The sequence below is a fragment of the Cavia porcellus genome, unplaced genomic scaffold (assembly GCF_034190915.1).
Source record: "Cavia porcellus strain 051 isolate PalLab524CR breed Dunkin Hartley unplaced genomic scaffold, mCavPor4.1 scaffold_26, whole genome shotgun sequence".
In the NCBI taxonomy this organism is placed as follows: Eukaryota; Metazoa; Chordata; class Mammalia; order Rodentia; family Caviidae; genus Cavia; species Cavia porcellus.
Window position 1 is genome coordinate 10,458,571 of NW_026947509.1, and position 288,358 is coordinate 10,746,928.

At 40.6% G+C, this 288,358-nt stretch overlaps 1 protein-coding gene and 1 long non-coding RNA gene across 10 annotated transcripts; one reads left to right on the forward strand and one right to left on the reverse strand.

The window, feature by feature from the left end:
* Positions 1-38,821: 38,821 nt before the first annotated feature.
* Positions 38,822-227,292, reverse strand: Kcnk2 (potassium two pore domain channel subfamily K member 2). 8 transcript variants are annotated; one of them, XM_063236711.1, is made up of 7 exons: positions 226,917-227,291; positions 167,826-168,136; positions 133,283-133,400; positions 96,861-97,021; positions 94,195-94,381; positions 83,760-83,899; positions 38,822-42,413 (listed from the first exon to the last, which is right to left on the reverse strand). In XM_063236711.1, the coding sequence occupies exons 1-7, from the start codon at positions 226,948-226,950 to the stop codon at positions 42,096-42,098; spliced, it is 1,269 nt and encodes a 422-aa protein (XP_063092781.1). In that variant the 5' UTR covers positions 226,951-227,291; the 3' UTR covers positions 38,822-42,095. The 8 variants fall into 8 exon arrangements, with proteins under 8 accessions (XP_063092781.1, XP_063092782.1, XP_013013219.1 ...); XM_063236712.1 differs by lacking the exon at positions 226,917-227,291 and adding an exon at positions 171,848-172,008; XM_013157765.3 differs by lacking the exon at positions 226,917-227,291 and adding an exon at positions 171,197-171,519.
* LOC134473186 (uncharacterized) lies at positions 170,582-180,564 on the forward strand. 2 transcript variants are annotated; one of them, XR_010043293.1, is made up of 4 exons: positions 172,089-172,215; positions 172,530-172,668; positions 175,219-175,383; positions 180,311-180,564. It is a non-coding gene; the product is annotated as an uncharacterized LOC134473186 (long non-coding RNA). The 2 variants fall into 2 exon arrangements; XR_010043294.1 differs by lacking the exons at positions 175,219-175,383; positions 180,311-180,564 and adding an exon at positions 170,582-171,264 and having other exon boundaries at positions 172,084-172,215; positions 172,530-172,783.
* Positions 227,293-288,358: the final 61,066 nt, after the last annotated feature.

Sequence of the window (288,358 nt, forward strand, 5' to 3'; positions counted from 1 at the left end):
CTCAGCTGAATTTGAGTCTTTTATAAAAGATATTCAATCAGATGCCAAAGAAAACTCCCTCTGAGTAAGCATTTGCTTTCAAAACCTGAATTTCTGTAAACAGAGAAGCTCCTGCATCTTTATTCCTTTTTGATATTTCCCCTGTGCTCACGTCTAGTGAGAGTCCTTTCTCCACTTTCTCCACTCTCCTCCTCGACCTGTCTGTGGTTTCACTCATCATTCTCTGCTTGAACTTTGCTTGCCTTTTGGGGTCTGGACTAAATATATTCCAACTAACGGTGTGAATTCTGCATTCACACCTTTACATGAGTGACTTAATCAGAAGCTGCTGGTAATCAAAAGAGGATCCTTGTATCTACCATCAAGCCGGTGTTTCTAAGAGACAGATTCTCTTCATTCAGAGAAAAAGCTAGAGATGCAGGCGGTGGAACTCAATCCAGGGAGAGATAACTGGATCAATGAATGATTTGAGTAACCAAAACGGAGACACAAGAAAAATAAAGAAAACGGATAAACCACAGCAACTAGATGCTAACATTAAGATAGAGATTTTCTTCTTCTCCAGCCCAAATTGTGGCTAGAAAGAAACAGGGGTGCTATGACTGTCATGCAAATCATTGTTGGAAGGATGAGTCTTAAACATCCAGGGCCAGGAAATGCCTGAAGAGAAAAGATTCCTCCGTCACAACTCCAGGCTCCCCTTTCCTCTTGCAAGTGGGGACTCAGGGTGCAGGAGAGTTGTGAATGGTCTTGGGCCTGGACCCTGTACATGGCAGAGGGGCAGCGAGGCGGCCATGTGTGTTCCACAGCTATGCCACTGCTGTTCTGCTCTTAATGAGTTCGTTGAGCATGAGCGATTCTCTATCCCATGACTTCTCTCAGTGTCTCTTTTGTGATGCAAGCATAGATCTTTTACCCTCTTTGCTTTTTGATACCTTTATGTATTTCTCTGGCTTCAGATCTAAATGTCTCCACATTTTAATATCCGTATCTAATGACCTCCACTGAATTGCGTCTGGATATCTCCAGGTTCTCAGAGGAAATCCTCTTTCTCTTCATATCACTCTTTCCTTTGTCAGCGTTATCTTTTACATCACTGCGTCTTGACACAGCATCATCTTGGAGAACATCTTTCTTCTCACTCCATAGAAGACCATGTCGAATCTCCAGCATTTCAACGTTGCGTCATTTCTGATCTGCATTTCCTCAGCCCCGCTCTCTGTCACTCCCTGTGCTCAGGCCCTTACATCTCCTGTGGTCTACTTGACCTTTGCCCAGTGGCCCCCTTTTTCTCTTGTTCTACATAGCCCTGCATAATCCTGCATCGTGATTTGCCTAAAGCACATTTTCAATCACTCCCAGAAATGTTCAACAACATTCATTGCCTTTCGATCACTGCCTGTCACTCCTGCCACCTTCAGTGTCTGCGTGGATTACTGCAATCGATTTTTGATAGACTACTTACTACTTAGAGATCCTTTGACTCCAACCAGTTTGGTAATCTTTGACTAGAGTCCATGTTTCTAAAATCAAATGTGAACACACAGGTCCCTGACGATAGCATTCCAGGGCTTTTCTTTGTGTCCTACCACACTTTCAAGGACCTTTCAAAATTCACTGCTTGCTGTCACCCACCCCACACATCTCTCTGCAATTCTTTTGGTGAAGAGAACAAAGAGCGATATATCGCAGATGCTTCTTATCAGGCAGGCAGCTCCTGTGGATAGGCATCAGTGTAGTGTTTAGCCATTGGCTTGGGACCACCCTATAAACAAAACCTGATGCCAGACATCATGTTGGTTGAAAATAAAATAATCAATCAATCACCTGGAGGTATCCCAAGTATCCAGATGTTTGGCATGGTGTTGACAAAACAGCCAGATGATTGAGAAAATTATTTTTCACTTTTTCAATTAGAAAGTTTTGGCCTCCAGTAGTCATCAAAGAGGGCAAACGAACTTGAGTAACTTTTTTAAGAAAATGAGTTTCAGGTGGAATTAAAAATACCAGAGGTATAAGAAGAGGACGGTGGTCACTGATTTTGCTAAACTTCAAAGACAATAAAACCCTCTGGACTAATGCAGGTTGTTCACAATAATCTGCCCCATTATTAACTGATGCTCCCAACATTAACTGCAACAATGGTTCTCAGTTCTAGAAAGTTCCATAGGTACCCTGATCAGCACTTGGCACAAGTCGACCTTGGTATGTAAACCAGTGAATCAGCACTGCATTTCTGGATCAGTACCTCACGACCAAGTAAGCTGAGGACTTGAAGAAGCACTGATCCAATGGCAAAGTTTTCCTCCAAGCACAGTAAAGACTGCATGCGAATGTTCATTAGCAAAGTTAGTAATATTGATTTTGAGTGACCGGAAAAGATAAACTTACCTATCAAATTTATTAAAAAATAAATACATGCTACAGCTACCCTGCATACTGTAGGAAAGCCACATCAGAGTTGTAACAAGAAAGTGTACCCCAAGAAAAATTGAAAAGTCAAATGCAAATGAGCCCCAGAAGACTCTTTGGAGGTGGTGAGCAAAGATCCTTGCTGGGACTATTGATGTTTGTTTAAAGCTTGAAGTTTAAAGTCTATCACTGAAGCCCTTGCAGGCAGTAGTGCAAAAACTGGCTGTGTGGGCCGTCAGCTTTGTAACTTGGAGAACCTCAGGTCGAAAGGGCTGCTGTGTTCACTGTGTGGCCTCCAGACCATCCAGTGTGCAATCACCTGGGGTTTAAATTTGAAAAAATTTCCATGTCAAAAGTTATTACTGGTTGGCTGAAGTTTGTGAAGAAAATATTTTCAATTAGCAGAAAAGTGATGGAAATACTTTCATGGGAAGAAACTATGCATATTATATAGAAGATTAGCAAACACCAACACACAAATGCAAATGATCATTGGGGAACCATGACTAACAAAAACAAAACAAAACTTGTCTCAAAATAGGAGCCTCTCTCAAGGTGATAGCTCATTACATTTTCTATTAAATCAATGTTTTATGCTATTAGCATGCACTAGAAATCACATCAGTGTGTTACTAAAAAATGCACATTTAAACAACATACCCTGGAACATTAATATGTTTGTGCCTTCACAGGAAAATAGCTTGAGTAAAGGCAGCGTGTGTGATTAGTATATCAACTGTATTTATAGCTGTGTCTGTCACAGCATTTGAAATCTACCTGGGTAGAAACATGGACCACAATCAATGTCTTCATGTGGACTATGTGATTCTGGCATAGCACTGGTGAGTCTTTCTCACCCATTTACAGGGCACAAGGAAGTGTCACGACAACAGATCCCTTATTTTTTAATATCATGACAGCTCTGTTTTAAAGAATTTTGTGAATTCTGAGAAAGAACATGTGGCCTTGCTTTCATGAGGCAGATGAAGGTATTTTATTATTTTAAGGGAAAGCAGAAGTTGAAAGCTTCCTGTGGGTATAAGTTGTTCCTCAAGAACCAGGATGTAACTCAGGGCCCCATTAACTTCCACTGATATATACATCCTGTCCCCTCAGCGCATGCAGAGGAGCAGTTAAAGCTTTGAGTGAAAAGCTCTGTACCACACGGGACACAGATATGATGTGGAGACCAACTTCGTGGAGTTCATACCAAAACATTTGGTTCTGATTAGCTCCAGAGAGTCTACATTGAAAATACACCCAAAGAGCCAGGGTGCGTGCCGAGCCAAAGGCTGATCGTTCTTTAAAGTTCTCTTCTATTATTAAATTTCTGCTGCTTTCATATTAAACTTCAATTAAATAGTCTCATTGGTTCACTGGAGTAGGTTTCCATTCAAAGCGAACATTTGTCATCAGATGCATTTATAAACAGCTGTGGTTTTCTTTGGGTATATTCAGTGTAGTTTCCCAGACCATCTGGACGCTCTGTAATGATGTTTCTTACTTCGGCTCTCTCCCTGACATAATTTATCATCTTTAATTTGCTTGACTTCTTCAGAGAGAACTTTTCCTTCTCTTACACTTCATGGAAAAAAAATATTAATAAGCTGATGAATTAGAAAGGCCACCAGAGGTGAAGGGTCCCTGCTCACAGGTCATTGTGTGGCCCACTGTGTGCTATTTTTTCATTTTTCTTTTTATGGCGAGATGTACCCTGATCATAGAGAAGGATCTATTTAAAAACAGTAACGCTGCATTCATATTTTACAAAGGAGTTGTTTCCAAAAATAAATCTTTCCTGAGTTTGATTTGTTTGATTTATTTGTTTCTTTAATTGCAGAAACCCTGGACACTTCCAGATGATTAAGAAACAAGAGCCCTATTTTCCCAGGGTTTAGCAGGCTAATCCATGCTTTTCTAACAAGCAGTTTCAGTCAGAGTGGGGCAGCCATTGGGACATGAGAGAAAGTGGAGCGAATGTGTTTGCCTCAACAGCTCCACACATGTGCAGAGGAGGAACCTGAAAGCTCACTTGGTCTTATTTGCACACAAGTTTTTAAAACACAGGATTTAGTGTGGGCATGGTGCTCTTCAAGAGTGCAACCAAACACAGAACTACTAGTAATAAAAGGAAAAATTAACAACTGTTCATAAAAGGAAAATTACAAGTCATATCCATATAATTATATTATTATGAAAATATAAATTACTCAAAATTTCATTTATTAAAGTCAAGCACACAGTTGTAAAGAATATTGTATTGGGAAAACAAAACATTGAATATGAAATGAGTATTTACTATTTCCAAGCAGAGGGCCTAGTCTATCATTGGGCTAACAATGCCAGCAAAGTAGTTCATCCCTGTACAAACTGCTCAAAATAAATAACTGAATAGAAATAAACCAAAAATACGTAAGTAAGGAGAAAAGAAAAGGCCATGTACTGTCAGTTTCCTGATAAGGAAACATTTACACTTATACCATTGGTGAACTTGGTTAGAAAAAATGGCAGTTTATTTAAAAGAATAATCAATGACAGAGAAACAACCAAGTAAACAAAATTTTAAGACAAAAACTTATGAAACTATACTTACATGTATCCTATATTAGGTGTGAAATATTACAAGGCTATTTCACTATCATTAGATCATTATAAAGACAAACTTGACAGTGAGCAGCAATGGTTGGGAATATTTTGTTTTTCTTGATACAGCAAAACAGGGCCTTTGTTTCGTTGTTTTTATTTTCATTAGTAGTGTTTGTAATGTGCAGTGGTTACATTTATGCTGGAGAGCAGGTTCATGTACACAACATATCTTGTTCTTCTTATTCGCCTTTCTTTCACCTCTCTTCTCCCTCCCTTCATCTCAAGAGTCCCTTTCACATTTACTGAAGATCTAAGTTCCTATTTCCTATTGTCTACCTTTTCTTGGTTCTTTGTATCACTTATACTTCGGGTTTCTCCTATAAGAAAAGCCACGTGACATTTAAGTTTGTGCGTCTGATTTATTTCACCCAGCGGTCTGGCCTCAAGGTGTATCTATTTTCCTACAAATAACTCAGGGCTATCCTTTATGGAAGAGCAGTGCTGTGTTGTGTGTAAGTACATTTCCTTTTTCTATTCATCTGTTGGTGGATATTCAGACTGCTTCCAAGATTTAGCTATTGTGAGTTGAAAGCAGCCTCTTTGAAGTAGTTTCTCCAGCCAGAAAATTGAACCTAACACTGGCGAAGGCACTCTCTCAGGCTAATAACTCATGTGGCAGACAGAGAAAAGAGGCACATGTACAATGACACCTGGGGGAGGTGATCCACAAAGTCCAGGAGGCTGGGAAAGGGGATAAGATGCAGCCTCATCACCAAAAGGTGGGGGACAACAAAGGGGAAAAATAGAATATCACAGATGGACATACAAGTTATGTAAACTTGGGGAACATCGCAATCAACGCAGTATCATCGCAATATTTGGACCTTATCTGGAGTTAGAAGCAAAAGAAAAATATATTAAGATTGTAAAATAACTGTATATACGATGATATTTAGCTATTTTAATGTTGCAAATGCAATACTAACCTTGTGATTGAATTTTAGACTCAATATATTTTAGAAATTCATACTAAAATATTTAGAGATAATTTAATATAATGTCTAGAATTTTCTTTATAGTAATTTGAAAGAGTGTTAAGTGGGAAAGAGGAGATAAAGCAAGACAGTTCATGGTTGATAATGAAAATTATATACTATTGTTTCTACTTTATATGAGTATTAAATATTTATAAAAGAAAAGAGTAGTCATGTAAGACAAACACTATTATGCTAAGGCTCCTCAATATGTTCATTTTAAATAACATGTGAATTTAACATGCAAACATCTAAAGGATAGCGTACTTTTAAAGGCTTCAAAGAGAGAGAATTTATTCTCTTTGAAAATCAGTGCATGACCTACTGCAATCAAACCAGAATGATATTATTGATACGGGGAAAATAAATATAAGTCTCAACCTGTTCAATGTCAAATAAGCCAAGTTTGTGTTCCCCAAAGCTGAAAATGAATTATAAGGAACGGAGGAGGCTGAGTACAAAAATATTCACTGTGAGAGAGGGTTACCTTCTCAGAGATGGGAGGGGACCTGAAAAATGGGACCGCACTTTACAGAGGAAGATTTATAGCGTAAAATCACAAGGTAGATGCCCATCACGAGGTGCATACAGCACAGGACAAAACTGTGATCAGCCAATAAGATTATGAGTTGAGTACTTAGGTGGTATTGATCTAATGGGGAAGCAGGTCACATAGCAAGTGCACATGGGAAGAACAAAGACCTTTTCAGGAAGAGACAATCCAGGGGTACCTACCACGCATGGGGGTGACTGATGTTTACTTTGTGCATACAATTTCCAATCCATTGTCACCCTCTGGGGAGGCATGTAGGCCTGGTCATCCTGTCTGTATCTTGAGGCCTGCCCTGAAGTATAGATACACCTCCTACCACCGTTGTAATGTGTTTTCATCCAATATACTGACGCCCCTGAGGCACTAGCCCTGTCTGATTGCCTCTAATATTTTTACCTAGCTTAGCTGTCTACAATATTGTATGACAAAATAAAAAAATTATTTATTGTACATAACATAAAGGAATTGATACAAAGTTAACCAGAGATAAAATGATACAGGGCCAAAGGAAATCTAGAGACCTCTCAGACAACGGAAGTGAAGTGGTAGAAAAGCTTTTCACTCCTCGGGGTAGGTGTAGGGTCATTCCCTCCAGGTAGGGTTACCCTGATGGAAGCAGAAATCCTCAGGATGAAATGGCCTGGGAACTTCTGATGGGCCTCTTGGACATCTCTGTTCAGAATCCCTGAGTGTCCCCTCTGACTCCACTATTCTACCAGTGGCCTCCCAGTTCTCTCTGTCCCATGGACCTGCCCTGGGAGGGTCACAGTCCCGTGTCTTTCTTTCTTTCAAATGCAGTGGCAGCAAGTGACTGTCTCCATGAGCCTCATTTATCAGTGGAACAGATGCTGCCCCCTTTGACCCCCTTTTCATTGCAAATCTCATCTCTGGGTCCTGCTTAGTAGCCAGACCCTCAGCCTCCTGGCAGTGGTCTTCCCACAGTGTCAATTTCATCACTCCGTCCTGTACACGAGACCCTCTGGCTCTCTCCTAGTGATTGTTGTCACGTTCTGTTTCTTTACTGGCAGCCTAAAGTCGCTGAAATCTTTCTCCAAGTCATTTACAAATTTGCTTTTTCCTCAGAAGCTTTTCTCGTATTCTAGCTCACCCTTCTCCACTCTGCTGCTCCCCAAAGGCCACTCTGCATCACACCCTTGTCCTCAGCCTGTAGAGCTTCAGACTCCTAAGTCAAACAAGACCTATGAAACTTTGAAAGTTATTTGGCCTGACTATAAAGTAGAAAAAACTAATCCCAAACCAAAGTCCTTAATTCCAGCCCTAACCAGAATCCCAACAAGCTACCTAGAACCTCTGAGTAAAAGAGGATTGATAATAAAAGTTAGCTGTGCCTGCCTTCCAAAGTCAAAGATTCTTTCAAGTAGTCTTTAGTTTGCTTCCCTTTCTGCCCACCCCAGCCCCCACCTCCAACAAATCCCTTCCTGCCTTTGGCAAAATTTCCTCGAGAAACCTCTTCTTTGTGGCAGACTTTATATCTCAAAGCCAGGTGCACTAGCCCTAGCTACTAAGGAGGGTTCTAACAGACAGCATTTCAGTCTCCCATCTTGTGACAGCATTTCAGATGTTTTATGACAGCTGATCCTTTGTCTCCTCTTCCTAAGCTGGGTGTTTTTAATTTTTGAAATGGTATCTGAAAGCACAGACTGAGGCTCCTGGTCCTTCTAGCCCCCCAAGGCAGTGGGCCCAGGCTTCCTCCCACTGCTTGCGCTGCCTCGTGACAGGGACTCCTCTTTGGCAGGTCCCCTGGTGCAGGTCCTCTGTCACCTGGGAGCTCCTCGGAATCAGTGTCTTTTTCATTTTTGTAGTCCCAGGGCCTTCTCCTGGTCCTTTTATTTTTATGTATTTTTAAATGAATAGATAAATGCATGCTTCCTTTTACTGATTTAAGTGTCTTCCTTTTAGAAATGAATTAAATAGCTCATGTGGACTCCAACAGGATAGGGACAGAGTGTTACATGGCCTGGAATACAATGTGTGCTTTGATTAGCATCTTTTCTCCAGCTATACCTAGTCCTGGCTCACAAGAATGCGCCTTAAAATAAAATCTAGCTCTTAAATTTATATAATGTATCCAAACCATATCTGCCTAGCATAGATAAATTCAGGGGGTTTTCTTTTTCTTTTTCCTTTTTCAGCTCTAAGAATCAATGTTTAAGCATGTTGGATTCATTCTTGCTGGATTTACCAAAGTAGCCTTAAAGATCTTCTGGGATTCTTTCGCTCCCACTCATTGTAGATGGTCTGCCTCCTATTCTTCTTGGCAAATTCTGAGTGGGCCTTCAAAACTCGCTGATCTATGTATTGGTAAGTGTATTATTTATTCATTTCTTCAATGGCTGTCCAGCGAGTGTGCAATAAATGTAAGGCAGTGGGGATTTGCAGGCAAAAAAAAAGACAGGGCCTGATCCCTCAGGCAGCTTGTGCTTCAGGGAAGTGACTTCCCAACACTGCTATTCACCAGAATCACCTGGAAGGATGGCAAAATGCAGATCATTGCAATCACTCCACAACCAAAACATCCGACATAACAGTGCTGTTTAGGGTTTACGGGAGATCATGCGTTTCTAACAAGTTCCCAGAAGATGTCAATATTGTTGTTCCAAGGATTACAATTACAAGATCTCTATGTTTAATTGCCAAGGATTTGGTCATAAGTGAATATGACTTTACAGGACTACGGGCACAAGCTCGCTTGTAGAGCACTTCAAAGTTTACCTTATTCTGCATATTGTGTCTAAATATAGCAACAACTACAAGTTCACTTAATTGAGTATGATAAGAGATCATCTAACGTGCTGAAGAGAAGGGAAGGACATATGGATAAAACTCAGACTCCTGTTAGATTAACTAGCCAGTTTATTCACTTGAAACAAAATATTTAATACAATATTTAATGTTGCTATAGTGCTATTTATGCAGCTAGAGTGTTCTTTAAAAGATAATGACTAGTACATGAGATTAAATAATACTCACCCAAGTACTCTGTTTAGAAACTCTTGCATCTCTAATATATTATTACTATAACTGTGAGTGAATCAGTGAGGATCAGAAAGCTATGTGATACTCAGAGAAGTAGTGCATAGACAGAGGAGAGAATCTAACCTTGAACTCAAATCTTCACAAGAAAACACACTGAATAGCAAAGAAAGGTGCAAGTTTATATTGATATCATTCACTTCCACAGGAGCAGTTCAGCTCAGGCATCCTTTGAGACGTGAACAAAGACACATCTGGATGCCTTGGAAATGTCCCTCCATTTCAGATACTTAACTCTTTCCTGGAAGAAAGCCAAAGAATTGGACAAATGGTCCTATCAACAGCTTTGATCTGCAAAATGGCTTTTAGGAAAATTCAAGGACTGGCCAGCCCAGATGGGACCGATCTGGCCTGTTGAAACATGATCCTTCCGTGCCCATTGCCCAGCTGGAAGGGGACACTGAAGACATGGGTGGGCGCTTTCCAAAAACTGCAGTTTAGGACCCTCCCTGTACCCTGAGCAGGTGCCCTGCTTCCAGATGACAGTTACGCCATGGCCTTCCTACAGTGCTTTGTTCGAACCCCCATCCTGTGCTATCCTGGGAAGGAGCCTAATAAATTATAAACCCCACTCACCATAGCACTAGGAACCTGCCTACACTCAAGCTTATTTATTAGCTCTCCAAATGATTGCTTCAGCTCCCAAACACCCAAATGGCTTGCTTACATTAATGACTCCAAACATTCTGAAGTGGAAGCATCATATTTTTGTTTATTTTAGTCCCTGGCTGTCTGAAGCCCACTAATGATTCAGATTCTGTTTTCTTAACTCTAATTTTCTCCAAGATGGCTATATACTTTGTATCATTCAAATTAAAGTGAAATGGGGCTGTGGGTTTAGCTCAGTGGCATAAGTGCCTGCCTGGCAAGCACGAGGTGGTAAGTTTGATCCCTGGTCCAAAAAGAAAGAAAAAAGAAACAAATTAAAGTGAAATAAAGTAAATTTCAGTTAAGAATCTCATATTGCTAACTAAAAGATATTAAAAGGCTCAATAGTCTACACATTCATAATGGTGAAATATTATTTCACATGCACAGTGACAAAGCACACAGCCATGAATTGAATTATGTCCCCAATAAACGTGTATGTTGAACCAATAGCCCTCATTGCAATGGATATTTCAGACGGGGCTCTAGGGACCCAAGTAAAGTTCAGCTGAAGATACAAGGGTGGGGCCCTCACGGTGGGATCAGTGCCTTTACAAGGAATGACTCCAGAAAGGTTACACACTCTTTCTCTCTCATGCTTCCCTCCTCTCACACCTCCATACCTCACCCCACCCCACTACATGACAGCCAGTCACAGATCACCATTAGAGCGACCTCTGCCAGCATCTGGATGGTGAATCTCTCTCCTCCAGAACTGTGAGAAAATAAATTCCCATTTAACCCTCCTGGTCTATGGTCTTCAGTTATGATTATTTGATTTAAAGAACAGGAAAAGCATTTTAAAAGAAAGTTCTGCATGTATTAAATAATTTCAATAATGACACTCTTAGAATTTCTTTGTAGATGACACAGACTTAGTTAGACTTCTAAAGTCTAATTTTATTGTAATTTTAGATGTTACAAAGTCATGCCTGGTTATTTATTTTTATTATATTTCATTGAAGATATAACACAATAAAATAACAAGATGACTCAACGTTTTGATGTAGTGTGGAAATATATAGGCAGCAAAAACTTAGTGGGATAGTACGTATTCCTTTTCTTTCCACTGCAACAAAGTCATAGATTTTTGAAGCATGCACAGAACCATAATTAACCAAATTGGACACGCCTCTTTTAGAGTATAAAATTTGAAGTGCCACACACTCTCCCCAGGGCCACAGCTGTATCTCAACAGAACGTTGATAGAAAAGCTAGTTGAGCAAAGAATTCTGAGGGTCAGCAGGTTGCTGATTGGCAGAGAACCAAACAAAGCCATTCTCGGAGTTAGTCAGATGTTTAGATTTCCAGTAAAGGTTCTGCAAACAGCTACCCAACTGCACTGGCAACTGCCAGAACCAGGACTTCTCTGTTTTTCAAAGCTGTATTTGTGTACAGCCCATAAACAAACTGTCAGAGGCTTTGTACATCTGGACAACACAGTTGTAAAGTTAATTTCGGTTGGAAAAAATACTGCATACTGGTTTTAATTTGAGTGGAATTTTGATCAGGGAAAAGTTACACCGTGGGCATTTCTCATATTTCTGCGGACCTGTGTAATAATGCCCTGAGTCGCCAAATGTCGAAGACTCTGAGAAAATAAATCAAGAGAAGTCTAGGAGAATCCAAAGGCTTTCTCTCACAGACTGTTTAGCTCCAGGGACTAGCAAGAAGCCTAGAGCACTCCCTATCAACTATGGACTTCAAATTTAAGGATCCATATTTCAGAAGTAACTTTATGCTTATGTTTCAAAATAGTCTTCCAGCATTTCACTCCTTCACAGTACGTAGCGCATCTGACCTGTCTACCTGATCCTTCTTTGATTTCTGATATTGTCAAGCCCATTTAAAGCTATCATCTTCAAGCAGCGATATCAGAAAACTGAACATTTCTTGCCATTCCAGTCCTTTCAAAGTGAAAAACAAAAATATTCACAAAGGCAAGTGTGTTTGCAAATGCGTACTTGCAAGCATGGAGAAAGAAGGAAGGAAAATGTGTGAGGTTGCCCAACCAAGGCACACATAAAAGTCAGATTCTTTCCCCGGAGTTGCCAAGCCTGCCTCCTCTCCTCCGAGCCTGCCCTGGGTACCAGCCCGATGCAGCTGCCCTGTGCTCCACAGTGCGGAAGCCTCTGGGCGGCTTCCTTCCCCAGTAGCAGGTGGGACCACCTCTGAGGTGGGCTGGACTCTGATCATCACCAATGAGTCTGGGAGCCTTTACCACGAAATGGTCAGGTTCTCCCCGGGATTTCCAAGCCAGCAGTTCTCATCACCATTCCGACAAAGTCACCTTTCAGGTACACATGGTTGGATAGACACACATACACATATGACAGCGAAGATAACAATACCACTAATTCTATTAGTTCTTGGAAAAGACAGTGAATACTCATAGGATTAGATCAATTTTGCATGTCTATCTGATAATCTAAGCAAGCCTTTTGAAGATATCAATATGCAGTATCACAACCACTGTTAAATTCCCATCCTCTTGTTTTGAAACCCTACAATGTTATTGTTTTGGGTTTGTTGTTGTTGTTTGTCTCTTTTTCTTCTTGGTTTTTTTTTTTCTGTGTCTTTTTTCTCTTAAAAAATACAGTTTTTAAAATTTGAATGAAGAAAACACATATGAGTAATGTTTAGAAGCAGCTGAGTTAGGGCAATGTTCATCTCTGTGAGCGCTGACAACTTGCCCAAAGAACCACAGCTTTCTTATGACAGAAACTCTAGTACGAAGTGAACTAGTTTACAGAACCACTTACAGAAAATCTTACCTGAAAGCACAGGAACGTGACAAAAGTACTTTATGTTAACATTTCAGAATCCTCAACTATATGGATTTGTATTGTGTTGACAACAATTTTATAAGCAATATACAAACAAGAATGGTAGGAATTTTGAAGGTAGGAATTCTGAAAGAAATGAAATGACTCATCGAAGGTCATATTGATTGAGAATTAAAAACAGAACCCAAGTTTGCACTTGAAGGTTGCCATTTCTACTAGAGTGTCTACCTCTTAACCTAATAAAAAAACCTAGAGGGGTTGACACATGGTATCCATGGGCAGTTTTTTGAGGTGGCGGGCTATTGGGAATCAAACTCAGGACCTCACACTTTCCAGATAGGCACAGTGCCACTGAGCTATAGCCCTATCCCCTCCATTGGCACTGAAAGAGTAAACATGGGTACTCAGGGTGTGACTCAGTGGCATTTGCCTTCATGTGACAAAGCCCCCAGGATTGATTCCCAGCACACACACACACACACACACACACACACACACACACACACAATTAACAAAAAACAAATCTTAAGGGCCAGAAATCCTAAGTATTGAAGGTAATGAACACTAAGTCGTAATCAACAATATTGATCTATCTCACTCGCCCTCCTGTTCTGCCTGACAAATACAAACCCATGGGTTTTCTGGTGAGTCAAAAGGCAAAATTTGCTGTGAATCTCATACCAACCTAGGACCATTTTGAATGACTGGGTTTCTGTCTTGAGGCTTTTGCCAGAGTGTTATGAGGCTGAACTGCATTCTTCATTTTATCCACCAGCTCTCATCTCTGTCCCAACCCATGAGACAGGCACTAGATTGCTTTCTACATCAAGAAACCAAGGCAAGGTATTTTACCTCTCCAAGCCTCAGTTTCACAATCTGTAAAGCACCACTGTTACCATCATCACTTAACCAGGTCCTCCTTAATTCTGGGCAGAGACTGACCTTCCTGCCATCATGGCTTCCCAGCTCTGTGGGTTCCCTGCACATGCCAGAGAACATGTAAAAGCTCTCAGATCTCTTCTTTCCTTGCCAGCTCTGCTCTGTGGCAATCTGAGCTTCTGGATACCAAGGGACACATGCAAATCAACCAAGTCAAGGTCAAAGTTTAAACACACACTTACTTGGCATAAGTTTATATATATTCTGAAATATAAAACAATTATTGACTTTAGCTCACATTTCCATATATTATTGCTACTTTTTGCACTGCCAATGGGCTTGTTAACTTTCTCTTACCTTATTTTCCACCATTGTGCTTGTCAGTCATTGCTGTCAGGCTGTAGATAGCAGTTCAGTTTATTTTCTGGGTCCCCATCATGGACAACGACCCCCACTCATGAAGCGTTCTGTTTCATTTATGTTATGGATTGAGAACTGGTGGTCAACTTAACGCCAGCTGGATTACATCAGCATGCATTGAGCGAAGATGCTCCACCTGAGTGTTGCCAGGATAAATAGGTGGAGAAGAAGGGAGGTGTTGAGGGCTGAGGCGTTAAGGAGGCATTGTGGGTTCTCCTATGAGTTGCTGTCTGAGCTGTTGGTTCTGGAGAAGCTTTGGTCCTCACATCGAGCATTGCTTCCTGGCTCCGGAGGGGATGACGTGTGCTGCTTGGTCTCCAAGATGAGCTCGTCACGCTGCTTCCTGGCACGTACCTGACTGTGCTTGTTGTTGGAGGAGCTCGGGGCCTCCGTGTGGCTGAGGACAGCTGTGGTGCCTTTCAGGATAGCCCTGGTCTTTGTTGTGAGTGTGACTTCTCGGCTCCAGTGTAGAACCCTCATCCCACTAGCACAGCTCTTTTGTCCTGCTGGTATAAACTTTCTGGCTTCCATCGCTAACCCTTGGATCTTCCCGGCACAGATTCGTAAAAGAGACTGGCATGAGTCCTTCTTGTGGGCTCTGGACCTCCAGTTGGACTCGTGGAGGCATTGTCCTGAGCTCTGGGTTTTTATCTGGACTCATGTGGGACATTGCCATGGAGTTTAGGCTCTTGACTAAATAATCTATGTCTTTGGTGTTGTGGATAGATTCCCTGCATTTTCCTGTGTTAACTTAGGTGACCATTATAAAAATATTATAAACTCTATAAACCCTATGTCCTAATCTTAATTGTTCTCTGTATAACCCCTGACTACTACAACTTACCTCATTCACCCAGCCTATAGAGAATTGCTTGTATTCAATAGTTCCACAGTTTTTGTTAGGGAAGGAATGAAGGAACATCCTTGGGTAAATTTGGAAAAACAAGTATTTTAATTTTGGAAATAGTGATATCTAAGACTTACTGAGTGGTTACATTCGTATTATTATAAGAAATTGTTATGCGTTAATCCATTGGTGGAAATTTGTATCAAATTTGGGAAGCTAAGACATAAAGAGATTAAGTAATCAGCTAGTCACTCAGTTCATAAATAGCAAAATTAGCATTCAAATCCACTAAATTGCCTTGTGCTGTTCATCTCTGTGATGTATTGCTTCTTTTTGGTAGCATGTAAATCATTCACTGAGTAAAGCAATAATACCAAACATCTATTCCTATTCAAGCAAATGGCTTAAAGAATCAACTCAAAGGAGGTTCCCATAACTCTTACTGAATTCTCTAAACTCCAGAAATCCCCTTCATTCAGGCAAATTTACAGTAAACACTTGAGAGAGAAAAACAGACAGACAGGGTGTCCGGGAGAGGGAAGGGGGGACCAGGACTGGATCACACATTGTTTTATCCAGGCTCAGTATAGATTAATAAATCACAAACAATTGAATTCCAAAGACTCTCTCATGCAACGCTGAGGGTTTTTCAAGGAACCTTCCCATCTGGATGGTGTACTGATTCTTTTCATATTGTATTTCCCTAAGGATGACTCACAGGAAATTGAGGTTTCAGAAATATGTGGTGCTTTTCTTTTCTGTTCTTTTCTTTTTTATGGCATTTCTCTACCTTTGCTGCAGAAGTTTTAAAGATAAGTGATTTTGTTGGTAGTATTTTTTTTCTCATTATGCTTAAGAAAAGAAATTCACTTTTTCTACTTCTGGGTCACCTTCTGTAATCATAACAATGTTTATGCCTATGTGATGATCGTGGTGGTGATGACTCTGTTGAGTGCGGCACAAATCATTCAGTAAGTGAAAGCTTGAGAGTGAAGGGAACCTGAGTGTCAGGTGAGATGATAGTGAAAGCACAGTTGTGGGGTGACCGCGATGTGCCCTGAGCTGCCTTCTTACGATGAAAGGTGTGAAGAGATTGGACATCTCCCTGCCTCACACAGGGCACAAAGTTCAGGAGAGGCCGAGATGGAGCAGGTGTCCTTGGCAGGAGGTGAGGGCAGAAGGTGTGAGATGGACATGAAATGCAGTGATGCCATGTTTCCTGGGAAATTATCCATTTCTACTTCAGGATTACTGATGCCTTTGTCGAAATCTGGCATTTGAAATAGGTCTTAGGAGATAATATAGACCTTCTCATAGAAAACCAGAAGAATAAGAAAGAAATTTGTAATGGTCTTCTCCACTTCCTTCACTCCAATAACTTTTCCCCACTAAAAGTGGAAAGGGCCAGGACAGAATTCTTCAAATCTTTCTTCTGTGCCCAGAGTGATGCCTGATGCCCGTGATGGTCAATAAACAGTATTGGGAGGAAGAAAAGCTACTTATAGTTCTTCCAAAACAGGGTCCAGATTGGTAAAAAATTGCAATTTGTGAATTCAGGAAACCTTTTGTGCTTTATTGTTCCCACATGAAAGTCAATAAAAAAAGGGTTTGGGGATATCTCTATGATCCATCGTGTAATTGCAGTAGAACATCAGTTTTCAAGACTGGTTATTTTCCAGCTGGGTTTTATTTTCAGAGAAAATAAAAGGAGATTGATCAGTGATGAGGTCCTGGATCAAGTTAGGGCCAAATGCAAGGGAGTGAAAGATATATGAGAGCTGGTTAGAGGGTAGATCTGACAGGATTTGGCGTCCACTGGACAGGCTGGAGGACAGTGAGTTGCTTTGACTCTTCAGTTTCTAGTTTGAGTAAATACTTGGAACTACTTTTTATGGAAATGGCAAATCCATGACAGAAGAATGGAGTTGGAGGAAATATTAAAACCAAGAGCCTTTCAACAAGATGGAGATGGAGCAGTCAAAGACGTTGTAAGGAAGCCAGGGAAAGGGATACCACAAAAGCCAGGACAGTTGAAAGCTATCCATCATGTCAAGTACTTCTGGGATAAAGAAAAACATGATTATATATATTAAAAATAGTGCTGAACTAGGAGGGTTGTGACACATTCAAGGCCAGTCTGTGTGTAACATATACTGGCGACAATCAGCTTATAAAGACAAAAGGTTTATTTGGCCTGTGGTTTTACAGGTTTACCTTGATGGTCTGTCAGCCCTGTTGCATTTGGGCCTGGGGTGGCTCATCACGGTGGAAACAACTAGCAAAGTCAGACCACACACCTAAAGTGTGGGAATGAGCGTGGGGAGGAAGGAAACAGGGTCACACAATGCCTTTGAGACCACACCCCCAATAACCTAATGTCTCCCACCAGGCTCCACCTCTAAACCTTTTCACTGTCTCCCAGCTCTTGAGCTGCCAAGTTGGAGCTCAAGCTTTAATACATGAGTCTTTGGGGGACATTTATGATCCCAAACATAGCAAACAGAACCCTGTATTGCTGGATTTTCTCTGCTTGTGTCTACCTCTCAAGCAGGTCTTTGTTTTGAATTTATAAAGCCAGGGGAATGAGAGTAGAGCAAGAATATCTCCCCAGTTATTAAGGCATTGTCTCATGCCTGCTCTTCTGTCTTCTGCTTTGATGCTAAGACTGAGTTCCACAAACTGCATTTCTGTTTTGCCAGCTGTGACATACTTGGTTCTGCTAGTGAGGGAAACTACCAGGCCACAGGAGGAAACAACAACTCTCTTTTTACTATACTCCCCTGAGCACAGAAAATGTGAGCAGCATTTCAGAGCTGTTTTTTTCACCCAGAACATGTGGTGTGTGTGTGTGTGTGTGTGTGTGTGTGTGTGTGTGTGTTCCAACCACATCAGGTTAAAATGGTTTGTAGTTTTTCCTACACATGCAAAACCAGCTCTATCAGGACTCCCACCCAGTAACCCCAGCACCTGCTGTTGAGCGCACCCTCTCCAAAGCAAGGAGTCACAAATTCACAATGTTCCTCCCCACTCAGACACAGCAGGGCCTCCTCCTCAAACACCTCAGTCTGCCACAGAGCAAGTTCTGCAACTCCCAATCTTTCACGTGTCCTTTCCTCGCTATGGATGCTAGCTACGTTATACAACTGAGATCCTGCAAACCTTAGAACCCTCTCTTTTGCTTTCCACAATCCATTTAACAACTTTACAACTAGTTAATAATTCGCTATATTAAATTTGCTTGATTCAAATGGCTAACATTGTGTCTGTCTCCTGAAAGTCTCTTTTCTCAGAATCTGGCTTCAGGGGTCATTTTAGGAAACAAATCCTCTGAGTTATTTTAGGATTAGTTTGATCATGTCCTTGAAATTGAACACAGGATTGAGCTCCTTGCCAATGGGAAATGGAAGCTAATTGTTCATGGCATCTTTGCCCTGCAATTAATCAAATCACCACCTGGGGTTGATTGCAATGGAGTCTACTGAAGCAAAAGCCCTGAGGACCCAAGTGACTATTCTACCCCACTGTTGGGAGAGTAATGATATCTACAAAGACTGTGCTGTGGGATGGAGTCTTCTAAGAACCTACTTATCCTCTCAGCAACCCTAGGAGGCAGTCAGCATAGCCTGGATGGAGTCGTATTATGACTGCTCACACATTCTCATTAGCCCCCTGCTGCTGAGTGCACCGAGCAGTTACAGGGTGGAAATGATAAACATAAGTCTTTAAACTCTCAGCCCCAGTCATGGTAAGGGAACCATGAAGCTTCCATGTCAATAGCAAAAGTGTTTATTATTTTTTGTAACCAGGAGATTAGTATTTTGAAAAAGCTATGCTCAAAAATCAGATGTGCAGTTTGCAGAATTACATTATGCATGGAAATCACAACTTCAGTGGCTTGCTCATTAGCAAATTAGGCTATTGATGGGCAAGAGTGGGCCTCAGAAAATGCAAGTGACTCAGCAATTTGGACTCAAAGAAGCTGAGACTACCAGACTTTAATCACTCTTAGCCTGCTCCGTAAATAGAATCCAGCTGCCTACCTGTAGCTGAGAAGACAGGGTTTCCCTCTGCATGCCTCTTCATTCTGCAAACATCTGACTGTGGGCTGGCTTGCCGCTCTGGAAGTAGAGGCCCATTTTACTCAAGATTAACTTATTACCATGGTGTCTGATTTATAAATAGAAGAAAATCTCACCATCCTCCAGGGCCAAGTACAGAATCAAATCCAGAGGCAAAAATCGTACATGAAAAAGCAATTAGAAGAATTTACAAATTATATTGATTACAAACCTAGGGAAAATACTGATTAGAATGGGGAGTTAGAGCAAGGAAGAGAGAATACAAAATGATAGCAAATAGTATTTATAAATAGTGCAATTTTGAAAGATTCTGTATTTAGTGGGCTAAATCATAAAGCTAGGGCTGATTCTAGCAGTTTCCTTATTTTTCTGACTCACATTTGGACTTAACTAGTGCTTTACATTTCATTATGAGATGTGATCAGAAGCTATGGTGAAGGTTTAATATTTTTTAAAAATTACAATAAAAGATGCATTGCCAGTAATCCCCCTCAAAGTATTCTCTCTCACTTGGAACATACCTACCCTAATATTTTGTCCCTTTCTGAAGCAATTTTGGAAGTCTCTACCATGAGTATCTTTAGTTGTGCTGTCATGGATGCCTCGAAATTCTGAGTTGATTCAAAATATTTACCTTTCATGGTCATTTCAATAGTGTTGACTGCATTTTTCTGATTGGGTTTCATGTAGATTCAGCCAGATATATTTTATATAATTTCTTCTGTGTAGACTGGAGACTAGGAGCTAACCCCAGTAACATGATGGACCAGTCTAGGAGTCAGGAGAGTCTCAGGGTAACCCTCAAAAGCGAGAGATAATTTGCTCTACCTTGAACCATCCACCAGGAAAAATGAAAAGGCACAAGGCCTGATGGTTTTCTTCAACTGTTTGCTTCCTATGTGGCATGTGTCAGATTTGAGGCTGCCACTTGGCTGTCTACCTTCTCTGGGCTTAACATAATTAGCCTGGGGTGTGGACCTTGCAAATGGTACAGCTGCATAGTTCTGGCCTTGGGGTGAAAAAATCTACAGTATTGGAATATAGTGACAAAGAAGCCTGGGAATCAGGCCTATAGATTGAACTCTGCAAATAGGAACAGGGCATAACAACATTAATGTGACGTGAATACTTGCCGAAGACAGCTGTGAAGAGCATCAGCAATGTGGCACTTTCCACGGATGTCAGTCCACCTCCCAACACAGCTCCTGTCACACATGCTAAGTGGGCCATTCTGCAAAGCAGCAGCCCTGGCAGGCATGGAGCAGTCAACAACACGCATGGATGTACCAAGGCTGGATGCTTAAGCTGCTGACACTACGGACCAGTCTCAGAGCCATCAGCCTCCTTGATTAGAGCAACCAACTCTACGACTAGGAGTGGGCTGAGTCCCTGGTCTCTCCACACTTCAGAGTACAGCACTACCATGCTCTTCTCTGGGACAGGTACGTGCTGGGGGCATTAATTTTCTCTAATGTACATCATGTTCATCACAGAGGCACAACTGATGGACTTACAGAAGGCCTTTTTCATTTGTCCCACTATTCCACACACTCCCTCACAAAAAGAACCACATTTCACACAAAAGACATTAGCAGTTGACTTGTACCTTGGGACTAGTTGATCTTATCACATTCTGAAGCATCTGGCTTAAAGGAAAGATAGAAGGCCACGCTGAAAGCTGTGTGATGCCACCAGTTGGCAGAAATGGCACCACCTTGAAAGAAATGGGGTCCTATCTTACAGATGTTGCATATGACACCAAGGGATGGAAGTCAGAGAGGCTCTAGGAACCATTAACAAGTTTTTATTCAATTTCTGTAACATTGAACATCACTGATTTGGAGGTTTTAGTTCTTAGAAGGCAAGACTGCCAGCTCTCCATTTTAACCCTGTGCCTCTAACCAAGAGATAGAAAAGGGGGTTACTCTAATGCCTGGGGCCACTGATCCCAAAGGTGGTGGTTGAATTTGGTGGCTGTAACACTAAGGAGATAGAAAAGACTGTGTGGGTAGCTTGGGCATCTTTGGGATGCCAATAATCACAAAAGCTAGTGGAAAACCATAGCACACAGCAACTGGGGATGAATTTACCAAGGGTTCAGAACCTTCAGGAATGAACTTGTGTGCCCTAACTGGGTAAATGACCTTGAGCAGCTGAGATGAAGATAAAAGAAATAGAGAATGGGGGTTGGAATAAAGAAAGTGTAAATCAGCGGTGGCCTCCTGACTAGACTAGAAAATGAAACACAGCAGATGTTCTTCTCTTCCTACGGGCTCTGGGGTATGTGTATTTATCTATGGTATCATTTTTGTGTAGACTAATCAGTTTATTTCTTTCCTGTATCAAGTTCTATACCAGCTTTGTAGTGGGTTAACCGCACCGTTGTCATTAGGTAATTGTGTAGGTAGGTTTGTGACTGAATTCCAGGAGTTATTTACGTGGCCACAGATGTATAGCCTGGCTATTAAAAATCCTGGCTCATCATTTTGAGAGAGGGTGATGTGGTGGATTGACAACTGGTGATCACTTGTAACAGCCCGCTGAACTGAGTCAGCATGGTGCTGGGTGTGGAGGCTTCACTGAGGATGGCTGCGGACCTAAAAAGGAGAAGCAGGGAGGATGAAGGGGTGCTGGTGCTGCCTGTTGCTGTGGGTTCTCCTGGAGGAGCTTGTTGAGCTTCTTTCCTGACATGAGTTTGGCTGTTCTCAGTATCAGAGGTGCTCAGAACCTTTTTGTCACTGAGAATGGCTGTGACGGAGCGCTGGTCTATACTTTGAGCACTGCTTCCTGGCTCTGGAGGGGAAGATGTGTGCTGTTCAATCTCCAGGAGAAGCTTGCTACACTGGCTTCCTGATATGAACTTAGCTGTTCACATTGTCAGAGGAGCTTGGGACGTTGTTGTCACTGAGAATGGCTGTGGTACTTTTCGGGAGAGCCCTGGTCTTTACTTTGAGCATCGCTTCCTGGCTCCAGTGCAGAACCCTCAGCCTGCTGGCACAGAGCCTTCACCCCACTGGCAGACTTTCTAGCTACCACCACTGATCTTTGGGACTTCCCAGTGCAGATCCGTGAAACAGACTGCATGACACATTGTCGTGGGCTCTAAGTCTTCAGCTGGACTCATGTATGATGTTGCTGTGGGATTCAAGCCCTCAGCTGCATTCTTTGGGGTCAGATTTCCTGCAGGATAGATTTCCTGCACTTTTTGCATTGGCCGCTTTGGATGACTGTTATAAAATAATTCTGTAAATTATGTGTCTGTATTAAATTATTTTCCTTGCAAACTTTAACTACAACAGGTGATGTCTTACTTGTGTAGAAAGTTGCACTGCTTTAGGCACAAACAGGACACACTGCTGCTGTCATATGAAAGTGTCCCTGTGTGTCTAACGTTGTGTGTGGATGCTCAGTGGCCAGAAGAGCAGACTGGATGGTACAGGAAGTCACCATCCTCAACTCCTGAATCTGCTATGGAGCTGCTCCAGGAAGGTAGAGCTATGGCTGTGCGAGCCACATGTGTGCTCCACCACCCGGCTCTGTAGCAGGCTTTGCCCAGAGAAGGATTAATTGGAAGATAATAATCATGGAGAAAGGGAGCAGTAGATTTGCTTCTACCAGGGCGCTTCCTGTGGGCTTATTGTCAGTTTCTTGTCTGCAAGATTTCTTCATTCTTGTGTGGGTTTTCTTTGCAGAGCATTAGCTGAACTTAGTGTGCAGAGTCAGCTTAATTACGCCCCCTACGGTGACTCCAGCACCAGCCTTGCAGTCATTGGCATTCAGACGTCCAAGTTTCTGTCCTAGGAAACCTCTTAAGATCCAAAGCACAGTACTTTCGCTTGGTGCTATGAACTGAACTCAGGGCCTTCACACAGAGCTACATCCTCAGCCTGCCTCCTGTTTCAGTTTCCTGACAGTATCACTGCTATTCTGTCTCAGCCTTCCAGAATACTGGGATTACAGGCAAGTGCCACCACACCCAGCTGAGTCCCTACGTTTTATTAATTCCCACATGTTGGCCTCTCTGGGAGTTGTAATGCCTCCCATGGCTGTGCCATCTTTAAATTCTTTTTTTACTCTTTGATTTTCTCAGCCATCAACTTTATTCCCAGGTAGAATTTTACATTACATTTTCCCTGCTCTGTTTTTCTCTTGAATGGACGCTTACTCATGCAAAAGCTTCAAAACATCTACATAAATTTCTATTAGAAAGGGGAGGGGAAAATCTGTAAGAAGAAAAGGCAAACAGATCAAAGAAGCAGAAGAAGAGCTGCACTGGGAGAAGTTAGTGGAGTCGGAAGAGAAGAGTGTGGGGTGGAGAGGTAGTATGTAAGGAAGTGAGCTTTGAGGAAATACTGCAAACAGAAGAGAAAGTTTTATTCATTTTCCTACAGCTCAAGTCATGAAATCCCAGCCTCTGGTTTTTCACATACACTACAGTTAAACTACTTTACGATTCATTTTGGATTTATGTATATTTCCCCCACCCCCACCCCAGGGCAACTGGAATGACAGAAAATAACCACAGAAAGTGACAGTCCTGAAAGAGGCAGATGCCTCTGCAGAGAGTAAATATAAACAAATTAGAAGGGAAAGAACAAGGCAGTCTCTAGCTCATTTTCCAGCCTCAGACTCAGGCTAAACATAGTTAGGAAAAGAGAATTTGTCTGAAAATCTGAGTGTCTGAGCACTCGCCAACAATAAGACTGCTGAGTGCCTCCAAACTGATGAAACTCGGTGATTATTTGTGAATACATTAAATTTAATATCAGCATCAGAGTATAATTGCTGATTTGGGGTGTCTGTTTAATGTGTAACTTTGAATGATCTTAGATTGAGTGGGAATCATGCATGTAAGCATGTGATGCATAGATAATCAATTTGCTTTCTCTTTGAAGTGATATTTTAAGAAGATAACAATGGCCATAATGTCACTAAGTCTCTAACACGAGGCCCAAATTGGGGACCTCCCCCTAGAGGAATTTTCTGGTGACTATTTCGCTTCTTAAGAAGCTACTCTGGCAGTGGGACTCTAGAATAATAATCACTATTTATTCTTAATTCTGCTTAGACTCTCCAGTATCTCCTATAATTGAATATATTTTTTGGAAGAGTAAAAAAAGTCATGAGAAAGGGAGTTCCTTTCTTCTGCATACAGTTCCCGATACCAAGCACTCTACAAACTTGTTCCCAAGCTGCACTGTACTTAGGGTTACTATAGTTACCACCAACAGCTGTCACTAAGTGCAAACCAAGGGAGCATGTTCATGGCAGCTTGGCATCACACTTAGAGAACTTGGCATACTTTCTCCCAAGGAATGCCACAGGGTTGTCCAGGGTGGCTCTTAGCAACCTGAAACATGGAGCATTTGAAAGTGTTCATGGGCTCTGTCTTCCCTGATTCACATTGAAATTGGTTAAAATCATTTGCTCAGCCTCTAGCTTAGTTAATATGCTTAGGTATGGAAAAGAGACTGCATCCAAGGTAAATCAGAAGTGGTGCATATCGATGTAATGAAGCTGTCACAGGATCAGTGACAGAAACCTGGAAAATTGGTATAGTGGAATCGTCGAAGGGACTTAAATGAAACCATTTTATTAATGCGTCATCCTACATCTTTCCATCCAGATCACAACTTGATATTATATTCAAGATAAATATAATATCATATATAGTTAATGAGGCATGAGAATTGAGAAATAAAATTTGTATTAGGTTAGGGCTAGTAGGCTACACAGTTCATTCTTTTCCCACTCTTGGGACCCTGCATCTTGTTTAGAAAGAAGTGAAAAAAGCATGGATTTTATAGCTCAATCGTGCTTGGAGAAGAAACTCAGGTCTCTAATTCATGATGCAATTCATCTTAAGTAAATTATTTGGTGTAGTTACGAGACATACTTTCCTTACATGTCAAAGAAAAGTAGCAAAATCTATTTACTTGGATACCCGGAATGATTAAATACCAGTATTTATAAAGTCCCTGATGGTACCTAATACACAGGTGCCTAATAAAATTTAGGATTTCTTCCTGTTTACAGAGGGAAGCAAACACGTTGCCATCTCCCCAGGGATTTCACAGGAATTCACACATTTATAAAATTGATTAAAGGAGTAAGATTCTAAAACTCTCCAACTTTGTCTGAAAATTGTTTCTTTGTAAATTTGGGTCTTGATAATAATCTTGTTTTTCTAACTTGTGTCTTTTAATGTGAGCTTTTTCAATATTTTAATGCAATTTAAAGCTGGATTATATATTAAAGCATTACAGAAGTTGAAATAAAAATTGCATATTTCTACAAAGTCATTTGCTTCCACCAGTGTTATTACCCAAGCTGGTCTCTGCTGGAGAAACAAGTTTTCAGACTTCAAGCACATGTTAGCATAATAATGACTGCAATCACTGTAGAGATTAACAATTAAGTATGGTTTGTATTTTCTGGGAAAATCATATTTAATAATCAAGAGCTAAAGTAACTAATCCACACTACTCAATGGATGTCAAAAATCTCTCCTCTGTTTTGTTTTTGTGTATTTATTCTCTGGCAGCCAGTCCATCAGTTGGGTCCAATGAGGCCTTCAGTCTTTCCTGATTCTGCACTTCTAATCTGTTTCTAAGACATTACAGTTAGCATTGCCGTGGAGACAGGTAAACAGCTACTCTATGGGAAATTGGAGGAATAAATGTTCCATATGGCAATCCGCCAGCATACTTTCTAAAGATCTTCTGCAGCAAAGGGACAATTAAGACATGCCAAACATGTTTACAGTCTCCACTTAGCAAAATGCCTCTCAGAATATAAGAAATGCCATGACACTTTTTGTCGCAAAATTAGAAATTAGGGTGGCCTGGGCACTTCTCTCCCAGCCTTGAGTAGAAGGATCTCACTGCAGTGAAATAGCCTGAATGTCCTGAATGCTGCTCTGGTGTTGGGATAAACTAAGCAGGCATCTTTTCCACTCCTGCGTGGTCAGCACTGTGGTTCATCACCGAATGGGTCACCTGGCCCTCTCTTGTTCTTTTACATTTTTAGGCCTATTTTCCATCATGGTAGATGAATTTTAACAGGTCAGCGCACTTCAAAATAAGAGACCTTGACCTTGAAGATGTCAGACATATTATCGTAAAAGGATTATACAATCTCAGCCTGTATTTGCAAGAATAAAAACCCAAGATTCACCTTAGCCATGATTACACATCAGACCGTAGATGAAGGATTAGAACTAAGAATAGAGCGCTTTCCATACCAATATTAAACCTTCTCAGGTTCAATCTAAATACCTATTTCTCTGCACCAGTATCCAATGTGACAAATTCCATGCAAAGATTATAATTGGACAAATTTCCCAGACTAAAAGAAATAGTGATTTTCCAAGGGAAGCCTTAACCTCAATTCAACTTAATGAATATTGTTTAAATGTTAATATTTTAGGCATAATATGCATATTCTGGCTCAAAAAATGATTAGCTTATTAAATGCTTTGATTATGTCCATATAATACAGCAGATTTGTTCCTGATAATTAAAAGGACTGGACATTAGTCTATGGTGTGCAAAATGCCTAAACTTGTTCAAACTTCCATTGTGTCCTAAAATTGTGTTGATGGATGTTATGGCTATGTCTAGATGTCCCCCAGTGCCTTACGGTCATAGGTGAACTTTTTCACAGGCAGCTGGATCTAGTGTGTGTGATGCTGGGATTGATCCATGTTGCACTTCTAGGCGCAAGGACTGGGGTTAAGGGTGTGAGTGGGTGTGAGTGGGTGGGTGTTAAGGGTGTGAGTGCCACCCACCCCGAGTAGCCTGGATAAAGTAAAAGGGGCAGAAAGACACCAGGAGGTTCCTTGTTTGTTTTGTTAACTTCTGCCCATCATGAACTGTTTCTCCTGCGTGATTCCTGTCTGCCACATGACTCAGTCTCAGAGCTGGCCAACAATGGGCTGAAACCTCTGCAAAATGTGAACAAAATAAACTTTTCCTTCCTTAACTTGTGAGTGTTGAGTATTTTGTCTCAGCAATGAGAAAAGTAATTAAAGCAATGGGCTATCATGTTTGACTCTTGCAAGCAGTCAAAATAGAGGATACAGCCTTTTAAAATCTGTATACTTGGAAATTACTCCCTCTTGTCCCTGTAACTGTTGCTAAGGTGTATTTTTAGGGAGGAGATTAGATCGAAGGTGATAATGAACAGGTAACAGAAAAGAGATATACACTTTAAAACTCCTCAGATCCTTGCTCTGGCTACTGCAAAGTGTGGTTCCTGGCTGCCACCATGCAGATTTAAGGTGATGCGCTCGAACTGGCATAGGAGAGAAGAGTTATCTCAGAGTTTAAGGCAGAGGTTGAAGAAGGGCAGAAATAAACAAATGGTAATGGAGCATTATGAGTGTTAGTGGTCCTTAATAGTTCAGAAGAATGACTGAGAGACCAGGATTCTTGACTCAGAAAGGATCATCTGAGACATGTCCATAGGAGAACATTGCCGACACTCAGACTGCAACTTCTAATGGCATCCCTCTAGATACAGAGGGCAGAGCTTTCTGGAATTCATCTTAACCCAACGGGAAAAATCAGCCTTTTGTAGTCTGACAGATCAGCCTTCCATACTGGTCATTCTGGTGAATTTCAGGAATTAGGTGGTCACTATTATTTTGATAATGACAAGAACAAAATCCTGATTTCAAAAGAAAAATCTCTGCAGCCACCTGAGTTATGGTTTACCAAGACACCTGAGCTGTGGAATCTGATCCCACTGGTGAACTGGGCTTTTTGAGAAAACATGGAACCTAGCAAATATTTGAGAAAAACGCACCTTGGTGAAGATTCCACCCAAAGCATCTCAAACCTAACAAAAATTACAAACTTTTGTCACAATTTCCTCTGACCCATCAGAATATTTGCTCCTCCTTCTTTCCTTCGCTCCCACCCCATTCCTGCACACATACTCAAACATGTAATCTGCATGTTAAAAGAGGGGGGAAATGGATCTATCTTCAAGGAACTATAATTTGATACTCTAAGAAAATATAGTTAGGCCGAGGATGTAGCTCAGTGGCACAAGTGCCTGCCTGGCAAGCATGAGATTGTAAATTATATATATAGCTCTCTCTCTCTCTCTCTCTCTCTCTCTATATATATATATATATATATATATATATATATATGATTGTATATGAATTATCAAGAAGTTTCTTGGAATAGAATAATGGGGAAATATTCTCTTTCAGAGCAGGCTGGAAATACACCTATCTCAGGATATTAAAAGATATATATCAGTAAACCAATACTGTATAAGATTTTTCACCTCTTTTCTGTAGGTCTCAAGTATAAACATGTCCTGTTTCCATCGATCAATGGTTTTATCCATGAGTAACCCCACAAGTCTTTGTTTTGTTCTTTGGATTGGATTGGAGAGGTCATTATTAGGTTGTCATAGCTCCTAAGGCTTTCGCTAGAGAGTTCAGTAGGCATAACTTTAAAATTGAATCACAACAACCTATTTTCAGCTTAACAGTGCTTGCCTTTAGCAGCCTTGAATCAACTTTCATTTTATTCTCAAAATGTCAGAAAGATTTTAGAAAGCCTTACAGTTCTGGAAGTCAGTGCATGAATGTATGTTGTTCCAGGTGATCAGATGTATTGTCAGGGGTTTGCAACTTGCTCCTATCAAAACATTTATCGTTGAGCATGACTTAAGCCAAATCTTTGTGGTCATTCTAATGTCATTTGTTCAATATAATTACATAATTGATGCAGTAGATGCATGACTATTTAAGGGAGGAGAAGACCAAGGCACTGGACAATTCTGAGACCTAAGTGAGCTCTGAGCAAGCACAAAAAATGATGCAATTTTAGAAATTTGCTTTTGCTTCTGGCTATTACATTATAACACTCAAGGAGGTAACAGATATTACAGTCCAGTCAGCCCAAAGCGAAATCAAAGAGGGACTAATGCACCCTTGATGGCTTCCTTCCATGATCCAATTATCTGTGCTGCTTTTCTTCATTATAAATGAAGATTTCTGCTGTCCTTGAGCCACAGCTCTGAGCCCCTGACCCTGAATTACTTTAACATCATCAAGAATTTCTGTCTGCTCTATCTTTCTCTTAGGATGTTCCTGGGTTTTTCATGCGCTTTTAAACTCTCAGTGGGTTACTCTACATGCTTCTGTCTCCCCCTACCATAATTTAGGAAAGTCTATGATTTTAATACTTTCTTATTTTTCATATATGACTCACTATAACCTGTGCACATATGAAATGTGACTGCTAAAAAATTATTTTCAAACAATGTACCATCCAAAGACTCAAGACTCTGGACCTCTTCTCCTTAATTTATTCCTCTAGAACCATGAGTCATATAAGAAGTACAGACTTCATTGTATTTTTATATTTAACATCAGCTTATTTACTTCTATATACTTCTCAAACTTGTAACATTTTAATATTTAACATTGTAAAGGTTCCAATAACTTTGATATCCCGTTTCCTTTATGATTTATTGAGAACTCAGTTTGTTTCTAGTTTTTGATAGTAAGAAATGTAGCAAGGATTCAGCTTTGTTTCCTACCTAAAGAGTTCTAGGCACATCTTGACAATTGATGCTCTTTGTCCAACAAAAACCATGCCCAGATCGCAGACCCCGGGAAGGAGGCATCTCAGCAAATCTTCGGCATAGCAACCAATTACAGAGCTCAGAAAGGAATGTTGATTCCCACTTCTTCATGTTGGCTGCTACTTAAAACCCTAGTCCAGATCATTTCTGTGTCTGGGCAAAGGGGTGCAAGCCAAATCTAATTTAATACACTAACTGGCCCAGGAGTGTTGGGGTCACAAAGGAAAATCTCCTTGGAATGTTCACCGCCATAGTGCACCAACAGTGGAGTGGCATAAGCAATGCAGACATCAGGTTTGGGGATGTGTCTCTCAAGCACAGTAGCTGTTCTGGGAGATGGGCAAGGGTGGTACTTAGCAACTGCAGGGGGATTTCCACGTAGGCAGTTTGGACAGACCTCTGGAAAGTCCTAGGAGTGTACCTGGGAATACACTGGCCAGAAAGAGAGGAAAAGACTCCCCCAAATTCATGCTAAGCATGTGGGCCCATTCATTCCTTTTTTGTAATAACAACTGAAGAATCTGCTTATATAATCAACATTTCTAAAACATGCTTGTGTTTAAGGTTTTTTCCTCTTAAAATTATTTCCTCAGTATAATATCCCAAAGTGAGATGGCTTTGCAAACATGGAGTAATATTTGTGTCTCTTTTGAACATATATTCCATGTCTAATGGAATTTTTTCAAGTCAATTCTTTCATAAAAATATTTGGGAGCAAATGAAATGTCTGAAATAATTAATATTCTAAGCCGTATCAGTCTTCTCATCCCTCATTCTCAGAGAGGGCTGATGCTAATTGATGTCTCTTCTCACTAACTTTAATTGATCAAATAAAGATGCATGGCTTTTGCATAGATGTTGTTGGATATGCTGTAATTTATTATTCCACCTGTCATGGCTTAGATCTGAAATGGCTCCTGAATGCCTTTTGTTCAGAGGATGGGATTCAGGAAAGTGGCTGGACTATTAAGGGCTCTGATTTCACCAGTGGGTGAGTCTGTTGATGAGACCATAGTTTATGTCATTATTGGGGTGACAGAAACAGGAGCTGCAGCCTAGTGGAAGTGAGGATGTGAACTGGAGGACCGCATCTGCGCCCCGGCCACTTCCTCTCTGGTTCTCTTGCTCTGTCCACTTCCTGTCCACCATGACGCCAAGGCCCTCCACCAAGACGCACTGCCTTAGCCAAGGCCTAAACCACTGGGGTACATACTGAACCCTCTGAAACTACCAGCCACAATAAACTTTTCCTCCTTTAAATTGTTTAATTTAGGAATTTGGTCATAGTTATGAAAAGCTTAATCTATCATCTCTCTAACTGTCATCTGTCTATCTATCATCCATCTAATTTGTTTAAAAGGTAATGGAAAATATATTTGGCTTATGTTTACCATCAACACTGGACTACTCCAGAATCTACCTTACCTCTGAGTCAGTCCTATCCTGTTTAACTTTTTTCTTATTTCACAATACAGTACCATGGGATCTAGAAAAGATAAATCATTTCTTTCCTGAAATTAAACAACAAAATCAGGTAAAATGGCTTTCTCTGCCAAAATGGTTCTTGGCAGCAAAAATGCAATCCTATGAAGAAGAATCACACAGAGAAATTCACTCAGAGGTCCTTGAAGAAAAACTAAGCAATGAAAAGATCCATATTTTCTTTTATGCATAAAACTTCTTAAAGAATAACAGATATCTTATTCTTTAACGCTTCTGCATTCATTCCTACAGTGAGGTCGGTGATGAATTCTTGCCTGTGGTAAAATCATTCCTCTTTGAAACCATAATTAATATTCTATGACAACTGCTAAAGAGAAGAAAAGCCAATGAATCTCAGCCCCAGGGGGTCCAAGCTGCAACCACGCTTTAAACTTTTATCACTCCTTTTCCTTTAAGCCACCCCACACTTTCCCCTCTGTCACAAATTTACTTTAAAGTCCTGGATGCTAAGACGCGAGTCTCTTGGAGATGAGGACTGCGGCCAGGTGAGCACAGGGTAGTAGTAATGTTCTGGGTTTGTCTGTCTATGAGGGCACAGATAGCTGTTTTCATTGCACCCAGCCAAGAGCGATCATTCCAAATGACTCCTCGGGAAACCTTCTGCAACCTATAAGACGCCAAATCCCAGGTACTGCAGAGGGCATGGCCCTGCCAGACACTCTGCAGGTCCCAGTGAACCACAAGATTGGTTGCTACCAGGGCACTTCGAGCTCCTTGGCTTCAGAGCTCAGCAGCTAAGAGCAGGAGGTACCATTCTGGTAAAGGTAACCAGTCAGCAAGTACATATGTGGCGACTTTTACACAATGGAGGCAAAGAATCTATGGGTGGAAAACTCAGGGCATTCGTGTGTGAGTCCATTGGTTCTGACTTATTCAGTTGGGAATGTGAATGGACAGAAACCAACCATCTGGTTAGACATTGGTAGGATAATTAAGGATTCAATGACTTTAAAACAGAAGGGTTAGGTCACACCTCAGGCAGGACGCCGATGCCTGCTGATCTGCAGAAGGATTCAGCCTGAGCAGGGGCAGTAACAGCTGCAACCCAAGAGCAATCGCAGCACTGCAGGCCATAGACTGCGTCCTGTCCAACTCCTTCTACTCTCCTCTCTGGGTGAGCGATGCCCTGGAGCCAGGATGTGAATGGGGGAGTGCACTCTGCTAGCCATGGAAAGGCCCGGCTGGGAACTCACTTTAATAGAAGCTACTGTGGGGGCAGAGCTGACTGACATCTCTGGCTCCTGGATTTTCACGTCCATTCATTCTCCAAGCTGACATCTGAATGCAGTGTGGCTACCGGAACTCAGTCATCTCTTCCCTAGTTGGGACTTTTTTGATGGTGAACTCTAGCTGGGAAATCCCCAGCAGCCTGGCTAGAACATTCTCAAGCCTGTATTAGGATCTGAAGATCACCCTGCCTATCCTCTCCTTTCAGTGTTAGACTTACGCTGCCATGGGGACACTTTCCTTGGAAACTGACTCTCTCCCCACTCCCATTTCCTAAGTCTTATTGTAGATTGAATTATGTCCCCCAAAAACGATTTGCTGAAGTTCTAACTCCCTGGCACCTGTGAATGTGACCTTATTCGGAATTCAGGTCTTTGTAGATGTAATCAAATTAAGATGAGGTCACTAGAGTAGGCTCTTCGTCTGGTGCAAGCAGTGTCCTTAGAAGAGCAGCTCCAGGGGAGAAGGACATGTGCAAACAGAGACAGAGATTAGAGCGACACTGTCACTGTCAAGGAATGCTTGGCTACCAGAGGTAGAGAGCACAAGGAAGGACTCTTCTGTAGTGGGAACATGGCTATGCCAACACTGTGATTTCAGATCTCTAGATTCCAGAACTGTATTTTTTTTAATGCACTCATTTTTGGGCAGTTTGTTTTGGGCATCTGTGGGAAACTAATGCAACTGTTTCCCCAAGTAAATTTCTTGCGTACTTTGTTTTCATAACAGTGACGCTCATCTATTAGGAAAAAGACAAAATCTGACATGATGACCCATGGATGTGGGAGAAGAAGCAAAGGAGAAAAAAAGACTTGGAAAATGCTCACCTTCTTCTTAACGGCAAAATATCACCATCCCGGCTAAGGTCACCTCATGTACCAGCTCCTCTATGGCCGTTGAGACAAGCAAGCCCTTGCTCTTGATGATCTAGGTGTGCTTCAGAGCTCTGGTGGCATAGACCCTTTGTGTTCTTTCTGCAGCTATCTTAACAAAATTCTACTTAAAACCTGGTAACCATTACTGCCAAACTGGTATTAGAGTACAGCTGATTCATTTATGTGTTTATTTTCAATCTGAATGTGCAACACCCCCCCCCCCCCAGCAAAAAGCAGTTTTGTTTTGCTTTCAAATAGATTGAAATGTGGGTTTCTGGGATGATAAGTTCTGAGAGTTTGGAGCAATCATCTGTTTAAGTCATATGTGTGATGTGGTCTCTCAGATACACCAGAAAACAGGGGTGATGAATTTATGGGTTGTCAAATAAAAATACAGAAGGATGAGGAGATGGCTCAGTGGTAGAGCATGTGTTTAGCATACCACAGGCCTTGGGTTCAAAATAACTGCAAAATTTTAGAAATGTGTAAATTCTATATGACATGAGTGCTTCTTTCTGATCCTATCAAGTTATGACTTGCTTTGATATGCAACATTTACTAAGCTACCCCCATTCTCGCATATCACTCCTTAATTACCTCAAAGAGTTGTGAAGTAAATAGCCCAGGTCCTTTACCCTGCAAGCATGCAACAGAGGGCACTGTGTCTGGCAAATTTGGCCATTTTTGCCATCATTGCTTTGGTTTGCTTTCCTGTGAGCAAACTCACGTGAAGATGAAGCAAATGGTTCTTGGTGTTCTCCTTGCTAAGAGTCTCATGCTCACCTGGATGTGGCAGAAAAGGACTGACTTAGAATGTTAGAATATCTGGGTCTCAGGTAGATTTTTCTGAGTTTGTGGTGAAGGTACATGTCAGTGTCTCCCAGTTCTCATACAGTCATAGCATGACACTTGTTTTCATACTAGACAGAAAGGAATTTCAGATCTCATTAAAAACACCCAGATGTGAACATTTTCCAGTGGTAAAATGTCTATGTGGTGTGCAGTAAAGGCACACTTAAAAATTCAGCAGGACAGAATGCATTCTCTCTACTATCTAGTGCTCCTTTGCTTTTGCAAGATTACCATTTTAAAGGCGAGTAGGATACATTATGAGTTAGCTAAGAAGTTACTTTATATTATCAAAAACTTGAACTTTCAACTGAAGTGAGCTGTGGGCTTGTAGCAGGTGGAGTAAAGACTGACTGGTTGTGTGGAGAGTACCGGGTCCGCAGATCCATTCACAGGGCGCCATCTACTTCCTCTTCTTTGGGCAAGAGCCTGACCCGGTGGTTCAGTTTTAATGAATGGAATTTAAGTGAAAATAACTACACAGAGCCTTGGTAACTACACCAAAAAAAGCCTGTGGCTTCTTGTTGGCCCTTGTCTTGTGATCACTCACTTGGTGGGAAGCCGGCTGCCACACCAGGGGAACACTGGGATGGGGTGACACTAGGGGAGGCTGGAGGGGGGCACATGATGCAGCATTTGGTAGCTGCTGGCAGCCACATGAGCAGACAGCTGCACTGCACAGTAGTGCTCCCAGGCAAGGGGCCTCCTGATCACAGCCACGGCCTGAGCTCAACTATAACCCCACGAGAGACTGGGAACCAGGCCATCCCGCTACATCCTTACCAGACTCCTGACCTTAGGCTCCTTGTAAGATAACAAAGGTCTGTTTCAAGTTCTTTGCTTTGGAGTACTTAACAAAAGCAGATTCTTGGGGTGTATGGGAGACACTGGAAGCTGAGCACAGAGCTGTGCTCCCCGCTCTTTGTAGAATGTTCGTTTCAAGATATGAGCTCCCTCTGTCTCCGAGGCTATCCTTGAGCTTGCGATCATCCTACCTCTGCTTGTGTTTGTTCATTTGAATCTCAGAATAACCCTAAGAACTGAAACTCTTGCTGTCTTTGCTTTACATTTAGGGAAAGTGAGGCAGACGGATGTTGTAAAACAAAAGAAAAACTGCTTGGAGTGTAAGTGGGGTGGAGGCTGCCTTGGGGCCTGCTGCAGGCACGCCTTGTATTCTTCCACCGTTTAAGGTACCACACCCCACTCACCCCACTCCAGTTCATCTCACACAAACACCACCGCAGTGTTTAACCAAGCCAGGCCTTTGTTTGTCCACTTTAAGCAGTAAATTCTACACATCTTCCAAGACTTAGCTCAGACCAGAGCTCGTGCGGAAAGCCTTTTCCAATGCTCCCCAATAGCGTCTCCTTCTTCAGGGTGCTCGGAGCAGTGCTGCTGCTTCCTCACCTATCTCTTTGTAATACCGATCACCTTGTAGTTTACTTACTTCATTTTTGTCTTATCCATGGCTCGCTCCCTCCCCTCCATTCACTTGGTTTAGTATTTCCAGTGACCTACATACTAAGGGCTCTTGATCATTGTTGACTTAGTGAGCCAGAAACAAAAGAACTAATTTGCACACACAGTGAAATCATTGTAGAGATTCACACACTTGCCACATCTGCTTGGACATTTGTAGACCTTGGATTATTACACTTTCTGGATATTTATGTAGGCTGTGACTTATAGATGACTTGATGATATTTTAATAGTCTGTCTTTCTTGCTGCGAAATACTTGATCAGTGACAAAATTTGGGTCTGGAAATGACAAGAGCACTTAGTGATGCTTTTAAAAAAATTAAACACAACTCCAGACACATACAGTCTAAGGTTAATAATATTTGAAGGTGTCTGAAGCGTTTTTTAAACAGATTAGATAGTATGATAAAGTCATCTTCATTTTATTTTCTGTTAATTGTATGGTATGGAAAAGCATATCACCTACAAAATTCAGGCATGAACTGTTGAAAAATAGTATTTATTCTGTGAGTTAATTTTTAAAATTATACTATGTGACTAATGTTCCCTCCCAAATATAGTTCAAATATGCAAAGTAATGAATTTCTTCCCAGACTGCCTGTAAAGTTATTTAAGCATGAAAAAGCTGAATATTTTTGGCAAGGATAGTAAATGTGCATTTGGCTTTGTACTACTAAAAATACTCATTTATGAGGATTAACACATATGTTTTGAAATTCACTTCAAATAAATTTTCAAAGTTAAATCATAATTGAAAAACTCTGATAGCATCTAGTGTGAGTCAACATTTGGAAGTTAAACCCTTGTTGATAAGTGTAACTGCAAGTCTCTCTAGCTAAAGAATTAGTTTTATAAATGTGCATAATTAGGAGCTGGCAAGTTCATAGAGGAAAAATGCTATTTGTGTCAAATTGGTAAGTCACTAGAAGAGTGAAAATTAATAATTGTGGAGTTGAGGAAATCTGGGACATTATGTACAAGGCAAAAGAGTTACAATAGTTAAATTCTTGTTTTTAATCTTAATTTCTTTTTCTTGTATTTTTGAGCACCTTACTATGTGTATTTGTTAGTATCTGGGAATAAAATAGTAAGCTAAAACAGATTATATTTTAGTGATGTAAATAATAAATAAAAATAGTGATGAATACCTAATCATAAACTGGATGAAAAGAATGGAATTCTACTGAGAATATTAGAAAACTTTCTGTGGTGTCAGGAAAGGCAGGTGTATCAGAGAAAATGATACTTGGTAAGAGTTCTGAAAGATGACTCTGTGTGAGATGAAAAAAAGTTGGGGGCCAAGAGTGACTGTTCTGGGCAAAGAGAACAGCATCTGCATAACTTCAACATGCAAGACAGAGATCCAGTGGAAAGACTGTTATGGTTGATACACTGTATCAATATGAGAAGTTTAGAAGCTTAACCAAGAGACTCAGCAGGGAACCCGGGTTCTTACTTTGTAAATATTCTCCTCCTGTGGGAGGAAGGCAAGAAGATTTTGTAAGTGCTATACCTTTATCCTTTTGCTCTGGCTGCTGCCTTGAAGTGTTGCCCCAGTGCTGTGCTACCCTGCCTTGCAGCTAGCTGATTATAAATTGAAATCTCTACAAACTGTAAGCTAAATAAACCTTGCTTTCCTTAATTTTGAGTGGTAGGTACTTTGTCCCAGCAATGAGAGAAAAGTAACCAAGACAGCTACAGAGAGAGAGAGAAGCTGCTACATGGTGACTTTGAAGAAGATTCCACATGTTATACCAAAAGAAGAAAACAAGCTCTGTATGACTTGAATATTTTCCAGTTTTTTGAGCCTTGTTTTATTGTTCAGAATATGGACTATGTTGTTCCGATATTCTCTATGTACTGGAAAGAAATGTTTATTCTCCTGTTGATGGATGAAGTGCTTCATAAAAGCCATTCAAGTCTGAAAAAAAGAAAGAAAAGAAAAGAAAAAATACAAACCAAAAAATGACCTTGTGGACCATTTAAAGAATTCAAGTTTTCTTTCTACTATAATAAAAGACAGATAACAGTTCTAAACTGCAGAATGACATGATCAGAGTTGCATATTAAACACAGCACCTTCAATGACAGGAAGAGAGAGTGATACAAAGGTAATTAGTACAAAGGAGAGGGAAGATGTTGATGATGTAGATTACGGTGATGGGTGGGCACAATTTCAAAACTTATTTAGGCTACAAGTCAAAAGACTTGGTGGCAAGTGGGCATGGAGGTGAAGGAGGAAAAAAAAAAGGCAAAGAAGGATTATTTTCTTAGCCAAAGAGCTGGTGGCACATTCTCTGAAATACATGGCACTGGTGGTCCTGTTCAGGGAATGCTGATGAGCATGCCAGGTAAATTAAGGTACCCAGAAGAAGTGCAGGGATCCTAGCAGAGTTAGCTATATGGGTCTGGCCCCCGAGAGAAGTTCAGGTGTAAGAGTTCAAAGTAAGCAGAATACAGACTGGTTAGTGAGATCTGGGTGAATGTACAGAACTTGGACAGAAAAAACACTAAATCAAAAGAACAAAAATTGCTACAAATTGAAGCATATCCAACAGAGTGAAAATAGTTTATGAAGTTCACACTAGGACACTAGTAAATGGTTTTATGAATATTAAAATTAGCAAAAGCTGAGTCTTAGTGACCCAAGAACATTGAGTCAAAATAAAAGACCACAATCAAAACTCCTGTTTCTTGGAAGAAGCCTTTATCTTTGAGGAAGCAGTGGTGAGTTAGAGGTGGGTACCATAATGAAATGAAAGAGATGTGAATCTTTGAGGTGGAGATGGGAAGAAGGAAGCCAGCAGGGCTTTGGCACTTTACCCTTATAAATTACAGATCATACGTTACTCTCAAGACTTCCTATGGAAAATAACTGAATCACTCCAGGTTCCCTAGAGCTGACACAGGAACATATGCAAAGCCAGGAAGTTTTATGATACAAGAACATTTCAGTAAACTCACGCTAAAGCAAAACAAATCATATATTAACTTTAATAGTTATGAGATTCAAATAGAGACATCTTTACACAGCAACAAATTTATACTCACACTTTGCTAAGAAATGCAAACCACAAATAATTTATGATTTTATGAGAACAGCATAACATCTATAAAGAAATAAGAAAGACACAAAAACTCATCTAGACCTTTAGCTCTTAGGCATAAATGGAATCTCAAGTCTTCAGAGTGTCTAAATTTGGTTTGGGTTTTCCATCTGAAGTTTCCTTTAGTCTTTGGGATTTTCAGACTCAAGAATCAAAGAATTAAACCTTATTTGACATATACAGGATTTGATATCTCTTATATGTCACGTTTTGTGGAATTTAAGGGGGGAAAGCTCTATGCAATGCTTTTTTCCTTTACTGTGCTTTTTTTCCCTTTTTTTCTTTGTTTTTGGAAGACTAAGATGCGTACTCTTCAGTTTGCTTTTGGCTTCAGAAATTTCTTTTTCCTTCATTGAATGGGTGAGATATTACTGGGAAAAAATATATGTGGCATAAACTGTGTAAGAAAATATACATATCTTTGCAAAATAATGAAGGAAATCCAGAAGAACCATTTTTACCTTTAGTAGTTCAAGGTTGGATAAAGAGCATTACCTAGGATCCATTGTTAAGAACACCGATCAGGGTATTCCTAAGTCTGTCTGGGCTTAATATTTAGTTTTTGTTCAGGGCAAAGCTAGTTACTCTTCAAGTGGCTGATGGAAAAATAAACTCACTAGAAAATTCAAAGCTATGTCAATATCATTACCAATATTTTTCCCATAAGAGTAAACAAAGCCTGAGAATATAACTGAAGCAATACATGAGTGAGGGTATGCTGGGCCAAGTGTTCAGATCTTTACTGAGTACTGAATTGTTTAAGAAAGAATCAACACATTTATGTGGGATACAGATAAGATTAATAATTCATATGTTTGACATATAAGGCCTAGAAGACTGGATGGCAACTGCCTGCTTTAAGCTTTTAGACTACTAGGAGGCTTCATTATTTTTCTAATAAAAAATAATTAGCTGCTCATGTTCAGCATTCGGGCTACTGCAGTGATATGTCAAGGTCTAACAATGATAAAATACGATATAAAAATACCATAGTGTGGTGGAAACAATCTGGAGCTTATATGTTATTTCAAGAATTGTATTTCACACATGAATTTCAGCGTATTTACCTTTGATAAATAGTCTCCAAAGAAAGAATACTTTGTGTGTATTTGCTAAGAGTATTATTACTACATCAAAAATATTTCTTGAATATTTTGAATGAAAGAGCCACAAAAATTTCAGTGTGAAAATGTGGCAACCTGTAGCTCTACTTAGCTAGAATCAGATCTAAATTCTCAGCAGCAAGCAGGACACTCAGAAAATGCTGACTTTAATTACAAACTTTATTCATCGATACAATTCACAGTTTATAAATGGTGCATTCCACCATATGAACTTTCAAGACAGTTATTAAGGAAGTGGGGTAGCTTTCTTTCTAAAAGAGCCTGACATTCTAAAATTTTGGTTAGCATTATTTTTTGATTTATAAAAGTACCTTCAACAAGTTAACTATTTACATTTTTATCTTAAATTTAAATTTGGGAAAATAAACATATATTGATTTGTTTTTAAAGATTCTGGGTTTATTTTTTTAAGACCCTCCTCTGAATGCCACTTCTTCAAATATTCCTATTTCAGCTCTCAAAAAAAAGTAAAAGAACTCTGTTTTGTAATTGTATTTAGAGAAATCATTTTCCTTCTGCATTTTAAAAATTATCCATGTACAGCAGACCTAAGTAGGAAAATAAAGGGAAAGGGTAACATTATACCGGGTGCATTTACTGAATTTTCTCCGGATCTTGGGGACAAGATTATATTATATTACAAGATATAATATTAAACTAAAAAGGATTATCAGTCTTTTCCATCTTAAAAAAAGACTCAAGATTTAAATTGTGCTATGACCGCATTTTCTCTAATGCCAGAAATGAATTATGCCTGCAATCTGTATTTTTTCCATGTGCAAAATCACAGTGATCCCAGCTTCGGCTTGTGTCACACCTTGTCACAACTCGAAGTGACCCCAGGAGGCTGGGACTGTCCCTCCGCCCCGAGGGCTTCCCCTTCATTTGGCAAAAGTCACTCAGGAAAAGAAAATCATAGCCTTTCAGACATCAGAAAGCAAAAGAAGGTGGCAGTATAATGTTTATTAGCAAATCCTTGTGACACGTAGCTTTGCTATTTTCTTTTCATGAGAATGAATTCATACCAGCTGTTTGAGATTCCCTCTCATAATGCCCATTTGTTAACAGTCTTCTTCCATCAGATCATATATATATATATATATATATATAAATTTATGAACTTTCTTGTACTTTTAAAAATGTATAGTTATTAATAAATGATAAGATTCCGAACACTGCCAGGAGAAATGGGGCAGTCTTTGGGCAGCCAAGGTTACCGGCTTGGTAATAATTACACCATACACATGTACCGCTGGTACCTGAGTCAAATAAATACTCAGAGGGGCCACCTTTGCACCTCTTTTCTCTGCAGTGCCTTTATCACTAGTTTCTGAGTGCTGCTTCATTGTCCTTCTAGTTTGGCATCTATCCCTTCTTCGGGGACCATCGATTCAGTCCTTTGACATACTGTGTCCAGCAAGGGATGGTAGTCAGCCTGGACCTCGAGAGCTCGGGAGAGGACTAAAGGAGTGGACATGGGGCCGAGGGACAGGGGGTGGGCAGGGGAACCACACATTAGCTAGAGAGGTTCTGTTTCTTCATAAGATAAGGCACTGACAGAAAATTTCTTAGGTAAAAGGCTGCATAAGAATTTCTTGCCATTTACAAAGAGAAATGTTGTCATCCAGAAATGGTCCATATCTAGGCTCAGTTAGGTGGACCCTGAAAAGTTGGGGACTGATCCTTCCAAGCTACATCATTACCACAGCGAGTCTAATTCCCTCTGAGGCCTTCTGGCATGTTAGGGAGGAGGGGGAGGAAAACAGCCTGGGCACAGAAAGGCATCAGACCTCGCTGGTCCTTCCACTGGTCCCAGGAAGTAGAGCGTCTCACAAGCAACCCCAGAGAGAGAGGGCCGGCTCACGATTCCGATTCCCTTGATGGCGATGACCATGATGGGTGTATCTATGGGCTTCCCTTTGGAGCTCATGCACAATGTTTAAACGGCTACCAGCAACAGTCATAAAGCGCGTGGAGAAGTCCTCACTAGGGCTAGGGCTAGGGGTCTTTCGAACACAGGGCTACTTCATGTTCTCAATCACTGCGATCTCTTCGCTCGCACAGTGAGGCGTCAAGCCATTCAGGTAGATGCTCTCCGTCTTCAGTAAGGGAGGCAGGACTTCCCTCTCGCTGGTCAGGTGGTTCACCGACAGGGTCCTCCTGCACGGGGTCAGCTCCTGGTTGTGGTTCCCCGCCAGCTCTGCGGACAGCTTCCTCTTGATGGAAGTGGCGCGCTGGAACTTGTCATAGATCTCCACGCTCAGCCGCCTGCGGGTTTCTTTGAACTCAGCCGTGACGTTGGCTGTCCACTCAGCAGCGTGGGCCCTGAACTCTCCTACCTGGAGCACAGGAACCAAAAAGAGAGAAGGAGAGGTCAGCATGATGGTCAATGTTTTGTGTGCTCTGTTTTCTGTTCATTTTGCTTTAGGGTTTTGAAAGATTAGAAACTGGAAGGTGTTTTGCACACTTGTATTCTTTGCACTCTGAAAGGCTGAGGTAGGATGATCCCCAATTTGAGCCTACTCTGGAGCATCTTAATGACTAACAGAGACCCTGTTTCAAAATCTAAAAAGAATGAGGGATACAGGCCAGTACAGCTCAGTGCTAAGGCCTTGAACTCAATTCTCAGTGCCACAAAAGAAGACAGAAAAGAAAAAGAATGAAGCAGCCTTTTCTAATAGGCGAAGTCTGATGGTTAATGCAGTTAGGCAAATAGAATAGAGCATGAGTCCCTGAATCTGTTTTACACAGACATGACTCTCAACTGTAATGATGATCGTAAGTTCTATAAATCAAATTATCAGAGGTGCTAACCGCATTTGTGTTTTGTACATGAATCCTGTCTTAGAAACGTCAGGAGCTATACAAAGGAAATCTCCAATGCTCTGGAGAAACACTGTCATCTGTGTGTAACACCAAGAAGTATGTGGATATAGAAAAGGCAGTGAGACAGACAGAAGCCATGAGCAGAGGAAGAGTCTGGTAGGCACCCAGATGCCCTGACGAGCTTGTCTTGCGCATGATGGAAACTTAGGCTTTAGAGCTCAGATGGTGCGTGCAGGAACTGTGTGCCCAGCCTCATGCTGGCATCACAAAATTCCTAAATATGCAATAAAATATTTGCTTCTGCTGTCTGGCAAAGCAAAGAAATAAGGAGTGGTAGATCTATTTTGAGGCTTGGGGAACAGTGAAAGCGGAGCTCCTCCTGGAAGGTATGCAGAAGCAGGGAAGCAACCCGCACTGTCTGTGTCAGCAGGTGTCCACGGCGTGGCCGGGCTGGTGTCCTGCACATGCCGCAGGGCCAGGTGTGTGGATCAGTGTGTGGTTCTCCTTTGAGCACTGAAGAATAAAACCTGACAGAGTCCCCATTGCATGCAAATCAAAGACCTCAGTGCGTGGGACAGCGGCTGGCCCTTCCCTGGCAAGAAAGTGAGCACAGCTCTGTTGAACTTACTGACTTTATTTTTTAAAGTCTGCTGGGGTTTTATAAAACTCTAATATGGGAGATATAACCAATGGCTTCTAAGTTTTTATATTTTCCTGAATGATAATAGGTGAAAACTCTGCACATGTATTATACTATGATCACACATGTGCGTGCACAGATGAGGTGATCAAAATATAGGGCAAATGCTTAAATTTTAAGAATTACTCTAGTGAGCTGGGCATGGTGGTGCACTCTTGTAAATCCCAGCACTTGGAAGGCTGAGGCAAGAGGATCGTTGCAAGTTCGAGACCAGTTTGGGCTACAAAGTGAGCCCAAGGCCAGCCTGAACTGTGTAGTGAGACCCTGTCTCAAAAAGACAAAAAAGAAAGAAAAAGAATTACCCCAGTGAAAGACATAGCTCCGTCAGCCCCCTCAAAGTATTCCTGTCACTTCCGACACACTCATCGCATCACTGTCGCTGCTTTCTGAAGCAGTTCTAGAGGTCCTCTTTCATGAGTGTCTTTGTGAGATGTGCTCAAAAATACAGTAAAACTGCTTTCAAGTGCCAGCCAGTGGAAAGGCAGGTTTGTGAAACACATTATGCTGTGTCTTCATCCATCTAATTCACCAGACTGGGCACCACACAACTTTAGCTCTTCCCCAAAGTCAAAATGACCATGAAAGGTCAGTGCTCAGAATCTATTCAGGACATGAAGGAGCCACAACAGCTCAAGGATACTCATGAAAGAGGACTTTCAAAAGGAGAAACAAGAAACCAACCCCTTCCTATGGGCCAGTGGCAGCCATGTGAGCTGGGAGCAGACACAAGAAGCCAGCCCCTTTCTGTTAGCTGCCTGCGTAGGCTAGGAGACAAGAAGAGCAGAGTCTCTTCACCCCATAAGCAGCCAGCTGATCTGGAGAAACACAGGCTGAGATGATAGCCACTGAAGTACACACACAAAAAAAAAACCTTAATGCCTTTATTGTTTGATTGACTTTGCAAGCCTAAGGCAGGTGGCCTGAACATCTATTTAGAGGTTAACAATATGCAGTGTAACATATGTGAGGATCTCCTTCTGAAGGTGGTAGCCATTGTTAATTCCCTATTCCCTTGCTTTAACATCCTGTATAATATTCATTGTTTTGTAATATTGGTTGTATTCTGTTTTGTTCTGTTTGATTTTATTATATCTGATGGCATGGGCAGCTATTTCAAAAATAACAAAATGTAGTAACCACTGTTGATTTTCTTTGAAGTCCTGTATCATTTTCACTGTTTTGTTTTGATTGTCTTTATTCTGCTTTATTTTGTTTCATTTTATTCTTTTTAAAATAAAAAAATTTAAAACATTTTTAAAGTGGAGCAGATGATAGATTAAGTGTTTAGAGTGTGAGAGAGAGGATTTTGATAAGGACTCACGGTAATGTGCCTTTTATTGTAATAATTTTTACAAATTTTTAATCTTCATTAGATTTTTCATCATACCTTACAGAAAGAGAAGCAGATTAGAAACTTCAAATATGCTTGGAGGATGGGATATGATACATTCACTCTTAAACCTCCATCCATCAACACATATACACACATTTTGGGGATCTAGTTTTACTTTCAAAAGTTCTTTTATTTCCTGTGTATATTGTCCCAACAAGAGGTAACTGCTTGTTACCTGGCCTGGCTCTGAAGAAAGCGAAGCATAGGAAATGAGAACTCTGTGGCCACATAACTGGCGTCACCAACACCTTGTAACCATTCGGATAGCTTAGAGGAGCTCGGGGAAAGGAGTTACTGGGTCACAGTAGTTTAGCCTGGACAGAATTACCATTCCCAGAAGGTACTGTGGACACTCTGCTTCAGTACAGAACAGACCATGAAATGCTACCTGCCTCTGGGGGACTCTCAGGTTAGGAAGAATATGATCTACCAGAGGTAACCCATGACGACTCTGATCTGATTCCTCACAATACCTTAGTGCTTATAAATAACCCATTTATGGTTTATTAGTCTTCTATGTTTTAACTAGTCATCTTTCTGCTTAATCTAAGAGTTCCTGAGGTCAGAGTTCATACCACATTCAGTGGTACACAAGGAGGGCACTCAGGAGAAATAGGTTGAACTCTCAAGGTTTGCAGGTAACATAAAAAGTGAGGAGGTTCAGTTGGTTCTTTACTGTTTCAACTTAATTTTGAAGATTTCAACATTATAGTGTGCTTAATGATTGTCCTTAAGAAAAACAAGCAACCACTTATTAGCATGATGTTGAATAAAATAGGTACCCTGTCCCAAAGTGCTACCTAATTCTGCTAGCTTACATTATAAGTCAATAGATCTGAGTAGTGTAAAGTTTGTGGTTTATAATAAAACCAAGATTATTAATAAAAAACTAAGTAAAACATCTGACCCTAACTCCTATTTTACCAATGAATTTATACAAAGGAACAAACCAATTCTATTTGAGAAGTCATCACTTTATAAATATAAAAAGAAATAGTACTAATATACTGCTGCCTATGGTGAAATTTCCCTAGTAAGAAGGCTCATGTAATGAAAAAGACAAGATAATCTACATTTTTATTTAAATGACTATCGGAAAAAGCTATGAGAATCACAGAATCAATATCCTTGTCCCATCAACTTGAATTTGGTTACCAACTTCTTTCCTCATGACCTGTCCTTTAAGAGCAGAAGGGCTACAGGCCCTCCCCAAATCTGCCTCTCTTTTCTTTCATGATGGACTCCTCCTTTTTATTCTCTTAAAATTTTTGTCATTAACTATAGAGTCACAGGCTCTTTGCCTATCGAAATTCAAATGTTGATCTGTTTCCTTGATGGTTTTCTGTCTTCTCTAACTAGAATTTAAGTTTCACAGTGCCTGGTACCTGGTATGTAACAGGCTTTTGGTAAACCCACGATAAAAGATTCAAGTATCACTGAGCATGCACACACTCTGTAACTGTGCACCTCAATGACAAGTAGCAGTTGTATGGCTCACACGCTGTCAACTATTTTTCTTTTCTCCAAATACACTAGATTAACTATCCTTAACATTTTTGACAATAATGGTCTTAAATTAAACATACTATCCTGCAAGACTTTTTTCTCATCCACTTCCAGTCCTCACCAGTGGTCACTCTTCCACGCTCAGTTTAAACCCACTGCTTGGCATTGCCATAATGATGGTTATATCTAATTTAATAATTCCCTGGGCCATGGCCACCTGGGTGGACTTTTTGTATGTGTGCTATTAGAAATAATACCTCAGTGGATATTCTTGTACCTATATTTTTACTAATTATTACTGCCATTGAGAACACTGGGTCAAAAGACAGGAATATCTTCCAACTTTTCAGACAATAAGATTTCTGTCTGATTTTTATGCAGAAGCAGAAAAATATATTGGAGCTAGACCTCTATATTGGAATCTCAATTCTATCACATCTTCACTGTGTATCTTTCTAGCCTCAGCAAATCTGTGAGACAAAAGAAACAATAGAATCACCCCCACAGAGCTTTTATTACAAATAAGTCAATATTTATAAAAGAGCAATGCTTAGCAAATAGCAGGTGGACACATGTGGACACAAAACTGTATGCAACACCATGGCATAAACCAGTGTTAAAGGTCAGAGCTTTTCCTATTATGAGTGCCATTACTGAGTGTCATTTTCTGATCTAGCATTCCCAACAACCCCTATGTCTCTCTTCTGAATATCCAGGTTTAAACTCTGATTTTGTATGTCAAAGCATGTGTTTATTGCTATCTGTACAAAAGGTAAAATAATTTGGTCATCATGCTATTGTAGTTTAACACTGAAGTGGTCACGATAGCTTGGGAAGAGGATGGGAGCCTTTTGTAGCTGTTGTCTGAACTTTTTGAGGTTGCACTGATTGCTCACAAAAACACTCCCTGCAGCCAAGCACTTTCTCACGTTAGTGGTGCCTGCTAATTAGGAAGAAACTAAATGCAAGAAAGGTTCAGACTTATTGAAATCTATAAACTTCCTTCACTCCTTATCTTTAATTGCACTGAGTCTCTGGCAGAGGCACATACTTTTGACTGCTTTGGGGAACATGCTTTTCCTGATTTCTACAGCATTCTCAACGGTACAGAATCGGGCTCTGGGAGTGGGGGGAGGTTCCAGCTCTGTAATCACATTCCACCTGGCCACAGGAAGCCCATGTCATTTGTTTCCAGTGTCAGATTTATTAATGTAAGCTAAGGAGAATGAACTCCAAATAGAAAAACTGAGAGATGTTCTTAAAATAGGGCTCTTTAATTACTCATTATAACAAGGCTAGTGTTCATGGCATGGTTTCCCAAGGTACCTTCATAATTTATTAATTTTAAGGACTAACTAGATCTTTTGGAGGAGAGCAAAGCAAATTCACACAATATAGAAATCTACCCGTTAGCAGGTTGCATTCAAGTACAGGGAACACATCTTTAATTTCCTACAGACGCTGTGGACAATGAGTGAATTCCTAAGAGTATGCCCTTGGGCTACTCACATAACTCAACACGGGTGTACACTGCTTCTTCATTCTATTTTGTCCTTTTACTATTCCCCAGGACACCGGGTTTAAGGAACTCAAGATTTGAAAAGAAGAATGAAATCCCCCAATGCCAAATCAAGCCAAGCACATGAAAGAAAAACCCTGTATTACCATTATTTTGAAGAAAAAAGAACTTTATACAAATGTCCATCATCACGTATTCATCAGTAAAAAATAACATCTAGTACCCTGAAGTACATTTAAGGACTAAACATGCTTTTGTGTTTAAAGAAATTCAAAAACAAATTCCTGGAAATACCGTATTTACAAAAGTGAAGTGTTTCTGGGTGGACATGTTAATGCTTGTGGTATTCTGGTAATTACAGAATGAATCCTATGCATTAAAATATTCTCACTTCACTGAATTTCTAGAAGAATCCTCCAGGAAGTTAAATCCTATATCATTTCCCTACTGGTAGGCAGCTGAAACCACTGTGGAAACAAAGCTAGGGGAAAAAAGTGAAGAAAACCAGCTCCTAATGGACGGCAATGAAATTTTCTGCAGCCCCGTCTTCCCCTGGGGTCTCACGCGTGTCCCACTTCCAATTCACTCTCACACACGGTCTGATTCACAAAGTCAAAGCAGGGGCTGGGAGGGCCGCGGCAGGCATTCCCCCTAGAGACTGTCAGCACCGCCAGTTGACAATGCCACTCACTTAACTTAGTGACTGTTCTCTGTCCATAAATTGCCTGATCTCCACCGTCCAGAGGGGCACGTGGAGTGCTCTGTCCCTCCCAAGCAGTCTTTGTTCTATTCTGCAAATCAGCACGTGCACATTGGTTATATTCAGGTCAATTCCTCTCAAGAAACTTCACATCCCGTATTCTCTTACACTGCCCTTGACTCCGTTTCTATCCCCAGGGTTCTATTCCCATTTTCCCTGGGTGATCACACCCTTTCAACTGTGTCACTTCCCACCCATTTGCTGGTAACTCCAAACTCCCTCTTTCCAAGTTAATCGCCACCGAATCCTGAATCTGTTTATCAAACTGATCATTTCAGATGAATCCCCAGGCATTCCAAGTCCAACATCTCCCCAAATGAAACCATCGAACATCTCAAACCTGTTTTCTTTTCACTCCATATCTTACTACAGAACCACTAAGCACAACGGGCATTGGTGCCCATTCCACTTGGCACACGGGGCACCTCACTGGTATCTCCCATCATTTGTTGCCACTACTCATTTAATTTCTCCTCTGGACTGATGAGTGTACAGAGGATATGACAGTAACCTCCTGGTCACTATTCCCAGATCCAAGAAGAGAGCTGTTCATAGTAAAGGCACCAAGTATGTCCCCTAAAACTAACAGTCTGGGTCATTTTAGAGACATCTGAGCATTGTAAGAAGGCTATGATGCTACCCAATCTCACACTCAAAGGGAACTATCTCATGCCCACTTCTAATTCCAAAAACAGATTCTGTAAACCAGACTTCCCCTTTTTTCTTCTCCTTAACTCTTAATCACATTCCTCTCTCTTACCACTCAACATGACAGTACATAGTATGCTATCTCAGAACCTGAGCATCACCATCTTTAGGAAATGCATTCTCTTTATAAAGCTAAAGAAAGGAGAAAATTTCACTTTAGGAATACTAACATCTTCCTCAGCAACTATGAGCATTTCTTGTGCACCTGACTGCTTTTCAAGGTCATACAATGTCATGGTAACAGAGGACCAGTATCCCTCATTCACATCGGTCCAAAGCTGACAGGCCTCAGGCTCTTGGCATTATCTCGAATAGCTCCAAGGAGGCTCTTGTAAGAGTAGCAACATAATTAAAAACAGGCACCTAACATATTACACAACTGTTGTGGGGAAATTTTTCTATACTACATAGGATTGATAAGATAATGTTGGTAGTCAGGGGTTGCAAGGAGAACAAGACAATACAGGACACATAATTTATAGTATTATTTACACTGGTCACCAAGGCGTCAATACAAAGAAAGTGTAGGATATCTGTCCACACACTAAAGACCTAGAGAATCCAGCTGAGGGCCTGGATACCCCAGTGATGTCCTGCATGAGTCCAGCTAAAGACCTAGAGCCCATGAAAATGCCTCCCACAAGTTCAACTGGCAGGCTAGAGTCCACAACAATGATTTATGCAACTCTATTTCATGGATCTGCACTGGGAAGACCCAAAGGTCAGCAGTGGAAGCTAGAAAGTCTGTGCCAGTGGGATGAAGGATCTATGCCAACAGGCTGAGGGCTCTGCACTAGAGCCAAGAAGTGATGCTCAAAATAAGGACCAGGATTCCCTCGAAAAGTATCACAGCCATCCTCAGCCACAAAGAGGTCCTGAGATCCTCCAATGATAAGAACAACCAGGTTCATATCAGAAAGCCAGCATGATAAGCTTCTCCTGGAGACTGAATAGCACACCATCTTCCCCTGTGAAGCCAGGAAGTGATGCTTAAAGGGCCAGAAGTGAACTTCAGCCATTCTCAGTGATAAGGTCCTGAGTTCCTTTGATGATAAGAACAGCCAAGTTTACACTGGGGAGTTCAATGGTCTCCTCCAGAAGAACCTGCAGCAACGGGGCAACCAACAGAACCAAACAACAATTTCTTCTCCACTTCTCCCTTTGTGTAGGCAGCAGTCCTCAGGCAGGCCCTCCACACCCAGCACCACGCTGATTCAGTTCAGCTGGTGTTACAAGTTGACTACCAGTTTTCAGTCCACCACAGAAGAGGTAAGAAAAATGAGATTTCACTCTCCCATCTGCTTGCAATTTATGAATTTTTGCAGTAAGCTCATTTGTAGTCATAAGGGTATTTATCACTCTATTGGTCCCATCAGCTACTCAGCACATTCATTAAGAGTGCAGAGCACAGCTTCATTTCTTGGGTTGTTTTGTGGGGTTTTTGTGAGGAAGGAGCTGTTCTTGGGAGAGGTTGCTTGTTTTATAATACTGGGCATTGAATCCAGGGCCTTCAACCAAGCTATTAGTCTCTTTATTAAAATGCATATATTTTAATTTTGAGAAAGGGCCTCACTAAGTCCGCTTGGCTGAGCTCACAATTGTGGCTCTCCTATTTCAGTCTCCCAGAGAGCTGGGATTCCAGGTGTTCACCACCATGCTTGGTGCCATCAAGCCCCCTTCCTTCACACACCCTGCAATGCAGCACCTTGGACAGGGCTTGGAGGATCACAACTGAACTATCATGTGCAGGCTTCCCCAGAAGACTGTCAGCTCCACAACAGGACTACGCATTCTGGTTTTCTCTTCACAAAACGTCCAGCACACAATCTGAAGAAACTAGACCTCTGCATATGTTTGGACCAGTGTCAGTGAGAAGTCTATGGGCATTGACCCACACCGCCTCTGCCCCTGCCAGCACTCAGAGCTCTCTGGTGATGCTGATAATCACACTTGCTCCAAATCACTGCCTTTGAGGACACCCTGAAGAGAAAGCAACTCACAAACCAATCTTAATAGCACTAAAATGTTCATGCCCTTGGATAAAAGTTGATAATGTATGGAAGTTTGTTCTGGTAAAGAATTTCCATCAAAGGAAAAAAAGTAAGTATGTAAGACGACAGTCTCTGAACCACATTTTAAATAAGATGATGTTGAGATTAATAAATATCAGGTACAAAGTCAACATTAATGAGAAGTTCACTGGCTAGAGAAATATTTTCTACTAATATGATTGGATTAGACAATAAAGAAAAGAAAACATGTAACACATATATCTTATATAACTGAACAAATATAATACAGTATACATATACGCAAAGATATTAGAAGTCTAAAATGAAAAATAAGAATTTCAACAATTGATTTTCTAATACATAAGATCAACATTATTATATAAAACAAGGGTTAGGGTCAGGGTTAGGGTTAGGCTTAGGGCTAGGGCTAGAGTTGGGGTAAGGGTAGGGGTAGGTTTAGGACTGGCTTTGTCTTGAAGTAGTGTGATCGATTTTCAATTGATTGGTTTTCTAGGGCTTGAACACAAGGACTCACACATGCTAGGCAAGTATTCTTCCATCAAGCTACATTCTGAGTGTAGAAAACTGCTTGAGTAGTTTTCATTGGTTTCCTGTCAAATCTCCTTATGTTGGGATTATAATATCTTCTATGCAAATTACTGTTTAGCCTTCTTGTCTCCAAATACACCCTTGAATTCAGAGTTCTTCTGGTATAACCTTTAGGTCCATCACAAGCTAAACATCTGAAGTTTATGTCAATTGACCCGGAAGTCTTTCTTATTTAGATATCAATGTAAGAACACACTTTAATGTAATATTTAATTTTCATGTGATAAAATACATAAATTATTGTCCAAGCTGTTGGAGTTTATATTTCTGAATTATACATCCACATTGCTTACTAAAGTAGAATTATGACACTGTACACCTGAGTGTGATGAAGAGTAATTATTTGCCCTGGTTTTCATGTCTGCTCAATGGTCTCACTTCTGAAGGCCTCTTTGTCTCTCCACTGGAAAAGTCATTTCTTTATAACAAAGTGTCTAACACAATTTAAAGATGTTTTTCAGTTTTTTTCAGTGTGAAACTTTTAACTTGCCATTTGAATGGTTAGTCTTTATCAACTACATTTCTGAGAGTATTTTTTTCCAAATAAGTCTGCAAAATGTCAGCTACACATTTCTTCAAAAAAGTTTTGAAGATCACTAATTCCTTATACTTTTTCTATCTGATCTATTTTTCAGCCCTGCTTTGCCTCAGGAAAGCTTAGAATCTTATCCTGGCTTTTGATAAGAGAAGAGTATCCAGGATAAATTTCACCAGAATGTGACTCCCTCGCATGATAGAAATCTGTTCCCCCACAACCAGGACTCCCTGGAATTCCACTGTTGGCTCTAAGTTAAGATGCTGGAGGCTCCCAAAGTCTGAATAATGTTGTCATATTGAAGTCCTGTTTTCTATAAAATTCAGCAAATAATCACCTGAGAGCTTAATCAGTGGTTTTAGTTTTTAGAACTGCTACTTTATTATCTATACAGATTTAGGAAATTCCAGAATAAAATTATAAACAAACATTTATTTAACTCTACCTCTGTCTCTTTCACTCTGACCTTTCAATCAAAACTTTGTCCTTCTGAACAAATCTTTGGCTCTCTGTGCTTGTGTACTACCTTACCGTGGATAACCTGTCCCTGTATACTTCTGTCACTCAGAGGGACCCTCCACCTCTCTGTTAGTTTTGAAATCCACCTTGCCTAACAAAATTTTGGTTTCTGTTCATGAAGAAAAGAGTAAAAAAAAAAAAACCTAAATTTGCTAATATTTTAAAGGGCTCATCTCAAAAAGGCGAGTATTCCCAAAAAAATGACTGCAGTGATTTGCAGCTGGCCAATGTGGAAGGGAAATCTGTGATTTCATTTGGAAACCAGCAACAGAAATACTGCCAGAGCTGCCAGTCAGAGAGCAGCTCCCCCAGCCCCTGCCAGGACAGCCACTCCCAGCCCCCCAGCCTTGCGTTTTTTTTTTTTTTTTTTTTTTTTATTTAAGAGGAAAAAGAGAAAAACACAAAACAAAACAAAGCAGTGTAAGGTTACATATAATACAGAACTACAAAAAAAAGCATAACAGTAAGAAATCACCTGTTAATAGATTACATATTATCATCTTGGAAATAGTTGCTCAAATCACAGTATCAAAGAATACAAAATAGACATTCAAACAGAGAGACTACAAACAGCTGTGTTCAATGATCCAAAAACATTAATATAGTCAGCTATTCAACATCCCTATACACACTTGCTGTTATATCCGTTAGAGCTCTTTTTTCCCCTTTCTCTCTTTTTACAACAAAATTTACACATTTTAGATTTTATTACTCCTTAGTTCTTATTACTTTTTGGGGGGGGAGAATAAAGTCAAATATGGCAGAACAAAGCTGTCAGTGAAAACCAAGGATAGACTTAGCACATGATGTAGAACAGAGTATACGGTTATTAACAATAGTTATCAACGTTGTCTCTTGTTTCCTTAAAAAGATTTGTCTATCTCATTAGATATTATAAAGTTGGACAAAACAGTAGAGAACAAGACCAATAAAACTTAGACATTGTAAACATTACAGGACTTCCAAAGGAGACAATAGTCAAACCAGAATGGGCATCTTAGTGAATCTTACTGCCTTCAAAGTAGTTGCCTATACCCTCGGACCTGATACTATCCCACAGAATGGAACAGAGTCTAATCAGTCAAAACAAGATCGTGGGAGCATTACAGGACTTCAAAACAAGTTAATAGGAAATCGAAAAGAGTTACTATTATATATCCTAATTTTTTAAATTTTTCCCTTAATTAAAATAAACATAAGAAATAACTAAATAATTTTTTTAAAGAATAATAGTTACCATAGTGTCTGTCTTTTTCCTTGAGATATTTGGATAAAACTTCATATACTATAGCTTCAAATATTTCCATATCAAGAAGCCCGGAATAAAGCCTTTCTAATTAATAAGTAAAAATTTTATAAGGCTTCAAGGCCACATAATGGGGAATCATGATTGCCACATATTTTCATATATTTGAATCATTACTTACATTAGGGAAACTATTCGGTATTCATACATGCGAGATTGATTTATTTCACTTATGAGTATGGTCTCAAGCTGCGCCCATTTATTGATAAATATCTCAATGTGATCCTTCTTTATAGCTGAATAATATTCCATTGTATAGAAATACCACAACTTTTTTATCCATTCCTCAGTTGATGGACACTTGGGTTGTTTCCAAGATCTGGCGATTACAAATTGTGCTGCTATAAACATAGGTGCACATAAATCACTGTGGTATGATGCTTTCAGTTCTTCTGGGAATATGCCTAGAAGTGGAATAGCTGGAATAAATGGGATTTCCAATCCCAACTTTTTGAGAAACCTCCAGACAGACCTCCACAAAGGCTGTACCAGTCTACACTCCCACCAACAGTGCAGGAGAGTTCCTTTTTCCCCACATCCTCTCCAGCATTTGTTGTTGTTGGTTTTCTTGATCCTGGCCATTCTTTCAGGAGTGAGATGGAATCTCAGTGTGGTTTTAATTTGCATTTCTCTGATGACCAATGATGATGAGCATGTTTTCATATATTTATTTGCCATTTGCATTTCTTCATCTGAGAATTGCGTATTCATCTCAGATGCCCATTTTTGGATTGGATCTTTGAATTTTGGAGGTCTGAGTTTTTTTAATTCTTTATATGTTTTAGACAAGAGTCCCTTGTCTGAGAGAGAGTTCACTAAAATCTTTTCCCAGTTTGTGGGTTTTCTTTTCACTATGCTGGAGATTTCTTTTGACATGCAGAAACTTTTTAATAAGATGTGGTCCCAGTTATTGATTCTGGGAAGTGTTTCCCGTGCGGTTTGAGTCCTGTTCATGAATTCTCTACCTACTCCTATGTCTCCAAGGTTTCTACCCACTTTGTCTTCCAATAGATTTAGTGTTTCTGTTTTAATATTCAGATCTTTGACCCATTTAGATTTTAATTTAGTACATGGTGATAGACATGGGTCTAGCTTTAGTTTTCGGCAAATGGAGAGCCAGTTTTTCCAGCACCATTTATTAAAGAGACTGTCGTTCTTCCAGTGAACCTGCTTGGCTCCTTTATCAAAGATAAGGTGGTTGAGTGTGTTTGTAGTTGTGGTTGTATCTTCTAATCTATTCCATTGATCTTCGCCTCTGTTTTGATTCCAATACCATGTTGATTTTACTACTGTTGCTTTGTAGTATAATTTCAAGTCAGGAATTGTGATGCCTCCTGCTTTGCCTTTGCTGCTTAGAATTGCCTTTGCGATTCTAGGTCTCTTCTGGTTCCAGATGAAATTTAGGAGTGATTTCTCTAGATCTATAAGGTATGTTGATGGTATTTCTATTGGGATTGCATTGAATCTGTATAAGAGTTTTGGGAGAATGGCCATCTTCACAATGTTTGTTCTTCCTATCCATGAGCAAGGGATGTCTTTCCATTTTCTGAGATCATCTTCAATTTCCTTTTTCAGTGTATTATAGTTTTCACTGTATAAGTCTTTCACTTCTTTCGTAAGAGTAATTCCTAAATATTTCATTTTTTTGCTTGCTAATGTGAATAGTCCAGTTTCTCTTATTTCCCTCTCTGTAATTTTGTTGTTCGTGTATAGGAATGCTATTGATTTCTGAGTATTGATTTTGTATCCAGCCACATTACTGAATTTATTTATTGTATCTAAGAGTATTTCAATGGAGTTTAGGGGGTCTTCTATGTAGAGTATCATGTCATCTGCAAACAATGATAACTTAACTTCTTCTTTTCCTATCTTTACCCCTTTTATTTCTCTTTCTTGCCTAATTGCTCTGGCTAGTACTTCCAGTACTATATTAAATAGGAGTGGTGATAAAGGACATCCTTGTCTTGTGCCTGATTTTAAAGTAAAGGCTTTCAATTTTTGGCCATTTAGAATGATGCTGGCTGTTGGTTTGTCATAAATGGCCTTTATTATATTGAGGTAAAGACCATCTATTCCAATTTTCTGTAGAGTTTTTATCATGAATAAATGTTGGACCTTATCGAAGGCTTTTTCTGCATCTATAGAAATGATCATGTGATTCTTATTTTTGGCTTTATTGATATGGTGGATTACATTTATTGATTTGCGTATGTTGAACCATCCTTGCTTTCCTGGGATGAATCCCACTTGGTCATGGTGTATAATCTTCTTGATGATTTGCTGGATCCTATTTGCCAATATTTTATTGAGGATTTTTGCATCTGTGTTCATTAGGGAGATCGGTCTATAGTTCTCTTTTTTAGTTGGGTCTTTCTCAGGTTTTGGTACTAGAGTAATATTTGCTTCCAGGAACGACTTAGGAAGGATTGCTTCCCTTTCAATTTCATTGAACAGTTTGAGGAGTGTCGGCATTAGGTCTTCTTTGTATTTCTTGTAGAATTCTGCAGTGAATCCATCTGGGCCTGGGCTCTTCTTGGTGGGTAAGGACTTAATTACATTTTCAATTTCAGTAACAGAGATTGGGTTATTCAACAGTTTTACATCCTCTTGATCTAGCTTTGGCACTTCATATGCTTCTAAGAATCTGTCTATTTCTTCTGTGTTATCAAACTTTTGAGAGTAGAGGTTTTCGAAGTAGGTGTTGATGATCTTCTGTATTTCTATTGGGTCTGTAGTGATTTCTCCTTTTTCATTTCTTATTGCATGAATTTGAGCTTTTTCTTCCCTTTTTTTAATAAGGTTGGCTAGGGGCTTATCGATTTTATTTATTCTTTCAAAGAACCAACTCTTTGATTTTTTGATTCTTTGGATTGTTTTCTTAGTCTCTATTGCATTGATTTCTGCTCTGATTTTTATAATTTCCTCTCTTCTTTTGGCTTTGGGCTTGACTTGCTCTTCTTTTTCTAGCTGTTTGAGGTGTAGCATCAAGTTATTTATTTGTATTCGTTCTGTTTTCCTGATGTGGGAACTCAGTGCAATAAATTTTCCTCTCAGGACGGCTTTCATTGCATCCCACAGGTTCCGGTAAGTTGTATCTGTATTTTCATTTTCTTTTAGGTATTGTTTGATTTCTTCTTTAATTTCCTCTGTGACCCACTGATTACTCAAGAGTGTGTTATTCAGTTTCCATGTGTTTGTGGGATTTTTGCAGTATCTTTTATCATTAATTTCTAATTTCAGAGCGCTATGATCCGATAACATGCAAGGGATGATTTCAGCTCTTTTGCACTTGTTTAAATATGTTCTGTGAGCTAATATATGGTCTATTTTAGAAAATGATCCATGTACTGCTGAGAAGAATGTGTATTCTGATGTTGTTGGGTGGAACATCCTGTATATGTCTATCAAACCCATTTGTTCACAGGTATGATTCAGTTCTGTTATTTCTTTGCTCATTTTCTGTCTGGTTGATCTGTCCCTTGGTGTCAATGGTGTATTAAGGTCTCCTGTTACAATTGTGTTACTGATAATTTGAGTTTTCATTTCTGTTAATAATTGTTTTATATAACTTGGTGCTCTGGAGTTTGGTGCGTATATATTTAAGATAGTTATCTCTTCCTCTTGGAGTTTTCCCCTTACAAGTATGTAGTGACCTTCTTTGTCCTTTATGGTCATTGTTGGTTTAAAGTTCACGTTGTCTGCAAACAGAATGGCTACTCCTGCCTTTTTCTGGATTCCTGCTGCATGAAGAATTGTTTTCCATCCTTTGACTTTCAGTCTGTGAGTATCCTTCTGGGTTAGATGGGTTTCCTGTAAACAGCATATGGTTGGATTTTGTTTCTTGATCCATTCTGCTAGTCTGTTTCTTTTGATTGGTGCATTGAGACCATTTATATTAATGGTTATTACTGTTAAATGCTGGTTAATTGTAGGAATGTTATCTCTCTGCTGTTGCATCTTTATCTTTCTGTTCTGTTTAATTATTTGCTTTACTTAGTGGTTTTTTCCTTTGTGTATCTAAACTGTCTTTCAATATTTTTTGCAGGGTCGGTTTGGTGTTCATGAAGTTCTTCAGCTGTTCTTTGTCATGGAAGTATCGTATTGCACCATCTATTTTGAATGATAGTTTTGCAGGATATATCAGTCTTGGTTGGAAATCATTTTGCTTTAGGATCTGGAATATTTCACTCCATGCTCTTCTTGACTTTATCGTTTGTGCTGAGAAGTCTGCTGTGATTCTGATAGGTTTTCCTTTATAAGTGATCTGTCTTTTCTCTCTGACAGCTTTTAGTAATCTATTCTTGTGTTGGATTTCTGGGATGGTGATTATTATATGTCTGGGTGTAGTTTTATTTTGGTTATGAGTGTTTGGAGTTCTATATGCTTCACTGATCTTGATGTCAGTTTCTGATCTCATGCTTGGGAAATTTTCAGCTATTACTTCTCTAAATATCTGCTTGACATCCTTTATGTTGTCTCCCTCTCTTTCATTAATCCCTATCATTCTTATGTTATTCTTCTTTGCATCGTCTTGCAGTTGTTGAATTGTTGTTTCCTGATTCCTTGTTATTTTCAAAAGATCTTTCCTTTCCTGTTCACTAGCTGCGATCATGTCTTCAAGGTCTGAAATTCTATCTTCACTTTCATTAAGGCGGTTTTTACAACTTTCAGTGGAGTTTTTTATTTCCTGTATATCTCTGTGCATCTGCATTATGTAGTCTGTTTGTTTCTTATATTGCTCGTCTAGGGATTCTATCTTTTTGTTTAGTTCCTCCAATTTTTTATCTGTGTTTTCTTTAGATATATTTAGAATCTCTTTCATTTCTTTTATCATTTCTTCTTTTATCTGGGAGATTATTTCGAGTTTGAATTTCTTTAAAGCTTCCTGGAGTTGTTTGTCAACTTCAGTAGCTATTATGTCCGATATATGAGGTGGATGGGATATATTTTCTTCTATATACATTGCTCCTAGGGTTTCCTGAGATGGGCTGGAGGTTTGAGGTTGTAATTTGGTCTTTCGTTTTGTCATTTTGTATATTTCTGTGTTTCAAGTGTTATTTGAAAGCTTCCTCAGGATCTGTTGAAAATCCCCTTCTATGCTTGGAGCTACTGAGCCTCTGACACCGCACTACCCCAAGCCATTGGGCCTGCAGAACCAGTGTCCCTCCTCTGCCTGCTCAGAACTCCGCAGTTCCAGACAAGCTGGGCCTCAGGGACACTGTGCGCCCACCTGCCCCTTGGAAGATCCACAGCTCTTCAATTGCAGCCGGGTTAGGGTGCTCTCCACAGGCCACAGTGCCTCAGGAGCCTGTGATCCCTCCCTGCTTGCAGAGATATCCACAGTCCTCTAGGCAAAGGAAGGGACTTCTGCAGGCACTCCAGATCCGCCCAGCTCCTCCTCTGCAGGAGATGGCTAGGTGCGGCTGGGCTCCGGGGTTAGTGTAGGCCCGCCCATCCGTCAGGAGCTCAGCAGACTTCCAAGTGTAGCCGGGGGGGATGGGGAGGCAGCTGTAGTGGCTCTAACCCACTGCTCCACTTCACTGCACCCAGAAGCCTGGGGGGTCCGGAACAGTCTGAGATTTGGGCAGACTGTGCTGGGCACTCACCACAGGCTGAGGTGCCTCAGGAAGCTGCGATGCCTCCCTGCTTGCAGAAGTATTCAGTCCTTCAGACAAAGGAAAGGGCTTCTTCAGGGACTCCGGATCCGCCCAGCTCCTCCTCTCCAGCCTTGCGTTTTGTACAAAGCCTTTTATTCTTGTCTGATATATATATATATATATAATCCTACAACCTTAATCCACTCCTTTTCTCACTGCCAGGTTTTACCCTGCCTTATTTACATTCCTATCCTCATTGGCTTCTCCATCCTCACGTGATCCTCAATGAGGAACAACCAGCACTTGGGAGGGTTGAGTTGGTAGCCATCTGGGTGCACCAGGGGATGAAGAGTTTCTCTCTGAAGCCCTGTGAGTTTTCCCAGTTATCAGCAGTGCACATGACTACTAGGAATCCCTGTAAGCTTTGAGTTTTCTTTCTTTTTTAAAAAATTAAAGATCCTATTTATGTCCAGCTCTAATTCCTGCATTTGATGTGGGAAGAGTACCACATAGAGAAATTTCCCTACAGATGTCTTCAAAGGAATCTGGAGAAAGTTGAGCATTAAAGATTTGGTGCTGACAGTTTGGCACTTTTCTCCCTCAGGAACTGAGTTAAAGAGGTCTTCCTCGTCCTTGGCCTTACCTTTTTCCTGTCTCTTCTGATAGTGGGATTTTAATTTACTTTTCCCACTGTGCAGATGCTTATCTTCCTTAAGGCTTTGAGGAAAGTTAACTATTAAAAGCAGCTGGCTGAATTGAAAACATCTTTCTGGTTAAATTTGTAAAAATAATTTGAGACCCACTTTACACTCCATTTTCAGAGGCTGCCTAGACTATAATCCCTAGCAATTGTCCTTTGTCCGTTTTCTGAAATACTGACATTTCATTGTATCACTGAACTATACTATTAAAAAGAATCCCAATTTTTCTCTTTACCAGCCAGGTTAAAATCAAATCTAAAATCATTACCTGAGTGTCACATTGTCTTGAATTGAATAGTATGTGATATTTTTCCTCTGGTTTTCAGAAAAGTATATGTAATATCCATAGTTTCCTTGACCTAAGATACTTTTGTAGTTAGCAATTTCTCAACTTCTTAATATCACAAATTGACATAATTATGTAAAGATTATATTCAAGAGCATTTAATATTTTTCAATAAAAACAGTTGTCAACAAAAATAATAATCCTAAAACCAGTAGTATTTTATCTTTCTATCTTTCTTCTAAAAATCTAGTAATATCTTTCTTATAAAAATGTCAAGGTATGATATATGTTAATTGTTACAAAAAGACAGAGGAGAAAACCGAGCTTTACTTATTGTGGAGTAAAGGAAACATTTTTGTCATTGTGTCACTGGACACTCTTAATTATGATTCTCCCCAATAGCCTCAAATTGTGTTTCTCTAACAATTATTTTTATGAAGCCATCCAATGTATACAACATTTACTGTAATGTAAATAGGGGGTATTGAAATTCATAAATTTTTTTAGAATTGATTATGCACTTTTAACAAAATTGCACTCAGTGTTACATAATAGAGTTTAGTGACTAAATATCTGTATAACTTTCAGGACAGTGTGGAAAGTCTACAAATAGTGGCCAGAGTGCAATGGGAGGTAGTAACTATCCATTTATTAAGTTTTTAAAGTGTGTGAACAACACTGAATGGCAAGCAATAAGTGAATAAAGAGGTGAGCTGGGACCTTACTGACACTTGTCAAAAATAATTCAGATACTTAATTAAATCAAAACACTTAATGACATTTCAGAAATTGTTCAAGAAACAAGTGATAACAGTTTACTTCAAATGGGGTTTAATGTTCATGACAAAGATATGAGACCAGCTCACTAAAACATAGTGTTTCTTCTTTTCCTCTTTCCTTCCTGCACAATTCAGACTCAACAGAGGTGGACAGAATTGGGTGGCGATCTGTGCACCAGGCCTATGAGGGCCTAGAGCTCCTTAGAGGACACCAGCGCCAACCAGCACCAGGAGAGCATCCACCCAGTTGACTGACAGCCCAGCATGGGGGTCATCATGGAGAGGGTGCCAAGAGCATCCAAGGAAGGGGACAATCAGATGGTGTGGGGACCACACAGAGAGGGGAGGGCTTCCTTGTGTGTGTAGGTAGGGGCAGCAGAACAATGCAAGATCAGATGCAATAAACAGAAAGGGGTCAAATAACACAGAGAATATCAGGAATCAAGGGTTTTACTGTAGATGAGTGTCTCGGTTAGTTTTCACTCATTGCTGAGACAAAATACCCAACATCAAAATTAAGGGAGTAAAGATTTGTTTAGCTCACAGTTTGTGGAGGTTTCAGTCTATAATCATCAACTAACTCCAAGGCAAAGTGGTGCGGCAGAGAAGCAACAGTTCATGGCAGCAAACGATAAAAAGCAACAAGAGCAAAAGGTGGAGGCCATGCTTCTTATACTATATGCAGGATACCTGACTAGGGCAGGTGTGGCACTCACGTCTTCAATCCTACACAAGTCAATGAACTGATTGTGCCACCCACAAAAGCGTGCTCTCTGTGACCACATGACCACATGAGGCTTTAGGGTAACATCCAAATATAAACAATAATATTCTAAATGCAAAAGGCATTTAGTCCATCTCTAAGAGTTGCCAGAATACTAACAGTTTGAGCTTTACTGAAAAGCCCACGTCCCAAGTATCCTCCAAAATATAAGGCAAACATCTGTGATCCCCTGAAAAAACTGAAATAAAGTTAAACATGTCCAAAATTTAGTGGCACAAAACAAGCATTCTCATTCCAAAAATTACAAACAAGGAGATTGGAACCAAAGCAAGATCAAAATCCAACAGGATAAACACTAAGTCCTGTAGTTCCATGTGCAGCATCCAAGGCAATCTGTGACAAGTTGTGAGCTCCAAAGGGCTTAAGTGACTGTCCCTCTAGAGCACTTCTGGTGGTTGCAGCTCCCACGGTTTCTCTCTTGGGCTGGCTTTGCTCTGTCCCTGCAGGTTTCCTCAGACAATCCACATTCGTGGCTTCTTCAAACATCCACTAAACCTTTGGTTTCACCCTCACCACTTCTTACACTGCCCTCTCATAGGTACAGTACCTGGCCTCCCAGGCCTTCTGAAATTGAGGAGGAAACTTTCTTAATCCCATCACTCTTGCATTCTGCATGCACCTAAAACCAGTGCCACGTGCATGCTGCCACTGCTGGCTGCCAGCCGGAGCAGTAGCCAGGCTTCTTTCTCTCTTGACTGTAGGGGTCAGCTACATGGATAACAGAGTACTCTGAATCCAATTCTGAGGAAATTTCCTATGCTCTTGGCATTCTGGAACATGGTGTTCTGTGGCTTTCTTTTCAGGGCAAAGTTTTTCACATTTGCAATTTGGAAGCTGCAAAGGATGGCAACTTGCTGCTTCCTATGATGCCTTAAGGCCATCTTTTGTATTCTTCTGTACCTTCTCAGCAATCAAGATACCTCTGTTCTATCTTTGAAGTCCACACTTCTAGTGAGTTTCCCTTCTGGTCAAGCTCACAATGTTTTAAGTCATCTTTCTGGGCTTTTTTATTTTGATTCTCAACATAGATCTGGCTAAAAGCCCCCAACAGCAGCCATGCCACAGCCCAACATTTGACTACCCTGAAATTTCTTCTGCCAGATTAGTCTTCCACCTTTAATCTCAGTCTCAGGCAAATTCTCAAATTGGCACAATCAATCAATCACTACAATGAGAAAGCACTCTAACAATCAGCACATACATGTTTGTCTCCAATACCATTGTCCCTAACTACTAAAAGAAGCGATGGTTGCTTGGAGAAAGGGATGATTCCAAAGCTGGGGCACTAAAACTAGGAGTCTAAAACATCTAATTGTGCTAGAATGTAAACAATAGTTCAGAGAATGATGGGGATATTTCAAGATGACCCCAAAGACAGAGGGCTCCCCCTGACCAAAACTCTCACAATCTTAAAGCCAAAAGAAATGATTGTCTTAAAAGATTATAACCTATGCATAAGAGTAGACCTCTGTGAGTGTGTACTGTCATAAAGAAATGATGGAAAACTTCATGAAGAAACTTATTAAATGGATGCCAATTACACAGGGAAAAGAAGACCTTCACAGTACAGAGGTGTACAGCATTTCATGTAATCCAGTTCATACTCTAATTCATGACACCATTAAAATCACATGCATCTGTCTAGAAACAATGTGTTATTTAAACCTATTTTGGGCTTAAGTTTGTTCTGCTATTTATATTTTATTGGCACATTAAGGAGAGGTTGCCATAGTTAAATGTCAGTGTTTAAATTTCAGTGGTAGTTACTGTGGGTCCTTTGCACCTGCTTACACAAAAGGATAATTTTATATTTTAAATTAAAAATTCAAATGAACAGGCCTGTTTTTCAAAATACTATCGGGGAGTTCACAAGCAAAGATGTGAGGATCGCTGTTCTGGAACATTATTCGGTATCTGCAGAATTGGGGGTCAGTGAGAACAGTCTTCCTGCCAATGCACTGTCCTCCTTATTCAAGGAGAGAAACTGTGGGCTCATTTCTTTATTCTCCATTTAGAATTTCTTCTTCTGTGTCAGAGTTACAGAAAGAAAAAAATACAAATCTAAATGTGCCTGATTTAGAAGTGCTATACACAACCATGATCTTCAGAAGCATATGTGGACATCTCACAAGTGGATGTAGCTATTAGGATCTGTGGATATTTTTCCTGTGTGAGAGGATCCAGTTCTCAGTTTCTGAACTCCTGCCACACAAAGTAAATTCAACAGTGAAATATATCATTGTAGTCTTCATTTTTAGTGAGAAAACATTCCAGGCAATATATTTTGCAACTTTCATTCTGATTCTTCTGAACTGCCAGACACATTACAGGAAGTCTATAGGTGCTTAATAAAATTTTGACAAGTAAATGTCTAAATTGCCAAGTGAATTTAGGGCATCATAACAAGGGTGGTCAACTTACATGTGTCCAAATAGAGGGCACTATCAAATCATATTTGCCGATACCTAAAAGATAGATCACATTCATAGATATCTAAAAGGCATCTACAAGTTACCTTTTATGGACACAATAGACATTAAGAATTATGATTTCCTACAACAGAGGATTAAATACAAATTTTAAAAAATTGAAGCCTGAATATCACACTGCTATTATTGTTTAGTGAGAACAAAATAGTTTCGTAGTATAAATAATCACAACTAAAGTATTTAAAGACTTTTCCATTCATCTCTTAACATTTTTATTCTGCACACACTTTAAATATATACTAACATTGTAGCACAGGAACAGAGGTACTCGTCTATATGAATTGTAAGTATATATGCATATATATAAATATATACATACATACTAAAATACTTTTACTAATAATGACTCATAATTTTAAAAACTGGAGGCCACTGGAGAAAAGAGATGGATGGAGAGAGGAAGAGAGGAACAGCATAAGTATCAGGGTGTTGCTGGAGTGGATCCGGAAGACAAAGCTGGTGGTCATGACGTACATCGAGGTGATGGCATGGAAACAGAGCAGAGGGGAAAGTGTTTGTGCATGTTATGGTCACAGAACTACTAGAACTCGGGATGCATGAGCCATGCAGAAGTAGAAAAAGAAAATGTTAAGAATACTTGCAAGGATTTGGGGCCTGAGCTGCTGTATTCACTCTGGGTGTTCCAGCTAAGGGCTGGAACAACAGCTTAGGATATTAAGGGGTGGGGTATCAGCATCCTGTGTGAGTGATGTGCAATTTGAGACTGAAGTCCTAGGAAGTACTCTCCTTCACAGGAGCTCCACCGCCAGCTTGGCAGAGTTTGCACTTGCTTGTGCTGCAGCCACGCCAAGCTCTCCTCCCCTGTTCTTAGCACCATCACTGCGGCTGAAGGTCAATGTTTACTTGCTTATACTGTGGGTCTGACCTCTGACCCCTTCTGAGCTATCAGCACCTACGCTGTTAACTGCAGTGAGTCCCGGAGACACTTGGTCCACTGCTCCTTGTCACATGGTCTCTTTCTGGCTCTTCCCTCATTCTAACTATTTCCAAGAAGCACCATCTCTGTAGTCTCCAGTGCCCCGCAGATTCTCTTCTTGACTCCAGCATGACTGGCACACAAATCTCTAATGAGCATAGTGCTACAGCTACTGTCTGCTATGTTTCCTGTTAGATTCTGGTCACTGAAGGTTGAGATTGGATCTTACCTAACTTTTAACCTCAAGCATCAATCTTAATGCCTGAAAGGTAATGACTGACCATCAGGGCTGCAGAAAACAGAATTGCTCAGATAAAATGAACTGCTTTTACACATTAAAATGATTTACCCTAAATCTATGATAATATACAACTCATTGACACTCAGAAATCCAACTCAACAGATGAGCTAAAGAAGACGATTTTAAAATTTGAAGTTAGTAAATAGTTTGTATCCATTGTACATAGTTTGTATCCATTGGTAATTCTATTCCAAGCAGTACTGGATACATATTCTTTTTTTTCCTATGAAAGTCAAAGGGAAAAATTAATTCTGCTTTCCTGGTCACAGTGGTCCCTGATCAAGTACACTCCCAGAACAATGCCAGTGTAAATTATGGGGGGACAGCTGGAGAGTGAGTGTGAAAAGGAAACAAGAAGTGGATAATAAAGAAGTGAGAGGAGGACACGTCTCTATTTTGCTCTTTGTCACTGTTTTATTCTGAAAACAGGCTCTGCTGGTGTAAAAACAGTTCTGTCACGTATAAGTCTGACTCCCTGGAATGCCAGGAAAAATATTCACATGCCCTAAAGAGTCAAAGTAAATTGGTTTGTATAACTTCTTTTTCAAAGGAGATACGGCTCCCAGAAATTTCTCTTGACCATAAACTCTCCTGCATACCACAGCATGGCTGTGGGTGTCTGACGTTCATGGAAATCCCCTGACCTGACTCGTGGTCTGAGGAGGGCTGCTCGCTCTGACTCTCTGAGGGAGATACAGAGGTAGCAACAGAACCAGGAGGCTGAGAGGTGCTCTCTAGACACTGCTTCTGACCGGGCACAGTCAGTGTGAATGCACACGTGTTTTACTGTTTTATTTTTCTCTAATTCCTTGCCACGATGTTAATTAAGCACAATAAAATTTCTAGGAGGAAAAACTCAGTCAGCATCACTAGCCCAGAAGCAGGAGCTGGGCTGAAAGGCAGGTGACTGACAGAGATTCTGATCCCGTCCAGGGCTCTGCTGACCCCAGCCCCTTCCCATGCAGCTGTCCCCTACCAGGTATGCGCTATGTGCAACACTGCTAGACTTTGAGAACTTCTGATAAAACACATAAAATAGCTAATTCATTATCTTACATTACTTAATAATTGCACATTAAAATAATATTTAGCAACACCGTGTTAAATAAATTATAATATTAAAATGAATTTCATCTGTTATCTTTTTTATTTTATTAAGGAAACCACTGGAAAATGTAAAATACATATGTGGTTTGCAATCATGCTTTTTACTACCCTTCTATTACAAATTAATTATTGAACATGCCCATGATATGTAGTAATGCATAATATTTGTAATATGGCCTTATGTTAAGTGTTTACACACAATGTCATTAAGTATAATAATATGCTATATATTATTACATGTCTTATTTACTATGACAATATTGCACAATAATTTATATTAATTCGTATGCATTGTTACATATGATATAAATATATATTGCATATTTTTGATTATTTTGTGAAACATTGTCCACAGGGTACCTTTTCATTGAAATTACTAATTTAGATTACAATGAATCATGCTTTTGTCTTTCTCACAAATGTGCAGAAAATCTTCCAGGAATACAAATAAAAACCAGAAATGCTCACATATTTTTGGAAAAGCAGCAATGAATGCTACTCAACAGCAGAAGCAGCAGAGAGGGTCTCGTAATGCAGGGCATGGGTGGACGTGGGGCAGGCTCACAGCAGCCCTGCTAGCTCAGCTCTGCAGAAACTCTGCTCTCTGCGGGGCGGGGAGTCCCCAGCCTGCCACCATGCTTTAATTAATTGGCTGCACTGCAATGGGGCTGCCCAAGAAACCAGAAGTAAAAAACACAGAAAATAAAACAAAAGGCTGCAGAGAGCAGGTGGATATGACAGAATCTCGGCCTGATAGGGAAAGAGTCCCTACCTGAGCCCGGAGTGTGCAGGGATCTGTCCCTCCAGCCACATCCATGCGCCTTGTGAGGTTAGAAATTAGGGGAAGATGTATGGGAGCTTTCTATTTTGAATGAAAGGCAAAGAGCTGTAGGATTCTTTCATCCTTTGCACACCTCATCCTTTAAATGAAATGCTTCTCAACAGTTTTGGAGGGGCATGCGCATGCCATGCTGACTTGGGGCCACCAGAGCTATCCAAAGCCATCTATGTATGGTGCATCACCAGAAAGGGACTCGGCCAAGACAGAAAATATGAAGGGCCTAAACTTTCGAACCTGATACTATCCGAAAGTTTAGGCATCAGCTGTGAAGATAATGAGATTCATTATGACGCCCATTCTTGTTGACTTTTATCTACTTTTGAAGACCTACAATGTCTCCAATGTTTTGGTTTTGTCGGTTTTATTCTTTACTGTTTTGTTCAATTGCATTATAACTAATGATATAGGCAATTCTATTAGAGATAGCGGGAGGCATTATGGTAACCATTGTTGATCACCTTGTATTATGTTTTTACATTATCTATTATGTCCACCCTTTTGACTTGACCGATTCTGTTCTGTTATGTCTCGTTTGGTTTTACTCTCTTCCAAAAAAGTAATAAGAACCGTGGGAGCAATGAAACCCAAAATGTGTAATAGTCATGGTACAAAAGAGAGGAAAAGAGAGTGCTCTAAACTATATAACTGCATGTATATTTAAGTGTATAAGATAAAAAATGATATCACAGAGTTTTATTGGATCAATGAACAGAACTGTTTGCAGTATCATTGATGGAATGTCCACTTTACAAGCTTTAATTTTGTGACTTGAACAATTATTTCTAAGATGACAATATGTAATCCATTAACTAGTGATTTCCTACTGTTCATTTTTTTTCTGTAAATCTGTATAACTTGTACCCTTTCCCTGCTTTTTTTTCTTTTCTCCTTAAATAAAATTTTAAAAAAAAAATCCAGTCAAAAAAAAAAAGAAAATATGAAGGGCTTCTCACTGCCATTGCTGGTCTGGGGCAGGCTGACTTTCACAGAGAGCACTTATGCTACCACTCTGTGCTCTAGTGAACACTGTTTGACCTATTTTTGTGCGTACCCAGGAAACAGATAGCTGTGTTATTTATAACAGGCATCTGTTCAAAATTGTTCTGGCTGTTTTATGAAGTCTGTATTCCATGCAGTACTAAAGGAGTAAAGACCACTCAGGAAGGTGAGACACAGGGAGAAGCAGCAGTGAATCCAGCGCCTCTCTGGGACTTTGCCAGGGTGACCTAATATTATTTATTTGCTGCTCATGAAAATGGACCCAGCTTCATTATCTGCCCCATGAAACCAGTGCTCTAAGTGGGTAGAATGAGATGAGCCTCATTTCTATGTTGGATGTGAACATCTTTGGGGCTTAATCATAAAACTCTCAAAGCTGTGCCTGTTTCTAAGTCTCCCTCTCACCACTATTCTCCTTTTCTTCTGGGTGTGACAGCCAGTTGTTCATACAGTTTGCATATTAGATGGTGAAAACTTCCAGGGAAAGGGAGAGAAGGAAGAATTAACCAATTCAATTTTCTCTAGTCTAAAACTCTCTTCAAACTGCCACTTTCTCTAACAAGAAACAATCCATACCTCCATGATTACTTTGTGGAGATGAAATACCTGAGCAGTTTAGTGAATAAGAGAACATACAGCTATCTGTGGATGTCAAATGTGGACAAATGGAACAAATTCATAACATGAACATTTGTAATAATGTCCAAGAAGACAATGACATAGACACATAATGCTAAAGTTTATAACCCTAAAGTTTAAATCTGGCTCCATGAACAGTGACCAAACAGGGATGGATGGCCAATTGCCGCAAACAGACAACAGGAGAAATGGACTATTACAAATGGTGGATTTATCAAATATGAGATTCTGCAACTTGGACATTGCCCAAAATAACTGTGGAAAGCACACTTTTGAATAATGTGCTTTCAACACATGATGCAATGATGTACTTGTCATCAGAAGACCCAGGATGCGCTTGGCAAGGTAAGGGACCTGGACACAGCTTCACGTTTGTATTCCTTAAGTGAGCACCACACCATGAGGCCCAGCTTCAGTTCCTGACCCTTTAATAGTAATCGTCATTTCTGATAAAGTTATGGCTGAAGGCATTTGAAACTGGTTTGTAAGGTTTAATCCATTTACTTAAAATGAAGAGTGCTCTAACTTGGTAATTTTTAATTAAGTCCCCTTCAAAAAGTCATTAGCAATGGCATCACACTCCCCAGGAGCCATGAAGCTGCATGGAACATGTGGACAGCGCCCCCAGCCAAGTATTTATTGTAGAGTACAATCTCATCAGAGAATTTCCATTCTTGACAGCCTTTAAGCTACATGATCCGTCCAAGCCATGAACACATTTATCCCAGCTAAGCACAAGCATCCCAAAACATCCCTCCCTCAAACAACAAAGACTACAGATTCTGTTTTGCATGTGCTTCCTTAACCTGTAAGCGTGAAGGGCAGGATCAGTGCTCCAAGGTCCTTTCGGTGTGTGATGTTGTGGGAGGAGGGAAAAGATGACCAGGTGACCCTCTCCAAACTCCTAAGCAGATCAATGTCACTTCACCTCAGAGACACCACCCCCGAGCAGACAACAGCTCAAAACTGCCACAAGACTTACCCTGTCACAGGACATCACCTCAGGAAATAAAGCTGACTGCTGATCTAGTAGCTAACTTGGCATCCGGAACTTTGTACTGTGTTTTACAGTAATTACTCACATTTTTAAAACTGAAATGCAAACCATTTTACCCCATTGAAAATTTTAAACAGCTCAGATGCCAAACTACTTCATGGTGAAAATTACTCATTCCTTAAGTATTTATTAGTTTCTTTGGGCCTAGAAGCCATAATAACATAACCAAAAAGTGCCCAAGTAAATATACGTTGTTTTTACTTTAAAACATAAAAATACAACAAAATTAAAACTGTGCTTCTGATTTGAGAGAGAAGGAAATTCATCCCTTCCACTTCTATCACTGAGGTATAAAATATGCTAACAATGAAAATAGGCATAAAAACTCACCCTGCATTATTTCAGGTCAGTGATGCAAACATTTTAGAACTTCCAACAATAAACAGCTGGCTGCCGTACGCCTGCCATCCACGCAGCACCTCTGCTTCTGGTCTACCTAGACATTCCGCATGGGAATTCTACAGCTCCTGTGAATCAAACCATTTTATCTCTACACTGGTTCATGCACGCACCTCAACAAGCATTTGAGCACCTGTTATATACCAAGTACTGTTTCACTAGGCTTTCAGAAGGCGCAATAGCAAAACTCCCTTCCCTTATGAATAATAGTATGAATAACACCTTCCAGGGAGGGCCCGGAAACTAGGAAACGTGGTGAGCAAACAGGTCCTGTAAGATGCTACATGCTGGTGGAGGAGGTTCCAGTGCTGGAGGCAGAGCAAGATGAGCCTTCAACAGCAAGGCTGGCGTGGATCTTGCTGACAAAATGGTAAATGATGGAGAGACCTGAGGACGGCAGGAGGCACCTGCCTGCAGAAGGGAAGGGTAGCACCAGGGCCCTCAACAGGGTGGGGTGCTGGTGAAGTGGGCAGACAGAGGGGCTGCAGCAGAGTGAGCAAGGGGAGAGAGGAGAGTGCAGAGGAAGCCAGGACAAGGGGGCTGGACCCTACAGAGACTTCCGGGCTCCAGACATCAGCTTGTGCTCTGAGGACAACGGGAGCCAGAGGAAACTTCCAAGCAGAGCAGCAACATGAGAGGATCCATGCTCCAAAGGATTATTCAGGGGACTCTGATGAGAAGAGACTTGAGAGAGAGCAAGGCAGACAGAGGTGGATAAGTCTGGGGCTGCTAGAACAATCCCTGGTGAGCCAATGGTGAGGAGGGCTGGATTCCCGGCATACCTTCAGATCTATGCTATGGACTGATAGATTGATCATAGGATTGCTGATAGATCCAGCATAAAGCAGACACAAGAGAGAAGCCAAAGTGTCACTTTCTTTATGGAATCACCTTTTTGCCAAATCAGATATAGCAATTCCCATTTCTGTGTGACACCGTGTACACAAAACACCTACCACACAGCCCTTACCCTGCAGGAACTATCAGTAGATGCAATCGTGCTTCCACTCACCCATGCACTTCCTCTTGAAGGTGAATACTACGATGTTTTAAAAATCTTTTCAAATGCCCAACGTTCCATGGGCCACCAAAACATTCTTGATGAATAATCAAATCAGTGAATACTGGAGGAGTGAAGTTGGGTGCATCTGCAGCTTCTGAGGATGACACAACGGTCCCCAGCAAGCCTCTCGGAATCCTTGTTTCTCCTGAGACTGTCTTACCTTGTGGTGAATTCACTTTTATGATGCAGTTTTCATACTGAAGCTCTTGTGCTTTCAAAATGGGAAAGCAATTCTTCTTCTCCAGCCCTGCGGTCCTAGGTCCCTGCTCCCTTGCCTAATATTTCAGAAACATGTACTCAACATACAATAGTACTCATTAAACTGAGCTTATATTTAGACAAAATTTGTTCAAACCAAATCTCAAAGTGTAGTCAAAATGATAAGAATAAAGATATATATGTGTGTGTGTGTGTGTGTACTTATGATATGCATCTGTATGTTTATACAAATAAATTACAGTTGGATGGTACCATAACACCTTCACTAAAAGAAATATTTTAGCTTCTGACATATAAGCACTAGGAAAGTGAAGGGGCCACACAGACTACAGGCACTGGCATTTGTGATAAATTCCATGGAAAGTATTATATTTAGTTTCCACTTTTGCAACAGATTCCTTTGCTCAGTAAGATTCTCCAGTGTAACTGTTGGCCTGCCCAGCTGGAACACACTGTTTCATAGAAAAGGCTTTGCTGAGAACACACTTAAGTACTTATAAGCTGAAGACAGACTAAAAATTGAGCAAATGCAGAGCGCTCTGAGGAGTGATATGCAAGACGGGACAAACAGCTACTAAACGGGCAGGTTGTTTTCTTTTTATATTAAAAATATAAAGAGCACTATCCCAAAGATCAGCAGAAGCCTACTGGTTTGGATAGGAAGTAGAATTTATTCTTGTAATTAGGCCTCTTTCATAATGAAAGTAACAAGTGTGGTGACCAAAATTGGTGTTTTGCCTGTTTACACACAGATGTGTAAGGCAAGCACCCACCCACCACTCCTGGGGACAGCTCTCTCTGCAGAGCTGGCCAAGCACAGATGCTTCAGACTCAGGGTTCCTGGATCAGATCTGGTCATCTAAAATCCTCTCTCCATCTGCAGAGAGTATATCTATGCATGCATCACTACTGCGCTACTGTATCCAGGATTTTTGGTGGTTTGGCCTCCCTACCCAAGTAAAGGAATGGTCAGCAGACTCAACTTGCCTGGAGTGGTAACAGGACACATAGAAGGACAAGACAGCCAAGTGTGGAGCCACTGAGAAATGGGTCAAGAAGTCCACAAGCCAGGAGAAGCAGCTATGACCTGAGTGGAGGCACAGAGAAGAGGGAGATTCACAGTGACCATGCCCACGCAGGGGGGTGAATCTAATGGGACACCTGGGGACAGGCAAGGCCAACACAGTGGTCTGTCTCTGAGCTGAGACAAGGTTAGTATCCAGCCTGCATAAAATCCAAATAGAATCTTAAAAACTTTTAGTCAAATGATAAATAAAGAAAATCTACTTCAAATGTATGGCTTAACATGATTTTGCTTAATGAATAGGCTATAATCAACTCTAGAGATAACACTAGATAATTATAATATATACAACTACAGCTTTGAAGTACAGTTTCTTAGAATGATAAATAGAATCATAAAACTGCTTAACATTAAAAAGCAGTTCATTATCAACAATAGCATGCAGCTCAATCTAATAAAGTTTAAAACTCATATAAATTTCTTACTATATTACTTTAGTATTATGTCTTGGTGTGTAGGACCTACCTTCAGTTCACGACTTCTCCTACAGAAAGCTGACAAATAAGCCAGGCATGGTGGTACACACCTATAATCTCTGCATTCTGGGAGGCTGAGGCATGAGGATTATGTCTTAAAATTTATAAAAAATGAAAAGAACTAGGGGTATAGCTCAATAAAAGGAAAATCTACATATAGAACAGACTCTGTGTCCTGGAAACCAATCCTGAATGAATTTACAGAGACAGAGACCCACATACAGAAAAGCTGAGAGCAGAAACTACCTTTTTATAGAACTGGAATATCTGGCCACACTATTTAAAGCCCATCCTTGGTTTCCTTAAAAAGTAGGTTGCTCTATTTTATTTCAAGTGTCACTTGGATGCTTCTGTTTTAATAAGCCACTAGTGAAATTTAAATACATTAAGGTTAGATAGCACTGTAGAAGCCTTTAGAGATTTGCGAACTAATATAACACTCACCAATGATGAACGTGGTACCTACTATTTATCCCGGATTAGGATTATTATTTTAACTCTTTTGTTGAGTTATATTAACAATGTGAGTAGGAAAGGTGAAATTTACATCTCCTGAACTATTATAATTTTAACTCCTTGAATGAGGAATCAGCAATTGAGGTCTCATGCTGAGTTTGTTAGGTCAGCAGATATTATAATACAGATGGGACAGTCCTCAGTTTCAGTGGCTGGAGGTGGCAAAGGACGACTGCTTTCCTGTTGCTGATGCCCCCACAAGGAGCTCTGCTCATTGATTACTTGGAGTCCAGGGATGACACAGAGCCCACTGTCTCATGCCAGGACTGTGCCAAAGACAAGTCAGAGCTTGCAAGATCAGGAACAATTAAATCTTCCTGCTATCTGCTTGTATCAGTTCCAGCCATAATTCAGCACCCAGGTCTGTTCATGGTGGAGATCCCAGCCAGCACAGGGAGAGGAAGTGCATTGGAAAGGGCAAACAAGTGACAGCATTTTGTGACCAGTTACAGATACCTAATGCTTTTCCTAGAGGAAAAACAGGTATGTTTCCCTGTTCTGAAATGAGAGATCTTGTGTGTGTGTGTGTGTGTGTGTGTGTGTGTGTGTGTTTGCGCGCGCGCGTGCACCCATGTGCAAATCAACTCTGAAATGAAAAGAGCTAAGCTCCCTTGTTACAATTAGGATGCCATCCATGAACACTAAACGAATTATCACACTGCAGCACAGAAGATAACCGAATAATTATGAGTAAACTTCAGAGAGTCCACCCCACTCTCAGTCCCAATCCAGCTGTGAACAAACTAGTATTTCTTTAGAAAGTCATATATGAAAAGAAACCAAAAATTTCCCTTTGTTGTTCCATCTTTGAAAATTTACGTGCTTGTGCTCTTAGCAAACATAATTTGATGTTTTCATCAAGTTAACTGATTTTAGCTCTGTGTAAGTAAGCATAATACCTGGGCATGGCAAACAAAATCCAAAAACAATTTCAAAGGCAAAGTTCAGGGCTAGGGATTTAGCTCGGCGGCATAAGCGCCTTCCTTGCAAGTGTGCGGTCGTGAGTTTGATCCCTGGTACCGAAAAAGTCAAAAAAAAAAAAAAAAAAAAAGGCAAAGTTCATGGTGGTCATTTTTCCTAATACAAAATCTCAGAATAGATGATGGTTTCAAAACAACCAAAGGAGATAGAGAACATGAGATCTTGATGCACTAAATCCCTCTAATGCAATCTCTAACTACAGAAAATGAAATTACTTTTGAAGTGCTTTGAGGCAAATGTTATTAGCTTATTTCCCCATTAGGTACAAATGAATAGGAAAAATTACTCTGCATATCTATTATCAGATGACATTCTTTGAAATAGCTGAAGCAAAAAGAAGGCACAATTGATAAATAATAAGGATTTGATCTAAAATGCAAGAAAGGAAAAAAGAATCTTCTAGAATTTTTTAAGATAACAATTGAGTTACTACTGCTTGGTTTAATAAGGGGAGGGATTCACATGGATTTTACAACAGTTGAGACAACAGGACACCAGAAAATCTGCAGGGGATACTCAAGAAAGGAATTCAGACAATAGTATTCTGTGTGGTTAACGAACATTCCATGCAGAAACTTGTTTTCAGGTTTACAGAAGGTCTAGCTTTGAAATTCTATTGATTACATAGACTACGCCACACTATGACTTTAGGATTGAATTCTAGCAGTAGGCACACTCTTAATGTTTTCTTGTTTATCTTTTCTTTTGTATATAGCTATTATTTCAGCCAGATAAAATGCTTAGACATACGAGCATCAGTGTTTTTACATTCTTGATCTATAACAATATATGATGGAGAAGTTTTTATTGAAGGTAATCATTTGACATTAATGTCTTCAGAATCAAAGAGAAAAAGATCCAGGATGTAGTAAGCACTTAGCTACCACGCACATCTCACCCACTGCAACCTCATTCACCCACAGAAGAGATGCCACTACCTTCTGTTACAAGCAAAGGGAGACTGGTGGTATTGTATGCAAAACCATTAAATAGTCGAGTGGAATTAAATCTCAGATATATGGGCCCCAAAGCCTGTCCACATTTCAGAATTCTTACTTCTGTTCACTTAAAACAATGTTAAAGCTTTAGATTTCAAGACTTCATTGATTTATACCATTCTACAACTAATGAACAAATTAAGACTTCCATGCCTTTCTCTGTAGCTGCTCAGGAGGACATAGATCAGACCGGGGCATTTGTTTCTAAAGGAGGAGAGGTAGGAAACATAGAGGGGCACAGGGACAGGGAGCCAGTACCCAGAGCACTGAGGAGACGGCACCGCACAGAGGGACAAGGCCAGGCCACCTAGGCGGGTCACCGAGTCCACATTTACGGACTCTACAACCTTCAGCAAGTCACCTCTCGGCACTTAGGTCTGCTTATTAGTCATTATGGTCTGATGGCTGTACATTTTCCATTATGACCTTACTTAGAATCAAAAGAGAAATAAAGTGTGTTCACTGAGGAAAGTCTTCCCAAATCCTATGCTATTTTTGACATCAATTTTGATCCATGAGGAATTTGCTAATGTTAGGCTCTCAAAATCTCACACTGTGCAGTGTAAACGCTGAACCTGTTTAAACTTTATCTGGGGGCCTGAGTCTGCCCAAAGTTCAGTTGGGCATATCAGATCCTGGCAGTTATCACTATTTTAACTAATGTAAGCCTTGTCTGGTTATTCATTCTTTTCTTTCTGTTCTCCTTCCATATGCTCATCAATTAACTAAAAGAAAACCTGCTGAGATGAGACCAGAGCTGGAAAAAGAAGAAACTGTCACCTTGACTGGACAGGACAGAGCCAGTGGGGCGAGTAGAGGCACCTGGGGCTCAAGTGCTCTGCTGCCCCCCAGAACACAGTGAGGGGAACCAGTCCCTGCAGGACAGACAGGAAGGGCCCTACTGAACGCCTTGGTGTCCATGGCCCCTTGTGAGACATTCTGCCTCTGATTTATTTTATTCCTACCCTGTGGCCAAAATAGTTACATGCATTAAAAACTGAACCTGAGAAGTTTTTCAGTTCCAATTCAATTAGTCATTTTTGGCAGCTTCACAACCTCAGTAAGCAAAAACAACCAAAAAAAAAAAAAAACCAAGGAAAATATTATTATTAGCCAGTAATAATTTATTTCCTCTTTCCCTGCAATGTTGGAAGTCGAAGTCGGTATATTATGTATGTGTGTGTATTTGTGTATGTGCATAAATGTATAGATCTGAAGTAAAAAACAAGGAAAGAGGAGATCGAGTAACAGGTACAGTGTGGAAAGAAAAAAAGAGAGGAAAAGGAAACAGTCCCGGCATGGCTGGCTATTTTAAAATGATGTCCAATCAAACTGTAAACGTCTTCTTATTCCAAACTCTTGTTTCCATTCCTTGAAGAAGAAAACTCTAAGCAGCATTAACATATCAGGAAAGAAAGTTCCTGGCGATGGAAATCTTCCAATAAAGCGTTAGCCTCAAACCAAAGATAACATTCAACACCTTGCAAATGCTTAATACACATTCTTGGATGAATGGAAAAAATAAACTGGACATTATGCAACTCTGACTCCTATCTGGTCTCTGTTGCTCTCTGGTTTTCCCTTTGCCTGGCACTGCCCCACTGTCACCATCCCCACAGACCAAGTACATTATGCGTGCCCACCATTAACACAGGTGGGGGCAGCTCGCTGACCCACCCCAGAGAGCTCAGCTTGCTGAGAGTTGGGGCCCACGGACTCCCTTTTCTATAGCTCACTATAGGAGGTTATTGCGCTTTGGGCTCATGCTTGACACCTTAGGATATAGTCCCTGCACCCGACAAATCCTGGGATGTGGTCTTTTCACTGTCTTCTCCAGGAGTGGCATCCCTGGAGCACAAGTTCGGAGGGAATTCTCGTTACTTTATTCAGCTCTTTCAAGTTGACACTTCCCTTCTCTTGAATTTATCTTCAGTGTCGTCTTTAGTCAATCAGATCACTGTCATTATTTCCTCTTCGAAACTTCCCACAAGTTAATTTATTGAACTACATTCTTGCTGATCAGTTTTTCATAACGTCTGCATCCGTCCCTTACATGAAGCTGTAGCTTCACCTTGCCCTTGTAGCTCCACTGCAGATCAGCTCTACAAGTCTTTGTGAGCCAAGCTCATCTGCACCCCAAAATTCCATTATCACTAGTACAGTAATAACTGCCAGCTATCGCCCAGTTTCCATTTTCCCTACATTCCAGGCATCCATTGAACGTGAAATTGCATGAATGGCCCAGTATCCAACATAGCCGCCAGGCACCTGATCACAACACAACCATTTCATTCATCTCCACACCTCTCCTTTTCCTGTGTTCTTTCCTGGGTTGGGTAATCCTACCCAAGGTTAGAATCACAGATGCCACTCCCTTTCTCTTTTATGCCCTCAGATTATGAGTTACCAAATTCCATTTTCCTGTCCCTAAAGTATTTTTTAAATTTATGCTTTCATCTTTCTCCCAACTCACTGCCTTGCATCCAACTTGGTTTGTTCCTTGTCTGCCTTTCCCAGTGTTGCCAAAACATTCCTTCCACTTGCTTAAAAGCCTTCCACAGCTCCCCGTGGCTTTCAGAGTAAAGTCTAGGGTTTTTTCTTAAATAGAGTATAAAACTTTTCACATTAACAGCACTCCTAAAGAAGTGATAAAATGCTTTATTGCAAAATTTCCAGGGCCCAGCTTGCAACTGTCATTTAATTGCTTATTTTTGGCCAAGATAAAGAGCTTCCAAGTCCTGTAAAGGTCACAGCTGCCCTAAGTGAAATTCAGAAGAAACCAATGTTGCCACTAGGAAATCGATGAGGAAAATAATGTCCCTCCGTATTTTTGGTCCCTTGTCAAGTGACAAGCCTTCCAAAGCTTCTCGGCACTAGATAAAAGGTATTTTCTTAACATAAAGCCAACTCATTAAAATGAGTTTTCCCTAACTTCCTAGACAACATCAGACTTAAAAAATAACTTGCAAGGAAGTGTTGCCTGGTCATACATTCACTGTGGCCAGTGCTGAGGGCAGCTGCGCTGCTGTTTATTCCACAGAGACATGGGGGCATTTCAGAATCTGGGGTGCACTGATAGGAATCCAAGCAGTACACTGCAAGCACAGCTATTATGCACAATAAATGGGTTCAGAAAGTAACTGAGCATTGGTCTGCAGAAAGAGAAAGCTGGCTTTTTGGTTAGCTTCCACAGCCAATGGGAATCCTACTCTCTGAATGCTATGGTCACGTCTTCCACTACACCTGCCTTGGGTAACAGCAAAACTGTGTTATGCCTACTACCTACCTAAGCTTTATTTTACAAATGGGAACATCATTTCCTCAAACAACGAGGGGTTCCCAGACAAGTAATTAGTCATAGCAATGTTTACTATAAAACATATGCCTAGAGTCCTATGTTACAGCTTAAACAAGAAATGAACACTTTTCAGAAACACATATGTCTCCAGCAAAAAATGTTAATAGAGATCATTATTGCCTTTCTGGAGGAATACAGATCAACTCTAAATATATCTGGTGCTTCTGAAATAATGCAGTGTTCCCACTAATCACGTCTTCAAGTATTTCAGATTATGAGGCACACCACGGTGGTTTATTTCAGCGTGGGGATTTTTCTTATGTCCAAACATCATAATTTCATAAAATGATTCTTGAAATAGGGCCATATATCGTAAGCTCTATGTGCTTTATCTTACCAATGTGGTTGAAACAATTTGTTTTGGAGGAAAAAAAGAACATAAGGCTGGGGTTTTTAATTAGCCAAAATGTATTCTTTTAGGAAATATATGTGCTTAGTATTGGAATCCGATTCTGTATTTTAGTCTGTATTTTTATAATCTATATTAATTATGTCTTTATGGAGAGGATTCTATTATTAACAATATTCAGCAATTTTATTCAGGAAAACTAAAAATTAGAAAAAAACTTGGAGCCTTGGGGTGTAAATCAGTGTCGAAGCACGGTGATTTACATGAACTCAGTCCCACAAAGGAAGGATGGGAAGGGACAAGAAGGGAAGGGAAAGGGTTAAGAGGTCTTACTGCCTCTGAAGATTTTGGAAGCTTTTAAAAGTTGGAGCCTCTAATGGTTGAGTCATGGAAGGTAAAGAATTCATAGTGAGTAATCACCCGGTCACTACTGGTTCATTTGCTTATGGATGACAGCAAGAACACATTCAGTCGGTTTTAATTTAATTATAGATTTTATTACATTATTTAAAACATTAATATTCTCTTTCTATTGCTGCAGAAACTTGTGAACTGTTTCATTTATAAAATTTTTGGGTTCACGATCACCTTCAGATAAATTATAAATTGCCTTTCCCTTTCTGTGCTCACATTCTCCATTGGATTTGTAAGCTTACTCTGCATGTCTGTAAGTTGCATTATAAATCAGCAAACACACATCTGCTCAGATAGAAAGGTCTTCCACTGGTGCAGCTCTCGGAGCAGCTGCAGCTTCAGAGGCCGCATATAAACTTGCAGTCCTGACCTCTCCTCGCATGTGCTTTCTACAGATCCAAGCACCCAGGAAGGACACATTACTTAGAAACACAAGGTGGAAGCCAAATGATCTGTGGCGAAGACAAACCCTCTCTGGTTAGTTAGCATGAAAACACACACACTTCTCACTGAAAGCCATGAGAGACATCTATCCTCACTTTTCATATATAACATATCAGTTATGTAGACAAATAAACTCACTTGAAAGGAAAATATCACGATCTGAACTGTATCCTCTCAAAATACATTTTCAAGCCGTAACCTCTGATGCGCCCATCTTTGAAAATAGGGCTTTTAAGGAGATAACTGCATGAGGCCCTAATGCAATAACACAGAGTCCTTAAGAATAGCAAATAGTCCTTAAAAGAATATCAGCAGTCACCACGCCTCCCTCAATCCCTGCTCAGGCCAGAAGAAAGGCCTCCTGGCTACTGTGAGAAGGTACTAGCTGCCAGCCAAAGAGGAAGGGCCCGCCAGAAACCAATGCTCCAGCACCGTTTGGATGTCACCTCTCCAGACGTGTGGGAAGACAAGCGTGCTGCTTATAGCTCAAGCATTTTCTAACAGCCGGCAGATTTTGTGGAGTTGGTCACCTCGCTAAAACTCTGAAAAGGGGGCTGATAATGCTTTGTGTCAGTCTGTCTCATTATGAAAAGTAGCAGTTTCTCATGACACAAATGTTTAAACTTCAGTCCAATATTCTATTATCAATTTCATCAGTATCACAAAGACATCAAATCTTCCCATTATATAGCAGTTTCAAATTTTACAACTGTGACCCACAACAGTATTAATTTGCATATATGTAGTAAAGAATATCTGTACACTTATATTTATGTATGTGCATACTTTTCCTAATGATCAGACTAATGTTAATTTTTCTAATTAATGAACTATATGTGATGTGTTCTGTTGAATCTATTTTAAGGGGAAAAAAGGTGAATATATGAGTGTGTGTGAGCACCTGTGTGCTTTAAATGCACTCAAAAGCCAGGTTATGGCTGAATGTCTGAGCAGTTCTTTTTCTTACCTATGGTATCCAAAATGTTTCATAGCTACAGTTTCCTTTTTGCCAATAGCATATCAAAGTCCTTAAAAGTATATATAAAGTTAAAGAAAATTTTCTCTCTGTCTCTGTTTCATCTCTCTCTGTCTCTGCTTTCTCTCTCTCTCTCTCTTTCTCTCTCTCTCTCTCTCTCTCTCTTCTTTTCTCTCTCTCCCCCTCTCTCATATCCTCACGAATGAAGCATCAGATTGAGGTGAATCCAGCTCATTCAGATCCTGTTAAAAGACTTTTCAAACAATTTAAGTTCATATAATTGGAGTTAGTGTTTTGCTAACTTGCATATAATAGAAAAATGTTGTTTATATGATGCAACTCAAGTACAGATTGACATGTTCAGAGACCGAGTATGTGAATCGCAGTTGAGAGTTGAGGGTGCTTCCCCATGGAAGGAAGGAGGGTCCCTGGCCCTCCTGTGGGTTGCATTAGGCATCTAAGATCAGTGAAGATTGTATGACTTGACAGATTCAAAGAAAATGTTCATGGTGAGAAATGGGTATCTTATTCCATTTCTTTTCATTGTATGTTTAAAGATCCTGCACTTGTACCAATCAAAGTTTCAATCCAGATCTCTCTTGGCCTATGAACAGCAAATAATGAGATGGAGGAGATAATTAAAAGAAGACAATGAGCAAGTGGATGGTGCTGATTTTTATGATTTGTTGTTTACTTAAATAATTAGCAAAGCCAGGACTCAGCAGCAAAAAACACATAATTCATTGGAAAAACCTACCTGTGCCACACTCAAACTGGCAGTACTTCTGAACACGTAATAGGAAAGCAAAGTTTAATTTTCAAAAGGGTGAAAATTCAAACTCAATATCTAACATTTCAATTTTCTCAAATTTCATGAATCAAACTTACACCATTTATTCTCTACGTAGACTAGTACAGAATAAGTGAAAAGACAGCTTTCTGAGCAGCTAAAATATGAGCACAGGGGTAAATGGTCATGATGTACATGGGCTTGGAGAGTGTGTGTGTGCGCATGCGTGTGTACAAATACATTTACATAGCCATAAAGGAAGGAATAGTCAAACATACAAAAAAAGTCCACATTAAATAAAAACATTCATTATTTCACACTATAATATTTATGATACGAATATTTTCTGTTAGTTTTACATGATAAAATTCACTTTTGTTCTTGAGAAAGAAAGCCAAACAAGAAAGGATAAATCATGAAAATAATACTTTAAGTTATATTTTTTTGTGGTGTAGATCAACCTCAGTACCTGGCACCTCCCTGAGCATCAGGCACCTAAAAGTATTTAATAAATATGTTTTAAATTAATGGGTTATAACTCATATATTTTCCCACTGTGTCAGACAGTAATTTCACAACAAATACAAATATGAAACATTTCAAATAATGTTCAATACTGAAAAATATGAACATTTAAAAAAAAAAACACTGTAAAACTCTTTCCTGAATTAGCCCACCCAAATGCCTCGCGCATTTCTCAGCTCTCACCTCTTCCTTTGTCTTTTTGGATATCACGCGGAGCCAGTCTCCAATCATGCTCAGCACAGCGGCGAAGTATGCCAGCCCTACAAGGATCCAGAACCACACGACAGGCTTGTAGAAGTCCAGATACTCAATATCGGACCCACCTGTGGGAGAAAAACAAAATGGAACGAAATAACTTCCATTTCCTTAAGGTAAGCAGTCTAGGTGATTGGCAAAAATTATCGACTGAGTTTTGGCTTACAAGACGTAGAAATTGAATATTCTTATTAATTGACCCATGTTCTTCTTCATACTGAATTTCTCATTTTCGCTTGTGGAATTCTTATCAATACTGTTTGGCTACATGTTGTTTTTCTGGTGCTGGAGATGGAACCCAGGGCCTTAGGCATGCTTGGGAAGTTCCCTCCCACTCAGCTTCACCCTCTGCCTCTTGTCAGTTGTTTTAAGAGCAAATTTAGCAAAAATGCTTCATAATGAGACCTTTTTTTACTTCTCCAGGTCCCGATGACTTTTTTTTCACTCCAAGTTTCTTCTTCATGTAAAATCTATCTCAACTAGTCTAACATTTAATTATCTGATGTTTCTCGTTTCTCTTTCTGCTTCTGTACCTGCATTTATTCATTTGCAATGAATTCAGGTACAGATGACATTTTTGGGGAGGGTGTGAATATAACTTAACACCTTTACGTCAATACTAGCCAGCTGATGCAATGCCAAACTGAACAGGAAGTGGGCAATGTTAGTAATAGTTCTTACTGGAAAGTAATGAATACAATAGGTTGATAATAAATGCCAGAGACAGTCTTATGGGTCTTATGGGTCTTATGAGGATTAAACAGCAATTCTCAGGTCACAGTCCTCTCCTTGTTCTGTGAGTTTTCAGAGGAACCCATTGCTCACCAATTTTAATCCCTAGCTCTTATGAAAATATTGGCAGCAAAGTTCTTTTGCTTGACTTTCATCCCTGAGGGAACAATCCCTCAAGAATCTGCACACATTTCAACGTCCTTTCTTCTGGGCACAGGAATGGTGTCCTTACTAAGGTCAATCCCCTCTCTTGAGAAGCTCACAAGTTAACCTGAGAGAGGCTCCTGTAGTCAATGAACCACAACAGAGTAGGAGTGACCGCAAAAGAGGATATATAAGCACCATGAGAGGACACAGAAGAAATTATTTTCACTTCTGGAAGGGAGAAGTTGAGCTTTCAGTAGTGAGCACTGAAATGTGAACTAGTTCAATGTGGAAAGACATAGTATATTTAAAGGATTTTTTAGTAGATACATGAATGGGGGCATCAGACAAGTATATGAGAGGAATATAGAAAGGCAGGTAGTGCCAGAGTAGAAAGATTTGATCCAGACTCACTCACTGGGGAGCATGTAATCCATAATCGCGTTTGACTATATGTGCAGAAAGCTCCAAGGGCAGACAAGGACAGACAACAGGGGATCCCCCAAGAGGCACTGGATTTAAACTGGATTTAAGCTGGGAAATGCCTGCATCTAGGCAGACCTGGAAAGACAGGCATTTCAGAGGGACAGTCTTGGAAAACTGATGGGATACATGGAAAGAAAGGCTCTCTGAGGAGCACAGACCCTCACGATGTAGTAACTAAACAGGTCCAGGAACAGCAATGGGTTTGAAGTGCTTGAAGGAGAAAGGCATGAAGAGGCCCAGCAAGACCCTTTAAAGCATATATGCCACCCAGCAGGGCAGGGCAGGAGGTAAGGATTTCAGAATCAGCAGCCAAGAGATAGTGACCCTTCAACAGGGGTTATGTCTGGGTTCACCAGGTTCACTAACACCCAACCCACAAGTTCAGGAAAATGACCTCTAAACAGCAAGCACTAGTTAAATTCAAACACAGGATACTGAAGATGACATCACTAGAGATATGGGAGACTTTGAGTTACACAGAGACACTCTCAGATATTATAGGGCACAGGTTAAAAAGAAGAGGAAATATTTTTCTATCAGGCAAATCACATGAATAGACACAGCCTTCCCTTGCTTTGGGGACAAATACTAATTCTGGAATACACTAAACAAATGGAATAATTTTGTCTTTAACGTATGATTAAAGCTTTTATTTTGTATGGTATTTTACCTGAAAGATAATTTCTAGCAAGGGTCATGGAGTATCTTGGTTACTTTTCTCTTCATTGCTAAGAGAAAATACCCAACACCCAAAGTTAAAGAGGGAAAGGTTGACTTAGCTCTCAGTGTGCAGATTTCAGTCCATGATAGGTTGCCTCCAAGATAGAGCAGTGTGGTAGAGGGGAGGACAGCAAAAACAACAAGAGGGATTCTCGGTGTCTTTTTACCCTTTGTCTTATTCCGATTGCTAGGATGAGGGGGTGGCCAAACCAATGAGTGGACTGACTGAGTAATCACATACCCTTAACAACAGCATCACATACTGTAGATTCAGCCACCTCTGGAAAAGCCCCGTGACTACATAAGGCTTTGGGGGGACATCTAGACAGAAACCACAACAAGGAAACTAAATGTGTTTCATGATGGTTAAAATCCAGCCCATGGGAGATGTACTTCTACAAGTGCACAGAACTCCTAGAGAAACGTGGGTGGAAACCTGTTATATGATAGGCTCGTCAGAAAGTTCAATTTTTCAAATGTTTCCATTTCAAAGCAACCAAAATGCCATTTTATCCCAAGTACTTTCTCTTTCAGATCCAGAAACTCTTCATCCAAATATTTGTGACTCACTTAACACATAAATTCACCAATATGTTGATTTTAGGAGAGCTAGCTCATGCTCAAGATCACTCTTTATAAGTCTTTTTTATAAACAGGATGTTACAGTTTGCAAAGAGCAAATTAGCTTAATCACTAAAAGGCTTATATATTTGGGTAAAATATTTGACCCACAAGTTTCAGTGGAGTCTAACTCTGGAAAAACTGGTTTTTCTCCTTTTATTTTCATGTTTAAAATAAAATACCAGCAATCAGATGATTTAGGAAAAAGTAATGTGTAAAGGAGTATGGTTAAATGACTCTCAAATCCTGCTCACTTTCCAATACCTACAATTTAGAAATTAATTTCCATATAAATGAATTTACTTGATCCAAAAATCATATTCATATTCACAAATCTTAGAATAACTTGCTAAAAACAGTTGCTAGTTTTATTTTTAAATTAGTCAATTTTTAAAAATTGACTGTTACAAGCCTTAATTAACCACACACATGTCTCTTACTTATTAACCATGTATAATAATTTCTCTGCCCTGGATTGACTTCCTACACCCTCCCTACCACCATCACCACCACTCCATTTTGATTTCTCTTCTTTTTTTCTGAGTCACGGCCTTTAGAGTGCTATAACTTGCTTTTCCCTCCTGTATCCCCGACCAACTGGGCAGTAATAGTTACTCCACTGAAAGTTTTCTTTGTTGTGATAGAAAATAGATTCACAAGTTCTTTCCATTTTAAGAGCTTTCTGGCTGATCTTTATAAGAGAATATAGATAACGTAATAAAAATAGCCAAGTTTATAAACTTGTCCAAGCAGATAAAATGAATCTCTTATGTGACATGTGAGCAGTCCTTTAGAGGGCATTATCTCTCTCTGGGTCTCTTCTCCTCAGTGCTCACCAAAGTGACTCAGGAAATGAAAGTTAACCCTAAAAATATAGCTCAGAAAAGTTTATGATGGCATTTGTTTTAGGAACCAATTTTTTCCCTACAGGGCATTTTCTATGCATGTGCTACAAACAGCATTCGCTACACCCAGCATTAATAAAGATTTTTCTATCTAACGTCCAAGAATCCTTGCTTGAGGGACAGAAGATCCCATGAGCTCATGGCAGGCACCTCCTGAAAAGGACTGTTTCTCATTCTGGTCCTGACTGTTTGCATCACATAATCAATATGCCCATCTCAGCTGATTTATACAATATTCAAATTCTGGAAGACTTGCTGATTACCTGCATAAACAGAACCATTCCACACTAGAGCCCTGGAGGAGGTGGAAGCAGAGGTGCAATCCCACTATGCACATTCCCCTGACTCAGAGCAGGACATAAATGAGACCATCTCTTGTGGATTTAAGCCCTATCCCCAAGTCCCTTAGTCAGTAATAAAGCTGCCGATTTGACCACATCACTCCCCGTGTGTGTAGAACTCAGAGGTTCTGCATGGTTCAAGCAATCTAAACAGTTAGTCTCCCCATTTTATAATAGAGATGCCATAGTCCCAGCAGGGAAGATAACATGGCTGCCTGTAAGGAACATGGGCAGTACAGCCACGCTGGACTTCAAAACACAGCCTGTCTTCACTGAACCCAGAAGGGGCCCATGGCCCTTGCAATCCTGGCTCCTGTCCAACTTATGCTTCATCTACTATGTTATCCATCAGTGCTGCTATAACAAAATGCTACAAGCTGCATGATCCTTGTCTCACTGGAAGCAAGAAATCCAGTATCAAAGTCAGCCACCTGCTCAGGGACATGACAGAAAGTGAAAGCATAGAGACCGGAAGAGGGGTACTAATTGCCCTTTAAATCTCATGGAAAGGGTGCAACCCTCACAGCCTAACAACTTATTAAAGTTTCCACCTGGTCATAACACTAAAACAACTATTGAATTTCAATGTTAATTGGGAAGGAGACAAATATTCAAACCACAGCATCCAGCAAACCATTTTGTCCATACAAACATGGCAGACTCAGTTTAGACTAATAACAGTCCGTCACAGCACCTCCTTCCCCTTAATGGTTCTCCAAGCTACATGTGTATGAGGATGACCACTGTTCATCAGGGGTCTCCGGACCCGGCCCTTTCCTCATTCCAATAGTATCACACAGTCTGCCATATTCTACTCTAAAGAACTTGCCTTTCTCCCTTAAATTTAATTTCCCTTATCTGTGATTGCTTTCTGAATCATGAAATATTTATAAAGAATAAAATGAAAACAAATGTTCTAGTTTTAAAAGTTAATCTAGCCCTCCTGGACTAAGGTTATCCATGTCATGCCCCTCCTCTGTTTTTCTAAAATGGCATATGTACTAGAGAACTTAGATACAGGTGTAAAACTTCATTCTGAAGAAAATTGATATTAGTCAGCTTTACATTAGTATAACAAAATGCCTGAGACAATTAATTTATAAATGAAAAAGGTTTGTTTAGTCCATGATTCTGGAGGGTCCAGCCTGAGATGGAATGGTTCACTGGTCAAAGTGCTAGATGGAAATAGTGGGGACAGTATATCACAGAACCACCACTTGGTTGTTTTGGATACATGGGAAAACAATAGTTTGCTTACTAAAATCTGAATGTTATGATTTGTGTCTGGGTGCCCCCCTCAAGCCTCATGCAGTCATAGAGGTGGCTGAATCTAACATTTGTGATTGATTTGTTGTCTAGCGCTGGTATTGGTGGTGTGAGTGCTGCACCCGCCCAGGGTGGGAATCAGAATACAATGCAAGGGCAGGAAGGTGGTGGGATTTTTCTTCTTTTGCCCTGTTTGCTCTCATTGTTTGTGACCACCATAAACAGCTGCCCCTCAGCCACACCATCCTGCCTTGGAGCCAGCTGAGTATGGACTGAAACTTCCAAAAATGTAAGCTAAATAAACCATGCCTTGCTTCACTTTGGACATTTTGTCTCAACGATGAGAAAAAGTAACTGAGACAGAATTTAGTAGCACAGGAGTAGGGTCATTGCTGTGACTATACCTGACCATGTGGTTCAAGAGCCTTTGGGGATGGTTTGTGGGAAGAATTTGGAAAAGTTCAGAGATGTCACCTGAAACAGTGGTGCTGGAACAGCTTAGGCTGCTCTGTATGGGTGATTCTGGTCAGAGCTCAGGAGACAATAAGGCTAATAGAAAGTCTTCTGCTAAAGATGAGACTCAGGAAGTTTCTGCTGAAAAGAATGATTACATTGGTTGCTGGACTCTAGATGATGAGTGTTATGGTGGGGCAGAAAGTTTTTCTGCATTTTGCTCCTGTCCTGAGACTGAGGTTAAGGGTGGCAGACTGATTAATCTGGCAGAAGAAATTTCAGGGTAGTCAAATGTTGAGGCAGTGGCATGGCTACTGTTGGGGGCTTTTAGCCAGATTTATGTTGTGAACCAAGAGCAAAGAGCCCAGCATGGAGATTTAAAATGTTGTGAGTTTGACCCAAAAGAAAGCTCTAGTAAAGCTGTAGGCTGCAAAGATAGAGGGGAGGTCTCCACTGCTGAGAAGGAAGAGGAAAATAAAAAAGGTAGCCTGGGGGCATAACAGGAAATGATGGTGGATCTCCACCCTTTGTAGCCTCAAAGACTTTGCTTGCAGGAGAAAGCAGCATAGCACCATGTTCCAGAATGGCAGTGGAAGTCAGGAGATTCCAAAATGGCAGCAGCCCTACCAGGTTCCAGAATAGCAGCAACACAGAGAATCTGTTCTTCCAATCAGGTTCAGAGTGCTCAGTGATCCAGGCATTCAATCCCTAAGGCCAAGAGAGGAAACCTTGGCTACTGCTCCAGCTGGCTGCACACCATGTTAGCATTCACGTGGTTTTAGGTGCATAGAGAATGCACATGTTCTAAGGGTAAGACAGCTTCCACCCTAATTTCAAAGGGCCTGGGAGGCCAGGAAGTGTGCCCCTTTGAGGGCAGTGTGTGAAGCTGTGAGTATGAAACCAAAGGTGCAACGGAGAACCTAGAAGTTTGGAAAAGCCAGGAACATGAATTATTTAAGGAAAGCTGCAAGGATTGAGCAGAGTGGACCTAAGAGAGAAGCCATGGGAACTGTAATCACCAGAAGTACCATGGGGGTGGAGTCACTCAAACCCTTTGGATTGCTTTAGATGCTGGATGTGGAACTCCAGGATTTAATGTTTGCCTTTCTGGGTTTTGGACTTCCTTTGGTCCTAATTCTTTGTATCCCCATTTGTACCCTTTGAATGGTGATGTTTATCTTGGAAGTGTTTATCCTTGTTTCATTTGTACAGGTGCTTGCAGCAAAGAGTTGGCCTTAGATCTTGAAAGAGACTTGCAACTTGGACTTTTCAGCAATGCTGGAACTGTTAGGACTTCAGAAGCACCAAAAGATGGACTAAAGTTTTTTGCAAAAAGGATGTGCATGAGTCTTTGGGGGCCAGGGGTGGAATGTTATGGTTTGTGTTTGGATGCCCCACCCAAGCCTCATGCAGCCATGGAGGTGGCTGAATCTAGCATTTGTGATTGTCTAGCACTGGGATTAGTCCTGTACATGTTGTGCTACAGCTGCTCAGGGGCAGAGCCATCATACAACATAATGGCAGGGCGGAGGCATGATTTTCTCTCTTTTGCTCTTTTCACTGTTGTTGCTTGTGGCTGCCATAAAGGCTGCCCCTCAGCCATGCCGCCCATCAGCTGAGTATGGGCTGAAGCCTCTGAAAACTGTAAGCTAAATAAACCTTGCCTTGCTTCACTTTGGGCATCACGTATTTTGGCTCAACAATGAGATAAAAGTAACCAAGACATTGTATTTCCAACAATAACATTTCAAACATAATTCTAAGGCAACTTAAATCTTAATATGAGACATGCACACATTTTTTCCAAGTAAAAAAAGGTGATGACAAATGATTACAGAACTGTGAAAAATCACAAAAAAATTGTAAAGGTCAATGTGACAGAAGAAGAAAAAATTTGCCTAAGCAATCTCAAATTTAAGGAGGATAATAATGTCATGAAATCAGTAACGAATATACCAGATTAACCATAATGGTATAAGTCACTGCACCCTTCCCTAAGCCTGTGCAGCAACTCTGTGTCCAGTGTCCACAGGAGACACATGAGGGATTTCCATGGAACCCCTCCTCCTCCCCCAGGGCAGTTGGTAGTGGCCACCAAAGACCTATAGTCTCCCCAGTTTCAGAGTGCTGACCTCTTCAGGTTAAGTTTCAAAACATTGCTTTTCATCTAAAAAACTGCCAAGTTAAAAATATTTGGTTTTTTTCCTCCTAAGTTTATACAGTGGTCACAAATACAAAGTTATTTTAGGACTCCACCCACATTTTAAAATTTATAATATTTGTGTTTACAGACTCCCAGACCCCAAGGGCACCCAGGGGATTGGTACTGCCCACTGGTTGTTTAAAATGGTCCACGGCATCTGAGGCTTTTGAACTGAAACTATGACTCATCTCAAATACTTGTGTACCCCACAACTGCTACAAGACCTTGTTAATTATATTTATAGAATTGTAGCATGGTCTAAGGTTAATGAATCACAAGTATACTATTCATTATCATTACTGTGTCTCACTTTCTCTTGTATTAACATACTCTGTACTTCTTATACCAATTATGCATCCTCAGAAAGAGGTAGGAAAATGGGTGTTTTAGGACAGAGGCTTTTCTTCTTCCATGAAGACAAAACTGTCTGGAACTCTCTCCATTTAGCTAATTATACAAGGAAAGGTTCTCCAGCAGAATGCCACACCCTCCTTCCCCAGCCTCAGGAGAGAGCACAGTTGTGTATTTCTTATTACTGATCAAAAGCCAGCTTTGCTTATGAAACTGCCTCCAGTCTCCAAGGACACTGTACATTCCCCACAAAGATGGCTACGCCTTAACCTGGCCAACTCACAAATAACAGAACCAAGAAACACCCAGCCTCTAGAACCGCAGAACATACTCTTTTATGCTGAAGATAATTAAGTAGGATGTTCAGGTCAAGGGAGAAAAGTGCACAGTGAGGAAGTCAAAAGCTCTCTTTAAATTATTCTGGGACATTAAATATTGCATTTCTACTGTAACATTCATCACATTTTTCCAACACATTGAACTGCATTTTTTAACCAAAAAAATGATTTAGATTTTGGGAAACTGGTCAGAATGACCCATGATGGACCACTTACTTTCACCACCAATAGTATAATTTATTTAAAATTGGAATTGTAATAATACTATTGGATAATATAACTAGAAAAATAAAATTAAACACATGAAAGTAAGATCTAAGAGATAGAACAATAAAGCAAATGACAGTTAAAATGACACACACACACACATATAATATATAAAACAAATCAAAAAAATGTCAGTAGAAACATATGAACAATAAAGTAAAAATTAGTACCCTAAACTGGGCATAGTGGCACATGCCTATAATCTCAGTGCTAGGAGAAAATGAGACAAGAGGATCTCAAGTTCAAGCCTAGCCATGGCTCAGTTTCACCAACTCAGGGGAACAATGCCAAAAGATAAAACATAAAAATTATTTAGACTTGAGTATGTTGCTTCATGAAAAGGTCCTGGGTTCAACCCCAGTCCAAAACCAAAAAAGAATTAAAAATTAAATTAGTCAGTACATGTTACAATTTGTGTCCCCCAAAGACTCATGCAGTCGTAGGACCCTTTCAGAGATGGTTAAATCCACAGAGTGTGGTTGATTGGTGGTGTAGGGCTGGGATAATGGGTGAGTAACGCTGGGTCAGTCCACTGATTGGACTGGCACCACCCTAATCCCAGGATAAGGGACAGAACATACAATACAGACACAGAAAGAGGCTCGTCTTCTCCCTTGTTGCTTCTGCTGTCTTCGGCCACCGTGAACTGTTGCCCTCTGCCATGTACCACCCTTGGAGCCAGCCAAACATGGACTGAAACCTCTACACACTGTGAGCTAAATAAACTTCTCCCCCTGTAATTTTAGGTGTTGGGTATTTTGTCTCAGCAATGAGAGAAAAGTAACTAAGACAGTACCCTATAGAGACAAGATTTTAAATAGCCAAGGAAGGACCTCTTTTAAGTTTGCAACTGGTTTTAAGACTAAGGCTAGACAGGATCTGAATGGAAGGGTTAAAGATAAACTGAATTCGAGTTCTTGTGTCCTGGAGAAAGAAATAAGATACATGCATTTGGTTTCTGAAATTAAGATAAAAATGTAAACTTCTGAACAAACAACGATGTACACTTTTCTTAGTACAAAAATAAATTCAGTTCCACCCTTCTACTCATCTCCAGAGTCACAGAGCACTGTTTTCCAGGCCACTGTTAAAAGCTATCCTGTGTTCTCATAAAGCTATGCTGAAGTCCCAACCCCTAGGGCCCCAGACTGTCGCCATACATGGAGATGAAGTCCTTGTAGGTGTCATTAGTTAAGTTGTGTGGGATGAAGGACTGATGCCTTTCTAAGCGGAGGGGCCTCCAGACACAGGGACAGATACCAGAAGGATGCCAGGTGCCCCTGGAGGCAGAAATATGAGTGACGTCCCTACAAGCCAATGGTGGTCAAGTACCAAGCCTCCTGAGAACAAGGAAGAATCCTGCCCAGAGTCTCAGAGGGACCCCAGCCCGCAGACACCTCCGCCTCTTGTGGTCCCATGATACAGCTGCCGTAGGCATCGCACACAGACACTGCATTTTCTTACAAAGCCACAGGAGAAATCTAAGCAAGGGACAGTGTTAGACTTTGAGTAAAGACAGTGCCAGTGTGACCTCACCTGCTACGTAGTCGCCAAACCCAATGGTTGTCAGGGTGATGACCACAAAATAAATGGCATCCAGGGCACTCCAGCCTTCGATGTGCTTAAATATGATTGCAGGCAGGGCCACAAAGAGAACACAGCCGAACAGGATGAAGATGATGGTGGAGATGATGCGGATCTTGGTCTGACTGACATTCCATTTCTAGAAAGGGGCGAGAGACAGCAGTCGATTACCGCAGGCTTGCGGGGCTAACTATTCCATGCTATCAGAAGGTGACAGTGATGCTTTATCTCCTTCTACCCCTACTTGGTCATCTTTATTTATCAAGTGTAAATATGACATAAATAACTCAAAACCGCCAAGATTAATAATAATAGTACTTTGCCACTAAATAGCTTTGCAACAAGTAAAATATTTTTCAAAATAATTTCAAAACCACCTTTTCTCTGGGAAGATGATTTCAGATACACATCATTATTTGTGTGACTGAACTACTTTTTAACAATTTCCACCCTACAGGCATACAGTTGATTGAATACTAAACACAATTTATAAATACTTGAGGTTAGAGAGAATGAAAACAGGAACTACATATTTATCAATATTAATTATAAACACTGGTAAACATTAATTATGACACAAATTAAATTAAAATATAGAATTAATGCCATTTATTAGCATATAACATTAACAAAGTCTGCAGTCTGACTCCCACATGAGCCAGGAAAATTGTCTCACTAAAGTAGGAAAAATGCATATTTTATGACAGAAGATGATTTTTTTTTTTTTTTTACAGACAGAGCCTCACTAAGCCACTGGCTTGATCCTGCAATCTTCCTGCCTCAGCCTTCTATAGTGCTGAGATTACTGGCATGTGCCAACCGTACATGGCTGGAGCTTGTCTTCTTATATAGAGTTACAAATGTATGAAATTGCTCCTCTGAACCATCATCTGTTGATCTCAACTGTACAATCAGCAAATCTATGAGCCCCACAGGTGAGGATAAGCCTTCAACAATCCGGAGCCCTATCTGCTCCCAGACCTGCAGCATCTTTACTGCCTCTGACAGTAATAAGCCATCTCCACAATGTGACGAGAAGTGACGTCAGCCTGTGCGCTGTCTACCTGAACTCGGTTTCCAAGGGCTGTAAATCTCTGGCTGGCCCTGTCTTGTGTTCTGCAAAAAGTATAGGTCACATCCTGCGCCAGGAAAATCACTAACTGTTACAGCTTGGAAACGTGTTGGAGATGCAGCTCTATGAGACCACAGGAAGGACAAAGGTGATGGGGTCTCTCTAGTCTGCCTTCCTCACCACCTATGTAAGAGTAAACAGTTCGTGTTCGGCGAGCTTTTGGAATGGTGCTTTGGCATCAAACACTGAATTGTGAGCACTGCCGTGGTATCAGCACAAGGACGATCTTTCTTACAGCAGCAACATACAGGTCACTGAGAAAACATTGGTCAGCACTACGCAGGCAGCCAAAAGGTGCTGGGTGAAGGAACAAACAACTTGGAGTGACCGAGCCACCAAGCTGTCCTCTTGATGAATATAAACCCAGGATGCTTTAGTATCTTCTAAGGAAAGTGCCTTTCCCTCATAAAGGAGCAAAAGTCCTGTTTTGGACCAACTAGGTCTTATTCTACTCTTAACAGGGAAAGTATCGGATGTTAAATATGAAACACGGTTAATGCTAAAACTGGAACAGTAATTTAAATGCAGAAACAATATTTAGTAGTTTTAATTTACCAGTGGAGTTAAGTATGAATATTTTGGGAATGTGAAAATATAACATATTGAATAATAAATGAAATTTATTTAGAACAGTGGTGTAAGTAGAAACAAATGATTTATAATTAAATGTTGGAACACCAATAGTTCCTTTCTCCATACTTTTTTTATAATCATAGGCATATTCTTTTACTTGAAACAAGAATAAAAATACTTTTATTTTATTGATTTTTTTTTTTTTTTTTTTTTTTTTTTTTTTTTTTTTTGGTACCGGGTATTGAACTCACAACCTCACACTTACCAGGCAAAGTGCTTATGCTGCTGAGCTAAATCCCCAGCCCTTGATCTTTGTTCTGTTGCATATAAAACTTGCTTGGCTTGTACTGAATGACAGTTCTTAGACACTTTTCTATCAGTGGCATTTCTGAGTTCAGTTATATGATCACCACCCTGGCAGCTGCTATTTATTATGACCTCCTCCCCAAAGGGGCTACATAAATTTACAATGACATAATCAATGAAAAAGGTGCCAGAGGAATCATTTTTAAATAATAAAATACTGTCAGTCATTTGCTCCCTATGTGCAGGCACCATCAAGGCTGTGGCCCAGCCCAAGCCTCAGGCCTCGTGATACCACCATCCCTGACATGCAGGACGTCTGATGCTGGAGGAAAACCAGCTAGTTCACGAGAACACAGGTAGATGACAGCTATGAAGCTTGAACCTAAGATTTCAGATTTTTTTTCTGTATGCTTTTGCATTTTTCTCAAAATAAGTAATAATTTACTCACCAGATAAGCATAAAATAAAGTGCAATGACTTGCATAGTAATAGAGATGCATATAAACTGTGGTGGAAACCCTGTAACTGAACCTCTCGGCTCTACCACAGGTATAATATTTGAAAATTAAAGAATAAATACATTTAGATAAACATCTACGGTACTCACAGTAAACGTGTCTTCCACTTTGGCAATTCCCTTTCCAAAGATGGTCCCCAGTTGATCTCCAACTCCAGCCAGCAGAAAACCAAAGAGAGGAATTCCCAGTAAGGCATAAATGATACAGAATATTTTCCCGCCTTCTGTACGTGGTGAGATGTTTCCAAATCCTAGAAAAAGAAAAACAAAAACCATTCACTTCTTTGTAAAGGAGCAATCTGAATATCTAACTTCCAGATTGATCATCACAGATTTCAACCAGCTCATAATCTTTTGATAATATTTAATATAAAACACACTTCCAAGGAACTGTTTCATTAATATACAAAGTACAGCTACTGTCCCAATTAAACTTTAATAAAACAGTGACACCTGAGGCGCTACTGTACGCAGTAAAATCAAATTTTCATCCAATCAGCTTCTCTCTCACCAGCACTGATGACCCCATTGGTTATTCCAGCTTTCCCTGGCATTTAGAGTGCATTGGAAAGAATGGGTTGCTTTAATTGAAGAGTATTCAAACACGCTTACATTATTTAAATATTAAAGTTGTAAATGTCTTTAACTTTTTATTCAAGCATGCTCCAAAAAACACTAAGTGAGAACTTTTATCTTAAGTTCTGAAACTTCTGAAGCCCTTCCAGTTTTGTGCAAGGCTGTCTGCTTCTTAGCATCCAGGCAATGGGCCTTTGCTGACTGGGCAGTAACAGGAATATGCCCCTCACACAAGGGTAAAGAAACCCACAAGCTGCCTCTTTGCTAGACAATCCCCTCACTGCTCTTCAGTTTAAATTAATCAGAAACTTTAATTCTAATTTTATTTTATACTAACAGATGGGTAAGTGTTTTGAGATTGGCTTTGGATTGTTGTTTCCTAATTTTTTGAGTATTTTAATCAGAAATTACAGCCTGTAGGATTTTTGCCTTTTGAAATCTAGTGAGATTTTCTTTGCAGATTTACCATGGCTCCATTCTGTAATTGTTTTACCATTATTTGAAAAGAATCTGGGTGCTTTGTTAAGATACAGGGATAGCTTATTTATTTATTTATTTGGTACCGGGGATTGAACTCATGACTCAAGCTTGCCAGGCAGGCTCTTATGCTGCTGAGCTAAATCCCCGGCCCTACGTATTTATATTTGGCTATCTTTAATCCATACTTTTTTTTCTCCAAAACATTTTTACCCTTTGATTCTTTCTTCTCAGTCACTTTGATCTACTGTTAGTTAATCCATCTGCTAAGGGATTATTTTCAAAGTATCTGACAGTCAGGAACTTTTTCCCATGATCCTGTTCCATGTCATGATAGTAGCAATCACATGCCTGTCCTTGTTTCTGAGTGCTGTGTCCTGCACTTTCTGTAAGTAGGTGAAGTTTTTAAGCAACAGAGCAGTCTTGGCCATATTTCCATACTTGAAAGCACAATACATTGTTGGCTTTGTTAGCATTTGCAGGTGAAAGATCCTTTTCAGCCCCAATGGACTCTTAGTTTGAACTCTGGTATAGGGCAGATTCTGGTCCAAGGCACTGGAGCACCTGTGTTGGTCTCTATGACCCTTAGGAAGTGAGCTCTTCACACAATCTCCACACGGTGACAGGTTCTCCCAGTTCTTGGTGACAGCTCCTAGTTCCCAGCCACCCTTTGCTTCTCTGGCCCAGTGCCTGCTCTGGAAATATCAGTACTCTGGCTGATCTTTGTCTCAGCATCTCTTCACAATTTCATTCCAGAGCTAAAGACTGGAGACTGCTACTGTAAAGTTATGAATAGCAGTTCCACAGAACTTAATTTTCAGGCTGACTATCCACCTTTGCTTCTAATTTTGATGGCTTTATAAGATTCCCTTAGAAAAATGTTCCTTTTGGAATCCTCAGTTTTGCTTCTATATGGCTTCCTTACTTCCAAAAGATTTCACTGTCATTCTGAATCTACAAGCATCATGTCATCCTGTAAATCCTTTTGCACGGTGATGCCTTCAAAACACCTTCCCTGCCTTCAAACAATGAGAATTTTTAAACTATTATTTTATGCTTTCTGTCGCTTCAGTGCAACATTTTGCCCAGGTAAGGTAAGTGCATGCACCATGGCTTGAATGTAGATGTCCCCGCCAAAGCTTCATGAGGTCACAGGTGGGGCTTTGGGATGCAGCCAGATTTAGTGTATGTGATGCTGGGATTGAGGGTGCCCCATCCTGAGTGCGGGTGGCACCAATCAACAGGTGTGTAGATCGGCTGGAATAGAAAGGAACAGAAGGAAGGGAGGCCTGCTGCCTGCTGCTTTGCCGTCTCCTGCCTGTCCTGCTGTGACTGTTTCTCCTCTGTCATGCCCCTCCGACAAGCCACCAGCCTTGGGGCCAGTCAACTATGAACTGAAACCTCTACAAACATGAGCTGAAATAAACCTTTCTTCTTCTCTGGTCTCATCCACAAGTAACTAAGACAGCATGTTTACATCACACAAGGAATTAAATCTGTGAATTTACCAGATGTTCAGTATTGATAATCTCATTAAAAATGCACATATTTATTCTAAAATATGCAAACCATGGTTTTTTTTTAAAGCATCTTATTTTAGAGTCTAAAACTGACCAATAGAAACATCAGTTAGGGTAGAACTATAGTAAGAATTGGCAATGTATTATTCCTGGTTCCATCACTCAGTTATATGACCTTGGGCAAATTATTTCCCTGCCTGTTAAAAAGGCATATTGCTATTAAGCATTTTTTGAGTTGTAACTCAGTAAGCTACTACATGAAAAGCACTTAGGAAAGTCCGTTGTACCCTGTGTCCAATATCTTCCAGGTACCACATGATTATGATAATTACTATTAGTACCATCAGTAGAATATTACTACTGTTGAAGTACTCGGTCCTATCAGTATACAAACCACTGGACATGAAGATTAACAGCGCATGGTTACATAGTGTTCTCTGCTATATTCTGTATATGTGGAGGTGCCATTCTTGACAAAGAACACTGGTGAAAAGCATAAAGTGACTCTTCACATATGAAGATTGACGGATTGGGGTGTTTATTCTGAAGAAAAGAAGACAGAGCAGAAGAGGTAAACTACTTGATTCCAATCACTTGGAGAGTCAAAACATAAAAAAGAATCAGACCCAACATTCTTTAAGGCAAAGGACAAAGGCAAAGGGTGAGAACTACACAGTGAATTCCTGCCCGGGTCACTGCAGCTACAACCAAACAACTGGCTGCATACGTTAGACAGAGGTCAGGTCATCACTTGCTGTGCCTAACACTTTGGACTGACGGTACAGGGCATATGTGTGCATGTCATAGTAAGGACAAAGTCCCTAATATTTGCTTTGGCCATGAACTATAAGTACTCACTTATGCATTCAAAAATTCAAACCTATGGCTTGAACATTTACTTGTCAGGCACAATCCTAAAAACCAAGGATGCAAGTGTGAAACAGATCTCATTTGTCAGAAGGAACAATGGTCAGAGATTGATACACACACACAGACACACACACACACACAAGCACAGGGTGCCCTCAGTGTCTGTGCATTTAGGAGAATGAGGGGATCTGCACACAGGATCTGATCACCCGCCGCTGTGATCAGAAGCTAAGTGGGGTCACCACGGCACAGAGAGAAGGAGGGCTCCTCATGACCGGGCTGAGGCACCGCAGGAGGGAGAGCTCTTAGAGGAAACAGAGCCTGGCATTCAGATAAACAAACAACTTCAAAGGACAGGAATGTCTCTGTCCTTTTCTTGTCACAGGGACACAACACCCAACACCTGTCTTAAAGTCGGAAAGATGCATTTTGGAGCCTGGCTGGGTTTTAGAGGATTCAGCCCCTATCTTGCTATCTCCAAAAGCAGGAAGGGTATGGAAGAAGGGTCTGTGGAGGAAGCTGCCCATCTCACAGCAACCAGGGAGCCAAGGGTAGAGGAGCCCAGGGGTGGGACACAAACTTCCAAATCACACTCCCAGTGACTGGTGTCTTCTGACCGGACTCCACCTCTTAACAGCAAGGTAGCCTGGGATTCATCAGCGAAGGAGTCAGCACCTCTATGCTTCCATCACCTTCCATTCCGAAGGCCCCGCCCTGAACACAGGAGGCCTGGGCATGTGGCACACTCTGGATCTCAAGCCTCACAGAGAACGCGTGAGACCAATGAACAGAGGCTGCGTTCGGAAGAATCGCATTCATACTGAAAACTTTGGCTTTTTTGTACAAGCTTCAGAGAGCCACCAAAAGACTTCAGCTGAGCAGAAAAGGACCTGATTTGACATTCTGAAAGTTTCTTTTGGCCAGAAAGAGGAAAATGTGAGTAAAGAGGCAAAAGGAAATCTGTCAGGCTTAGAGTCCAGCATGGGCAATATTGCTCTTGGGTAGATGCTCTGAAGACTGCCCAGGTATGACAAGGCCTGAAGCAGGATCAAGGAGGCTAAAGGCCATGGGTGAAAGGTTTGACCCCAGCGTGGCACAATGGGGCGGTGTGAAGTAAAGCCTGGTGGGACACTGGGGGTGTACTTGGAGGAGAGTTTGGGACCCTCATTTCTTCTTGCCTTCTTGTTGTTTATGAAGGTAAGCAGTTTTGCTACACACTCCCTGATACTGCCATCTTGGTACCCAGAGGACCAGAGACCCCAAATCACTGGCCAACTTGAGCTTGGAATAGAGCATCCAAAACAGTGGGCCAAAATAAGCCTTTTCTCTAAGGTTTCTCTGAGGCATTTCATTATAGTAAAGTGACGCTGACTAATCCAGTAAGGAACATGCAGGTGTGGGATAGTTGGTTTTGATATGCCAGAGGAATAACCAAAAAAAAATCCACTGCATATCCCATGCATGAGTCTAAATCCAAGAGACAGCTGGGCTGGAGACACAGATTAGTGGTAAATGAAACACTCAGCAAGAACGTATAAACCCAGGAGAGGAGAGAGAGACAGGTGTGGTGCATGCCTGTAACCCCAGTGTACCAGGAGGCTAAGGCAGGAGACTGTCAAGTTTGAGGCACATCTGGATAATCTGGCAACTTAGAAGATTCTGTCTCAGAAGAAAAACTAAAAAGAAGAAAGAGCTAGGGATGTAGAGTCTTTACAAGGTGTGATCAAAACTCTGATGAATACTGTTGCCAAGTATCAACCAATACAAAAGTGGGCTTGTAAAAACACTGGATGTGTCCCCATAACCTTACCCACCAGATCTGGAACTGGATGACTTCTGCTTTCCCCAGAGTCAAAATGGCTGGGAGATGAGATGTTTCAAATGGATTCAGGACACTGAGGCAACTAAAACAGAGACGCTAAAGACACTTCTGAAAGAGGACTCCAGAACTGCTTCAGAAAGTGGCAGGAATGATGGGATCAGTGTGTTCAAAGCAAAGGGGAGGATTTCTAAGGGACTCATGGTAATATACTTTTTACTTTAATAAAATTTTCCAGTTTCAATATTCACTGTAATCTTTGATTGTATCTAGTCAATGTTAACATTTTTCCACTTCGCCTTGACCCTCTCACTATAAGTTCATTTTTTGAACCATTTTATAGTAAGTTGTAGACTTATGCTATGTACTCCTAAATTCTCTATTGTGTATTCTGAGTTTCAAAGGCATTTACTGAAATAACTATAATATAATTATCAAAATCAAGAATAGTATCATTGATTCACAGTTACAACCTAATTTGCAATCTATATTCAAATTTTGCCAGCTGTCCTACTATTGAACTTCATGGTATTTTCCCCCTGTTCCTGGATCCAATTGAAGATCACACACTGCATTTAATTGGCACATCTCCTCGGGGGCCCTTTGATCTCCTGGAATAGTTCCTAAACCTTTCCTCTTTTATGTTTTTCAAAGAATGACGGCCGGTCATTTTGTAACATGTTCTGAAGTTTGAATCGTACTTCCTCCCAAGTAAATTCACATGACGCACTTTGGGTGGAATCCATGCCCTCCCAGGCTGTCACCCCTGCAGGCACCTTCTGTCTGCCTGCCTTACTAATGGTGAAACTGACTTTGAGTATTCAGTCAAAGTCCATCCACGAGGCTTCTCCTCTGAAGAATTATTTTTCTTTTCCTTTGCAATAATTTATGGGGAGATATTGAAGAATATATAATTATTCTTTGTACCTCAAACTTTCAGCCACTAATTATAATACTAGGCATAGACAAATAGGCAAATAAACAAAGCAAAATCCTAAAGGCAGATAAAGTGATAGCGTGACAAATGACATAATAATCATTCAGAACACCTCCAGTGAGTATTAATTATACAATAAGGAAACTTTTAAGATATACAATAATGTAATTTTTCTATTTTATGTAGAAGAATAAAGGCCCCCTTAAAAACAGACTCCTTTTATTCCCCCATGAAGACTTACAGAGAGGTGAGGAAATTACAGAAGGAGCAAGCCAAGGTCCTGTCCACCCAGAAGCCCCTCTGTGGGATGTGGCTTCAGAAATCTCCACAAAGTACAAAGGACTGGAAATGAGCAAGGATGGAGAGTGCTGGAGGACACTCTGCAGGCACCCTGGCCCCTAGGACATCCAGCAGGACTGTAGCTCTGTGCAGGGGGTCTCTATCCATCTGTTCTCTCTCATGCCACGGGATGGTCCACAGCATAGCAGTCTGCACAAAGAACCCATCTGGGTGTGATAACGGCATGGCAAAGGGCAGAAAGTTTGTGTAAAGGAGACCCTAAAGACTAAAAGCCAAGGAATGCCTGAACGGATTGAACAGGGGCAGCATCAGTTCTGTACAATGTCCAGAACAGAACACAACACCATCAGATTCACCTTCCATTTTAACTTTGAAACACCAAGCACCCAGAACATGATGAGGGCACATGCCCTGCCCCGCTCCCCTGACTATCCTAGTAGTCCTGTCGAGGCCAACACTGTCCTTTCTGCCTCTTTCAGATGAACACCTCCACAGGCTGGGCCAGGGCAGGCTCCAGAGCCCCCAAACCATCACATACCCTGTTCGTCATAACAGGACAATCAATGTCTTTAGGTCATGGCTACCGGAAGTAACGGTAGGAAGGATCAGAGAAGAAAAGTAAAAGGTACCACACTTACTTCTTAATTTTTTATTCTGACTGGGGAGTCACTATAAACAGCCCTCTGTGTTTAATAATAAAAGCTGAGCAGTCAAGCGAGCTCGGTTTGTTTTTCACCACCCAAGCTAAAAAGCTGTCATCAGTCAGGGCTCCGATTCTGCCTCAGGCACCCACAGAACCTCTTCAAGAGCAATAGAGATCCCTCTTCAAGGGATCCTCATAGACTGCTTTTCTGGATCCTCAAGAATATTTCTTTAGTTGCTGAGCTTAAAGGCTGACTCTGACCTTGGAGGAGGAGGCACCCTTCCCAGGATGATCCCTGCCTGGTACCTAGAAAAAGGGGACTCGATGGCATGCTGACATGAAGGTATGCGTATATGTGCAGCACCGCAAACACTACCCTGGGTGACAAAGTCAAGCGGCCAGTTAGAGGAGGCTGCTCATGCCCTCTTCCCTCTCTGTCCCATGTAAAACGACAGCAAGCTAAGTCAGATGACGCTAAGTCGGCGCTGTGGACCTGGACACTGTTAGCAGAGGACCACACAACAAAGGACTCAACATTGTTCATAGAGTCAGGAGCTGGAGAGGAAAGACACCCACTGACTGGATGCAGCAGAGCAGACTAAGCTGAAATACTGGTACTGGTGACTGCCTGGACTTGCGATCCTTTCCCTGGTCAGTAATCAACAGCACATCTTCATTCAAGGTAAATCAGGACTGTCAGAGCAAATATAGGAAATTAAAATATATATTCTGCTTAAACTCCTAAAAGATGTTCACACTCTGAGTGTTCATTTTGAGGAAAGCAAAGTTCTCTGTTCAGAGCACAGCATGCATCACAAGAGTGAAGAGAGGGACAGTCCCCCAGGCCCTTCTGCTCTCCAAACACTGAAGGAACGGAGAAGAATGGAGAGGGAGGAGTCAAGACCTTGAAGGAAGTGAAGCGGGGCAGGAGCCAGAGAACCAGACTTGGAGGGGGCAGAGGTAGGGCTTAGGGGTCCTTGCGAGCTGGCTCAGCAGACAGATTGTGAAATTCTCAGGAATTCTGCAAGACAGAATAAAGCCTAAGGAACTGCAGTATCCTATGCCAGAGAGCTGGATGGAAGCCAAGCTGGGGCCTGTCGGTCAACCTTGGACATTTAAAAGATAACGTCTCGTGGGAGAGACCATGTCTTCTTCACATCTGTTTCACAGAAGGACCTTCTAAGGACAGCTACTGTAAGTCCACTGTAAGGGGGCCATTGAGCAAGAAGCCTGAATAGGCCATTTTTTAAAATTTTTAAATTTTTTAAAACAGCCCTCAATTTATTAGAATTTATAAATGCTAAAAAGGAATAAAATCCTGTTTAAGCACTATGCATCCTTGTAATTATATTATTATTTGCAACAATGCACCATATGCCTTTTTTCCCCATTTGACTCTGAGCTCCATTAAGGGAAGAGACTGAATTATTAGACAGACAGACAAACAAACAGGCAGGCATGTATGTGGGTGGGTAGGTGGATGGATGAACGCATGAATGGATGGATAGATGGATGGATAGATGGACAGAAAGATGGACAAACAGATGAGTAAAAGACGATTATGACTTCAGAACCTTCCCGAAGTATTAGCTTACCTAGTGCATACCTGATTATCATTCACTATCTCTTGACTGACTGATAAATACAAACACTGCAAAATACATTAGAAACAGGGTAAAGAAAAAGAAAAGTGCATAGAAAAATATGTTTCTCTGTGGGAACTTACAAAAATTAATTTACTAAATAATAAATGTGCTATTTTTATAATCAAAATGATATTGTATTCAAATGTTTATAAAAATATGATTGCAAAATCCTAAAATTCACTAAAACATAATGACCAATAAGAGTCAAATATTTAAAAAGACTAAAGAATGCTAAAGATTTAAATATATAGATTTGATAAAACTACTATGTGGAACAAATTAATAAATGAAAACAATAGAAAGCACAGAAAAGGATTATAGCATGCAAATGAATTTAACATTTGACCAATACATTTCCAATCAATTTCAAAGGAGTTGCTCACTAAATAATAACAGGGTAAGTTGGTGGCTACATGGACATAAACCATGTCTTTGCCTCATATTATACACTAAATATTATTAGATGGATTAAATCACCAAATAGTTTAAAATACAACCATAAATACTGTGAAGAAGGGCAGTAGAAAGACTACTGGGCAGCTACTAAGGCAGACTTATAAAAAAAGTGAAAGATAAATTATGATCATACCAAAACTGCAATGATGCTGTACATCAAAAGAAGAGCATAAACACTTCAACCAAAGCAAACATTTTTGCCAGTGAAGGAAACCCCAGAAGCATCTGTTCCTGGTTCCAACCTGGCCATTCCTGAACAAAGAGTAAAGCTCATACTTCATTCTCAGAAGTGAAGATGACCAGAATTCATTCTCTCTCCACTTGTGATTTAAGATGTTTTCCTAATTCAGCCTTCACTCCAGTTATTTACATCTTGAAACATCACTGAATATTATACTTAGTTCCTGGAAATTTCAAATACTATGAGTCATGATAACTTGGTAAACCTCCCACTACATAACTACATAAGGGTACCTGTGATTTTGAAGGAAACCTTCTCAAATAGCCAACTTTTGCAAAGGAGCTCACCCCCATTGAAAGCGGACAGGCTCAATTTGTAGTGAGCAATATTCTTGAATAAAAGTAGATTTTCTACCCACAGTGCATGACTTACTAAAATTAGATAACTGAGTTAAATTGTTTGCTTTATTGGCTGCAGCTCGCATGTTCTGGACTTCACAGTGAGTAGGTGGACATTTTGTGTCTCTTCGTGGGCTTCCAACGCATATGCAGTAATTTACTGACAACGGTAATGATATAAGCAACAATAAATTGAGAGTGCACTGATTTAGAGTCCTCTCAATATTAAAAAGAAATGTAAGTAACCATGACCAAAAATTTAGGAGACAGGACTCTATTACTACAGTCACATGGAAAGAAATTTCAGATAAGAAAAAATGGACACTACTTATAGTCTATATACCCTAAATTACCACTAATTCAATTAGATTCAGTGAAAAACTTTTTAGCAAATACCATTTGCCAATCACCATGTTAGATTCTGGGCACAATGATGAAGAAAACATCATTTCCAAAATGTTCAAGTTATTAATGAGATTGAGATTAATGAATATGCTACCCGCTAACTCTTTATTTAGAATATTAACAAAGACATGCAAATGGACAAAGACTTGGTATACCAAAAACCCATGACACTACATGAGAAACAGTTCCAGTCAAACACTCTGGAGAGCAGGCTTTGGAACCCATGTTTACTTTGACCTCTGAAATCCTAAAGCAAGATCACTGGGAAGTGAAGAAGAAATGTGTTTTGCCTTTTTCCACTGAGAATGGTGGTATACACGTACTGCCTTTCCTGGTAGTAACCTTTGTCTCACCTCCTCTGCCTCTGTATCATGTGGCCCTGTGTTGTGTCCAAATGCTGCCACTACTCAGTGACTACAACCTCTCTCAAGGAGCAGCATTTAGGAACTGACCAGGAAGAGTCTTAATAGAGCCCTGAAACAACTCCACAGCGGAATCACAAACTCGATGCACCCTATCAGGAAATTCTGCAAGATCCATGAATAAATGCATTGTGGAAAGTAAACAGAGACTGAAGACAGTGAAACAGAAGACTTCCTGCTTAGTACAAAGTGCCTGGATAAATCAAACACTGAGAAACACAACTGATGTAGAAGGAATTTACTCGCATAAAAATTGCACAGGACAGTCTGAATTAAATGGACCATATGCAGACTTACAATTACTGAATTAGGCATTGCCTGACTAAAATGTATAGATTCTGAATCTCTAGGTCACAACATTACTATACTCCAGAAATAACCAATTCACAAGTGTAACAGATCTCAAAAATAATGACAATAAAGTTCTCTAAGAATAAATATAACAATTTTAAGTATTTTGTAATAACATGACAACCATGGTGCAAATGACATAAAATAAGATCCAAAGAAATGAGATATATATAAGAGATGACGGAAACATACGGTGAGTGTTTAAATTTTTTTTTAAAAACTTATTATAGTGAAAACTCCATTTCCAAGAATAAAAGGATAAATGTGTACAAAGCAAGGGGGAATGTTCTAAGAATTAACTGCAATCTGTCATTTATTGTACCAAATATTTTTATTTCAATGTTTACCATGATTTCAGATTGTTCCTCATTGATTAAATACTTGTAACAATTTTCATCAAATAAAAACACAATGGTGTCCTCATCCATCAACTTTTGGTCCTTCCCGAAGCCAAAATGATCGTGTAAGGTAAGCATTTTGATACAGTGTGGTGAGGCAGCCACGAGAGCAAAACTGAAGACACTCAACAAAGTGGACTTTCAGAACTGTTTCAGAAAATGAGAGAAACAAAGGCTAGGTGTATTTAGAGGGAGGAAGAGTATTTTGAGGAGGATCAATGGCAATATGGATTCTATTGTAATGCATTTTTAAAGTTTAAACAACACATTTTGTGATCATGCTGCACAGAAATTAATTTCTACCAAATTTATGTATATATATAAGATGATTGCAATAGACATTTTAAAGGATTTTCACTGGGTCTTGTAACTATATAAACATCACACTAAGTAGTAAAATGTAGATAACAAATACTTGGGGGAAAAAGAATGAAGTAGAAGGATATGCTCATGATATCAAGCCCTACCTCAGCTATTAAGCACCAATGCATATGATTTACCCAATAGGATATTAGGACAGAGGTACTGGACAAAGACAGACAGTAATCAAAAATAAGAGATCTCAGAAATAGACCCAAATATGTCAGGAAACATGAGCAGATGTCAAAGTTAAAGGACTGTGTTGTCCACTTTTAATCAGTATGACAAAAGTACATGAAAGAAGCAACTTAAGGAAAGGAACCATTTGTTTCGGCTCATGTTTTCTGGGGTTTCAGCCCATAGCCAGCCAGTTCCAATGCTTTTAGACTTGTGGTGAGACAGAAACATCACGGCAAAAGGGCAGAGTGAAGGAAATCTGTTTGTGTCATGGCAGCCAAGAAGCACAGAGGGTAACAGAGCCAGAGAAAAAGGGGACAGAGTCAAAACATATCCTCAAAGCTATGTCAGGAGTACCTTGCAGCATCCAATTAGACCTCACATCCTAAGAAGCCCACTGAACTGTGACCTTATCAATGAATTAATCTTCTTGAGTAAGTTAGAGTCCTCCTGGTTTGACTCCCTCCCAAAAGTCCATCAGCTTTGAATAATGCTGCATTAATGACACAGGAGATTCGAGTGGCACAACAGATCCACACCATAACAAAGATCAGCTAGTCAATTAGTGGGATGGACAGATAGCTATGCGATACCAGGAAAGGACTTCAACCTTCTGTATTTTTGCTTATTCAACAACAAAATAACAGCAAAAGCAGCATGCAATATTGTATGATAATAAAACTACAGCACAGCATTATTTTCTTAAGACATTTCTACATATTTGAAATACTACATAATAACACAGATGAAAGAATAGATATATACATAGATAGAGATGATTTGAGCCATTTGTATTATTTCTTGCAATTTCCTAAAAACTCGAAATGGAGAATTATTGTCTTGTCATGACAAAGCGTATCAGTCTCAAAACAATGTCACACAATGCACATGTGAAGGACTCACTTAAAATTAGAAAATAATGGTATACTCATTATGTAAAAAAACACTACTCAGAAAGATCTTTTCTAGCAGGTAAAATAACAGCAAAAAAATAAAAAAGGAAAAACTATTGTAAAAAAGACGATGAATATATTAGTTTTAGGTGAAACTAAATATCTAGTAAAGAACCAAAAGTTGCTGAATACCAGAAAATTCAGTAAAAATATGGAAATGCTTGATAAATATGTAGAAACCAATGGCATTATGTGATTTACCATTTTCAGGCATGCTACCTGAAATAGAAAAATGTTTATATACAGAAGGAAGAGAAACAAAATACCTAGAAGAAATCCTAAAAATAGGCAAGAACTCTAGAGAATGGCAGTGCTGGTGAAGAATGGGGGTAGAAAACCGAAGAGAAAGGAGTGAGGTCAGGAACCACACCTGCAATTTTTAAGTGTTTCATTAAAAGACACTCACAAGTAAACTGGAAATTGAATGAAGATTCAATTAGTAATACTGAGGACATTGATATTTTGAGGGGAAAATCTTCCTCTATGGAATTATGAGGCAGGGGACAGATACAAATCTGTTAATAAAACCAAACTCCTTCCCTTCTGGTCTCTCCTTAGATGTCTTCTTTAGGCTCAAACACACGCTCTACAACCCCCTTGCTCCTCAGTGTGTTCAAGCCTAAGCCTCATTCAGAATCAGTGTTAGGTATTAATTCCCCAGGAAGCCGTCCTTGAACCCTCACTACACAATCCCGAAACCGGATTTGACCCTTGCTTGCATACATTTGTCTGATTTATCTCATGAGACTGCAACGCTGAGCCTTGTATTGAAAGTTTTTGAGGTCCAGGGTCATGTTTGAGGCATCACTGTAATCTGTGTATCTCCTTTGGGTGTCTAAAGGACGCATGATCTCCCCAGCTATCTTCAGAGCTACAGTCTCTGCTTCAGTGGAGCCATACCATTATTCTGCTGCTGTGCCTCACGCTAAGTGTTGAGATTTCCAAGAGTGCCTGATAGTATTAGAGGGGGATCTAAAATGGTTTCAAATGGCCATTCGGTTACACGTTTCCTAGAAATGGGGCACTAAGGAAAAGAAGCCACATGAAGATATTTTAGTACTGACACTCTGCTTACCCTTCGGATTCTGTTCTTTATGCACTTCCTATTTACTGATTTAGACTGTGATGGTGGGACTTTTCCTTTAAAAGCAATCGGCCTCACTGAGCTCATCTTCCTCCCTACAGTAATTCAGATTTTGTCCTTAGTGAACGGATAACAGATAACCGCTGTAACTCACTTTGTCTTGCATTTCCTTTCCGTGTCCTTTTAGTAAGTTGTGCATGGGCTGCATCACAAACACTTCTGTAAATGGGACACCTTTTTACAGAAGGCTTCTCCCTCTCCAGCCCCCACATTCCCACTGACAATTATGTGGAGGTGAATCCAACCTGTGTGTGCTCCAGACAATACATGGCTCATTTCAGCCAAGAGTTCTCAAGTCGCCCTCATCTGCAGATCCCAGAGCTGTGTAGGTTTGAAGGCAACATGGTAGAACCCTCCCCACCACACCCTTGGGACCCTCTTCCCTGATTCTCCACTATTCCACGGCCACTACCTCAGTGCAGCAAAGCAGTTCAACTGTGCTCTTTTCCCTACCTGCACGCACGGTAATACAGGTAGCTAACCCGGACTAAAGCACAACTACAGAGCAGCTATTCTCTAAAGTGTCCCAAGACCTAAGTCACCATCTAGGTCCCAGTCGTTACTGGTATGCAACCACTAGGCTTTCTAGCAACACATAGTCATCATGACTCAGTGACAAAAATAAGCACAACGTTTCTACTTCCTGACATCTTTTGTGCTCTTTGCTCCTTCTGCCTGGCCAGCTGGCATGCTGTGTGGCCCCTCCATTATTCCGATGAAGTTCCACCTGCCCACTGCACACACCGCTGCCTATGCAGCACAGCTCTGCCTCCCTATCTCAGCCAGCTGGGCTCTTGGCTTCCTGAGCACACACAATCCCTTCTGTTTCCTTAGGGGAACTGTGTGCGACTCTGCCATGATTCTTCCGTGTGGTTTCCTGAGTCTGTCCCTCTTCTGTAATGAATGCTGATTGCAAACAGCGACTGTTGTAATCACCTTGCCTTCCTTTACACCTTGCATGAGGATTTGTTCACAGATGCTCAAAAAAGGACACTAATCTGAAAAGAGCCAGCTACATATATTTAAATTCACTTATTTGACTTAAATATTTGACTTGTATTTGCTCACGTCTAGATAGTCCTACTGCCCTAATTTTTTCTACAGCTTTTAATTTTTCTCAGGACTGATAAGAGAACAGTAAAGTTCTTGATGCATCCAAAGTTGACAATCACCCTTAAAATGAATAATTAAAATATTATTTAATGCTAAGCAACATGTTATTTTAAGGTGCAGAAAAAAATGTTACTATGATAGGGTAAAAGTAAAATCTTGAAGCTAAGGTGAAAAGAACAGCATAAATTCAGGAGGTGCTCGATTAGCAGCAAAACAAGAGGAAGTGTTTCAAAAACCCAAACAAAGCGACAATCACATCTTCTCTTTTTAAGAAAGCTAGGCAAATCCATAGCCATCTTGCATGAGGAAGGAACCTAACCAGACCCTGAAGGAGGGATACGGCTCCAGAAATGCCTGGTTCTAAATCAGAAACATTTAGATGATGCTTTGATACAAGAATGCACTCATTTCAGAATTTCCCCACACTGCACACAATTCCTCTAGATGACTGGCTTTAAAGCAAGGATGCATATCAGAATCACATACAAAACTTAAACACATAACAACTAAATTATTGTTTTCCAGTGGCGGAAGAGGGAATTGCATACATGTTTTAAGTATCTACAGAAGCCATTCAGACTTACATTCCAATGACAGATGCAGCCTCAGTGGATACAAAGCTACACAATATAAAAGGGGAAGTTCCTTAGGAAAAAGGATAAAATTTAACACGCAAATCTTCACAAATGAAGAGTCCTATACTTAATCAAACTTAGCTTCAAGGTAAATTTGCCTTTTATCCTTAGTCAGCATCTCTTCTGGATTGGATAAGGTATCACCATACTATTGCATTTCCATTTTAAATACAAAAATAATTTTGTTACCAATAGAAAGATGATGACAAACATGCTTTATTGAGCACTCATTTTCTCATTGTATGTCAGACATGGTGCAAATTCCTTCATGTACATACTTAACTTGCAAAACAGTCATATGAAATTTAAGAACAACTAATAATCCCTACTCTCTGAATGGGCAAACTGAGGTTACTGAAGAGAAGTCATAATTAAAGGTTAAGCGATTATTGAACATTTTGGCTGAGATTTAAACGAGTAACTCAGTGGCTGCAAAGACTCTGGGATGAAGGCTATAGACATTGATTTCTCAAACTTGAGTTTTTCTTCACATGTGTAACGAGAGTGTGGGTCCATTTGTAACATGACATCCTGAAAACATTTGGCTTTCGCCTAGTCAGACCAAGAAAAGAACATACAAGTTTACCAAAGACAACACACCAGTTAACGTAACTCAGTCAAGAGTTATTGTGACATTTTATGTCAACGTAAGCATCACCCAACTTCAACTTGGCCAGGGATCCAAGTGCCTGCAGTTCAAACAGTATTTCACAAGATGGCCCCCTTGCTATTTTTAGGTGCAACTTACACAATAAAACCCAACCTTACAGTTGTTCATTTGCAAATCTGCAGGAGTTGACCTTTTTTCCTTCCATTACTTTTTGATTGAGGTCCTAACCAATATTTTATGGTAGCAAGATACAGGTATACAACCCACAACTACAAGTAGAAGTTAGGAGGAATCCCCTTGCCACCAAAAAATAATTATGCGTCTACATATTGTCTCCTAGCTTCCCTAAGAGGAACGTGCTGGGCTCCAAGACCTTCTCCCTCTCCACATATCTTCTACAATAAGAGTACCAAGCTGCTGTACTCTGATTCTAAATCTTTAAAGATGCACATTGTTGGTCTGGGGACATAGCTTAGCAGCAAACAGCTTCCTGGCAAGCGTGAGGTCATGAATTCCATTGCTGGTACAGAAAAAAACAAAAAAACATTGTGGATAAAATATGAACATTTGGTGTTGGCCAGCAAGTATTTTTCTGAATCTCAAATCAATGCAGAGTTGGTTCAGATGTAATAAAATTATGTTTCTCTAAGTGTCTGTAAATTCTGTTTAATGCCCAATAATCAGATTCTCCTCTCATTCTAAGAAATGAGAAAAATTATCTAAAAACATCATGAAAATGGGGAACTATTTTTAAGTAACAAATATGAGTAACTTAAGTTTTCCCGTGTTTTGAGAAGATTATAAATCACAAATCTGAACTTCTATATAGCACATCAGAATTCAAAGATTATTATTTAAAGACTTTTCCTATAGGAACTTAAGTAAAATTTGGTGTTGTTTCTAACTTTGGTATCAAATAATGAACCAGGTAGCAATAAAAATACTATGATATCCATATATAGTAAAATTCAAAACACATAAATTTTGTCATCAACTTGCCCCTAAAAGTAATATGCCAGGTATAATAAATCCACAACTTTTAATTTTTTTCAATTAAGAAATACAGTCTCCTAGCTTACCTTTGTTTCCCAGGATTGCCTTTAAAACAACACTAGGATTCCATCTCACTCCAGGAAGAATGGACATCTTCAAGAAAGCAACAAATGACAAATTCTGGTGGAGTTGTAGGGAAAAAGGAAGCCTTCTCTACTGTTTGTGGGAGTGTAGACTGGTACAACCACTGTGGAAATCAGTGTGTGGAAATTCTTCAAAAAACTAAGATTGGAGGTCCCATCCCATCCAGCCATTCCCCTTCTGGGTACTTTCCCAGAAAAATTGAAAATATCATACCATGGCCATTATGTGTACCCACGTTCATAGCAGCACAGTTTGTAATACCTAAATCTTGGAAACAACCCAAGTGCCCATCGACCACAGAATAGATAAAAAAGATGTGGCATTTTCATACGACGGAGTACCACTCAAGTATAAAGAAGGATAAACTTGGGGTTTTATAGGTAAATGGATACAACTTGAGACCATCCTCATAAGTGAAATAAATCAGACTTGGATGTATAAATATAGTATTGTCTCCCTAATGTAAAAAAACTGAAAGTGTAAATAAGATCCAAAATGTACAACAGATATTGTGAAAGTGAGAGTGAAAGAAACTGCTCAAAAGAAAAGAACAACGGGGATACGTGAGAGGAGAAAAGAAAGAAGAATTTAGACAAATAGATAGATAGATAACTGTACTACTAATTTCTGTTAGTTCATCAAAAAGAACAGTTTGTGCTTTCATTGTTTGATCTTTTTTTCATGCTAATTCCTTGTAACCTGAACAATTACTTTGAAGATAATATAAAATATATTAACCACTGTTAATCTCCTCTTATTTTGTTTTGAAATTCTGTATCATTGTGGTTTTTTTGTTTTAAAATTAAATTTTAAAAAATGAATTAAAAAAGATACAAAGCGTGGTAGACAGAGAATCAGAATCTCTAACAAAGCTATGCTATTTTTGATTTTCAATAATTTTCCTTGATTGCAGGCTTATTCAAATTTATTTTCAAGAATAATAAAGGCAATATAACATAATGTTTAAAACCACAGATTTTAGAGAACAAAAGCTTTTTAAGCCCGAACTCTGTCACTTTGTCACTGAGAAAGTCATTTGAAAAAAAATCTCTCTGTGCCATAATTTTTTCACCTTTAAAACAGCCCTGAGAGTTATGTAATTTGCATGAAGGTGCAGGCATGGAGCACAGTGGCTAGGAAATAGTCAGTGAATGCCAGCTTGTTAAGGTCACTCTATTGGTCACAAGGCCACCTCAGACGGAATCACTGAACACTGAAGAATAAGTGTCCTCTGATGAAAAATACAGTGGTGCTAAGTACAGAGACACTCACGAGGATGGTGCTTTTTCTCCTCAAATACAGTTAAAGTACAGAGTCTTTGGGCCAATGTTCTCTTTTCATGGTCTGCAGATCATGCAAAGACCTGAGTGAGAACAGCTTCTGGCTGTCTAATCAAATAAGCTCTGAAGTGAAGCTCTGTCTGCCAGCACGGGTCACCCTCAGTGTCGCAGCCAAGCAGGCATCAGCAGCTATCAGAGCACTCTGCCTTGGTGAGTGGTGGTAAATGCGATCATTCTCCACTTGTTATTTCTCACCTGTCCAAAGGTTGCAAGACAGCGCCTCAATGGAGATGGCCTGTATATTTCTACATTTGCAATATGAAGTACCATGAATTGAGGGTTGGAGAGTAAGCTGCTGAGTTTCTTTACACAATATCATAAAATTGAAGAGTTGAGATGGGCAACAGGTTTCCAAGTTCTTACTACACACATATGGAAAGCTGAAGCCAAGAAAATTGAAAGGTTGATAGTAATTAGGTAAACACACTGGAGAGAAAAAATGCAACATTTTCAATTGACTGCTGATATTTAGTACAACTTTACCTGAAATTAGGATGTCAAAAACATTGGTCCCTGGTTTGACCCCTACCTTGGAGCAATAGTTAAAACTTCTGAGGTTCTGTCAGTCTTGAACAGGAGAAGAAATGACAACAGGCAGCCTACCTGAAAAGGTATTGAACTAAGTGACTATCAGGATATTTGCTGGAGAGTGTGGTATTAGATTCCCAGGTAGACTTTGATTTTGGCAAATTAATGTCTTCAATCTAATTTGCTTGGTATCATATGTTAGAAAGGATACACCCTGGAAAAACTCACGTTCTACATGGATTTCACATTTAAACACTATACCAAATGATCCCTACAGTGACTGCTGGTGACAGCTGGTAATCATATGCTACATCCTCACTACACCCCAACATTAACAGGTGACCCTGCCTAGCCTCAATACCGTTTTCTCCCACGTGGTAAATGCAGACTCTGTCTCAGTGCAAACTTTACAAATGAAAGGAGTGTTGGAGGGCACACCAGAGACCTAGCCCACAGCTTCTCAAGCTGGTTTTTTGCAAACGACTCATGGAAACTATTTTTCCAAAGGCAGTGATCTTGACTTGGAGAGACTATCTGCCTCCTATCACAGTGGCCTGACCCTTCTGAGGAAGGTGGAGTCTGAGGGCTCAGGGAAGAGACACGGATGCCATCAGTTCATTTGTGATCTATGATAAAACACACACAGCTTCATTTCCTCAACATATGAGTCAGTACAGTACAGGTCGGTCACATGTGGCCACCAGTGTCAGAGGTCAGAGGTTAGAGGTCAGAGGTTACAAACCCCACAATGATAGCCTGCCCTGTGAGCTTAAAACCACATTCTCATACTCCCTGAGTGACTTAGACATGGTTCCACCTTTCCATGCCTCAGTTTGCTTTATGAGTTTACAGGCTCGCGTAAGAATGGAATCTTTCAATAAAACAGTCCCCTCATATCTAAGTGGAATGCACTTTGAGACCCTCAGTGGGTGTCGAAAGCCCCCTAGTACTGAACCCTGTATGTTCTGGTTTTTCCAATACATACGTGCCAATGGTAAAATTTGATTTATAAATCAGGCACATCAAGAAATTAATAATAGGGGCTGGGGATTTAGCTCAGTGGCATAAGCACCTGCCTTGTAAGTGCACAGTCATGAGTTCAATCCTGGTACTGGTAAAAAAAAAAAATTAATTAATAATAACCGATAATTAAAAAATAGAACCTTTACAACCTACATTAAAAGTTTTTAAATGTTGGAATTTGTTTACATCAGGAACTTTCCATTTACTATCTTCGACCAATGATGGCAAACATTTTAGACCTCTTAATGATACAAGCAGCCCACCACAGTACAAGTGCCACAGGTTTGCCACCCGTGTTTTAGACCTTGACTGACCAAGAAGAAAGAGAGAGAGAGAGAGAGAGAGAGAGAGAGAGAGAGAGAGAGAGAGAGACAGACAGAGAGGAAGGAAGGAAGGAAGGAAGGAAGGAAGGAAGGAAGGAGAAAAGAAAAGAAATCACAGAGAGAGAAGGATTGCTCTTAAGACGAAGCACCTGAAACAGTACCTGGCACATACCACATGCTAAATACTCTTACACAGCAGACCACAAAAAGACAAATCTCTTAAACTGGAGCCATAATTTTTGTGATCCTTTAAGTGTCTCTTGGATTCTATGGGTTTTACCAATCTACACATCTTACTGATTTCTGTTAAGCAAAGAATCACCAAAACACACAAATAATTCCCATAGTAACCATCGGTGAGCATATGCTGTCAATGTTTTTAGTGGGGAGCCTCGCATTTTGGAGGCATCCCTTTGCCATCCACAGCAGCTCTGCCCATCTCCCCTCTGAGAGCAGAGCATGCACTGCCAGCCTGGAGCTGGGAGGAGATGGTGGGGGGAAGATCGACCCCTCATTGTGATTGGAACATCTGACCTGAAAAGACCTGGAGAAGGAATTCGAGGCAGAGAATCAACTGGGAACAAGGAACTGTGGCAAAGCTGTGTGCTTTGGATATATTTCCTCAGTTAATTCCCAAAGTCACTCACGGGGAAAGGTGTTTTCCAATGTACTTATACAGTGGCATCGGATGTTTAAGGGCAACCCAGAAATGGCACCTCCAGCATTTAAAGTCTGTCCAGACTGCTTCATCAAAGTTAGATAACTATTTACTCACTGAATAAATGAATGATTCAGAAGAAATTACCTCTAAAAAGTAACACAATGCAGGACCACAAGCATGCCTGAAAGTCACCACTAAGAAAAAGTCATCGTATCTATAAATCTGGAGATGGAAGCCAACAAAAATGAGTTCACTAAGATTTAAAGACAAAATTAATGTTTTTAAAAAAGGGAAATGGGAAAGATAATAGAAGATGCAAAAGAAACTGAATATGTAAATGCAAAATTAAAATCAGCATTCCAGATAAGAGCAGAATAGAAATGGCAGAAATTCTAATCAATGCATGGCTTCTGAATACAAAACATTTCCGAAAGCTCTAGAACAAAAGGGAGAAGAATTTTAAGCAGCAAAAGACAGAACTGTGAAAGAAGTACTGCCATAAAAATTACCAGAGGTGTTGAATGTGGAAAAAATAGAAAAATCAAAAATACCATGAAAACATTTTCTAAAAAACAACTAGTTGAAACAGAGAAAGATTAAAAGAAAAAATCTTTTAAAAAAAACAGTGAAAAAGGCAGTTATTCAAAAAACGATTTGCTAATAAAAGATGGAAAATCAAGCTAGTATGAAACTTCTATATATCAGTAAAGGTCAGAATGTAACACAGAAATTTTTACAAACAGGAAAAACCGATCCAGTAATTTTATACCAAACTAATTACTTCATGTGAGAAAGCCATTTGTAAGTGTGAAAACATTTATTAGACCCATGTCCCTTCATTTAAAAGAGTATCTATGGATAATATAAACTCACTGTGAAACAAATCTACAGAAAAACAAGATAAACACGTGATACACACCACTGTTTCCCCACAGTTTGAGGGACACCTTCTGGATTTTCCATGGGATGATAGAACAATTTACCTAACAGAATTACCTCACCCATAGAACAAGACAACAACACTTTCTGTGTGGAAGACAGCATAACTGGTAGGTTTTATTTAAATGGCAAAGAAATTAAATAATGGTCTTCTGTATCTTTGAAGTTCAAATTAAATGAGTTGAGTCATGGCTTTATTTTTATTTTGAAAGATGAAAAAGTGACAGATATCTTACAACAACAAACTGCCATCTGTAACGCCCCTGAAGATCATGCACGTTGGCAATGTTAAATATCTCTAGATGTCACGGGCTACGGTCTGGCCGCAGAGATGTTAAGCAGACAGGAAACTCACAATAAGGAAACACAGTCCTATTTCCCTTTTTTTCATTTATGCATTTTTCAACTTTATATTGATCACATTACAATACATAAGAAAAAATCTACAGGAGTAATTCAATTAAAAAAAGTCACAATCATGAGTTTTAAAAAGAAGCATAAGAAAAGAACGTTAAACAGTGGCACTGGAGAAGGAAAATGGAATTATACATAGAATTAAAATATCCAAAGCAACCCCATTTGTGGTACTGACAACAAATGGTCATTAATAGGGGGTTAAAGAAACGATGGCAAGGTCTTAAAATGGAACACTGTGTAGCTGCTAAAACAAAGCGCATCTTCAGGAAGGGTAAGAAAATGTTTCCAAGTCTGCTATGGCCATAGCAAGATGCAGAATGCGTTTCCCTTGTGTAGTAAAGGAATGTAACTGAACACTACAGATATACACGCTTGCACTCATGAAAATGATTTGGAGGTGACAGGAAACGAGCATCATGACTGGAGGGGATGAGAGGCTGCAGTCAGTAGCGGGAGGAAAGCTCCCTGTCGTTCTATGTTCCACATGCTGTTCATTGTTTTTCATCTGTTTAGTCACATGCCTTACTAATTTTTAAGTGGAAAGCACTTTAAGTGAAACTTAACAATTCCTCACTATTTTTATGTCCAATTTTACCAAGTAGAGAACGATTTTTTTTTCCTGTGTGCCTAGATTTTGTCATGTGAGTTTCTATCTCCTTCCCAAGGTTTCTGTGAATCTGAAAGGCAGTTAGCGATGTATGGCCTCAAACATTCAGTAAACAATTTAAAACATTAACCAGGGAACATTTGAAAAAGATCCAGTGTTAATAAAGTGTGATTTACAACCAGGGCCATCCTCTCCCCTATTCATACTATCAGTGTCTTTTCCAGAACAATCCCCTTTTTATTGTTATAAATCTGTGGGTTTTAGCCCATGATTTACCCCCCAAAGAATATACTGACTTCAGCCACTTAGATTTCATTTCTTTGAAATCTCTTTCCAAAGTGTGATTTTGAATGACACATATGGAGATCGGTGACACTTTAGTTTTCTAAGATATAATATTTCTCATCACGCATACATAAAACAACTCAGAATCTGCAGGAGTTGGGGAGAGCTAAAAATATCCAATACTGTACCATTGCTCACAGCTAAGCAGTGGAGTCGGATTTTCTTATTTTTAGAAAAACATGCTCACATGCTTTTATTATGAGCCCAGTACTCAGCTCCCAAAGCAGCCGTGGACTCAGCTGGCATCGACATCAGCACATGACTACTGTGTTTGTAATGCGGCATTTCTCTCAATTTTTGAAGATTTGCGGAAGTTGCACTTTTGGTAAGTCTCAAAATGCAGGCTGAAATTATTCATGAATTATGGCCTCTTTAGAGAATCTGACATAGGCTGCAAACCTCTGTCTGAGAAAAAAGATTATAGAACCTGGACACATATGCAGGTACTATGCCTTTCAAGGTTCCCAGAAATTAAACCACAAATCTTATTTCAGCCTTTCAATGAGGAATGCAGAGATGCAGTGTGTTTTTTAAAATGCTCAGTTTTATTTGCACAATAGCTTATGAAAGATCATTAAACACATTATCCTTTGCATTTCCATAAAACTGCATGGGATTTCAAGTGCAATTACCACTAATCCTCTATTTAAAAGTCATTTAGGCTGTGCACAGAAGAAAACAACTCAGAAGAGTCCAGAGAACTGGTCAAACCACAGAGTGAACACATATTAGAATTAGGATTCAAATCAGGTCTTCTGTTTACAAATCTTAGTATTTTCTTGACCCTCACAATCTTTCTTTTAGTCCAGTGATTGGCAATTACCTTCCATAAAGCGTCAGATATGAATATTTTCAGCTCTGGAAGCCTTACTTTATAGGCCATATTGGCAGTGCATAGCCACAGAACAGAGGCTGCCAAGCTCAGCTCAAAAACAAGTGGCTGCAGCTATGTCCTGTACCTTAATAATCACAAAAAGGAGCTGATGAGCTGGATTCTGCCAATGGAACATGTTTGCTGATCCCTGCATTATTTTGCTTCTATACAATACATAAGCTAAGTGTTTTTTTTTTTTTCTTTTGAACATTTTGGTCATAATGGTTTGGACCTTGGTAAGTGCTATAAAACTACACATGGCACTTTTCTGCACAGTAGCACAACGGCAAAACTTTTGCCAGAAAGCTATTATAAGGACCTTATTTATTCCTTTTAATTTTTACTTTTAGACAGTTACACAGATAAAAAAGAAAACTACTGTTTAGGAAGGCCCATGTGGAACGTAACCTGCCAAAATCATGTCATATGAGTCAATATTGTTATTAGGGGAAAATATTTTTAAAAATCATCATGCAGTAACACAGTCAATGGGGCACAGTTTAGAAAATTATTTTCTTATAATGAATGAGTTTGAATGCTGAATAACATTAAAGGAGACTATTTAATGATTGGATTTGTTTTAAAAGAGATTATGCTAGTCCCCACAGTTGCCACCAAATACCCTGATTCTTCTGAGAACACAGTAGGTCTGCATTTTCCAATGTGCGATCCTCAACTGCATTGGCCAACATCACAGGGACAAAATCCTGTGTACCTGCGTGGAACTTGGTTAATCAACCTGTTATGTGCTCTGTTCTCCTCCCTGAACCACAGTGATATGAAGGTGGACAGACCCGAGACAGGGAGCATTGAAAGCAAGGACAGAGGCCCTGTCTACTTCAGTGGACATACAGTATGTGCCAGAAACACACTTCTGTTTTGCAAAATTACCAAAATGCAGGAGATAGTCAGAAAATAGCATATCTTAGTATAGAGTCATAAACTATAAAATTACAGAAAAAAATAGGTTTCTGGTAATACTGACTTTTATCAGACTCAGTTAGCTAATAGTAATGGCTCCAGGTAACATTGCACATTATTTCGATGCCCACATTTTGCATCATTTATATTTTATTGAAACAATAAGTAGGTACATTTCATTACATCAAAATACAAGGTGAAAGTGAAAAAATCAGTCAAATTGTCTACAGCATTGTATTTTAAGACTGAATCTTATATATTCAAAATATGATTAAGATAACTTAATTTTACATTAGATGAGGAGAAAACATTATAGGATTATAAGAAATAAGATGTATGTATTGAAGCTTTAAATGCATTTCTTTATTTGTAAATATCAGTGATATAGATAAATGTATAAAAATGTTGGCTTACTCTAATGTAATTATTTTCACATATGTAATCTTATTTAACTTTTGCAACAGCCCTGATTATGAGAAACACTGACTCCACTGGATAAATGAAAAATTGAAGGGTCATACAACTGTAATTTGTTCAAAAATACAATCCCAGCTAGTCTCAAGGTCTAAAATCTCAATATAGATTTTCTGAAATGAAATCTAATGATCTTTCTACTCTACTCTTTAAAAACAAAAAACCATACACATTTTTATTTTAAGCCATGTAAGAGTCTGTGTGAATATATCCGGCACATTTGTCATAATATACATTAACTAGGTCATGTTTGCAATTCTTTTTTTTGCATCAAGTAAGATTAAAACATAGTTTTGTTAAGCTGCTATGACTGAAATTATCTATTAAAACATCCACTCTTTAAACAGTAGCTACTAAAATGATTGTAAGTTAGTTTACACCTCTTACAAGAAATCTATACTTAGGTCTTTGTCCCCGAGTCACGGCACAGAACTCTTTTCTAAAACCTTGTAATTTCACAAGCAATGGAGGTGCTGGAAGAATCTTGTGTTCTGATATTTGGCCTTTGACTCTGGTTTCTGACACAGAGCTCCTCATCCCTTGAAGTTCCGGGGTGACAGGAACTCCAACCAAAGGGCTTTGGGGAGGCTCCTACATAGGAACTGACTACCACAAAGACCAATCCATGGTTGCAGACATGGAGCTCAATCCTATGTCCATCTTCTCTGAAAGGCAGAGGAGCTAGGGAGGGAGATAACAGTCTTCCACACCAACAAGGCGAAGCTGCTTCCATTAAAAAATCACCAAATTCCAAGGATTGGGGAGCTCCAAGTAGCTTCCCCTTGCATGTGGGGGTACCCTAAGGACCATGCTCCCATTTGGCATGGAAACTCATGTCTTCCTTACGTTGTCGGTCCAGGTTACCTCTTCAACCAACTACAAATCTGTGTCTTTTGTGCTTTCTTTTCCAATAAACTGGTAAGGTTAAGTATACCATTACCCTGAGTTCTATGAGCAGCCCCAGAAAATGATCATTCCCCAGGAAGGAGTCATGGGAACCCCAGTGTACACTGGGCAGGGACTATGAGAGGTGGTCTGGAGAGCCCTAAGTGATGGGATGTGTCACCAACCACCGGCAGACGGTGCCCACCATGGGTCACCATGGGTCAGAAGAGAGGCCATCTGCTGGTTCTGCCAGAGCTGCTTAGTGGGTGCTCGGACTCCACACAGCTGGAGCTGGACACGTTCTGGTGGACTGAAGAGAGCGTGATGGAGAGAACAGTCAGTGCATTTTTCCTCTGCCTTCTTTCTTTGCTTTGTTCTTCCCTTGCTTCCTGCCTTCAATAACTGTTAGCATCTTCCCCAAGGGCAATCCAGTCCTAGACCAGAAAATAATGACACAGCAACAATCTGCCCACTTGCTGGTTGATTTGTTAAAAAATAAATAATATAAAGGTGGAAGGGGAAAGAGTTTAAAATTAGTAATTAATGTGCACTCTGGTGACCCGTCACTTTCATTAGTTTTTCTAATTACTATTCTTCCAAGTGCTACTCTAGACCAAGTGTGGGCGGCATGGAATTCCTTTCCCTGGAGAATTAACTGGTTGAATCTGCCACGTACTTTACGTGCACCTCAAGCCCAGTCCTTAAACATGAGGTTCATCTGGCACAGGTCCTTGTTCTGTAAACATCACGTAGTATTTACAGTAGCACAAAACAATGCCAGTTTTCCAAGAGTTGGATTGTGCAAGTCTAAAAAACCACAGAGGGGAAAAAACCAACAGGGAAGAAAATGAATATGTACCTAACCACTAACTCCAAGTAGATAGGCCAGGACGAATGTTACTACTGCATTCTTCCCTTATCGAAAGGAATACTTGAGGCACTTACAAAACATATTTTTCTCAAAATCATCTCACCTTGTTTTAATCACATTTAGACCAACACCTGTCCACCTGTTGGTCAGTCAGACGCTCTATAAGGTCTATAATCTAGGACAATGAGCACTACTTTCAGAGGCTAGGAAGAGAGAAAGGCGAGGAAAAAGATTATTTTATGCAGGCATTCCATTTTCTTAACGTCCACCTTTTGAGTAATCTCCAGATCAGAGCAGTTGATAGTGATTGCTTTGTAGAAGATTAAAAATAACGTTACTGCAAGTTTTTCCAAAATATCCAGAAATCTAGGCAAGTGTGTTTTGATTCAGAATATAAGCAATTTCTAACCTGAATGTGCCTGTGATATTGGGACTGTAACAATAGTACCCAATGACCCACTCTCTGTTGCTGAAGTTTCTGTTAGATCTATGTAATACCGTCCTGCATTCTCCTATTTCAAAAGTGATAAAAAGCCTTAACTCCTAGAAAAATTATACACATAATGTTCCCAAGTCTCAACCAGCACAGGACTGTGAGTACAGAGTGCCTGATTTAAGCCTCTTCTTGATTGATGTAATACACAACTGCAACGAGATCAGAAGACTGAACTATTTCATTATTGCTTAGGCATCTACAATACGACCTATGCAATAATTCAGCGTTTATGGCCCATCTAGTATAAATCTACATTCCACAAACTTAACAACAGTTCATAGACACTATTCTCTGATGAATGAGTTTTAACTTGGAAATGGTAGCAGCATATGTTAACATTAATTTAAGTGCATGAGAAGAGTAACGGAATCAAAGACTTAAAACAATTTAATTTCAACTTCCGTATTTAAGTTACACAATACCAGAATTACATTTTTTAAAAAAATATTCATGACCTTTAACAAACTATAAAGGAAAAATTACAGGACTGGAAGATGCTTTGCACAAGTACCTTTAAGTTGCCTGAAAAAAAAAAAAAATCATTGAAGGTGGACTTCTAACAATCAACACACAGTTCTCTAAGAGATGAGTGAAATGATTAGAAATACCACTAGTTAGGAGATCAGCAGCAGATGAGCCAGAGCTGCAGGAACTCGTCCCAGGGGTATGAACACTGTCAAATTCCACGCCAGGTCTTCAACCCCATTTATTTCCAACTCAGATCTCTTTTAGGGTCATGCAGCTAAAGAGAAGTCACTTAGAATTTTTCCTCACTCTTTTGAGTTATATTTGCTACTATATCCAACATACAAAGTATTTACTTTTATTTTAAATTTTTATTTTTATTAGTGCATATTTGCAGTACACGATGATTGCATTCCTCACGGGGAGTTGGTACCTGCACCCAGCAGACCTTAATTCTCCTCACTACCCTGTTCACGTCTTCCCTCCTTTCTCCCTCTACCTCTTCAGAAAAGCCACTTAAGATTTCTTGCCAGTAACAAGCAGAGAGCTTTACAGTTTTCAGCAGTTTGTACTTCCAAAATACACTGCTTTCTCTCTAGAATTACCTGTCAGAATTACTGCAGACCTTTAATATTGGTCATGGTTTTTTTCCCAGTCAATCAAACGTAAGTCCAAACTACTGAAATATAAGTTTGCAGGAACACTGCACTCGTGATAATAGCCTTAGCAATTCAATCTAGGTAAATAAGCAAATTGAAAGCCCCAGTGCCTGGTTCAAAGTTTGGAAACAAAATGCAAATAAATAAATAAAACAAACCACACGGCTTAATTCAATCACAACACTCAAGTGGCTGAAAATAAGTTCTCCGTAAAGTGAGAATTGTGACTCTGGGGAATACTTTCCACTCAGACGGCACAGGAACGTCCCACTGTCACAGTCACTGGCGATGACAGCCTCAAGTCTCTGGTCCCTGTGTTCCAGCACTCAGAGATCAGGAAAAATGACCGACACCTGAGAAATCTTGACCTCAGCACGCTTGTTTACTTTCCACTGGGAAAATTTTATTATTTTAATTAAAATTATATTAATTATATCTAAGTATAGATGAAGACATTGCTATAATTGTACACTAATATAACACATACTTCTATTAATTACAACTCTAATGCTGTCAAGTAACACAATCATTTTAATTTTATTCTAATCTTTAAACTGACCTCCAAATCAGATACAGTCACCCATTATGTGTAATTTTTGCCAACTGCATTTCTTAAAGGTTAATGACTTCTGAAGAGGTTTAAAAATAACTTAAAATTGAAAGTGTTAACTCCAGTAAGTAACTCAAACACTAACCCTGTAAGGTCATATTCTAAGAGATAAGTTTATCTCCATCTGTAAACAGTTTTTAAATCACTTTTCTCCTACCGTCCACCTTCTTCACTGCCCCCTTCTCAGTTCACGTTCACATCTTCTGTCATAAGAATCAAAGCAATAATATCCTCAAGTTTTCCCACCACCCAGTTCTCTGGCTCTATGACACCAACTGAGTGTCCAACATTTCAGCTCAATTTTGTGGAAGCTCGGACCTACAGGTTGGGAGTTAAGTCCCACTGGACTGCCTCCATGTCAGACACCAAGTCAGATACCGACCTGCCAGGCTGCCCACACTCTGCCCAGCCAGCTGCAAATCCAGAGGTCCCCACAACCCTCTGCTGTGGAGTTACCTAGAGAGAGGCACAGAACTCAGGAAAGCACCGCACGTGCTGATACTGATTTATTACTCAGGAACAGTGAGACAGAAGAGTTGTATGGTTATGTACAGACACGTGGGCTAGGAATCTTCCATTTCCCATGCCCTCTCCCAACACTGGCTCGCCACCCTCCTATCACTTCAATGGACTTGCAAGCCCCAAGCTCTCTGAATCCTATTAGAAGTATTTCATGGAGCATTCACTGAACAAATATCCCTTATTAGATCAATAGCCATTGTTGACTGAGCCTAATCTCTGGCTACTCTTTGTTCCCTGAAGGTCACATGACCAGCTCCTATTATGGTCTCACTAAGACCCATTGTGTTCATGTGTTGGTCACTTCATCCCCCAGCCTGAGTGTTGGGGACCATTAAGAGGTGGCCTGGTCATGCTCCCACAGAGCAGTTAATGTCATCACATTATCAACAGGCTCCTGATAACAAGATGGATTTAGCTCCTTTCCCTTTGCTCTCTCTTTCCCTCATCTTTGGTCCTCTTGTCCTTAACCTTCTGCCAGGAAGTGATACAGGATGGAGTTCTCACCATCCATCCTGCTGCATCCTGAACTCTGCAACCCCTAGAGCCATAACCAAGTAACCTCATATTGTTTATAAATTACCCAATCGGTGGTATTCTGTCATAGCAGGAAAAAAAAAAAAAAACCCAACCAAGATCATTCTTGTGGCCAACATCCCACTCTAAAACTGTCCAAAGGTCTGCTAGGAATCAGAGACTCAGGGGCAGCTGAAAGAGGCTCATTATGGGTAATGAAAGACATTCCAGCCCTCAGAAAAAATCTGAGGATTTTAAGAATTCTGTGCCAGGAACTTTGACAAAGACTATATATATTAATTGTATGTCTTAGTCCTTTTTGGGTTGCTCTAAGAGAACACCATGGACCAGATGATTTACAAAGGAAAGAATCTACTTGGCTCTGAGTTTGGTGGTGCTGGGAAGTCACACAGCATGGCATGGCATCCACCAGGAATCTGGTGAGGGCTTTCTCACCGTGCTGCCCATCAGCAGAAGATGGAAGGGCAGGAGTGTGCACAGGAGAGACAGGGAAAGGATAACAGCCAGCTCCTTCTCCTATCCAGAACCCCAGAATCCCCTCCTTTGCACCTGCACTTATACCCACTTTCCCAACAACGGCATTACCTACAAAAAATGGCAGGGCCCTCATGACCTGGTCCACCTCTTGACACAGTGCACCGGGGACTCAAACCCATGAGTCCCACATACTGGTTCTTGGTCTTCCTGATTCTGCTTTTGCACTCCGGGGCCCACCACTGCTCTTGTCTCTTAGACCCCACGCTGGCTTCCCACTGAATTTAGGGTATTACCATGCTTGACCAACTGAGTACCAAGGGCACCAGCATCTCCTGCCAAGCTCACTTCTTCACTAAACCCTGTCTCCACCCCTCATCTGAATTCTCAAGGCACCCGCCCTCCTACCCAGGCAGTATCTGCCCCCTTGCTGTGCCCTCTCACTGAACTTGTCTTTCCACTTTTCCTTCCTAAGCTGATTTCTTGTCATCCTTCAGGTTTCAGATGAAATGTCACGTCCTCAGAGAGTTCTTGCCTCAGCCTCTTCAGAACACCTCCCACTCCCTGCCCTGGTTTCTCTCAGTCACTGCACAGGAGTTTCTGTGCTGGTATTTCCTGCCATCACTTGTGCTTGGTTTATTCCTGTCCTGATGGGTCACTGGTTTTTTGGACCCTAACACAAACTCAAGGATGGGACATAACCGCCTTGCGTTCCTAGGCAGGCTGATTTAAAGAATAAACAAGTAAAAACGGAAAGACCAAAAATCTATTATGGAGCTTCCTAAAACAACATACCATGTAAAATCTTGGCTGCTTTTTAACTGGCTCGACTGGCACTCTCTGTGACTTACAAGTGTTTTGCTGAAATATTCATTTCATGTTCAACATTTTCACTCCCCTCTCTTCATTCTCTTAGTCACCAAGACTGCGGGGTTCCAGCATCTCATTCCTTCCGCTTCCTGTCTTACTCTGTCTTCCATAACAATTCCCATCACCCCAGCTAATGCTTTGGACTCCTCCTGGGCCTGCCAGATCACAGCAGTGATTCCCTGCTGGCCCTCTCTTGGTTCCTGCTTATCTTCCTCCTGAAAAGCACATTTTTTAATGTCACATAGCTGATTTCCCATTTCACCTCTCCCACCCATCCAAAAAAATCATGTTCTGTTTTATTATAGTAGATACAAAATCCTCAAAGACCAAATTATATTCAACCGTGCTTTCACATCTAAATCTAAGTCAATAATATTTCCCACTACGCCTTTAAACAAACCTTGTGATTTACTCAAATGCTTTTCTATCCCCAAAATAAATTGAGCTCATTACCCACTTATGATTGTCACCGAGTCACGCCCCAGACTGCATGGCAGTGCCCCTGCACCAGCTTGAACAAAGTGTGCTCTTCAGGGCGCAGCTCAAATCCAACTTCGCTGTAGCCTCCCCTGCAAGCCCTGCTCTCAGGTGCTCTCCCTCTTTCCCAGATCGCACAGCACTTAAAGCATTGCTCTGTGTAACATCAGGCTGGACAAGACTTCTTGCTGTTCTCCAGTTAGTTCATATGCATAAGCTGTTTGTGTGTGTGTGTATGTATGTGTGTGTGTCTGTGTGTGTGTGTGTGTATGTGTGTGTACACACCCATGCATAGCACTAGGACTTGAACGCAGGAGTGCTGAGCTATATCCCTATCCCTTTTTATTATTTTACAACAGGATCTAACTAACTTGCTGGCCTCAAACTTGTGGTCATCCTGCATTGGCCTCCCAAGTGCAGTGGCTGTGACTTTAAGCATGCACTACCACGTCCAGCCATGCATGAAAACTTCATCTCCCATACGAGACTGCAATCAGGGATTGTGTCCTTACATCCCTCTTCTCCAAGAGGAGGCAGAAGCAGTAAGGATCCAACAGAAGTTATTTAGACTGATGCTGATATACATCTTCCAGAAGGTAAATCCTGTCAACTATGACAGTTCCACACAACTGTCAATACTGTGTCTAACCTTTCACCTTCTCCACGTGAGCTCTAGATGCCTACAGATGCCACATCCTTTCAAGGAGTAGATCATTAATCCCTTTCCAGTCCAAAACAACAATAACTAAGGGCTGGAGTGCCCCTGCTCCTTCCTCATCACCTGTGTGAAGTACTGTCCCATCCATGCCCACTAACTGCGCACGGCACCCAGCACTCTACCCCATGAGTCTGTCTGCTGGTAACCCCATGCGCAATTAAAGGTCAAGGTATTTGTCTTTAATCTTTATAGCAGCAGAAAAATATTTGTTTTAGTTATTTGTTAAATAAATAGATTAGCAAATAAGCTAATAAGAAACCTGTTTAATGAGTTAAGGAGTTAGTATCACCAATATCAATTTAGTGTTAATTAATATTCAATATTCTAGAGCTCATGCCACTTAGAATGTTTACTTGCTTTTAATTTGAAACTTAATTACTCAGTGTTTGCTAAATGTCAGACATAGAGGCCACACACACAAAAAACTCAAATAAATAACCCTAACCTAACCTTGTAGAATTCGCCTCTCACTAGGGAGACAGGCCAGGGAAGGTGGCTTTTGATGACTGAGTTGGGAACTGCAGAAGTGTTCTGAGCTTCTGTATGACACTGAATGACACTGAATGACACTGACATAAGCTGAACCTGGCTTGGGCTGACATGGTGACAAATTGAGGGGGCACAGCAGTGACCCAATGGCCCGACTTCCAAAGCTGAGCCAGCAAGACCGGCTGAGGTACTCAGAGCACGCAGGACAGGAGATCAGAGATGCATTTAACCCCAGGTGACTGTGGAACAGAAGTAGCAGAAAGTTTGGAAGGACACAATTTTACAAATCACATCTCAGTCTACAAAGTGATCATCTAAGATTATGTGTGGAATTCTAATATGCTAACTCATACAACTAAACATCCTTGGGAATCTTTCCAGTGAATAGTAAAAGTTGTGACTGTGTGATTGCATGATTCTTAGATAAACTGATTGGATGGTTGGAAGAGAAAACCTTGGATAATCTTGACCAGTCAGCCCATGATCTACTATGTATAAGAAAGCACTCTACACAAGCCACAACACTATATTTTATGAAACTGTCTCACTGTATTTGTTAAGTGACAGACACAATGAAGCTGGTACTACATGTTCCCATTTCTGTGATTGCTAATACTGTATACATTTCAAAGCTCATCATTAGTATCATCATCAATATTAATTAATATTAATCAATATTAATAATGATACCTTAAATCATATGAAGTCATAATATGGATGTCAAATGCACATTTCAGAAAAAAGCCAAAATTTTCACCCTGTCCTCATTTATAATCTAGTCCAAGGTCAAAGAAGATGACCTTGACCTAGGGGTAAAAAGCCCATGAAGTAAAAGGTCCCCGTGTAGGTGGGACAGAATAACATACGTTGCCTAAGCCTAAATACTGAGACGAGACAGCAGGAGCTGTGGGCAGCTACCTAAATAACCTAAATAATCAGCTACAGTGCTTAATGGCTATAATTTGGGGTGAAGCTGGTAATAATTGTTTATTTTTTTAATGCATTGAAGTACATGTCTATAAAAGATACTGAATTGGGGGATTTAAAAAAGAGACTGTTTATAAACATAAGATGCAACAGTAAGTCTGTAATGACTGAGTCTCTTGCAAAATAATTTAGAGGCAGTCACAAAGAGTTACAACCTGGCCCTCTGACTTTTCACTGGGAAGCAGCAAGCCATTCTCAAATCGGTCTGTGAGGTTTTCTTTCTTTGCAAATTCTAAGTAGTTTACACAATAAATAGCTATTTCCAGGGTAGAAATGGCCAACATGTCTAAGCCTTAAACGTAACCTGCTATTATGGTTAGAAATCAAGGTTTCCCTTCTTCCAGATTTTCACAGCCATACAACATTTGACCTAGCTGATGGAAATGTACGAGTAAACAGTTTCTTGACCTCGTAACAGAGGTAAAATCCAGTCGGCTAAGGTACTCATTTTGCTGACAAGAGATGCAGTGCAGAGATGCTACAGTGCATTCCTATAATTACAGGACAATACAAATCCGTAAGCAAGAGCTCATCCATAAATATTCCATTGTCTCTCACTGGGGACTTGAAAATAAAACAGATTTGAAACTTTTACCTTCTTTGTAATTTGCTGATGGCATTAAAGAATAAAATTGAACCTTTCAGAATCTTAACTCATCCCATAAACAGAGATCAGTTCCAAAATCTCATTGCCAGCGTATGTGGAAGGAAAAATTCCCACTGCACTGCTACTTTATTCTACCTGAAATTCATTCATAAAAAATTATTTCTTTTTCTTATAATTCATTTCCTTCCATGAACAGGAAAGCTGTAAGTTTTCCCACACCTCAGAGAATACGAGGTGTGTATTACAACCTCTGGGCAGTGCCTGGACACCATAGTGGACATCGACACACTTCCTGTCCACTACTATGAGGTTCTGAACTTTGTGCATTACCAGGGCCAAAATTGAGGCCATGTTCTATGATGTGACCCTTTTAACATAATGTGATTTTAACACAATGTGATTACGCAAAACATCAAAGACCTGAACTGCTGTGCTTTCCGTAACTGTAATATTTCTGTATTAACTTTTTATATGTTTTGCTCTAGGTAAAATATATAAAAACAAACTTTGAAATCAACACAATACACAGCCATATAACAACACACACAGCCTGATGAATATAGAGTTAAAATCTGCAAATTGCAAAGTATGACCAGTCCTGATGTCGCTGGGCATCTGTAAGCAACTTCCATGCTACACAGGCCTTCATATATTTTTCAAACTTATTCAGTCTTTGGAAATCATAGCTAGTGCATTTCTGTGACTCCTCTGATCAAATCTTTCAACCTTTATTTTCAAGACCAATTTATTATCATCTGGTTTTCTATTTTCAGGCGACCATTTGAACAAGTGAATAAAAATTTTCAAACCAAAGAATTCTCAGTCGCACACTGTACCAAAATGAAACATGAAATAAGTCGTCTCCTACCTATGGTTGTAATAACAGTGCCAGCAAAGAAGAAGGAGCTTCCCAAATCCCAGTGACTGATTTGATTGGAGGTGTTTCCTAAGGGTATAATCCCTGCATTTATTGCTGCCACTATTTGCTGTAAGTTTAAAAAGAGATTTATCAGTACACATCCATCACACAGAGGCACAGAACACCATCAGTCCCCACCCAGCAATGACAAATCAGACAAAGAGAATCAGTGCTAAGGTTTTGCCTTTCAGGTTAAAATGTATACAGGGATTAAAACTTTATATTGTAGATTTCAATAGCAGTTGAATAACATTTACATTTGATATGGAGTAAATGATCTGCATAAGTTTTCAGTGCTATACCCATGTGCACGTACATCATGCATTAATATATCTAGAGACATTTGAATTAACAACTACATGTAACAATATTTTCTAGTAAGCACTGCAGACCAGTTACTGGTTAAAATATCTGATTGCAAATTAACATTTTCATAAACAGTATACGACACTTCATCAGCTAAACCAAGTCCTTAAATTTCTGCAGTTTCTTAGAGTGTCTACAACCACGAGCAGAGTTTCACAGGCACCACGAGGACTGGACGCTGCCTGGAGCGGCACTAAGGGATGGACAGCAAAGTGTCCTTCTCGTCCCTCCTCCAACCTGCAGACCTTAGAAGGTAAAGGAGAAGATGCAGAAGGACAAATGGAAAGAGTATCTTAGAAAGAAAGGTACAGTGGGAGAGAAACATTACAGACAAAAGATGAAATCTGTGTCGGAAAGGCAAGCTTTAGAGCTCCTCAGCCCTTAATTCCAGGTCTCTAACTTGGAAAGGGTACCCTTTGATAGGTAAGGAATCTAAAGATCCGGAAAAGCTACATGGCTTGCTAGCAAACAGGCAGTAAGTAAGTGCACTCTGAAGATGGAGAGTCAGCCCCAGAAATGACCAGTGGACAGGAAAGAGCAGGTAGCCAAGAGCTGAAATGGCATTTCAAATTTCATTCAAAGCTCATCTTACAACAGCTGTCTGACTGCTCTTAATGTATAAAGATAGTTGTTCATAAAGTTCATTGAATCGGGTTGCTTTTTTTATAGTGATGCATGTTCCTTAGATGAAAATACAGAAAGGTATTGAAGAAATAATAAAATTATCCATAATTCCAGAATCCAGAGATAATTACTATTAATGTACTAAGATGTAGAGTCCTACTAGTTTGATATATGTTTACATAGTTGGGTTGATGAATACTGTAATCTCTACTGTTGTGTTGTTCAATTATGTGAAATGTTGCCTCGTCCTCTTGCTTAATAATATTCCAGAATGGGTATAATGATGCTGGCCTGTATTCCCAGAGCTGGGAGGCTGAAGCAGGAGGATCACTGTGAGTTTGAGGCCAGTCTAAGCTACACAATGAGTTCAAGGCCAGACTGATCTACGTAGCAGGACCCTCTCTCAACACTTCCATCCCCAAAAAACATGTACCATATGCTGTTTTTCTGTCATGTGATATTCATTTAATTATGGACCAAGATATAGATACATATGTTGTTGTAAAACTTGTCTTATTATAAATAAAGCACACTGCTGCAGATAGATTTGTATACAAATGTTTTCTCATTTCTGGTCATTTCCTCAAGAGACATTGCTAGAAATAAACTTGCTATATTAAAGAATAGGAATATTTTAAAGCAGTTGAGTGATTCATGACAGCAAAAATTTATCCAAGAAGGTTTTCCATTTACAATTGCTTCCTAACACATTATGAATGCTTAGCAATGCCTCTGATATCAATCACATCTTATCATTACAGAACTGATTAGAAATGCATTCATTTATATAGATTTTACTATAATACTGGACACTAGTGCTTCCTTTATCCTATGATAAAATGCACATAGATACACACACATCTACATATATGCACAGCACACAATAATGACAGTTTTGAGATCTGACTTCCTCTTATAAACTTTAATAACAGTGGACAGATTTCCACTGTTCTTTAAAAACATGTTCTTTACAGTTACTATTCTCTTATTCTTGAATAAACTTTATACTCATTTAGTTAAAATTCTCAAAAATTTTCATTTCCATAAACTTATCATATTTCCACGAAATATGCTAAATATTTCAAATACTGATATACTGAAAATACATTAAATCTATGTTAATTAAAAGAAAGGAAATTTTTTGATTATAATTTAACTTACCACCAAGAAATTTAATGAAGAATCTCAATATGCTAATATCCTATAATACAGAATGGTATTATATATTCCATGTTTATTATTTGATTACTTTTTTCCACTTATGCTTATTACTATTAAATACACAAATATGTAAATATATATATATTGCTTGTCTTTTGCATCAGTCTTCAAATTTTTATCTGAAAACTATCTCAAAATTTACTGATGAAATCACTCACAGAGTTCTTATATTTGAATCAATACTATATGTTCAAAATTTTAATATTTAAAACTTTTTATTAATTCATATAAAAGTTTATCTGGCTCACTAGAAAAGAGCTTTATCTTAACATATGCTTCTGCATTCAATTTGTGGGGAAAACACATCACTAAATCACCAGAAAACTTCACTATGCACTCATAAAACTAAGTAGAAAAAACATAAATATCTACATGTGATTAAGAAAACAGCTTTGACCTTTCAAACCTTTGGAAGGATCTTGGGACCATATTTTGAGAACCACTGCTTAATACTGAACTTACTTTTCTCTTTTTTTGGGTTGATTTTGTTTCCTAACTGGTAGACCAAAGTAAGTAAGTCTACCACTTACAAATAATGACATTTTATCTACCTATCTTTAAATATCTGTCTTGTTACTTTTCATCTCTTATTATTTTGGCCAAAACTTCCAGACCAATGCTAAATAAGAGCAGTGACAGTGGATTCTTTCTTTTTTTAACACATAAAATCCTCAATGGTGTCAATGCTTTATCATTACATATACTGACTCTTGTCCAGAAAATGGCATTTAATTAAATGCATTATCAAAACAAGCAAATAAAAGGGAGAGATAAATAAAACTTAAAAGTCTGCAACTCTAAAAAAGTCACAGGGAGACAGTTTAAGACAGCAGTAACCATACAAGATTTGTAGTGAGTGAAGATAAAAGTGATCCTATTTTAGCATAAATCAAGTAAAAAGTTCTTGATTCAGACACTCTGACTCCAGGGACTTCATGGTCCATGTAGCTATGAAAGGAAGTTGGGGCATCAGGAAACCAAACAAAAACCTGCTGAGGACAGCCCTGTGATGGCCCTATTGCCCTGGAAGGACGGTTTCACATTTAGGAGGCGTGATGACACCACACTCACTCGTGGGCTCGCTGACACCGTAGGCACAAGTACCAGGAACTCTGGGTTTGTAACTGCCAGGGAAAACTAAAGCTTCCAGGAAGAATCAGAAAACAAGAAACTTCAGTTAGATTACAACTGCATACAAAATGTGCTTGCAAATCTGCAGATATTTCTTCCATACATATAATTTATTCATAAATAGTTACCATGTATGGTGCTAGGCATTGGGGAAGCCACAGTAAGTAAATATGTGAATGATACAGATGAGAAAGGATAAGGCCAGTTTTTAGATGTCACTTAATTAAGGAAAATGAATTATTTTGTTGACTGGAGCAAGCTTACATTTCCAATTATTGATTTAATATAGTATTCATGGAAAGTACCATGATTTTGTTTGATTCTTTTCCTTGTCAGTCATAAGACACAATGTCACTCAGTCAGATGCTTGGGTAAGGTCCACAAATTATTTAAATTCAAAAGAAGCAAATGCAAAGCTATAATCTGAAACAGTAGTATCTGGCAATGTGTGGGCTGTAAATAGCTATCACAGAGCTGTGATTACTGAAACAGAGGCTTGAGATTGAACTAAAAATATGCCAGATCCCTGTGAGAATGAGTCTACTATGAGGTCTTTTCTCCAAGTCTTGTAAAATGCTTTTTATGTTTCTGTACAAAGTATCTTGATCAACATCCACAGGAAACTGGACACCCTAGGACATAGATGGGGACACGATGCAATGTCATCACCCACTCAGGTCGCCAGAGCACTTAACAAATACCTCCATGAAAACCCCTTCTGATTGTGCTGTCTTATGTGGTTAACACGATCAGTTAATGGATAATAAAAATTCACTTTTCCGTTAAAATCAACTTTCATGGAAATCAACTTCTGTTGACAATTTAGGAGTAGGTGGAATTGTTTAGGTTGAGACAAAGAGAATATGTAATCCAGTACACTGAATTCTAGTATATCATTCCCTTAAGCATTGATGGATGAAAGGTTTTCAAATTTAAGCCTTATACATAGTAAAAGATAACCTTGATTGGATTCACACTTAACTTCCCTCTTCAATTTATAGACAAGCATAGAATGTGATAAGGAAAATAAGTGGAATATGTTATTTTTGGTTAAAAAATACTGGCTTAAATAGGAAACTGAGCTCCAAGAAACATATATGGTAAGCACAGAGATGGTAAAGACAGTCACTGGTAAAAGTAATTGCAGAAAATCTTGGTTTTCATGACAATGGTAGCTTTAGCATCAAAATGTACAGAATTCCTTTAATCTGTACATTTCTGAATTGTAAGACACTGATGTCTCAGTGTCACCTGGATGAGCCATGTTCAGCTACAACTCCTGACATTGAAAAGAAACACTGCTTTGTAGTTATGTGAGATAGGACCAGACTTTGAGCTCAAGGAAGTATCTGACAACCAGGAAGATGGACGGTTAGGTCCAGCACCATGACTTTTCATGGGTTACAAATTACCAGATGAACTATTTTTCTCATTAAAGGAAAAAATAATAGAATGAAGCAGCCTCCAGAAGATCTGAAGAACACATAGATGTCAGTGTAGTTTGCTGCAGACCTCCAGATACATGTGACGCTGAAATTCTGATTTTTCCCTTCTTCCTCTATTCTTGGATGCTCCTATTCCTTACTGTATAATATTTGGAATGCCTTCTAGAAATTCTTCTTGTTAACATCATAATCACGACTTTACTAGAATACACCACTACACGTGTAATCCTATAAGTTGGGACACAATAATGTGAACCTTTTAAAGCAATATAAAAAATTCTGCAAAAGTACAAAAGTGTTAGAGCTAAATTAGGTTACACCAATGATATCTGTATAACTGATTCAATGACAACTTCTACCTGAATACTTAAGAATGTTCTCATGTTTTCTCCTTTTTAAAACAAAGGAGATAAATTTATTTCTAATGCATTACTACAATGGCCAAATTCGGTTATAATTATACCGACAGCTATAGTCATACACTCCCACAAACTGTGATATAAGGAATCTCCTGCCACATTTCTGCTATGTGTAATTGTAGATCTTCATTTGCAACTATCTCCTTGCATGCACTAGTGCTGCTGTAAGAGGAAGCTAGCCTTTAGAAAAGCAATCAAATCACACACGCACAACACTATAGCCTACCACTTCTGCCATATAAGCAGGCTAATTGGAAAAACTTGAAGAATACATGCCGAGAAAAGCAAAGTCATAAATGAGACTCTCATGGCTAAAGGACTTAGGGAAAGGGTAATGGTAGGTGTCACCAGGATTTATGGGCACAGCACAAAGACAAGCATCACCCACTGATAACACAGAGTTATGTATGGGAACTACTGGCACAGGCTGCAGGATCGTCATGGGTCTCATGTGTCAACCTTATGATTACCTAGTTCCAGATGATACGAACTACTTTGAAAGATTCTGCTAATCAAACCAGAGAGAATCTCAACATAGACCATATGCTTCCAGGCTCGGAATTCACTCCTAGCATTGAAGGCGCCCAGGCAACTTCAATGGGTGTGCTTGAACCACCGAGGGCCCACGCTGGCTAACCCGTTTCCTAAGCTCTTTAAAACTTAAGGGACATATTTTCTTGAATGTCATCTATGAACACCACTTACACAAAAAGCAGCTCCTCTAAGGTCTGTTCTCTAATGTCCAATCACTGGGTCACCTCTTGTGCTGCTCGACGTAACAAACTAGGGTCTGCTGATGGGCAGCTGGATGTGGCTTTGCCTGAACTCACAGACACAGCCCTCTTATGAGGCATCCTTTGCAATAGGAATATACCCGGGGGGCCAGCCCGATCTTGCCCTTTCAGGCTATCTAGATGCGCTGGGAACTAACACAAGGCAGCCACACGCTCCTCACATGAGAGCATTTCCAGCAGAACTGCTTCTCTTTGATAACCCAGCAAGACAGCAAATGGCTTCGTGAAGACCACGTTATATCAGCACTTGCTCTTTGAGAATATTCCAGAAGCAGCCCAAAGCTAATGATAACGCTGGTAATACCACATAAAACTGCTAATATTTGAGCATTTTTAGCCTACAAAATGGCAATTTAATACCAACAGACAAAAGAATGGCACTGCGTTTCAGTGAATACTGTGTAATAACATACTAAACTTCACTGCAATGCGATATTCTTTATTGCAAAATTAAAGCTAATTTCCACGGGCAGCAAGTTGTTCACAGCAAATGAATCTGTGATGATCTTGCTTACCTACAATTCTTTAGTGAAGAATATGTATGTACCAGTTTAAGTCCAATCTTGTTATTGCCGAGAATGTTATTTTCTGGAAGTATGGGCTGAATGCTGAATCCTTATTGGAAATTCAAATTATGCTCAATTTTTGGCATATTTCTGAGACATCTAGAGATGCTCCATATTTAAGATGATTACATTTTGTGGAAGTAAGTGTTTACATTCATGAGTTGACATCAAACATTCTGCAGTAATTAATACACATTCTAGACTCTAAGTGGATAAATGAACTTGCAACTCGTTACCTAAAACTGTTTTATAGAACTTCTAGTTACATAGTCAGGGAGTTATTTGTCCCTTACCTGTACGAAAAATAGAGGCATCCAAATAAATCCAAAAAAGAAACAATGTTAGAATCAAACTCCACAATTAATTCTTCTGAGTACTATATTGTTACATTTTCTTTTCTTTTCTTTTCTTTTTTTTTTTTTTTTTTTTTTTTTTTTTTTTTTTTTTTGTCTTTTTTCCTTTTATCGGTACCGGGGATTGAACTCACAATTGCCTGCTTGCAAGGCAGGCGCTTATGCCGCTCCCAGGCCCTACATTTTCTAAATCTAATATCTACCACATTTTTGTTTTATAAAAAAGGTTCTGATTGCATATAAAGTAGCCACAGTGCTATTTTACACTTTTTCTATAAAATAGAAGTGATTAAATCATTCTATATTTACAGCCTGATGAAGCACATTTTCCACTTCTCCCTAGAGCATGTTTTGTAAGCAGAAGGTAATATGCAATGCTTTCAATCTATTTTTTCTGTGAGAAACGATGAGACTTACAATATATTACACATTTTCTTTAAAAAGGGCTTTCAAAGTCTTGACTAAGTTTCTAAGCAAGACCTGATCTAGGTTTAACCACAAATTAATCAGAAATTTCTTATGAAGAAACATCTTTCTTGCAAAAAAAAAAAAAAAAGAAACCAGATTTTTCTAACTTAAAAGGGCTGGTGCTTCCTACAGGAGAAGACGCCAGAGTGCCGCAGCCATGTCTGAAACCCATTTCATCGCCTCCTTACGGGTTCTCTCCTATTTAGGGCTCCAGCAATTTCATGTCGATGCTATTTTTGTACAGGCTGATGAACTGTACACCTTTTTTTCCTTGCTATTTCGAAAGTGTAAATTTATTTCCTATTAGTAGACTCAAAAGTTTAAAATCCAGACAGGGAGTAACAAAATTGGGGGCTGGATGACAGCAAAGGGCCAGAACATAAGAAAACCATACTTCCGAGTATTGGAAATGTCTTTCCTGATTGCAGAGACTTAATTATAAAGCTAATACAGATGTCATTGGAGAGTTAGAAAAGTAATGCTAAAAGGAAAGAAAGTCTTTACAATAGCTTTTTTGCAACATGTATGTGTTTAATTCTTACCTTTTAATAGCATTTTCATTAAATCTGCTTTCATTTTTTTCATGTCACATCAGTATTTCTAAGGCACGCTGCATCTTTAGAAGCTATACGTTTTAATGGCCACCCTCACTCACTGAGGACCTACATGTAATACAGGTTACATGGACATTCCTCTGTCATTGAATAAGTCTGCACACTGTGATCCAATCACAAGGGATCATGTGCAGAGCCATCGTAGGGAAGACTTTATACCTCAAATGACAACTGAACTAAAATCCTGAAATTTTTCATTCTCTGAGTCTGGATAAAATGAGAAAGGTATACACAAAAAGGATAAAACAGCCAAAACCCCTGGGTCCTTGCAAATGTAGAGGAGCCAGGAAAATTCATGTGAAGTCTGCACATCCCCAGCTCCCCATTCGCCCTCAAATCTGCCAACATTCCCGATTTTTGTATGAAATAGTAATGTTTTATGGAAACATTCATCTTTATCTGTCTGTCTGGTTGTCATCCACCTCCTCTCCAGACAAGTGGGGAAAGGTTTAATAAAAGAAAAGGAAAATATGGAGAGAGAAAGCAGCAGGAAAAGAGTCAGACACTCAAAAGGACAGGCAGGTGAGTGAGATGGGAATTTGACACAAGCTGTAGACTCTCCCTATCCAGGATTCCCTTTAACAGAGACTGCCTTCAAAATAGGATTTGCGCAGGCAGGAGACAACATTTGTAGAATCTTTTGCCCAAAGCAGTGGTGGTGAACTTAGGGCACCAGTGTCACTGTGTTTTTCTTTGAAGATGAATATTGTTTTTTCTAAACTAAAACCTCAGCTCTGAGGTTTAATTGCAATGTTGGCATTTTTCAGTATGTAAGTGGGTTTGGGGTTATAGTTTAGCACTTGGCCTCTAAAAGGTTCTGCATTACTGGCCTAAGATGCACTGTAATAACCAGTGTTCATTCACTCATTATGCTTTTTAAAACCCAAGTTTCTAAACTGATGGCAAGAAATAAACTTAAAACTGCTACGAAGAAAGATTTTCTCCAGCAATGAACCTGCACCTATAAGGCTCTCAAATTTGGAAAATGAAGTTGATTTTTTACAATAGATCTCTGTTCATTTGGTTTTCTTCTCTATATTTCCAAAACAGATACAAGTTTAAACAACAACAAAAATGCATATGTATATAAAAATAATTACAGGGGAGAAACAGAAATCACTCAGGTTTCTCCAAGAAAGGCAATATTTTCTAATTATAAATTTTAACAACAAATGAATTTTCTCTATGTTTTCTGAATATACAACTAAAACACCACAGCAAAGATTAAAAATCAGGTTCTGTATCTACATACATACATAAATAACAAAATGACCAGTTAACAAAACCTGTAGCCCAGTGGATAAATTTTCTATAAACCAAATTAGTCTTTGGTAAAAGCCAAATACCACTACACCAAAACATTCCAATAATATGATAGATCTTGTTTTAGGCCACATAAAATTTATGTATTTTTCACTAACCTAAGTTGACTCACTGTCATTAATAAGCCTACATGAAATGGCTGTGCTTTTGGATTCCAGGTAAAACTTCTCAATATTCTCAAAAGGAGGTTTGCTAATGACTTCTGCCATTATGCACAGAAAAAGAAGTCTTGCAAAATCACTTGACATGTTTATATTCCCTAGCTCAGTGTCACAAAAATAATATATGAGTAACTCCTCAAAACGCAGTCATTCATAAGCAACCTGACTTCCGTGTCGTAGCTTTCCCCCCAATTTCCCGCCTTTCCAGCCACACAAGCTCACTGGTGATGGCAAAGACTGAGCCAGCTGAAAACAGGACAGAATTCCTTGCATTTTTTTCCAAGTCAACTCAAGCAAGAGCGCTAGGCCTTGACACCTGTCCAGTAGTTTTTACACAACAATGCAATTAAACCTTCCCCTCAGGCACCTCTCAGGTTGACAGGGGTTTGTCACACCACAGCCATCAGCGCTGCACATCAGCCTGGCACAGCTCCCCCAGATTTCTGCCTGGGTCACTTGTCTGGGCTCCCACAAGACAGTAAACTCAACAGCATCTCAGAACACAGCAGCCAGTGAAAGATAAGATGCCCCAGGATGTACAGGACTCCTCTACCAGCAGGAGACAGGCCTAATGCCCCCGGGGAAGCATGGAACTGGACCAAGCATCCCAGGGACCTTCAGGTCTCCAGTCTCCTGACCCTCTTAATGCAAGAATGTGGTTACCCTGGTGAAACAAGTAGGAAACCAGGCAGGACAGAGAAGTAAAGACAGTGACAATAAAGTAACGTGTGGTTCCTTGAGGAGCCAGTAGAGGCCTGCAGGGGGAAGGGGACTGGCGTTAGGAGGTCAGTGGGTGTTTGTGTCTAACTTCTCGCTGTGCAGCTGCTGGGCAGCTCCCTCTCCAGGGGAACTATCTGGAATCAACAGAGCAGGAGCTGGAGGGCATCCCCAGCAATCTGGTGAGCACTATTTATCTAAATGGTGGCATTATCAGGATCAGAGGCACACTGCTTACCTTTCACAAAAGCTAAGGCGTACAGCGCTGAGGTGGATCAATGGCTCAAAATAAGCAAAAGCAGTAATAAACTGATTGACACATCAGTATCAGGTAGAATTTCAGGGCAGCCGATCTCTGCCACCTGAGAGCAGCCCTTTCCTGTCTCCCCTCAGCTCTGGAAACACTGTACTTTCCAGCCCTCCTCATACCTGAGCCCAGACCTCTGCTCTGCCCCCGCCCCTCCTATCAGGTGACTTCAAAGTCAAGGCCGTCCTTGACCTTGGCCTCTGTCCTCAGTGAACAGAGGACTCCAGGACACACATGTCCTGCACTGTCCTCATGCATGGAGGTCTGATCAGCAACTAGAACAGATCATCCCTCTCCTCTAAGAAGTCTGAGTTTCTACCCTCGCATTAACTGGAAACTTTGTTTTCCCAGTTCCTGAGGCAGAAATCTATGATTCACCTTTGACATCCCTCCATACAAGTCACATCCATCCCTGGGAGACTCACCTTCAAAATGTCCCAAATCATAACCACTTCAGCTCACATCTCTATGCAGGCCACCACCACCTCCCTCCTGGGGACCGGTTAACCAAGGGCCAGTCCAGCAGCAGACTCCCACCTTTGTGTCCCTATAGTCCACTCTTCAAGGACATCCACACTGAGCCCTTTGAGGCAGAAGTCAGATCACACCCCTCACTCTGCCCAGAGTCTTTCACGGTTGCTCACCTCTCTCTGACTGGATCTAAGATCATTTATACTAATCCACAAGTCCCACAGCAATGGGGCCCCAATGACCTCTCTGGCCTGTTTGCACACAAATTCCCCCTTCTGCTATGGCCTCTCACCATGTGACTGTTCCCAAGACTGTGCCTGCCTCTGACCTTTCCACATACTCTTGGTATGGTAGAGACCTGCCATGTCTTTCTTAAGCACAGTAATACCTTGGTTTACAAATATTTCCATTCACGAATAATTCGGTTGGTGAACAAAAGCATTTGGCAATATTTTGCTTCTGTTTGCAAACCGTGCATCCAGGGATAAACATCAGCCAAATTTCCCAGAACTGCAGAACAAGGTTCATGAATCAAAAGTACCCCTACACTCACAGGTCTGTGTATAGCTAACTTATTATCTGTCTTTAAAATATCAGTGCTAAAACATTTGAATTCCTTGATCACCAATCTCATTACCAATCATGTTATTTTTCAAGAAACTTAAAATTATTTAACATTGCCTTATGGACAAGAGGTGAGTGAAAAATAGAATGAGTGTTAAATTTTTAAAAAATTACAGCCATTTGTGGACCAAGGATAGAGAAAAGGACACACCAGGAAGCAAGCCCAGTCTGGGAACCCAGATGTGCATGGGCTATCGCTGGACTGGAGCAGACAGATCCCAACCCCTTACAGTGCACCGGACGGCAAACATGAAGTATCAACCCCCACCACCACTACCACCACCACTGTCCACCCACCATAAGTGGCTGGCTTGTGCAGGGAAACACAGGCTGTGATGATCGCTATGGAGGTGAAATGCAATTGGATGCCTGTGCTGCTTTGGTGTTTCACTGACACTGCAGGTCTAGGACCAATGGTCTGATGATAGATAGGCTCAGAGGATAGCAGTACACAGTGTGACATCGAGGGAAGATCTGCTTCTGAGGGTTGCAGCCATGGTTGATCCCCTACAGTCTTGTTTTGGAAGTCCTATATTGTTTCCATTGTTTTGTTGGGTTGAGTTTTCTTTTCTTTTGTTTTGTTTGATTATGTCAAATTTGATGGCAGGAACAGTTATTTCAAAAATAGTAAGAAACATTATGTTAGCAATTTTGGATTTACTACAGGCTTGTTTTGAAGTCCTTTACTGTATTCATCATTTGTTTTTATTGTTTCTGTGCTATTCTGTTGTTTGATTTTTACTGTATCTAAAGTTATCTGCAGCTATTTTGAAGACATCAAGAGGTATTATGGTAACCATTATTGATTTCATAATGTTTTGAAGTCCTGTATCTTTTACACTGGTTTCTTTGATTGGTTTTATTCTGTTTTATCCTCCTTAAAATAAAATTTAAATATATTACAAAAAAGACCCATTGCCAAGAACAATGAGATAAGTGTGTTCTCTGTGAGGAGGTATATTTTCAGAGATTAGGGGAAATGTATCATTTATTGCAATGCGTTTTAATTTAAGCATCACAGGATTTTGGTCACTGAGTTGATCAAATATGTATGTAAATAAAAACAGAACATTGTGTCTTCATGCACCTTATTTATCAGATCTGGAACCAAACTTCTGGCTCTTCTTCAAAGTCAATGACCTTGGAAGGTGCTATGCTTTATATCTGGATGTCTCCCCAGAGGCACATGAGCTCAAAGGTGGAAGTCTGTGGAAGATGACTGATTGGCTTAGGGTTATACCACAGCTGGGAGGCTGGGAGGCAGGGCATGATTAGAACAGGTGATCGTTGGGCCCACAACCTGAAAGGATGTATTTCTCTTCACGGCTCCACCCTTGGCCCTCTGCCTCCTGGCTCCCATGACATGATCAGCTTTCCTCCGCCCAAGCCCTTTCACCATGCTGAACATGGACTGAAACTTCTGAAACATGAGCCAAATTAAAACCTGCCCTGGCAAGTGCAAGCTTGTGAGTTGATTCTCAGTCCAAAAAAAAAAAAAAAAAAAAAAAAAAACCACCTTCCCTCTCTCTTAAGTTGCCAGTATATGGTACTGTGACCCAGCAACGAGGAAGGAGATTAAGACCAAAAGTAAGTTATTTTGCATCAGCTCGAGACATTGAGGCAGCCACACAGCACAACTAAAGACACTCAGGGAAGAGGACTACCAGAACTGCTCCGAAAGTGCCAGAACAATGGGATAAGTGAGTTCAAAGTACGGGGAGTGTCGGGGTGGTAATGTGCACTTTATGGTAATGCATTTTTTAATTTAAGCAGTCACTGTATTTTATCGCATCTTGTATATATTACCTTACTTACTTATTGCATTAATAAATTACCTGTATTGCTGTTGGCTTTACACCCAGAGCCTCAAGAGAGGGAACAGGGGCAGAATGTTCTCCTCACCTCCCCAAGAGATACAAACTCAACAATACACAGATTTCTTTTGTGAGAGCCTCCTTCACCCACACAAATAAGAACCTAATGAATCAAAACCAGCAGGAGAATTTAAGGCATTAATTTGTATTAATTCCCTTACACACACACACACACACACACACACACACACCCCGGCCAGGAGAAAAATTCCCAGTTTTTACCTAGGAGGTAAAGAGAAAACTAAAACCTCTATGTCCAAAATACAATGTTTTTTAGGGTGCTACCCAAGGGATTGGTTTGTATCTTATCTAATTCAGATTCAGAGCACTGAGAGATTCTAACATACTCCAAAAATTTGGATGTTGTTGAGAACAGACAGCTGGGCAGCCTCTTTGGGATCCAGAGAATCTAGAGGGCCACAATCACATACTAAGGAGCAGAAGAATTACAAATGCATGGGAAAAGATAAACACACAACTGTCTTTCTGGTAACTTACATAAGCCAGGGCATGCACCCAGTAAGAAAGTTTGGTAAGTCCCAAGAATATTTAGTTAACATGAATAGAGGAGGTCTTTTCCTATAAGAATCTAGCTCTTAGAGAAGAAGAAAGGTAGCTGTTTTTTTCAAATGTGCAGAGTCCATTATGAAGGTTGCAAAATATGTAAAGAAACAGGGAAACATGGTCCAATCACAGGAATAAAATAAATCTCCATAAACTAATGCAAAAAAGCAGATGAGCATGATTTTCCTGACAAGACTGCAAAATAATCAGCATAATGATAATTAATGAGCTCAGAAAATCAGTTCATGAGTCAAATAAGAGTATCAATGAAAGATTAAAAATATGAACTGGAACTAAACAGAAATTTTAGAACTAAGGAATACAGCGATTGACTGTAATACTTTACTGGACAGGTTACACATTGTCCTTGATTTAAGCACAGGAAAGAATTCAGTGAATATAAACAGGTCAGTTAATATTTGAGCAAAGAAAAAAAAAACAAAAGTAAAAGAGAGAAAGCCTAGTCATTTAGGAGACTCCGTAAGTGGATGAATATATGCAACATAGAAACATCAGCTTTAAAAACTAGTCACTGACATCACGTACAACACTAAAAGCTGAAAGCTGTCTCTCCAACATCAGGAACAAAGCAAGGAGGTCAAATCAGACCACTTCCGTTCACATACTACTACAAGCCCTGGCTACATCAATTATGGAAGAAAAAGAAAACAGCTAAATCAGAAAAGGAGTAGGGAAATTATCCCTGCTCTTCAATGTCCTTAATGTAGAAACCCTTGAGAGGTTTTGAAGACTACTGTTAGCATCAATAGATGAAGTTATTAAAAGTTGCAGAATACAAAACCATCATATAAAAATCTGCTGTGTTGCTATATACACTGATAATGAGCAACCCACAAAGGACATTAAGAAAACAATCCTGCTTACAGTAATAACATTCAAAGAATAAAATGTGTAGGAATAAACTTACCTAACACACACTAAAACATACTATAAACCCATTAAACACTGCTCAGAGAAATTAAAGCTAACACAGATAAACTGAAAGATATCTCACGTTCATGAACCAGATGACTTAATATTAGTAAGATGTTTAGACTATCCAGAATGATCTACAGATTCAACACAATACCTATAACACCTAATACCCAGTGGCTATTAGATAAGAGGAAAAACAGGAGGGGAGAAAGGGTTGGAACAGAAATGATCTGAGTATGTTACATGCATTCGTAAAGATGCCAGAATAAATTCCATTCTATGCACCAGTAAAAAATATCCCAATGGCATTTTTTCAGGATCAGAAAAAAATCCTAAACTTCTTAAGAAACCACAAACACCCACAAATGGCCATAACAATCCTTTAAAAGCAGGAAAAAAAAAGCTTCATGTTTCTTAACTTCAAAACAAAGTAAAAGCCACAATAATCAAAACAGTACAGATAATCATACGGAAAGATGCTTCACTGTATATGTCATCAGAGAAACTCAATATTACAACAGTCAGATACCAATGTACAGCTACGAGAAAAGCCAAAATCCAAACCATTGACAACACCAAAAGCTCACGAGCATGTAGAAAGACAGCAACCCTCATCCAAACACAACGTGCCACCCCTGCTGGGAAAAAGCCTGGCAATTTCTCATAAATTACACAAACTTTCTATTATATAGCCCAACAATTATGCTCTTTGCTATTTAGCAAAGGGAGTGAAAACATGTGTCATCACAAACTCTGCACACAGATGCTTACAGAGGCTCGATTCATAATTACCAGGAATTGAAAGCAACCAAAGAGTCCAATGTATGAGCAGTAAAGAAAGTGAGCTGCGTCGGGTAACGCAACACTATTCAGTGCTAAAAACAAAAGAGCTGTCGAGTCACGAAAAGGTACAGAGGAAACATAGTCAGATTCCTAAGAGACCGAAGATGATCTGAAAAGACTACGCACCATGAGACTCACTGTCAACACTGTGGAAAAGTCAAAACAGTGAAGGCAATGAAAGAGTCACTGGTTACCAGAAGTCAGTGAAGGGGGGAGCAATCGAGCTCCAAGAAGCTTCAAGGCAGTGAAACTACTCAGCACAGCACCGTGATAGCAGACTCATGTCAGTATAATTTTTCCAGACCCGCAGAACGTGCAGCATGCGAGTGAGCACCCTAACATAACTATGGCTCTGAGTGCCAATGAGGTGCCCGTGGACATTCATCAATTATGACAGTGTAACTCTCTAATGGGAGATAATGGTGACAATACAGGAGGCGATACCTTGGTAGGAAAGGGGCTTGTAAGGAAATCTTTGTACCTTCTATCAGTTTTGCCACAAACCTAAAAGTACTGTAAAAATATATCCATTAAAAAGTTTTTAAAAAAGATTTTTGGAATAACAAAATAAGCTGTTTCTAAAACATAATAAAATACACCATATAGTATTAGCTTAATGACAGACATACAGACCAATGGAACAGAATCAAACGCAAAAAAACATATATATAGTGAGCATTTGAATATAGATATATATTCAACTTGAATATAGATATATATTCAAGATATACATAGATATAGATATATAGATATATTGAATATATATCTATATTCAAATGCTACTGATGCAGATGACAAAACTACACAATGAAGATAGGATAGTCTGCTCAACAAATAGTGTTGAGAAAACTGTATGTACACATGCAAAAAAATATGAACTTGGACTTTTATCTTATACTGAACATAAGGCTAACTCAAAATAGACTACTGACTTAAATGACTATAAAACTCCTAGCAGAAAACATAGGGTACGTCTTCATAACATCGATCTTGACAGAGTTTTCTCGTCTACAATCCCAAGAGCCAGGCAACAAAAACAAAAATTGACAAGTGGGGCTACATGGGACTAAAAGCTTGTGTGCAGCAAAGAAAGAATCGATTTAATCCCAATGCAACCAAGGAAGTATGGGGAAACATTTGCATATCATTTATCTGATAAGGGCTTGGTATCCAAAATACATGAGGAATTCACACAACTTAATAACAAGAAAAACTTCCTTTTTTTGAAGTGAGCAAAGGAGTGAACTAGATCTTTTTTCCAAAAAAGACTTATAATGACAACAGTTCCCCGAGCAGATGTTCAGTATCACTAGTTATCAGGAAAATGCAAATCAAAGCCACAGTGAGCTACTACTCTGCAAACAGCCTTTAGGAAAGTTCTCATTAAAACAACAGGAAATAACAAATGTTGGCGAGAATATGGAGAAACCGGAACCTTTGTGCACTGTGGGCAGAAAAGTAAATGGTGTGACTGTTACAGAAGAATATAGAAATCCCTCAAAAATTTACAAACAGATTTACCATGTGTCAGAGCAATTCCATGCCTGCACATTTATTTATAAGACAAAAACAGAATTTCACAGTAATAGATGCTGTCTTATGTTCACTGTAACATTGCAACATTCTACCTCACCAAGAGGCGGAAATAACTGTCCCTGGATGGATGGAGGATGCACACAGACAGGAATATTATCCATCATGGGAAAGCTTGTCACATGCCACCATATGAGTGAACTCTGAGGGAATACACTAAATGAATTAGTTATATCAGGACACAGATTGTACATGGTCACTTATTCGAGTAACTATATCTAAAATGATCAAACTCATAGAGGCAGAGAATGAAAATTATCAAGGAGTGTGGGAAGGAAAAAACAGGAATTGCTGTCAACTCACTATAGAATTTCAGTTATGCAAAGTAGAAAGTTTCTAGAGGTCCCTTACACAACAATACGTATGCAGTCAATAGTGTTGTACCTTCATTTACAAATGTACAAGGTGTATATTTTTATACCATAATTTTTTTCAAAAATTAAATTTGTAACATAGAAAAATAGTTTTTAAAAATTGCAATACCTCCACATAAGGGCATATCACAAAGTCACTAAGAGCCTATAAATCTATTGTTACAGAATAAATGTATATTCATTATATATTGCAAATTGATTCAATCGTGTTATTAAATCATATAAAATATAATTTGGAGAAGGGTAAACAAGTCTCATAGTCTCACACAGTACCAGACAATAAATAAGTAACAAAAATTTTTAAACCATGGAATTTTCATTCATTTACTAGACAATGCAAAACAACCTACAGCAGGCTCACTTCTCTTTACTAATGTGTGTTGAATTTATAACTTTTTGATTTGTGAAGTCTTTTTCAAAAAATTATTATTTCTTTGCAAATGGGACTGGGGGTGAAGAGAGCTGCATGAGAACACCACCCACTCTTATTTTCCAGTATTTAAGAAGGTTCCCCCATAATTCTAAAAATCTGAGATTTTCACTCTTTAGCAGTACATAGAAGGCAGTAAGAAACCTGGCAAGAAAACCAAGATCATAAAAGCAAACAGTGAGTCACATCGTGTGGAGCTGGGGGCAGACTGCTTCTCCGCAGCAGAGACTAAAATCCAGGAATTGCTTCCTTCAAAGAAATAAGGAGTACTAGGCCAGCTAGCTCTGAGCCTAGAAAGAGTCTATTTATAAAGGAAAGAAGAGGAAAAGGAAAAGAAAACAGCAGAAATTGGGGGAGCACTGCCCCAGAACTCAGAAGTTGTGGATCTCGTGTTCCTTCTGCTCCTGTACCTAGAAGGATTCTCTGAGAGAAAACTACCAAAGGGTTAAGTCCTTAATGAAAGGGTCGGACGAGGCAGTATTGATGGGGATTCTAAGTTCCAAGTTCACCTCCATGCTCCAAATGCACGCCTCAGATTATCACATCCAATTAAGTCAAAACATATTATGATAAAATGCTTTCTAACACCTTCCTAAAATTCTCTGCCTTTCAAATGTAATTTCTCTCTGGTTAGTTTCCTCTTTTAATCAACTTAATGACACCTACCACTATTTGGCTTATATACAAGATTAACTTACTTTTGCTCCATCAAAAAGAAAGGAATCCAATTGAAAAAGTTTATCAGGATCAATCCAATCCTGCATCAAGAAGGAATTTTGGTGAAAAAGATGGACACGTGCATACGCGAGCACAGATTAGCTGTCTCCAGGGAAGGAAATAATATGGCTATGACCTTCTAAATGGTGGAGAACACAGCAACAGCTCTAGTCCTGTCAAAAAATACCGATTTGCATAATAGCACTGTGCATCTGTCCAAGAAAAATGTGCTTTAGGCATGATATCATTATTACAAAATAACACCATTTACCATTTTAATTAAACCCAATTATTTAAAATTACCCTTATGCAACAGATTTTTAGGCCTGCTCAAATCAAGGGCAAAATGTTAGGCCTGACAAAAACACCTTCCAGAAAATGAGAAATCTGATGTGAAGCTTTGGCACTGGCTAACCAAAGAAAATTCAAGAAACCTAAAGTTATTAAGGCTAAAGTAAGTATATGATCATTTTTGGTGGTATGTAGGAAGCAACTGGTCCCGAACTATGGGGTTTCAACAAAAATAATTTTAAATTGTGAAATGTACATCCTCCATTCTCCATTTATTTTGAGAAAATAAAAATGACAGAAAGGGCTCTGCCACACAGAGCTCATGTGAGAGAATCATCTAGAAATTATCTGGGCTCATAAAATTTATCTTGTTTTTAAGGGATCTCAGACACACTGAATTCAGTATCTAGAATCCTTCCCCAGCCCGCATCCCTGCATCTCCTGTACACACATCATCCCTACTGTCTTTTCCAGAAAGTTCTCTCATCTCTTATAGCCCATGTCCTCTCTTCACTAAAATTCTCTTCACAACCAAATTTCACCATAATATCTTTAACCCTTCTGTCTACTTTTATCCCATCTAAAACCCCAGCAGGCCACCATATTATTTGCTTAGCATAATCACGATGGAATTGTGTAGTTTTCTTTCTGAAATTTTTTATCACCAAATGTCAAAGCCAACAAGGCCATACTTCCTCACTTGCTCTTCTGCGCTGCCCTGCTCACCAGCAGTGGTCTGACAACCTCATTATTTGTCTGGGTCCCGGAACACAGCAAAGATGTACCCACCTTAGCAGGTACTGTCATCTTCTAGAAACTTCCCCAGCAAGCTCTTCCCTATCCAGGTCTATCTCCCATGTTGCCTCCTCAGATGGAACTTTTCAGAACTCAGTCCAGCTGGAAGAAGCCACGTCCCATCATTTTACCTCACTAGGCACTTAGTCCTTCAAATTTACCACTTCCTGAAATAATCTTATTATATGGCACTTATCTGTTCATTTATAATGGCTTCATGAGAACAGTCTAGTTCTATGGCGATGATGTCCCAGAGCTTCAGGAAGCACAGAAATACAGAACAAATAAAGGAATGAACAAGCACGTCAGGAAAGTAGATCTTCATACCAACCATCTCACCTTGCTCAGATCTCTACAACAGCCAGCAGCATAGCGCTGGAATGGGTCAGATGACAGCCAATGTGTTTCTGGGATCATCAGTTTCATTGTGCAGTTTCATTGTGTAACCAAATGTTCAAAAATTCAGAATCACAAAACTAGGCAGAAATCAATTTCTTTCTTTGTTTTCTCTTCTTGTATGAGTGTGGTTTAGACCAATGATTAAACACAACCCTTCCTCGCAAAACTTAGTAACAGTAATAACTGGAAATCATTATCTCCATTTCTGGTACACATTTATGGCTTGTTCTTGGACAGGGACACATGGTAACAGCAGCTGCTGGCCTCTCCTTCCGAGAAGAAGTTAAACAGGTATTCTGAGAAGCTGTCAGCAAGCATTAGTGCCACAGGAAATTGAAATTGATACCCAGCAATCTTCACATTTCTTTATGAACTGTTTTGCAAGTGACAGGCTTCCTTCTCCATCCTTTGACGGAGAAACATCAAGGTCCAGGACATTTGAAAGTCTGCTGTGTAAAAAAATACTGCCTATTAAAGAGCACAATTTGTAACCCCCTCTTTGGCTAATTTAAGGAAATTAAGACCCTCCTTTATTGTCAATAAAAAACAAAATGTTAGGCTTCTAGATCCATCTAATAATTACCATATGCTTCTTCCTCATCCATTTGGGCTTGCCTGTCTTGGAAATCTGTTTGGACATCCTGACCTCACCGTGACCCTGCTGGGAACACACAGGGGCACAGCGTCTCTGCTTTGGAGAGTTCTGATTCAATGGGCAGAAACTCCCAAGATTCACCTCTCCAAATTCCCAGGGAGTGAGGCACCCCTGCTCTGGGTTAGCATCAAGATGTGCAGGTAGATACCTCATTCATCCACGAGGAACCCACTTCCCAGGCACTGTGCATGTCACACAGGTGCTGAACCCACAAGACATCCAAGGAAAGGCAAGTTCCTTTCCTTGTGTTATCACTGAAGCCAAACGCCCTCACAACACCCATTACATGGACGGTGCTAACAGGAGCGAGGAACTTGGCAGGAGTATGGTCCAGTTTAGCAAGTAGCAGGTCTTGAATGCTTTCTATCCTCTCAGTGAGTCTTAACAAACTAAGATGGGTGTATATCTCTCTAGGAGACAAACTATACAACTTCTAGGGAACTAAGCTGGAACCTTAAAAATGGAAAAATGTGAGAAGTAAAGGCAGTTTCCTAAAATGTGTCTCAGTGTAACCCCAGCAATCACGTGGTAGTGTCTACTGAGGTCCACCTCCTTTTCCTCCACCTAGACGCTCATTTCCTGATTTCCCTAAGCTTCCCTTCACCCGTAGGCTGCCAGAGAACATATTATATACTGTGCTTCTGCAAGTTTCTGATACATTCTGACCCTTTAGGTGCCTCTGAAAGACCATAAGCTCTTACCCAATCAGCACACGCACATTGGTACTTTGAATCAACCTCAGCGCCATGGATACTCTGACAAGAGTTCCCCCTCACATTTAATAATCAATTGTAAAGAAATCTGAGTTTCCTAAGAAAATCTGAAAGTCAAATAGAGTAAAAGCACACAAAGATAACATTTTTGAACACACAGGCAAGTCTGACTAACCATCAGGAAAGGTAAAAGGGTTCTACCAATACCATAGCTAATAAGAAAAGATGAACTAGAACTGAAAGAAAAGTCAATTTGTAAAAAACTAAGCAGTCCTGAAGAGCATTTGCTGGCAACTGATAAAATAGATTCCTGTGTTAATGAATATGTTTGGGAACAGATCTATAAGGAAGAATGATAACAGCTTTAAAAATATGTATCTAAGAAGTATATATTTGAAGCTTTAAGTAGAAGGCTGGGCATCTTTTCTACAATGTTTTAATTTAATATTAGAGAGGAAACATCAAAGCTTAGAAATATCACTATGATCTTTAAGACTGTGAAATGCCCAATATTCAATTAAATTTTTAAAGTCTCAGAAGCTAGGGAAAAGAGACAGATGAATGAGAGCTGAGGTCTCTCCTGGTCATGTGAAAATTAAGAAATTTGAGAGAAAATAACCAGGCTACCCTTTAAAATCATGGTCTATGTGACCTAGAAGGAGACCCTAGCAGCATCATGAGTGCCAAGGACATCATCCAGTAATACCAACACAGAGGACACTCAGCGACACTAGAGCAGGAGTAAGAAGGAGAAAGAAAGAAAACACAAAGCCACTGCTGTGCTAACCGGTGATTCCTCCTCTTTGGAATCCTGCCCACCTTACTAATTGGCACTTACCATGCTTTGAACTGAGCAGAATGTAGCTCTGAACAAGACAATGAAAATAATAAAGGGACAGTGAAACTGTCATGGACGAGATTAAAAACAACACTAGTAGAAAGACCTGAGACACCTATGATCAAGGGTTACAAAAACACAATGTGTTGAGAAAGAATGAATTCTAGATACAGTAGAAAATGAAGATTTTTTTTAAAAAAGACAATGTCAGGTTTCTGACCCTGGGAATTGAACCAAGGGTCTTTGCGTTGAGCTCTATCTTTAGCCTTTTTAAAATTTTTTTATTATTTTGAGACGGATCTTGTTAAGCCTAAGCTTCCCAGGCTGTGCTCCAACTTGCAAACCTACCTTGGCCTGCTAGAGTGCTGGGATCACAGTCGTGGGTCACCACATCTACCTCAATGTCCCCGTCTTTAGGAGGAAATTATATATGGCTTTATTCACAAACTCACTAAGAAAATGGCTTAAAACCTAGAGGATATAATGTGTAAAAGATCAAACAAAAATGGAAAACTTTACCTAGCATAATGTGAACACTTATCTCAGGAGAAGGTATAAGCTAAAATACAGTTAAATTCAAAATGTGTAGGTAAATTAAGCCTGTGAGTATCAGATCCTTGAGGGATTTTTTTTCATTATATCATAATGCTCTGGGTGCAATCCTTCTTTTTAAAGCTGTGAAACTGTTTTCAGCCTCCCTTGGTACCACGTTAGACTAGAAATGACAACCTAGATGCACTCTTGTTCTTGAGATAATTGTGTTATTCAAGTGGAAAGCAGAGAAACAATTGAAAGAGATGGAAAATATTTCACCTGCTTTCTAATAAGGACGTCACCAATCGTGTGTGGATATTTAGTCAGTGATAAAATAAGAGTTAATGCGGTATGTGTGAGTCAGTTTTCCATCACTACCGCCAACACTTGAGATGATAAACTTATCAAGCAAAAAGTTTATTTGGGCTCTCCGCTTCGGAAGTCCAGTCTGTGATCAATGAGCCCTGGTGCTTTTGAGCTTGCAGAAAGACACAGCACATGGACGCAAGCAGATGGAAAAGCAAAATTGTTCATGTGATGGCCAGGATGCAAAAGAGAAAGAGGAGGAACCAGGGTCCCACAATCCCATGCGAAGGCACAGCCCCCATGGCCCAAAGATTCTCTAGATCTGACCTCTTGACAATTCCATCACCTCCAACCAGCACCACACTAGGGAATGAGCTCTTAACGGCAGCCCTTTGGGAGACATTTATGGTCCAAATCTTAGCGGGGCCATGGAGCAGAAGCCCCCAGCTGAATGACTGAAAGAAGGCACCATTTTTTCCCCAGAAGTTCCAGTTCCCAGTGCCACAGGCTGACCATGAGAATGAGCCATGGGGACCAAAGGACCACAAGAATTTTGTGCTTATTTTACCTGTCCCCAAATCCTAACATTCACCTTAAAAGAAGCCTACAGTAACCTTTACAATTCTAGCCCAATACCACAAAGAACCAATATCCACTGGAGAACTTTTGTTAAAGTGTATCTGCTGTCATCCATCCCAGAACGTGTCAGAAATTAACACAAGTGCTTTACTGGTCTTAAATCCATCAGAATGAAGCACAGCAATGAATTCAACAAGATAGCAGAGTGCAGGAAAATCATGCAATTTTAGAGCTTCCAAAAATATATGTTTTCTTTGTTAAAAGTCACACCCCCAAAGGAAAGAGATAGCCAATAACACAGGAAATGCTTAAGATTTTTTTAAATGAAATAAAGAAAAGACAAAAGAGGGGAAGGAAGGAGAGGACAGAAAGTTGGGAATAGAAAGGGGAAGAGGAAAGAAGAAGAAAAAAGGGAAACAGAGGGGAGAAGAAAGGAGAGGAGAGGAGAAGGAACGGAGAAAGAAGAGCAGGTCTGTAAGTTCTAACCTGGGGAGGAAACCACGGCTACCAAGTTAAAAACTTGTTTTGTGACCACTACACTTGTCGAGACTGTTTTTACATGGCTTGCTAAAACATTTCACCCAGTGCATTAATATCTGGCACCATACATGCATGACGTATAGATGACAAACATACATGTATGATGGGTCGAACTGTACCGCACTCTGCAAGTTAAGGTCACTATTCCTAGTGCCTGCAGATGCAGATGTGTAAGACCTTTATTTTTATTAGTGCACATCTCAGTACATAATGCTTCCTCCCAGGGACCTGCTGCATGGCCATAACACATCTTCACACTTCCACTGACCCTCTCGTTCCTCCCTTTCTTGGTCCCCTTCCCTTTTGCAAAACATCTCTCTCCCTCCCTCCCTCTTTCCCTCTCTCTCTTTCTCTCTGTGTCTCTCTCTGCCTCTTTCCATCTCTGTCTCTCTGTCTCTTTCTCTTAGGTTTATATGAACATGTCTCTAGGTGAAATCCCTTTCCTACTCTGTTGATCTATTAATCAGCCTGCTTGCCCTTTGCTGGAAGCAGAGCTCTAAGACAGAGCTCACTCATCCAGACACTCAGTTTTCCATCCTGGCGTTAATCCCATTAATCTCGATAAGGACCCAAGCTCCACTCTCTGAGGCCAGAAGGCAAAGCAGTAGCTTTATTGACAGAACTCTAAAGACTGAAAATGCTAAGATGAGAAGAAGAGAGTGTATAACCAGGATGACTAGGAGACCTCACTTGTACAGAAGACAGGGAAAGCAGAGAAATCTCCAAATATTGTAAGCCCAAACATCAGGATGCTCTATTTGCAGGAACTCTATGGTCCACACACTGGTTTGTCTTCATGCCCAAATATTTTTACAAATGTGTTATGATAGTTCGTGATTGTGTTGTCTACCAATACCTATGAATTCAAAATATCCCATGTCACAAGTTCCCTTAGAATCACTCTACTAGAGACAGCTTTCCAGGTGAGGTTCCACACACCACCCTGGAGCCCCAGCACAGGCTGATACCCATCTGTTTCCAGTCCTTTCAGTCCAAACCATTAGAGTTCATATCAGAAAACAAGACAGAGAGGCTGATGGTTCAGCTCAGTGGTAGTGCATGCGCTCAGCACGCATACAGGTTCAATTCCAGCATTTACATAAGTTAATAAACAGAAGACGGGATATTCCTGAATCAACTGCTGTATTAGAGTCCAGGAAAAGCAGAGAGAGCAAAACAGCAAGTACCCGTAACCTCATGTGCATAAGACAAAGTGTGGAAATGCACATACGTGTGTACACACACTTCCCTCGGTACACCCAAATGTGTTTATGTGCCTAAAGAGAGCCCAGGCATGGAGGAATTTCCAGTGCTTCCTTTCTGCTTTAGACCTTCTTGTACTCTTCAAAGTTTGCACAAGAAACTCTTACTACCTTGTGACTATTAGAAAAGCCGAAGAGGGTTACAGTCAACCTTCCTCCGAGTAAACGCTAACCTCTGTGCCTGCAGCTGCTTCCCTCAGCCCGCCTGGCTCCTTTCCTCGCGTCTCCTAATGCCCTCTGAGTTAGCTTCCTCCTCTGGTCTGCCTGGTGCCCCCACCCCAAGCTTTAGCCTGGTATCTGAGCTGCCCTTTCGCGGCCTTATTACGGAGCTCTTGTGCTGCGTAGGTGTGCGTTTTGCCTTCACTCCTACACACCTGCTGTGTCTTCTGCTGCTGATGGTGGCAGGGAGCATGGAGACACCATACACAGTGTTTACTGGGTTCATAATCTTAAAATTAAGCCAGCGTATCCAAGATGCACAGCTCATGCATCAGATTTGGTGTGCAGAGTTAGATCAAAGAGGAGTCCAGGATGGAAAAAACTAACAAGATAACAGGCTGTAATTTCGGTGCAGAGATAAGCATTCAAGTCACCTAAGTGGCAGTTACACAATTTTAATGCTTTCTGTGCCTGCTTTTTTTTTTTTTTTTTTTTTTTTTTTTTTTGACTTGGAATCAAACTCAGGATTTTGTGCTTGCCAAAGGGAGTCGAAGTTAGGGCCTCACACTTGCCAGGCACACACTGGGCTGCTCAGCTATGTCCCTGAACACTGTGCCATTTTTAATATCTCTAGCTAAAGAGGGTTGTTTCCTTAGATGCCAGGGGACTAATCTGGGACTGTCTTTCTTAAGACAGGGCCATCATGGTGGCCTGTGCCTGGTCCCACCCAACTTTCTCAGGCTTCCTGTTCGAGATGCTGTCACTTCTCACATTCATGGCTGCCATGATGTCACGCAGCTGCAAGGACCTCACCAGAACCACAACCATGCCAGTGCCATCCATGTGCTTGAGCCTCCAAAACTGTGGGTGACACCAACCTCTTTTCTTCATCAGTGCCTGCCCGAGGCACTTCACTACACCAGCAAAAACCAACTAACGCAGGTGTCTCTGACAGGCAGGTTCTGCATGGCACATGTTCACAAATCACTGTTGGAGACAGAGTCCCCAGGAGAAGCCTGGTGCAGGTACTGCTTGGGATTGCTCTGAATTAAGGCATTTCGCCTCGGTTGCTTCATTTTACAACTGCAAATGGCCATGTGCACTTTCAAGGAGGTGAGAATAGATCATGCAATAAGAGATGTATCTTAAAATATAAAATAGTATGTAATAATTATATAATAAAAACCCATGAAATGTCCAGTCTGAAGAGTTCCACAGCCACTGTCGTAATCACCACGAACAGTTCTATGCTCCGCGGGCCCCATTCTAGTATTGTCGATCCACCTGTGCTTTCCCTTTGAATTTTATTTTTATTTTAACTAAATGGTCAGACAAAAAGTATCTTCTAATATATTAACATATATATCCAGGATAATTTCCATTCATCCTCAAATATCTATTCCATCTATCCAATGACTCACTATTACTTTAAAATAAGATTCCTTTTTGGTTTGAGTTACAATTCATTGACACATAATTCTCGTATTGTACTTTTATAAATTATTTACCAATATTACTTAATTAACTTTCATGTGTTCTTCAAATTATTTTCTGACAAACAATTTTGATGTTTTATAATAAAAATTTAAATATTATCAGGAAACAAGTATATGAGAACACTTTAATTTTTCCTTGATACACAAGACAGAGTAAGCTCTTCCAAACTTCTGATTGTGAGGGTCAGGATAGTGTGAACACATAGGTAGGGAATAAAGTAAGAACGGGTTATTCCATGTGCTAAGAAAAGAGCACATGGAATGTTCCATGAAAATTAGAAACTGACAGGTCTTTTAAGATTTCCACAGACTATTCTGCAGCCCAATTTCCTCTTAAGACCTCTCATCTTTGAAACATTGATAGTTATGTGATACCTGATTAATCCAGTAAACCAACCAAAGCTACTGGGGTAACACGCATGTAAGAAAGCTATCCATGCCACTTCTTAAAAGTGCTCCTTCCAGAAATTAGCTTGAAGTGCATAAAGTATTTATAGAATAATTAGACATTTTGCAAGCCATCTTTTTACAGCCCTAAGATCTATATTTTGCTGTACATTGTTAAACAAAATGAATACGACCATTGGTAGGAAAAGAAAGCATTTTAGACTCATTCTGGACTCATTATTGATAAAATGATAGGTTAGATAATTTTAAAATTATTCTTTCTTACACTGAGGTCAAATCTTAAAAATATTTAGGTGCTTACAGATGCTACAATGACAGTCACCAAGCCACTGTGTATACAATCATGCAGTGTCACTCACTGCCACAGACAGCCATGCCTAAGTTTGCTCCTTATACAGCAGACCAACCCCCCTTTACGTGCCATAAAGACAGTCACGACCCAAAACAGAAATGGGTTCCCTACCCATGTGCATTCAATGGGTCTCACATTCAGAAATGTGCTTCTTAAATATTTCTTTTAAAAGATCTTTAAAAGCAAGGAAAAATAAAACTTCTTTAGAAACCTGAGCACATAAGGTAATAAAGTTCCCCAACATGAGAAGCACTCTTGAAATCGTAGATCATAAATCACCTACTTCTATTCTGGATTCTCTGCCTTAGCAACTTCTGCACACAGAAGAGCTCTTGGCTCGGACTAGAACCTCTGTTCATCTCAGCCTGCCTGAGTGCTCTGGGGGTGCTCCCGTAGCATCTGGGTTTGAAACACCTTCTAGACATGGATAACTTCCCAATACGCACCTTCAGACTGGCTTCTCCCCCAAACTCCAAACACATTTGCAGCTTCTCACTCAACATATTTACTTTGATACTGTAGTAAGCATCCCAGCTCAACCATAGCCATGCTGACTTAGAATCAGCCTGAGCTGGTTTGCTGAACCCGTCTTCCAACCCTGACCTCTGACCAGAGCTTGAGACATACTCATCACAGGACTGCTATAGAACCAAGGCCTGAAGAGTTTCAGGGAGGTTGATTCCACCTTTAGGGGCCGGGCTTATCACCCTCAGTGCAGGTGACCTGGTGTCAGTGAGAGTCCTGGGCTCTCTTCCACTCGAGCCCGCTCTGTGGAAGAATTCAGCTATGCAGTCACCATCAGAAGAGGACCCTGGGCCAACAGAAATGCTCACACACACAGCCATGACTCCTGACCAAGGCAGAAGCAAGCTAGGGAAAGGACTCGCACAGAGGACCTTGGAGCTGCTCTCACGCAGCCTTTGTCTGTGATGCCTGTGACACATTGTCATCTGGGTGCTGTGCTCTGCGCCATCCTTTACTCACCAAAAAACTACAGGGGCTGTCAGCACTGTCATCTGGTGTCCAATAAACCTCCCTCCATAACCAAAATCTGTCTGATGCTGTCAGCATGATGCCCAAAATAAGGCTCCTGGCATGGCTGTCCAGACTAACTCTTTCTACACCCCTGCCCACTGCAGGAAAATAGGAGCCCTAATCTTCTAGTTCCTTACAAGAAAAATTAACAGGTTATCCTTGATTCCTCTTCTCATGTACCATGCATCAGGCCCTTCCAAAATATACTCTGATGTCTCCGAAATCCACTCCACCACCTTGGTTCAAGAAGCCTCATCTTGCCAGATGATTACAAGAGCCTCCGAGCATTCCCAGTGTTTGTACAGCATCTTCTCCCCACCCTCCACCCCTGCCAGAATGCATCACCTCTGTCCGCAAGGGACCCTTGGACCTGCTCTGCCCAACCATTTGCTTTGTTCCCTGCCTCTCTTTCCATAAAAGCCACCTTTTTAGAGAAGCTTGTCTGGTGACCTTACCCGCAACGAACCACCCACACCACACATCAGGCTGCATCCCTCCCCACGGCTTTCTCTGTTTTCCTGAAAGTTATCACCAGCTACCATGCTGTCTTCCCCCAGCAAAATGCAAGTTTGGTGGGGGCAAGAATGTTCGCCTTCCACCCCTCTGCACTGCAGTGATTACAGCAATCCGCACTGCGTGTGCTCTGTAAAAACTTTTACTGACCATAAAACTGGATAAAATGATGGCTGATTATTTAAACTCTTGTGTTACTGACACTCTAGGAAGGCATGTTTAAGGACAAGAACTTCTCCAGCACCTCTGGGTACCTTCTTATACACAACCACATACCCACAAAGGTGTACTCACACCCGGGGCGGGGAAGAGGGCAGGCCCAGGGTGACGCCACGTCTGGGGTGTGCTGCGAGCAGCCTCGGTTCACTCTATTGGCCCTGCTCAAGGATGGCCCTGATCCTCACACTCCGGTGAATCACCCTGCATTTTTTTTCTTTCCCTAGCACACTCTAGGGACAAAAACCAAGGGGGTAACCTGATTCCTGCCCAGTGCTGTGCTCTGGCCCATCAGTAAGCCCTGCAGGCTCTCTTTCCAAAATATATCCAGGATCTCACCATGCTGCCCAACTCCACTGTACTGCCTTCGTTCCAGGCCCTCATCTCCACTGGGTATTACCACAGCCTCCAGGCTACCTCCACTGCATCTGCAGCCCATCCTGAGCGCAGTACCCAGCACCCTGACAATCCTGTCCCCCTTTCGCCTCTGCTCTGCAACTTCCTGTGTCATCAAATGGTCAACCTCTCCCGCTTCCCCCAGACTTCTGTCTGTGGCCTTGCCAGCTTCTATCTGCAAGAATTTGGTGGCAGTGGTATGGATTGCAGTCTCCACGGACTGCGGTACCTTGAGAAACATCATGCTTTTCCCATCCCTGTTTTTGGCCTCGTACCCAGCAAAGAAGCAAATGCTTCCTTAATAAATGTCACCAAATGAACTAAAAAGAAAAGAAGAAACAGTCCAAAAATCATGATCCCCTCACCCAAAAGACTGTGCAGACCAGGACCTGAGGTCACCAGGTCTCCCTACACAGGTCGGTCTCTTTACTCAGAAAAAACACGGAGTTCAAGTTCTTTAAAAACAAAACTTGTGTTTTAAAAAAAAAAAAGTATCTCATAAGGTGTTTTTATTACCAATGCATAAATTGTAGATGTTTTTCCTATCTTGTAAATTCCCAAATTGATTCCTCAAACATGGAAGTAACTACATGGAAGACTAGGTGTGTCTCACATGACCAGCCCTCCACTGGATCACCGCACTCTAACAGAACCCTGCCCATGATCCTGTTATCCAGGAACAACACTTAAATCCAGGTCTTATCCTCTCAGGGCTGGAAAGGGAGAGATGTCACATGTACCACCACACATGGAGGATTGTAATTTAATGTTCATTGTGCTCTAACGCATGGAATACACAGGGAGGCCACGGAAGCCTCCAGAAGGTCTATGCAGAGGCAGCAACACAGGAGGAAGGGCATGAGCTCTAGAGTCTGCTGAGGTTCGAACAACAGTTCTACCATCGTGTACTCTTGGAAAATCAAGCTCCCCCGGCCTCAGTGCCCACATTTATTAAGTGCAAAAAATAAAACCCTGCCTCTTAGGCTCGTTTAAGAGAATGAAATAAGATGTATACAGGGCTAGAACAATGCATCGCACATAGTAAGTGTTTGTCACAGTTTGGCTACTGTTTATGGGATCCATGTGTCTTGGAACCATTTCTGAGCGTGTTCCTGTCCTGACTGGTGTGAACTAAACATCACACTGCTCCAAATCATCGGGCCAGCAAAGAATCTCTGTCTTGACCACCATGGGAAGCCTTGATCTTGTCTTAGAGAATTGTGATCAAAGACAGCACAGAGCACAGGAGACTCAGATGCTGCCCTGGCTGGAGCACCACATTCTCTCATCTCCATCTTTGTCACAACCTGAGCACAGAATATGGTGACTACAGCCACTCAGAGGTGTTAGGACCAACCTGGGACCTAGGACGAGACCAGGTACACCTGCCCTTGGCCTGCAGTCTGATTCCCTCTCCTCCTCCTTCCCTATAACAGAAGCCAGAATTCTCTCCCTACCAACACAGGAACGAATGGCTGACCACTCCCTCTGTTTCCCTCAGCGCTGAAAGAAGGTGGGTCCTGAAAGAGCGGAGGCTCCCAGGACTGATGCCAGCCCCAGGTTCTGAAGCCAAGTGTTCTCATCCCATTAATACTGCCAGGGTCCATTGCTAGGAATTTCTGAGTCTTACTTTCCTAGCCCTTAGTGCTATGATCCATCTGCCTGATACACCCAACTCAGAACACTGAAGAGAGGACTGAATGGGGAAATGAGTTAAGTGGGGAAAAAAGTAGAAATTCATGAAAACCGTACACAAAATGCAACTCTAATAAATGATTACTGGCTCATTTGTCTTCCTTCATATCTATGTACAGGCTTGATGCTTGAAACCATGCCACTGTAAAGATTTCTTCTATCAGAATAAATCATATTCAAGGAGAAAAAGAATTTATTAAAACTATCTGGTGATAAAGGTCAGTGATATGCCAATAAATAATATGCAACTCCTGCACTGAAAATTAAGCACAAAACAAATGTTTAGGAAGCAGAATTACTCAACCAGCAGTGACCATTAATAAAGTGAAAATGGATTGTCCATGGAGAACAGAAATAAAACAATTAGGTCACATTTGGAGATCCATTTATGCCTATTCCAAAAATAATGTAGTAAAAAATGATCAGTATTGACCATTAGATTGGTCCTACCTGCTGTGATGTTCAAGTCACCTTCAGAGCCCTGAATAAATCCAGGTAGAAATGTACAGTGAGGCTTTTTTCAAATTCACACAATTTCCCCTAACACTTCCTCATATTCCACTTTTTTTTTCCTGCCCAAGAACAAACACCTGATTTTAGATGCTCAGGGGGGAACTACCTAATCAGAAGCTACAACCTAGGAAAGGGCTCCAGGAGAAGACAAATAGCGGCCAACAGCTACAAAAAAATCTCACACTTTCTGGGCACCTCAATGCTTTCCTCTCAAGCAACCCTGCTGGATAAGTGCCCTTTCGTCTTTCCAGATAGATCATTTAAAGCTTAGAGTGGAAAATTATCTGTTTAAAACACTTCTAGCAAAGCACTTATATGGAGTTAAAAACACATGCTATGGAATCCCAAAGTGTAAGCTCCATGTGTCCTCCGAGATGACCAAGAGCTCTTCTTCTAAAACCTAGGGCAAGCAGGGATTCTTGAAAGATTTCTAGGCACTCAAGAGACTGTGTGGCACAGAGATGGAAGTGGAAATGACCTTATCCAGAATCAAAGAAGGGATGAGCAGAAACAGTCATATTAGCTGACAATTTCACTGACACTACTGCAGATGTCACCATCATCTAAAAACTGTAGTAAAGAATTGAGTGGATAGGTTCATGAAGAGCATGTTCAAAATCTAAATCCATATGGAAGTTAGAAAGTGAAATACTGAAACAAAAATTTTAAGTCCAATGGATGAATGTGGAAATATCTGAAGGGCAGGACCTAAAAAAGGCTCAGACAGTATTAGCTCTGATTAGCTTCCAACAAAACTCAAACAAGAACTTGTCAAGCTGGAAATAGTCATAAAGAGCAGAGACAACATTTTGGGAAACCATAGTAAGGCAAAATTAGACTAAAGTACCAAGAATTTTTAAAATGGGATTAAGAACAATAATAATCCTTCTATTATCCCAACTCAGGCAATTGACATGAAATCAAGTATAAAATGAGAAGAATATGCTGACTAAGAGTTTCCATTCAATTTAAATTTAGCCCGGTAAGAAGAAGTAAACTCGACAGGAAAATAAATGTGTGGACAATAACAGTGTTTTCAACAACCAGCCACTTCTCTTCTTCTAAGAAAATTCTAGGGCTTTCCTTTTGACTGAGATTCTGTTTGACTAATGAATTGTTTAATCCAAAAGAAATCTGCAGCAAGAATACGGTCATCTCCAAAAACCCTCACTGATATTTACAAATCCTTTTGGGGTTAAATTTAGAACAAATGTTTTTTCGTAATTGTATTTCCTGCTATTATAGAGTGAATTAAAACTAAGTAAATTTTTATTCAAAAAACTTATTCTGTGTACACGTAAGTTACTTCGGTTGAGAACACCAGTAATTAGCGCACCTATCTGAACAGGTAACGGAGATAATGAACAGCATCACACCTTGGCTAATTAAAGCAGAGAAAACCTGGCAGTCGAGGGGGTACCCAGCTTGGTGAGTCCACCATTTCAGTCTCGTGCTGGCCACTGCCAGGGCAAAGCTCTCTGTCTCCCTCTCATTTCCCAAGGAAAACTTCTCAGTGGCAAGGACCATCCCAGCAACTGATGCTCAGGAGGGTCTCCGCCAGGGTAACCCCAAGTCCACCAACAGTTCTAAGGCAGAGAAATGGGAAAGGAAACAGGAGGAGAGGAAATACAGAAGAGCAGGAGAAGAGTGACGAGAAGGAACAGTAAGATGAGAAGGCAGAAGACAAAGTGGAGAGATGGCGGTCGAAATGAGAAAAGACGGACGGGGAAAGAGGCACAGGCTAAACAGCATGAGGCAAAGGGGGCTGCTAGCAGCACCTCAGGACCAAGAACAGCACTGCCTTCTCTACCCTCACTGTTTCCCCTGTAGGAAAGGGAGTCCAAGTCCTGTGGAGCTGTTACCTGGATGAGCTCGTCCAGTTCGGAGGAATTGACGCAGGCGTGCTGGGAGATGAAGGTCTGCTTCTGGATCACGATGGTGGTCCTCTGGGAAATCTCCTGGGGCTGCTCCAGCGCTTTGAACACGGTGGCTCCGATGATCAGGTAGAGCACGACCACCAGGAAAATCGTGGAGACCGTCTTCCATTTCATAACATTAATGGCTGTGTCACTCTCCACCCGGGAAGCAAGCACGGTGGGTTTCGTGGAAAAGGAGAGCCTCGGTTTAGAGTTCTGAGCGGCAGATTTTGGATCCAGCAAGTCAGGTGCCGCCACTGATAACAACAGAAGAGGGGGGTTAGGTTCGAGGAGCCTGGAGGGGAATGGGCTAGGCTGTTCCCGAAAGGGTCAGCAAGGGCTGGCAGGACCGAGTGTCCTCCTGTCAGAGGCTCTGGAACCTGACCTAAAAGGGCTCTGACTGGAGAATGCAGGACCCTATATATGGTCAAGGAAAGGGGGCTGGGATTCTGCTCTTTGCAGCCATTGGAGTTCCAGAGGGAAGGAAAATACAGGAGTCATACTAAGCCACTTTTAAAAATACAAAGCAATGCCCAAAGGCTTTCTAATTCATTTGTATATTTATATCTATCTGTCCATCACACAAATCAGCCAAAGCATTTTGCCCTCCTAAGAGTTAGTGGAACCAAAGGGGAATTCCAAATGTGAAGGAAGGTTTCTAGTTTATTCTTGTTCTCAAGAACTTTATACCGAAAGAAATCAATATGAAAAATACCCTCTATCTTAAAATTTATAAGAAATTGCAGTATCAGAGAATTTGTGATCTGAATCTCACAACTCAAGAGAAATCGTATTTTTTCCGATAAAATACGGTGTAAGTAAAGCACTCAGTCCAATTATTTATGCTTGTGCTTCTCTTCCCAAGTGAGATGATGTGGCAGGATCATTCATTCTCGGACATGTTTAAAAACTGTAAGTCATTTCTAACCCTTGTGGCACAATCATAGATAGTCAAGAAATGAAGAGTCTTCCTTTTCAACAGTGAACAACAGCAAGAAAATAAGAAGAAAACTAAAACTTCGACTCACACCTTAGAGAGGCTCCGCGCAGACCTGACTACCCATTAGAGTGGATCCATGCGTTCCCTGACAAGTTCCCACATACTCTCAGGTGACTCGACCTCCATTTATTATTTATCTCAGCTGGTCAAAAATATCATTAATTGATTTTTTTCAGAAAATGCAAGAATGACTAGGCTTCCAATTGCTAAATGGGAAATAAGCCATTACTACAGAACATTAAATTGCAAAGACGACACTGAACTAGGAGTTGATAGAAAGGTCAGAAGATATAGGACTTAAAAAAAAACTCCAACTCAAAAAGAAAAATCAATTCAAAGTCTATAATTGCTAGATATGAGCAAACTTGCTGTTGTATATAATATAGGCTTTGTAAAATTATACCCTGAATCTGAAACACACTTTTTTAGATAAACATACAAGAAATCCCCATGAAACTGCACCTAAACACCCAACCACCTAAAATTACTGGCGGATACCATGGCATACAGAACACCAATTGTCACATGGCTATAGTCCTGCCCTCTTGCCTAGCACCACACTGGTTACCAAATTTCAAGTTCATGTACAACATCATCCTGCATTGGCCGCCTGAAAGCTTTCTGTATAAATCCATCCGAAGCACTAGATGGAAGTAGCAATGTAAAATCATGGCAGATGACAGAGCGTGCTCAACCTGCACAGCTCAGAATAATTCTGATAAAGACACAAGACCCCTGATTCTTGGGAGAGCTCTATCAGTCCTGCAGCCCATCCCAGCAATTCCCTAAGAGCCAGCCTTCCCCACACAGGTACGCACCTGCCTCCCTCCTGTCCATTCACCTGTTCTGAAAACAGCCACAAATGGGGAGACACCTCGATGACACACAGGAAGGCACCTTCATTCAACATGGGCACTCTGCGTGTGTTTATCACGTTCTAGTTTTCACAAGACATACTTTTTAAAATAGCAGGGCTCGTAATAGCTAAAGATCACTGTCAGCTGCAGACTCGCCAGCACCACCCCCACACTGGTTAGGGAGGCTGGGTGAAAATAAAATTCCTAATCTAGAGCTTAACCGTTTTTGCAAATAAGAATAACAGAAAAGCACACAGAAGCTTCCAGTTATCTCCCCAAAGAAACCTTGCCCAGCCTCTCCCCTGCATCCTCTGTGTTCCCTGTTCCTGCTTTTCCACATCAGTGGTCTCTAGTCTGCGGATCTGCAAGCACCAAGACTGTTAATCTTGAAGCTCCCAAATCCCAGTCCGAGAGCTCACTGAAGCACTGTCATTGTAGCCTTTAAGGGAAAGAGGTCAGATTTTTGTTTTGTTTTGTTTTTTTGAGAGAGAGACAGAGAGGGAGGAGGTAGAGAGAGAGAAAGAGAGCGAGCCAGAGAGTGTGTGTGTGTGTGTATTAAACATTACATTTCCTCAAGGAGTTTAATTCACTTAAGCTGTTGCCTTATTTTTTAGTAAGCATAAACGCATATAATGCACATTTGGCAGACAGAAAGGGCAGCAACTAGTGAAATAAATAAATACATAAATAAATAACAGCAGCCTTTTCTTTGGCTCTAACCTGAGGAACCTCTGGGTTTCCATCTCCAAGGTTTGAGAAAGCCCAGAGACCAAGGCAGACCCTACCGCAGGCTCTGCACCTCCAGGGTCCCCTCCCCACCCCCAGCTCATCACCGGGCTCTCCTCATCCTCCTCACCCAGCTGAGTCTCTGCTCCTGCCGCAACTGAACACTGCCCCGCAGGAAAAAGAAGCTTTTTTTTTTTTTTTTCAGCACCACTGTATATCCCACCATGCAATGGGCAACAAGTGTGACCAGGGTCACCATGCAACCTGCCGGTGGGCCACTCTTCAGGACTGACCCTCCATCTGCATCGCAAACTCTCCCCAGGTGTTCCGATCCCAGACACCCCAGCAGATGCAAAAACCCCAGGCACCAGCGGGAGAGGGGAAGAAGCGTCCAGGAGAGGCTCCAGGGAAGGGTTCGCTTACAAATCCAGATTACGACCCAACACTCTGGACGGGAAATGGAGATGGGACGCGTCCGCGGCGGCCAGGGGACCCGCGCAGCCACGCCTGGGCTGCAGGGTGGGGGACCCCCGGTCTCACCTCCTGCTGTGTAGCTGGGTCTCTCCCGCCAGGTGCTGGGAAGCATAGGGCATGCAGCATTCAAAATGCTTTTTGGGAAAAGAGGGACTTGAAGCCTTTTTTTTTTTTTCTTTTTGCTTTTTTTTTTTTTTCTTTTTTCTCTTTCTTTCTTTCTTTTTTTTTTTTTTTTTTAACCAACACGCCATTGTACTCACTTATTCCAAGACGGGCTGCGCGCTCCGAGCTGCACGGGCAGGCATTTTCCCCGGCTTTGTTTTACAAGGTGGGCAGAGAGCGGGGCTGGACGCGGGAGGGGGCGTGGGGCATCGTGAGAAGGAACGAAATCGCGGGAAGGAGGGGACACCGGCGGGCTGGGCAGAGGGCGAGGCCGAGGCCAAGTTGGGCTCTAGAGCCGCCACTCCCGCGCGCGTGCCTGCGGCCAGCCCGGGTCACCGGCTAGCGCGGAGCCCGGGTCCCCGCCACCCCGCAGCCTTCGCTGCCGCCGCCGCCGCCGCTGCCGCTGCCCCGAAGCCGCGCGCTGGACCCGGGCTCCGCGCTGGCCGGGCCGTGGGGCGGGCGGAGCAGCCGAGCGCCCCGGCGTCTTTGTGCGCGCGCCTCGCATGTCTTTGTGCGTCCCCGCCGCGGGGGTGTGGCGCTTTCAGCACCCGGCTCGGCTGGCCCCAGCCCCGCGGGGCTCCTTCACCCGCTAGCGGGACGCCCTTCCAGACCCTCCCCTGCGTGCACCCCGGGGTCGGCAGTGGGGAGCAGCCCCAGCTCACCTGCCACCTCCCTTCGCGCGCGCCCCTTCCCGCACCCTCCCGGCCAGCTCCCCATGCTCCCTTTCGGGCACTCGTCGCAGCCCCTACCAGGGAGAGCAGTGGGGTGTGGCGCTGGTTCGGAGCAAGGGTCCCCAGTCCCTCGCCTGTGGGCGTCTTCCTTGGCCTGCTGCGCCCCAATGCATCCCAGGGTTATGCGGGGACGCGTCCTCTTGGACGCCGAGAACCGGAGCTGTGTGAGGCTGCGGGCCTCCGGCTCTCCCAGTCTACACCTGGGAAAGGTTGAGGAGTCGCCGGCAACCAGCCCTCCCCGCCTGCACCTTCAGGGGTGCAGGACTTGGGCCTGCAGCTCTGACCAGCCGATCGCCCTGAACCGGACCGAAAGGATGGAGATGCAGCCCTCGCGGTGCTGGATCGAAGAAGTCCAGGGATGGAGAGGAGCGCAGAAACCCGGCCAGGTGCTCGGAGCGAGGCCCCCTCGCTAGGGACGGAGGTGGCTTGAGGAGAAGAGATGGGGGCCCCGACCTCAGCCTGACTTGGCGCCCCCGCCCCCACGGCGCTCCCGGCCGGGTCGGGGTCGCAGGTACAGAGCCCGCCCAGCTCGAGGAGGCGGCGCGACCACGATCGCTGACCTCACGGCGACCCGGGGGCCGCAGGAAGCCGGCGGGGGAGGTTAAAAGCTGGCCTCGTGATCGGTGGGTCCGTATGATGAGCTAGAGGTAGCGGAACTTTCAGCCCTCTGTAAACTTTCTCTTTCTTCCCACTTTCTCAGCGGGAGTCCTGGCTGACCTCCACCCTCCCACCCCACGGCTGTGGACCAGCGTTTAGCTCCCAGCCCCGCAGCCTGGCTGGAGTATTTCCCCCTGGCTGCAGCTCTTCCTAAGGAAAGCCATCGACGTGACTGTAGAAAGGTCCGCGCCACACCGATCCCACCACTAACAATACACATCCAGTGCCTCTTTCCCCTTAAAAAAAAAAAAAGACCAATATAAATCCTGCTCGAATTTAAACGTTTTGCTTCGCTTCTGCTCTCCATAGAAACAGTCCTTTCTAAAATGCAAATCTAATCTTCACAGCCCCAGACCTAAAATCCTCCCAAAGTCCCCAGGTCACAGGGAACTGCTTGAAGATCTGGCTTCTCTTTTTCATCTCCAGGGCTCACTGATATTCTCTCTCTCTCTCTCTCTCTCTCTCTCTCTCTCTCTCTCTCTCTCTCTTTCTCTCTTGCCCGCCCTCACATTTTACATGACTGTGGAATTGGATCGGCACACACACACACACACACACACACACACACACACACACACCATACACGTATACACATATAAACATGATAAAAGACTTACTTGGAGCAATTGGCTGGGGCATTGCGGGATCTGGTGGTCCAATTTGGCAGGTTGAAATTCAGCAAAGACCAGAGGCCAAGGGGTAGAATTTCTTCTTTTTCAGGGAGGCTCCATTCTTGCTCATAAATGCTTACTGATTACCTAGGATTATCGCCTTTCTTTAAATTCAACTGATTGTAGATGTTAACCATATCTCCAAAGTACCTTCCCAGGGACATATAGATAGTGTTTGATTAAGTAACAGTGCAGGCGAGGCAATTTGCCCCCAGAAAGCCATCGAGGGCAGCATCTTTCTGATTTCCACACTACTGGAAGTTTCCCTAGAGCCCAGGCTGCCAGTTGAGGTCTTACCCTTTGTATCTCAGGCCCACTTGGACTCCCATGTTGTGTGTCCTTCCTTAGGCCAGATCATAGGCTGGTGAGGGCATGAATTAGATCCCTGTTCACTGCATTATCCATAATCATCAGGACTGGTGCTGGATAGATGTAGGAGGAACCTCCAAATGACCAGGTGATTGCTGGTAAATAGTTGACATTATCATTTATCTGATGCCCCTCTGATAAGAGCTAGGACATCTTAAACACACATAGGAAAAGAGATGAATTCACTGTGTTCAAAATAATTTGCTTCCTTGACAGGCAAAATGATCCTCCCTTTTTTAACTTTCTCCATTTTGTTCAATAGTTTAGTAATTCTACACACACACACACACACACACACACACACACACACACACGCTTCAATCTGTCTGGTTCTTCTGCAGTTTAACTATACCTAGACTACTAGCACTGGTCCTGGGTATAGTGGGCTGATCTTACTGTGTGCAAGGGAGGTGGGAGGTAACCCACAATTTAAATACCCACCCTGTGCTTCCCTCATCTGCCAACTCTAGGTGCTGGATTGGCATTTCCCCTGTCAGGGAAGACACTGGAGCTGACCTCATTAGACATCACGCATGTATGGGGCACTCAGGATAAGGGTGGCTGAGGATGGACCTTAGAAAGAGGTTAGAATAAGAAAAGAAAAAGGAAATGTAAGAAAAGGAAGAGAACACAAAACTCCACCTTGTAATAATAGCAGGAATCACCCCCAACCAGCTAAAGTGAAAGAACAAGACACCAATGGACCACCCACAATGACTATAGCTTCACAATGAGGGCAACCCCTTCGGCACCTGCTCCAATACACTGGCCCCATGAGAGCCTTCTCAGACCAAACACACACTTGGAATGTTCAGAATAAGAGGGAAAGACCTGTTTATGTATCGCTGAAACTGAAGATACAAGGACATGGAATGATTTGTCCTGTTTAATTCTATGCCCGCATTACTCAAGGCTTACAAATCCCGTCACAGCACGAGGGAGGGTAGGTGGATTCTATTTCATCCATACTGCAGAATGCTCAATGCTATTAACCTTATTTTAATGGGTAGGAAACTGAAATATATAATGAAATATTACTCCCCAAAATCTATACTGCCCCCGTTTTGGTGCTTCAGAGTTATTTTTCTGACCCAGATAGCAGTATGAGGTCAACTGGACTTAACTTTCACGCTTATTTTGCTGTGTTACCTTGACCTACTCAAAATGTCACAGTAGAAACAATTTGTTCAGCGAGTACACTAGTAGTTCTTTTGTTTTTGTTTTTTTCTTAATTCCAACCCTTCCTGGGATTTCGAAGTCAGACTTCTGTGGTCCTCCTTCCTCTAACATTTCTGAACTTGTGAGTCTAAAGAATCACTTTGTCTCTAATTATCGGTTTCCTAATCTGCAGGGGTAATTTCCTGAAGTTACCTGCGATCACTGTAAAAATCAAAGTGAATATTATAGATAGGAGCTTACGCCTTACTGTAACAAAATAGTTGAGGTAATTTAACTTATACCTATGAGGCATGTGTAAGTAAAAATACGACAGTGAAAAGCACATTGCCGATTAACTGCCCTCCGCATGCCCTCATAATCCTCCCCCACTTCAAACGCTCTTACCCCATAGCTCCTTCTGCCTTATGAAGCAGCTCTGGAAATTTTCTTTCCTGAGTGTCTTTATTTGTGCTAACACTGCAAGTCATGGCAGGCTCAATGTCCTGGATTGATTTGAAACATTTGCTTTTAAAGGTTATTTTAACTATGGGAAGAGCCAGAAGTGCCACGATGCCAGCTCCAGTAAAGCTGGTGGAACAGAACACAAAGCAATGTTTTTGCAAGCTCGCCTTTCAACGGGTGTTCACTGTATTTTTGATCGCACCTCATGAAGACACTCCTGAAAGACAGCCTCAGATGGTAAGAATGGTGGAATAAATGTGTTCAAAGCCAAAAAGGGTGTTTTGCGGAGGATTAATGGCAGTGTGTCTTTTTAAAATTTAAACATTTACCATACATGTATCAAGCAGTTTTTGTAAACAAAAAGCGTCCAATTGGCTCATGATTCACTTGTCCAAAATAATATAGACTCATTTGGGGACCTTTTCTCCTATAATCTAAACACCTCCACCAGGCCCTACTGCCCAAAGCATCACAGAATCCTCAAATACTGCCATCCGGGGGGACCAAGCCTTGTACAAACTGGCCTTTGGGAGACAGTATGTTCAATATAGAGTCCCAAAAGAATTATATTCCCTCCTATAGTTGGCCTAACCCCACGAACCAGGGAGTTCCTGACTAAGAAAGACCACCAACAATTCCAGCCCTCTAATACACTTTCCCACTCATTTATCTTCTAGGTAGCTCCACTGCACAGCTATAAAATAAGGAAGAATAAATCAAATTCATCAATTTTTTAAGTGCCTACTACATCTTCAACAGGAGCTCTGAGAATATAGCAAGGGCACTACCTTTAGAAATCTTATAGTCCAGAGAGAGTAGGAATTGAACAAGTTATAAAGTAAAATTCTGAAAGTATCATAAGAATATGACTAGGGTCTTTGAGGGTGTGAAATGTTGGAAGCTTTCAAAAGGCCTATCTAAAGCAGCGACAATAAACCTGGGTCCTGCAGATGAGTATCGTATTGAGCACTATGTGTTATTAGGAAAAGGTGTGATGTAAGCTCAATGAAATGGCCAAAGGAAGCAGCTAGGAGAAGCTGGGAAGCAGCTAGGAGAGTGAGGGTTGCCAGTGGAGAGGGCTCAAGCCAGAGAGGCAGGCAGAGCACAGGCCCTGTAGAATCTGGATTTTCATTAATGGGACTTTGGACTCTTGCAACAATCTCCCTTGTAATGAAAATCTATCTGAGATATCACGTTGATATCGTATCCTGTAACAAAATGTCTCAGGTCATTAACTTATAAAAAGAAAAACTTTATTTTGGCTGACAGTTATGGAGATTCCAGTTCAAAATCTTGTCTTACCAGACATATTTATTTTAAATTACTCTGGTCGCTACATGCAGAGCAGACAGGAGGTGGACAGAAAATGTAAGCATATAGACAAAGAAGTGTAGACATTGTTGCTTAGGCCCAGGTGAGAGATCCATGATGACCTGGATGGTGGGAGAGCTCAGTGGAGCTCTATGGTAACCATTAGGTGTGAGGAATGGGGGTGATGGAGAGGAACTCATCTTCCTAGGGGTTCTGGTTGACTGCAGACTCAGCGAGAGAGGACAGTACCAGCAGCATGCAGGTGAAATATCCATATGTTGTGGTCACTCTCAGGCATCACCTCTGCTCTCACATCTCCTGGGCTTCTTGGGAGAAATCCCCAGTTGTGGACTGAGTGAGTCTTGGGTCTCAGCTCATAGAGTTAGGATTTCTCAGCCATCCTACTGGTTCAAGCATGAGTCTGTGACCCACTCAGCCAAATGAACTTGTGCCAGGAATTCTCAGAAAAGACTTCTCTCCACCCCTGACTTTGAACTTGAAAGCCCTGGAGGCTCCTGTGCTAACAGGAGAGAAGAAGGAAGGTCCCCGAGGACTGAGCCAATAGGGAGGAGACAGAGTAAAGATGTCCAGATGACTGACTATCTGTGGCCAAACCCTCATGTCAAACCACACCTGAGCTACCCATATTTTCTTGGTGTATAAACCAACTCGTGTTGAGATTTCTGACATTCAAATTCAAGAGCCCTAACTGAAATATTGCAATTCAGGGAGGGAAAAAAGTAACAAAATAACTTAGCTCTGTGATGGGCTCTAAGTGAATTCCTTCCACCCAAGATTCATGCCCTTGAGGTGCGCATTTCCCCTGAGAGTGTGGACTAATTTACTGACACACTTCTGAATAGCAGAACACAGCACAGTGATGAGGTGCTCTTTCCATGATTAGATCATAAAAGGACTGCCATCCTTCTTATGGCTTTCTTGGCTCTTGGCTCTCTTCCTCTCATGGAAGCCAGCAGCCTGGTCATAAGGCAACCCTGTGGAAGGGTAAAAATGAAGAAGCCTGGAGGAGATTTCCTGGAGTCTTCTAGCTACCATGAAGGTGAACATGAAAGCAGATACTTCTCCAGTCCATAACCATAGACAATGCTTCAAATCCAGCCTCCTGAGATACTCTGAGCCAAAAGTACCCAAATAAGTTGTTCCAGATTCCTGGGCCTCAAACCTGTGAGACCATAAGTGTTTCTTGTTTTCAGAAGGTTCGATTTGGAGAAATTTGCTATGCAGCAGTAGAGATCATATATAACCTTGAAGATTACAATTCCAAGCAAACCTATAAACATTAGTCTGACTTCAGAGGGATGGATAGATAGGTAGATAGACAGATAGATCAAACTTGTTTATTCTAAAGTGTTCGTATCCTAAATATTAGCGTGTATCAACTGGAAGGGAAGGTGGAAATTACTGGAAGAATGGGAAAAAGAGCAGAGATGTCATCAGTGTCCCTGCAAGTGCTATGACAGCTCAGGATCCCAGACTTGAGCGGCACACAAGTCACCTGGACCCCAGTTGCAGAACGGAGCCCTAGAGTTTCTCATGCTTTATGTCAGGGTCAGGGCCTGATTTTTGGCATAAATAACAAGTCCCCAGGGGATGCTGATGGTTCTCATCCGAGGACCACACTTTGAGAGGCAGGATCCAGGGTGTATCAGCTCTGACACCTCCAGCACAGAGGCAGAACTGGGCTAGATGGTGACACAGTTTGCAAATGGTGCCAGTGTTATCATGTGTCCACTGCCACTTGTAATCTCAAAGGTGTGAAGGTTAAAGGTTTTTCCTTTTCCAACATGATCTACATGTTTCGTGCCAGTGATGATAAATAAATGTATATTCACATATGCAACTAGTATTCACATTCCAGAAAGGTGTTTGTCAACCTTTAGGAATGTGTAGAAGTGAAACCTTTGTCATGAGGTTAACATGCTAGACAGAGGACACAACTGTGACTACATCCATATCTACCCAGTAAAATATCATAGAGTTTTCATAATAAGCTAAGAGAGTTTCAGATTATGGTACCTCACCCTGAAAAAGAAAACACAAATGTCATTTTATCAGAGTGCTTTTTAAAATTCATCAAAATGGGTTAGTTAATTTTACAAAAGTAAAAATCACCCCAAAATATGTAACACTCAACAATATATCCTAGTGGATTTTTGTAGTTACTTTAGAAAAAATACATACATACAAAAAAAGATGTTTTTAAAATGGAAACAAGAGTTGCTTTCTTGCAATGATAGTTTTCAACCCAATATGATGTATTTTTAGCTTTGAAAATGCATGTGATTCAAACCCCCACTTTTACATACAAAAATCAGTGCTTTAAACAATATACATATTTTTAATATAAAATAATTGGTGTTTTAATGTATAATTTTGCTCAACAGGAATTGTAAAGGAACCCCTTATAAAGTGATACTCTGTTAGAATATATTCAAACAATATTGCCCTTAATTTGACATGAGAGAGAATTCTTCCAGGTTTCCTTACCCCTTCTGTTTGTTCTTAGCCAAAAGGCTGAGAAACCATCCTTACCCCTTTCAAAGCTGAGTCACAATAACTATTGCTAAGAAGTCCATGTTTATCTAGTATTCATCGAGACACTCACATTTGCCACCATGCTTTCACAGGTCAAACCTCCAGTCACAATGAATTCGTAAGATAATGGTTATACCTACCAATATTAAACAAGCCAGTTATATCAAATATAATGCATTTTGTAAAAACTCAATCATAAATCCAGAAAGAATTAGAGCCTTTTCAATGTTTCTTGAGGGCTTTCATTATCTAATGAATTTTTGGTGTGTCCAGAGCTTTACATAAAACTTATATTTGCTGTGAGCATTTGCTAATCTAGCATTTTGCCATCTGAGATCACAAATTTTTTTAGTACTGAATACAGCTTTGTGAACCCAAGCCAGGGCCATTTCCCTTCTAAAATGAAGCTACAAAGCATAAAGGTGATGAAAAAGCAAGCAGACAATGTGAGCATTTAGAGTCTCCAAAAGACATTTTTTAATGTGCTCGGTAACCAAAGATGTTGACCTCACAGTAAATATAGCATTTAATTTCTCCTATACCTTTTGGTGTCTATACTGATCACAAGAGGCTCACCCAAGGCTACTTGTTAAATTCATGGAAGATTGAAATTAAAAATCTGTATCACCCCAGAGTATATTTTTTAGTTTGAAAATTTATGTGAAAAAATTACTATGACAAAACTCCAACATCAAGAAGTAAATACTTTTTTGTGAAATTCTAATTTTTTTAAAGATAGTAATGGGATTTGTATGAGTTATGCACAGTGACCAGGGCAGGGGTGCTACTATTCCCCCCTGGTTACCTCTCCCTGGTTTTTTTTTTTTTTTTTTTTTTTACCTAGGCCCATTCCCCCATGGACCTCCAGTCCATTTCCTACAGCACAGCCTATGAAACTTTCAAAACTGAAATCTGCTTGCCCTGAAGCCCTGGCTCAGATCGCGCCCTAATTTGACATAGCCTTCAGGATGGAGGCCACAATGCTAAGGCATCCCTGAATATGCTTGCCCTATCAATAAGAAGAACAAAAATCTTAATGTAAGTAGCACCTATTAAGGGCTCTCTATGATGCAGTATTTCTTTTAAGACCATTTGATTTACTACTTCATTTAATCCTCATGAGAACTCCGTGACGTCCACACAGTTACTATGCTCGCATAAGTTAAGTAATGTGCCAGAAATAACACAGCTGAGCAAGCCAATATACTGTGCTGTGGAGGGTCCCCCTTAGTAGGCTCCCCAATTTTCAGTCACCAGCTAAACTCAGGTTCTTGACTATGCCTTTTCCTTACCTCAGAGCTGCACACATCCTGGGAACCAGCTGTCTTCTTCATCACTTGTTAAATTCATGGAAGATTGAAATTCCACTGACACCTTCAGACCTCAGCTAAACACCCCTTGTCTGGAAAAGTCCCAGCCTCAAAGTGAGATCAGCCTGCGCACCTTCACATGCACTCTTACGGCCCTCTCTATTGCCTTTCACCACCCTGTCATCGTATTGCAAAGCAATTATTGATTAGTGTTGATTATTAATTACACACTAATTACTGATTAGTGTGTAACTGCTTGTGTTCCTTTCCCTTGGTCACTGTAACAGTACAGCAAAAATTGGGGTGGCCAAAAACAACAGAAATGCACATTCCAGGTTCTGGAAAACAGGTGGAAATCAATGTGTGGAGAACTATCAGAGCAAATCCTTTCTTGCTTCTTCACGGTCCTGGTTCCTAGCAATTCTGCTCCTCTTGGCTCATAGGGGCCTTGTTCCAATGCTGTGGCTGTCTTCTCCCTGTGTATCTTTCTATTTTTTCTTCCTGAATGATCTGCCTCCTCTTCTAAACCACCTTTTTTTCACACATACAAGTCCTGTTGGATTAGGATCCATATTAGTGACCGTTTCAATTTAAGTACCTTTGTAAAAACTCTATTTCCCGATAATTCTGAAGTATTGGGACTAAGACTTCAGTTCATTAAAAATTTATTGTGGAGGAGAAACAATGCAATCTATAGCACTGCCTATGAGACTAAGACACATTCCCAAAAGAACGAGGGCTTATTATCTTGTGCCTCAGCATAGTACCCTATAGAGAGTAAGCAGAGTCAATATTTATCAAATAAATGAAAGCACATACTTAAAAGTTGTTACTAAAAGAACTCTGCCATTAATTGGGGCTCAAAATGTCAGTGCCTACAGCACCAAGCAAGTAAGATACATCAACAATGTGCCAAGAACTGGGAAAATAGTCCATTCATCTTTAGATGTTTCCAATGTGAATGTTAGCACTTCTAATTCCCAAGAGAAGTCACATGGTTTTAAAAGGTTCTAATGGAGCAATTAAGTCAATTTTCAAAAAATGAGCAAAGAGAGTGTCAAAAATAATGTGACTGAATATAGTCCTGAAACCACCTGATAGCAGCCTCTGCATCAAGATAACATCAGATGTCCATGAGGTCACGTCTATAATGAAATGCAGTGATTCTATTCCTTGGACAGTAGGATGGGTAAAACACCTCATTTTGGTTGGAGTTACGCAGGGTCAAGCCTAAGGAAGTTTTCCCCTCTGCTACAAAATTTAATAAGGGTCAAAAAACACATAACTACCAAAATAAATATTTTAGTACAGTACTTTGAAAAATTAACAGCACCAAAAAGTCCATGAGAGAGACAAGACTTGGTTCTGCCCTTTCACAGATTTTCCTCCCTCATTTCACCTTAAGCCTGGATCCCCCGCCCCCACCACTAGACCAATGAGCTTTTCATACTATAACATGTACGTGAGATGAGTCAACATACAAAGAGGACAGGTTTATTTCTGCTCACAGTTTTAGGAGTTTTAGTCCACAACCTTTTGGCCCCATTGCTCTGACACAGCAAGGCAGCACATTCTGCAGGGAGGACATTGTTCACCTTATGACGGATGCAAAAGAGAGACAGGAGAGGGCTGAATCTCACCACCTGGCTTGGTTACTTTTCTCTCATTGTTATAACAACACTTCAAGGTAGCAGAAGACAGAAAAAGCAACAAGAGCAAAAGAGAGAACAAGCCTCTTTTCCTCCCGTAAGTGTATGCAGGCTACCCGCCCTAGGGCAGGTGTAGCACTCACACCATGTCTTGCACAGGCTGAGGATGTTTACAAAGTGAGTACCCTGAACCCTGCTGAATCACTTAGTTAAGCTTCCAAAATTCTCAAATTTACACAATGATTCCACCATTATAATATTCTAGGGCATAAACAGCCACCCTATGGCATATCCTCTACGCCCTAATATGTAAAATGCTAAGTCACTTAGCTAAGCTCCTAAATTCTCAAGTTGACACAATCTACCAACCATTACACCACCCCTTACGTAGCACACCACCAGTGACCTGCAACTCCCATGAGTCCATCTTTCAGTGGCATCAAACTGGCAACCAAATCTGTAACACATAGCGTCTTGAGGAGGTATTTCAGATCCAAACTGTACCATCACCACCTAGGAGAGCAACAATCTATTGGCTCAGTTTCCCCTTTCTGGAGCTCCAGCTACAGTGTGCTACATTACAGAAGAAGCATCCCCCCAGTTCCACTCGACCCCATCAACTTTTGTGCCGCACGAGCATGGCATCTCAAGCTTCACAGAGTGACTTCCGCTTCCGGCAGACTTTCCAGCTCATCTGCCTTCTCAGAGGGACTCTGTGCTACTTACTCACTTCTGATGGAATTGCCTTACTCATGCTTTTTCTCAGGGCCTGCTCACTTCTGCCAGAGGCTGCAGATGGGGCTCTGTTGCTGGCCCAGCATTAGTGTCTTTCTGGAGCCAACAGACGCAGGTTAGTTACCGTGGACAGCTCTTGTGTTGATTCAGCTCTCAGCTTGGAAGTCACATCTGAAGTGTTTTACAGCTTGATAATACAGAGTACTTCTGACCTTTCCCAAGCAGCCACTCAAAAAGCAAACCTTTTCATCCATCTTTACTACAGTCTGCCTTCATGCACGAGCGGATATACATGATTTGGTAATAACTAGGGCACAATGTTGATTCAGCATTGCAACAAGCTTGTCTCAGACCTAGAGAAGCACAAGACATGTCAACACCACAGCAAAACTAATACAGCCAATTATGCAAATACATGTGGAATGTCAAAATCGCCATCAGCAAAACAATTAGAACTGGCACAAAAACCACCAGGGTAACTGTTTTTAAATAAGAGTAGGATATGATGAGGAACATTTAGCCTGACCTAGTGTTCCCATGAAATCTGCTTCTCCATACATAAGAAGAAGAATACAATTAGAAAATTTAATTAGATTTATAATTAGATTAATTTACTTGATAGGTGCCTGATCACGTATTCTGAGTATATTCCTCTGTGAAATCTTCCCTGTACTTTAGCCCTGTAAATGTGATCACAAGTTCTTGTGTGTTGCTATAAATTCATAGCATTTTATATACTTGTATGTACTTCTGATCTACTCATGGCAGTTTCTTATATACCTATATACCATACGTGTGCTTCCTCCATTAGACTAAAAGCTAGTGGGACAGCTGAAAGCAGGCATGTCACCTGAATTCTTTTTATTTCTCACACACTTGGTAGGTATTCAAATATTTGCTGAATGGATGAAAAGAAAAGCCCAAAACTTCCTTAACACACAATCAACTCTTTAACTTCATCACAACCGTGCTATTAATCATCAAAGTATGTTTACTTCCCATGAAGTATTTATGGTCCATCAAAAATCATGGTATTTCTTCCATGTTCTTCATTACTCCCAGCAGTTCTATTAACACAGATTCACCCAAAAGTCATCACAACTTGCTCATGAAGATTATCAGCTGTCTAGATTTGGATCTGGGCAGAGACGATATTTAGCTGTGCCTTAAGTTTCCTCATCTGTGAATCAAGGGTGAAATTTACATCAACCTCACCTAGTTAAGGTGATTTAAAAGTGCTTAAACTAGTGCTTGAAAAAGGATAGAATTCAATAAACATTAGTCACTATCAATACTGTTATGACCCCTGACGGCACTGACCTGTGGTGAGAGGGAAGGAAAATGGGTCTGAGATAACAAGGACGGTGGGGAGGACCCAATTGGGTTCCAGAGCTTGGTCCAGCAAGCACTTGCAAGCTGGTTTTTAGGAACCAAATGAGCAATTATGATTCACGATATATTCAGATAATCTAGGTTTCAAGACAAGGAGTCCAAGCATAGCTCCTGTATTTTAGAAAGGAGAGGAGCCTAACTCAGGCAATTAGTTTTGCAGGAAGGTGGCTCCCCCTGCTCCCTGGAGTGGGAGAAGTCTGTCTCATAATGCAGCCCCAGCCATGGGCAGCAGGGGGATTTGTGAGCCCACATGCCTGCCGGTTGGGGTGCAAAAACAGACAAAGAGTCCACCCTTGCTTTCCGGAGGTGGCCATCCCAACTGCTTTACCATGGCCTTTCTCAAGTTTCCGTTTGGTTGTGGCCCAGCAGCTTGGACTTTCACCCCCAAGAAGGGTGCTTTAATTGTCTGACTGTATTTTCTAACTCCTTAGCAATCAAGATTGCTTTCAGTGCTTCTAGGTTTGCTTGGTTTGTTTTTCCTTTCATTATTATCCATGTTTGTTTCTGGGTATTTATAAAACTCTTATGTTCCCCAAACAGATATTTGGTTAAAGTAAAACTTGTAACCCTGCATTGCTGGTTGCTAAGAGGACCAATTTATGCAAATACAGTGTACACACAATAAGGACCTCAGAAAAGGTCTTAACCCTACAGGTGTAATATATATTTACTGCGGCAACCCACGTGTTTTACCTGCTCTCTCTTCGCGGATTTACCAGGGATCTCTCTTTTCCATCATCCCAGTCTTGCATTATTCTCATTTTAATTAAAACCGAGTTGCCAAATATTTACAATTCTATTTTTAACAATTGTTAGTGAAAAGCTATTAGCCACCCTGCATAGCTATTAACAGAATAGACAGTCTTTGCTTTCTCTTGTTTTGTAACTACCCCAACTGTGGAATGCTAAATTTTATGGTAATTTTCCTTTGGATGAAAGTTGGATAGAAACAAAAAAATCTTGTTTAGTGGTTTCCACTGATATTTTCTCAGGGAGGACAGCCAGGGATGCATTGCTCAGATTCCAAAAGCCATGCCAACATCCTTGGAGCTAATGGTAGATTTTATTTCCCTTGAAGTGACAGATGTCATCTGTATTTTCATATGTGGCATTGTTATCTTTGTATGCTTTGCTGCCTATTTCTGTAAGTAGATGGAACACCAACCACCTTTCCTGGTGACGCTGGCCCTGAATATTAAGTTGGGGAATAGGAAGACCATAGCACACAATAGGCATTCAAAACAACTGAAACATCTGTATTGCTTATGCAGTACTGTGCCAAAAAGTGGATGATAGATGTGTGTCCATCAGGCAGGCTTTGCTGTAAATGATTGTACGGCTGGAAAAACAGAATTTCCATGAACAGAAAACAAAAGGAGGTATAGAGACGGGCTTGGAAGGAACCACTGGAAACATCTTTTGAAGCATATAATAGATATTTATCCAAATCAATTCCACGGGAGCAGTTGCCTGTCTGTGAGAATCCCTTGTTTGCAATTAGCTGAAATACTAAGCACAAAATCAAATCATTTTTAATTCTGCAAGTGTGAATGTCTTTATCATTAGTCTATCCCTTAATTTCCCAAAATTTTCTAGGAAAGAATCATCACATTGTGATGACATAGAACCTGACTGTGATAATATAGAGGGGGCATGTATTGTTTATGTCCATCTTTCTCTCTGGACAGTGAGTTGCTTTGGGCAGACTCCCCATCAGTCACACTCATGTTGTGTCTAAAATATCTGACACAGGGTACTCCTCAGGAGAGGCTTGTTAAAATAAACAACTGCGTCAATGACCCCAGAGACCTGAGGAACAGAGAAAGAAAATATGGTCTGCAGACATAGTGGAATATTATCCAGCCATCAAAAATAAGGAAAATTTGTCATTTGCAGCCATACAGATGGAACTGTAGGACACTATGTTAATTTTGCAAGTATTTCATTAGCTATTTCAGAAATATATAAAAGATCTAGAACGAGCATAAACCTGGATTTTAGAAGTGCTAACATTGGCCAGATTTGCTTCTGATAGATTTTCTTTACTTTTGAGGAAAAAGACATAAAGCCACAGTCCAAGTTCAGCCCAAGCGACTTCTGCTCCTCCCTTCTTTCCTTCCTCCTTCCCTTTCTTGCTCTCTCTCTCTCTCTCTCTCTCTCTCTCTCTCTCTCTCTCTCTTCACGACCCAGTTGAGAGTTGGTGTTCGTCCTTCTTGTGAGTCTAACTATACTTTTCTGATGTGCGTAGGTAGGTGTAAGATGCAAAGTCTCTTTCCGATTTGCTTTTTTTCCTTCAGAGTCAGTGCTGCAAAGATTTACTCACATCCAGACTTGTAGTGCTTTCTCAGAATGATCCGTTTTTCCTGATCAGATCTGGAGTAAAACCTTTTATCCTCTGCAACCTATTTGCCCTTAAATTATAAAACTAAACACAGATTCCATGACTGTAAGGCTAAGAGTGAGGAGTCTCTTTCACGCCTTCTATTATTTTTTTCCTAAGATAAACAACTTGTTGCGGATCAGACCAGCTCAGGGGGCAGAGCGTATGCAAGAGGTTCTCATGTTGACATCAGATAACAATGTACAGCGACACTTGTTAGTTAATTATCTGAGTTCCTGAAACCATTTGCTTAGACCACTTCTCTTTTACCAAATGGCTCCAGGACACCCCGTTCTCACTTATGGGAAACAGAAACATAAAGAAATCATAATTTACCTTGAGTCAGTCTAGCTGGTCATTAAGAAAAGAACTGTTTTTAATCCATGGTTGCAGTGCACAGTGTTTGCCCTCCCTCTGGGAGCTGGGTCCACGGACCTCACACATCCCAATGCCTTTTCTTCATCCTCTCCCCTTCCTTCTCCCCGCTCCCTGATCCCTCCCCCGCCCCCCTCCCCATCTCTTGATTCCCTTCTCATTTGAGAAAGGTCTCCTTGCTTCCTATTATCTATTTTTTTATTCTGTTCTTGGGTTTCTCCTTGGGTGCAATACTTCAATTTATGTGTCTGATTTACTTCACCTGATGCTGTAATCTCAAGCTGCACCCATTTCCTACAAATGGCTCAGGTTTATTTTTCTTTAGGGCACAGGAGTGCTCCATACTTCCTGACAGCTAGCCCTTAGCAGCAGCTTACGCATCCATCCCACAGAACTCTGGTTAGGAAGTCCACCATGTGACAGTAAATACAATTCCTATTTCTGGCTTAATGAGTTTGATGCTGTGATCCATTTCTTACTTTTCTCCTGAAACTTTGGGTAAGACCAAAGGCCAATAAAAAGCCCTTTGGAGAAATCTGAAGATCCTGTAGGTTCTCTGCAGCTTCTGGCTCATAGATCTTCATACTTGAAGACAACCAAAGACCAAATGGAATTAAAGCAGACTAGATGGCAGCCACTGACTCTGTAAACCCATTTATCTCAGGGCTTCCAGCAGCCCCGAAATATCTTGTTATATTCTCAAAAAGTCTTTAAGTACACCAGGTGTGGTGCCACCTGCTTGTAATCCCAGTACTTTGGAAAACTAGGCAAGAGGATCACAAGTTGGGGCCCAGCCTGGGCAGTTTAGTAATTTAGAGAGACCCTGCCTCAAAATCACAAAGGGCTAGGACTGCAGCTCAGGGTGGAGGCTCCAGGTTTAATCCCAAGCACCAGACTCACACACAAACAATTGTGCATTTAGATCAATCTGTGTGGGCAAGAAAGAAAAACTTTGATTATAGAGTGTGTCACTTTACAATTTAAAACTACATTAAATAAGTAGCATATGGGACTATCTACAAAAATTAATTATATGCCATTTTCCTTCCCAAGAATTCCTCAAATCCAATAATAGTCTAATCTGTTTGACAAAAGACAGCAAACATATGAAAGCTCCACCCCAATACTGCAACATCCTACAGAAACAAGAAATAAACAGGACGAATGTAAGGACACTGGAAAGAAGTGGAAATTAAATTCAGTTTAAAATTGCAAAGGAAGCTAGGCATGGAGGCACACACCTTTAATCCCAGCACTCAGGAGGCTGATGCAAGAGGATCACTGAGAGTCTGAGGCCAACTTGGCCTACATAATGAATTCAAGGCCACCCTGAACTACACAGCAAAACCTTATCTAAAAAAATAAAATAGCAAAGGACTTAAGTACAAATAATACAATTACCAGAGATGGACTTCAGCCTGCAAGCGTGAATACTGAACAACCCTGTCATCAGTGGTGAGTAGTCCTGTCCCACTCCTTGAGGGCTGTGCGATTAGTTGGTGTTGTCCTCTTCTTCCTGACCCAGGTTCTATCTCTACTAGGGGAAGCCAAGGACTTCTGTGCTCCCCACATCCCTCGTGGGCAGAGCTGTGCTTGGCGTGAGTTCCCCAGGATGTACTGGGCAAGTCCAGGCCTGCTGGAATCACCCGGGCAGTGCTGTGGATACTCAATCCAGCATCTCCTGCCCAGAGGGATCCACTCAAGTGCTCAGTGTCTGGGTCTTAGGTAGTTTCTGTGTTTTCTGACCTATATGAGATCCAGTTGCTTATTTCCTTCAATGGGATTTGCATTACACACACACACACACACACACACACACACACACACACAAAAGATTTTTAAAATGCAAAATTGGCAGTGTTCTCTCATTTACCAATTTAATTGTCAGCTGTTTTGGGTGAATGTGGTATTCTAGTTTGATGCATTTCCTAAGTCTCTGAATGACCACATGCAAATCTACATAGCTCAGGTCAGTCACGAACCTTTTGGCCAGGTGTGGTGGCTCTCATCTGTAAACCCAGCATTTGGGAGCCTGACACAGGAAAGCTGTCAAGAATTCAAGGCCAGTGTGGGCTACATAGTGAATTCAAGGTGAGCCTGAACTACACAGTGAGACCCTGGCTCAGAAAACAAACAGGCAAACAAATCAGTGAACAGCAGACAGAAACATAGCAGTGACTTTCGCTCAGCCTTATCATCCCCCATATACACCTATAATAGAACTCCAGCTCCTACAGATCTGTAAAACTTCAGCGCTCCATGTCTCCTGCCCCTTCCACCCTGACTGTTACACATCTCATCAGCTGTTCATTTGGGGTTTCCTTGGAAACGCCTATGAAGGGAGACTCTCCCAGTGGCTCTCATTCGTCTCATCCTTTCTCCACACCCAGTCAGCCTCCCATCTCTGGGTGGGAGTCAGTCCTGCCTCCTGTTAGAATGCCCCACCAAGGAAGTGAAGGTGAGTGGCCATGCAGGATCAAACAACCTTCTCCTCCCGTCCAGTCCAGTGGGACCTGCTGTGCACACGGTTCCTGCACAGAATGGGGTTGGGGGAGAAGCCTGGCCACACGGTGGTGTATTCCAGGGGAATGGCGCTGCTTTCAGACAGTACACCGCGCTAAGAGGAGTCCCCTGCACAGGACATGGTGCTGCCCATGTTCAGTAGCCCAGTCACTCTCTGGAGAGGCAGGGGAAGGTAGCTCTCATCTTCCTGTGACGTGTCAAGTAGCAAATCCAAACTTGAGATGGGGACGGGGACTAGTCAAGGAACATGACCTGCTACCTAATCATTTGTCACCAGCATCACCACAGCAGTCCCCTGCTCTGCCATACCTGTTTCCGAACACTTTTCCCTGCTCCTGGGCAGACAATAGCACAACCCTGCTGACTGCCAGCCAGTGACTCTTCACAGCCTTCAGGATAGGATTCAGATTCTAGGAAGAAATTAAAGGCTCCTCTGTGGTGCCTGCTTGGGCCCCAGATTCTGTCTTGCTATCCCATCACACCTGTCCCCAGCCTTACTGCTTTCTGTTCCCCCAACAGGACCAGCTCTCCCATGCATCCATCCTTTGCCTTAATTCCTCTCATTCCCTGTTGTAGTCTGGGGTTTGCAAGGGGAACAATTACACACAATTTATAGTATTATTTATAATGGTCACCCAAGGAGTCAGGTATAAAGAAAGCTCAGGAAATCTATCCACAACACTAAAGACCTAGAGAATCCAGCTGACGGCCTGGATCCCATGGCAATAACCTGCACGCGTTCAGCTAAAAACCTAGAGCCCACGACAGGGACTCATGCAAATCTATTTCACTAATCTGTGCTGGGAAAGCCCAAAGGTCAGCGGTAGAAGCTAGAAAGTGCATGCCAGTAGGGTGAAGGATCTGTGCCAGCAGGCTGAGGGTTCTGCACCCTCAGCCAGGAGCCAAGAAGCAATGCTCAAAATAAGGACCAGGGCTCCCTTGAAAAGTACCACAGCCATCCTTGGTGACAAAGAGGTCACGAGCTCCTCCAACAACCAGAACAGCCAAGTTCGTAATAGGAAGCCAGCATAATAAGTTTCTCCTGGAGATTAAACGGCACACATCTTCCCCTCCAGAGCAAGGACACGATGCTCAAAGTAAGGACCAGAGCTCCCCCAAAATGAACTGCAGCCATTCTCAGCGACAAGATCCCAAGTTCTTCTGATGCTAACAGTTAAGTTCATATCACGAGGTCCAACATGACAAGCTCCTCCAGAAGAACCAACAGCTCCAAACAACCACATTTTGGAGAACCCACAATGCTGTTCTTCCTCTCCAGCTCTCCTTTTTGTGCTGGCAACAGCTTTCAGGTGGGCCATCTACACTCAGCACCATGCTGACTCAGTTCAGCTGATGCTTAAGTTGACCACCAGTTACCAATCCACTACCTCCCTGACCCCAAACCATCAGCCTTCAAACTTCCTTCCAAGACCAGGCACTCATTACCTTCTCTCCTCTTTCCCTAAATTCACCTCCTTTACCTTCTTATCTCTTTGTATCACATCCATGCATTGGTTTTCTGGCATTTCCATTCTTCTCTAAAGTCAGGGTCTATATGTTTCATTTCTTGTATCTCCAAATTTATGAAAGGCACACAGCCTTTCAAGGGGATGAAGCCTTGTTTTAAGAATAGCAATAGATTTTAAAAGCAGAACTTTGATCTGTGATTACATTTATATCATGGCCTATGTTTCTCTTAATAGTGATAAAAGTAATTAGTCCTTCATGATCAAATTATCATGAATCCTGGTTTAGTGATTCCATTTTATATGTCAGGCTTAGAGTTGTTGCTGTCTTTCTTCCCTTGAGGTATGCTGTTGGAAGGCTGACATCATACTGATTTTCCCAGCATGCTCCACCCACCTGTCAGTATCCAGTGCTGGCCACCGTATAGCCAAGGTAGGACCACGTGACTAACAGGTTTAGCCAGGAGCTGACCATCCCTTGTTCCTATCATAAGGAGTTTAAATTTATCCGAAGTGGTACACTTTTTCAAAACTGTTGTAGCTATTCAGACCAACATCAACTGCCTTTGTGTGCTGCTTACACTCATCTCTTCTCTCTAAATTAAAGCCTAGACTCTTATCTGTGGCTTTGGTTTCCAGCATAATGTTTTTATTTCCTGAGAGTAATTTCTGGCCTTTTGAGCAGTCTTAGACAATTGCCTCTGTCAGGGACCTCGGTGGTATTTAATGAAAGCCATGTATTGGCTGGAGCAGAAAGGGAGAGTGTTACCATTATAATCATATTGTGTTGAAGACTGTTAGTATCTATTATTATATTGTAAAATTACTTCAAACTGTGTTACAATTTATTAATAATTTTTGGAGTGTAAAGTCATTGTTTAATTAAAACGTCTGTAACTGCAAGATGATTTCCTTCTAAAAGTTAAACAACGGAATCCACCAATAATTCCTTCTTTATCCCACTTTCTCATTTCCTTAATAATCTGCTTCAGAGGAAATAGTCCAAGGCACAGTATTCCAACTGCCTTTCAGCAGTTAGAACCAGTTCCAACAACAGCTACATTTTATTAGAGAAAACTAATACCTCTGGAATATTTTTAAAGAAACCCACTTCCTTTTTAAATCCATTCAACTATCCTCACTAACTCTTAAAATATTTTTATGTGAAGGCTTCAAGTGTTAGTGTTAGTGAATTGGCTTTCAATCCAGAAGACTATTTGGACTCAGGATAGACTATAATAAGATTTCTCTTTAAAACTGCATGAAAGTTTTCTGAACCACAAAAATCTCACACCAGTAATGCAGTTGAAATACTCATTTTTTCTTTGGAGAGTTTTTTTGTTTTATTTTCAAACATAGAAACACATGATGGTCTTATTTCTGAACAGCAGTTTAGCAAAATAAAAACTTTTTAACAGGTATACTTAAATTCAATTTGGAAAAAATGAGCCATATAAATACTGGAAAGATATATTTATAGCAAATTTTTGAGCATGAATTATGCCAGGTCACATTGTTTTGGCATAGAAGCTGGAAGGCAACTGCTTCAGACCATTGTGGAAATTAGCAAAGACCATATTTTTTGAAGGTGCTGATAGACAATGACAGTGAATTTTCTGAACCTTCATTCTCTTCTAAGCTAGTTGACATGCCATTATTTCTTGCCTGACTAGGTAATATACCCAAAGTTTTGCATAATCATAATACATATGTATGGTTTTATATTGTGCATACACAGAAGCTATTTTGAAAAGTACCCATTTTCATTAACATATAGTGAATGAAAGTTTTCATAATATTAGCATCTCCTGTAATCAGAAATTTAAGATATATATGTTTGGTCTTTCAGATGCAGTCATACATTCTCAAACCTAAAATTTAGCTTAAGTAGCTAAGTGTGTTCCTACATTTAGTCTTTTGTATTTTTATAGCTGCACAAATTGTCCTAAACTTAAGAAATCACATGTTGTACTAATACTATTAATCTTATATTTTCTAGAGAAGATAATATTCACTGAACATTCCCAAGGCATAAGAATAGAGAATGTGTCCCAGCTCAGCAATGTAGAGGAGGTCACAAAAGTAAATCACACCACACTTAGGGATGTGACTAATACAGATTCATACTTTGTCTACAACTACTGTGATTTCCTTTGGAGCTGCCACTTGGCACATATCTTGGGAAAATGTTCAAAAAGAAAGAGGGTCCAAGTAAGTTTCAAAGTCCATTTGGAGCCAGTCACTAATACCAGGTAACTAGGTGCTGCCCGGTCCCCTGGAATTATTTGCATTGCCTTCCATATGTTCCTTCCCCTTTTCAAAGGTGGTGTCAAGGACCTGGGAAAATTGTCACGCAGACTCTTGATACTGAGAGGAAGTAAGTACGTAAGGAAGTAGGTCTTGCCTCTCCCTTGCTGGGCACTACCTGTTTGCCCCTGAAATTCCAGATCGCTCCTGAAGTACTCTTTAACACTAATCTAGCTAGCTAGCTAGTACTAGGAATTGAACCCAAATCTTTGATCTTCCTGCTTCAGCCTCCTAGAGTGCTCTGGTTGCAGGTGTGCATCACCACACTTGACTAAGGAGTACCAACTCGTGAGCTCTCTGGCCAGTGAACCCAGAGTCTCTTTTCCTCTGTTGTGCTGTGGCCCCCACCTTGCTTGCTGCCTCCTCTCGGCTCTGCTGACCAGCACTACAGATCAAGTTGTCCTGGCCCAGTCTTCAGGCTCTCACCCGAACCCTAGGCCCAGGGAGACGGAGGCAGGCCTTCTGTTGCAGCGTGGACCCTTGTGTGACTGACTCTGCCCAACATCCTGTTGGCTGAGTGGAGGAAAGAGGGTCCGCTTCTGATTTTCCACCTCCTCTCTCTCCTTTTCCATCTCTTCCCTGTTGTCCACTCTAAAATCCATGAACTTTTCTTTTACTTCTTCTTGTCTGTCACAGAGCTTCCATAAATAAACTTCTGTGATCTGGTTTTCCAAGCCTGGCATTTCGAATTAAGCAATGGAAGCTGCCGAAATTTCAAAAATTCTTTTTCAACAGTTTTTCTGCCTCTTAAAGCCATTTACTGCACGGTCCTGTTTTGAAAATCATATTATAAACAATGTACTTCTCTTTGTCAAACAACCTTAAACCCAGCTTTACCTTAAGGCAAATGGATCAGCTGGCTTAGGAGAACTATTTGTACACTGAGGTTTTCTTCTAAAAGGAAAATCATATTATATTTTTTTAACTTTCTAAGTTGTCTAAGTTTTACATCATTTTTATTATTATGGACTTAAATCCTACTCATTATTAAATTAGGTTAACACAGAGGGTTTTCAGCACTAATGCCATTATCATCTGTAAAGTTTTCAGTGTTGGCAAGGATTCACCATTAAGAGGTGGAATCATTAATTCAGCAACATCACTGAACTGGTCACTGAGTTCACATTACCTGCTGGACACAACTCTTGACCCTAGTGATACAGCTACAACTGGGGTTCAGAACCACCCATTCCCCTGAACATGGGCCATGCTCCAGGGCCAACCGTCCCCAAGCCCCAACCTTCATCCTAAGACCTATTACTCTCAAGGCAGAGATAAGAGAAACAAAGATTCCTGAGCCCACTCAGGAAAATTCCAATATCCCAACCCAGGACACATGCTTGCCAGACTTGATGAAAGGATCTAAAAATCATCTTTCTTCACTTGGAGCTCACTAAAAATTCATACACATGGGCTGCAGCTCATACATCCAATCAGAGCGGTGTACGTCATGGGAAGGGCCATGCGTGTTAGACGCAGCTGACGTATCACCCTGTCAGCCAGTCACATTGCCGGGGTTGCTCTGGAAGACCCAATGAGAGGCACTGCAGACCTGGGGCAACATTTGAAATCCATAAACTCAAGACTTTCAGCGCTCATGCCATTTGCCTTTCCGGTAGCACCCGCACACTCACTCTGAGTCTTTTGGCACCTAAATTAAAGTTTGCTGTGTTTTCTGTCAAACATCCATCCTATGCCACAGCTAATTCTTCACTCATTGTGCACAAGAACCCGGAATCTCATCTGGGACCCCATCACCCACAGGAATGCTAGGGAAAGACTTCCTGACAATGTACGCAAGACCTCTCTGCTCTAGTGTAGTCAAATGCTAGGACCGGGAAACTTGCACGTGCACTTTCGTATACCCACATTTGTGGGCCAGAAAAGCAGAAGTGAGAAGTGTGTGTGCAAAGAATCACACGCATGTGCTGTCATCAAAGAGACTCCTATGGACGCTGATCTGAAGCTCCCCATGGAGTGACTTCTAAGCTAAAAACCACTCAAGACAAGAAACAAGAAGCCTGACATGTCAAATAAAAAAGAAAAGTAACAGCTATTCAAAAATGCCCTAAAGGGGAAAAAACATAACTTGCAATTCATGAACCTAGCAGACAAATAAACATCTTTAGTACGGCTTCAGGGTAAACTGAAAGAGCACAGGAAAATGAAGTTGGGACAGTCGATGGAAGGAAGGAGTTAGGCAGAGCTTTGGAACAAGGAGAAAGGTTTGGATTTACACACAGTGCAGAGCAAAGGCGCACAAGAGCTAGTGGAGAGACAGGCAGACAGGAGACAGAATGGGGTGAAGTGGAAGCAAAGGTCATTGCAGACATCTGAGCGACAGTGAGAGGAGCGGACTAGAAAGCAGGTGGATTCAGCGCATGATTTGGACGTGAATGAACAGCACACCTGGAGGGGCGAAGGAGAGAGGAATGGGGACTCTGTTTTTAGTAGTCTCTGGAGGGACACACAGAGTAAAACGCGCACACATCCACGTGCAGTTACATAGCAACCATCCTGGATTCTGTCCTCAACTAAATTTCACCTCCTGATACCAAATGACACAAGCATGAGGTGAACTTTTGTCTCTCCTAGAAATTTGAGGGGTCGGTACCTGGGCCAGCTAGTGAGCATGGCGAGCCAGTCTCTGTCTCTGTCTCTTCCTTCTTTCTGTCTTTGTCTCTGTCTCTCTACCTGTCTCTGTCTCTATCTTTGTCTCTCTCTCTCTCTCTCCCCCTCATTTTCTGTCTCTGTCACTGTCTCTCTCTGTCTGTCTCTCCGTCTCTTTGTCTCTGTCTTTCTGTCTCTCTGTCTCTCTGTCTCTCTGTCTCTCTCTCTCTCTCTCTCTCTCTCTCTCTCTCACTCTCTCTCTCTCTCCCTCTCTCCCTCTCTCTGTTTCCGTTTGGTATTTTTATTCTTCACATTATACTTTCCCATTCTTTCCATTCTCATTCCCTGGGCTCCTTCTTCCACCTTTTTATTTTTCTTATTTCTTAAATCCTTTCATTTTGTCCACCACCACCATCACCCCTTTAGCATCACTACCATGCTCACCCTCCTGGCCACTCCGGTGGAGGCAGAACAGAACGAATAAAGGTCAAAAGAAGACAAGAATAATCATCATTTTTAAGATATACTTTTAAAATCTGCAGCTTCAGGGTACAAAGTTAGCCAAGGTTATAATGTTTTTCCCTTCTACATGCTCGTCTTAAAAGTACAGCAGATTTCCAGGTCATTCTCCTGGAAACTGGGCCTCTCACCTGTAGAATGGGCCATTGCCTCTTCCCCGTAACTGGAGCCTGAGCTCTCCTTCGACACCACCTGCATGCGCATGCATATGCCCAGGATGGAACACACCTCCCTCTCCAAAGCCCACTGAGTGTGCTCCTTTTAATTCGGTTTAACAAACCTATCTACGCCTTCCACTGCCATCCTCATGCTTTTCTGTGACAGTCAGGAGCCTGCACCATGGGGGAAGGCGATCTGGGGTCCCCATCTCTCTGGGGAGCCCTCCTCAGACTGCGTCTGATGATACTGCTACTGAAGACTGACCTGGCACCATGTTCCTCCTCCGAGTGACTTCTGTACCCTCCCTGTGAGGGAGCTATGATGAACTCACTCAGAGATCCCCTGGTTTGGACAAGAGGGAGCAACTTGGCCAACAAAGGAGGCCAGGAAGGGTCAGAGCCAAGATGGGAAAACAGCTTTGTCAGAGGAAGCCGTGTCCTCTGCTCTCCGGGCTCCTTCTCTCCAGTCCTCCCACTCACTGCCCTTTCTCTCCTTGCTTCCTTCTCCTTGTCTTCCGCGTGTCTCTCCCACTGCCTTTCTCCCTCCTTTATCTCCTTCCTTCTTCTATTGGAGTCCTGGGGCTCAGGCCCGTTCCCTAGCCTGCATCTTGCCTGACCAATCTGAAATGTGCTATCATTACAAATGGGAAACAGGAGCCACGGGCTCTAAGGAGCAGGAAGAACGTCAGCAGCAGAGGCAGAGTGGCTGCCGCTACACAAAACCACCACCTTAGTGTGCAAAGACGGACCCACACAGGAGCCACAGCTATTGTGGTCACCGCTGCAGGTCCTGCCCCTCGCACCACGGCTGCACTGAGGGCAGCAACTTCTCAATCTGCTCTGAGCTCCAGTCCAGTCCCTATGCAACTGTAGACCTTTCTCATAAACCCAATCTGGGGTAGATGTGCTTACCTGTCACCTAGCATCTTCCCACATCACCCACCAGTCATGATTCAAATGCACCGAGGATGCTTACATGCACAAATAGTGATTTGACTTTTAAAAAGTATCCATACCTCTAGCGTGCCATTGCCTCTGGGCAAGCTTACCCTGACCACGGGGTCATCCAAATGCACGGGGTCCTAGAAAATAGCTGGCAGCTGTTTTTTTAGAAATGGAGAAGCAAGCAAGTGACAAACTTCAAAAAGAGTGACCCAGCTAAGTAATAAACCGATACTATGATCACTCCATTTAGATAATCGTGCATATTATCCTTATTCTACTAATAAGATGGTTCAATCTCCAGGACAGAAATGCATTTCCAGGAATTGGACCTAGTGCTGTTATCTTCCCAGCCTCGTGAGCATTTACTTCTTGCATATCCTGCCTTGAAACATGGGCTGGGTGTCACTTCCTACAAATGTCTTACACATTCAAACATAGAGGTAACTCCAATTGTGCCTTAATCCGTTTCTTCATTTTTAAACAAACTTCGAGAGCATCATTTCATTAGCTCTTTGTAGTTATTCAGCACTTCTGATAACACTGGTCGTACACTGTGTTGCTATGAAGAAAGCTGTCCTGGAAACCCTCACATGCTTGGCTTTCTGGGTACTCCAGTATCTTTATAAGTTCCTCTTTCAGGGATTGCAACATTTTTTAAAATTTGCAGGGTAAATTATCTTTGAGGTGGTACTAGGCTTTAAATACATGCCCTAGGATTTGCAACCCATGAACTACTGCCTGTGAAACAGAAATCTGTAGTCTTTTGCTGGGCTAGCAAGCAAATCCCCAAAACAATGCAATGTATGGTCACTGAATGAAGATGTCTATTGGCATTGGTGGTAGCCATTCCTAAAGCAGATCGGAGCATCTAGGGAAGATGACATGAATTCCACCATTAGCCCAGGGAACATTTCTACCAGATAGAAGTAGTGAGAAGGAGGCTGGGGGCTAAGTATGGAAAGCAGAAAGTGTTGAATTTGACTCCTTATTCAAGTGGAGAGGTCAGATCCAAAATAATATAAGAAACTGGAAATTGCATCTCAGGACTCCATTTTACTTCCTCCTGATAAAAAGAAAAGCTTTCAGCCAGGACCTCAAAAAATATGTCCCCTTCCTCTGGACCCCTCCTGAGCTGACAAGACTACATGTCCTTTGAAAGCCAACAAGCAGGGTAAGGTTCCTCTGTTAGTTCTTTCTCCGGGCTTGTTTTGTCATCATGAGGAAATAAGTGTGTCACCAGCCCTGAAACAGAAACACATTCTGAGCCTACAGAGAAGATTTCTTGTCACTGACAGCGATTAGGAAATTTCAGACACTTACATGGAAGCAGCTTAAACACACTCCCACACTGATACCTCTTAGGTCTTGCTCCTCTGCGTGCTCAGGAATGCCAGTAAAACTTCCTAAGAGGCAAAGTGCAATCAATAAAATAATATGAACTAATTGTTCAAGGTAAAAAAAAAAAAAAATGGTCAGCTCAGGAGCAATGGTGCCCCCGTGCCTATGATCCCACACCTCGGGGCACTGAGGAGGAGGGTCACAAATTTGAGCCCTGTCCAGGGAATTGAGCAATTTAGCAAGACCCACTCTCCAAACTTAAAATATACAGTGTACATATAGGGCTGGAGGCTAGCCCAGTAAAAAGACCCTGTGTTTAATCCCCAGTACCAGAAATAAAGTTTAAAAAAAAAAAAAAAAGAAACACAATTCTCAAGTTTTTAAGATTTCATGATAAATAATGATATTAATGTGATATCCTCAAATAGGCAATTCATTTGACCTAATTACCATGGAATTTAAATTCTATGTTCAATATTCAAAATGGTGATCTAACACTTGTGTCGTATGCTTCATTTTCAAATTAGTGATTCATAGATGGGGTTTCTTGGGCATTTGACTTCCTTGTGATATTTGGCATTTGAGCACACTGTATAGGCAAAAAATCACAAAAGCATAACTTACACTATATGTGCACTGAGATTAGTCTTCCTGAATAAGCTGTGACTGGTTTTTGTGGAAAAAGGCCCAAAAGCCCTCCTTAGCAACTGGAAAAATGTCCCCAGTGAGGTGAGATTTTTCATTGTCTCTACGTATTTTTACGTTTGCATTGTCACTTGCTGTTTACAGGGAGACACAGGAGCCAACTCAATGCTTAGAATTCCCAGCATTCTCCTCCTGCTCTCTAACTCAGGCTCTGAGCCCCATAGACACTGGTAGCCTCGCATTGCAGCCTGCAGGGCGATGAACCACTCCCGGCATGCATTTGGCATTTGTCTTAAGCTGCTGTGCACCCCAGAGAGTTTAGCACCTTCCCCGCCGCTGGGATGAATTACAGGGGGCTCCTCATAGTGCAGGGCTGGTGCTGAAACAAAGCAGCCTTTGAAACTGCTATGCAGCGCCCCGCCCCCCTTCCTGAGCTCACTAGCAGAGAGGGTTTGCAGGAGAGGGCTCCCAAATGCCTCCGACAGTCTCCAAACTGCCCAATTCCTGTGCCCCAGGGCACAGCACACGGACAGCGCTGAAGGAAATCGCAACCAGAGCTCTCTTTCATTACGGAAAGCTATGCTTGCAACTCAAAAACGCAGCCACGCCTCTTACACTGTCTGTATGGGAGGCGGATTAACAGAGGAAAGGCAGTTCAGAAGAGACCATGGCCAGGCACTGTGCTGAGCTTTGAAGTATCTAGGTAGCGTGAGGGGCTAGGCAGATGGAGAGAAAGAGCAGGCCTGGGAGGGTGATGGTTGGCACAGGCAGGCTGGAGGCAGGCAGGACAGGTCCCAAAACTCAGCGGCACAGCAGGCTATGGAAGACAGACAGCAGTCAACCCGTCCTTTGAAAATAGCTAGCAGAGAGGGTGCTGAGTGTTCCCCACAGGAAGGAATCACCAGCCTCTGAGGTGACAGGTTTACCAGTGACCCTGATCTGACACATTATGTTCCGTATCAGACTGGACCCCGAAAATACAATTACCTGTGCAAATTTTTAACATTTTAAATACACAGTACTTTCATCCTGCCTTTGTAAGCGAAAAGCACAATGCAAAAGAGAAAAGGGCATTTTTTCCTATTTGCCATGATCCAGAATTTCCTGTCCACAACTGGGATTTGAGTTCCAGCACAGACATCTCACTTTTTCAGATGAATTCAAAAAAGCTTTAAAAAATATTTTACTACCCTTCCACACTTCACGCCTTCCATGATGTTTTGATTTCCCTGCCTGCTTTGTTCCTCACATACTTTTTTTTTCACTTATTCATTCACTGCTCATGTAGCACGTCTTCCAAAGTTTACATGAAGGACCTCTTCTACATTAGGGCCTCAGATGTTTTTTAATTGAGTAATTGATGGCTGATCCCTTTCTACTTACCACCCATCTTTCCACTTTCTCTAGCTAAAATTCTGTAGCTCTTGAATGCACTGGCCACATGCTAAGTATTCAATTAGCTGTTATTTTTTAATAATATTGTTTAGAAGTCACTGTTATTAAGAGAATTGGTGGTAACATATCTGCCTGTTTGCTGTGAAGAAAATTTTTCAAGAGCAAAGTTAAATTTTACTTATTTATTTTCCAGCAAATTCAGGCAATAATTTCGTGTCACAATGGTGAATTTCCACTTTAATTGTAATGAGGAACCATATTCCTGATGTTTTGCAAACATTTCCAGGTTCTGTGTGGAAAGTTTTGAAATTGTATTGCACTTTAGCATCTTAGAAAATTTCCAGAAAATGTAATCCATGAAACAAAGGGGACATAAGTCATCCCTCTACTTTCACAGATATTTTTTTCTTTTTGCAACAAGCTTAACCTGAAAGCGACCTACCTTCTGCCCAGAATTCAGTTCCTCCTTGGATCAAAAGCCAGCATGAGCAAAGCTGATGCCCAGATGTATATGTGACATGATAAAGCCCCAAACGTGCTTTTGATATAAATTGTTTTTAACATCACTTTAATTCTTAAGTCATGTTGTTCATATATTTCTGAATTTCATAATATAAAAGAAGGACATCCCATTCGATTTTCGTAAAATGATTTGTTTCAAAAAGGTGATAAATTTGATATAAGGGCAGGAACACGGTAATAATTCACAGAAACCAGTAACTGTTATTGGAATGACAGCTTTCTCCTGACTATGCTGTATAGAGTTTTTGGCAATGAGATTTCAATGTTGAAAGCACAAGCATCAGATGACTATGTTATATCAGAAAATTGTCTCTCCTACTTCTATATTCTTATACATAAATATCAGATTTGACCTTAGGCAAATACAGCTCTAAATCATATCCACAACATCAGAAAAATATTAAAATAATACAGCATTGAAAATTAAAATTCATGACTCTACGGTATATACATCTCATCCTTTAAGAATATTTTTCCCTAGATACATACATTTTTATGCCAAAGGTCATCCTAGAAAATGTAGACCTATCTATTTCCCACATGGTATTTTCTAAACCAAAACCATTTGTTGACAGAGATTTCCACTTGCCCCACAGGACACTTCCATTAGCTCTATGTTCCCAGCTCTGACTAGAATTTATAAGTCTGAGTGTAGCTTAACATTTGTACATCGCTCCTCGATTGTAATCAATTCTTGGTAGTCCAGATTTTTCTGTGATTACTTGAACTGTTAATGTGTATATTTCTATCCCACAGAAAGCTGTAGAGTTTGGCTTCTCTGGAGTTGTTTTCACAGTCTAATGGATGTCTATGTTTTTCCAATGGTAAGTCTTTCTACAGAGTCATTACTACAAATTGCACCCACACCAGCATCAGGACACACATCCATAGCACACCCAGCAGCATCTTGCAGAAGCAATGCCTCAAATGGAATGGTGAAACCAAAGGGGACAGAATGGAAAATTTCCTTTCTAGGTGAGAGCTCAAAACCCCACTGCAAACACATAGATTACCTTGGACAACTATCCAAGGACATTGTTTGTTTTCAAATATTATTCAAGGCCCAACTATATATAGACTGAAGAAGACTTTCAGATAATATTCCAAGGACAGAACTTCCAGATGCTGTCTGTCAAATCCAGCAAAGATTACACGCACATTTTGAGTTGTTTCAGCATGCATTTAGGAAAAAACCAAGAAATAATTAATCTTTTAAAAAGTCCTTATCTCTCTATTACTCATAAGGTCATCTTTTGATGAACAACAAACAACAAGATTACATTCTCTTTGAATTTTAGTTTGCAAAGGAAAATTATCACATTCAGAAAAAAAAGACTAGAACCCTGATGGGCATAATTAATGTCACAAAGACCCATAATATGACTCCTCTAATCTAGTACCAGGTTTCATCTGAGACCAGCAAAGATTATTTTACTGATGGAAATAGTTACTGCTTCACAGTTCAGCTAATCTCAAATTTGTTTTTAACTTTGTTGATTCTTTTTAAAAAAGAAATACTTGCTAACTCATTTTTAAAATTTAGGCAATATAAATATAGACAATGTAAATATAAACAGAGACACCCAGACATCAAGTTATAGGTTCTTTCCATAGCCAATCGAGATGCCCCATTATTGTCCAATTTGCATATCTGCTAGTCAAATTGAACCTGTATGTAGTTTTACTCTTTTTGGATTCTACCTCCTACATATGATTGAGACAGTACATGGTAAATGATTAATCAGTTAATTAAATTAACTAGTGAGTACTTTGTCAAGCACCCATAACTTACAATATTCAGCCTAGTAATATGTGTCCCATTTTATAACTAAGAAAATCTAGAAACTTAGAGAACTGCCATTGAAACCTGGGTTTCCTAACAAGTCTCATTTACTTTTACTTTTAATTACATCATGCTACCCAAAGTGTATTTCAGTATGAGATAACTTGTGCAAATAAATCAAGAAAATTACTCATTAAATAAAGATTAATAGAGCTCTTTACCATATCTACTGCCAGATATAATGTGTTGTACAAACACCAAGAGAAGGATAATGTTTATTCTATTTCCAGGGAAAACACACTCTCTGGACAAGCCATGCTTACAAATGCAAGCAAATGATTTGTTCAGTGTGTGTTCCCTTGACCTTATGTTCTCTCTGTGACTTTCTGCACAAATATTGTCTGTGAGACTGTGAACTCCAACAGAGAGCAGACCATTTGCTTAGATGTCTGTCTTAGATGTTTGATTTTAAGTGTCCTCTAAAGGCCCATCTTCTAAAGCCCCATCTTCTAATGGAAAGGTAGCGAAACTTTTATGAGGTGGAGCCTGATGGGAGGATGTTAGGTCACGGGGCGGGGTGGGGGGGTGTCCTCAGAGAGGACAGTGAACCCTGGCCCTTCCTTTGTTTCTTGGCTGCCACGAAGTGAGCAGCCTCCCCCACCACGTTTCCTCCATGAGGTGCAGCATCACCACAGACTCGAAGCAATGGACAGATGCAAGGGACCCTGAACTGACCCCTCTGAAAACTACAGGCAAAATAAGTCTTTCTTCTTTTAAGTTGACTTCTTCAGGTGTCTTTGCCATAGTGATGAAAAGCCAGAGAAGCCTCTATGAGGCTGCACCTTAAAATATAGTTTATAACTCTCTGATTCACCCAAAAATCACCAAAGCTGAGAGCAAAGTCATAATTCTATGCATATCTACAGACATACAGAAATTAAAGAATTTAGCACACATTTTAAAGACAACTATTTGAATATAAACCCAAAATTTTTTAACCAGCAAATTCTAATTATGTATAGTTTTCTTGAGTGGCCACATTAATGGTAGATGAGGACAGAAAAAAGAAAGTTGCCCTTTTTATCACATTGTATTATAAGAAACACTTAAAATGTGATTTTCATCTCATTTTATACCACTGAGATCTTCTTGCTAATTATTGCTTAGCACAGCCTATGAGTCCAGCACTCTGTTAAGAACTTTCTGTGCATCTATTGTTTTTTAATTCCTATACTCAGCTTATTAAGAGAACTGAAGCTTACTTAAAACACATCTTGGCTAGTCATGATGGCACGTGCCTGTAATCCCAGTACTCAGAGGCTTGAGTCAGGAAGATCACGTTGAGTTTGAGAGCTGCCTGGGCTACAAAGTGAATTCAAAGTCAGCCTGAACTGCATAACAAAACCCTGTCTCAAACAGACCAAAAAAGACAGACAGACAGAAAGAAAGAAAGAGAGAAAAAGAAAAATCCTTAAGAAGTGGCAGAGCCATATAAACCCCAAACATATAACAAAATAGAAAATTGCCACTTTAAAGTATAATCTTCAGAGTGTTTGGTTCCTAAAACATTGTCAGCTAAGGCTTGAAATCCAAGCATTTTCTTTACTATGACAGGCTGAATAGCAGATGAATAAAACACAAGCAGGAAGACTGAGGTTCCGCAGTAGGGCCTGACGGGGTTGCCCAGCCCTTCTCTCTCCTTGGCCGGCTCTCATTTCAGGAGTCTCTGTCTAGTGTCTTATTCTATCCTCAAATCGCCTGTAGGGTTGACGTGCTTGGTGGATGTCACTGCCCGGGGTAAGGCTGGTGGGCAGTAATATTTCTAGCTGGCCGAATCCCACTTAAGAGAAAACTAGTTTGCCTAAGACCTCATAGCAAACAAAGGGCCACGCTGTCCCCAAGTGCTGCTCACTTCCTCCCACAGCAGCCCCAGATGCAGTGGGGGCACTTAGAGCAGCCAGCTCCTACTTTATAAGCTGATCCTTCCACCAAGTGAGTCAGTGCGTGAGTCTCTATGTTTACATGTCTCCCCACTCCTCATTAGTCATGCAGTTGTAAAGTGAGGATATGAACGATTAACCATCTTTCCTCACATCACACAGTCACTCAGGAGCAGAGCCACAGCTGGTGCAATCACAAAGAACGACATCTTTAAAGTCAAACAGGCCCAGGTTTGGATTCCATCTTACCATTGAATGGGAAAAGGGTCCTTGAGTACACTAAGTTGGTAAACCCTCTAATCATGTGTTTTAACTTTACAATGGAGCTAATAATAGTACTTCTCTTACAAGCAATCTGAAGAATTAAGGTAATCATAAATATTATATAGCTCTAATTATGTGCCTGATCACAAGCCTCGAAGGTGGATAGGTTATTATTTTCTTAACAGAGATGAGCATAAATCAGAGATGGATTAAATAGCCTGCCTAGCATCCCATCCCAGTAAGTGAGGAGTTCAGATTCAATGACAAATTACCCAGTTCAAAACCCTCTGACCACTACGACATTGTAATGTAAGGTACCTCGCACAGGGCATGGAATATATACTACACTCGATGCCGGGGGCCCATCTACTTTACCAGGATTCTCCTTCTGCCCTTCTACAAAAGCATGACCCTATCGATCAGTCCCAGATGACTGCAATTCGCTGCAGAAAAGCAGCTCTCCTGGGAGGCAGTAAACGATAGAAAATCCTTCCGTTCATTTGTCTGCAGTCAACAGCATCCAGTACTTCAGGACGCTCCAGAGTGGATGTATTCTCCAGAGGGTAACCAAAAAGTATGAAAAAGCAAATTGTACATGAAAGATCTAAGTATGAAACAACCTACAGTCCAAAACAGAGAAATACGTATAAAAAGAGAACTTGAGTAGAAAATAAAATAAACTCCATTGAAAAGAATTGTATTTATTTTCTCACTATAATTTTCTGAAATCCTAAGTGTTCCCTACTCTTCTTCCTTTCCAGATTAAATTTTGTGATGATTATTATGTTTAAACTGAGTACCTCTATCAATTTATACAATTAGCTTTGAATTACTTCTCTTCAATATCCAATACCATATTATTAGACAGTGATTCACCTCCAGTTTGGAAGGTAATGGAAATATAGCAACTTTGGATGAGATTATTGGAAAACTTGAGAACAGAATGTCCCCTGTGAAGATTCTGGAAATATAGCTCCTGTGATACATGGCTGATAACGCAATGCTTCAATCTTTTGAGATTAATTTTGTTTTTACATGAGAAGGTTTATGAACAGAATTTTCATTCCTTCTGGGGAGAACTTCAGCCTAATATCAGTGAGCGGGTTAAAACTGGAACATATTCAGGCTTTTGGGTTACAATAACTTTTATTTTGAGGTCAAATGCAGTTGAGAAAAACAAAGACCAATCAGGACAAAGAATGGCACTTTGATGTCGAAGCAAAATCCACACAAATAGACCAAATTTGGTTTCACATTCTTACAGATATGCATGAAACAAAATGACCGATTACTTGTTTGTATCTTGTTTTACTTCAGGGACAAATACGAAGCTTCTCTGCATTTCTTCAATGTTATCTACCCAACCTAATTTCTACCCTAACTGAAATCTTAATTCTCTTCTTTTGATAGTATAACTGTTGCCATGGAAACAACAAAAGATGTGGGAGTAGTCTGTGCTGCAGGTGAAAATAATCATAACATATTGATAAGCCATATAACGTTTCCATTTTCATGTAAATGACCTTAGGAGCAGAGAAACCAAAAGGAGAAACGGGAGCTAAGTGGCACTCAGAGAGCAGAAGTGTTTGGAATAAAACATTTTCCAGCGGTTTCGGTGACGTTTAGAGAAGAACCACCAATAGAGAACTTTAGGAAATCCTGCCTTGTTAGTCTTTGTTTACAAAGGGTACTTTAAAATTTACTGAGGAACAAAGAAAGAGGGAACTAACCAGTTGGTTCGATTGTTAAATCATTTTGCAAATTCTTTGGGGATAAAATGAGAAATAAGAACGATGCTAGAGCTTATCTGTAATCCTATAAATTGGGTGACTCTTTAGAGTGGTCCCGACAATGTTCCCAAAGGTAAAGAATAAAATTTGGACCCTGAAATCGAAAAGTCTGCTCCCCTCAGAGGCTCATATCCATCTCCACTGCAGACATCCATTTCCTGGGGGCCCAACCCCTGCTGGAAGCCGCAGGACAATCCGCTTAGAGGACATGAGCAGGAGTGGCCTGAGTCCTTTCCATTTCGGATCTGACTAAGGCTCAAGGGATGACCCTGATACGTCCTAGGCTAAGGAATCCAATAAAGAAGATTCTAGAAAAGTCAAAGAGGAGCTAAATGGATGGACTAGGTTCTTTCCCACTTCCAGACAAGGAGAACGCAGAGGACTGAGGAGCTCGAAGCACCTTCCTGCATCACTCAGCACACACTGCTGCCTGCCACCACCTTGAGGACCAGAAACAGAGGAAATGCTACGGTCAGGAGTGCTGGGGATTGTTATGGGCTTAACAAACACCAAAAAGGTAATAAAAGAATATTTTTAAATGATGCCAAAAATTTGATATTAGATGAAACTGACAAATTCCCTGAATGAGACAAGATATCAAAACTGACAGGTAAATATGGACCATCTTCATATTAATTATAGTAATGCAGTCATAATATTATTCTTAATTTCCCATAAAAATTGTAATATCAAGCAATTCTGTTGATGCAGTCCACCAAACAGTTAACTAAGGAAAAATATAAAAATTCTTTCAGAAAGTTATGAAAAGGCAAGTACATTTGACACATTTTATGAGGTCAAGCTCATCCTTATCTCAAAACCTAGTAATGATATTAGAAAACCAAAAAAAAATAAGAAAGAATACAACTACAAACCAATCTTCTGTTCCACATCAACTCTGATCTAAAAGTTCTTAACAAGCATAGTGATTTAAATGCATAGATAGGGGCCAGGGGTTTAGCTCAGCAGGGTAAGTGCCTGCTTGCAAAAGCAAGGTCATGAGTTATGATTATTTTTAAAAAATAATAAAATAAATACATAAATACATAAAATTAAAAATAAATGCATAAATATATAAAAGGTCGATCCATCACAACAAATTAGAGTTTACCACAGAAACATAATAAAGGATAAAATAAAAACGATGCGATCATTGTAATAGATACAGAAAAATCACTTAACAAACTTCTGTATTTATTCATAATAATGAAAATCTCTTAGCAACTTTATACTCCTGGTAAAGGCTGACTGCCAAAAACAAAAATAAGAAATGCCAGTACTCTATGGCTAATAGCATATGTAATGGTGAAATAGTGAACATTAATTACTTTGCCCTTCTAAAATCAGGATATCCATTCCCACCACTTCAGTACTGAGCTGGAGTTTTAGCAAAGGCAATAGAGCAAGAAAAAGAATAAAAGGAATTATGGTGAGTAGAAGGCAACCAAACAAGCCCCATTATAGATTGTGTCTCAAAAAATGTTAAGGCATTCATAAAGCAAATAGTAGAATCAATAAGTGAACTTATCAAGGCTATTAGATAAAAGGTCAATACTCAAAATCAGTTGAGATCTCATATATTAGAAATAAGCTATTGGAAAATGAAATTAAGGAAATAATACCTTATACAATAACATAAAAAAATGAAGTGTTATGAGATATGTTTAATAAAATATTTGCAACATCTGTACATTGAATACTACAAAATATTATTGGTATTCATTAAAGAAGACTTAAGTAAACAGAGATCTGTAACATTTTCAAGAATTAGAATTCTCTGTCTTGTTAACATAAAATATTCCCCAAATTGACTTACAAATGTAAGACAATTCAGTTTCAAAATTTAAGCAGGTATTTTGGAGAGATAGTTCATTCTAAAATTTATTTGAAAATACAGAATACATAAAACAACGTTAAAAAGAACAAAATCATAAGACTGCATTGAAGCTTTAACACTCCCTACATAGCTATTGTTATTAAGGCAATGTGATTATTGATGTAATGATAGAAAAATGGAACAATGGATTAAAATAAATAGTCCAGATGTGGACTTACACATATGTAGAAGACTGGTTTTCAACAAAGGCACGAAAGCATTTCAATGGGGGAAAGGAATGCCTTTCCAACAAGTGGTGTGGAACCTCTGGGTGTCCATATGGAGAACAAATGAATCGTGATGCTTATCTCGAGAAGGACGGCAGGCTTAAAAGTGGAGCTAAAATGATCAATATTTTTGGAAAAAGACAATATGCAAGAATATCCTCATGGACTTGAAATAGGTAAAGACTGCTTATATCATATTCAAATAGCACTAACCATAAACAATTAATAAATTAAAATTTGTGAAGATTAAAATTTTCTGATTGCCTAAAGATACTGCTAGGATAATGAATAGTCAAGAAGTAGGGTAGGAAAAATATTTTCCTCTATGCATACCTAAAAAGGCAAGTGTCTGGGATACATAAAGAACTAAAACTCAATTTAAAAAACCATCATGCCAAATGCTAATGAAGATGCACTCATTCACTGCTTCTAGGAATGCAAAATGTACACAATCACATTAGAAAGTAGCCTGACCCTTTTTTAAAAATCAGGCATATACCATCATAGAAAACACTGCAATCTCTCCTTTTTACACAATTGAATTAAAACTTTATTGCCACACCAAAACTTATGCACCATTATTTCTAGTAGCTTTATTTATTATGGCCAAAAACTAGAAACCATGAGGAAGTCATCCCACAGGCAAATGAATAAGCAAATTACGTTCCATCTAGAAGCATCTGAATCCCAAACTAACGGTGACTACTCCACTGGCTTTGTGTAACTACAAGAACGTAGCATAGGCACACATTGCTAGGTGAACGAAGCCAAACTGAAGAGTCCAATTACAGGACATTATAAGAAAGGAAAATCTTTAGGAAAAGAGATAAATGAGTGAATTCCAGGTGCAAATGTCATTACCATATTAATTCAGGAAGTCTAATGAAAACAATGAGATAAGTAAATTCAATTGTTGGTATACGTACTGGAAATGACGAGATACAACTTAACTCTATTTCCTAGATATGCTTATCCCCTTAAAATCCAAGACCCTTAAAAACAGAAAATCTCTTTAACATTGATAAAAATGTTAGATGGAATAGCTAGATAGAAAGTAAGTGTACAAATGTTTAATGAATGCAATGGATGTAATTGAATTTGGGAAAGAAAATAAGATGATCTATTTAAGGAAATTTCCTTCCAAATTGAGTACACATCCTGAAGTAGTTAAAGTACTAATCCAATCTGATCATGTCAGATATGAAGACATCAGATGGATTAAAAGATTAAATATAAAATATCACATCACTCTTTTACAAGAATTCCTGGGAAGGACCTAGACAGGACTAAAAAAAAATATATCTGTTGTATGGCAGATAAACAAATGGCAGATTTAGAAAAGATGTTTTGGATTCCTATGACAGATAAATGCTTAAAAACTATAATTATACAAAGAATGTTTCACAAATTGGCAAGAAACAGACAACAACCTAATAGAAAAATGAGCCACAATATTGTAGTTCACAGACAAACAGATCCAAACAGCCAGCAGATATGGGGAAAGACTTGTTTAAATTCCCTATCGGGAAAATGGAAACTGAACCAACAATAAACTGTCACAAAATCTATTAGATTGGCAAAAAGGTTTAATAGTGGTAATAACAGCACTGTCAGTAAAGATATGGGGGCTAAGTGTTTCAAACGCTTTTAGTGGAAGTGCAAATTCATACACTGCTTTGGTATGCAATTTGGCAATGTTTATTAAAATTGAGAGATACCTAAACCTTTGACCCAACAATCTGTCTCGTGGATACATACTCCACAGAAGAGCACCCCATAGTAACTCAGGATATATGAGCCAGATGTTTGTTTCACCACTCTTTGTACTGGCAAAAATATGTATACAAAGGGATAAATCATTGTAAATTACAGAATACAATAGCATGAATACCTGCTGCACTGGAGGGACTCCCAAAAGCTATTACTGAGTGAGAAGAATAAAATGCAAAGGAAAATGGTCCATATTATGGTTTCACTTTTCGAGTAGAAACAATAAAAGAGACTTGTGTGTGTGGACATACATATGCATATACATGCACATCATATATGACTACATGCATATGTTTAATATGTGTGGGTATGTGTACACGGTGTGTGCAAATGTGCACATTTGTATATAAATGAGATATGGGAGGGGACTCATTGGAAACAGTACAGAATAGATATTAGACTCCATTAGCTAAGGATGCTTTCACTTATAAAGTACGATATTTCTTAAAGTGACTCAGGGAGAGCAGGCAAGGGCAGAAGAAAGAAACCAAGGAGTAAGGAACAAAGGAGGAAACCAAAAAGCAAAGACACATTACACCAAAGAGAAGGCATGGTGATAATCTCACTTACACAAAGCGTAAACGTTTGTGCATGACAGCGGATCTCCTGACCTGTACAGGCAAAGCAGGGCTCCATTTATTACTGAGTGTGCTCATGCAACCACATTATATACACTCATTTATTTAATCTTCATGTAACAAAGAGGAACTCTGAAGTTAAGTAACTTCCCAGCATTGCACAATGTATGAGCTTCAGGGCTTGGATTTGAACCCAGACAGCATAATCCTGAAACACTGGCGCACAACCACAAGATATCTTGGCTCTCAAGCTATTTGTGTCCCGGTCATGTTATTAAGCTAAATACACAAGTTGCAATGTAATGCGTGCAATGTGAACTTGCTGCAGTGAGAAAATAAATTCCCATAGACATGCATGTTTGAGCAAGAAGAAATGTGCTCTAGTCTTTATTAAACTTGGTAGCTTTGGCGGGTAAGAATGCATATAAAAGCAATGGAGAGAAATTCAGCTTGTTTTTTCTGCATCACTGAAACATGAGGAACCTAAAAGTCACTTACATTACATGCAAAAATCAGTGAATCACTGATTTTTTTTTTTTGTTTCATCTTGTTTTTCTCATTTGGGGCTCTTTAATATTAAGCAACGTTTATTTGGTGGGAATTTTAGACATGAAACACTCAATGAAGGAGATAGCATTTAGAGCACAGGTACGATTTGGAGAAATCAGAAGAATAACATGAGAACAAACTTAAAGCAGACAACTGCAAGGCAGCTGTCAGCATAGTGCTTTAGAAACCGTGTGTACACATGTTTGTGCATGAAAGCTGCATTATAAAGTCAGAAGACTGCATAGACTTATATAGCTTTTAATGCCAGAGTCGGGCATGTGTTTTTGATTGTGCAAATGGACTGGGCTCCTGGCACACTTGGCTTCTTAAAATTGTGCAGTCTCACTATGAGAGCCTGGATTGGCCCCAGCCCCTGCCCCTTCCTTAGCTACAGTCTGGAAATACCCAGCACCTCTGTGGATCTATCAAGTCCACAGTGTGTCGGGCTAGGAGTGTGCCCGTGGGAAGCACGGGTTCCATACGGATCTCCACACCTACCTTGGGGTGCACATGCCCACCTCCATCTGGGCAAAGTAATGCTCCCAGATAAAGGCCCCTTCTGCTGTTTGTTTCTCGACAGCAGATTTCTACACCCAGCTGTGCTCTCCTAATGCTGGTGAGGGGAAATCCCCAGAGAAGACTATGAAGATCTCACCCTTCTGCTTTGTATCCTCATGACCAGAACACAGAGACAGGAGAGAGTAGTGTGGGGAGATGAAACTAAACAAGTAAAACAAAGTATAGTGTAAAATATATGCAGAGAGATCTAAGATTGCAGCCACATAAACCGACATAGCTTTGCTCCAACTCTCCTTTGATTTTTTTCATGGGGAAAACAAAGTGTTTTACGAACAAAAAATTACTTTTAAAATTTTACAATTGTTTGGACCATTATTGGTCAACACAATACAGATGTCAACACAAACTTAAGAATCGGGCTTGTGAAGAGATGCTCTTTGGTTGACCGGTTTGAGCTGTAGCAATTGTATTAGAAGCCAAAACGGTACATAGCATGGCCAGACTCTATCTGGGACACTCAGATATTGGCGATGATTGTTATAGTCATTTAATGTAAAATGCTCTTATCTCCTTGCATTGTCTAAATGCTTCCATGTAGCTCGGTTCAAACTATAAGACATTATTGGAGTGGCATTTATGTATGACTAGGGGACAGATTTTAAAAGCTGATTCTATAAGGGGTCACTGGACTCGCATGTTCAGTTATGCACCACTGGGTACTTGGAGGGTACACGGACAAGTGTTGCCTGAAGCCCAAAGCATTTATATATGTCTTAGAATAAATTTCCTTCCCCATGTCACCATAATAGGAAAAAAATACAACAAAAAAGCCAACTAAGCTTTAGAGAAAGTTCCTAAAATGCAAGAAGAGATTCTGGAAGGGATTTACACAGCTGTTCCACAGTAGCAATCACTCCATTGAAATAGAGAGCTCATGTCTGCAGCCGCCCCCTTCAGTTTCCAAAACTGTAGGCTGTGGAAAATCACGTGGGGAGAGCCATAGTCTCCATCCTTGACGTTTGCATAACTCAGCTAGTTCTCTTTTCATTTCTAGGAATCCATTTTCACTCATGTGACTCATCACCACTTATAAAGCCACTGATTGACTCACAGTCCCCAGGAAGGAAAGAAGGAACAAGTAAAGCACAAACTTTAGAGGTTCAAAAGCCAAAGACCTTAAAAATAGGTAGTGAGATGGAAGGGAAAAGGAAATGTGAAACCCAAAGGTTTTTCTTTTCCTTTCCATTCAGAAAAAGAGAAGTTTTACTTGGGCTGGTGAAAGACAGAAAAGTCAGACACATGCTCTTGCATCCTTGAGAAGGTGTCCTGTACCTTCTCCCCACCCTAGGCCAAGTCCCACAGGAAAAAGGTTGTACATCCCTGGCAGATTTGACGATTGAGAGGAGCCTATGGCTGAAACTTGCTAATGTAGATCTCAATGAGGGAAAGCATTTCTTAAAATATCCTTTACCCGGCTTTGCAAGGTAGTATTGGATAGGGTATTGGTCACCTGTGAACTCACCAATGAGTGAAGTTGGTGCCTTCACAATTCAATCCTCAGGAGTCTCTTACTCCAGTCAAGTTGATGATCAAGATTTACTCATGTAAATCTACTCCTTGTGATCTTGACATCTAATTACATCTCCTAAAGCCCTACTTACTCTCCAAATAAAGATAACACAGGATCATAATTCTGCCTAACTTGATGTAATTGTCCCTGTACAACTTGAACCAAATAAATTCCTTCCCACAAAATCTCTACAGTTATAGTGCTGCTCAAAAGTCCAAGTCAAAATATCCTGTGAGACTCAACGCAAACTCTTAACTGTGAATTCCTGTAAAATTTAAAAAACAAGTCACATGTTCTGAAGATACAATGGCCTGGATAAACATTCCCACTTCAAAAGGTAGAAATGGGGACTAGATAAGAATCAGATGAAGACAAGACCACAACCTGGGAGAGCAAACATTAAGTCTTATAGCGCTATGTCTAGCATCCAGGCCAGAAGATGGTGAAATGTGAGTTCCAGAGAATTTGGGCAGCCACACCCCTATAGCCTTGGTGGTTGCAACCCAGATGACCAATCTTTTGGGCTGGTCCCACTCTCAGGCCACAGCTTTCCTTGGTAGGCACTCCACATTCATGGAATCTACAGATTCCTGGGGTTTCTAAAGGAACTTCAGCTTCACTTACAGTTTCATACATTGTCTTCCCATAGATCCCAGCAGAAACTCTGATGCTGCCAGACACTGATCCCCTGAGTCCTTTCTCTGAAATCTAGGTAAACATCTCGATGACCTGGTAATTTGTACCTGCAAATCAGCATCAATTGAACAACGCCATGGTCTGCCATCACTGTGAGCAGTAGCTGGAACCTGTTGGACCATGGATACGGTGACCTCCTAGTGTCTCTGTGGCAGAGCTTGTGGGAGAACCTTTTTAGGTGGGCCCAAATGAACAGGGCCTTGTGGACCTCTTTTCTCAAAGTAAGCTCTTTCAAAGAAATTTATATTCTACACTCTTGAGCTTGGAGTACCTGGGGTCTGAAGTACTCTCAAGGCAGCCCTAGTCCTTTTTTTTTTTTTTTTTTTTTTTCTGAGCCCAGTCCTTGCCAAGATGCCCAGTTGGTCAAGCTGAGCTCAAACTTCCAATCATCCTGCCTCGGCCTCACAGAGCTGTTCTCTTTTTAATGATGATAATGTCTTCAACAACCACACTCCCTTTGGCTCCAACTTTACATGTGTTTCTTTTCTGGCCAAACTAAATGTGTTCTGTTTTTTGCTCCTGATTCTGCCTGTAATCTCATGAAAAGCATTCAATAGTACCCACACCATGGACTAAATGTTAGGCAGCTTAAAATTTTCTTTGCCAGATTATTAATCTGTCACCTTTAAATTCAACCTCACACAAAGTTTTAAGGCATGAGTAATGTACAAATTCTTTAACAGAATGTTAACATGCATGGCCTATAGACCAGTTCCCAATACAATCTTGTTCCATTTGAAACCTCATGAGCAGAGCCTTTACCATTCTTATCTGCATTGCCATAAAGATCTGCTTACATTTGATACTTTATCTATACTATTTCTCTACATTTTCCAAACTCCTCCTTTAAACCAGTTCCATAGACTTCTGAATTACATCATCAGGTATAGTCATACAATGACGTCACTTCTCTGGTACCAATTTTCTGTATGCATCAATTATGAACTAACAGTCTATCAAGTCAGCACCCTCACAAACCAATCAGCACTCCAGAATCTCTTAAACCAGTCTATTTGACAATTAAGATTAATTGGCGCAAATGGCAATGGTTTTATAAGATATTCAGCAAAAAGAGCGCTGAGGCAGACAGTATCAGAAAATCCCCTGTAGACCCAAAATGATCCAGCACAATGAAACCTTTCTTTCATATTATGAGAGAAACTTAGAACTAACTACCAAGCCAACTTGAAAAATCTTAACTTATAGGTCAAGAAACAGTCAAAACTTGTGGGAATTCAATCACTGTGGATGCTCTTCTCTGGTCCTCAGGGGACTGCATTGCATTCACCCACATTAGATGACAGTGGATGTTCCATACTCAGCTCACTGATTCAAATGCCAGTCTCTTCCCCAATGCCCTCATCAACATATCCAGAAATAGTGTTCTACCAGCTCTATGTCCCATGAACCACTGAAGGAAACGCCAAACATTAAATTTTTAGCATGCTAAACGGGACGTCACAAATAAAAGTCAAGTTCATTTATAGGAAAATCAAGTCATATTTATGAAACATTTGAGTTTTTCAATTGAGAATATTAAGCATTTTATGTGATCACCTTAAGCAGTTTTTTCACTACTCTGTGATATATGAAAATTATTGTACAGCTAAAAATATGTTCTTAATATCCAGTAACAGACTCCCAACCATGATGCACACTGATTTTGGGGAAAATTGAGTCATTAAAAGTTATCAAAATGATTTTCTTATCAATATTGAAAAGTGATTGTTTATACTAGAAAATCAGGGTTAATCAGACTAGAAGACTTATAAAAGGAAATTTAGAGGTTATATCTACGTATGACATTTTATTTGAGGTCCTTTCATCCTAATGATTTGTCTGGGAATATGGAAGTATAGTAGAGAGTAGAAAGCAAGCTATCCACAATTTATACATCTAAGTGAATACCATTCTTCAAAAATCACACTGAAGAATCATCAAGGTCTAGAAGTACTGATGTTGAAAATATTTTTGGAATCCTGCTTTTGAAGTTTGGAGGTGGTTTCTCAGCAATGACAAAATAAATGTTATCACTAGGTTTACCCAAATTTCTAAGCCATTTGAAAAAGGTAATTTCAGTGTCTTCATAATTAGACTTTATCTTTGATTATTAGTAAAATTTCTAATTTTAATATTTTTATATGATAAATTTGCTCCTAAATATTATCAACAGACCTCACAGCACAAAATAATCCTTAAATAATGTTTCCATTGAAAATATCCATCACACTTCAAAGTAGTGTTTAGCAAGCTATCAAAATCTTAACAAAATAATAGTAAGTCCAAACCCATTTGAACAAGGGAGAAAAGAATAGTACTAAAGACTTATGCTAATCGTGCTATGGCAACTCATGGTAAATGAAATTCTCCTACATTTTCCCCTAAATATACTATGCTTAAAAATTGTGGTCATCTTTGTAAAAACAAAATAATAATAATAAAAAGAAAGGCAGATGTTACAGTTTGTGTTTGGAGGCCCCCCACTTCAAGCCTCATGCAATCATGGAGGCAACTGAGTCTAGCATTTGTGATTGGTTCATTATCTAGCACTGGAATTGGTGGTGTGAGCTTTGTTCCCATTCAAGGATGGGTACTCAGCATACTTTCTATAGTGCTTTTCCCATTTTTGCCCTTTGTCTCTTATGTCTTGCACCACATGAATGGCTGCCCCTCATCCATACTACCCTGCCTTGGAGCCAGCTGAATATGGAGTGAAACCTCCCAAAACTATAAGATAAATAAACCTTTCTTTGCTTCACTTTGGGTGTCAGGTATTTGGTCTCAACAATGAGAGGAAAGTAATCAAGACAAAAGAGAAGCCTAAGAGAGACAGTTCAGCCTGTGGGTTCTGTCGAGAATAACCAACATACTGAGAAACAGAACAGAGAGATATAACCATGACATGCACAGGAAGTCTTGTCCCTCATTCCTCCAAAAGGTGTTACGGGTGACAGTGTGTCTTGATATTGTATATCTCTAACCCCATTCTTACCACAGAAAAGTGAATTATTCAAATGTGTTCTAAATGAGAATGGCAAATAAGATTTGGCTATTTTATGTGTAGTAACAAACATTATCACACTGGCACTGATCAGTTGGAACAGACTTGAGAGTGAGTGGCCATCTATCATTAACAACTGGCATTGTCCAACTGCATATCTCAGCTGAGTAGGGGCCCTGCTCAAGAGGAAAAGTAGCTGCTCTTCATATGTAAAAGGTAAGAAAGAGTCTCGATTACAACCCATTTCTTAAAGGTGCCCACTTCAGAAAAGCTAAAATGAAATGTAAATGTATTTTTTTTGTTGTTCAGAAAACTAAAACCAAAATTATATTGCTATGCTAGAGGGATGGTCTATGGAAAGACAAGACAGCACATAGTGAAGGAACTCCAGAGAAAAGTAAAGTTAAGCCACTCAACTAGTGGTCAGAAATCCAAAAAAAGCAAGCCACTGAGATCCCTCCACTCCCTCTGAGAAGATGCCCAGTGACCTGAGGACATCCCACTGGGTCCCATGACTTAAAGATTTTACCACATCGCCATGGTAATGGGGGCCACACCATTAGCACAGGGGCATTTGGAGGGCCCTCCACATCTCAGCTACAGCAAACATCGTCCTAGGAGCATCATAGCTTAGCCTTACTTACTTTAAACACACTCAGAACACTCACATTAGCATAAGGCAGGCACAGTCATCTGACAAAGTCTTCATAACCAAGTGCTATCTCATGTCACTTCTTGAATAGAATTCAACACAATGAGTATTAACTGATTATTCTCATGATTGTTTGTCTGACCAGGAGCTGCAGCTTTGGAAAGTGTCTCAGTCCAAAAAACGAGGTACAGTTTTCTCCTACATGTGCATCACCTTCACAACATGATAAAGTTGAAAAATTGTAAGCTGAACCATTGCTAAGTACAGAACCATCTGTATTCTCAATATTTTCCTTTTCTGGCTGTCTGGAATGGCCATACCTTCCGGTCCATGTATTCAGGAATTTACAGCTTTAGAACGAAGAGTCTTTTTCCTGGCATACCAGAACTCTTACAACTTAAGAAGTAGAAGACAGCAGGAGAATGCTTGTCAGGGCAGGGAAGGTCTGTCCTAACTGGCATGTCTAAACAGACAGTGGGAGACAAAACTCAAATCACCATAATAACTGTGTGGCCTGAGTCCTAATTCAACCTGCAAGCCCTGATGTTATTCCAGGCTCTAGAGCACCAGCCTCAAGGCACATTTTTCTACCAGTAGAAGACAGTGTTGGTTTAACTATTTCCAACTGGTCAGTGCTTCACCAAGATTGTTGTTCCAGAAAGCTTGATTATATCGTCCCCACTTGTGTTTACAAGCTCCATCTAGCAATGGCCTTCTTTATATTGCATGGGTGTAATCTCCTACTTCATAGCTCCCCAGTGTCAACATAAAAATTGAACCGAATTCTCTTCCAACTAAAATACAAAGTTGTATATCCAGTACTGTACAGTCCCCTTCTAATCTCTCTGTCTCTCTTATCCCTACCTCCTTTACCTCTGCATCTATCTCCATCTCTTTCTCTTACTGTTTCACTATGACCAAACATTAAAATATTAGTAAATATCTTTGTCTCTTTCCTTTTATTTCACCATCACAATTTCATTCTATCATTTTCTTCACTCAACACATTCTCCAGACTTCTTCCACCAACACCCCACTGAAATCATCCCCTCACTACCAATGCCGAAGACCATATTTAGTCCTTCCTCAGTCTTTATCTTGACAGCTTCAAACATCATTTCCTTGTAAAGTCTCATGCATGGCTCTGTTGATTCTCAGCTTCCTGGTTGGGTTTTCATTCTCCACCTCCCCATTCCAAGTTGATGCCACTGAGTACTAATCCGCAGCCCTCTTCTCCACCTGGTTCCTCACACATGGCTCAGGTACAGCTAGAGATCTGGCCCATCACTCTGAATGTTTACATCTCATCTTGGAATCGTATTTCCAGTGACCTAAAAGCACCTTCATTCTCCTGATAATTCAATATGTTCTGCACCTCGACTGCTTCTTCCCTGTATATTCATTAAATTCCCTCAGAACTTGTATATTGAGTGTTTATACACTGAGTATCTTTCTAGGCACAACAGTGAAATCAATAGAAAAAAAAATGCCTGTCCTTGATGTATTCATTCTAGTTAAAGTTACGTTCTACTGAAGATCTTCAATTCTAGTATTTTTAAGGTAATTTACCTAAGTACACATTGAGGTGCCTCACAGCAGCACATGTGCCCCAGTTGCTCTCACTAGGCACAGGTATTGATCTGTACATCTATAGAATAAAGTAGAAGTGTCACATCTGACATCATGGATACCTCAGGTCTCACAATTTCTGAAGTATTTTCCACACATGATACACCAATTAGAACTGCACCAGTAATTTGTGAGAGCACCGGTTTCCCCACGATTTTGATAATACAGATATCAAAAGTTCTTCTTATCTGATTTCTCAAGTACACAGAAATCAGCTATCATCCACTTAAAATTTCTTTGGCAGTAATCCATTTTTCCTTCTAGCTGATTTTAAGGTGTTCTATTTGTCTTTGATGTTTTATATTTTTACTATAAAATTCGAAGGTATGATTTCCTTTTTACTAGCCTACTTGATGTTTTATGTATCTGTGGCTGTGTGACATTCATTACTTCTGGAAAATTCCCAGCCATTAAACATTTGAATGGTGCCTTTTCATCTTTTTGTCAAACTGAAGCATTTAGTACGTGTTCGTGGTGTGATGGGTGCTCTTTTCCCCATTACACCTCGCTTTTTCACAACATATTCATTCTGAAGATACTTTTCACACTTCACATCTATTGGACACTACTTTTTAATTTTAATTGACAAGCCAAGATTATACATACGTGTGGTGTGTGGCATGAATCTTTCTGGTGAACATACAATATGCAGTGATGACATTAACACAACCATCACTTAATGTATTTTTTGTAATGAACATATTAAATCTACTCTCTTAGTAATCTACCACAGTCTCTACGATGTACAACCAATCTCCTGGACTTTCTTCTCCTAACAGAAATTTTGTATCCCTTGACAACATCCCTCTGGTTCTCTCAAGCCCAGTCCCTGGTAACCATCACTCAGTTTTCTCCTTCTGTAAGTTGAATGTCTTCAGATTTCCCATGGAAGTGAGATTATGCAGTATTTATCTATCTGTGCCTGGCAGATTTAACTAAACATAATATGCTTCAGGCTTATCCATGTTGTTGCAAATAGCATGCTTTATTTTTAAAAAAAGAAGTTGAATAGGATTCCATTGAATATATGACAGTGTGATCACAAAACACAGTGAATGTCTGCATGAAAAATTTATTGCAAGAAAAGACACACTGCCATGAATCACCCTCAGAATACTTCCCCTCAATTTGAACATATTTATCCCACCGCTCTTGCCAGTTTTGGAAGCTATTTTGTGAATGTCTTTTCAAGGTTGCCTCACATGACCTTACTGCATTCAAAAAGTGAATGGCAGTTTCAGCCAGATAAAAACATTCTAGTGTATCCTTACTCACCGTATGCACCGGACCGCGCACTGTGAGGCTTCTGCTTTTCCTCAAAGTCAAAATGACCATAAAAAGTACTTGTTTTGAATCAATTCAGGACATGCAGGGAGCCACTTCAGCAACCAAAGATGTGAAGGAAGACTCCAGAACTGCTTCAGAAAGTGGCAAGAACGGTGGGATGAATGTGTTCAACGTCAGAGAGGATTTTGAGGCAGATAAAGGCAATGTATCTTAAACCTTGATAATGTTTTTTAAAAACATCTATCACATTGTCCACTCAGACCCTCAATATGTATCACATTTTCTTTATCTATTTGCCTTTTTAAAATTGGTTTGTTTTCTTGTTATCGAATGGCTTGAGTTCCTCATGGAGCTTGGGTGCTACCCCTTGTCAACTGAAGAGTCTGCCAACATTTTCTCCTGTTCCTCACATGCTCTCTTCATTGTGTGCCATGCTGTGCAGGATTTTACAGTTCAACACAGTCTTAAGCAACTGCTTTTGCTTTTGCTGTCTATACCTTTGAGTTCATGTCAGAAAAGATCATTGTCCAGGCCAATGTGATAAAGTTTATTTTTTCCTGTTTTGTTCCAGGAATTTTGTATTTTCGGGTCTCACATTTAAGACACTAATACATTCTGAATTGATGTTCTTATATGGTGTTACGTGAGAATTTAATTTTTCTGCATCAAGGGGAAGCATTTGAAGTGAAGAATCTGTCCCACATCTTGATTAGGGAGGTGCTTACAAGACTTTAGATATTTAAGTCATAGAAAAATACATGCAATCTTGCTTGATGCAAAAATTTTTAAGAATTCTATGTTTGTTGTATACATACACAAAATAAAAACAAATAAGCCTAAAATTTTTCTGTTAAAATAAAATAAATAAAAACAAGTAAAATGAAATACAAAATTAAAACAAAATAAAAATAAATCTAAATAAATAAAATCAAAATCATCTCATACTTATGCATTATGTACATGTACCAACTCCACCCAAGGAATGTAAACCTTATATGTTGCAAAACTGTCCAATGAAAGGAAGCTGAATCAAGATGGATGGAGGGAAGAGAGAGGAATGGGAAAGGGATTGAAAAGAACTGAATTAAAATGTATTATGTATGTGTATCAGTTCTCCACAAGGAATGTAAACATAGTGTACTACAAACAGGTACTAATAAATAACAAACTTAAAAAATTTTAAAAAGTCTTCTTGCCTGGAAGGAATGGAAATTTGCATCTTTCTGCAGAATAAATCTTTTTAAATGAAGGCAAAAGAACTCTTGGAGGCTTTGCACTCCTCTCGATGGAGAGTCCAGGTACCAGAAGCTACTGGCTCCTTTTGCACTTGACTGTTCGATTCACCTTGACCCATGCATGAGGGCTTCCGAAGAACACAAAGAGCCCGATGGAAACCAGATGCTTTGTGCCTCAGAATCACACTGCTGCTCCTCATCCAACCTGAGAGTGTCTCTCACAGAGGAAGGAATCATAAGGCAGAACAGCTGCAGTGTCCTCCAGAGATGGGACGCATTCCATGATGAGTACGGCCACCTGATCCCTCCTCTCCGTGATTTCCCCTCTAAGCTATGTCACCAGCCAAAAGCATTTTAGCAGCAATGTTAGGCTGCTAAAAGGGAAAAGATCAGGAACTGAGCTGAAAGCATGTAGAACATACAAAACTACCAAGAAGAAAAAGTCGCCGTCTCTTGTGTCTGAATAACACGGTGGTTAACTCATGTGAGCTATTTGGTCTCTGCGACTTTAGAATTTTCTGTTTTTTCCTTGCACCTGGAACTGTAGTTCCTGCAGGTTAAAGTTTATAATCATGCTAAGGAACATATCTTATTACTACACTGAAATCATCAGGCATAACCAGGCTGTGAGCTTGAGATATGATAAGAGATATTTTATCAGCCTTTGAGCAGCTATGGAGCTGAATTTCAGCTGATGTTGTTCTTTTGATTTGAGATACACACACACACACACACACACACACACACACACACACACACAATGAAGTTGTTCAAATGCATGTCATATCAGCAGCTATGGAAGATAGCCAAAAGTACATCTGTGGCCTTAACTACATTGTAAAATAAGACACCTATATGAATAAATATGAACCTCTTCTCTGCCTGTAGTGTCTGGATAGAATGTCAATCCAGAAGACAATGAATTCCAGACACTCAGGTCTTCCCTGCCCCTCACTGAGGCCAAACCCAGTCATATTATATCTCTTATGTCTGGTGGGTTGGGCCTCTATGGATGTGTAATACAAGCAAGCCTCGATAACTCAAGCTTAAAGCTCCTATTAATGCGAGAGAGAACCAGAGGAATCATGTATTTCTGGATCAAAATCAGAGATGAGCATAAAACCATTAAACAAACTATACTGCATCTCAAGTTCCTTTTCTTCATACCCAAATATCCCATTAGACAATTCTGTTCATTTTCTGGATATATTATTCTCACCATGTGCAGCAAATGGAGAGAATGTAGCTTTCTTCTCCATGTAAAGGGTAAAAAATGAAATAACACCCATGGAAATGCTTGAAGAGAAAATGGCACTATGTAGATGCAAGATATTTTTAAATAGTCACTGTTAACATGTTCCCAAATTCCAGTGATTTTCCAGACAGCCAATCTAGCACCTAGATTATTTCATATCTGCGCTGCACAAACAGCACTTCATCAACCTGAGTGGCTCAATCCAGGTTTTGTGTATGTGTGCTCAGAAAAAATGGACATAATAAATTAAGCCATCAAAATAAACCATTCGCCTAAAACTTTTATTTTTGCAGACATCATGCAGAGATGTCATGGGAAACATTTTGAAAGTGAACTTTATTTTAAACTTTAAACTTTCAAACATCACTTCTACTGTGAATTGCTTTGCTTTGCTGGTGACAGTAGATTCATAAGATGATTAGACACAGATTATATATAAAATGTGAACAGAGAAATTACTTAGCAAGCACTGTTGAATGGCCAAATGAATTTTTACTTCCTACCCCATGTAAACCATCAAATTAAACAAATGAATAAAAATGTTTCCATTATTTTCAATTCATGCATTCTGATGGCCTGATGTCATTGTTTTAGTGCATTTGTAGCTTGGATTTATAGTTTTCTTATCTTTGGAGCCAATAAGTGAAAAATATAGCACTTCAAAGATGGAAAGCTTATTCACTCATTTTACAGATGGGAAAGTAGAGACTTAGTATTTAGAGGTTTATGCCCAGGTTCACACAGTTGGTAAGCAGTGGTTCTAGGACCTCAGCACACAGTTATCTAATTCAGAACACTGGTTTTTCTCTTCTTGTTAAACTTTCCCATCAACAAACTGTTCCCAGGGATGGGAGACTCATCCTTCCTGATGCGACACATCTTTGGGCAGCTCTGGCTATAGAGCATCAGGTGCCACATAAATAACTACAAAAATTATAACATACCATGAAAATTCAACTTATCACTTAATAGCAACTACTACATCTAGAGCAATCTGGCTCTGGGATCTAAACCATTTTTCTTTTGAAGATAATCCTCAAGATTATAGTCATTCTACCGATTATTACTTGAGTTTCATACAATAACCAAATGCCTTTTTTCCTTAAAAAAATTTAAAAGCCTGAGAACTTTTCAAATATTGCATCATTTCTTGATTGAAATCCCAGAAGTCTGCACAATAAATCCAGATGATTTTAGCTTGGAAAAGTATCCATGTCGATGATACCCACAAATCTCCTAATTCTTAAAACAACTTTCAAGTGAATCCTTTAGACTATCTTATTCTAATTAGAACAACACTCTGATAGCTCCTGCTAGAAACAAAAAAAACTACCTATAAAATACACCGCTAAATGGGAGACTAAACTCAACTGCTAAGGGGATAATTCGCTTATCCATTTTTCTATGGGATGTTACGTATGATAATTAAGTTTACCGAAAAGATATATGTAATTATCCAAACGATTTCACGTAAATGATGATTGTTGCTTAGATACAGGTTCTGTTAGTTCCTACTCAAGGGCCACCAAGACTTCTAATTCGGTGCAGCCGAACACATTCTTGTTCCCTACTTGGGGTGGCAGAAGGTCCTGAATGTGATGCAGAAGATGGCTATATAGTGTAGTCTAGAGAAGAATGGGGATGTACAAACTCTATTATTGTCCATAGCAAAAGTGAAGATCGCATCAGTAAAGAGCGTCCCTGACTGTCCAGCTCTTGTCCACTCGATTGCTTGCCTTTGTCCCAGCTTGGCTCCAAGACCCTTTTCATTCGCTCACGTCTCATTTTATTCTCACGCCCAGACATCTGAAAGCCGATCTCCTTCATGGAGGACCGCGCGGGGTCTTGGCCTTCCCAGGAAGCCTTGGCAAAGCGGATCCAAAAGCATCAGTTACAAGCCCCACTGCCGCAAGCCAACAGCAGCCCCTTTCACATCGATGCAAAACAAGCCAATACCTGGCTACTTAGACACTGAGTTACTCCCAAAACTTTGTGACCTTCTTCCAAATAAACAATTAGTGGAGCAAACTCTTTTGTATCTCAAAAGGAAAGCAACCAAAAATAGCAATTAATTGATTTTGATTTTTAAAGAAATCCTTTATTGGAGGATACAGAACAACGTGACCGCATTGTTACATCATTCCTTGTTAAACACAGTCCAGTCACATTCCTGGGTAAATTCAAAGAGTAAAATCCTGGTACAAAATGATTACTGTACCACCTGGTATTTTTGCCTTAATACTCAACTGAGAATTTATTCAGAATTCAAAACATAACTGCTAGGTATATACTACACACCAGACACTAAAAAATGGATTTACTCTGTTTAGTATTTACAAAGCATTATGCTTTTGATAAGCTTGAATCACACATCTAAGACCACAGCAATTCTATGAGCTGAGTTGTATTATATAAAGATACCTAAATAATTTCCAAAGGCTTCCTACCAAATAAACTATGAAAATATTAATAAGAACCAAGGTGTTATTTCCTGGGGTCTAATTTCAGCTATCACACCTCTCATTTTCAAGATTCTAAGCCACCTCCTCTCACTCTTTCAAGTAAGATTTCTTCAGGAAACAGCTAATACTCTCTAAATTACAAATAATATATGTAAATCTATATATGACCATCTCAATTGTAGGACTAATCCCACATGAAATCAAAGCAAATGTCATTTAAATTAGCAGAATCCAAAGGCAATGGAATTTATAGATACATATGCTGATCAATTTTGCACTGCCAAAAGTAATACATCACACAATGAAAGCCTGAGATAGCATGCCTATTGCATAAAACATTCCCAAATTAGTGTGCAATTTATTTCAGTGTTGCAAGGTCATGGAAAAAAATTCCAGTAACCAGCCCTCTCTTGGAACCACCCAATGAGTTTAATTATACACTTGTCTATAATGAAGCCTCTCTACATCAAATACTTGCTTGGAAATCTACTCGGCAGACTCTAGAAATTTTGAAAACAAGTAAGATAGTTGATTAGTGCAAAGATACTTACAGTAGAAATTCCTTTTTGCTCGTGGGTTCATCATTTGGTGATGTTTTCATCAGGAGTCATCGTGCTTTTGATCTTTAATGCCGTTCTTCCTCCAAGGTTTCTCGCCCGTAATTTCCAAAACAGAATCACTTGGACTAACAAGCCACCGTCCCATACTGCTTCCCTTTTTGTGTGAATGTTGCCCTGTAAATCAATTTCCTGTCCAAAAACACTCAAAATGAACAAACGCTGCTGTTTTTTGCAAGTGAAATGTGCTACTCAAATCCTCTGTTTTTGCAGTTTGGTTCAGGAAGAAATTCCCCGATTAAAGTGAGGAATCATATCTGAGTTGTTCCAGAGAACTTAACAGACAGAAGTTTCTTCTTTGTGAATCAGGATGTCAAGTTGGCAGGGACATTTGCTTTCACCAGTCGGCTGCTGGAGCGCGGTTCACACGCAAAGCATCCGTGTACTGTGCGCAGGCGAAAGACCCTCCCCACTGCCCCCCTAGCAAAATCCCAGCTATATTTTCAAATCAGGCTTAGTGTGCTTTGAAGTACATAATGCTTTCCATTCCTGAAAGGACAGATCTACATTGTCAAAGTTTATTTTTAAGCTCATGTGCTCGCTAAGTGCAGTGGCAAACAGACTTTCTGTGCCTGCCGTCCCATTGCTGGAACCTATTAATGTAAATAGATGAATCATTGGCCAAAAGCCACTTGGGCTCTTATTTCTTTCTTTCACCTTATATAAACCGCATTGATTGTGATTTTTTTAATGGGAATGTTATCAATTTTTTGAACTTGCTTGTTTTAATTTTATCGGTACAGAAGCAATGTAAAGAGGCAAATAAGACGAAGGTCTTTGTGAGATAAGAAAGTTGGTAATTAGATTTTGTTTCTGGAAAGCTGAAGAACATTTGGAGGCAGCAAAAATGACAGCAAACTTTAAATAAAGTAATGAAAGGCAAAGAAGAGAAGAGAAAAAGAACAAAAGAGCAAAAAGACAGAGAGAGATGCCTTGACTAGTCTCAATAATTCTTAACATATTTTCTTACTGTTGAGAAAGCAAATTGCTCTGGTTTTTATAACCCCCTACCAGTCTGCTCAGCCCACCAAAATTAGTCCCCATGTCATCTAATACCAGACTAAGACTTGTGGAAACACATTATTGCTCTATTAAAGCTGTAACAAAATACAGCTGAGCAGAGAGCATTAGGGGGTAAGGTGACCCCGAGGTAATACAATCCGCATTATGGAATTTCGAGCCCAAATTTTAAACATCTGGTTTTGATACGGTAATAAATGTGATAATATACATTAAAGACCAGTGTTCAAGGAACATAATCCTTCCATCTGGCTGAAACAATGCATGCTTTTCAAATTATACAAGAGATAGGTAGACAGATAAGTAGACAGACACTTCTCTTCGTGCACAGACAAAAATGACCCTCTTGTGTGCGAGCACACATGCACCCAGCAACAGCATACATACTGTCAACTGTGTTTTCTAGAAATAAGACTGGTTTTTCCACAGTGTATTCCTGCACTTTATTTTTGACACCCTTTTGCTTGAGTGCACTAATTTGTAGGAGACTTGGCTGAGAGGGAGGGGAATGGGAAGGGGATGTGAAAAATAATCACGTGAATTGGACCAGAGATTTGAACACTCGACCTTGGCTTCATTAGTGCCACCTCATGCTGCAATCTGATGGAGTAACCTGAAACATAAAATAGATCAGATTATCCTTATCCTGTTAAAACTTCATGGGAAAGAGTCTCTGGGTTTCCATTTCAAATATTACTATAACATCAGCCACCTTATAATTCAGTGCTGTACACGGTACTAGAAGACAGAAGGTAAGATCCCTTTAAATCAGCAGTTTAGACTTAGACCAGTCAGTGGAAAAGTACTAACCCATGATCTTTTATATTTGAAGATGAAAAGTGTCCTATAGTCGAGAGGAAGTGTGTAGAAGCTGCCAGAAAAAGTCACTCTGGAAATGACAAATGGCTGACGAGCATGGCTTTGAGAGATTGGAATGAGTCTAATGTTGATTGAAGGCTTAGGTGACACAGAAAGGGAAAAGTTCTCATAGTGTTGTATTGTGTAATCCATTTCCATCAATCAAGTGTTTACAGCGCCCGAGGCCCCGGGCTGAGAACATAATTTTGTATTTTGCATGCAATCATAGAAACACATACAAAGTAAGGAGGTAGCAAAGGTGAGGAGGTCTGTAATTTGCCTGGCAACAGGAAGGTTGATGTCTGAGCTGGGTTTAGGGAGGACTCAACAGCTAACAGGTGTCAGACATTGCAGGCAGTAGGATCACCATATACCATAACGAGAGGGGGGAAATGACAGTATTCTGAAAAAGATGTATAAATAGGCATTGGCCGCACTCTAGAATTCCAGCAGACTTTTGGAAACAGCAGGAAAATGAGATCCTGATTTGTCTTCCCTAGGCAAGTGTGAGCTATCTAAGGGAGAACCAAGCCTGGCAGAGTACTAGGCCATAATGAATAAGGATGAACAAGCCATGCTGCCCCTTTGACCCCCGGCATCTCCCTCCAGCAGTATCCTGTTCTCTCTCCCAGCAAGGAGTCCTGTTCAGAGTGTGTTTGAACATCAAGAATAGTCAAGATTTATTCCTTCCTTGTTTCCTCCTGATGTTCAAGGCTTCATGAGTCAGGTGAATGGTATTTGAAAAAGCTGGCACGAAATAAAAACCCCAAGTGCTCTTTCCCGGTTTGAGCCAAACCCAAACCTTTTCAAAGGCGTGAAAACACACAGCCACACTGGTTCGGTTTCCCTTTCCTGGGCCCCTCTCCTTCCCTGGCGCTGGCCAGCACCACACAGAAGTCTTGCGACATGAACCATTTCCACGGAATTTTAAGTCCTGCCAAAAACAAGAGGGATTGGAAATTTCATGAGAATGGTTATTCTTAGGAGATTTCCATCCCAGATTTCTAACTTGTGTGGCTCAGATACGCATCTAAAATGCACTGCCAAACCTTCTGAGGTCCCCTAATGCCCTTCTTTCCACTCACATTTCTGCAGCGAGACCTCAGAGTAACAGTAAATGCAATGGTTTGTCGGAAAGACCTGCCCGCCAGCCCGGCCTCTCCTTACCTATGTGGATGTGGGTTTGGAACACCACTTACAGCACAAACACTGGGCTTGAATGTCCCCAGAGCACATTTAATTTCTAGATGAGACATATTTACATTCTTCCAGATCAAAACAATCTACCCCAAAGCAACCCTTCAATTATTTTCTTCTGGGCAACTTCTCAGTACAGTAAGAATATTTTATTGGCATACTGTTAAGTGAGTAACTTTTTCATGAGAAAGATACATCATACCTCAGTAAGAGAAAACTGTGTTAATTAGCCAGTTCCACATGACATACCTACCATGAAACTCAGCAGCCTAAAACAATAAGTATTGATTCTTTAAGTATATTCTTTTTATTTAATATTTACTATTGTTCACTGTTTTGTGGGGTGATATGACAGTTCTGGCCTCCTCTAGCCTCTTCCAAGAAGTCAGTTGCTTTTAAAATATGACCAGAGTCTAGTCATTGCAGGCTAGTACAAAAGAGCCTTAACAGTGACAATTAAGTTCTGCTCTTTTGTCTCTCATGTATGCACTGTCTTCCAGATTTCTTCAGCAAGAAATCCCAGGTTTGTTCTCAGCCTCACTTGAGAATGATTTCAAGATTATCAGATGTAACAAGGTGGAAATCCACAAGCATAATTTAAAGCCCTGGGTTGAGTCCATTTATACAAGTCACATCGGCCCAAGTCAGATACAAGGTCAAGCTCAGAGTCACTGTGGAAAGATACTCACTACCACAGGAGGACAGGCACGGAAAATAGGAGCCGTTTGTGCAGCCAATCTACCAGCAGCGTGTGAAGAATAAGATGTCTGTCATGATCAGTTACTCTGATGAGCCACAGACAACATCCGGGGCCTCAATCTGTAGTTAGCTTCTAGCACCGGGACGAAAGAAGGAAGCCAAACCCCAAATTGGAGTGGGTGTGATGTGTGTCCCAAGAAAGCACAGGCAAAAACACCAAAATCCCGGACCGTGTTCAAGGCTGAGATGGAGACAGGGTCAGAGACAGAAATAAGGAGCATATAAACGGGAGCCAAGTGAAACCACCAACGATGGGGGAACCGAAGTGGACAGAATTTAAAAGATGAAGGGGTGGCGATGCCTCGGTGGAGGCATTTTAATGACAGTGGTTGGTTAGATAGGACAGCAATCACAAAGTCAACAGCTACAGGAAACAAGTGTGAGCAAAAGCTTTGGACGTGATCGTGATCATTAAAAGTCGTGAGAAAGAGGTGACAGGAGAGCTCGTGGGGCTGGGGTCACAGCTGGGGTTAGGGTTAGGGCTCAAGGATGCATTGGCTACTCATCCCAGCCAATAGCTTCCTTAAAGCCAACCGAGTGCCTCCTACGGCAAGGTCTCAACATTTTAGAAAGGAAGCTGAAGCTTTGCGTAGTATTTCCTGATTTTTAGAACACCTCGGAGAACATTGGCAGTGTGTTTTACTCACCATCTGCCTGTGTGCACTGCAAGTGTGAGGGTTTTGTCCCCAGGAGACCACCTCTGCCTGCCCTAAACAGCCCATATTCATGTGCTCAGGACTTCCATCACCAGTTAAAACAAATGAATCGCAATCAGTACATAACCAATTAGCATAAAAATAACTGGATCATTCCAGATTACCAGGCACATGGTGAAAGGGCTCTCAATATTAACTGTTTCCCAGCATCTCAGCCCCTTCCAATTCCTCCACTCTCTGTATGACACCCTTGAGGACACGACCAGAACTCTGCCTTAAAGTTAATGTTTCATTCTTAAAATAAACTTACTTTTGACATTTTATTACATAATGATTTTCCATTTATAAGTATATTGGTCTATCAACTTTGTTGTGAGACTTCCATTGCTGATTTCTAGAATGCAATCATTTTTTCCTATGGATCCCTTCCCATGGTTTCTAGAAAATATATTTATAATTTAACACTTGTAAGAGTCTCATTTACCCAAAAGTCTATTAATATATGCTGGTTTTCTGGATTCATCTCCTCTACTTGCACTGCGGGTTCCATGTCTCGCTTTGTTTACTCCATTTGGAACCTGGAGAGGAATTCTTCAAAGCCCGAATACCTATTTTCTCTGACTTGGAAGCCCTCTCTTCCTGGGCATCTTGCTCTAGACAACTTTTGGAAGCTCAACCTGTCGATTTCCAGAAAAGCACGATTTTACTGCCTTAATTTTTACCCAAGGGCATAAGAAAGGTATAAAGATAGCTTTCTTTAGCTTCCTATACTAAGTATTCTAAATTCATCTTTATTACTCTGTTTTAAGATTTTTAGTTGGTTCTCAGTATATACAGTCATTCTAAATCTCAACATATTTTTATGATCTATTTTATATGTGTTTATACACACCTCTGTTTCTTCTCTGATGCAGAGATAGGAGGGTGTGTTATGCGTATTTTATTATTGGCTTATCTGGATCACATACATGTGTGTTGCACAGACACATCCTCTGGTCCTATTTATATTCTCTTGCTTTCACCTCTTTCTCAGACCCTCAACAACCTCCTGCATTTCAGCTGCTGAGCCTGAGATCTCCCTGTGGGTCTGCCACTTTGTTTCATATGTGAGACCAAGCAGGCATTTCTGGAGTCCCTGGTTTCTCCCACCGCTTCCAAATTTAGATTTGAGAAGCACACACTACATAAAATTTGATTTAGCTTCCCTAAACCTACCAAGGGACCAGGAGATATCAATGCTGGAGTAGGAAGAATCAGGTTCAAAGGGCCAACTGTGACCCAGAGGACCCAGAGGATGGAGGAGAGCTAGCTAATAACTGTCATCACCTCCTTCCCTCAGATGAGCCGCTCACAGGCAGTGCTGGGTCCAGGCAATGCTGCGTGGGCCAGCAGGGGTAGAGCTGATGGAGTGGAAGTGGCTTTTTGTGAAACTGGAGTCCGAGAGACAATACCAGGTCCCATATCTGCTTCCCACTTATCCCTCCCTCCAGGCACCAGAGATTCTTCTTAAGGAGGCTTCAGCAATCACACTGCATCCAGAGTTCGGTTTTCAAGGGAACTCAAAGAAAGACATCTGTGTACATGTATTTGTGTGCAAATCTATGTATATACAATGCACACGTACAGTCCTACAGGAAGACGTAGTGTTACATGTGGTTACATGTGTCTTAGCATTTGAATTATGTGTATATCTTATACAGTACATGTATGATGATTACTTTCTCTTTGCTTTTTTTATACAAAACATTATATCACACTATGATGACAATATAAAGTCAGACATGGCTACAAAAATTCATGAACTACAGAACCTCTGAGTTTTCATTTTCTTTTTTATAAGTTTTTCCTTTGCTAGAAAGAAAGAAAAAAGGTTTACTTCAAGTGATAAATACGAACTTTTTGAAATTTTGGAAAATTATCAGTAACACATTGAGCCGCTACGAAAGTAGGATTATAGGCTCTTAAGTTGAGTACTGATGAGTACTTTCAGCTTGACGTATTTTCACTCTTCAGGAGAGTAAGGCCTAAAGCCAAACTTCTATTTTATTTGTTGAATGGTAAAACATGACTTTAAAATAAATATCCACTGACAATGCTTTATATTTGTGTTATTTTATGTATTACTAGGTGAAAAACAATTCTAATGTATTTTAGCATATTTTATAATATAGTTTTTAAAATTGTACTTTTATAGATGTTTGTTTTTATCCATTTTCTTATTTCGTATTATTTCTCAATGAATATTGGTTTGTGGGCTGATAGTTCAGAGTTATTCTACCTAAATCGGTTTCATTTATTTGAATTTTATAGCACATTTATGGATCGTTGTCCAAAAGCAAACCATTTCATCATTCTATGCCTACAGATGAAGAATGATTCAACACTCACTCAGGACACTTGAAAATAGTACAGGGTGACCCATGACTTACTCAGCCTTGAGACAAACTGTAGATGCAATCCAATTTCTTTCTTTTATGTTGTGGTTGTTGTTCTGTTTTGTTTTGTTTGTTTGTTTGTTTGTTTGTTCTTTCTGAGACAAGGTCTTGCTATGCTGTTCAGGCTGGCCCCGAGCTCATTTGTAGCCCAGGCTGGTCTTGAACTTGCAATGGTACTCCTGTCTCAGCCTCCCCTGTGCTAGGATTCTGGGTGTGCACCACCACACCCAGCTCAAAATCCAATTTCAACCACAGCCTTTCAGTACTTATAGAGCAGAGGGGTTAAGAATGGCAGCCAACAGAACAATCATTTGGATGGGACAACTCAAGGGCTGGTGGTCCTCAGCTGTCCAGCTAGCAAGGAGGTAAAGTGTCAAATGAAAGTTAAGACAATGCCCTTCCTGAGGAGCAGGACAAAGGCCCTGGGCCAATGAGAAAGCAGCCAGTGTCTCCAGAGCCCAGTCTTCTCCGGCTGGGGCTGCTGCAGCCTGGCCCGGCCCCCTCATCTGGGCCAGCTCAAGGGCAGCCCAGCAAGAAGGAGCTCCAGAGACAGGCACCCTGAGTGCTGAGAACAGGAGCAACGTGCTCCTGCTGAAGGCTCAGGGCGGACCAAGGGCAGACATCCCATGACAATAGCTTTGGATAGAAAACATGAGCCTTGTGTGACACTGGGACAGAACTTGTCACATCCCTGCCTTAGTTCCTCCATATGTACAGTGGGAAAAATAATCCTTATGCTCAGAGAAATTTCAAGGTTGAAATGCAATAATAATATGACAATGAATTCAAGTGCAAAACAAATTCAGGGAGAAGGGAGGAAGCTGCCCACATACTGCTGCTTGGAAATACGCACAGATTTTACCTTCGCCATCTACTGGCTTCCCCTCCAAAGCAGATCCTAAGAGTCAGTCTGGGGAGTGAGTCCACAGGGCAGGAGAGTGTAAAGGGGAAGAATTAAGGAAAAGGGGAAAGCTAACTTTTAAAGTCACTGTTATGGACTTTGGGGGCTCAGTCTTGCCAAAGGCTTTATAGGAAGTACATTAATGCTTCTCAAATTGCCTGCCTGAGGATCAGCTGAGATTCGTGCACCCTTCTGTTCCCATAGCCCTTTAAGCATGGCCCAATGCTAGATAAGACAGCAGACTTTTACAGGGGCTGTGGGAAGAAGTGAGTGTAAGAGAAGATGCTATTGTCATGAGGTACACAGAAGAACACATCCAAATGAGGCTGGACAGAGTCACGAGAGACACAACACCATTTCAGTCACTAGGAAAACAGGACCACATTCTCTTGGGCACTTTCCTATACAGTGCAGCGTACAATTTAAATGCAGCATGACTCACGGGGTTACTCGACCCACTTGCTTCACAGAAATTCTATTGAACTTAACCTTAAATCCAATTCCACACTCCTATAAGAGTTCAAAGGCCCCAGCTTTGGTTAGGGTGAGTTCTAGTGGCCTTGCAACCTAGAGGATCATAAGAGGGACACACGTCATCCTTCCATCTTGCCATCCTCCTCCACTTGGCTCTCCCATCCCCTGTGCCTTCCACACTGCAGATGAATGTACCACATTTACTCCATCCACACTTTGGCCTGGGAATTTGCCTTTTCCTAACAACACTGTGTTTCTAGCTCTAAGCCTTTTCTTATAAACAACCACAAATATTCTTTCACCCTATCATGAAATAACATTCTATGAGACTCGATAAAACTATTTTTGAATGAAAACAAAATATGTGGTGGTAAACATTTTCTTTTCCTACATTAGCCCTTGCACAAAATGTAATACCGCAGGGTACACAAGCAGACTCCCCCCTTTCTAAATGATATATAGTTCAAAGCACTTCCCTTTTTTGAAGTTATTACATTCATAACTTTTCTGTTCTAGTTTTTGATTAATGCACCTCTCCTCACACTAGATTCAAGAAAACAGCAAAACACTCTCGTCCTGTTTGACTCTGAATGGCTGGTACCTGTCTTGTAGCGTGGTACGAAAGGAGATGAACAGGACATATTATTTTGTTTAGTGAACAAATGAATGAAACCATTTCTACAAATTAACTAATTTCGTTTTTTACCTATAGAATCGAAGTATTACAGGAAAAAAAGCAAAGCAAAACCAAACATTAGGGGCCAGAAAAGTGACATGTCCCACCCAGGGTCACATGGCAAAGTGACAGCCAAGACTTCAATGAGTTTGCCCAGGCGCCTTCCTCCAGCCCTCCATCCTTCAGGTTTAAACTGTAATTCACCGTCATACTGCCTAATGGAAACCCCATTGTTATTCCAGTGGTTTGTCTAAGGGCCACATGCTTCAGGGCGGAAAGTCAAAGAAACTTGGTTCCAAGCATCCCTAAGTCTTGCTTTCTTAGGAGACAGGTCATCACATCTACTTTCCTTTACACCTTGCATTGAAAACTGGCACTTCAGGTCTGTGCTCCTCACAATTTTCTGCTCTTTCCACTGGAATTTAGGAGAGGGATCGTTCCATGCACACAGCAAAACCAACAAGAGCTCAGTTCCCACTTCTCAAGAGCACAGTAAGCACCTCTAACTTCCCCTGCAAATAGCAAAGTAGAGCAGTAGAACGGAGCCTGCATGCTTGGCAGTTCAGAGGGTAAGCAGGATATTAGGGCAGAGGCGAATGCCTAGCTCAGGGAGCAGTGTCAAAGGTCATAAAACCCAGAGGACAGGCACACAGCGCAGGACCCCACAGGCTCCTGGGAGCCAATCAGAAAACAAGTTTCACTCCCTTGTTTGACTCCAGCCCTGTCTACAGGACCATTCTAGAAAGAACTCCCCCAGGACAGTAGCAAAAGGGCCCAGCCAGTCATGAATAAATAAACGAGGAGAAAAGGAAATCTGACTTCATTTTCACCTGTCTCCAGGGAAGTCAGAGCAGAATACGAATTTTCACTCGGAGATGTACGCAGATCCATTTTATTGTTTTTTCTTATTTCCTTTTCATTTTTCATATCTTTTTTGAGTCTGGAGCTTCCGGTGGGAATTGCTTACAAGGGTTAAGAGCATGAACCTGAAGCATGAAAAATGAGAGAGAAATAAAAGATTTCTTTTTCTGCCGGATGGTGTAGAATTTAAATATCTCACTACTTGTTTAGCGATTAAAGTATGGACTCAGCCTAGGAAAGCTAGTTCACTTTTGTTTCCCCTTCACGTGCTTCTGAAAGCTGTTTAGAGATGGCACCATCAACGTCATGAAATGCAATAAAGCTTCTTACCTATTGCACATGACCCAAGAGAAGACCAGCCCTGGGTGAGGCACAGAGATCAGATCTGATGAACCTGTGGACGTTACTCCCTGAAAACTTGCTCACACAGTTTGAATGGTAAATCTTTCAAGGTAATAAACCACAACAGAGCCTGGGTAGGATAAATCCCAAACTAGGGTGGCCAAGGTCAGCAGCCTTTGCTATGACAGGACTTGCAAATAAGCTGTCCTGCAAGTGAGCCCTAGCTGTGCCAAGTGACTTGCCTAATGGTGTGGACTTATATGGGAAGCCACGGCGAGCCCAGGCCTCCTGCTTCTTTCCCAGGAGTACAGGGAGGGCGGAAGCTCTCAAGTTTTCTGTAAGGAAACCATCAGAGTAGCCTCTGTCTGCTTTTGGAGAGCAGAGGATAATGTCTCTCTTTTCCTCCTATTCCCTTCATTTACACTGCACCCTGGTTTTTGAAGGCAATAGTAATTTTTTTTAAAAAATCATCATATCCCAGCTTTGTAATTCGATCCATATGTTTACCATGCTTCATAAAACAATTCCGCATTCCTTTTTCCAGCCTTGTGCTTGGGCAGTGACATCTGTTTTTGCCTATGTGTTCATGATTTGCTTTGGCAAATCCATGTGAACTTGCTCTGTAATGATAAAGGCATTTTCTCGGGTTGCCTTCTCCTTGAACATCTCCTGGTGCCCACAGACCCATCAGAGTTTGAATCCACAGAGATCCACGGAGCCGCTCTGTTGTAGTCAGGAGCTGCATGGAGAACAGGACACAGAATTTGTATGTTATTTTATGATGGTCACCTAGAATTTAACACAAGAAAGTTCAGGAAATCTGTCCACAACACCAAAGACATAGAAAACCCAGCTGAGGGCCTGCATCCCACAGCAAAGGCCTGCATGAGTCCAGCTGAAAACCTGGAGCCCATGACAATGCCTCCCACAAGTCCAACTGGAGGTAGAGAGCCTACAACAAGGACTCATACTAGTCTGGTTTACGGATCTGCGCTTCAAAGGCCCCAAGGTCCGCAGTGGAAGCTGAAAAGTCTCTGCCAGCGGGGTGAAGGAGCTGTGCCAGTAGGTTGAGGATTCTACACGGGATCCAAGAAGTGGCACTCAAATTAAGGACCAGAGCTCCCAGAAAAGTACCACAGCCATCCTCAGCAACAATGAGATCCTGAGCTTCTCTGATGATGAGAACAGTCAAGTACATGTCAGGAAATCAGCATGACAAGCTTCATCTGGAGATTAAACAGCACACATCTTCCCCTCTGGAGCCAACAAGCAATGTTCAATGTAAGGAGCAGAGCTCCTCCAAAGTGAACCACAGCCACTCTCAGCAACAAGGCCCCGAGTTCCTCTGGTGCTGATGGCCAGATTCATACCATGAACCATGACAGGCTCCTCCAAGAGAACCAATGGCTCCAAACAACGACATTTAGGAGAACTCACAGTGCCCCCCTCTTCCTCTCCATGTCTCTTTTTATGCCAGCAACTTTCCTCAGCTGGAACTGCTGATTTAAATCAGCTGGTGTTAAGTTGACCAGCAGTTTTTAATGCATAACACCCTCTCTAACCAGCTCTGCCATTCTCTAGGCAGGAACTCACACAGGTAGTTCATCCCGGTAGCCCTCAGTGGCTGCATGGCTAAAACTGAGAAGATGACAAGCATTTGCACAGTTTTCAGAAGGCTTCCCTAAATGATCACACAGGCAGCATTCTCGTCAGTGCGTGGCCCATAGTGAGTGTTGGTTGCTGTAGTTCTTAAAGCCAAAGAACAGAGAAGGTTCCTCCTGCCTCCCGCATCTTGGCTGACCTTTGTTTCTTTGTTCCTTCGTCCGTGCAATGTGTAATTCTCTGGGATCAGAGGATACAGCCAGCACCAAGCAGAGTGGTACCAAAACAGGTACAGGGAAGTGAGTACATGGATGCTGCCTCTAATTAAAACCTTGGTATCTGGTTAGCTCCTAATTTTTACATTCATTTTGATTCTTTACCAGTGTTTCATCAAAATACTACATATCATTAATTTTGGTCACTAGGAATTTCAGGTCCTCTGCTCCAATGCTGTCATGCATGCCAATTAAATTTTGGGGCCCAAGGAAGTGTTTTGCCTCCTGACCTGGTTCTGGTCTTGGACAACTGTGAGCAAGTCACAGCTGCGTCCTCGCACTGGGCCATCAGTTGGGAGGGACTGGCTTTGATAAAGTCGTCATGAAAATACCCAAATTCTTCTCATGGTTATAGTACCCCTTCACCCTGTGAGTGAGTGTAAGGATTTTTTTTTTTTGACAGTAGGAGCTGTAGTTTTTCATTTCCAGTTCTTTGATAAATATGTATGAAACATTTACCTTGCACCAGCCACGGCTACAGCTGCTGGGACGTATAAATTTTCACTTTCCTGGGATTTACAGTCTAGTGCAAAAGACTGACAATGAATGGCACAAATAAATAAAAGAGACCATATGTGTAATGGTGCTAGATTACAGAGACAGGAAAATAAGTGGAGAGGAGAGTGGACTGTAAAGAAGGGGACTGAAAAGCCAGAGGACGTGGGCGTGGTGGCCTCCCAGTGATGCCTCGGAGGGGCTGAGAAGGCAGGGCAAGCGCTGCTCACAGGGCTGGCCGAGCACAGGGACCCGGGGAGCAGTTTTGATAGAGAGGGTTCAGAAGGAAGGCAAAGGGATTTTCAAGGCTTTGTTGCACTGGGCAGTGGCCAGAAGGGAAAGTAAGTTTAAGAGTTGTCAACATATTTTTTTTTTGTAAAGAAAAAAAAGTTTGTTTTGTGATGATGATGGTGAAGGTGATGATGATGAAAAGGAGTGCATACGGGTGTGTGCGTGTGTGCGTGTGTGTGCGCGTGTGGGTGTGTGTGTGTCTATGTGTGCTTGGTGAGAAAAGGGAAAAAACACATCCAGGAGAGGCAATGGGGATGGACGAGAGCACTCTCCACCCTATCACCTTGTGAGAAAGCCCAGAGGTTCTGCTGCAGCACGTGAGGCCAGTCCTGCTACCTGCATTCCTAACAAATGTCCAGGGATGCTGAAGCTGCTCTCTCCAGGAGACCCAATCTACTGAATTAATCCCTTCCCCGTGGGGTCAAAATACTGACCAGGGGAAGCTTTTAAAATTTTGAAATCAGTTAAACAAAAAGTCCATGTAAAATTGAATTCAATTTTTATTGATTTTTTGAGCCAAAACACTAAAAATGTTTTTATCACTAAAAACATTTCTATATATTTTTCCATCCTCTTATACACTACGTGTAAGAATACTCTGATGGTATGTACATTATTTAATACTAAGAGAAGATATATATGCCCTATTTATCATAATCCTAATATTTTTAGACTCTTACCTGTGGTATCTGTTTCTTTTAATTTATTCCATTCATCTTGAATGTATTTTTCTTGATGGCTATTTATGTATTTATAGAGTAATTTTTCAACAAATACTTAAATTCTGAATTTTCAATGATTAATTTTTTTGAACTTCAATCATTGTGTCACGGTATACATTATTCTGCATCCCAGAAAAAAGAGAGAAAGCACCTCAGACATAGAGAGTACCATTGTTTGAGGCACAACGGCGAACAGAAGCTTTTGAGTTTTGGAGGATACATTTCCATTTGGAGGGTACATTTCCATTTGAAGCACAATGAATAAATAAGCAAGTAGATCCATGCAGTGCTTCAGGGGACAATAATTCTATGAAGACTAAAACAAGTGCAACAGATAAACCAGAGATGGAATGGAGTAAAAAATTAATTGGGATGATTGGTCAGCAAGAAGGCTCAGGAGGCCAGCACAGGTGTCCCCGGGAAAAGACCACTCCAGACAGGAAGGTAAAGAGCTCAGAACTAGACCTCCATCCCCTGCCCTGTGTGAAAAAGCAAGGCATCCACTGGAGTGGTGTGGATGGGGAGAGGGGAGTAGATGAAATGAGAGAGGGGATGGAGAAGGTCAGAGCCAGGAGTCATGGAGTGTCATAGGCCAAAGAATGGCCCTGGTTTCCTCTGGATGAATCAAGAAGCTGCTGGAGGGCTTTCAGCGAGGGAGTGACCCTGAGGGTGTGTGCTTGAACAGAACCCCTCAGCCTGCTGCTTGTGAACAGAATACAGGAAACAAAGGGCAGACACAAGTGACCCAGGGGAGGAGGTCACTGTGACCACCAAAGTGGGGAGATGACAGGTTCAGACAGGTTCAGCAGTGGAACTCTTAAAAAGAATGGGATCCTCACAGGTCTTACCACTCCCTGCTGGGCTTGGTGGACTCTAGAGTTCTGAACCTGCCAATTCCATCCATTCCAAAGGCTGGGCAGCCTGGGCTGAATGTCCCCGCACCATCCCCCCTTCCCCAGCCCAGCTAGTTTGGGACCCTTGCTTGGCCCCAGACAGGGAATTTTGCAGCTTCCTGTTGCACTGGATCAGCCTGATGGGGCTTCAGCCGGCCTTGCCCCACTCCCAGTGACCCTCTCTCAATCCAGGGAACTGGGTGGCCAGAGTCCCAGGAGCTGAGGGCACAGAAGAGAATTTCCAGCAAGCCCTGGGGAAGCCTTGGAATAACACTTGAAACATGAAAATATAGGAAAATGACAAAACAAAATACCAAATTACAATTTCAAACCTCCAGCCCATCCCAAGAAACCTTAGGAGCTATGTACGTAGAAGAAAATATATGCCATACATCTGAAATATCAGGCATAATAGCAACTGAAATAAAGAAGCAACTCTGGGAAGCTTTAAAAGAATTCAAACTAGAAATAATCTCCCAGGTAAAAGAAGAAATGATAAAAGAAATGAAAGAGATGTTGAACATATCTAAAGAAGACACAGTTAAAAAATTGGAGGAACTAAACAAAAAGGTAGAATCCCTGGATGAACAATATAAGAACAGAATACATAAGAATACAGAATACATAAGAAACAGAATACATAAAGCAGATGCAAAGAGATATACAGGAAATCAAAAATTCCATTGAAAGCTGTAAAAACCACCTCAATGAAAGTGAAGATAGGGGGTTGGGGATTTAGCTCTGCGGCATAAGCACCTGCCTTGCAAGCAGGCAGTCATGAGTTTGACCCCTGGTACCAATAAAAATGAAAAAGACAAAAAAAGAAAGAAAGAAAGAAAGAAAGAAAGAAAGAAAGAAAGAAAGAAAGAAAGTGAAGACAGAATTTCAGACCTCAAAGACAAGATTGCAACTAGTGAACAGGAAAGGAAAGATCTTTTAAAAATAACAAGAAATCAGGAAATAACAAGTCAACAGCTGCAAGACAATGCAAAGAAAAACAACAGAAGATTGATAGGGATAAATGAAAAAAAGGGGGCAACATAAAGGATGTCAAGAGGATATTTAGAGAAGTAATAGCTGAAAATTTCACAAACATGAGATTGGAAACTGATATCAGGATCAGTGAAGCATATAGAACTCCAAATAGCCATAACCAAAATAAAACTACACTCAGACATATAATAACCACCATCCCAGAAATCCAACAAAAGAATAGAATATTAAAAACTGTCAGAGAGAAAAAACAGATCCCCTATAAAGGAAAACCTATCAGAATTACAGCAGACTTCTCAGTACAAGCAATAAAGTCAAGAAGAGCATGGAGTGAAATATTTCAGATTCTAAAGGAAAATGATTTCCAACCTAGACTGTTACACCCTAAAAAACTATCCTTTAAAATCAGTGGAGAAATAAGATACTTCCATGACAAAGAACAGCTGAAGAATTTCATGATCACTAAGCCAACCCTACAAATACTGAAAGACAGTTTAGATACACCTAGAAAAAACCACTAAGCAAAGCAGACAATTAAACAGAACAGAACAAAAAAGATGCAACAGCAGAAAGATAACATGTCAACAATAAACCAACATATAACAGTTATAACCATTAATGTAAATGGACTCAGTGCACCAATTAAAAGAAACAGACTGGCAGAATGGATCAAGAGACAAAATCCAACCATATGCTGTCTACAAGAAACCCATCTAACCCAAAAGGATAGACACAGACTGAAAGTCAAAGGAGGGAAAACAATATTTCATGCAACAGGAACCCAAAACAAAGTGGAGGTAGCTATTCTGTTTGCAGACAATGTGAACTTTAAACCAATAACAATCAGAGGAGATAAAGAAGGTAATTACATACTGGTTAGGGGAGAACTTCAAGAGGAAGAGATAACAATCTTAAATATATATGCACCAAATTCCAGAGCACCCAGTTATATAAAACAAGGATTAACAGATTAGCAGTAACACAATTATAACAGGAGACCTTAACACACCATTGACACCAAGGGACAGATCAACCAAACAGAAAGTCAGCAAAGAAATAACAGAACTGAATCATACCTGTGAACAAATGGACTTGATAGACATATACAGAGTGTTCTATCCAACAACATCAGAATACACGTTCTTCTCAGCAGTACATGGGTAATTCTCTAAAATAGACCATATATTAGCTCACAGAACATATTTAAATAAATGCAAAAGAGTTGAAATTATCTCTTGCATGTTATCGGATCATAGTGCCATGAAATTATAAATTAATGATAAAAGATACTGAAAAAATCCCACAAACACATTGAAACTGAATAACGCACCCTTGAGTGATCAGTGTGTCACAGGGGGAATTAAAGAAGAAATTAAGCAATACCTACAACCAAACAAAAATACAACTTACCAGAATCTGGGGGATGCAATGAAAGCAGTCCTCAGAGGAAAATTTATTTCACTGAGTTCCCATATCAGGAAAACAGAACGAATACAAATAAACAACCTGATGTTGCACCTCAAACATCTAGAAAAAGAAGAGCAAGTCAAGCCCAAAGCCAAAAGAAGAGAAGAAATTATAAAAATCAGAGCAGAAATCAATGCAATAGAGACTAAGAAAACAATCCAAAGAATCAACGAATCAAAGAGTTGGTTCTTTGAAAGAATAAATAAAATTGATAAGCCCCTAGTCAACCTTATTTTTAAAAAGGGAAGAAAAAGCTCAAATTCATGCAATAAGGAATGAAAAAGGTGAAATCACTACAGACTCTGTAGAAATACAGAAGATCATCAACATCTATTTTGAAAAACTCTACTCTCATAGGTTTGATAACACAGAAGAAATAGACAGATTCCTAGAAACATATGAAGTACCAAAGCTAGGTCAAGAAGATATAAAACTGCTGAATAACCCAATCTCTATTAATGAAATTGAAAACATAATTAAGTCCTTACCTACAAGAAGAGCTCAGGCCCAGATGGATTCACTGCAGAATTCTACAAGAAGTACAAAGAAGACTTAATGCCAACGCTCCTCAAACTCTTCAATGAAATTGAAAGAGAAACAATTCTTCCTAAGTCCTGGAAGCAAATATTACTCTAGTACCAAAGCCGGAGAAAAACCCAACTAAAAAAGAGAACTACAGACCAGTCTCCCTAATGAACACAGATGCAAAAATCCTCAATAAAATATTGGCAAATAGGATACAGCAAATCATCAAGAAGATTATACACCATGACCAAGTGGGATAAATCCTAGGCATGCAGGGATAGTTTGACATATGTAAATCAATAAATGTAATCCACCATATCAATAAAACTAAAAGTAAGAATCACATGATCATTTCTATAGATGCAGAAAAAGCTTTTGATAAGGTCTAACATTCATTTATGAGAAGAACCTTATAGAAAATTGGAATAGATGGTCTTTACCTCAATATAATAAAGGCCATCTATGACAAACCAACAGCCAGTATCATACTAAATGGCTAAAAATTGAAGGCCTTTACTTTAAAATCAGGCACAAGGCAAAGATGTCCCTTATCACCACTCCTATTTAATATAGTACTGGAAATACTAGCCAGAGCAATTAGACAAGAGAGAGAAATAAAAGGGGTAAAGATAGGAAAAGAAGACGTTAAATTATCATTATTTGTGGATGACATGATACTCTACATAGAAGACCCCTAAAACTCCATTGAAAGACTCTCAGATATATTTAAACAAATTCAGCAATATAGCTGGATACAAAATCAATACTCAAAAACCAATAGCATTCCTATACACTAACAGTAAGATCACAGAGAGAGAAATAAGAGAAGCCACACCCTTCGCACTAGCAACCAAAAAAATGAAATATTTAGGAATTATTCTCACAAAACAATTGAAAGACCTATACAGGGAAAATTATAATACACTGAAAAAAGAAATTGAAGAGGATCTCAGAAAGTGGAAAGACATCCCTTGCTCATGGATAGGAAGAATAAATATTGAGAAAATGGCCATTCTCCCAAAACTGGTATACAGATTCAATGCAATCCCAATAAAAATATCATCAACATACCTCATAGATCTAGATAAATCACTCCTAAAATTCATCTGGAGCAAGAAGAGACCTAGAATAGCAAAGACAGTTCTAAGCAGTGAAGGCAAGGCAGGAGGCATCACAATCCTTGACTTGAAGTTATACTACAAAGCAACAGTCATAAAATCAACATGGTACTGGAATCAAAACAGAGCTGAAAATCAATGGAATACATTAGAAGATACAACCACAACTACCAACACACTCAACCACCTTATCTTTGATAAAGGGGCCAAACATGTTCACTGGAAAGACAGTCTCTTTAATAAATGGTGCTGGAAAAACTGGCTCTCCATATCCTGAAAACTAAAACTAGACACATACCTATCACCATGTACTAAATTAAAATCTAAATGGATCAAAGATCTGAATATTAAAACAGAAAAACTAAATATATTGGAAGACAAATTGGGTAAAAACGTTGAAGACATAGGGGTAGTTAGAGAATTCATGAACAGGACTCAAACTGCACGGGAAATACTTCCCAAAATCAATAACTGGGATCACCTCTTATTAAAAAGTTTCTGCATGTCAATAAAATCTCTAGCATAGTAAAAAGAAAACCCACAAACTGGGAAAAAATCTTAGTGAACTGTCCCTCAGACAAAGGACTTCAGTCTAAAACATAAAAAGAATTTTTAAAAAAATCAGACCCCAAAATTCAAAGATCCAATCCAAAAATGGGCATCTGAGATGAATACACAATTCTCAGATGAAGAAATACAAATGGCGAAGAAATACAAATGGCAATAAATACATGAAAAAGTGTTCATCATCATTACTCATTAGAGAAATACGAATTAAAACCACACTGAGATTCCATCTCATTCCAGAAAGAATGGCCAGGATCAAGAAAACCACCAACAACAAATGCTGGAGAGGCTTTGGGGAAAAAGGAACTCTCCTGCACTGTTGGTGGGAGTGTAGACTGGTGCAACCATTGTGGAAGTCAGTTTGGAGATTTCTCAAAAAAGCTGGGATTGAAAGTCCCATTTGTTCCAGCTATTCCACTTCTAGCCATATTCCCAGAAGAACTGAAAGCATCATACCACATCATACCATCATACCACATCATACCACATACCATATATGTACACCCATGTTTATAGCAGCACAATTTGTAATCGCCAGATCTTGGAAACAACCTAAGTGTCCATCAACTGAATAATGGATAAAAAAGTTGTGGTGTTTTTATATAATGGAGTACTACTCGGCTATAAAGAATGATCACATTGAGATATTTATAAATAAATGGGCACAACTTGAGACCATACTCATAAGTGAAATAAACCAAACTCACATGTATAAATATTGAATAGTTTCCCTAGTATAAGAAATGATAACAAGGCATAAAAGTATGTGGTAATCTTGATTCCCCATTATATTGCTTTGAAGTCTTATAATGTTTTCATTCATTAATTGAAATGGTTTTATTCTGAGCTGTTTGATTTTATTGTCTGAACAGCTATTTTGAAGAAAACAAGACATCATAATAGCCAGTGCTGATTTAATATCATCTTGTTTTGAAGTCCCATCAAGCTTTTGTTCTTCTGTCTCCATCAGTCTTAACATGTTGTATCTTACTGGATTTTATATGTGATAGTACAAACAAAAACTTTTATAGACAAGGAGATAATATAGAAACCATTGTTCATTTTCTGTTAGTTGGTTCTAAATACCCTGTAATACTGTCATTCTCTTGAATGGTTTTACATTGTGTTGATATGTTTGGTGCTACAGTATACGAAGTTATACTCAAATATTTCATGGAAAGAGACACTATGGTAACTACTGTTATGTCAGGATATCTTGTGGTGAAACACTATGTTGCTTAAATTGTTCTGTTCTGACCTGTGCTTTTGTGTTATTATGTCCTCTTTTATCTCAATCTCCTTTTTTATTAATTTTTTTTATTTTTATTTTTTTAATTAAGGGAAAAAATAAATTAAAAAATAGCAGGATATATTATAGTAACCATTCTGATTTCCTATTAACCTGATTGGAAGCCCTGTATTGCTCTCACCATCTTGTTTTGGCTGATTTTACTTTATTCTGTTTTGCTTAACAGTATCAAGTTGGAGGGTATAGGCAACTACTTTGCAGACAATAAGATGCACTATGATGCCCATTCTAGTTTGAGTATTATCTTCTTTTGAAGTCCTGTAATGTCTCCAATGTTTTGGTTTAATTGGTTTTGTTCTGTAGTGTTTTGTTCAATTTTATCATAACTGATGATATAGTCAATTCTTTTTAAGATGGCAAGAGGCATTATGGTAACCATTGTTGACTACTTGTATTCTGTTTTTACATCATGTACTATGTCCATCCTTTTGATTGGACTGACTCTGTTTTGTTATGTCACATTTTGTTTTATTCTCTTCAAAAAAAAGTAATAAGAACTGTGGGAGTAATAAAACCCAAAATGTGTAATCATTATTGTAAAAAAGAGAGGAAAAGGAAGTGCTCTAAAGGATATAACTACATGTATATTTAAGTGTATAAGATAATCATATTACTGAGTTTTTGTTGGATCACTGAACAGAATTGTTTGCAGTCTCACTGTTTGAATGTCCACTTTGTATGCTTTAATTTTGTAACTTGAACAACTATTTCTAAGATGACAATATGTAATCTATTAACTAGTGTTTTCTGTTTTTTTTTTTTTTTTTGAAATTCTGTATTACTTGTACCCTTTTTCTGTTTTTTTTTTTTTTCTTTTTCTCTTTAAATAAAATTTTTTTAAAAAGAGTGGGATCCTGCAAAGGTTTGGAGGGTGCAGTAAATAAGATTTGCTGCAGAAATAAATATTGTTGAAATATGGATCTAGAATGGCTGAAATTTCAAAGCCTCTCTGAATGAAATGACATTTAGTAGGAAGCCCCGGAGTTGAGACTTGGAAGTGTCAGGAGGGTGCTGTTTGCGGAGCCCCCCAGAAGAGACCCTCCAGAGACAAAGTGGGAACTGGGGGGCACTGTGGAAAGAGGGTGCCACTTTTCCATTTGTCTGTTATTGAGATAAGAGTAAAAATATCAGGGCTAAGTGAAGTCACCCGTGAAGTAAATACAGAGTGTGAGACCAATAGAAAAAAGAAGCCATGTAAGCATGAAGCCGAGTGTGTCAGCACTGGGAGGATGGGGTGATAAGGAGAAGCCAGCAAAAGAGACTGAGCAAGAGCAGCCGAAAGGCAGGACGGTCTGCAAAGCACGAGCCTCTTGAAGCCAAGATGAAATCGTCCTTGAAGGAGGAGGAAGCAGTAGCCAGATGCACCCATCTGCAACATTTGCTTTCTCTGTGTTACACGAAACCTTTTTTCTGGGTTGCAGCATAATATAGACCATAGTACAGTGATCGAAGTTCAAAAAATTAGTCATGTAAAATGCAAAACTGCCTGACTGTATGGTAAATGAGAACAGTAGGCGTCACTTAGTAAGCTATGCACTTTCCCATGCATGCAAGAGTTAAAATAAGGGGTAATTAATTCGGCAGGCTACTGATGGCACACAGAACCCAGGAAGTCCCTAAGGACAAGCAAAGCCACTGTCCACTGCTCCTCTTTCCCACATTAAGAGGAGAAATATATTCAGGCCTGGGGATCCAAGAGCCAATCTTCAATTCTGTTGTCAGTGATTTATGTTTTCCTTTCCCCGAGTCCCTGAGTTATTTCCATTGATTTCTTGTTCCTACTTCTGCATTTTTCAGTCACTTTATCTGTTTGCTTTGTCTGAAGAACACTCTCAGAAAGATTCCAGGCTGTGAACTTCCTGAGCACCTGCATGTCCTGAAAGGATACTCATTATGACTTCATCGTCCCTTATTTTCCTCTTTGTAGGTAATTTTAAATTTCGAACACTTATTGGGAACCTAGATCCTGCGGTTGCTGTTCAGAGGAGCGGTGTGCCTTTTTGTTTGTTTGAAGTTGCATTTTAGTTTTCATTGCTTCTCTTCTTGTTAAAGCGTCTCGGCATTCCCCTGTGACTCTGCTAGGGGCCACATTTCCATTTGTCCATTATGGAGATAAGAGTAAACATGAAGGCCTTTACTAGTCTAGTCCCCTTCCAGGTTCAAATGCATGCCATTCTTGAGTGTGACCTGAGAAACTGCTTCCTATTTTTGCTTGATCATGTTCTCCCTCTGCTTCTCTCCTTTCCATTTATCTCATCTCCATAAATTAAATATTGAAACTCAATATGATTCTTTGTACAACTTCTCTTTTGCTTCACTCTGTGTTACTTCTGTGCATTTCTTTTTTTTTCTTTTTTTTTTTCTTTTTTTTTTTTATCGATACCAGGGATCGACATTTCTTTACTTTCTGGTGAGTTTTGTGTTTTTTATGCAAACAAGGGCAACATGCTATTCTGCATAGGTTGCCCTTCATGAGATGCATGTGACTTTAATGAAAAGTGACAGATTATTGTCAGTCACTAATGATAAAGCAATTTATTTCTCTGTGAACAATGATGTGCATATTTGGTGAACTCCTGTGGAAAAAACATGTCTATATACCCTTAATGTTATTTTTAGATTTTGCCATTACTTTTATCTCATGTCTAGTCAAATCAAGGAAACTTAGATCTTCCTTAGAAAGATTTACCTTTAGCTAAATGATGGCAAACAGTCAGCTCTCACCTTGAAATGCTCGGGGGGGAAAAAAGACACAACTTGTATATTGAGTAGGCGGTTGCCAAGAATACACTTTAACAAACGTTAATTATACCCTGAATCTTGGCACCCATTTCTCCTTGATGGAACCTGGGAAAATTCTGTTTCTTTATATAGCTGTAAGAAATGTACATTTTTGCAAAAAAGAACCCGACATGCCTACACATCACTCAAAGTCCTGTCCTCCAACACCTGCAAGAATCTGAAAGGGCATAAAAAGGAAATCCCGTGCACAGTTGCACACACACATGTGTGTGCATATACCTGGGTGTGTCCTTTGTTTATACACATGTGCATTCAAGTACACATGCGTTTTTATACATGCACACACTTTATTTCATCCTTTGGTTCTGTCCAAGTTTCTGCAGAGTTTAGTGTCCTGCAAGATATTCAACATGAATATGTCTTGGTGCTTGTTTCATTTTGGTAATTATTTGAAAATTTTCTGATCAGAGTTTTTGCCTCAGTCAAATTCAGATACAGAAACAATTTTTCAACTTGTGGATGAAGCCTTTTCTCCCAGTGGCACTCAGCTTCCTGTCCTCAGGCCTCCATAGACCTCAGGGAAAGTCACTCTTGTCTCCAAAGTGTGGCACAGCTATGTCACCAGCCCTCCAGAGTCCCACTCTCCCTGATAGTACCATGCAACTGATGCTTCACTTTGTCAAAACACATTTGTGTTTTCTCAGCTCTGGAGCTAATGAGCTACAGTAAAAAAAATTTTTTTAAATTAAAAAAAAACAAACCCTGTCTCCTCCTCTTGATAAGTTATCAGAGAGAACTGAGATCAGCCACCCCGGGACCTGCACATTTCGGTTGTGCACAGTGAGGGCTGAATCAGCCCTGGAAGGGAAAACAGTGCAATTTACCTCCAAGCACTTGTCAGGGAGACCCTGGATGGTGGGCCCACCCCACTATCAGGCACTAAAAACTATTTGTGGCAGCAAAGAGATTTTAAAATGCTACTATTTTTAGAGAAAAGGGGGCCCAACTTACCTGTCTGCAGGGCTGATCCCTCTGTCAGGTATATTCTCTGTACCTCAATTTACCCCCTGACAGAGGAGACAAACTCACGGGGTTACTTTAAAGAGTGTGATTGATTACTTCCACTCTATAGCCAAGAAAACCCATATTTCAGAATATAGACAGAGCTTTGTACACCAAAAGGAATTTTACAAATTTATGTTTTAGACATTTTCATTCCTCCAAGCCTACTACAATCATCCCTTCGCCTCTAATATTTCCCTTCCCCTTCTGTCTTAAATGATTCAAATTTGAAACTCACAGCCTGATCATGGCACAGAAAAATATTTAACACTGAAAATGGGGATAAAGATATTTCAGTGCTCTTAGGGGAGAATTATTTCCCAAGGAATAAATAGGCTCTGCTCCCACTTCAATAAGAGGGTGATCAGAGAGTTGGTTTTCCCATCACCATGTCTGTACATCTACTTCTGATTTCTTCCTGATGAACCTGCCGAGGGTTTTTTCATGAAAGGTGAGTATGTCACCGTGGGGAGAGGAGCCCTCCAAGAGTCAGACATGGGAGAAGTGATTGTGCTGGGAGAAAACATGCTCAGAAAAATGAAGACATTATTACCAGAGTCTCAAACCTGGGTGTGCAACAGAATCCCAGTGAGGTCTTGTTAACCTGTGATTGCTAAGTCCCATCACCAGAGATTCTGACTCAGTAGGTCTGGGAGGACCAGAGGGTTTGTTTTCTAGCAAGTTCCCCTCTAAGTCTGCTGGTGCTGGCCTGGGGTCCACACTTTGAAAGCCAATATTCTAAAACACTGAGTCCTGCATGGCCAGTGAAAATCTAGGGAGGAAAGAGCACAGACATCACTCCAGGGTTCCCTCTGTGAGCATTAGCGTGCAGCCAGGGAGACCAAGCCAGTTCAGGGAAGACAGAGAGCAAAAGGAAAGGATGAAGGGAAATAAAGAGAACTAGATGGGTCAAACTAGAAGACACCCAGTTCCCCTGTGGAGAGTGTTCATGTGAAGGTCCCTATATGAGTTTGCTAGGCCTCCCAGAACAAAGCACTGTAGTGGCGCTTACACAGCTGGCCCTGTTCGTTCTCAGTTCTAGAGGTGCGAAGTCTGAGATCAAGGAGGCAGGAGGGGTGGCTCCTATTCTTCATTGGCAGGCCATCATCTTATGTTTTTGGGATCTTCCCTCTGTGTATCTGACCCTTGCTTTTGTTCAATCACCAAGTTTTGTGTGGGTGTTCTGGTCCACCCAGGTGACTCCATTTCAACTTGGGTAGTTCTTTAACGACCTTATCTCCAACTGTAATCACACTAGGTACTGGGGGTGAGGACTCCGGGCATCTGAATTTGGTAGAAGCAAAATTCACAACAGCCAGGAAGCTGAAATTGGAGCAAGCACTGCCCACAGGGGGAGCCAGGAGCCAGAGGGCAGAGCCCCAGGAGCCAGCAGTGACCCAGCACACGGTGGGACAGAGGAGGCAGGAGGAGCAGTGCTGGAGGGCTCAGGAGACACGGCGAAGAGAGCACGGGTGGGAGAGTCAGGGAGACTGCGGTCCTTCGTGTCCCTGTAGAAGAGCAATGGCAGAATGTATAAAATAAGACCTAGTTTAGCCCAATGTTAATAGATAATGTTAACAGTTAAGCCCCAGTGCATTTTACATGGGATGCACTGTTCCCACTGGTGGACTTCTGTGGAGGAGGTGACTTGAGCACCACGAGGTGGCCAGCCTCCTGGAAATTAACGCGGGAAGCTTCCACACACAACTGGAAACTTCTAGCAGGGTCCCTCATTGTGGGCACAGCCCTAAGCATCAGGAGTTGTGCAGCAGCATCCTGACACCTACCTACAGGTGACAGTGGCACCCCAAAATGCCTCTACACATTGCCACAGATCCACGAAAGGATGGGGTACACAGCTGGGCCAGGTGAGAAGCACTGTACTGCACATGGCTCCAATCTCTGAAATTCTGTGAAACATCCCCACTTCTTACTGATAGAGAAGCACGGCCTCTACGTCTCAGAAAGCCACGCTGCCAGCGAATTGAGATAATGATAGCATCAGAGGTTCCAGGTTCGGAGAACACAATGTAGCTGTGAAAATGAGGCTAATTCTCACTGCCAGCTGCACATCGGGGAGCAGCCCAGGCTCCCCAGGTCTGTTTCTCCTCACTGTAGCCTGACAGACAGCTGTCACACAGAAGCTTCAACCTGGCAGAGTGTGAAAAGCACACCCAGCCCTCTGTGATTTCTCAGGCAAAGCACAGCTTGTCAGCTTGTCAATTATCATCGCCATGGTGCCAGACCAATTTAGACTGTCTCATCACACACATGAAGTACCTCATATTTGCAGTGAATCCCTTTTGGGAATCGAAGTCCTGTAGCTTTGTATTTCCCTGCTCTGAATGCTTCTTGGATATCAGAAGTAATTCACTGTTTCAGAGGAAGTAAACGAATAAACAAACTAAAGAACACCCACAGAAACAGACTGAAGCCCTGTTTGACCGAGCAAGAGAGAAATTCATTTATTCACTCATGTCACAACTTTCAAAGAGCACCTGATTGGTGTCCTGTGTGGAACCAGGCACCACTGACTCCTCGATAGACATGACACATTCCGCGCCCTCAGCGCTATCACTGGCAAACTGCAATGTGACATTTAATCAGTTACCTGCACTGCATGTGGGTCAGGTGGTCATTGTCAAGGAAAAGGCTGAGGAGCTGTATTAGGAACAGAAAGGATGGAGGATAAAAATTCTGTGATGCCTTACTTAATTGAATCATTATTTGAGCAATTCTAGCTGCCATTAATCTAAAGCCAAAGAAAGGCACTGGAATGGAATTCATCACTGCATTCGATTCTTCCTCCATCCTCAGTCCCCAGGGCCCCATGCCTTCTGTCTTGTTCAATTGAGAAAACTGTTTGAATCACCGCCCAATATTTATGTACTGTTCTCTTTTCAACAATTCTTTGCAATTTGTCTTATCTGCAGAGTGATCACTTACCCTGAATCATCCCCAAACACACACACACGCACACACACACACACACACACACACGCACACACACACACACGCGCACACACACACACACACACACACACACACACTGCTTTTTTTCATGTTTTGCATTTGCAGAATGTGCTCCGTTTCTTCCTGGGTGTGTTGTTTTTATTGCAACTATTAAATGTCCCACTCTGGTGCAGAATGCTCTGCTCTTCTCTCTTAGATTTTCTGGGATGAGTCTGCATTCTTTCAGCCAAGAAATGCTGAGAACTAAACAGAGCCAGATACATTATTTCTGATCCCACTAATTTTGCTTTCTTGTGGTTCCAACAGCAACTCAGGTGAGATTTTAACAAGGACTTGTGTAAACCTTGTCTAAATCAAAGAGAACTGCACGCCTAAGACGCTACCTTCCCTTTGAAGTGGCAGCTCTGCCAACACAATTGATTTTGAGTTTAACTTGATTAGAAAGGAACAGATTAGAAGCCAACAGCAGGACTGAGAAAGTTGGATCAACCAGTGAAGTTTATTTTGCCAAAAATAAATGCCAAGACAAAAATTGCAGCAAACAAAGCTAAGTACTAAGAAGCGGGTGTTTGCTGAGAGGAAGGAGAAACATGAATTCTGCTTACTAATAGCTTTTTACATTGAAAGAATGTAACTTGATGCCCTGACATGTCCAGAATACCTTGAAATGTGCAGGAGTCACTCCCACCCCCCAGGCTGTCACAGGCAAGGAAAGAGGGCAAAGAGTCTACTTGCTATGTCATCTCTCACCTGGTCCAGCCCTGGACCTGTGCACACCGCATCAGTTGGAGTGACTCAAACACTCAACACACACGATGAGGGCTTAAGGAGAGTACAACAGTCCTTTCTGTCATTTATTTTTTCATCGGATTTTTTTTCCCTTTCCTTTTGTAGGAAACAAATCAAGGAATGTTCCTCTGCCATTTTTGTCCACTTGACAACAATGGATTAACTCCAAAAAAGGAATCTCAGGGTGAGTGCTTCTCTCGTGCTATATCTGCCCCCACCAAAGTGACAGCTTCTATCATCTTGGGAGCACCCAGCAAGTGGCCAGCATCTCCATGTGTCTAGTTTGTACTCACAGTCCTTGTGCAAACCCATGAGACAGGTTTTAACATCTTCCTCTTACAGATCAGGAGACAGAGGCTCAGAGAACTCGATGAACCAACCCAGGATTATACAGCCATGCAGCAATCAGACTAAGACTCAGGCTGACACCAGTGTAACCTGTATCCTGTGCCTTCATCTCTCCACTCAAACCCACCATATGCATTTTTTTGGAAGGCCATTCTTACTCATTTCTGTGCACCTAATCCTCCCCTCTCCTCCACACAGCTTAATCCAGTCTTTCCAGAAGTCCACTCTCCTTAAATGCTATGGTGCTTCTTTCCTTGGCATTTAACAGATTCAACCTTCTGTTGCTCATGTGTTCCCCAGCAGAGTTAGGAGCCAGCATAAGCCATTTATCCAATGAGTGCTCGGACGTTTGGGGTTGTAATCTTTCCCACTAAGCTGCATGATGACAGATACCAAGACTGTTTCAAAAGCCACTAGGTCCCCAGGGCTAGCACAGTGACTGACAGGCAGTGGTACTCCATGTATTTTTACTGGATAATTAGATACGTAAAGGATAGTTAAAGTGAGATTTCAGGAGACCTCACAGGCAAAGAAGCACCTTATGAAAGTAATTTATTTTTAACAAAGACTCATCCAAACCTGGTGGGTTACTCAGGGGCAGGGAGGATCATTTTAAATGCCACCTGAAATATGCTGTACCAGTTGTCCTCTGGCCTACCGCTTTCCTGTCCAATAACCCTAGCAGAGCTTAGCCTGAAGTCGTCAGACTTATGAGTTTATAAAGCAAATAAATAAAAGTACTGCTTCATTAAGGTCTCAGTAAAGCATGGAGGATGCAAATGCTTCTTTTAGCACAGGCAGTAAGCAATGGTAACAAGGGGGCAACAAAGGTATTCTCCACAAAAATGAGGGACCTGTGAGCCACAAGGGGGAACCCCACAGTGGCCTGACAGGGCAGCCAGTCTGACCTCACCTATGTATACAAAGAATAAGGGAGGACAACTCTACAGGCCACCCCTGGTGAGAGACACCCATGAAGATCTAAGAGCAGGAGAGGGGACATGGCAGGCTCTCCAGGTGGCAGGAGATCTGCCCCTACAAAGGCGCTGTGACACCTCTGAACTCTGCTTGATAGATGAAAGGCAAAGGCTGTGTTGGTTATCAAGTGAGATACTCTCTCAGGGCTTCCTGAGCTATTGAGAAAATTATGAAAATAGTAAATCAAGCTGGAAAAGCTAGAGTCGATATTAGTGGTTTGGGTATCAGTTTCTTGCTATTACTGGGAATTTTTTTCCTGCGTATCTTGGGAGCGCCCTGGTTATACATACATGAGTCCTGATTTCTAGACAAGATTATACTCCTCTTGAAATTGAGACATGCATCCATTGTGGTGTCCCCAAACTTTGGCAAGATGTTCTCCATTAGACCCTATAAGTTAGTGTTTGGTACAAGGATGATAAAAGTGACATAAATTTTGAGATTGTTGAAAGCCATCTGAGGTTTTTATTTTTTTTTCCCGTATGGAATGATTAATGTTGAGTTCTTTGTTTTGCTTCTGCTCTGGAATGTTTAATATTGTTATGTTCATTCTGAAAACTACCTTAACAGAGGAATGACCCTCAAAATTGTCTTGTATTTTTAAAAAAATCTTCAGTACAAATTCTCTTGCTTCAGAGAATGACACTTTGAGGAATTCAGGGTCAAGCAAACTTGCCAAAACCCACATAAACACAGTACCCCTAGACATCACAAAACAAAGTAGAGGGCTCAGCCTCTTCCAAAAGAAAACAGTCAAAGCATGAAAACAATCTGGCCACCGCAGGGGCCCAGCTGTCCCCCAGTAGAATGTCAGATGCACCTAGAGCAACAAGAGCCCATTGGACGTGGAGTTGCCAGGGAACAGATTCTCTGTTCTACTCTCTACAGACATTTTGCCTCCTCTGAGCAAGCTGATAGTCAGGCTCAGTGTGGGATAGCCGGTATCTTGTTGTTTATTGTTTTTAAATTAACAAAGGAAAGTATGTATTTTTCACTGCAACATGAAGTTTGGAGTATGCGTTGTGGAACAGCTCTTTAACACATTCACATAGTTGGTGAGGATCTTGAGACAGGGAACCTGATACCATTTGGGTGGAGAAATAAATTAGTGTGACAGCCATGATGGATAACAGTATAGAATTCTTTAAAACTTAAGAATAGAGCAAGCATATGATCCAGCAATCCGGTACTAGGATGTATCAATAGGAAGTGAAATCAGTATGTCAAAGAGATACCACACTCCCGTGTTCACTGAAGTACTGTTCATCATAGTGGGATACAGAGTTAACCAAGATGCCCAGAAATGGATGAAAGGATGGAGAAAATGTGGTGTATACACACAGCGATGTGCTGTTCAACCACACAAAAGAAGATGACCTTCAGTGACACGCTCCCTTCAGAGGTTGAGGGAGCAGTGTCCTAATCTGGACTATTTTGTAAAGGAGCAGACACTCCTGAAACATTATTGATGTTAGTGGAATGTGAAGATTTGTGTGCCCTTGCCAGTGTCGCCTCATGCTAGCATGAGGTCTTTTGTACTGTTTTGTGGATCTAAATCTCTAAATTCCTAGACCAGCTTCTGCAGCACATGACAGAAATTCAACTCGATAGTGCACGGCCAGAAGTCAGTTGTGGGTAATAACAGGCTGCAGCTGGACCTAGAGAGAGTAGGGTGGAATCTAGAACAACACCAGGAAGAAGTCCGGGCATCCAGGTCCTCTCACCTTCTGAATTCTGGCTTCCTCTTAGGCTGCCTTGGTTTAGAGTCAGACAATGGTACTTCTATGTCATGCTTCACTTAGTGCCCCCTGCTCTTGCTCTACTTTGGAAAGACCCTGGGCTAGACTGCCTCAGCTTGGGTCCCACGCCCAGTCCTGTCTGGACCCATGCCCAGCCTAGCTGGGTAAGTTACTGTGATGTGAGACTTCTGTTGGCAGCATGTGGACAATTGCACATGGGAGAAGTTTCCAAAAGGAAGGAGGAGCTCTTCCAGAAGTAAGTAGGGTGACCAGGAAGACACTGACAGTCTTCTGCACCTCTTGCTGTGGCCTGGATGTGCCTTGTGCCCCGAGGTCCATGTGTTGGAGGCCAAAATCCAGTGTGTCATGTAATAACTGATGGAACCTTGAGAAGTGAAGCTCAGAGAGGTCATCAGGCTGACTGGGACGCTGTCTTGTGAGGGGTTAAGGAAGTTCTCATGAGACAACCCCTGCCACCCGTAGTTCTCAAGAGAGGGTGGCTGTGAGGGCCTGAGCTTTCCCCACCCATCATCTCCCTGCTGTTTGTCTGCCGAGGTGATCACTTCTCTCTCATGAGCTCTGGTCATTGCTGTCTGTTGTGATCTTCAAGGCAGCCTGCAGAGAGTTGAGCAGATGCATCCTCACATCTTGAAAACTATGAGAAAAAACACTAAGTTCTTTTCTTCCTGGGGAACTGGTCCAGGCATTTTGTTTCAGTGATAAAATACTGACTAACAGGCCATCTTATGCTAATATTATGCTTAAAGTAAGTAATGTTATGCATGCCAAATTAATTTAAGGCAAGTTCTGGGGAACTCTAGGTAGACTTCAATTTTGTTATCTTTTTTGTTTACTTCTTCATTAAACCAGTCAATCAAGAAATTGCTGACCAAGTGCTTTCTAAGCACAAAATAATTTTTTTTCAAAATACGTACAAGCAAGCACAGCAAGCATTTTCCAAGTGCTATTTTCCTAACCATTTCTGTCTAACCAATCTGCTTCTCATGCCCTTACACACAGCTCTCACCTGTGCAATGGGTTGCTTTTTCTGAGGTGTGTTTTCTCCTTTCCATCAGTCTTCACCTTCCCTTCTTCCCTATGAAATTTTTCAACCAGCCTCATTTCTTTAACTACTCAATGATTGTGGAGGGTTTTTTTTTCTATTATCTAAAATTTATTCTTATTATCGTGGAGCTTTTCCTTCTGTGAATACTAGAATTCCATTTCTTGTTTTTCTTTTTTTTATTTATTTAAAGAAAAAATAACAAAACAGGGTAGAAATAATACAAATTTCAAAAAATAAACAGTAAGAAATCACTAGTTGATAAATTACATATTGTCCTCTTAGAAATAGTTGTTCAAGTTACAAAAGTGAAGCATACAAAGTGGACATTTAAACAGGGAGACTGCAAGCAGTTCTGTTCAACGATCCAACAAAAACTTAGTAATATGGTGATCTACACACTTAAACATACATGCAATTACTGTCTTTCCTTCTCTTTTTTACAGTAGCAATTACACATTTTGGGTTTTATTACTCCTACATTTCTTATTACTTTTTACACTTAGAACCACAATGTGATATTTATAAATATGATTCTTATTTATTTCACTAATGAGGATAGCCTCAAGTTGTCTCCATTTGCCTATGAAGGCCTCAAGATCATCCTTTTTTATAATTAAGTAATATTCCATTGTATAAAAATACCACATCTTTTTCATCCACTCTGTGGCTGATGGGCATCTTGGTTGTTCCCAAGATTTAGCTATTACAAATTGTGCTTCTATGAACATGGGTGCATATATCACTGTGACATGACCTTTTCAGTTTTTCTGGCAAAATACCCAGGAGGGGAATAGCTGGACTGAATGGAACTTCTGATCCTAGTCTTGTGAGAATTCTCCATAGTGATTTCCATAGTGGTTGCACCAGTCTACACTCCCACCAACAGTGGAGAAGTGTTCCTTTTTCCCAACAGCCTCACCAACATTTGTTATCAGTTGATTTCCTGATGGCAGCTATTCTTTCCAGAGTGAGATGAAATCTCAATCATGTTTTAATTTGCATTTCTCAAATGACCAGTGATGGTGAACATTTCTCCATTATTTGCCATTTGTATATCCTCATCTGAGAACTGTGTGTTCATCTCAGATGCCCATTTTTGGAGAGGCTCTTTGAATTTCGGGGCTTGATGTTTTTCAATGCTTTATATGTTCTAGATATAAGTCCTTTGTCTGAGCAGTTGTTGGCTAAAATTCTTTCCCATTCTGTGGGTTTTCTTTTCACTCTGTTGGTGATTTCTTTTGAAGTGCAGAAACTTCTCAATAATATGAGATCCCAGTTGCTGATTCTTTGAAGTGTTTCCCATGTGGTTTGCGTTTTGTTCATGAATTCTCTGCCTACCCCTATTTCTCCAAGACTTCTACCTACCTTGTCTTTCAGTAGATTTAATGTTTCTGTTTTAATATTTAGGCCTTTGATCCATTTAGACTTTAGTTTTGTGCATGGTGATAGGCATGGATCTAGTTTCAGTCTTCGGCATGTGGAGAGCCAATTTTTGCAACACCATTTATTAAAGAGGCTATCCTTCTTCCAGTGAACATGTTTAGCCCCTTTGTCAAATATCAGGTGGCTAAGTGACTTTGTAGTTGTGCTTGCATCTTCTAATCTGTTCCATTGATCCTCGGGTCTATTTCTTGCCAGTACCATGCTGATTTTATCACTGTGGCTTTGTAGTATAGTTTCAAGTCAGGAATTGAGATGCCTCCTGCCTTATCTTTGTTGCCCAGAATTGCCTTGGCTATTCTCAATTTCTTCTGTTTCCAAATGAATTTTAGGAGCATTTTCTCTAGATCTGCAAGGTATATAAATAGTATTTTAATTGGAATTGCATTAAAACTGTACAAAAGTTTTGGAAGTATGGCCATTTTTACAATGCTGGTTCTTTCCAGCCAAGAGCAAGGAATATCCTTCCATTTTCTAATATCCTCTTCAATCTCTTTTTTTTAGCATAACATAATTCTCAGCATATATGTCTTTTACATTCTTAATTAGGTTGATTCCTAAGTATTTCATTGAGGGATGATATTTCCATATTTTCTCTCTCAGTGAGGTTTTTTTTTTTGTTTGTGTACAGGAATGCTATTGATTTTGAGTGTTGACTTTGTATCCAGCTACACTGCTGAATTTGTTTGTTACTGCTAGTAGTCTTTTAGTGGAGTTTTTTGGGTCTTTTATAGAGTATCATGTCATCTGAAAATAGTGATAATTTAACTTCTTCCTTTCCTATCTTTATTCATTTCTCTCTCTTGTCTTATTGCCCTGGCTAGTGTTTCCAGAACTATATTGAATAGGAGTGGTGATAGTGGACATCCTTGTCTTGTTTCTGATTTTAAAGTGAAAGCTTTCACTTTTGTCCAGTTAGAATAATGTTGGCTATTGATTTGTCATAGATGGCCTTTATAAGACTGAGGTAGATACTGTGTATCCCAAGTTTTTGAAGTGTTTTTATCTTGAACATGTGTTGGACTTTATCAAAAGCTTTTTCTGCATCTATTGAGGTGACCATGTGCTTTTTGTTTTTGGCTCTGTTGATGTGGTGTATTACATTTATTGATTTGCATATGTTAAACCATCCTTGCATTCCTGGAATGAATCCCACTTGGTTATGATATATAATATCCTTGATGATTTGCTGCATTGTATTTGCCAGTATTTTATTGAGAATCTTTGCATCAATGTTCATTAGTGAGATTGGCCTATCGTTCTCCTTTTTGGTTTGGTCTTTCTCTGGTTTTGGTATCAGAGTAATATCTGCCTCCAGGAATGATTTATGGAGGATTGCTTCCTTTTCAATTTCTTGAAGAGTTTAAGGGGTATTGACATCAAATCTTCTCTAAATTTCTTGTAGAATTCATCTGTGAATCAATCAGGACCTGGGCTTTTCTTTGTTGATAAGTTTTTAATTATGTTTTCAATTTCAATAGTTGATATTGGGTTACTCAAAATTGCTATATCTTCTTGGTTGAGCTTTGGTAGTTCATATGTTTCAAGAAATCTGTCCATTTCCTATGTGTTTTCCACTCTATGTGTATAGAGATTTTCAAAGTTAGGTATTCATGATCTTTTGAATTTTCATGGAATCTGTTGTAATTTCCCCCTTTTCAGTCCTTATTGCGTGAATTTGAGTTTTTTCTTTCCTTTTCTTTATAAACTTAGCTAAAGGTTTGTCAATTTTGTTTATTCTCTCAAAAAAAACAGCTTTTTATTCATTAATTCTTTGTATTTTTTAATAGAATTCCATTTGTTGAAACACATAAGAGTTTTGGATGGCATGATGGTGCATGCCTTTAATCCCAGCACTTGGGAGGCTGAGGAAGAAGTATTTGCTGCAAGTTCAAGGCCAGCCTGGGGAGAAAATGAGTTCAAGGCCAGACTAAACTGCATAGCAAAACTCTGTCTCAAAAAGACCACACAATTTTTTAAAAAGAAAACAGCTTTCATTTATAATCCAAAATGGAAACAGATACTAAGGCAAAAATTCAGAGAGGCATTAATGAAAAATGGTAAATATATTATCAGTCATTAATACATGTCATTTATTATAATGAGATTCCCTTGACTGTGAATGTGGTTTAAAACCTCAGCTTGCTTTGCAATAGCAAGCAAAAATATCAAATGACACTCAGAATTTGGATATTTATTTATTCATTTATTTTTTGGTGTCAGGGATCAATTTCACAATCTCATGCTTTCCAGGAAGACACTTGTGCCATTGAGCTATATCTTTGACCAACATCCAGAATTTGGAGGTATATTTATTTACACCACACAGGCATTGATGAGGATCTAATGCTTATAAACATGTTATGCCCTGAAGGCCCAGAAAAGGAAGTTTTTATGGGGTTAGTTGCAAAGGGGAAGTACAAAGGCAGAGTTCTTGGCTGTCTTTGATCAGTTCTCAAAATATGTATCATAGTGACCAGGTAAGCCTTACAGTGACCAGCCATTTCTAGGCAATAGTGATAAAAAGAGCTGTAACAGGAACTATTACCTGGGCAACTAACAGATTGATGGCGAGTATTTTTTTCTACAGTTTCCAGCAAAATTCTGGTAATACTCTAATTTAATAAAGGGCTACTGCATGCCATCATGTGCCAGTATTTCAGTTACTTTTCTCGTTGCTGAAACAAAATACATTTGACATTCAAACTTAAAGGAGAAAAGGTTTATTTTGGCTCACAGTGTATAGAGGTTTCAGTCCCTAATCGGCCGTCTCCAAAGCAAGAAAGCACGGAACAGGGGCATCTCAGATAAGAAATGATTCATGACAGGCAGAAGGCAGAAGGCAGGCAGTGAAGCAGCGAGTGAGCACAGCAACCCTCTTTCTGCCTCTAACATTCTGTCCAGGGAGAGCCTTGCCAGTATCCACTTTCAAAACCATTTCAAACCAATCAGTGGAATAATTTAGCAATCACACACCTTAAGCCTAGCATCACACACTCTAGATCCCATCACCTCTGATTGGATCACCTACCTATGACTACATGAGTCTTCAAAGAACAATCTAAAAAGAAGCTGTACAGCCAAGTAACTTTATTCAGCTATGTTGGGTGTAAAAAGATGGAAAATAAGAATCAGCTCATCAAAAAGCTGCTAATCCAGCAGAGGCAGGAAAGTAGCTTGTGGAACAGCTGGATTCAAACATGCTCAGGAGAGGAAAATAGGCAGAAGTAGAAAATGAGTCTTCCATACTTTCTTGGAAGGATTTAACCAACACTTCCAACTGTATCCTTGTGACAGTATGTAAAATAGCTTTTCCTTTTTTTCTCCTTTCTACCTACCCTTCATTCATACCCCCACTCCTGCCTGGACCAAAGCTGTGCCCATTCATATCTGTGTGTACTTTTTTATAAAGCATTAAGTGCCTGTTACGAGTGAATGGATGGGTACACGTATACATGCTTCCATAGGCTCAATACTGAAAGGGAAGTGTCTCAGGCATCTCTCTTGGAGCATGTTATTCTATAAGTGTGGAGACATGTCCTGGCCTCTAGTGGTGGGGGCAAAGGTTAAGTTTGCATATCCTGAAGAAGACCTAACCCAAACAGAATGGACCAGATGAGGGAGGAAGAATTGGTGATAATGTTAACATTCTAGGCAAGAGATGATTAAGATATGAACTAAAATAATAGTACTAGTGGGGTCAGAATAGCAGGACAAATACTTGGAGACTGAACTAGGTCCCTGTATTGAGGCAGAGATGAGGAGGCATATGGGATGGGGTCACCTTAACATGCACAAAAGACTCTAGCAACCCCTTGAGGGTTGTTACAATAACATTTTTCCTGTGCTTGGTGGTGTGACATTGCTCAGCATCCTTTGTCAGTGCCAATTTTCTCTTCCCTTTACCTGCACTAAGATCAACTTGGCACAAGTGTTTCACAAGGTGCCGCTGTACTTGTTAATGTTATGACTTATATAATTATTCTCTTTCATATGCCTTAAATGTCAGGGTTCCTGGAGTGATAGCAAGCAGCAAATTAAGTAACTTTTTCTGAACCTGTGATGTCTTAAAGTACTAAGGCAAATTTGCAACATCAGCTGCTCCTACCAAATATTATGAATCTTTGGATCTTCGCCCAAAAGGATGCTTCTAACAAAGTATACTTCTCTATTTAAATTGGAAAATAACATGCAAGCACTAACTGGAATATTGTTCCCTCCCTACGCTCTCTGGAGAAGTGAGCCTCCTTCAGTTATGCTGGGCGCCGGGAGTTTCATAAAGAAACTATTAGAGCTAGACATGGAGGTGCCTTCCTATAATCTCAGGACTCTGGGAGTCTGAAGCAGGAGGACCAGAAGTTTGAGACCAGCCTGTGCAATTCATTAGTGAGATTCTGTCTCGAAATAAAAATTTTAAAAAGGCTGGAAATACAGCTCAGCACAAAGATCCTGGATTGACTCCCTAGGAAGACACACCCCAGCAGAACAAGGAGATTCAAACATTTTAGATCCCCCAATGAGAGAAAGATTAGATTGAGAGGTAGATGTTCTCAGTCTCATTCTGTTCTCTACCCGACACCACTTTAGATACAGAGGTTATGAGCCAGAAAGGAGAAGATTTTGGAGAAAGAACAAATGCAAACCATGAGAGTTACTTTTTTATGAGTCAGATAGGGAGGCTGTGTCGTAAATCTAAGCTCCTTAGAACCAGTCTCCATGGGGAACAAGGAGCATCTCTCGCCTTTTAACAAAGTGTTTGGATTCCAGATTGAAAGGACCTGGGCTCTCATTTTCAAGTGATGCCTTTGCAATGCAATTGGCTCTGCCAATGGGGCAGGGTTATCCCAGAGCAGAAAAGGAAGAGGCTGGGGATATCCCAGGAGGTTCCTTCACTCCTAGAAGCTGTAGGAGAGTATCCAGAGGTTGCTGGATCCCCCAGACTGGGCATCAAGGTTGGCCAGAAGACGGAGTCCTGTTGAACTGCAGGGGAGCTGGTGCAAAGACTGTAAAAATGGGGTGGGGGGGGGGAGTGAGCAGCCCAGGAACACATGAACTGGTTAAAGACGCCAAGATGTTACATAGGAACAGTACTGCCCACCATGTGCATAGCCTCTGAGCACAGCATTAACATCTGGGAAAAGAGAACACAGCTGAAAACCTTCCACCTAGAAATGATAAACAGCAAACCTAAACTTCACTGCGTCCTCCTGGTAAAGACTAAATTTAAATGTTTGCCTCTGAAACAGAGGGACTTGAAATAGAGGTTAAATGTCATCAGACAGGTGAAGTGTATACCGAGTTGAGCTCCTCAGTAAAAGTCATGGTGAGATTCATAGATTTGTATATAAATTCCTAACACTGAAGTCACAGTCAGGCTCTAGTGCATGACAGATCTTTAGAGGCCAGCACTGCCGGTGAGGAGCCATGTGGCCATCAGTGCATAACTTAAGCTTCCATGCCTCAGTTTCCTCAAATGATGTCCTCCTCCAACCCAGATTTCTCACATTTATTTATTGTCCACACTTGATTCCAGTGGGATTTGCCAAACAGATTCTGTAGAAGACCATATAGATGGCTCCCCTTGGATACAGAATGATTACTTCTGCATTAGCTAAACCTGGCCCTGTCTCTGTGTACTGATCTGCACAGAGCTGGCCAAGCTGTTTCCTTTTCCCTTAAGCTGGTTCTAAGCAATGTAAATAGGAATGGCTGCATTCCGATGTGTAATATTTGAAGCCAAGTACCTGCCAGCCCTGCTTCCATGCCTGTGTCTCTCCTTAAACAGGTGAGCCCAGCAGGATAACAGAGCCAATAACTACACGGCTGTCAGCTGGGTACAAGCCTTGAGATAAGAGGTGATGGCATCCCAGGACAGAGAAGTTTGTGCATCAGAAGCTGGAGCAGCCGGGTCTGAACATTAAACACTCCCTGAGCTGTGTTATGCAGCCTGGTCTTTCCGCATATCCTCCTCTCTGTCCATTGCAGAGGTGCTTTCTGGTCTCCTACCTAGCTCCGCTCACATTACTCATGTATTTCCCGCCATTCTCACAGTCACGCATCTTTCTTCATGAATTAATAAAATTCAGGTTAGGCCCTGGGCCGAGGCCTTTGTTCTGTGAACCCTCATCTGGTCCGGACTCAGGACCCCTTGGCTGCCCATAACTGTAAATGTGTCTTAGTGTCTATTCTCTCCATGGGTTACACCAGAGGTGGTAGATTGGAATCAACTCGCCAGAATCCCAATAACATTTCCACAGGATCACAAATAAAAACTTTCTAGACCATGAGGAGGACAACAAAGAGCCCCCACAACAGTCCACCCTGTGCTTCTGGTCTCTTTTCCTTGTCTTTATTTGCTTCACACAAGACCTTTATTTTCTAATGTCAAATTCCAGTTTCCAGTTGCCCTTTTCCTAGACCTTTCTTTGTGCACTCACAATAATTAATGAGGCCAGATAGCTCGGCCAAGGCCTAGCTCTGAATATCCAACCCTGGATGTAATTGTTCAAGGGTCTTTCCTGCAGGAGGTGGACTTTCAGGTTAGTCACCTGTGACCTAATTCTGACTCTACAGTCAATCAAGTCTTCCAAAGAAGAAAATGGAAATTGAAGTCCTGATCAGACGAGATGACCTTATCAAGCATTTGGTGCTAAGAACTTTAGATGTCAGAGCTGTTAATAGAACCCTCGTATGTACAGTGAGTTCCCAGAAAATCAAACAAGGACAGAAAATGCTCACACCAGCAAAGAACATTGGCACTATCAGAAGGTACAAGCTGCAGTTCACAGAAACCAGGCACAAGCGACACATGCAGAGGCCAACTGTGTACCCGAATCCTCCTTACCTTTGGATTGGTCACAGGAGTTACACAGGACAATCTTCACAGCAGCTTTCCCAGGGCCATGCAGAGTGGGGATTACGTCACTTTGTTTGAGCCTACACTTTACTGATTTCCTTAGGTCCATTCAAAACAGCACCAACATAGCAAAAGTCCTCCAGATTTTTCCTTCCCAAGCCCCTTTTTCTTCCCCTCAGAAAGAATCAGCATCACTAAACTGCTATGCTTCAGCAGCCCACAATTTCCTATTCTTTGCTTCCATGATTATATATTCCTCAACTATATATATATATATAATATATATATTATATATATAATATATATATAGTTATATATACCTTTATTTTATAAGTGCTTGACTATGTATGTTGCTTTTTTCATTTAAATCCTGACTCCACAAAGGACTTGAAATGACTTATCATGAGAAGAGGAACCACATAGTAAAATGTAAGCCTGAATTTTAAAACACAGTCGCAGGAAAGAATATTTTTAAAAAATTAAAACTCAGGGAAAAAGAGAAATAAACAGAAGTTATTATGAACAATGAATTATTAAAAACCTGAAGTTCTATTAGAATACTACCATTTTGCCTTGTCAGGTTGTTTGGGTTTTAGTTTAAACCATGGGGGGATTTTTCCTAGCAGATCTACTATGAAATTGTTGGTGCTTTCTTACAGACTGATGAGAGCATTTTCTCCCTTGATGTGTGTAGAGCTGCAGGGACCCATGGCCGGCCCTCAGCTGTAAAAGATGGGTCACCACAGAGGTGCAGGATACAGTCCCAGGAGAGCACAGAGCTCGTAACCACTGTAAGCGTCAGCCAGACTCACTGGATGTTTAGCACGAAGCAGGTGCTGCCCTGAGCTCTGTACACATAATCACGGACATAAGCTTCAACCCACTGCAGGATCCACTCATTTCTCAGAAGAGGAAGATGATCACCCACTTTAGCCATTGACCTAAAATGAAATGGTAAGTGGCCACCCTGAGTCCCATGGCTTGTTGGGTTTGCTAGATGGATTGACATCATGGTACATGTGTCATGCTGCTGTACATCATGGTACATGTGTCACCTTGCTTCCTTGGAATATCTGCCTTGCCTCCTGCCCCATCAAAACTCCATGATTGCCTTTGTCTGCCTTAGAATTTCATGTCAAAGTAGTTCCTTTTTTGTGTAGTGCCCAGGATTGACTCCAGAACCTTGTTTATGCTAGCCAAGTATACTACCCCTGAGCTCTATCCTTGGCCCTCCTTAGTATTTTCTAATTCCAGGCTTTTCCAACTTCTAAATGGAACCAGATGTCTCATAAAAGGTGACAAAGTACATTCAAGCTGTCCTGATCAGTGGGTGGCAAAGCCTTGATACGGTGAAGCCTGAGACAAACTTCTCAGATAGGAACTAGACCACGGAACCCAGGGCCCAAGTACTTGCCCCTATAAATTAATGCATCCTTTATTTCAGTACTGGGGATGGAGCAGGGCTTCGTGCATGCTAAGCCTGTTCTTTGCCGCTGAGCTACCCATCTGCTCCTAGTTCCAAAATGTGTCCTTTAAAAACCCTGTGGTGCTTTTACTTCTTTGAATTTAAAGGTTGAAAATATTAAGAACTTACCAGTTTTACTAGAAAATACTTAACATTGAAAGTACCTCAAGAGGCACGTTTAAAAAGTCCAAACACAGACATTTTACATTTTATATTTAGCCCATTTTCCTGTATTTAATTGATTCCATTATTCATGTTTCCACTCCCAAAACTTCCTGGGGCTTTTGGTAGCTCTTCTGTACTTTGAGAATGCATAGTTATTAATCAAAGGATCTCTCTTCTCCCTTTAGCCAAGCCATCCATAGTAAAAGCTTTCCATCCTCCCTCACAAATCAGTTCTTTCAAATCCTTCCTTATTTTCATTACTCTGTCTCTAACTTCTTCTCAAATTATTTTAGATGTTTCAAATTTCCATTGTTGGAAATCCCACTGAAAGGGACACCTCACTTCCAAAATAATGCGGTTACGATTCTCTGGTGGAAGTTCAGTTGTCTTGGGTATTTTTCTTGTTTTCTGTTGCTTAACTCATTTTTAATTTGCTACTGTTTTACTTGACTGCTTTTCTAATTAGATTTCCTCATCAAGCATCCATTTGTGGTTATTCATCTGAATTGGGGTGAGACTGTAACAACAATTGGACCAGCTGAGCGTTTAAAAGTTCTGTGTAACAAGAGGTCTGAAGCTTTGCCTGAGCTTACTGAATTCCTCCTGAACACTCAGAGCTGTGACTCTGGAACTTCCAGATCCCTGCTCCAAAGCACGAACAGACAAACAATTCACAAGATCATTGCCAGGCTGCATTGTTGCAGGCATCCGTGAACAGCTGTGTTCTTTGTCTTCAGTCATTTCCAAAACATTTAGGCCAAATGGTTTTTAGTCTATTAGAGGGGATGTTGACAAAGGTGTTTTATATAAGTGACTGGTAGACTACGCTTGGCAAAAATTTAGCTTGTTGTACTGAAACGTACAGTCACACATGGATTAACACTGGGATGCAGCCTAAAAAATGCATCTCATCTCATCTCATCTCATCTCATCATTGTGCAAATATCACAGAACAAAGTTACACAAATCAACATCATGTAGGTCGGCTACTTGATGTAGTCTCCTGATGCATCTGAGAAATGCAGTAAACATTGCCACTACCTACGCAACCCCTTGGGGTTCTTGGGGTGAGGGACTGCGAGAGGAGGAAAATAAGGAAGAGATGAAGCTGGGGTCAGGTGGAGCCCTCATCCTCCTGATGGGAGGAAAGGAACTGGCCCTGCACTGCAGGGGCATTTATTTATACCTTTGAGCAACTTAATGTCACATCACGCCCTGTTGTCCTAGCAATCCACTGTTCAGAAGCAGCTTCTTCACCTGGCTTGCCCCTAGAACTCTGTTCTTATGATAGTCATGCCTCAGCCTTTGACGTGTGGTTCATTTCCAGCATCAATGGCTCCGAACAAAATACAGGATGTATCTCACTGTATGATGTAGAAAACACAAATGGCACGTTTTATAGCAATTTTTTTCTTGTATTTTTAAAGGGAGTTCACTGTAAAATAAAAATCAAAATTATAGTGTAGTTCATATCTAAACCACCAAATTAGACATTTATTATCATTATCACATATTCTATACTTCATGTCCTTGTATATGCCTCATTATTATATGACTGGCAGTGCAATAGTTTTGTTTACACCAGAATCATCACAAGCATACAGGTAACCAGTTGCCCTATGATGTCAAAATGACAGGAAATTTTCAGCTCTATCAGAACCTCCTAAAACAGTCATGCATATGGTTCCTAATTGTAATAATAATTAGGTGGCACATGACAATAGTGGTTGCCTAGTCCTCCACTATTTACATACTGATTGCTGAATGCTTATACACCACCATATAATGGGATTGGTGCTTTTAAAGGGAAATAGAGTATTTTCAGCAAAATTAATTGCAATGTATCTTTTACTATGATACGTTTGTTTTTAGAAGTTTAAGAATTCAGCATATTCTTGACCACATCTTGTTTTGTCTCAGTCAGTTTTGTGTTGCTATAACAGACTACCTGAGGCTGAAGCTGAGAAGTTTATAATGAGTAAAAGGTTCTTGCCCAGGGCCCACATGTCAGAAGATAAAAAGGTAAGAGGATGAGAGTGGAAACCCCATCATGAAGACCTTAACTGGTTTATGAAGGTGGGGCCTTGTGGTTTGAACCTTCCCATCGGCTCCACCTCTCTGCACCCTCACATAGGGAATGAAGTTTCCAATACGTGTACTGTGAGAGACACATTCAAACCATAGAAGGTGAGACTTCAGACACACACACACACACACACACACACACACGGCTGCTACTAAGCAGTGAAGCAAAGCCCTGGTCTCTTGCTAATTAATTTGGCAACCCATCGGAAAGCCTCATAGACACGCCCCAAGGAAATCCTGCCATCTCAGACAATGTAAGATCTGGGAGTGTGATTCAAATGTAAATGACTCTATTCTGAATTAGAAATGAAGAGGCAGCAAAGTTTTAGTGGTCACAGGAACAAAACTTTGTCATTTGTGAGTGACCTTCCTCTGCCTTCCCTACATTTTAACCATTGGTGACTTCTAATTATAAGCAAGTTATTAATAACCAGAAAGATACAGTTGAGACACAGTGAAGCTAAAATCCTTAGTGGAATCTTGGATATAATTAACAGAGACTGTGACAGTACTCTGATTAGAAGGTACTGGAAGTTTTCTACTGTGGCCTTTAAAATTAATTACCAAAGAATCAGTACTTATGACTGGCAACTAATCTCCTAAATGAAGCAGTGGTTCCTCGGAGTGGTTGATTATTAATTTAATAAAAATATGATTGACAGTTCAAGAATTTAAAGGATTTTGATCATCAGATTCTTCTGGTCCAGTCAGGCGTGAGGCATAGTAATATCATACTTTTTGAATGTTAAGAATACAGACATGTTCGGAATCCGTATGCAAAATACTCACTGGTGACCCTAGGACAATAGCATATATGAAACTGAGATCATTCTGTATACAAGCTCTCAATGAAAGCTGTAAAATTTCCTATTGATTTTACCTGATAAGAAAATCACTTCCCAATCACTTTTCATTTGTCTTATTCTGCAAAAGCATAGGACTTTATAAAAAGCCAGATAATGAGCAAATGTTATTAGATGTTAACCAGGCAGAATTGCCGAATGCTCAGCACCCCTGCCTTTGGCACAGCACAGGACAAGGTGGCTGAATCAATCCCAAGAATGACTACCATGCAAGTGAGGAGGACACTCACACCGCTTGCCCACCTGTGACATGTCTACTGAGTGCTGTTATGTCCTGTAATCCGCAAAGCAATCCTGCAAGATAGACTACATCCCCATTTTTGAGATAAGAAAAACTGAGACTCAACTTAATTAACTCCACATCTACAGAACTTATAAGAAGCAGAGCTACGAATCAAATCTTAGAGTGCATAATTCCAAACCCTGTCAGCATCTTCTTTTACACTCTCTCTTGTGGGGAGGAGGTGAAGGAACCAACACAAAGAAGAAAACAAGCATGTAGCTCTTGCAGCTCACTAGGATCACTCTCAGCTTGTGAAAACAGGTTCCGATGCCCAAGTGAAGTTCATATCCTGCATGGAAACAGCTCTGATCACAGAAGGGAAAACAGAGGAAATACAAGCGGCCCAGATCAGAGGAAGTCGAGATAGGCAGGCACAGAGGATTTTGAGAACTCTGAAACTATTCTGTATGATAAGACACACGAGGATATAAGTCTTTACATATTTGTCCAAACCAGTAGAGCGTAAAACACCAAGAGCGTACACCAATAGAAACTCCGGACCGAGGGCGATGAAGCTGCGTTGAGGTCTGCTGTACTCAACAACTCTGACAAACACACAGCTGTGGAGGTGGACGTTGAGAGTGGAAGAAGCTGCACACGTGTGGGAGCAGGAGGTGTGTAAGAACTCTCTGTACTTCCTGCACAGTTTTACAGTGAACCTAAAACTGCTCTGAAAGCATACATTCTATTTTTAAAATTCAATTCACTCCCTTCGAAAACCTCTTATATCTGCTATAAATAAGGCCTCTCTTGAGCACGATCTCCAACATGAAGGAGCTATTATTGCTCACTCTCACAGGTGAGTAAACTGAGGCAAGCGGTATAAACATCCTACTGTTGATCACGGAGTTAGGGTGTGGGTAGCTTTGGGAGAAAAAAATCAATCTTATGACCCTAACGGCTCTAAAAGTCACATTGCCTCTCATTTTTACAACTTATTTCTCTGGAAGTGGGTGGTATAAGACTTTCTTTTATAGCTTATTGATCTTTGTAGTATTGGGGAATTGGGGGAGTCTCTAAAAGAAAAATTAAAAGCTCACTGTATACATAAAGTTTTAATACCTATGATCAGACAACCTCAAGCCAAAACGGCATGGTAAGGAAAGAATACCATAGCTCACTGCCAACAGTAACTTGAGGACTTCTGTGTTTTCCATTTCAGTGGAGTAGCTGGTAAGTTTCCCCAACCTGCCGCCTCTTTTTTTTCAGAGAACATTTCATACCATTGAACAAACTTTGCCTATACTTGCCTTGCAAATGAGTGGTACCGAGTTGATTCTCGACATTAAGTCAGACCAAACGCCTAAACAAACAGAGTGAATATATATGGAATAGACAGATTATTTCACCCTTCTCACCTTTGTGAAGCAAGTTTACACAAAGCTCATAGTATCAATCATTTAAAGCCCCTGATTCAAGGCTAGCTGGCAATCTGCTAACCCAGACATATCAGCCCAACTCTGATTTGCCAACTGCGTTGGAACTCTGCAGGCTGGTATGTAACATCTGCTAAGTTTTATATCACCTGAGGTTTTTAAGATTAACACATCAGAAGCTGAAGTGATAGCTGGAAGGCACTGGGCAGCGGCAGAATTCATGGATGCCAGAAAACAGAACTGAAAGCTTTGCCCAGGAATAATGCCCCTCAAGTACAGACAGAGCTCCTGTAATGAGAAATTTGCTGCCACCACTGAGCCATGAACATTCCTCCTGCCACTCTGGACATCATGGATACTGCTAACATTAAAGAAAGAAGGTTAGAGAAAACAACTACATCATGTCACCAGATGCAGCGTTGAAAATCAGAGGGGGGGAATCAGACTGCAGACCCTTTGCCACATGCATGAGCCCAGTGACAGAAGTCATCCCCACTCTAAAGGGGCTTGGGTTTGGACCAGTCACAAGGCCAAATTTGAACCTATCAACAGACTTAACTATGGACCAGTCACAGGTCTTTTTTTTTTTTTCTTTTTTTTTTTTTTTTTTTTTTTTTTTTTGTATAAACAGCATTTCTCTTATTCATTGGTGGTTGGTTTAGGAGTGCTAAACCAAGCACTCCTAACCTTCTATTGGTCATGTTCAAACAAAGCCTTGGTGTGGTAGTGGTATAAACCTGCTTGGAGTTTGTTTCTCAGATAGCATGAGCTCATGATGCCCTATGCACGTACTCTAGATTATTTTCCAAAGTACAGTGGTGTGGACAGAACAGTTGCTTTAAAAAGAAGAGCTATGTACACTAAGAGCTATTAACCCTGAAGAGTTCCAGAAACCAAGGCCAACAATACTGACTGACAGCATCACTGGCAGTGTCAGTTGATGAGTTTATCAGCTAGTGAGGTCCGATAGCAGCAGAGACCTATGTTTACCCATGGCATCTGGTATGAATGGTGTAACCCAGCCGCAATCAGGACCCGGTGTTGTAACACTACAGGCTGAAGTTCATTGGTGCTCAAAGCACAGAGGCACAAGCAGTGCTGCACTTTGGCAGTTCGTGATCTCTGTGAATGGAGCAAAAGAATTCCCAACTGATCGGCAATCTGTTGATTACATTTATTCATTGGTCGTGACGTTGGTCATTTCAGTAAAGTAATTACTACCACTCCAAACCAAACAAGCTACCTACTTTCCCACTATGAGTTGAGCATAGAGGAAACATTGAGTCAAAATGGGGTAATTCAAGATTGCTACTCAATTCTCTCTTGTCTTATGGAACATTACTAAATGAGCTGCAAATGTAGTTTACTATATAAGGCTGCCTTGATATAGAGTTTTAGATCTGTATAGATAAAGATGCATATTTATAAGTCTTCTTGTCAGTGGAAGATATGTTTCTAAACACTAGGCAAGATATAGTAAATGGGCAACGAAGAAGTTTGAAGTCTAATAAATAAGAAGAAAAAGAAAAAAACATCATTGCAAATATGCAGTGAGTTCCATGCGTAACGATTTCCTAGAGGAGGCCTCAAGTTCTTAATGGAGGCTCCAATAATGTTTCTTCATCCTTAACAGCCTTCAGTTCATATAGATTTTGCAAAGAGTTGGATGCTTATAATAACACAAAATAAATATGGTCTCTCCTAAAGATGAGTACAGAAAATAAACAACCAATTATGCTAACACTTTATTAAACATAATTTTCATAGATGTTTTAAGGAAAATACAGTTTTGTAAGGGTTTGTAACAAGGTAAACTATCATAATCTAGACAAAATAGTGCAGGAAAACCATTCTCCAGGTTATGCTATGTGTACAATCCTAGTTCAGCTTCTGTTCTGTACTTTCTTTCCACAGATGTTCGTGTAAATGACCATCTTGAAAAGTGGAGATAATGCTTCACCCCTGAAAGAGGGGGAATCTATGTCTTGATCAGTACAATAAAGGCAATGTCTCCCACTAGGCTAAAGGTTGGGCAGGTGTGGTGGCAGTCTTCTTTAAAAGATCAGCATTTCCTAAGCTTATGACTTCTCAGCAGTGTAAATCTACTGTGCATAGTACAGACCGTGCCCATTCCACATCATCCCACTGGGACTTCCTAGGCGCCAGTGAGAACTTACATTCTAGTACCTGCTCTGCTGTGAATCAGTTTTCTGTCTCTGACCCCACAGTTTCTGCCTTCTGCTAGAATCTATGAAACTGACTGGATAACTTGTTAACTTACACGTGGGCCAAATGCCAAACCATTTAAGGCATTGAGAGGAGGAGAGGAAGTGAAGCTAAAAAACTAAAGAGCTGAGGTTTAAACTGAGATATGAAAAATAAAGAGTTGAGGATAGAAGGCTGATCATCCCTAGATAAAGGGACCAATATGTCAGAACCCTGAAGGAAAGATCCTAGCACAACCCAGGAGATGATCAGGGATCCAACAGCCCAGCAAACAGGTGCAGTTGTCAGGCTCTCCAAACAAGGTTGCAGAGGCAAGGATGGCTCAATCCTATAAACATGTGAAAGATGGAGCACCTATGAGGGAGAGTTCTCCACAGATCTTTCATTCTTCTACATACCTAGCAAGTTGATTGCCTTTGGTTCAGACTATCCTATCGATGATGTTTGTCTAGAAAACAGTTTTGGAAGATAGAAACTATATCTTCTGAGAAAGAATGGGCATGCATGGTTATCGCTCATTGTAAAATATTTGAATAATCTTTGATTCATAGTCTCCTCTAAGGCAACCTCCTACCTGGCCTTGTAGCAGCCTGAAGGAATGGAAATTCAGTGAAATAGCACGCAAAATTCTGGTACAGTGTTCCTACTGCACAAAGCATCCATGTCTTCTATCAACCTCTGTGAAGCCAAGGAAGCAAGCTGTATAAAATCTCAAACCCTTCTTATGTCTTGCTTTGGAAAATGTCTACTCATCTCATTAGCCATTTCTTTCTTACTTGGGCCTTTTGCTATTGAATTGAGTTCCTTATATATTTTGGGTGTTAAATCCTTGTCCTATGCCTAAGGCACAAAGATTTTTTCCCTGTTCTGTATGGTATCTACCATGGTCTGTTTATTTTCTTTAGTATACAGAGGCTTTTCCGTATGATGTAGTCTCATTTGTCAACATTTGCTTTTCTTTTCTGTACATTAAAAAGGTGCAAAAAAAGTTCTCAGTTCTTGACAGTCTTTTATTTTGTGCACAAGACATTGGGCAATAGGATTTTACAGTTTCATAGCTTAGCTTTTGTTTGGGGTAATAACCTATATATTACTACAGAGTAGTGTTGTAAATGAAGGAAACAAACCACTCACCCCAGAATATCTGGCACAACCAGCAGCATAAATGCTAAAAATGATCCTTGTGCTAAAAAAAATCCTTGTTTTCAAGAAACCTAGAATATTCTTGGCACAACTATAGAGTGATATAATGAAAACTAACTTTAACTGATGTCTCCAAGTCTGAGTTCTACCCCTGTCAACTGTCTGAGACTGTGCAAGTCCCCTAATCTCATTTCCTTTTGAATTTGTCACTCACCAAATAAGACTAAGCATAGCCCACATGGTTCACATGAGGAGAAAATGAAATAGCAGCATTTTAACGATAGTAATAAATTTACCTACCTAGCCCCTATTTAAATCAACCAAAGATACTTGTTTGGGGAAATCCTAGCTTCTGAGAGGCACCCAGAAAAATTTTCAAGATGGATTTGTTGTTATTCTTTATTTGCATTGTTGGATCATTGACAACCATTTAACTCTGATAATCTTGGTTTGCTCTTTCTAAAAGCTCTCACAAACTCAGAGAAAACAGGAAGGTCAAAGGATTAGATGTTTGAAAATACGACCCACTTCCCAATGTCAGGGTGTGGTTCTACCACAACTGACAACCTTGCGTATTTCACCCTATTGTTTGTTAGTCATTGCAGAAAAATGAGTGCACTAAAACTGCAACAACCATCTTCATCTCCAGACAACCCTTAGAGATACAGCTGCTGAAATGCCAGAATGAAGCCATATGTCAGTTCTCAGACACATGATGAATACCAGGTCCTTAAAATGCAAGTCACAGATAAGGGTTTTGCTTCCGCTTCTAAAAAGCAGTGAGGCATCATCATCTTGAGTTGATGAAGCCACAGTACACAATAAAGCCCAGTTCTTAGCTTCCTGTTGACGGCTTTCAGTGTCATATATGTTCTGAGCACAGAAATTTACTTTCCTGTTCTACTCTGGTGTCTTCTGGCAATGGCTTCAGATGATGATAAATTGGAAAAACCTGATTCATTAAAGCCTCAAGTTGAAGATAAACAAATGTGTTGGATTATTATTTCTTAGCTAATTTTGTGAATAAGAACAGTAAACTCAAGAAGCACAAAGAACTCTGCTATGGGAAGCAGGTCTGATGGAATCCTGGGATTGATATAGGAAACTTTCAATATTCATTCAAATGTCTCTTCAGCTGTGCCTTCTGACCTCCCTTCCTTTCATCTCATTTTACCCTCTACATATTTGTGATTTGACCTCCCTCTCTCACCTGACGCGTTTACTTGCTTATCTATTAAGTTTCCTTCTCTGAAAAGAGAGACTCTGTTTTATTTAACTATTTACTGTCAGTAATTAATTGAGAAGTGCTTCATAAATGTTTTTGTTTTAAAATTGAATGAATTAGTAAATGAAATCTAATAACAAGACTAACACATCAGAGTCCAGCACTCTTAAAGGGGGATTCTCAATGGAAGATCGTGGAATGGGGGGGATACAAGGAACTAAGGTGTTGAAGCAATATTACATCAAGCAGTAAGTTGAGTTTGCATCTCACAGTTAATTGCAGTTCTTTTCACTGGCTCCCCAAATAGCAAATCTGGTCCCAAGGCCAAATTTACAGAAGAACAAAAACAACAACAAAAAAGGTTTTTCTTTCCTTCCTCCACCTTTAATTACTAGGTGCAGAAAAATGACTTTGCAATTGTGAAAGACTGAGAATTCCATAGGGCAGCAGGACAGGTCACCGCAGAGCAGTTTCTGGACTCCACACAGACTGACCTGGCAGATTTGCTCCTCACAGAGCTCCAGGGTAGAGCAGACCATGGAGGTCTCCATCTGGACACGGTTTTCTCAAAGTATCTATTCCTTCCTCAGAAATCGCATGCTGGACTCTGGGTCCAGCAGTCAGAGCCCATGAGCTGAGCTGAGCTGTATCCAGCTTTCATCCTCAGGTGCCCCTGTCTATAGATGATTCTGGCCGTTAAAGATATGAGTACCTTGTCATCTCCCAGTTTCAACATTTTCAACAGACTTCCTCTTTCCCATCACCTTATATGGCCCTAAGGCATAAATTTAGCAAACATACTATCTAGGCAACAAAAAGTTCCAGTTTTGTGACTTTCACAGACAGCAGCCACAGCTAACACAATGGTTGATGGAAAGACTGTGTGAGTTACTACAACTCTGTTGTTGTGGTCCAGACTTCATATGTTGAAATTTTAATCCTCAAGGCAATCATATTCAAAGGTAGGTTCTCTGGGAGGGCATTAAGAGTGGATTATTTATGTATGACTTCAGCACCTAAGAGGCCTAAGAAAGACCCTTGTTCCTTCTGACTTGTGATATTAAAGTGACAAGATAGATGTCCACGAAGTATAATCAAAACATATATTGAATGTCCAAAATAAAAAGCAATTTACCATATTAAAAAATACATTGCCACAGGCCACAGAAGGAGAACCAGATGCCATCCAGTGAGTCAGCACCACTTGCAAGTCATGAGGAGGAGAACCAGATACCAGTCCCTTCCTGTGAGTTGGTGCCATTCACATGCTGCAGGGAAGAGAACAAGATGCCAGCCCCTTTCTGTGAGTCAGTGCCATTGCAGGCCACAGGGAGAAGAATGAGATGCCAGCCCCTTCCAGCACACAGGCTGGGAGACAAGAAGAGCCCAGGTCCCCTCCCCACCTCGTACCAGCTGACCCAGAGAAGCACAGGATAAAATGATAGTTGTTGAAGTAAAATACAACTTAATATGTGTAGTGTTTAGTGTTTCACTGAGTTTGCAGGTCTAAAACTGGTAGTCTGATCATCTATATAGAGGATAACAATATGCAATACAGCATTATGGGAATCTCCTTCTGAAGGTGGTAGCCATTGTTAATTTCCTATTATCTTACTTTGACATCCTGTGTCATTTTCATTGTTTTGTTTCATTGGTTTTTATACTGTGTTGTCTTGTTTGATTTTATTATATCTGATGGCATGGGCAACTACCCATGATAACAGGTTTATTCAGAATATAAATCTCACAATTTAACAGGCTATATTATAGTAGTCATTTTGGATTTATTATTATCTTGTTTCAAAGTCCCGTATTGCATGCATTGTTCTGTTTTGTTTGATTTTACTACATCTGAAGGTGTGGGAATCTATTTTGAAGACAACAAAAGGCATCATGGTAGCCATAACTGATTTTCTATTATCTTGTTTTGAAATCCTATGTCACTTTCACAATTTTGTTTTGATTGGCTTTATTGTATTTCATCTTGCTCGGTTTCATTCTCTCTGAAATAAAAAATTATAAAAAGAATATATCACCATCAAACACATGTATCCCATTATGCTTTACCAGTTTCTGAAGCAGTTCTGCAAGTCCTCTTTCATGACAGTCTCAGGTTTGTTATTGTGGCTGCCCTGATGTACTGAGCCAATTCAAAATGTTTGCATTTTGTGGTCATTTTAACTTTGGGGAAGAGCCAGAAGTCACGTTGTGCTAGAGCCAGTGAGTAAGGTAGATGAGGACATAGTATCATGCTTTTACAAGACTGATATTCTGCTGATAGCATTCAATAGCAGTTTTCAAAGTATTTTTTTTAATCACACCCCATGAAAACACAGAAATGGATTTCTAGAACTGTCTCTAAAAGTGGAAAGAATGATGGGAGAGGTGTGTTAAAAGCAGATTACTAGGGCTATGTAATAAATTTTTCACCATACATTCGTATCAGCCAGTGTGTGAGCAAATGACTCTCACCAACCACAAAATCTTCCGAGTCCAGCTTTACCTTGGACTGCTCAGCCTTCAGAATTGTGAGATTTATATTCTGAATAAGCCATTTAATCTATGGAAAATTTTAATTATAGCCTGAATGATCCAAGTTAGCCTCTGAGCCAGAATTAGCACCATTACCGAGTACAACAGAGGGAAGGCTCTGACGAGTGAAGCACCACCCCCAAGTCCCCTATTACCAAACATGGAGAGACAGAGACAGTCATATAAGAAGGAAGAGGAAACCTGGGGGCTGTTCCAACAGGCAGCAGACCCACAGCCCACATGCAGTGAACGTTGCGGGAATCCTATGAGAAGTAACGAGTTCCAGGGTCAGGTTCAAAGGCGAGAGAAGGAAAGAGTTCCAGGACAAACTAGGACCTAAACTAAAGAACTAAAGAACAGGACAACCATTAAGACCATTGCAAGTGAGAGTTTGCACGCAAGACCTGGGGAAGGGGCTCATTTAATTAAAGAAGGCACAATGAGAACAGACTCATTCTCCTGAAACAGGAAACCTTGGCATTAAGATCCAAGTTAGGTTCAATCTGCAGATGAGTGTAAAGACAGTCCAGCAGGGAACGTCAGAGCTCTTGCCAAAACAGAATATCCCACAGGCACTGCAGCGTCCCAAGTGTGACAGGTGGAAAAACACAAGATGGACAGCTTCCTGAAAGACACCCCTTTACATTCTGGCTTTGGGAGGAAGGGTGCTCAAAGTGAGTGCTGCCATCTTGCCAGGATTAACATCGCAGACAAACCCAAGAATCCATAATCATCTGTTTTAGCCTAGGCACACTGCTATAACAAGAACCCAAGACAGGGTGATTTATAAAGAACAGGAATTTGTAGGTCACAGGTCTGGAGGCTGGGACATTCACAAAAATAATGAACTGGCAGATTCCATGTTTGGTGAAACTGCTTTCTGCTTCCTAAACAATGTCTTGCTCCTGTGCCTTATATGCCTAAAGATGGAACGACCCAAGGGCCCAGCTGGTTCCCAGGAGCCCTTTTACCAGAGGGCTAATTCCACTTACGAGGGCAGAACATTCATGACTCAAGTGCTTTCCAAAGGCCCTGCATCTTAATGCTACCACACTGCAGCTTAGAGCCAACATTTGAATGGTGACAGACACCTGCGTTCAGATCAGAGCTGCACCTGTTCAAAAGCCCGCTTCTCCCCTACCACCCATGCGTCTCTGCACAGAGCTCTCCCTCACTGACTTCCTTGAGCTCTGGTATCTTTTCCTCTCTGAAATCATCTTTCTTAGGCCTCCCTTCAGCCTGCTAGCACTCAGCATATGGGAAATGGACTTCCTGCTTAGCCACAGAGAAACCTTCTCCTCTCTCTGACATGCTGTGCCCCACATGAGCTCTTTTTTAAAAAACCCCTGAAGTTTCAAGGCAGGACACACAGGAATATTGTCCACCGTCCCTGATGTGATCAGAGGAAATGTTTCTCTTCTGCATTTCCAAAAAAGCAGCCAATCTTGAAAACAGTGAATATTCCCCTCTAGATTTAGCCAGATAAGGTCTCATCATTTGAGAGTAATATTTTATTTAGAGACTTCAGTTCAATTCATTTGAGTGTCCAGTAAGATGACATTGTTTCTGAGGGACTATGAGATCATCCAGCTAAAGACTAACTCTTTCTTACTTACTGAATCATGCCCATTGCTTGCAGTGTTTCCTTACATACCACATACCCCACAAACAATGGTTAAATTCATTAGTAAATTATCTTCCTTCATTAACTTTTATCTGGGTTTTGCAACTTTAAAGTTGGAAAAATTGTCCTGCATCTAATTAAGGTTGTAATTTAAAGTCGTCTGTGATTTACTGGTGCTGGAGCCAGTGGATGATTCTTAATTCTGCGTAATGATCTTTATGCATCTTTCTTCTCTCTAACTATTGGTTAAAAAAGCAAACCCAAACGGGTCAGATGCCTAAGGTCACCTGGCCATAGCAGTGGTGACGGGTGTACAAGACACAAATGATTGTCGCTAAAACCTGGGCTCTAATTGTAGCAGTGCCAATTCTCAATGTAAATTAGGCAGGGGCTAGGTGGGGATGGCCTTGGAATCTTGCCCTCCTGGTAGAGAGCCCCAGGCTCAGCTCATTTCCCTCCGCTTCCCCTTCTCACCCCACATGGTTTTCTTCACTGTCACTGTCTAAGTCCCTCCTGCTAGTTCCCACAGAGTAATCACTCCACTTGTGTATGCTTTCCAACTGCTCCATTAAAATTTAATTATTAATAAAGCAATAATGAAGCAGTAATGGATATTAGCTGCATTTCTCCTAAAAAAAGATGAGGCGATCTATGAGACTTACAGATGACATAAATAACATACTTCGTTATAAATAGACACTTACTTGTCATAAACAGAGCCTAAAAATAAAATCTTCCAGAAATAATGGTGAATAGATTTGATTAATATTTTGATTTATTCCATTTCCATGAGGCTGTCAAGATCATTTCTTTTGCTCACTAATAAAATTATATGCACAACCCAAATGATACCACATGGAAATAATTTCTACCATTTCACTGTCATTATGATTATCCTCAAGAAAATTATTAGATTGGTCATTTTCCTCTCTGCAGAGGAAAATATTTCCTTAATGAGAAAAAAAATTTATGCCCATTGAAATTCTTTCCTGTCTCAGTAGGGTAGACACCAACTGGCTCTATCATTTCTTGGTATTTTTCACAAAGGGGATAAACAACTGGTAAAGGATATTAGGGTGCAGAATAGCTGATATTCTTCTCCAAAGAGTGAGCTAAACCTCAGAAAGCTGAGTGGCCTGGGCTCTGCTCCCGCTTCCTGCCCTCTTAGCACAAGGAAGAAAAATGAGATTGCTCACTTCCTCACTGCTTTCCTAAGTGGAAATGAAAGTACCCAGCAATGGACTTCGGTGACCTCCCTCCCACTGGTAATCAGCAATACGAGTCCTTAAGGGCATAAAAACATATACAAACACTTTTGCCGATTTATTATATTTGTCTATTTTTGGTGTTGGCGACTGAACCTAAACCCTTGCACAGGTGAAGCACACACTCTACCATTGAACTCCACCCCTGGCCCTTGCCTGAGTTACATTGAGAACTGTCATTGTCACAATCAGAGCTTGGGTTTTGGAGACATTCATGACTTGCACTCCCATCACCCCTGAGATGGCCGGGTCACCTGGTGCACCTGACCTGTTTCATGTTGCATAAACTGCACCGTCAGTCCCTGTTTAAGGGAGGTCACTTGTGCTAGTGATGCCCAGACTTTTGTAGGAGCAGCAGTTTGCTGTTTAAAATATTAATCTGCCTGATTTCTTTAAACGTGATCTCTTCTTTAAACTTTACTTAAGAAATTTTTTTCTAGGGTGGAAACAAAGAAAGGAAACAATAAGTATTCAATTATTTACAATGCAGAAACAAACTCTTGAAACCCAAAGCAGCAAGACACAGAGTATCCCGCGATGAATTACACCTCCCCACAACCAAATTTCCGTGTCCAAGTCTGACCCTCCAGCCGGTCCCAAAGTCCTTGCCCTGGGAGGCGTGGTCCTTAGAGAAACATTTCAGGTTCAATGAGGTCATGATCCAACATAACTGCTGCCTTTAACGGAAAGATGTCCAGGACACAGACACACGTGGAGGGAAGACTCTGTGGAAAAACAACATGAGGACCACCTGCAAGCCAGAGAGCCAGGATTTTGAAAGAAACCCTCTCTTTGAAACCTTGATTTCAAATAGCCAAAATTAAGAGAAAATTAATGCCTAGTAGATAAGCCACATCTGCATGGTACTTTGTTAACTCATGAACTCATGAACTACAACGTACAGTGACACACAGGAGAAAGGATGGAGAAAGCCCAGACTGCTCAGTTGCCACAGGACAAAGACTGGGGCTCCTTCACCCAGGCAGAGACATCCTGGCAGAGGCTGCCCTGTGGTTTATACCTAGATGTCTGCACTCAGAGGAGAGGTGGGGAGAGGTGAGCGGAGAGCTCTGCGCCAGCTGACCTGCTGTCAGGAGGTGGGGCCGACCTAGAAGGATAGACGTGCACAATAAGTATCTCTCCCTGAGCTCTTCCCTTCTTCCTGACCACTGGCTTCACCCAGAATCTTCCTCCACCGGCTCTGTGCCGAGGCCCGCCAGACACAAAGTGTCAGATCTGAACTGGGAGCCAAAATAAACGATTCCTCCCTTAAATCGTAGGTGTCCATGTCAACAGACAACCGGAGAAGGAAGATGGGTGCCTGCGTATAATGGAATACTACTCTGCTATAAAGAAGGACAGTTGGAGACATTTATAGGCAAATAGACGCACCCGGAAAGTGTAACAGAAACCATATGCACAAGCTTAGCTACTGTGTGGGAGCTCTCTTTGAGTGAGGCACAGTGCAACCAAAGAGCGTATCAGGGAATGGGGAGAAGAGGACAAGGAGCTGAACCCCTTGCTGTAGGAAGTGGTCCAAGGAGAAAGCACAAAGGTAAGGGGAGGCAAGAGGGAGATAAGGGAAATAAAGGGAACCTCAGAACTTCAGTGTGTGATGGCCGGAGCACGCGCTCAGGTTAACAAAGTCAACCAGAATGAAAATGGGACAGGGGAACCAGAGGCTGGTGGGGAAAGGGGTCTAAAAAGGAAACACACAGGAGTGCATCCATGCAATTGGTCCACACGATGATTGTAAACTGCACAAACTGCAAACATGCTCTAGGAAAATAAGAGTTTTTTTTAAAAATCAGGGGGGAAAGCTGCAGGCTTGCATCTTGTGCTCCAGCAACAAGGAAAGTGACTGCAGGGACAGGTGGGCGTGTGAAGGAGGAGATGACAGGCCTGGTTAAGAGGAGCAGATCGCCCCCCCCCCACACACACACACACACAGGAGAGAGATTTCCAACGCTGGCCGCCACAGGCATCCAGCGCCAGTGAAGGGACTTCAGCCAAGGCAATCCAATGAGTGGGAGACTTCCCATGGTTTGCTTTTTACCGTAATTATCAGAAGAGATCTTTACACTCAAATCCCAAACCATTAATAATCTAAAGAGAAAGAAAGACATGGCCCAGGCAGACGGGCTGGGTAATTATGAGAGTCTTGGAAGGAATGGGTAATTCCTATAACTGCTAGAAAGAGTAATCCCTATGGAAAGAAAATGATTGGAGCTGTACCTTGGATTAGCCAGCCGATAGGAAATTCTGTTCAAACACCCAAGATCTAATGGATTTTCTGCAAGAAAACCCTGAAAGGAGACCTGGCAGAGAAACCAGATCTCTACACATCTTCAGGCCATTCAGCCAAAAGAACCAAAACAGTGGACCTGGCTGAAATTCAAATGAGAACTTCAAAGCTCTCCTGCGAATCAAAACCTGACTGGTTTGGAAACCAGGAGACACAGAAAATACTTCTTCATCCTGAATAAATCTCATCGGGTGCAGTGTATTTTGCAATGTGTTCACGGAATTCCATTTTAGATCATTCAGACAAAAATTAACACTTCACTGATTTTTTTAAATTTTATTCAAAAGGAAAAAGAGAAAAACACAAAACAAAACAAAGCAGTGTAAGGGTACAAGTAATACAGAACTACAAAAAAAAAAAAAAAACAGTAAGAAATCACCAGTTAATAGATTACACATTATCATCTTAGAGATAGTTGCTCAAATCACAGTATCAAAACGTACAAAGTGGACATTCAAACAGTGAGACTGCAAACAGTTGTGTTCAATGATCCAACCAAAAACATTAATATGGTCAGCTATTTAACACCCCTAAACACACTTGCTGTTGTATCCTTTAGAGCTCTTTTTTTCCCTCTCTTTTTTACAACAAAATTTACACATTTTGGGTTTTATTACTCCTTAGTTCTTATTACTTTTTTGGGGGGAAGAGAATAAAGTCAAATATGGCAAAACAAAGCTGTCAGTCAAAACTAAGGATAGATGTAGCACATGATGTAAAACAGAGTACAAGGTTATCAACAGTGGTTACCATAATGTCTCTTGTTTCCTTAAAAAGAATTGTCTATCTCATTAGATATTATAAAGTTGAACAAAACAGTAGAGAACAAGACCAATAAAACTTAAGCATTGTAAATATTACAGGACTTCCAAAGGAGACAATAGTCAAACCAGAATGGGCATCTTAGTGAATCTTATTGCCTTCAAAGTAGTTGCCTATGTCTTCAAACTTGATAGTATCATACAGAATGGAACAGAGTCTAATCAGTCAAAACAAGATCGTGGGAGTATTACAGGACTTCAACAATTCACTGATTTTTTTTAAAAGTTGTTTTCATACTGACCAGAGCCAGACTGTACACTTCCTATTAAAGAGATAAGCAGTTCCTGGGTTTTACTTTTTGATGGAAAACAGGGAGCAAATTGATGATAGAACTTGGGAACTGGTTATGAATTAGTATAGCTCATCAGAGTGATCCCATATTTTCTTACATTCCCATTTCGCCTAGACCCCTTTTATCTATCACTTATAATGTGATTGGTGATTCCTGGTTTTGGAAATAAGTCTTAGTTTCAGAGAAAAAAAAATGGTTAGTTTCAGGTAAGGAAACTTTTAGAAAGAAAAATTCCTGAACAAATTGAATATCACTTTTTATTTGGAGGGGGTGTTGGGATTGAGCCCAGGAATCCTGAACCTTCATGCTAAACGATATCCCCAACTCATTTTTAACCTTTTATTTTGAGACATGGTCTCACTAAATTGCAACTTGCGCAGCCTGGGCTCAAACTTGTGATACAATCCTGCCTCAGCCTCCCAGAGTTCCCGTGTTACTGGAGTGCATCTCCTCACCAGTTACCACTTATCATATGTAAGAGTAACACAGATTCCCCTTTTTAAATCATCTTCACAAACTTTTGAAAGTGGCAGTTTGCCTTAGAGTCAACAAACATTTCCTCCTTCAACAAGACAAAGAAATTTACCAAGGAGAAGAAATTTCTTTTTGGGCTGTGATTAATCTCCACAATTCAAATTCAAATAACTTTCAGAGCTTTATTGTCCGTGCTAGAGATCAAACCCAGGGCCTATGCAGGTGGAGTGAGGCTTCCTCTGATGACCCTCAGCCTGTCTCTTCGGCTTGAAAGAAACAAGGTGTCACCATGCACAAATGACAGTTCGTTACTCGATTCAAAACTCCACATCACCGCATCCACTGCTACCAGCAGCAGGATTGCCTGTCTGGGGCAGGACCCAGGTCTCATGGCCTTTGGCCCCTGCAGTGCCACCCGGGAGAGGTGGACCCAGTCCTTCCCAGGTCACTGCTCCAGAGCCCATGCCTGGCTTGAGCGCCATTGTGCAGGAGGCTCTGGATGGAAGCTTGTTGGTCCACACAGTTACAGAAACGACTCCAGCACGGCTCTCATAAGGAGATAAGTTTGGGTTCTAGAAGCAGTGACAATTTCAGTCTCTGAAATGTCAGATCGGTCCATTTCCATGTATCAGGATGACTTGCTCTTTTTACAATATCATGGTGTGTCAAATGGTTTCTGGTTCTGTTTGGTTTTTTTCCCTCCCCTTCTCTCTTTGCTTAACTCCTTTTCAACTGAATAAAATCTGTATATTCTTTTTCCCCCTTCTGTAACTCGCAAGGTATGTGCTCTGTTTTATTCTTT

Excerpts from the sequence above, each read along its gene's own strand:
- Kcnk2 (XM_003474577.5), bottom strand. The coding sequence starts at position 171,048 with ATGCTTCCCAGCACCTGGCGGGAGAGACCCAGCTACACAGCAGGAG. Across the intron at positions 94,382-96,860 it reads AAGTGGAAGACACGTTTACT|AAATGGAATGTCAGTCAGAC; the intron begins GTGAGTACCGTA and ends GCCCCTTTCTAG. Across the intron at positions 83,900-94,194 it reads GTTTGGCGACTACGTAGCAG|GTGGGTCCGATATTGAGTAT; the intron begins GTGAGGTCACAC and ends TTTCTCCCACAG.